Source organism: Chenopodium album, chromosome 19, assembly GCF_948465745.1.
Source record: "Chenopodium album chromosome 19, dcCheAlbu1.1, whole genome shotgun sequence".
NCBI classification, from domain to species: Eukaryota; Viridiplantae; Streptophyta; class Magnoliopsida; order Caryophyllales; family Amaranthaceae; genus Chenopodium; species Chenopodium album.
The window spans coordinates 2,112,048-2,400,405 of NC_137852.1; the positions used below are offsets into that span (position 1 = coordinate 2,112,048).

A 288,358-nucleotide genomic window follows, 5' to 3' on the forward strand; every position below is an offset into this window, starting at 1 on the left:
TGTTCTGTTCTGTTTTTGTTTTGTTTGTCCCGTTTTAGGGGCTTTGCCCCTCTCTTTCACCAAAAAAAAAAAAATAAAATAAAATAAAATATCTACTCCGTATTTGATTTTTTTTTTTTTTACATAGTTGTAGTCAATATTTATAATCTAACTTTCAAATTTCAAAGCAATTTAAGGAAGTAGCTTAGCTTTAAAATAGAAAATAAAAAAATAGCGATGATGTCATCAATGCATTTAGGCGGGAAAAAATTTCATAAAAAAGTGACACGTATACAGCTTTGGAGAAGGATGATGTCAGTGGTTTCTATTTTAGTTATAGTTATAGATAGATAGATAGATAGATAAATAAGTGCGGAGTATTTTATACGGGATATGAATATATACAGGCAAAATTTACCCCATAGTTAAAACCCTAGCCATACAAAACTTCCTCTTTAATTATCTGCTGGGATCGGATCTCCCCTCACTTGCTTTAATTTTGCTATCAATTATCTCTTCCTCACGGAACTGTCGTTCTTTGTCTAGGCGTCTTGCCCTTGCTTCACCGCCGCCCCACCGGTCTACTTTAGGTATCTTAATTAATTTGTTTTTCTGATCTCTCTTTTTCTTTTTCTTTTAATTTTAGTATTTTACTCCATAATTTTAGGGTTGAATTCTTGCATGACATCTTCTTCCTATAGTAACTACTCTGATCTCAATTTTATTGTTCACCAAATTTTATGCCTTGTAAGATGTTATTATATGCGTTACAAATCATATTTCCAAAGTACGAGTATATATTAACCTCTTATAACAATAATAGCGAGTTTTTCGTAGGTATATAAAAAACATGATAGTGGAAAGAAAACAATTTTCTATATACAAGCGGTTAAATTTTTTCATGTGTTTGTACCTTTGTACGTTATTAAAGAATTTCGTTGGAGATGTGTTCGTTGAAGATACACAAGAGTAGTCAAATTTGTACATATCATTTAAAATAATTACGTAGTACATGTGTAACATAATTTTTTTCTTCTTTCTTGTTGGTTTTCAGGTCAAGTAACATACATTAATCATCAGTGATTTTATAGTTTATACCAATAATAAACTTTTACAAATTTGTAAAATATGGAATTGAAAAAAGATGACATTGTGGCGTTGATAGTATCTGCCTGCATTCTTTTTGGCGTACTCTTGTTGTTATGCCTATGCTGCTGCTGTATGGGAAGAAAGAAACAACAGAAAACGTCGAAATCGAGCAATGTTGGTCTTGGTAGTCCAAGAGCAAAGCCAACAAGTAAAGGTGTAAGAGACGGCAATATGGCTATTTTGGGTGCAGCTACTGGTGTTCTAGCTGCTAGTGCTATTATATCCGCTTCTCAAGCTGGATGTGGTGGTGGCGGTTGTGGTGGCGGCAATTGTGGAGGCGGCGGATGTGGAGGTGGCGGTTGTGGTGGTGGCTGCTAAAGTAGGGTGGCATGGTAGTGTTTAGTTCAACAGTAGTTTTATGTGTTTGAATAATAGCTAGTGGTGGCATAGTGCCAAGACTGCCACAACTAATTTTGTAGTAAATTGTAGTTTATTTGATTAAGTTTTTAGAGATACCTAAGGTTTAGGGCTCGATATGATATACAACTATACATCAGTAACATCGATCACTACTTACTACCAACTCGCTACAAAAATAAATGATTTCCTTATAATATACTCCGTAATTCCTACCTTATAAAAAGTAGAAAATTACTCTTATGAATAGTGTAATGCCAATTATACCCTTTAAAATGTGTATTTACATATATAGCCTCATTAATATGTATAAGTTTTTTTTAATGAATAGTGTTTTGACAATTATACCCTCTAAAATATTTAATTATGTACTTATTTGCTCTCATGCATTAATGTTAGTTGTATTGGACATCTATACCCATAAACATAGTTGTTTACATATTTTAATTCTGCCAACAACTAAATTTGTGATATTAAAACAAGCCGGAAGAGTTTCTAGATATGACTAGCTATGTGCGCGCATCGCGCGCGATAGCTGCCCTAGTATATATAAACTTATTTTTTATAGTTATTAGGCTTATTGGAATAGATTTTATACTATCACGTTCCCTCAAATTTGAGCTTGTTAGGCTTGAAATGTACTTGTATTCTGTTAAGTAATGCAAGAGTGTCAATCTGTCACTCAAATTCCTGCAATACAATGTTTGTAATCTAATCAAAGGCTTTGGCAAAACTATTGATTGTTTCTAATGTTACTTTTCTCCAATTGAACAAGTACATCTATTTAGCTGTTGATTTAACTCTTGAAATCTCAAAATTTAAATACAATAAAATTACTAATTCAGAAATAGACTTCTCTCATATAGCATATATGAAGTATTCAAGCAATAATCTTTATATGTAGAAAGATAAAATAAGGATTTTTTGACATTTGCTACCACTAAAAACGCCTCTCTTCAGATTCGGTACCAATTTTTTTTAAAATTTTACTTTGCTACCATCAAAATCAGATTTTGTTAAAAACAACTACCACTTAACGGAATCCGTTAGGATTTCCGTTAAATTTATTAAAAAAAAAAAAATTAAAAAAAATATTAAAAAAAAAACAAGAAAAACCCAGCCACCCCATTGCCACCCCCTCCCCTAAACTGCCACCCACCCCTCCCCCTCCCACCTGCCGGCGGCTGGCTCCAAAAGAGTCGGCCGGCGCCGACGACCTCACCCACGACCCACCACGACACCACCCTAACCCCCAAACCCAGACCACCACCACCGACAACCCTATACCCAAAACCCACGAACCCAGATCTCACCACCACCATGACACCACCCACGAACCCAGCCCCACCACCACCGACAACCCAATACCCACGAACCCAATACCCACGAACCCAGACCACCGAAACCACTAAACCCAAATCGTGGAATCGGGTATCGAGGGGAAGAGGCTTGGATCGGGTTTTCAAGGGGAGGGGGGCAGGGAACGAGGTTGGGATTGGGGTTGGAAAGGCGTTTTTAGGGGAGGGTTGCGACGCCGGCGCCGACACGGGGGCTAGATGGCCGGATTCGCGGGGTAGCTGGTGGGTCCGTGGGTGAGGAAGGGCTGGTGGTTGGGTGGTGGTTGCGGTGGGTTTGATGTTGAATAGTGGCGGTGGATTAGGCAGTGGGTGGGAAGGAGTGGTGGCTGGACGGTGATTGGGTGGTGGTAACGGAAATACTAACGGTTGAAGACAAGTGGTACTGATTTTTAACAAACTCTTATTTTGGTGGTAGCAAAGTAAAATTTTAAAAAAAATTGGTACCGAATCTGAAGAGAGGTGTTTTTAGTGGTAGCAAATGTCAAAAAATCCATAAAATAACATTTAATATGACTTGACTTGGTTTTCTATAGTCCTGCCCTTAAAGTATAAGAAAGAGTATTATTTTTTTTTCCAACACAAATTATCCTACTCCGTATGCTATAGTAGTGCTCATAATATTAGGAAGCTTACTTCCTCTATTCCTATATTTGCTTCTAATAATAATATTATGTGTGAAGACAAGGAAACGAAAAATCTCCGCTTCGCAGAGAAATATTGCTGCTGCAAATGGTGATGTCGAAATTGGGAGAGATACAAATAGTAGAGGTGTAAAAGATGGTGATATGGTCATTTTAGCAGGAGATGGTGGCCGTTCTATGGCTCATGCTGATGGTAATATTGGAACCGAGGACGACGATTGTTGCTGTTGTGGCTGTGGCGGTGGCGGTGATGGTGATGGTGGTGGCGGATGCGGTGGCTGTGGCGGTTGTGGTGGCTGAAGTTGCAGCGAATACAAGTGTACAAAATGTTTTAATTGTGTTCAAATCGTGTAAGTGGATATCCAAGTTTGACAACCATGTATATATTTTTGGTGAAATTTTCTTTTTATATACTTCCTCGATTTTTTAGTTGACACCGTTTGACTTTTACACCATTCACACAATACCCTTTAACTCGCTTTTGTGATTTATAGATACGGTAAAACATATTCATGTGGGATCTTGTTTGAATCGTTTCAATGTATATTTTATTAATATTTACTTTTTATAATTTTACAATGTTGATAATTAGAGATATTAATCATGAAAAATATGCATTGGCAAGCGTGATAATAGAAAGATGTCAATTAAAAAAACAAATGAAGGGCCTGTTCTCATATGCTTATCTCATTTCAGTTCAGTTCAACTACTAATTTTCTTCTCTTATAAAATATTTAGTCAATGAGAACAAGCCCTAAGTATATGGTAGAGTTGTAAAATTGTGGTGATTTCTTCCTATATTCGTTTGTTTATAATAATAATAACTAATAATAACAATAATAAAAAATTTACTAATGTAAAACCAAGTAACTCAGAAGAAATATAATACAGAATCACTAAAATTAATTTCAATTTGACAAATATAAGGTTAAGTGAAAAGTGCCTTAATATCCTAATTCCACTAAGGAAAAATCATGTGTTCCCTTGCAAATAACTCATACCTCGTAATAAGCATCTTTATGTACTAATGTTTAACTGGGCCTTTATTAATATCTAGAAGACTCTATCTAACCGGGCCTTAATGCTATCTGATCTCCATGCATTTATACTTACACTAATATTGTATTTGCCTCTACTACAACTTAGCACTCCTACACGCAATTGAGATGTTCATAGTCGCTCTCACTTGTAAGCTGGAGTACATTTTTGCTAGCCCTACTCACATACACTCTCACGGTTATATGTCTTCTCATATCTATTAAAGGATCAACTTAACCAAAAGCTTAAATTGATAGTTGAGACACAGAATCATATATTATACTCTATCAAGATAAATCACCTCTTCACAAATGCAAATACCTCCTTTTTACTGACAGCATGCCGACAATCCATTAATGTGGAGTTCCTTTCAACATTAAGGCCGCTTAATTGTGCCATATATCTAGATGCTTAAATTCTAGCTAGTACCCCAAAGTCAACACCGAATAGATCAAAGTTGTCCATTCTAACTAGACAAAACCTAATTAAACATTGACCAAGTCTTCTTCACTTAAAGACTTCTTCTAACTCGTACCTTAAATTACTTTAAGTCCACAACCTTAAATTAAACCTTCACTAGTTGCTTTCCTTTATCTTTTCCTCGTTACAATTACAAATATTAACATTTTAATGATCATATTGATACAATTGCATCCAATTAAAAGATGAAAGCATATTTTATAGTGCTCATAGTGTTAGGCTGCCTTGTTGCTCTAATCCTGTACATGTTTCTGAGAATAAGATGTGAAAAAAGGGAACAAAAAATCTCCAATACTTCGCAGGAAAGTACTGCTTCAGGCTCAGCAAATGGTGATGTCGAAATTGGCAAAGGAAAAGGAACAAATAGTGTAAAAGATGGTGATATGGTCATTTTAGCAGGAGACGGTGCTGTTGAGGCTATAGCCAACATAGGTACTAATATTGGTACTCAAAACAATGATTTTGGATGTTGTGGCTGTGGCGGTGATGGTGGAGGATGTGGTGGAGGGTGCGGGGGCGGTTGTGGCGGCTGAAGTGGCAGCGAATACAAGTGTACAAAATGCTTTAATAGTGTTCAAATCTTGTAACTGGTTTTTTTTTTTTTTTTTTTTTTGGTGTTTTAGAGAACCATAAATTAAAGGTGGGGCTGAGAATCGATTCCAGGATCTTTTAGAACCGAAAGAGAAGCTCTTATCACTTGAGCTATCCATCTCTTTATCCCTCACGATATGTAGGATATATTAGGTGGGGAAAAAAATTAAATACTCCGTATATGGAGGCAATTGCTTCATGTAATCTGATATTAAAATATTAAAATAAATTTAATTTTATGGTAAAATTGTCGTAATTTCTTCCTATATTCGTTTATTCTTGTAAAGGTTCGTTGTTCACTAGTGAGCAATTAATCAGACGACGTTGAATAATGAATTCCAACATTGTAATGTAACTTTTCTCCAATTCAACTATATACGCAGGTGCATCTTTTTAGTTGTTGATCTAGCTCTTAGGAAACCTCAAAAAAAAATTAAATTTTAACTAATTCAGAACTGAGAGTTGCATATTCTCAATTTCTCATATACAAAAAGCTAAGCTAAGTTAGGAGTATTATATGGGATGTACTGATGTAGTTATGGTCTTGTTCATATAGAATTAGTCAAGTAAATATTTTATTACATCAACAAAATGTTAACTCTATAGTTTATTTATACCATAAATCCAAAGTCATAGCCCAATTGCATGAATAATTCATTAATCTATACTATATTGAATGATACAAGAACATTCCGATCAATTGATCATTTCGTGCATGTTAAGCTATGACTTGACTTTTTTTTTTGGACGCGAAAGTATATCATTAATAACAAATTAACAAGTCATACAACATATAATTTGATTATTTGAAAAGGATGAAAGCATATGTTATAGTGCTGATAGTAATAGGCTGCCTTATTGCTCTAATTTTGCTTTTGATTTTGATAAAAAGATGTGTAAAGAAAAAGGAGGTAAAGAACTTGTCGTCGCGAAGATCTGTTGCTGCTGCAAATGGTGATGTTGAGATTGGCGGAGGAAAAGGAATAAGTAGAGGTGTAAAAGATGGTGATATGGTCATTTTAGCAGGAGATGGTGGCCGTGTTTTGGCTCCTGCTGCTGTTGTAGCCAGTACATCAGGTAATGGCAACGTTGGTAGCAGTGGTGGTGGTGGTGGTGGTGGTGGTGGGGATGGTGGGGGTGGGGGTTGTGGTGGTGGTTGCGGCGGATGTGGTGGTTGTGGTGGCTGAAGTAGCACACCGTCAAATAAATACAACTAAATCAACTACACCATGTGTAATGTGTAATACTGCGTAGCGTTCTGATCATGTAAGTGTGTATGCATATCCAAGATTCCAAGTTTAATTCCTTTTTAAGAAAAGTAAAATTAACAATCGAGACAATTGCTTCTACTAGTATGTAAATTTGAAATAACTTTATTACGGTGTATTATATCAAAGTTGTAAGAATGTGGCAATTTCTTTCAATATTCATTCTAATCATTCATTTGTCATAATTCTAATTTTTAAAATAATATATTTATCCTTAGGATTTAGGAATTTAAGATGTGTGTTAGTATGTTAGGGGTCGCTTGTGATGTAAGGGGTTTTCTATCATCTATTTCAAGTTTGCAACTCATAACATTATAACATTGGTTTTCTATTTACTATGTCTTTTTTTTTTTTTTTTTTTTTTTTTACCAACTACAACTTTACAAGGTTATAGTTTAATCCCGTGCGTTGCACGACTTAAATAGATTTTATTTGTTTAAAATAGTTGTCAATATTTTATATTTGAAAAAGGCGTGATAATAATCTCATTAATTAATTTTACCAACTACAACTTTACAAGGTGATATGATGAGAATTTTTTTTTATATCTCACAAATAATTTTCATTTGTTGTGAATAAAAAAAAAAAATAGGGGTAAAAATAAATAAGTATTTCTTCAAAAAAAATAAATAAATAAAATAAATAACCTAATGTTAACTAGCTTAGCAGGATTGGACTGGGCAACCGATATATTGGGCCAGATCAAACCCCTGGATTTTTTAAGTAATATGGGTCAGGCTGCAAAATTATTTGAAAAATGGGCTCTATCATCAAAGGATCTTCTCACATTAGCAAAATGCAAAGATAGTACGAGTATTACTTTTTATTCATTATTTCTAAATAAACCTAAGTCATATTATTGACATAAACATACCATTAATATCTTAGACAAACTATTATCTCAATATACTAATTACAAACTATTGTGGATGTTTTTTTTGGCTAAAGTACTAGCAATTAATCAAAACTTAGGATCATTCCGTCTCCCTATTATTTTTGTATTCGACTTCTAAAAATAAACCTTTCAAAAAAAAAAAAAAAAAAAAAAGGACTTCTTAAAAATGAACCGAGTACTCCCACAATTATAAAGGGTTTTGGGGGTGTAAAAAGTGAGCAAGAAATCTCCTTTGGAACTTTTCTAAGAAAAAACAAGCACAATTCACCGCAAAAGAAGTTGCCATCACTACTTGCCTCTAATTTCCACCACATAATGTGGTTTCCAATCCATCCATCATTTGGGAGCTCTTAAGCTCACCAATAAATTTGTAGAAAATCTTTCACGCTTATAATGTTGATCGAGTGTTCAAATATCATGATATTAGAGGCAACCATAAGTAATTTGGGAAGGGAAAGGAAGGTGCAAGAAGAACAAAAATTGTGAGATACAACACCATGAAATGTATAATATAAGGATACAATTAATGTTAGACAGTTTTAAAAAGATAAAGCAATTTAACTAATTGAAAATGTTTTATCTTTTTTCTTGTTTAAACTATACCAACAATCTTTATTTAATTTGGTGATTGTACATATTGCTCGATCTAGTAATGTTATAATATAATCCCCAATTTCTTGTGGTACTATTTGTAATATAAGAAAGAGCTAATAATAAAAGCAATTAGATTTCAAGACCAATTTCTTGTGGCAAATATTGCTACTTTTATTTTTCAAGACCAATTAGATTTCACGTTGAATTTGCAACCTTTTCTCTTATAATAGTAAGTATGCTTTTTTATCAATTGTGAACCTAATAATAATAAAAGCTCTTCAACCTTATTTCTTTTTGTTAGGTCCGACAATTATAATCAACATTGGATTACATTAAATCTAATTAAGCTAAAGTAGAGGCTCGTAAGTACCTAAAACCCTAGGTAACTAAAGACCTTTGCTTTTTATTTTTACATTCATAATGAAAGGTTTTCAAATCAAGCAAATAGACCAAAGAAATGATGCCCTTTTCAGGTAATGTCACTTCCTTTCTTCAAATCAAATGAGTGTGTATGTGTTTTATTATCTTCCTTTCTTGGTGAACTATCTTGTCATTTTTTTTTTTTTACATTGAAAATAAATAAGAGGGGTTTTTTTTTTTCAGGAAAAAAAAATGTACATACTCATGTCCTGATATATGTCCTACATTGGCTTTCCTTCCACTTGAATAATAGCTGGTCCATATTTAGCAAAATTTTCTATTTATGTTTTACTAGCTACTAGCTAGTCCTAAAAGTAAAAATTATCTTAAAAATCTTTTTTTTTTTAAAAAAATAGAAAGTTAAAAATATATTGGCCCATGCAGGGGTCGAACCTGCGACCTTGGCGTTATTAGCACCACGCTCTAACCAACTGAGCTAATGGGCCAATTTGTTAGTTATTTGTAAACTTTTTAAATATAGTATAGTGTTGTTTTGATGGGTTAATTTCCTGTTTCGTGACATATAGCCTGACAGGTTTATGTATACTCAGGTAAACTCAGCTTTATCCAATCCCAACGTACCAAACTCAAACAAAATCATCTGAAGATAGATTTATAAAAAGTGAATTCTTATCAATTTCAAGTATAATGATGTATTTGGCTTACTAAATCACTTAAGTAAGTGTGTCTTATTTTTATTTTTTGTAAAAAATATATTTATGATATCACAAGGAATATATTTATTTATTTATTTATTTTTCATCAAAAAAAATGCTCATCAAATTTCTAGATTAAAAATTTAGTAAGCAAAAAGTGTAATTTTCTAGTGCAATATTGTACTTGTATGGTTCAACTGATTATGAGATCTTGTTCTCTTCACTTAATTTTTACTAAATTCAAGTGATTACTTTTACTCATTATACGGAGTAGCTTAATTATACTCATGTCGTGTCAAGTGTGCTCTATGAAGAAATTGGATTTATTTCCGCCTTTTTTTTTTTGGGTACATTTTGAAATATCCTCATTAAAGATTTAAAGATCCCTTCGTCTTTTTTTTTTCGGTAGTTGTTCAAATTTAATTTTTACATTATTCGCATACTACGTCATCATGTTTTTTCTACTACTACGTCATACATCACAATTTGTCTAAGTGAAACTTTTTAAAATATATTGTGCATTAACAAATATAAAAACGAAATGAAACAAAATAACCATTGTTCTATCAATAGAAACTCCAAGACAGTATGATTTGTATCAAATAATAGTAGTATTGGGAGGCCCACAAAATGGTTTTTGGCTCTCTAAGTTTAGGAAGAGAGTATATGCATCAAAGAGAGACCCCCCAATGTTTCAACCACATATTGACATATAAATAGCCCACTACTATATCAAGGATAAGCCTATTCCTATACCACAACACAACACACACACGAAGTGTATGTCATGTTGTGTACTTTTACTTAATTAAATTACTTTATCTCTTTTCTTCTGAATGAAGAACCAAAACCAACCATGAAGAAGGGCTACACCGAGCCCAGGTCAAGCTCATCTTGCGCAGCCTGCAAGCTACTCAAGCGACGTTGCAGCCCTAGCTGCATATTCGCCCCACACTTTCGAGCCGATGAGCCTAAGAAGTTTGCCAAAGTCCATAAAGTGTTTGGAGCCAGTAATGTGAGTAAGATTCTTAATGAAGTCCCTGAGGAGCACCGTGAGGATACTGTCAATTCTTTATCATACGAGGCTGAGGCTCGCCTTCGTGATCCAGTATATGGGTGTATTGGTGCTATTGCGCTCTTGCAAAGACGGATGATCCAGCTCCAGCATGATCTTGCCCTTGCTCGTGCAAGATTAGCTCAGTACAAGGCTAGCAGCCTACATAGTAATGTTACTGCTAGTAGTAATACTGATGACAATGGTTTGTTTGGTTTGGGTGATCATAATGTTAGTATAATTCATATGAATTTATGTAGCGAAGGGTTAATAAGTTCAGATCAGTTTAGCCAAAGTGACAGTGGAGCTTATAATTCTACTGACTTTGGTCAAGTTCCTGATCTTCTTCCTTTGTGATGATCATTCATGTAATTAAATGTAAATCTATTTATCAATCTTTCAAAGGTCTATCTTAGATTTAACTTAAATATGGCCTATTCAAGGGGAGGATCATGAAAATTTATGTCTGAGGTGAGCACTTAGCTTTACTGTAATTTGTTCCATCAGCTCACTTCAAGATGGTAATTTTAGGCCTTATAGTATAATTGTACATAAATATATATGAACGGGTATCTGTATTTTATTTAGTGCTTCGTACTATGTTAATTAGTCTTGAGTCCTCAAACTTTTATCTCAAAAAGAGTCCAATTAGCTAATTGGCTTCTTTTCCTCCCTAAATACCACTCTATTGGTGGAGACCGTACAGAAAATGTCCTATCATGTCCTTAAAGGCTTAAACTGCGTAATTAATTCATTAAGACTAAACGGAGATATGTGTACTTGCGTAACCCTGATTAAGGTTTTAGATCACCTGGAGAATATGACACTAGAGAAGGCTCAGCAAAAAAATATCCCAAGAAGAGAAGAAGTGGAATAATAAAGGGTGAGTAGTGGACAAGGCATTAAATTATGATGTATCCCTGAAAACGCAGCTTAACCATTGCATTTGGTACACCACAAAAATTGTACTGGTTGCGCATTTCTAATTTGATGCGACATTTGTGTGTTTGGCACACTCTTTACCGCAAAAAAAGTTAACCAAAATTTCTTCTTTTTTCTTGAGAAAATAAAAATCCTAGCACAAATCATGAGTTTGATCAAAAGAACACTAGTTGTAGTAGCAATGTTCACTGTTAAACTTATTGATCTGCTTTTAGCATGTGCAAATGCAAATCAAAGGAAGATGACTGATTAGAAAATCAGTTCAATTGACAATTGACGTTATCCTGTTGCCTTGATCTTGAAAGGCAGAGGCCACAAGAGAGAGCAAAGAGAGAGTCGGGGGGGGGGGGGTGGGGGGGGGAGTTGGGGTTAATAATCGCGCAGACACGTCATCATGTTGATAGGTCAAAACTATGAACTAATTTGACAACTGAAAATAGATGGCTTGTTTGTGAAAATTCGAATTGATCCACCTAAAAATGTTGTGAAATAGTGGCTAGTAGAAGGATTTTATTACCAATTGATTTTAGAGTGGAAACTTAGTTAAATTTAAACATTTGTTTTTGCACATAAACGAAATTTACAAAATACGGAGTAAGAAAATTGTTGAATATGATTTGACATTAAATTGTTGTATATAAGATGTAAATGTCTAGTGGAGCCATAGTCACAACTTTATCAAAGAGTTTATTTTGGTATCCAAGGACGATTCTAAGGGTAGTAGTAGGGTCATAAGGATGTTTATCCTATTAGTCTTTTCTCAAATTTCATCTAAACCATTTTGTTGACCCTTATATTGATCTGACAAATATGAGTTACATTTTGTTGGGGTGAGAGAACATAGACGATAAAAAGCCAGATGTTAAATGTTAATCAAATTGAATAAAGCTCAGGTCTAACATTAAAATATCTAGTGTCGTTAAAATATGGCTGTATAATTTAATTAAAACGTGAAAAAAAAAATTAAAAATAAATAAATAAATAACTGTTTCAATCTAGTGCGAGTATTAACGCTCAACTTTTAATCACAAGTTTATTTTGTATAGCGCTAAAAGAGTTGAAAATATACCAAGCATGTTACGAACTTCTCAAGTCGAGCTTAGCTGAGGTCATGAAAATGTATCAATCAGCCAATCACCTCTATCTCCCCACCTTCTTCCACCACCCTACCCCATTCAATCTATAACCTTCCCATTATTGTCCTTGGTCGGTGAGCTTTGTGACCCTCCTAGGCCCTATCAACTTCAAAGCATTTCATTCAACAAGTTGTTGCAATAATTCTGTTACTGCTATGAAAAAAGGATTTGCGTACTCTTTCCACGAGCTGGGAAGTTTCTAGCCTATAGATTATAACGCAGCGAAGAGTCGTCATGAGACTGAAATTGATTTCTGCACAAGATGTGTCATGTCTAAAGTTCCTGTGCGATTGAATTGCTGCATTATCAAAATCACTTTAGACCCAACAGGCAGAAAGAGTCGAGGGCACACAGCAACTTGCGGCCTTCTTGACAAGACACGAAGAGAAGAGGGATAAGACCATGAGAGTGACTGAGTGAGGGTGGGGGAATGGCATACAGCAACTTACACCCTTCTCGACAAGACAGGAAGAGAAGTGAAGAGAAGAGAAGAGGGAGAGGGTGGGGGAACCCCTTCAGCCCTTTTCTAGCTATAGCTTGATAGAAGATGCATCCCCCTTTAGATAGGCTCCACCACTTGTTAAAGCAATACATATGCACACAGGACAGTAGTGAGCAGACTGACTCCCAAGAAAGCAAGTTATAACTTTCAGACATTCATTAACTCTAGCTTTCTGATTTTTGCCATGTACGGAGTAACTCCTACAGAGTATTAAAATTTAGTGATCCAATATTAAGCTGAAACAGTTTACAGACTTCACAGAAGTCATGGAAACCAAGAAAACGGGGAACACCTTCCAAGGAAACAAAGTACAACATAAGGCTGCCCCATCCCCTGGTGTGAATCGAACCTGTGTTTTGTAGGTTAGACGTGGAACTGTGGAAGCCAAGAAAAACATCTTTTGTCTCCCTAATTCTCTTGTTAAGTACAATATAACTCACTGTAGTACAGTCTCTTACATTCTCATGCTGCCCCATAACATGCTAATTGATATGTTTAATTCCTTCCCTTCGAACCAAGCACATAAATGGGTTCAAACCCACATCCAAAGGTACTACAAGGTAATTAAATTTGTATACAATCTTTACATAGCAATACAGGTTTAGAAACGGACAATCACATATATGCAGAATATAATACCAATTACTACTTCTAAAGCTCTTTCTGATCATCATAATTCAATAGAATCTCTTAAGCTCCAATTTAACTGATTAGTACACAATGAATACAACGAACAATAAATAGCACAACAAATAATTTATATTACATACTCTAATTAAAAGATGGTGTCACTCAAAACACTTACAATCAAATAATACCTGGGATCAGAGCGCAATCTTCTGAACCAATTTCCACAGAACTTCCACCCTTCCAATATCATGTACAAAACATCACACAGAAGTAACAAGGTGATGCTTGCGCAAGGAATGAGTCCATCATCTTCAGTCCAGAAAATGAAGTATGACCTCTGCTATAATTTCTTGCCTGTTTCAAAACTCACGTTGTATCAGACAAGGCTAAGTTTACTAAGAAATTAAGTGACCAAGTACATTACTACCCGGTCAGCTTTCCAGTTATACATTACAATAGCCCCTAAATAGAAAGGCAAAGGTTCATGTGAGCTGGTTCTGATTGCAAGCATCTAGAAAGAAAAATATTCCACATTACTGAATTAATTGCAGAAGTGCTTATAAAACCCATTTATCAGTTGCCGAATGTCACCACGAACATGCAGCAGCCACAGGACATATCAGCCCCAAAAATGTCAATGGACAAGAAATCACTCATGACTAACCTTAGTTAACTATGATTGGCTTAAATGAAGACTAAAGCTTCAGACCTCTCAAAAAACTGATATGGCAAAACAAAAAAAAAAAAAAAAAAAAAAAAAAACTCCTTGAAACTAAGCAACTAAGCAAGCATGCTTCCCATATCACAAAATTGGTGTGGTCTTTGTCACATAAGTATCTAAGCAAGTATGGTAGCCTATTGGTCTATCAAAATCCTTACCTAAGATTTGCTCATCCCATCAGCATTCAACTATAAATGTAGTAAAGTAAGAACAGTGATTCTTACAGGTGTCAGCCAAAACAAATACATATATATTAAAAAGCACGTACAAACACTGATGGGCCGTGATGGCTCCTCTAACTGGTTCATTCCTCTGTTGATACAGAAAAAGAATGAGTTCGGTTGAAAGAAAAGCGAATCTACTTGAAAACACATAGAAGAATGCAAAGCCATATCCGATTGGATTAGTTTTCACATCACTATGCCAGAGGTCTTTAAAAAGACAGTAAATTTAGCATAGAGCCATAGACTACTAGACTCTCAGTGAACTAGCTAGTCACAAGCTAATTGCATCTACAAGAATCAATCATCTAGCACAGTATATAGAAATCACATAATCTGATGTAAACAGCCTAACCCCTGCTAGTATATTAGGAGATCCTTGATCTGACAATCTGACATGTAATCACCACATTCTACTTCAAAAATAGATAAGCAAATGACAATGCAAAAGGCCTTTTATGAGTTAACACACTATAATCCAAACCTTAAGAATAAGGATTTCACTTTCACTAGCTATGCAGATTCAAGTAGACAAAGAACTAGTCTACAATTGTATGAAAACACAACAGATTTCCCAACTCAAGTCAAAATTTAACGTAGGCAAAAACCATTATATAAGACAAATTCAAAGAAAGATATGCGAGAGATAACATTCTATGCTAGAGGCAGTAGCATACAAGAGAGCATTGATGTACTGCATGTTCATTCAGCATCATATACCACTTCTATTTGATCTACTTTACTAATCCTGTAAACACCATCTAACATAAATATGCATCTGAGTCCTGTTTCAAATACCAAATGGTGCCAACAATAACAGTTTGGGAGTGAATAACAGACTTCATCCAATTGTAATCTCAATCTTATAAACCAAGAAAGGTAGGGTTAACTAACGAAGATGGGTGAAACTCATGATTTATCATTCAACTTTTCCTTTCCCATACCCAGTAGGTCTAATAACGTATCAAACTCTCTCCTAATTTGTCAAAAGCCACCTTATCAGCTTAAAAACAATTAACTTAAAATTGGGATATGATTTATTTGGAAACATAATTAATGATGAAATGCCAATATGGCAAGATGCATACCTCAGGGATGTTTTGAAAAAACACAATACTTGTAGGGGAGATTTTTTTTAAGTATTCAATAATTACATATATGAGGCATTTTGTGATTTTTGGAGTAAAATAAGCACCATTACATTGTTCTCTTGTCATATTTCCTGACCATACCAATGTGAGCATAATTCCCGGGATCAACATAGTTTTGTTGATTCACAGTTAATCTAATTTACCACTACATACCTGCAATCAGCCTCTAAAATACAACCACGAGCTTATAAAGAACTAGCACACATATAAAACGTGCCACAAATAATTACACAATTGAAACATTCTTTATATATCCAAGATCAGCTAAACCCACGCTCTCTTCTCATTCCTATCCATGCATTAAATTAACAATCAAATCCAAAAACCAAATCTCTTCATTCCATTCTAAATAAAGTTTTGTCACTTTAAACAAACTAATGCACACTTGATCCTACTATAATTGAGGTTTTGCTCTCCTTTCGCCTCACTTCCACGTATTTCAGGAACAATAAGTTACAATTAAGTTAAATTTGCACTAATAAGTTCAAACAAGTAAAGTTCGGGTCATAAAAGGGCTACACTAAAGTTCAATTCATAACTACAGAGCTCCAATTAGTGAAATTCAAGTAAAGAGAGCACATTTTTTTTTTTTTTTTTTTTTTGAGGGAAAGTAAAGAGAGCACATTTAGAAAGCCAAGCACCACATCAATCAACAAAATCTAAAGCTTTAACTAAAATTCAAGCACATTATATTATAGAATTAATTATAAAACACAAAATTCAAACCAACAAAAAAAAATAAAAGTAACAGAAATTGTCACCTGTTGAGGCAGATCTCTTGTTAGAACGCTTTAATCTTTCAAGCTGAATTTGAGCATCAACAAACATATTCATCCTCTGAAGCTCCAATTCTTTAGCCAATTCCAATTTCTGCTTCTCCAATTCCATAAACTTCTCCTGTTTCCAATTCTCAATTCTCTCGTAAACCTCCCCAAATTTCACCACCGCTCTCGCCAACTCCTTCATCGCCGTCTCCCTTTCTCTCTCCTCCACCATTTCCACCGCCTCTCCATCTTCATCCGATTGAGTCGACTCGCTTGAATTCAAACTCGACTTCAAATTAGGGCTAAAATTATGGTTAAAGTTAGGGTTAGGGTTAGGGTTAGGGCTAGAATTTTCGGCAGCAGAAACCTTAACAGCGGATGAGGTAACATTACCGATCAAAAAATCAAGGCGTTCGAAAAACCGCCAAGTAGATGGCGGAGATTTGACCTTCTCAACCTTATACTTCTTCTTGATCGTATCGATTCGATTCTTACACTGAATGTCGGTTTTCCGGCGAGTAATTCCGGTGGAATTGACGGCGTCGGCGACTTCATTCCAATCGTTTTGCCGGAGATTTCCGCGGTTGCTGCGAAGGTAGCGTTCTCCCCAAGCTTCGATCAACACCGCCGTGGAATCTTCGCTCCAGCAGTCGTCTCTGCCGCTTGATTGCTTGGGAGTTGCCATGAGAGAGAATTTCTGAGGAATTTTGAGGAGAGAGAAAGTGAAGATGAAGAAGAAGAAGGTGAAGGTGAGGGATGAAGATGACCCTGCATTTTGATTGGTTCTGCCAAGGTTTGACCGCCGGTAACGTCAACCATTGCCCTTCACGGAAATTTGGCCGTTGTTTTTGTTTTTTCTTTTTTTTTTTTTTTTTGGTTTGGGTATTTTTGGTGGGGAGGTAAGAATGTGAGGGAAATTGTTTGGAGGTTGAATTGGGTTGGATCAGCCCAATTTTAATCAGCCTTTTAAATAACTGGGCCTTTGGACTAGATATTTGATAATTTGTGCACACCAGTTAATTTTTAGAAATCACCTCGACAAAACGTTGAATGTTTATATACATCCGGGTGTAAGTTGTAGTTAAGGTTATGTTTTTTTGCTTATTTGATGATTAAATAAACAATAGATATTGAAAAGAGTTTTGAAAATTCCTTGCATCGTGAAGTCGGGTGTATATCTCTAATAATATCTCATTTTTCTTACCTTTTCAAAAGAAAAAAAAATCAGAAAAACTTGTACACTTTATTTAAAACTAATTATTGATGCAAATGATGCTCCGGTGTTATATTGTCCTTGTTGCGTGTTCTAGTTTAGGAACATTCATTTTAATCGAGTTACATAATTCAATCGTTATAACTTAAAAATGGTCCCATAAAAAGAACACTTAACTATTTAATTCCATTAAAGATCAATAAAGTAAGTAAACTCAAATATGGATTCACTTGTTTATATATCTTCAGTTAAAATGAAAGAGGTTCAAAATTGTTTCTTTTTTATGTAAGGAATTCATAAGCTCACATAGTGGAAATCATTACTAGGATATAATTGGGTCACACATGACTGATGATCTCTTATTGAATTTTTAGTGCAACTTGTGTAAAAACTAACAATGGATAATTGAAATCTATCTTTTATACGAAGTATATCTAATACTTCGTAAGACCTAATTTGATAATATGCTCTACTTGATCTTATGATACAAAATTGGAAATTTAAAACCACTTGGTTTTTTGGTGTTTAGAGAGCCACAAGGGAGGAGGTGAGAATCGATCCCAAGATCTCTTGAAATCGGGAGGGAAGCTCTAACCACTTGAGTTATCCCTCACTCTCATTTAAAACCACTTGGTAATTCGTAGAATAAATACCTCCTCTCTAGTTACTCTAATAGGAAGTGACTTCACTGTTAATAGAGAGCATCTTGTGGCATATCCGAGAAAGTGGCTGGTTCGTTCTTTTGCTTCCAAAACTACAGACATACACTTGTTGTCTCCAATGATCAAGATACTCTCCTATCTGTATATCTATATCTGGTCCTTTTTTTCACGTACCAATTGACAGTAACTGTTCTTAACTTTATTACCATCTTCATTTGAAACGAATCATATATAAATTCATGTTGTGAAAGGAAAATTACTAATAGTGCTCGAATCATACTTGTATAATGCCTCCTTCGTCTTATAAAGATAATAGTCCTATAGACCTATTGTCCCAACACTTCGTTATCAAACATATATATACGAGTTATATAATTGTATTTCTGACTTTACCATTTATGTACTCTCTCTGTCACACTATTAGTAGTAAGATCGGGATGTATGGAGCCAGATTTTGGTCCAAAACCACTTAAAGTTCGGTCTTAAGCTGAGTCAATTGCTAATCCTTATGTACAATCCTTGTATAAATTTCAATTATGAAACGGATAAAGTACTTCATTTTTAAAATGAGAAAGGTACAACGCATCACAACTAATAATATTCCTAATGATCAACTCACCTAATCAAATCCAATCTAACACAAACAGAAAAATCTTAAAATAAAAACAAAGTAGAACTAGTCAGTCTTTTTTCTGCCTCTACTTTTGTGAAAAGGTGTGAAAGATAGTTAAAAGAATGGTTTATCAAAAGAACCCAAGTGGTGAAAAAGGAGATACTAGCTAGTAGATAGAAATTGACATATTATTATATCATTACTATTATAATTATTAAGGTTTAGTAAGATATGTTAGCATTAGCATGCAAGATCCATGCATATCCATCTTAAAAGCAGAAATTATCCTACATACAATTATCTCGTGAACCATGCAATTTTGGTAAAAAAAAAAAAAAAAGATAACATAATGTTGAAAGGACATGCAATGTAATCAAACAAATGAATCAAATGTATCATATCAAGACAAGAGGACCCGACCTTAGCTTTTGTTTAAGATGCATGTGCATAAATTGATTCCCTTTTGCTTGTAACTTTGTGCTTAAATGAGTGTTAGATGTGGGTTCATATCTTCGACAAATCTATAAACTTTGTTTGAATGTTCTAGATGTTGATTTACTTGGTGTTTATTTTCAACAAAGTTGAAAGAGACTATAGGTTAACAATTTTATTCGCATTGCATCCAATCTTATTTATACTATTATGACAAAAAAAAGCTCGTATAAAAGCCTTGATTAGGCAATGAGCTGTTAATTGTTTGTTTGATCCTAACGTGCGTATCAATTGGAATTAATGATTTGAAATTTGAGTATTGTCTTCTGTTTACAAATTTGTCGCGAAAAAACAATTATTGGCGTTAATATAGAAATCAATTAAAATTTCCAAAAATAACATACAAAAGCCAGAGTGCAAAATGTATTGGTCCGTTCAATTTATTGATTTTGGCGGACAACATACTGAAGTTATTTGTTGTAGTATGTGCTTAACCTAACTCATATTGTAGCAATTAAGAAGATGAATCAACTAAAATTCTATAAGGCTTGACAACTTCATGTGATGACATAGAGTACATTATATCATAAGAAGATACCATCTATCATACGAAGTATAATGGAGTAATGGTATATACATATATACTCCGATTCGTATACTCAATTGGCTCCATATAAGTAGATAAGTATTGCTTTCAAACAATAGTTCACAAACAAAAACATCATTAAATCATAAAAGCTACATCAAAATTAAATTGAATGCAGACCACATTGTTTTTGTCTTGTCGATATAATAACGTACTCATAGACAGCACATAAAAGGGAATTGAAGTCGGTTCTACAATTAATTGGTACAGCCATGCATGCATAATACCATCCACATAAAAACAGTTAAATAAATTTTCCAAAATATATTGACAGAATATTCTGACATAATCTTCATTGAAAAATTCGTCAAATTCTTGCTACAAATTAGAGAAACATTTGAAAAAGTGCAAGCTACGCCAAAAATCTTTAATTAATTTTAAGAGAGTACATACTAGTGTACTGTACTAGCTACTGTATGTTTATGTTTGTGTTTGTGTTTGTGTGTGTTTGTGGTAGAACCAACCGTAGAAGGTACTCTTCTAGTGTGTTGCTTAGTGAAATGGCATCACTCATTGGAGTCAAACTTCTATATTCACCTGATGTCACATTGTTATCCACGTCAACTAGTTGGCCTTCCTTTTCTTACATTTAGATTTAATGAATTTATTGGGAGGTTACCTTACCTCTAGGGCAAAACCCTAAATTTCGCCATCAGTCCGCCACCCTTTTTCTGTGAAAGGAATATGATGATGATGATCGGAATTAGATCGAGGATGCAATTTCTTGCACAACATTTTAAAATGAGATATTTTGATCGAGTAACTTTATATTTTATCGTTTGTGTATACGCTGCTTTTACCTGTGAGGTTGTGACATAATGACATTACACTTATGCTATTTTTTTTTTTTTTTTATTACTTGGAAGGAGAATAATTAATATAATACTACTAATTAGCATGAAGATATAATCAGGTGGTTGTATGCTTGTATTAAACGGGTTGATAATGAGCTTCAAGAAAGGGAATTGTCGATTGTAGCCTTGTAGGGATGTAGGGATATAAATAATAAGAAGGGGGTGATTATATAACAACACACATTATAATAATGACATGATGAGACCAACTAAATTCATATTAAAGGAAATTGTAACACATAATATCTATTTATATCCTTAAATACTAGGAAGTATATAAAAATAAAAAGTAATTTGAGCCTTACAAAAGAGGCATTGTATGCTCATATATTTATGTAGAGGGGGTCGGAATTTATTTGCAAAATATGGTTAGGAATATATGACCTAGAGTAACCTTTAGGACTTGATTATAAGTTCAATAAAGTTGAACTTTTTTACAAGTATAATCCTAGTAGTTTATGTACAAGAGCTTTAATTTCATAGGTATGCTCCATTGCTTCAAAAGAGTAGAAAGTTTTTTTCTTGCTACTTTACTGATTCTCTTTCTTTAGATATAGGGCGGCCAAAGCCAAAGGAAATCTAAGCAACATGAATATATGATAATTTTGAATTAAACTTTGTGCCAAAATCGGAACATATTCACAACTCTTGCTAGATTTCCTCTTTAGAGGGAATAATTTTTGTGGGATCAACACGAATCTTCATTGCTACATAAAAAGTTAAATATATAGTAAAAGTTACACATATAATAGTCCTTACAGTATCTTTGAGTAAAAATAAGGTTGGAAACTGACAAAACTGTCAAGATTATATAATTTGTAATTATTTATACTTTGTTCTCTTTATTAGATTTTATTTTACTAATAGAATATCACAATTAAGTCAATGTCTAATTGTCTATTATATTGATAAATGATAACCTTTTTTATTTAATGAACTTACCTTAACTTTTCAAATTTGACTTCTTTGACTAAAACATTTTTTACCATCCAAATGATGTTTGGTAATATTAATTCACACTCTAATCCATTGATCCGGTTAATGATGTTATACGGTACTTATATCTATGCATTTGTTGATTATTGTTACTATTTGAGTACTATTCTAAAGGTAGAGCGAGGTTATAAATCTTAAGAAAAAACACTCTTTATAAATTAAAGAGAACATAATCGTTGAACACAAACATAATATCCCATGGTGTTGAATCCCATTGTAACTCACTTACGAGTGTCCTACATTGGAGAATGAAGAGAGAAGGTTTCACTTTATAAGGTAGAGGAATACCTCCTACTATTGCCAATTAGTTTTAGTATGGAAGCTCCAAAGCCTTGTTTTTGGACCTAACTCTCCTCCTCCTTGTTCGGGTTGTCCAGGCCCATTTCATATTTTTTCGAAATTTAACATGGTATCAGAGCCCGGGTTGCGGGTCTCTTCTAAACTGAGTATTTAATCGCTACTGGAGAAAGATTTACCTCGACAGGATATTCAACCCCTAAGAGGTTTATTGATCTGGCCTTCTCCAGTTAGCTCTGAAGTTCTAAGGACATTCATAAGTGAGGGGGAGTGTTGAATCCCATTGTAACCCACTTATAAGTGTCCCACATTGAAGAATGAAGAGAGAAGGTTTCACTTTATAAGGTAGAGGAGTACCTCAAACTATTGCCAATTGGTTTTAGTATGGAAGCTCCAAAGCCTTGTTTGTGAACCTAACTCTCCTCCTCCTTGTTCGAGTTGCCCAGGCCCATTTCATATTGTTTCGAAATTTAACACATATAGACTATATGCACAGCATAACTGTTATTACAATCATACATTAGTCGCAAGTCCACATGGCTTGCGATAGCTCTCAAGAAATTAAAACCATCAATCAACCACATGCTGCAACAACAGGCATACCAACAACAAAATCTCTATCTTATCGAAGCAAATATACAAAACGTTCATTATAGAGTAATTATTATACCATGTACTCTAATTATTGGTACAATTTGCAAGAAAATAGTCTGGCATCCCATCATTTGTTTAATGTACTATTACGTACGGGTTGTGATAAATAAACACTCATTACTCCATATGAGTAGAAGTAGAAATACACACCATCACCGACAAGTTAATCTTTATTGAACTATGACATATTAGTGTTAAGGATTTTGAAGGACACTATATCTTACTCCCTCCGTCCCAAAATTACAGGCAAATATCTCTTAAAAGCACGGTTTTTAAGAAAATGGGAAGATTCCTTGTACATTAATCATTGGAAGTACAATACCCATGTGGGGCTGTTTTAATGCATTGATTAAAAAACTTGAAAATATCAGAAATTGTGATGTCATCTCTTTACCCAATGGACCACAATCCTTGCATTTATTGTTAACCAATAGGATTCTAAAATGACATAGTGTGGTCCAATAGCATTTCAATATTGCTGTTCACATGGATTGAGAAACAAATATCAAAAGTTTTCAGCCAAAAAAAATCGCCAAAAATTTCAGCCAAAAGTATGGCGCCATATTTTTCACCTTTTCAAAGGTGTTTTAAATTTCTTACACCATCAGCTTACATCAACATATAAATACCACTGCATTACTTAGAAAAAAACAGAATGAATGTTTCAGTATCCATGTTAGGAGTAATTACTCCATAAAACTAATTGCATTTTTCTGATTAAGATTTTCTGCATCATTGCCTGCTGTTGAAGGCCTCAGAAATGGACTTGAATGAAGATTGGTTGCCAAGTGATCATGAAATACATGGAGGTGAAAACGATGTCGATATTAGGGGACATTTTTTTGATTTAAATCAGCTGCCAGTTGAAGAAACAGGGGCAAATATACAGAATAACTCAGAAAATCAGCATATCGATGATTCAGCGACCAATCAAGAAGAACCAAGAACAAATGCTCAGGCAACAAATCAAGTGCAAACTCATCATAGGCATCAACAAGTCAGGCTCAACAGTGAAGAAAAATTTAATGTCCTCATTTTCCTGTTAAAATATCAAGAAGGAGATGATATTAAAAGAGGGGCAATGAAAGCAGCCATGGAACATTTCAACCTCAAAAGAAAATGTGTCAGCTCAGTTTGGAATCAAGCAAAGAAACAGAAACAAGAACTGGGAAAATACAAACCATGCACAAACTATCACCTGGCTGGAAGGAAAAGAATCACAGTTCCAGAAGGGGACATTACAAAACTAGGGATTGGTGAAAGGTCATGCATTAGAGATGTTGCAACAAATCTCAATATCTCAAAATCAACAGTTGGAAGAATGATTAAGAGGGGAGATATAAAAGCACATACAAATGCAATTAAGCCCCCACTGACTGAGGCTAACAAGTTGGCTAGACTGGAGTGGATACTTGGTCTCATAATGGGTTCATCGCCATGGAAAATGTCAAGATACTTCCCAATGTACGACTTTGTGCATATTGATGAAAAGTGGTTCAAACTAACCAAAAAAAGTCACAGGTACTACATAGCCAAGAATGAAAAGGGTGTGCACAGAACAGGGTCAGCAAACAGTCATGGGCCAAAATTCATGTTCACAGCAGCATGTGCAAAACCAAGGTACAATGCTCAGGGGGAATGTTATTTTGATGGGAGGATTGGAATCTTCCCATTCACAACACAAGAGGCAGCCAAAAGAAAGTCAAAAAATAGGGAAAAGGGGACATTGATAAGCAAGCCCATTGCAAAAGTCACTAAAGCTGTCACAAGAAGAATGCTCATAGATCAAATAGTCCCAGCAATTAAGGCAAAATGGCCAAATGATGGCACCTCAAGGACAATATACATTCAACAAGATAATGCAAGGGCACACATAACTCAAGATGATCCCGAGTGGCAAGAAGTGTATATGCAAGATGGATTCACATTCATTTTGGTTCAACAACCTCCAAATAGTCCTGATTTAAACATACTTGATTTGGGTTTTTTTAAGAGCATTCAATCTCTTCAAGAAAAAAAAATGGCCTCAAATGTTGATGAGTTACTTAAGCATGTCAATGACGCTTTTTATGAGTTAGATCCACAAGCTTTGTATTTTGTGTGGATCACCCTACAAGGAGTAATGAATGCAATGCTAAAAGTTGGTGGCTCAAATGCTTATGATGTGCCACATATGTACAAGGAAAAATTGTGGAGAGAAGGAACACTCCCGGATACACTAGAGGCACCTAAGTGGGCTATATTGGATGCATGGGAAGCTGTTTATGGGTCCTTACCACCAATTGAAGAGGAAACAGAAGGGGGGTCACCAGAATATGTCAATGAATTTGACCCACAAATGCAGCAGCAAGCCACAGCACAGAGGGCAACTTATGGTAGTACAGCAGAGCATGAACAAATGTGTGAGTTCACATCAACAACCACCACCAAATATGGCACAAAGGTCTGTGCAAATGATCATGAAGCATCAAGTTCACAAACACCAGCAAAGTAAGTATGGATTTGAAGTTACTCCAGTTTGGAATCATTACTTTTTGTATGCAAATGGCACATAATATATCAATGACTTAATGGATCACAAACTTGTGGGACAGAAATCATGTTTATCTTTTGTTTGTTGTTATCTTGTTTTTTTTTTCTTTGTCTCAGATGTCCCCATTCATCATTGAACATCATCCCAAGGTCAACAATAACTGCCTAGAAGTCTCAAACAACCTATGTCAAACAAACATAGGTGGAATCTAATGGCAAAGTGTTGTGGACTTTTGGGATAACACTCTCATATTGTGGACTTTCATCATTGACATAAACAAAATAAAGGGACAAAAAATTAAGCAAATGGAAGATAATAAAAACTTAAAATTAGCCTCAGTTTGCCCCATCAATCATTGACCCAAAATCCCAAGTGATAAACAGTTCTGCCTGATTGAGCATGCAAAGAGTCAACACCAAAACTTACTCTGTAGTTTTAGTGGACAAGAACAATGGCAAACACTCTTTCACATATGGGGTTTTGGGGTCTCATATTATAGGTTATCATCATTGACTCATAGCATAATCACGTAATCTGATAACATAAAAGAAATCATACCATAGGCACCTCATCATCATAATCTGATTAATCACTCAAATCATACTATAGGCACCTTATAACCATATTCAAATCATACCATGCATCATTATAACCAAATTAAAATCGTAGCATCAGCAACATCATTACAACTCACTCATAGCATAATCACATAATCTGATAACATCAAATAAATCATACCATAGGCACCTCATCATCATAATCAAATTACAGTCCTAACATGCTCCTAACAACAATTCTCCTCAATCAAGCACACATAATTCCCCTGGCCAGCAAGAGATCACACTTGCTGGCATACACCATCAACAACTAACCTACGTACTCGTAATTAAAAATGCGTTAAGAAAGAGATTTATAGGGAGGAAGAATACTTAGCTATGTGATTCACATGAATCACTTACGTAGCCGCCAACATTACCGTCATCCAAAGGTGAATTAGTGTTGCTAGAGTTACTCACATAGCCCAATGTATGATCAGGAACTGGAGATGGAGGTGAAACAGGGGACTTTTTTCCAGTGTCAGGGGATTTTTTTTCAGCAACAGGGGAGGAATTAACTTCATCATCACATTTTTTTTCAGCCACTTTAGATGTCACCTCCTCACCACTTAGGGTTTTACCATCACCTTCACCAACAGACCATCCATAAAATTGTCGTTCTTCCCTAGTGTAGATGTAACGACCAAATCGACTCCTCCACACATCTAAGCTGTAAGAATGGTCGCCATTGCAATCATTTGGGCAGTGACAGTCACGATCTGAGCATTCGTAAGGCACGGTTTCCCCATCATCCTCATCACAAATCTCACGAAACAATATATCAGGATCCGGCCCAAATTTTTCATCCCAAACTGGAGGATTTAGTTGTTTAGGAAGATTGGAACTTGAATTCTTAGACATTTTTCCGAAAAAAAATTGAAGAAGGAAACTCAATTTTTGCAAAGAAATTGCTTAAGATTGTCGAAAATTACCCCAAAATAATCGAGGGAATGAGTCGTAAATAACAAGTGAGCAAGTTAACTCTAGATCTGATGGTATTTTAGGAGAGAGAAAAAGAAGAGCAACTCCAACAATTTCAGATCGACGAAAAAGCAAAGCAATTTACGCAAAATTAACAAGGGGCTTTTGTAAAAGGGACTATTTAAGAGGGAATCATGTAAATTTCGTGAGATTTGAAGCAAACCTTGAGGTCGAATTAAGGAGAGAGAGTGAGGGAGGATGAAGAAGAGAGGAGAGATAATCTGGTAGAAGAACCCAGAAACTTGATGAGAGAGAAAATACTCAACATCAAAGGAGCAGAAAATGAGAGAAAGAGGGAGGGTAGTAATTAAAGCTTATTAAAAGTACTCTGACAAAGAGACTACAGTACACCCAAAATGAGGATAAATTCGTCATTTAAAAAATAAGATGAGGGTATTATTGTCCGAAAATATAGTCTAAAAATAGAAAGATTCTCCTTATAGATCAAACATTTTGGGACACCCAAAATGGTATATTAGCCTGTAATTATGGGACGGAGGGAGTATTTTATAAGAATAAAGGTATATATGAAATATGGAATTGGTAAACTTTCTTCATTATTCTCAATATAGATTTGTTATTTGTCAAAAGAAATAATTGAGTGAAATATTGGTTAATCATAAAGTCAAAAGAAAATGTACCATCACTTGACTCTTTAATTGAAAATTGAAAGGTGGATGATGTGAAGTCAATTGATCTACAAAAAAAAATGAGATGAATAAGTGTGCTTAATTTAATAGGATTATAATGTGCATTTCATCGCAAATTTATTTAGACCAAATAATCAAACAATTATCTTCTTTTAATAGCTAATAGTTAGATTGATTCAAATCTAATTAATTGTCGCGATATCTGCCAAAGGATAATTGATCCATAGGGAAAAGGGGGACTCAAAGTCCCAAACCCTAAATCACTAGATTTTAAACAGGGAATTTTGTTATCATCGAGTATTCGAGTTAATAGCTCTTGAAAGTTAATTTCTTACTCCCTCCACATATATAGATTTATAACACAAAATAATAATGATGTAGATTCCCAAGTGATTTTGGCCTGGACTCAAATTCAAATGGAAATTTTATAAAAAAAAAAAAAAAACGGCCTTATCTATTAAATTATTTAAGATAATTACATATTATATTATTCGAGATTACACAAACGAGAAACAACATCATTATGTCTTTTAAGCATATATTAAGACAGAAAGACTTGCGTGGACCTGGTCCACAATAATATTATTGTGGACCCGAGATTTATATATACGTAACTGACATTATATTGAACATAGTGACCCTTATTTTTAACATAGTATCCTTTATTAAAACTTGTATAACATTTAATATTATTGTGAACTTGAATACGACGTTCTGACCTTAATTTTAACATAGTGACCTTTATTATTCATATTGACCAATATATAAATATTTCATTAAAAAAATTAACCTGTTATAGCTATATATTACCAAAATGACTTTTATTTCAACATAGTGACCTTATTTTTTATTACAGTGACCTTTTTTTTTATTCATAAAACAATTATAGTTTCTCTAATATAAGTGGTCCACAATAAATTAGTGTGAACCAGGTTCATTTAAGAATTTTAGATATTAAGATATGATAATATCAACATAAATTATGATATATACATACACGAAAAAAGTTAGCATAGAAAGTAAGCAGGGTAATTACTGATTAGGAATCTCTCGTACAGATTAATTCATTGTACGAAGTATATATAAACTAGACATTGTTAGACCCCAGCCCCAATCATATAATATTCATCCTTAGAAAAATTTAGGCGAAACCATGCTTAAGCTAATAACACCTAAGTACTTCCTCCAATTTCTTAAAATATAATTGTTACACTTTGACCGACATAGTTACCTATGCGATTATTAATGTATTTATTTTCACAAGTAAAATATAAAATTCGATACATTAAAAATATATTTGAGACGAATTCAACAACATTTTATAGATGATAATAATAATTAATTTGTTTTTTATATTTTGTATATATATTAATATACTATGTGGTGAAAAAAGTTTCTCTTTACATATATATTCTATGAACTATTACTAAAACAGAGTATGCTAACATCACCACTGCTCACTTGTCGATCTCTTTATAAAAATTTTCCCACCTAAATTCAATGATGTCATCTTTTCTTATCCTTTTTTATAATTTTTTATTTCTTTTTGGAGCTATCTTATTAAACATTTTTTAAATTTAAATATTAGAAGGTTCTACATTACAACTAAAACCTATCAATTTATCGTAGGAAATTGAAGCAACTTTAAATAGCACACTAATAAATGACATCCTATATTGAACTATGTATTAGATGACGTTGAACATGTACAATGGTACAATACTATATCATAATTTTGATGAAAATCTAAAATTTTAAAATTACAAATATTTTTTGTACGTAATACTTATTTATATTTATGTATAATTTTTAAATGTACAAATTACAAATATGAATTATATAAACCGTGCATCTCATGGGTTCTAACCTAGTTTCCAAATAAGTGTATAACTATGACTTTATGCATTATTCGTGTACTATCATTGACTTAATTTTTCTAGTATTTTATAAATTAGATGTAATATTGATATGTACCCATAATTTATTTATTGTTTTTTTAAAGAAAAGGTAAGTTGTTAATTAGTTGTTACTATTAGTTAATGTTGTTTGGAATGTCGTCTAAACTCCAAAGTAATCAAATCCGAGAGCCAATTAGGTTCCTCGCCCAGCAAAACTCATCACTAAAGGATGTCACCAGCTCTCCGCTCATTTAGCTAAACGGTGAGCAACCTCATTACCTTATCAAAATCGCTAATAAATTGTTAGATTAATTAATCACAATTTTAAATACATTACTAGACAAGCTTACACTCCGTATGTGTTAGTTAGTAAACGTATATTCATATTAATGCACTTATTTAGAACAGTTAGATGAAGTACAAAAGTCAAATTATTGCAATTATAAATAACGAAATACTACTATAATACACTATGTGTACATTCTATAAGTAGCTAGCTAGCTATCATAAACCGCTAACATAGACAGACATAAAAGCAAGAGACAAGCTGTTAATGTCTCTGATTTTTTGGTTTAAAATTCCCACAATTATTATTAGTTTAATTAATTAAAGTGACACCCTAAGCTAAGAGAATCTCTACTAAATCTTACACAGTTCCAAACAATTCTCTCCTTAAAAATAAAGTATTAGAGTTACCAATTATAAATTGACATTGTAGCATATAGGTATGGCAGATATAGTAAACAATTGTAGTTAGTTTATGAGTTTTAAATTTGGTGCAAATTTGTCAATATACTTTTTTGCATGAATAGATTTACTGTACTTGTAGTAAAAAGTAAGATCAATATTAGATTGAACTTGAAAATGTGATCCGAATATTTACCTTTAGTTACTTTCTTTGTAAACTGACATTGTTGATTTGTTTTCATTTGTGGCACGTAGCCAGTGTAGGTCTTGCTGGTAAAGTAAGCAAAAATACAACAGTGCTACCGACTACCGAATAAGGATTTTTTTTTATATACTACCTCCGGTCCAATTTACTCGCAACAAAAGGCTATTATTTGTGAAGACATAAAATATTCATTTGTTGCGAGTAAATTAGACCGGAGGTAGTAAATGATTTTAGATTTTTGAAATAGAGAAGATAAATTGAATAGAGATGTGATAATAAAGGCCTGTTCATATTTACTGAACTGATTGGAGCTGAACTGGACTGAACTGAACTGATTGGAACTGAACTGAATTGAGCTGAAATGAATATTTTATGTAAGAGGGAAATTAAGAGCTGAACTGAACTGATTGGAACTGAACTGAACTGAACTGAATTGAGCTGAAATGAATATTTTATGTGAGAGGGAAATTAAGAGCTGAACTGAACTGATTGGAACTGAACTGAACTGAAATTAAGTAAATATGAACAGGCCCTAAATAGTGTAACATGTGTAGTGAAACTAATGATATAATTTACCAGATTATTTTTTTCGCCTGCCTTAAAGATTAAAAGTAATAAAATCTCGTTAAGCTGAATTGAACTGAATTAAGCTGAAATGAATAATTTATGAGAGAAGGAAATAAGGAGCTGAACTGAATTGACTGGAGCTGAACTGAATTGAAATTAAGATGAAACAAATAGGCCCATAGTGTATCCTCCTTCAGTTTTCTTTAAGTACCCTATAAATTACTTCGACTAATGTTTATAATTTATACATAAGATTATACATAGTCCTATGAATATTGTTAGAATCAAATCAAAATCAACTTTTTATAAAGTAATAATTATTAACAATTACAGATATTACTCTGTAACAGTGAAATGTTTCGCGTCAATAAATACATAATATGAGTACTCGTATATGACATTCAAATAGGGTACTACGAGTATTAAACAGAGGGAGTAATATACATGTATTATGTATATGTCGTTTTCCTCAATTTACCTAAAAAGTCCCATGAAACATATCTTAACAAAACAAAAGATAGAAATAAAAATAGAAAATAGAGATGAACCTAGCTAGTCCTAGAAAGAGGGATTATCATGGTGATTCTAATTTATAACTCCGTACAATACTACTCACTACTATTACTCCATTGTCCATACCATTTTCCACCTAAACAATATCCACACAACTCACACTCTCTCTCTCTCTTCCCCACCTCTTTCTCTCTCCTCCCTAATCCCTTCTTATATATTTCCACTGTTTTCCCTTTTATTTCCCAAATAATGTGCACAAATTTCTCTCACTAAAATACCATCTTCAAAAAAATAATGGGAAGCAACAATTTTGTTCAAGTTAAAGAAGCCATTGTTATCACCCCTTCAGAACCAACCCCTAATTGTACACTTTCTCTCTCTACCCTTGATTCTCAGCTTTTTCTAAGGTTCACGATTGAGTATCTACTGGTCTACAATCCTTCTAATGGACTCGATCGCAGGCAATTCTGTTCTCGGATTAAGTCCGCTTTGGGCCGGGCCTTGGTCCAGTATTACCCTCTTGCGGGCCGGGTTCAAGAGAGGAAAGACGGGCCTCTTCAGGTGGTGTGTCGGGCCCAAGGGGTTGTGTTTGTTGAGGCTGTTTCTGGGTACAAGAGGGTTGATTTTGAGAGGGCACCACGCCACGTGGAGGAGTGGCGGGAGCTCTTGTGGTTACACGTGGATGATGTCTTGAAGGGGGCCCCACCTCTTGTTGTTCAGCTGACGTGGCTTGCTGACGGGGCGGTGGCGATCGGGTTCGGGTTTAATCATTGTTTGTGTGATGGGATTGGGAGCGCTGAGTTCATGAACTTGTTTGCTGAGTTGACCCGTGGGGTATCGGGCCGTGGGCCGAGGCCCGTTTGGGATCGGCACTTGCTTGACCCGTTTACGAAAGGGTGTGTCCGTTTTGACTCAGTGAGTCATCATCCCGAGTTTAACCGAGTTCAGGACTGTTGTGGGTTCATGGATAGATTCGCTACTGCGAAATTGGTCCCAACTTCAAGTGTATTTGTCAAGTTTCACATCAACCAACTCAAAAGACAAGCTAATCGACTCAACGAGTCAGCTAATTACACGTCGTTCGAGGTTGTCTCGGCCCATATTTGGAGGTGTTGGGCCAAATCATTACAAATGCCCTCAACCCAAGTACTTAGGCTTGTTTTCAGTGTCAATTTTCGTAACCGATTAAAACCGGGTCTACCCGTTGGGTTTTACGGAAACGGGTTTGCGCTCGCGTGTGCGCAAACCACGGTTAAGGACCTAACCGAGAAGGGGTTAGGGTACGCCACGGACTTAATCAAAAGGGCTAAGGAAAGGGTGGATGGTACATATGTAAGGGAAGTGATGGAGTTAGTGAGTGGGAATCGGACTAGCCCAGACTCAGTTGGGGTGTTAATATTGTCACAATGGTCAAGACTTGGGCTAGAAAAGGTTGACTTTGGGCTTGGAAAGCCAGCTCATGTAGGGCCCATTTGCAGTGATAAGTACTGTTTGTTATTGCCAGTTCATAATCAGAGGGAGGCAGTCAGGGTGATGGTAGCTGTCCCTACAAGTGCCGTTGACATGTACCAACATTTATTAACAAAACCTTTCTCTTCTAATTAAGAAATTTGAGAGCATAATCTTTGTTTAATTAGAGTTAGAGTTTGATTAATTAGATTGCTAATATTGATTTCATAACTCGAATCACGTAGGCACAACCGCACAAGTTTTGATCAATTATTAGACTTTTGGTGTGAGTTTTGTTTAAGATTTTTGTGGTAGGATGACCTAACTTGTTGAGTTTACAATCTAATCCTAATGATTAATTATTTGATTAACCAAGTGTGAGATTATGGTGTAGTACGTAATGGCCAATTGAGCATATTGTCTTGTAAATTTTGTCATTATCTAGGCAACGATGAAATTAAACTATGATTTATTTGATATTTTGATATAAATTACAATGAAAAGTTTTCTATTGTGGGCAATTATAGAAATGCTTACCTTGAAATCCATACAACCTGATTAAATCAGAAAGAAAAAGATGCAACTAGTCAAAATCATGTACTATATAAAAACAATGGGAAAAAGTCACGATACTTTTAGCATATTTGGTTAATCAATCGGTAGTGCTAACTGCCGGTGCATTAAAAACATGCTAGTGATATGTGCATGGACGGCTCAGCTGCTAAAGCACTTGTCCCATATTGTACAAAAAGTAATGGTTGTCCTTATACATGGATACGGGTCGGGTCGTGCAAGGTCATGTGTTGTGTCAGTTGGCATGTCATGGTCTAGGGAGTCATATAATAAATGAGTCAAGAAAAAAATCATAACGTGTCGATCTCACTAAGCCATGGATTGATCACGGTCCAAATCACTACTTGTGGCATGCTGCTAGATCATATCATTTTGATAGTTTTTTTGACAATTTGTTTACCAATTGAAATAAGTGGATTGACAAGAGCATTAACTCACCATGTTCGTACTAGGGTTGTGACAAGTTTAAAAATATGTCCATGCACAACCCATAGTTCACTAATATGTCTCTCATGTCGGGTCATATTAACATTATTTATCCTCGTGCTTTGGCTGCTTGCTTGAAATAGCTAAGCAAATTAAGTTCCCCTTTCAAATTTTAATCTTAGTCAATGAGGTGCTCATAGTTCATAAATGCGACACACGCTATAAAAAAAACGTACAAGTTTGTGAAACACGATTTTAATGTCAAAAAGTCACAGCAAAGCAATGAACACATCAACACCCAACATTTGACACATTTAAAAAAAAATAATAATAATAATAAAATAAAAAATTAAAAAAAATTTAAGAAACGGATAAAAATGGCCGTAAATCCAGCATTCCAGGCTTCCAGCCCAGCCATCACAAGTCCAAGACCAAGGTAAAGCCCAATAAATGCTACATCCAGATCCAATGTGCTAGAAAAACGATCAAATATGGAATTATGTCGTAAATGTAAACAATTAGTGATTTTCATTTTGTTTAAGTGGGTGTTTGTTGTTAATCTCACGTGAAAAAGGAAGGAAAAATCATCACCTAACTAAGTTTGTGCCATTTGGGCTGGATCAATATAAATTTAGTGAGTGAATGTTTTTTTCTCAAAAAAAAAAAAAAAAAAAAAAAAAAAAAAAAAAAATACAAAATACAAAATAAAAAAATACTGATTTTTCCTGTTGATTCATGTATATATAGCTCCTTACGATTGATCACATATCATATTGATATAATTAACTTTTCTTCAAGTACCCTCCAAAACAAAATAATATACGAGTAATTCAAAGTCAAATAGTAAAATACCACTAAAATATTAAGGCAATCATATTTTAATTGGACCATTTAAATATGGTTAATTAGTTTAGTTAGGGCCTATTCATGTTTACTGAACTGAACTGATTGGAGCTAAACTGAACTGAACTGATTGGAGCTGAACTGAACTGAACTGAACTGAATTGAGCTGAAATGAATATTTTATGTGAGAGGGAAATTAAGAGCTGAACTGAACTGAACTGAAATTAAGTAATTGTGAACAGGCCCTTAGTTGATAAAATTATTATATGGAATTTGATCAAATGCCAGAATCCATTGTTTTCATTAGAATATGATTGCACAAGCTAAGATATTTTAAATTTTGATCATTGAATCATTTTGCTTCCAGAGTCTTCGTTTGGACTAGTATATTTGGGTGCATAAAGACAACTAGAGAAGAATAAAATCTCAGCTGAATCTTTATAATTAGATTTTATAGATTAAGTGATAAGTTTATGTCCAATCGTGGAATTATGATTGTGGGTCAACCACTATGCTTTTCCATTCAACAAACCCACACAATATTTGGTACGGAAAAGGAAAAAAAAAAAGTATTAGTGCAAAGAAAATCAAATGAGGATTTGAGATAAATAAATGCTTATATAGTAATTCACTGATTCGTTCATTAGATGGTACCGCATGTTGATATTATTAATGAATTCATATATAATTTTGTAAATGAAAATCTCGTGTACGTTTATGATCGTGCTTGTATAACTCTTACTCAAAAGGACAAAACATATGCTAGTTTTCATAAAATTCATTTCACACTTTAAAGTGATATTGAGTGTTAATGAAAAGGAAAATTTGTTAGAAACAACCTTTTAAAGTGTTCACTTTATTTAAAACAACCTTTTAAATATTTTTTTACAAATTCAGACCACATTATAATTTTTTTTTATCAAAGACAACCTAATGCTAATTTTCGGCGTTGACTCTATTTTTCCGATGTTGACAACGAGTGTATGAGACATGTGACCTCATATATTGCTAATTACACCCCTTTCCCTCCAATTCACTCGTACTAAATCCCCTCCTCTCTCAAAGTAATTTGTCACTTTGAAGGGTTTTAATAGGAGTTAATTGGAGGGGAAAGGGGTATAATTAGCAATATATGAAGTCACGTGCCTCACACACTCGTGGTCAACATCGGAAAAATAGAGTCAACGCCGAAAACTAGCATTAGGTTGTCTTTGGTAAAAAAAATTTATAATGTGGTCTGAAGTTGCAAAAAAAAATTTAAAAGGTTGTTTTTAATAAAATAGACACTTTAAAAGGTTGTTTTTGACAAATTTTCCTAATGAAAATGTATAAAGAAAAAGTGTTATATATGGGAGGACAAGCATTTAACCTTGGTGGTGCAAGGGCTGTCTTAGCACTTTATTACTTATTCTGCTCACAACTTCATGTTAATTTTACTCCAACTCGATCAGGTTAATTGGTCATCTTAATGTGTTCATTAGCTTTTGCCTTATAAATAATTTCAAATTAGTTGAACTCTCTCTCTTTTTTTATTTTTCAACTAAAAAACATTCTTCAACTCATTTGTGGGTGAGGAAACTAATCAATTGTACAGAAATTAGCTTCAGAAGGCGCTATTAGCCCATATCAATTAGATGGGCCGAATCCAGCTTGCATGGACGGTAAAATAAGTAACAAGCAGACTGCATGCACTTTACTTGGCCCAATTAACTCAATTACTAAGGAACCCATTGACACAGTCCATCTTCAATTTTATTTAATTTGAAGCTATGTCCTCGTGGTTGTTGAGTTTCTAAATTGTGTCCATACTTTTTCAAAATTATAAAATATGCCTTCTATATAAGGTGTTTATTCAATCCGCCAATCGTGTTCTCTGATGTTAACCCAACGTTAATAGTTGTCTTAACTGTTAATTACCCCACTTTCTCGCTTAAATTAGGCTAGAGTTATATAAGTGGATATACATTAAGCATTTTTTCCACATTTTCTCATCTACTTTTTCGTCTTTCTTTTAAAAGCAACCGTTGTTATGTCAAGCTCTCAGTGTACTTCTTTTTTCTCATCCACTTCTTATTATTACTTTTTTTTTATTTTTTTTATTTTTTTACAATTACTGACATCCAGTTAACGTCAAAGGATATGATTGATTAAACACCTTACATTAGAGAGCACATTTTGAAAAAACATGAGCATACCTTAATTAGATACTCAACAACCTCAAGGACATCACTTAAAAAAAAACCCTAAAAAACTTTAGGATAAAGGTAAGGATACCAAATGTATTTATTATACTAATAAATAGTTTTACAAAATCATAAGGATACCAAATGAAATATCGCATTTACTCATATGTAAAGGTAAGGTAGACCATTGACCCCTTAAAAATATCTCCAAATCAAACAAAGCTTCTAATTTGAGCAAGTCTATTTCGATATGATTGAATTGTGAAGTTAAGGAAGCATAAAGACATAAAAGCTACCTAATTACCTTTACACATGAGTATAAAATAAGGTAGTTTGACGAAAATATATATGAAATAACACCCATATTATTACAAGTTTATGGAATCTAAAGATTTTGTTGATCGTGAATAATAATTCCTTCAACAATAGGAAATGCATTGCTCCATTCAATTCCCATAATAATTGTTGGTTATCCCATGTGAAATTGTGATTATTTCACCTAATAATAAAACCTTTGTATTCTTTTCCAATCGTTTGATCGTCAAAATCCTGTGTTTAGTTAGCATGTATTCTAAGCTATGTATGATTGTTTGTTAATGGGCTACTTGTTTCCAACATTATACTCCGTAAAATAATCCACCCAGAACCTATACAAATAGAGCCACACGTGACGCCTACTAAGTACTACAGTATTATAATTCGTCGCAACTCGCATAGAACCAAGTTAAGGAATTCAGAGACCAGCATTTCTGATTCTAATAATGCTTGTTGGTATAAAATTATATTTCAATTTAGATAGTATTGTTTAATATCAACAAAGGGGACTAATGATATGAACTAAACATTTTTCTTTTGCTGATATTAATGAAGAAGTAGTTTGGTATCATGGTAATACCATCTAAGAACAAAATTAATACCAACACAGCATTATTTGAGTCATGAATGACTCTAATTATTAGAGGCTGATAATTTCTCTTCAAAGACTCAGAGTATTGTATAAGTGGAAGTTTAACTAGTATAAATGTTGATTATGTTAAAATGGTAATTGGACATTGATTTTACCTCGGATTCATTTGATAACGTGAATGATAGATTATTATATGAAGGGTTATAAATAAGAGATGATGATATCGTGATAGATGTGATAGAGTATAAAACATATTCATGGGCCTCAACTATAAGCTTAAGTTTTTGGTTGAGTTGGTTAACTAACATGGTATCAAGAGCCAGCGTGACACAAAGGTCACGGGTTCGAATCTCATCCACTAGGTATGGGTCTATCAGCTTAAGCTTTTTGTTGATTTGGTCCACTAACAAGATGCTATTAATCCTAAAACTTTAATGATTAAATTAGTTTGTTATTTATTAATACTCCAAAGTAATAGATCATTAGAGTCGATATCTCTGCAGAAGAGTGGAAAAGGATCGGAATTTTTGAAATATATCATGTAATGTGCTGAGTGAATGAAAGAAGTGGTCTGACTACCAACAAATGATTGTCACAAATTGATCACATGCAGTATACATGATTTATGTTGATGTTGTAGGATTAGTTTCATTTGGTGCATGTTGTGTATGTACATATATACATAGTGGTATATAATTGATTTAACGTGTGTAAAAAAGAACAGCGTGTGTTAAGTTTGTTCTATAAATCATCAGGCCGTTGGTGGACTTGAACAGAAATAATAATGCACATATTCAATCCAGAGAAATTTATTGTCCTCTTTAATGTTTAAATTAGTTGACTAACAACTTGAAGATCATACAACAATCACTACTCCGTACATGTGAATGCATGAATATTGAAACAAATTGTCATTTATAAAATTGAGCATTCAACCTTCTACTCGTAGTATGATGGAAGATGAAAAATGAAAAATGAAAAAAGGTGGGCTACTCATGGTTTCAGATATTTAATTTGTCAAATGCGACTGCGCACTTAAATTATGATTTTAAGAAGCAATAAAATAAAAGATGCCTTATCCTTAGAAACAAATAAAGCTTATAATTTGTGTGGTGTAAACAATATGGTATTCATCTTCTTCTCTTTCTCTTTCTCTTGTCTCCTTTCCGAGTTACGAGGCTCTGCCTGGCTACCACATGCTTTTTTTTGGACCACCTTCATTTATCCATTCTACATTATTACAGTATCTCAAACTATCTCTCTAATTATCTTGTTACGGAGTAATATTTTTGGGTTTATTTTGAGTTCGACTAATATTATTCTTGTGATGATAATTCAACTTGGAACTTGTAAGCTAAGCGGTGTTAATTATATTTATGTAATTAACCATTATTTCAGTTTGAGCTTCTAATTTAATTAATTAAGCTAGCTATTCGTTGTTTTGTCAATCATCATTTTCTCTAATGGAGATTGGGACATGTGAAGATTCTCTGCGTATTTGTTAGTTAATCTAGCTACTACGAAGTACAGAGTACATACTATGTAGTTTTTGGTATGCTGAGAGCATTAATAATGATATAATTTGAATTTGGACTAACATAGTTAATCGGCCTCCACCTTAATTATTATTTTGGATATAATACTTTAAGTTAAAGTACATTTGAAAAAAAAAAAAAAAAAAAAATTGGGGATGAGGAGGTCCATGTTGAATTCACATTTCAAGTCTAATAGAATCTCATGTGAGAAGGCGTGATAGAGTATATAAACCGATCATGGGCTTCAACTATTAGTTTAGGCTTTTGATTGAGTTGGTCTTTTATTAATTTTTAATGGTTAAATTATGTATTCATAAGTGTATCTTGTCAAACTGTGTCGGATAATAAAGCATGTCGTGGTGAAAGTACAAAAATAAATAAAAAGACTTTAGTTCGTCCTCGTACCAAATCCGTGAAATTCTGACTTTGCCGCCTGATAACATAGCATTTTACACACAATAAGGTATGACAAGTGATGAAATATATATGAGATGATATGATATTGCTGGTAATATTATCCGTTCACTGTCTTCTTGACAAATTTATCACGTACGATGTAAACTATATATGCCACTTGATACATTTGCTTTCCATCAGCCCACTTGTAAACTGTTATTAATGTTCAGAGTACTAATGTTGTGGAAAGTACTATTATTAAGATAAGATTATATTAAGTTAACCTTAAATTAGTACAGTGATGAGATCTTGATTCCTAGGTAGTTTTTAAGTCCACATAATACACAAGATTTATTCAATAGTACCATGTTGTAGCCTTGTAGGTGGTAGTGTGGTACAGTTAACGTACTACCAGAATGTGGTGGCCGGTGACTGTGATGGTAGAGGCCGTGCTACAAAGAATCATATCGAGCCTAATGGCTATACATGAATAAAAGAAGATGTAATTCTGGTCGTAGTCTCGTAGTTGTAATAGAATTGGATGTGGGAGTACTTTTTACATTGGATTGATAGTTAAAGCACTACTACACACTTAAGTCTACTCGCTAATTAATCAATAATTAAAATTGGATGTGGGAGTATACTGTGTTTCTCTAATTTCAGTATATGCATGGAAAAATGATAAGAGAGATATTCACGAAAACAATAGGATAAAACATTATACAAGAATGAATTATTATTTGTATGTTTATGTGCCGAATACCGCAGATTTAGAAAGCCTTAAACAATATCCATTATTATAGCGCAGTTCCATGCATGGAATCCCTTTGATCTCTGAAGCTCCATTAATTGGAGCCCACCATTGCAATTGGTGGTCCCTGGACTGAGGACTCAGATGGCTAGATATTGCAGCCATTATAACCAATAATCATCACGCTTGCATTAGCATTAAACTAAATAAAATCATGGGATCGGAAGCTGCCATTGTAAATCGATGTTGCATTGGTGCGCTATTTTAGGCCTCTTCTTCTTTGCACTGCTCTCTCTATAGTATTCAACTTTGCTATTGTTTGCAGTACTGCTGCATTTCCAGTGGTTCTAATTCAGCCCTTTCTTTAGTTTCTCCATTAAACTATATCCGCCTACTCTTCAATTCCTGCACACTTGCTTTAGCGCTCTAAATTAGAGGACTTGTATTGAGCTGGAAGATTTTCTATACAACGTTTACGCCACATAATATTATTAGCATTGCATATATATCACAAACATATATGATGTTTTAAAATTTTTATTATAGGATAAGTAATTGGTTATATGATTTAATTTGCAAGGGTAAACATCCTGATATGTATATGCCATCATAAGGTAAAGTCCTTTTTAGTTGTAAGTTACTACTCCCTCCGCTTCTAAATTACATTCCTACATTTCTCTATATATTATGTGAGGAATAAATGCTAGATTTAGAAATGTAATTTAGAGACGGAGGGAGTACAAAGTGTATACACCAAAGTTTCTTTACATTAAATCTAAGGGTTGGATAAGTTGGGTCTAGAGTTAGGGTTTCAACGTACTTTTATTAAGCTTCTCTCCTAATGAAACATAAATTAGATGCTGAGTACTTCTATTACTCATCAACTCCCTTGTTCGCTGCATCAAAATCTACATATATACACAAGTACTTGTATATGTAATTAAATAATTATCAGTCTTCCATTGTACTCCATATAATAGTTTTAAATATCAATTGTAGATTAATCTTATATTTAATCATTGAGAAAATTAGGGTAATTAAAGAGCAATAACACATTTTCCAGGATCTCTAATTTTACAATAATCGTAGTTTGTAAAGTCATCCACTCTTTGTTACCACTAAAAGCTGGATTTCACAATATGTGTAACAATTTAATTAATTTCTTGAGGTTATACTTTGATTTACTAGGGTATAATATTGGAGGATTGGCATTTGAAACTCTATGACCTCTAATCTTTAAATCTTTATCTTTGACTCAGTATTATGGTTTTGATTTTAGACTTCAATTTTCCACTCGTTAACAATTCTGATCTAATTAACTTTTTTCTTCTTCCAATTGTACTCGTATTATAATTGGAGAATGTTGAAACTATATTACAATCAAACCAACACACACTAAATATTCAAAACCAAATAATTTCAAGATATAAGCTATGGAGTACTCCGTTGTTGTTTCTAATAGCAATGCAAAACTATAGAGTGTAATAAATAGTATATTGAACTTAACTTGTACGCGTAATCTTACAAACCATAGTTACCCTAAACTTGATGGTTCGTGTTAAATATCAAGACATAATGCACCATTTTTTTAAGAGACTTTGTACAATACACCAATATTTGTAGGGAGAGCGAAGCTTCTTTCCAAATTAGCTAGGATCGGACTTTAATTTTCTGTCTTTTCCAATTCCGGTTTAAATTAACTCAAATTCAGATTAACCAAACCCTATAAACAACAGTTTCAACAGTTTGAATACCAAATAAAATCTCTGATTTTAACCAGAAACCAATCAAAATAGTTACTACTCGTAGTATGATAAACGAAGTATTTAATTGTTTTACCAAAACAAGTAACCATTTTTTTCTTTTTTATTTAAAAAGAAATAACATTGGAAACAGAAGTCTAAATTGAAAGAAAAGTAGCCCTGAAAGCCAGTGACTAATGAGGTCCAACTGAGGCCTGTTTCCATTACTTCCTTCACACTGCAATAACTTTCTCTCTCCTCTCTCTTCTTTCATGCACCCTTTACAATATGTCAATACTCAATACAAACACATACATAAAACAGATAATTCAATTCAATATACTTGGTCTATTGGTAGGGACGACCTCTTATAACCTTGAGGTTAGGAGTTCAATACCCACTAGAGGCACTTTGAGGGTGAGGGATCCCTTACCCTTCTCCCCTCACTCTCAAAGTAGACTTGTACAAAACTATTTGAGAATCCGATCTGCAACCGATCTGTATTATTAACTTATTATAATATTCTTAATATATTTAATGATAATATTTATTGCAAAAGGACTACTACTATTTTGTTAAATCATGTTGTACAACTTATCGATATAAAAACAACAAAATTAGTGAAATTTAGAAAAGAATCATTACAATTTTATTTAATATTAGATAATAGATATCCGAAGCATCCGATCCGATAATTTTAGATATCTAAATATCGAATATCCGAAATTTTCAAATCGGATTTGGATATCAATTTTTGATATCTGAGTATTCGGATATCCGATCCGTGAATAGGCCTATCTCAAAGTGTCTGATCCGTAAATACCGGACAAAAAAACCGTAAGGGTTGAAGTTCGGTCAGAATCCTTCACCTTACCATTAAAAAAAATAAAATAAAATACAATATATAAATAAAATACAATCTCTCTAAAATTTAAAAACAAAAAAAAAAAACCCCCAAAAATCAAAAAAGCATCAAGATACAGTATCTCACCGCCTATTCCCACCATTTACACCCCATCCACGCTTCTCATTTTCACCCTCCTCACCACCTCCCTTCTTCACCACTTTGCATCCAACCCACCTCTCCTCTGCACTCCACCCTCCGAGGCACTCTCAACTACTTTACCATGCAACAACAACATCAACAGATGATCATCAATCCTCAAAACCTCATTCTTCAACAACAACAACAACCCTCTTCTCTCGACTCTCCTACTAGCAACAACTCCTCTTCCTCCTCCTCCACCACTTTCAACAACAACAAAAACAACATTTCCATCTCTCCATCTACTGCTTCTCCTCCTCCTCCCGCTACCTCCAACAAGCGGGGCCGCGGCAAAGGCGGCCCCGACAACAACAAGTTCCGCTACCGAGGCGTTCGGCAGCGGAGCTGGGGAAAATGGGTCGCCGAGATCCGTGAGCCTCGTAAACGTACTCGCAAATGGTTAGGTACTTTCGCTACTGCGGAAGATGCTGCCCGTGCCTACGACCGCGCTGCTATTATTCTCTACGGTTCTAGGGCTCAACTCAACTTACAACCTTCTCCTCCTCCTTCTAATGGGGGACCCACTGCCAATTCTTCATCTTCTCGTGGATCTTCTTCGTCTTCTTCTGGAACGACTCATACTCTGCGACCCATTCTCCCTAAGCCTGCTAACGGGTTCGGGTTTACGTTCTCGACTTTCCCTTATAGCGGGTTTGGGGCCGGGTCCGGGTTGACCTCTTCGTCGGCTTCGGTGCTACAGTACCCGTATTGTCCGAATATCGTTCATGGGCCTGTCCAATGGGCCGCTGCTACTTCCACCACTGCTACTACCACCTCATCACCCTTCTTACAACCCCTTGTCGAAAACAATCATAACAATAATCATAATAATAATAATGATACTATCCAAAACAATAGTAGTATTAATTTGATTAATACTAATAATACTAGTAGTAGTACAACAACTACTACTAATAGTAATGAGGTGGATCACGATCCGACCCATCAACAGATTCGGGTGCAGGAAGATGAACCGGATCAAATTCTACAACAACAGCAGCAATATCATCAGCAACAAAATAATAATGGGTATTGTACTCAAGATTATCATCATAAGAGTTTTTGTGACGAGATAAGCTCGTTGGTTGGGTCGGTTGATTCAAGTTTATCATTAGGGTCACAAGTAATCGGGCATTCGGATCCGGGTCTCATTAACTTATTACCCGGGTCACCGTTAACTTGGCCGACGGCGTTAGCTGGTGAGTTAGAGGAGTATCAAATGCATCATACAACCAGTCTTTGGGATTATGGTACTGATCCTTTCTTGTTCTTTTCTGATAATGAACATCATCAAATTTAATTAATTAAATTTGGGTGTTTCATTTTGCATGCATCTGATCTCTCTACAAGGTAAGCATAATTAATTAATTAATTACTTGGGAATTTGGAGGGATTTTTTCAAGAATTATGGTCAAAAATGAAGGAAAAAAATCAACATGCAAAATGAATTGCACCATGTCCCAAAACTTAAAATTTGAAGTCCCAAAGGAAGTTGGTTAATTATATTGAGAATTGCAATTAATGACCCTTTAATTGCAATTATCTCATCATATTATATTTATTGATCTTTCAATTATAAGGGTTTTTTTTTTTTTTTTTCAATATTTTGTATTTGCCTAAGGTATAGTATTAGACTAGTAATTATATTAGAAGTTATTTTTTGTTGGTTTTGTTTATACATATTATTATTATTAGGAGTATTATTACTACTACTCCGTATTATTAATATATATTTTTATTATTTTTCTATTCTAGTTCTTGGTATTCATTGATGAAATTACCAAGAAAAGGATACTTAGGGTTAGGGTTTTGAGTTGGGAATCGTTGGTCTCAAAGAGGGAAGCAGGATTTTGTTGAATAAGATATTTAATGAATATTTTTTGTTTTTTGGATATTTATATTTATCAATATATTGGTGAATCATCCTTTTCACTACACCGAATTTTTGTTTTCTTGCCTTTATTTTGTAAATGGGAAATTGGGAATCCAATATTATTCCATTTATTTTATTTTATTTCTCTGCAATCTACTGTAATAATGTTAATTTGGACTAGTTTTTGAATATGATTGTGGTACATAAATTATTCTGAATGGAATCTAATCGATGAATAAAACTTAGTCGACACATAAAGCTAGTTTTTGATTGAATTCTGTATCAACACTGGATATTTACATTTAAAATGAGTTTATCAACAAATTGATGATAATTTAAACATGGAACGACATCGTATATGTGTATCCAAGTTGATTACTTAAGTTATTTATACATAATTTCGCTCTTTCCTATAATTTTCATCCTACACTCGGGTGTAATTTTAATTTCTCCTCGTTATCCTTCGAATTCTTACACAAGAAGAAGATCGATAGTGTATTAGGTTGTCAAGTTGTGTAACATTCCTTAATGTATGCCCATCATTCTTACACGAGGATGGAGAAGATAGTGTACTAGGTTGCCAAATTATATACCTTGATAAGTGGATATAAGATCGACACCGTACCCTATCTATTTTGCTATTTCTTTTCGACGATAATTAAATTGTCTTTAATTTATAGCTATTAGAGGTGTGGTTTAATTTATTTGGTTCATTTGCTTTGAACTTATTACTAATTAGTGTAAATTGCTTTTAACATCCTATATATATGAAGATCTTGCTTTTTAGGTTAATCGAGTAACAATTCCACTAGGGCAAGTAAATAATACTACCTTAGTCGAATAGTCGTCCTCATATAATTGTGGTATATACAATTTTGGTTAGTCTTCAAATTTTGTCATGTTATCTTAAATGGAAAAATTTTGTCACCCAAATCATGCAACCCATGCGGCCATGAACACTCTTTATGTAGAACCTATTACTAGTTTACTACCTTTATTTTTTTTCACACAGTTCACAGTCCACACTCTTTCAACTTATATTATGTGATATAAGGTCCTCCACTAAAACTTTCTCAATCAATCTATTTCTAATTCAACATTTCACAATTATTGATAATTAAAAATATTATTGGTTTAAATTTTGCTATATACTATAACTTGTACTCCTTATATTAGTTCTCCGTATGAGTATATGACCGTATCTATTGACTAATGTTCTTGTCCAGGTTTCTTCAATTCCTCCCTCCCAAACCCCACATTTTTTACCTCCTGAACTCACACAGAGTTCTTTTAATTTAACTAGAACACGAAAAAAAAATAAAAAAAAAATGAGCTGAGGTAGTTTTAAAATACGGAGTATTTAGGAGCAAGATTAGCTCTAGGTCTTAAGATTCTAGATGATATCATCATTTTCTAATTTTGAGGTTTTAAGATAAGACTTTATTATTTTTAAGCATATATGAAGTTTGGTCTTAATAAAATCTGAAAACTTCATACTCAATTTAATACTCATTTATTTATTTTATTTTTAAAAACTTTAATAATTTAATTTATATGTAAAAAAAGCGAGTCTGAGCGATTGAAGAGATAAATTTTATCGAGTCTTAAGGAGTCTTAACATAATTATAAATAAGAAAAATAATTAAATTTAATCGATGTAGCAATGGATTAAAGTCTTAAGATTTTTTTTTTTTTTTTTTTATGTTCTACCCGGTTCACCCTTTGGGAAAATCCGGATTCAAGATCGGTTCTGGGTGGTGGTTAGGTTTCAGTCTCCTCCCAATTGTTGTTGCAGGGGATCAAACACGGGTCCTTCCTACCAAGTGTAGTCCCAAACACCACTACACCAACAGCCAATTGGTATTAATGTCTTAAGATGAGGTTGCGCTAATCTCGCTCTAATATATGTGACTATGGGCATGTTCTAATTTACTAAATTGAACTAAACTGAATATTTTATGAGATGAGGAAATTAGAAACTGAACTGAACTTAAGCTAAAGAGAACAGACCCTATATGTCAATGTGTGATGGAGTACTCGTATTACTTTGATTCTCTCTCTTAAACTAACCTTTTTTCTTCTTGCACAGGTTTTATTCCCTCCCTAATTGTAAACCTTAATGAGTTTGTAGCTAATGCTCCTCAATTCAAGAAACCTAATCTGCCACATAAAAAAAAATGTCTTTCATTATTTTTATGTAATTGCCTTTGATTATCTCCAATGGCTAGCTAGCTTGCCTGTTGCCAAATTGCCTTGCCCCGCGTAGTAGTAATATTTGAAGCTAATTTACTACTCCGTACTATTCCCTAATTTGCTATTTTTTTTTTTTTTTTTTTTTGGAAAGACGGTAATTTGCTAATCAATTGTATTCCACATATCATTAATTAGTTGATCATTCTAATTTTCATTTTTAATTCGAAGAGTTAAGTTAATAGTTTGACATTTTTAAAATTTGCAAGCTTAGCTACATACAAGTTGCTCCGAAGATATTTGTCAAACTAATAACCTAGGTTGAATCACATTTTCCGACACTAATCTCTGCTATAAAGAGTCAAATTAGAATAATGAAGTTTAGGTATTAGTATATTCACTACATTATCTATTGAATTACCCATGACTTCATTTTACTCTATTTTAATATTCTTAATGGGCCGAAACTTAATGGGCCAAAATTTGCAAACGGTAGGACTATAGGAGTTTGATACAGTAGTGATTTTATGGTTAATGTCGGGTCGTTTTATGGCCTGAATAACCGGTCAGGTCACTAGAATAGCTGAATAGGCATCATCAAGATGTTGTTATTGGACCAATGCATGAATGAGATGATAAATGGCACCGTGTAGGCATTTTGGGACTTTAGAATTAGTTCAACCTCTCTCTCTCTTCTTTAAATTCCTAGCATTCATTGGTGAATTTTGGAGTGTTTTAATCTATTTTTTAACCGATAGAAAGCCCCAATTGTTTTTTTTTTGTTTGTTTTTTCTATCTTTGTTTTTAGGTTTATGATACGGAGTAACACATTATCAATAAAAAAAATTAAAAATAAATAAATAAAACTTTGAAAGAATGGTTTTCATTCTCTTTTTGAAAGAGCATAAAATTACTTAGGGAGGTGGATTGAGTTTAGTTCCAAACAAGGTTAGAGGAGTTTCCATACTAAAAACGCATTGATAATGAAGGGAGTAACTCCTCTCTGTCTTATAAAGTAGAACCATCTTACTTTTTTCTTTGATATGGGATGATTAGTAGCGGGTTTATACTGGTTTTTTTAGTCTTTGAACATACATGTACAATCATGATGCAATCTTTGTTGTGTTTATAATTTCTTGCAATTCTTCGTGGAATCTATAAACTTCCTGGGCCAAGGGTGTTGGCCTGTTTATATGGCCCCATTATATTTTATGGCAATGCTCATATGGCCCATTATTCTATAAATAGGTATCTGACACGTGTTCGCTTGGGAAGAAACTTCATTTATTCATTTTTATTTTTGACAAATCAACAATTATAACTTTAGGACAAACTGTGAAGAAAGATTACCCGACGGAAAAGAACAAATTTTTACAAACCTTTTTATTATTGTACTTATGAGCAAATTGTAAACTCACAGTAGCTTTTTTTTTTTTCTTTTTTTTTTTTGACAGCATAGTAACCTTTAATTAGAATAATACGTCACATTTTTCTACTCCGTATTTTACTTTATTTGTATCTTTCAATTTTAAGGATTGAACAAGATATTACAATTTTTAGCATTTAAGATTAGAGTTTAAGCCGGTCTTTTGATCTAAGAACTAGGTACATTGAGAGAGACAGTACAGACCACCCCCCACCCAAAAAAAAAAAATAAAATAAAAAAATAACTAGGAAATATTACTTTTTGACATGGTAATTAATTGTCTAATTCATAATGATGTGTAAAACCCAATTACAATTCTTTATTTTTTTTAAAAGCATATAAAAAGGATAATTATAACATTTTGATTTGTATAAATATCGTTTAGAGATGGCAAGACCGCAAGAGTATAAAGAAAATATAAATAACTAAATAAATAAACTTATAAAGAAAAGAACAAAAAAAAAAAATTTTGAAAAGTTTTGTACGACTAGCATGCTTGTAAATTTACTTATTTTATATGCATTTATCCTTTGCTTTTCCTAAACCAGTAATTAACCCTTTTATAGGTACCTAAATCTTCACGGCTTCAAATCATCACATGGAATTAACGAACATAATTGAAACTTCGCCTGGTATGGATAAAGATCAAGCTGGTTTCATTTGGTCTATCCGTCTATGCTAAAGTTATAAAGCACATTTTCCTAGTATGTTTCACTTTCTTCAACTTTTTTTTTTTTCTCTTTCAAAAGTTTGAATGTTTGTATTTTTCATGTTTTAGTAAGCTAAGCATGATATATTTTATTTTCAAACTTATCTGTCTTATGATTAAAATAAAGGAAGGGCTAAAATTTGACAATTTTAAACACTTTAAACTTGGAACGGTGGTTGTTCATTTTTATACGGAATATAAAAGGTTGATTAGGATTTGGGTAGTTTATGCCAAATTGATACAATGTACTTTAATTTTGTTAGTTGGGCCTGTTCTCTTCAACTTATTTTCAATTCATTCAGTTTTTATCTTAATTGTCTTTTCTCATAAAATATTCAGTTCAGTTCAATTTCAATAAGTTTAGTTCAATCAATCAGAATATGCCTTAAGAAATACATATAATAACTTTGAAAACATGCTTTTCAATTCTACACATAATATGAAATTTTTTATTTACATTGCTTTAATAATTGTCGTATTAGTCTTAATATATACTTTGTATTATTAATCTCATTGTATTGATACTATATACTCGTACGATTTACAAAGTAATGATGTACTAGGTAGCGTGAAAGTCAAGATAAATAGCTAAATTGAGTTAAGATATTGCAAATATTGAATACTTTGTATGTTACTTATTTGATTCAAAATATGAAAAGTTGAAATATATTTATCAAACCATCAATGATTGGTGGTACACTAGCTCAATTATTTATCAAGAAATTAAATTCAAAGGTAGTACATTTAATGTCCAAATCACTTTAAAAAACATACAATATGAAGAACAAATTAATAAAGTTTATAAGCTATAATCTAATAAAGGTTTAATTGTCTAAGTAGTCCCTAATAACTAACCTCAATTATTGGTATAATAGCCTGAATTAGAGCGTGAACTAGGTTGGTTAGTTAGATATAATGCTAATATAGCACAATTGTCTTCCTTAACGCAAGCAAAATCATGTGACAAAAGCAATCTTAGGTCGAAGCCATAAGCTGCCTTTGCATATAATACACTGACTCGTGTCTTTCCTAAATTGACTAATTTTTAAATAAAGCATTATAAAACCACGTAGATTTTCAACCTTTCCAGATCATCTCACTAACAAGAAGACAATATAAATCATTTATATTTTTTCTACTTTTTTTGCTTTTTGTCTTTATCAATAAAATAATATCAAAATCAACTACCCTGAGATCTAAGTATAAGCATTACATATGATTTATACGAAGTATGATTTTAATAATATCACTGTACTAATGTGATTAATGACGATTTCATGCTCAACTCAATATTTGTATTTAGTTAATTATAATGTTTCTTCGATTAGAATATGTGTCAAATTGATTCGTCCCATACAAACAACCTATCATGTTATTGTCTCCAATTGTTTTATACTTTGTATATTGATAATAATTGTCTTTATACATATATTATATATTGTATGTGGTATGTTGGGTTATTCGGTATATTATTACTATTTTTATTTTTTGAACAATCTTAATTAGACCTTAATCTTCATAGTTTTTTTTTTTTCCTTTTGTCTAGTACTTATAGGTCAGACACTTTGAAAGTGAGGGGGGAGGGCAAGGAGATCTCCATCTTGATAGTGTAGTGTATGTCACTAGTGGAAAGAGTGAGGGATAGCTCAAGTGGTTAGAGCTTCCATCTCGATTCTAGAAATCCTTGGGATCGATACTCATTTCGGACTTTGTGGCTCTCTAAACACCAAAAAAAAAAATGTCACTAGTGGATTTTGAACCACCAACCTAAAAATTAAAAGGTGCAATCTTTCCCACTATGTCAAGCATAGCTTCGTTGTACAACATCTGATTAGGCCTATTGTTGATATGTTGGGACCTATGTCTTTTTTTGTTTTGGTTTGACTTAAGTTATTTGAAATTGTGTGTTATGCGGAGTTATTGCTCGTAAAATTTAATTTTTTAAGTTTATTTTTTATAAAATAATACAAAATATAAAATAAGTTTAAATAAGATAAAACAAACAAACTCTTATTATATCTTTTGTCAAAATTTATAAAACTTTCTCTCGCATGCCTTTGGATTGTGAACCAGAAGATTATGTGTGGTGTGCTCTATATAATTGTTTCTTCATTGATCCTTGTTGCACCACTTACAACATCTTATTATAACATTTCATACTTGGCCTATATCAATTACAATAAATTAATACATATAATTACAATAAATAAATACATACACGACCCTCGCTCCTTAACCTATAAGTTAACCATTTTAATTTTCCCTTCCTTTATAAATGTTGTCATATAGAAAGCACCATCAACGAACTAATTTTTTTAAGCCCCACATTCGACGTGTTCTCCAACCCAATAATACATATTTTCCCATTCAGTTTGGTTTATGTCTTTTTAGTCAAAAAAGAAGGCAACAAATAAATGTCTAGTTAATTCCACTACTCTTATGCTGTCTTCAAAACTTTATGTAGTTATCACTTTTTTGTTTTAGTTTTTTTTGTATTGTCGACCTATTGCTACATTGCTTGTAGTAGTAGCACAAAAGATGAATCAATTGTCACTATGGATTCTCAAATTAAAGCATTATATAAAGGGTTACGAATATTTCTTAAGGCTCGTCTTGTCAATATTAAAAAGATGTATTTTTCTTCCAAAATCTACAAACTTCTCCCAAAGTTTATAACTATATACATGTATATATGGATATGTTCAAAAAAGTCGACGAGAGTCAAGGGTGGCTCTTTTAACTATAAAGTGAAGGATCGGACCCACCGTACTGTGGGGGACGGGAGTATTTTCACGAATTCAGCCAACTGATGAGATTTGAACTCAGATCTTAAGTTTGAATTTGGTGTATGCAAGCGAGTGACCAATAGCTCCCACTCTCTTTTGTTACAAGAGGTCTTCATCAACTACCATGACTAAATAGTCTTTTCAAGAACCCTTTGCACATGAAGAATAGAAGAGTTGATAGTAGCCTAGCTAGTAGGATGCATGTTGGGATTTTATCAAGAATGCTTCCATCATCCATTATCAATTTAAATAGCCTTAGAAAAGTTTCATCACATGCATGGATGAACTATATATCTTGTTCAAGATGGGTCCATTTGGGTAACTTTTTTTTTTTTTTTTTTTTTTTTTTTGGGTTTTGCATGTGTGATAGTGAATATATACAAGTATATATATAAATATCTAAAAAATTAAAGTTTAAGGCTTAATAAAATAATCTATTCAAGACTTCAAGAACCGTGGGTATCATTTAAGGGAAATCAACCTTGGAAATTGTTGGTTGATATGCAAATGTTGTGCACATGTAGTTTGTTTTACATTGGAATGATTGGAGAATTATTTTTTTGAATTACTGGAGTACTGTAAAGGATAATGACTTTGTTGATTAATTAAGAGTTTTAAGACTATGGCAACATTGATCATGTAGTTAATCGAGTCATGTGTGGAAAGTCACATCCACCTTATTTCAAGTTAGCACATAGTAATTGGTTTTATTTTAATGATAATGTACTTATGTACTGGACAACAACAGGTGACATAAGTATCATTGGAATAAGGGGTAAGCTAAGGTACATACATGACTTTGATCGAGGTTATAACATATTCTCTGAGATTGACCGAATCAATATAATGCGTTAATTTGAAAAACAATAGAAGTCGAAAAAAACACATATATACATGGTGGTTATTAGATTTTTTTAGTTAATTGAAACAAGTGAAATACTGCACATAAAAGTAAAGCTCCTATCAATTCACTTATTTTGATTATGTTATTAAACCTACATTATGTTATCTAAAATACCACTTCAAACCTTATATTGTACTCGTTAACTCGTTGATTTGTAGGTAAGTAGGTTTCATAAACACTTAGCTTTCACTAAGAGTGAAGTGCTCATATAAAAGTAAGTAGCCCTTTATCCAAGTTAAAACAAGAATTATTCTATAATAGTAATGTTTATTACAAATGAAAAAAAGGCTAATTATAGTCATTAAAAAATACAAATAGCAAAGTGTCAACAAAACTAAATTAAAGCAAATAACAAAAATAAAAAAGATCATCATTGAAGCGTCCAAGAGGACCAAGACACATATATATATTGCTCATTGACCTATCATTATTTGACTCATGGACCAGTGCCTATAGTCTTATTCGACCAATCTATTCTCTTTATTGAAGTTATGGACTTTGAGTATCTCTCTCTCTCTCTCTCTCTCTCTCTCTCTCTTTTTTTTCCTTCTTGTTTGTATCAGTCTATTCTTTTTTCAAAAAAAAAAAAAAAAAAAAATAATAATTTCATTATCCATTAACGTAAATGTTACTACCGGTATTAGAAAATAGAAATTCACTCAATTTTGGCTCGATCGTTTACTCAATAGTTATATACACGAAATAGTATTGAACATATTGTTCAACTAATTGTACATTATATTGAAACTTGTTTATTACTCTAGCTCTTATTATCTAATTCTCTTTGTTACTACAACATTTATTTTTCAAGGTCTCACCATATATAAACCTTTTTTATTTTTTTGGCATCACCATATATAAACCTTTGGCCTTAGAAAAAAAAACATTAAAGTGATTTGAATTTAACTTATTATAATATATCTATCTAAAAAAAAGTATAGTAATATTCAAATTAGACTAGCAAACAAACAAAACATACATTATTAAAAGAAAAAAAAGGTGATTTGTTTTTTAGATGAAAAAAAAAGTGAGGACATTAATCTTATAAAATACTTCATACAAAGTTTTTATTTTTATTTATTTTTATTTAATAAAAACTTACATTATTAAAGGGATTTTTTTTTGTGAGATATAAAATATTCCTTTGTTTCACATAATAAGAAATAGAGGTAGTATTAATTAATTATGTACAATTTGTATTTCAAATGGGCCTAGTATACGATATTTTAAACAAAGCTGCAAAAAGGGTCCCAATAGAGCTTTGTCTTTGGCCACCATTCTAGCCTAAGAAGCTAGACAAGAAGTGAGACACTTGAAAGAGAAAATGCTGACATGGGATGCCAAATTGCAAACAAGAGTACAAGTCTACAAGACGCATGTTGTTACTCCCTCCGTTTTTAAATACTTGCTCCACTTTTCTTTTTCGGCCGTTTTTTAATACTTGTTCAATTTCTTTTTTTGGAAAGCTTTTACAAAATTTAAATCATTTCTCAATCTTTGTGGACCCAACATAATACTCTCTCTCCTCCTATTTTTCCAATATCTTTGTTTTTTATAATTTTTTATTTTCTCAACTACCTCACTACCTCCATATTTTATTACTTTCTTCAAATTCTCCTAAAACTCCGCGCATGGAGAAATGGAGCAAGTATTTAAAAACGGAGGGTGTAGTTAACAAAGGATTTTTAAGGGCTTTGATTCCAAGTTGGACCAAACAAGTTTAAGAAGTGATGAAATTGACCCGTTGATTCCAAACCCGCAAATGAAACATTTCCTCTACTTCTGTTATATCATTTCAAAGTATTGCACTTATTTTCAATATATCATAATTTATTAATTTAAGCTTATTTTATATGTACATAGGACCTGTTCTCTTCAGCTTAATTTTAGTTCAGTTCAGCTCCAATAAATTCGGTTCAGTTCAACTCCAATCAGTTCAGTTCCTAATTTCCTTCTCTCATAAACAATTCAGTTCAATTCTATTCAATTTAGTTCAGCTCCAATCATTACATTTCAGTTCAGTTCAGTATATTAGAACAGGCTTGTTGTCTCATTCCATATATACCTTTTACCAATGGATCTAAATAGCTTATTGTCATTGATCGATTAATTAAAAATACAATGCTTCTTTACAATCATCTAAACCAAAGTATTACCTAACTAACAACGCACCCCCTTGCTTCTTCCTTTCCCTTCCTTATTACCAACTCATATCACTTTGTCTCTAAGCCTTAACCCACAAGCTAAAACAACAACCAAAACCAAAACCCCCCATTATAATTTCCTTTTTCCCAAATCAAATCAAATCAAATCAAATCAAATCAATCACTATTCACATAAATCACAATCACCTAAAAAAACACCCCATTCCCATAATTCCCATTTTATTTTTCTCATCTTTTCAAAAAAACAAGAAAAAAAAACATCATTTTTATTTTTTCTTACCCCACCATCGACGTGGCCATAATCCCCATTTTACCCCCACCACATCACCCCCTTCTCTTTTCTCACTACACTATAAACTCCCCTCCAACTAACACTCTCTTAGTCAAATTCGTCAATTCAAATTCCAAACACACACAAAAAAAAACTCTCACTCTCTTTCTCTCTCTCTCTCCTACTCCCTCCACCGCACCCGCCGCCGCCATGTCGAGTCGCCGCCTCCTCAACCACCTCTCCCAACTAACCACCGACGAAAACTCCCGCTTACTCCACTGGCATTACTCCGAATTCGACGACCACAATTTCCAAATCCACGGTCAAACCCTCTTTTACCTCTTCATCCTCTTCTCCATCATCCTCCTCGTCACCCTCTTATTACTTTACGCGCGGTGGTACTTCCGCTTTCGCCACGCCCACCACGCCTCGCACTACCATTCATCACAAGCGCACGCATCACACGCGTCGGCAAACCCGGCCGTATGTCACGGCCTAGATCCCCTAGTCATCAAGGCCATGCCCATACTCCTCCACCAACGGTCTTCTGTTGGAAGGGAAGATGAAATGGAGTGTTGTATTTGTTTAGGTGTTTTCGAAGATGGTGATAAAGTCAAAGTGTTGCCAAAGTGTGATCATCGATTTCACTCAGATTGTGTAGATCGTTGGCTTTTTACTCAGTCGAGTTGCCCACTTTGTCGACTCTCTCTTCGGGTCGACCCGCCTTCTGACCCGTCGGTAATATCAGCTGTATAATTTTTTTATTTTTTTTGATTTGTTAAATAGCAGATCGAAATTTACCCACTTCTATTTTTTTTGTGGGTTAGTTGGTTAATTAATTAGAGAGGAAGATTTTGATGCAACAACCCAAAAATCACATAATCGTGATTCAGCGGATTTGTTGAATTTTTCTCTTTTTTAATTATTATTAATATTTTATTTTTTTCAATATTTTGTAAAATTGAAATAAGTGTGACAGTCCGACCATCAATTGAGTGTGTGACGCGTCACTTAGACGACAGAACTGTAGTAAATTATTTGGTTGTATATTATGGAGAACCAGAAAATTTTTCCAGTTCTTTTAAGTTGTAAAAATCAACCCTTTGTAATCCTAATTTTGGGATTTCAATATAAATATTGAATGTTTTATATTCCTATTATTTTAATGTTTTTTTTTTATTTTTTTTTATTTTGCTTAATTATAATTGAGAACAAGAAAGTTCTGGATAATTTTCAATATATTAAAAAAAAAAAAGTTATGGGCAATTTGGAATTATTAGATGGGAAAATGGTGTACAACTAATATTTTGTTGTTTAAATTCCCATCTAAGATAGATAGATAAGCTGAATTGCAGATCAAAGACCGTATCTTGACGATCCACTTGTATATAAGTGGAAAGGGGTCACATTTATGAATTGATTCTTGAAAAATTGACTTAATTTTATGACTCAGGAACACTTAATTCCCAACTCAAAAGTTGTTGTATCATACTAACTTCAGACGGCTGGATAAGGTTTATGATATGACATTTCACATTTGGATAAATTACATTGATAGTTTGATACGAAACTTGAATCAAGTTGTTTAATCTGAATCTGAAAACGAAGTACGGAGTAACTTAAATCCAATTCTAGTTACAATCGGGTGCATTTTTGAAAGTATATACACGATCCTAGGTGTTGACGTGGATAGATGTGTTCCCGGGTGCTGATGTGAATGCAGAAGGTTAAGATTTTGTAGCAGGGAGATTACGACAGAGATATTAGATGTGAATGCAGAAGGGGTTATGATTCTGTAGGGAGATTACGACAGAGATATTAGTAAAAAGATCCTATTGATATTAGCTTATGAAGAAGTATTAGTTGATAGAGTTGCAAATTGCATTATTGTGGATAAGTGATACTGATAGATCAATTGTTGCATACAAAACCAAATAAGGGTAAATTTATGTTCAATTTAATCCATCACATTTGTAGATGTGGAGAGGTGTCAGAAAATTGCAAATTCAGTGATATTTTAGACTACACACTCCAGTTTATTGTAAATTGGCAAGGATATTACATACCCATAAACCATCTCATTCTTTCCCCAAATATGATACATATACTACTTGACTACTTTTACTAGATTGTCAAGATAGTACTTGATATGAGCACCTTTTACCTTAGGATGGCAATGGCTGAGCAGGTAGGCCATAGAAGATGAGCCTAGCAGCTGTTCGTTGGGCTGGGACGCGCTGACTAGTCTACAAAATGCAGCTCATGGCACGACAGCATGACATGGCTGCATAGGGCAAAGATTGGGTCGTTTACATTATAGCCATGTTTGGTAAATGACTTTTTAGTGGCTTTTTGGTTAGCTTTTGGCTTTTTAGTGTGGTCAAACAACAAAAAAATGTGTTTGGTAATTGGCTTTTTAGTCAGCAAAAAAGCTGGCATTTAAGCCAAAATGAAAAAACTGCTTTGAGTAGCTTTTTTGTTGGCCCACAAATTATCTAATAAACAGCCAACAACCAACAATTAATTTACCAAACACCTTTATAAAAAGCCAGCTTAAACAACCAATTTCAAAAGCCATTATAAACAGCCAAACATTCCAGCTGGTCAAACAAGCTAAGTGAACCAGCCAACAACCATTTGCCAAACAAGACCTATGTCCTGACATGCCAATCTTTTGTAAACGTGGTCCATGTCCTCTTAGCTTGGTCATACCACTCATGTAAGTCACGTTGTGTTGAGGTTCTACATGTTATAGTGACCATCTGAATTCTCAATTGACAATGAGCATGGCAAGAGAAATGCTTAATGTCTCTCTATAGTGTGTTTTAGCAAAAAATGCCAACTAAATTTATTTTTTTATTTTTTTATTTTTTTTAAACCACTAAAGTTTCATTTTGTAATCAGTAAGAATTTGATAAATTGTGTCATAACATAGGTAAAAGCCAATCATAAGTAGAAAAAGTCATCTTTCTTTCATTTGTAGTCTTGTACACATCTATATCACATCTTTTTTTTTTCCTTAAAAAAAAAATGAACAAGAGACATAATTAAGCAAATATTATTGAGTCTTGAGTTCTTGACTATTAGGTGGACCTATACTCGTTTCTTTCAAAAAAAAATAAAAGGCGGACCTATACTTGGAGTTTTGGATGCACCACAAGTCCACAACTCCACAAATGGATACATGAATGACGTATACATAAAAAGTTGATTCAGAATAGTAAATTTGCAATTCAGCCCAAACTTTCTGAATAAGGCCCAAACCCAATCAATCTCATACAAAAGCCCATAAATCCAGAATCTTCGATAGGGTTTCACTATATATTATCCCAAAACCCTCGTCCTTTCCTTTCCTTACTGTATCTCCCTTATCTCTCTCATCGGCTGCTACCTCCGTCGATTAGGGTTTTGAGGTTGCCGACTTTCTTCATCCTTTCATCATGAGGGCCAAGGTACTTTGAATTTCTTCCTTAATTAATCGATTAAATTTAATTTCTACCTTATTTTCATTGATTCAATCGAAGTGTTTCTGCGATTGTTAATGTTGATTTGATTGATTATTGCAGTGGAAGAAGAAGCGTATGAGGAGATTGAAGAGGAAGCGCCGAAAGATGAGACAGAGATCTAAGTAGAAGAAGATCTACCGCTTCCATGGTTACTCCTTTAGTTTTTGATTTTGTTTCGTTTTGTTAAATCTTAGTTCGTCGATCGATTTGCTGTTTCTATGGCTATCGAAGTGATTTAGGTACTAAGTTTTTCGTGTCATGTAATTGATACATTTTGATAAACATGAATTTTGGAGTAATGTAACTCTTGAGTTTTTCTACCTATTTTCCTTGAATCTCTTAAATTTTCTTATATATCTGCTTGACTGATTTCAATTTTTATTTTTGCAATAGTTGATTTCAATAATATAGTTGTTGGATCCATGTTGTCGAGTATAAATGCGGAAGCAATTTTGGTTGCTTTTTATATGAAGATTAATTCATAGATGTTTCTAGGAATTTCTGGAATGATTTACAATGTATTAACATTGAAAATTGTGTGAAATATATTGTTGCGATAATCTGAAACTGTTTACTAGAATGTTTGGTAAGACTGGCCATTCGATTACCAATGTAAATTGAATGAAAATTTTGGAGTATAGGCCATCTGTGATTAGGCTTAAGGGAATCGTTTGTAATCGTGTCGGTGATAAATGGTTTGGTATAGTATGAATGGTGAATTGCTTTCCCTAGTGTGTAATTTGTAGCAGTTTAGTAAGAATGATGATGAATTGGGAAGGTAATCTGGTGCTGGTGTTTTCTAGACATTGCTTTCCCTTGTGTGTAATTTGTAGGCCATCAAAGAGTTGACAAACGGTTTTTTTTTTTTTTTTTTTTTTTTTTTCTCGGTGTTGGCAAAGAATTGAACAATGAAAATGGATTGGATGGCGAGTGCCTGATCGAATTGATCGGGGTATTACGAGTGAGCTGAGTTAAGCAGGTAAACTGATGCCTTGGGTTTTCTAAACATTGCTTTCCCTTGTGTGTATTTTGTAGCTGTAATTCTGGTAGTGGTACAGGGAACTCTTTTTATGCTATCGTAATTTATTACCAGTGATGATGATCGTTTAGTACATTATGATCATGTCAATCTTTGTTGAGATTTTCTATCATCTTTTAGTTGGGGATTTCTTGTGTACTTGTAGGGCAACATTGTACATTACTGGTTAAAATTTTCACTTTTGTTCGATAGACTTTGCTACTGGTGTAGGTTATTTCAAATTCAGAAGGATCATTGTTCTACAATAACTAGTCTTTCTTCTTTTTTCCCCTTTTAAGTGTCATTACTGTTATACTACTGTATGAATTAACAATCAACTTTTCACCATCAAACTATAATAATTTCTACTACTTAGTACAATCACTTTAAAACTTCATATCCTGTATTATTTTGCATGATTGTTTGTTGTCCAGCATTTGTGCTTATGACGTTGTCATAAGAGAGTTGGTGCACAAGCAAAATAAGCAAATGCAACAACGTTATTTGCATTTGAGTAAAAAAAACAAAAGTTCGTAACGTTGTGCAAGAAAGATTAATAGCTTGTGTAATGAGTAAACGTAGGCGCTAGCAGGGTGATAACCGGTTAATTGGTGCGGTGGTGCCACAAAAATAAAAAAAATATGGACATAAGTTGAAGGAAAGTAAAAAATATGTAAATTACTTTTGCGTAAACAGATGATTAGACAAAGTTAGGACTAGTACTCTATTAATTACACAAATTTACATCGAATTTATTCTCTACTCGTACTTTTCATTTTTTGACCAATACGGAGGATTAACAACCAACTATTATTTATAATTACTTGACTTGTCCCTGAAACAGAAAATTCTTTACGTTCTCTTCCCTAAATAAAACTGCAAAACCCCCCATTTAAAAGAAAAATAAAAACAAATACTATAATTATTTACTATGATGGGCTGAAAGAATCCGATTTAGGGGCATTCTCATCACCATTTCTGGGTTGAAGAACAAGACGATCAATATAACTCTTAACCTCCGCAGCAATCAAATTCTGCATCACATTAATCAAACACGTGTCCTCTCTCCCCACCGTACATCTCATCATCCTCCTAATCTCATCAACACCCTTCACCTGATCCTCCCCTTCTCTCTCTCCTCCACGTGGCACATCCATAACCTTTCCTGGTGGCAAAAGCGTTAAAACCGTCTCAACCCCACCATCCTCCTCCTGCTCTGACACCACACCAGAACTCACCTCCCTCTTAACAACCCCCGAGTCAGACTCACTCGAAACCGCCACCTCAACACGCTGCCGTTTTGACTCGTTCGACTCGGTGGTCCCCACTTGTGGACCCCGCTTCCTCCTAAGCGTACTATTCCAATGATTCTTAATCGCGTTATCCGTACGGCCAGGAAGAAGCTTAGCAATTGTGGCCCATCTATTACCATGGGCCTTATGGGCCTGGACTATAATCTCATCCTCTGATGGGCTGAAAGCCCGGTGTTGAACGTCCGGGCTTAGCTGATTACACCACCTTAATCTACAAGATTTCCCTGATCTTCCTGGAATTCCTTCGCTTATCAAAGTCCAATTCCTCGGCCCATGTTGTTCCACTAGCTTTTTCAACGTTGCATCCTCTTGTGGGGTCCATGATCCCTTAACCCTTTCCCTTACGACGCCGTTTTGGTCGTCGTTCTGTGTTCCCATTGGTTGAAGATTTTTCTGTAACTCCAAAACTCTCAAATTTATTAGAGGTTTTTGTTGGTTTTTTTTTAATGGAAGAAGAAAAAATGGATGAGAAGAGGTTTATATTGAGGAGAGAAAGAGGAAGTTATAACTGCCTTGCTGCTGGTGTGGGAGGTTTCAAATTTTTTGGTGTAACTGATTTTTATTTTTTGCATTAACGGCAAATTTTATGGGTTAGTTAAGCAATTTTATCTTTTTAATTTGATTTACTAATTTACGTTATTCAACGACTGTTTTCACCAAACTCCGAAACTATGGCAGTTAGGAAATATTTCTCTCTCTTTCTTCTAATTAAGAATGTCGCAACGTTTACGACATTTTAGTCAACTTCGTGACTTTTTATGTGATTTGAGATGTTTAAGCGTCTATATACCAGATATGAAGTACATGACACGTTTATGAGACGTATTATGAAGTTGCATTGGTGTTGTGTGATGACTATATAAGGGTAGATTATAGCTGTCCTTTTAATTTAAGTCTAAAAAGTTTGGTATAACAAAATTGTAGATTAGAATCAGTTATGAGGAAAATTGTAGATTTGTAAGTCTACATTTTGTTTCGGATGTGATTAATACTCTTAAACTTACATCGTTTGATTAGTAGTTACGTTGTTATATTCTGTTACAAATTCCTAAGTACCTAACTCAAGTCAAGTGTTGGACCAAATCAAAATTTTGAAGTCCAATATCAGTCATACATATCAATCATACATTGATACGTATCAATCATACCTATCATAAATTCAATTGCTTTGTTTATTTAGTGGTCTTGTTTGTTTGGTAGAAGCAATTTACTTTGGAGATATATACTCTTTCTTCCAGATTATTTACTTCAAATATATTTATTGTAAAATCTTGGCATAAAATTTTACAATTTGTTGAGTAAACTTTTGGTAAATCACAATTGCCCTTTTATGTACATACTAGTGACATCTACATATTATGACATGTGTAGTAGAAGATGTCAAACTACAACCGGTGTTGTAGGAGAGCTTAATTGTATAAACTGTTTCTTTCGTACTTTTTAATCTAAAAATGTAACTATTCTATGATTAGATTAGCCATGTTTTTTATATTGCATAGTATAAATTATTTTCTTAACATACTTAAATACAAGGTTTTAGATAAGAAATGTGATGTCCGTATCTCTTATTTAAATTTTGGGATCATAATAAAAGAATTCCAAAAAAATAAAAATAAAGGCATAGTTTATTTTAAATGTTAATAAAAGGTAGGTAATATAATGAAAGCAACACAATTATAATGGTAGATTAATGTAAGTTATAACCAAGGTTAATGAGAACAATTAAGGTAGGTAAAGAGTAAACTAGTCATTGTAAACTTGTGGATTGGAATTGTGGTTGCGTTATAAGGGAACATGTAGGAGGCATTGCTTCATCTTTCACCCGTAAACACTTATCAACTCCTAATATTGCTATTTGCTACAACTGTTTTTACACGCTAAAACTTATTACATTCCAACATTACATTCATATCATTTTGTTTGTATGTTTTTATGCTTCTTTCCTACTCATACATACTTTGTCATATATTGACATATACATTATATTGTCTATTGCACCAAGTCATGGTACAATATTCCACGTGAATTAAGTATAAGGTACATTTGAGTTCAATGTAAATCACGCCTTGGCAATGACCCACGGTGAAATGGTGTATAACGGTTTATTAAATGTGTTGCAATCAATATAATCAAATCATGTTTAATATCTTCGAAAAAGCATGCATTATATTATCATTCCAACGAGAGTTGGACTTCACAAGACATGATTATTTCATACTTCCACTATATATAATGTAAAGTCAATAATGCAATTACTATCTATCAACTAATTAAGAGGAAAAAAAGAAGCGTTGCCTCTTACTCGTGACACGAAAATTTGAAGTACTAGCACTAGACCATGATATAATTCTAGTCAAAACACCCATTAAAGTCTGCTTAATTGCACTAACATTACAAACACCATCATTATTATCTAATTTATAGTAAAGTAATAGAATGCTTTTCATTCTCCCCCCTAAACAACCAATTTCAGCTCCAATTATGGTCAAGTTGAGGTCTTTAAGTGCCCGGATTAGCTCAGGGATTAAGTCGGGCCGATCTTCGCAGCATAATGTAGCCTTCATAAACATTATGTTGTTGTTGTTGTTGTTGTTGTTGGGATGATTTTCTTTCTGATCACGAGCAATCGTCGGGAAGTCTACTTGCATATTATTTGTGTGACATTCAATTGTAATGTCATCAATTTCTGTTGGGATTGTAAAGAGTTTGCTGATTTCTGATGCTTTTCTCTTTAGGTCCTTAACTTGCTCTACTACCCTTTCTAGGAGAGCTGCCTTGTCCATCTGTTTTACAAAGTTAGAAAACTGTCATGAGATTAAATTTGCAAAACTAATTCTAAATGCACGTGATATGTACTTTAGTAATTTAAAAGATTACTAAAAATAATAAGGGCATTTTAGTAATTTAAGATGGACATCAAACTGTTAAAGAGTTGGCTTGTAAGATAGACGATTCTATCTAACTAGATTGTATCCGTGCTAACGCACGGTATATAAGATGTCGAATTATTAGAAAAAAAAATAAAGTGGAAGTTATTTAATTGGAGGTTATAACAACCACCACCAAAAAAAAAAAAAAAAAAAAAAAGACTCGAATGCATGAGATTTGAGAATTGGCCTTTTGAAGGGTTGTGATTAAATCACTGTGCAATTATATAAAAGATATCATTCGAATTTTAAAAAATATAACATCCCCTTATATATTTCACTTATTCTATGTGGTAGAAACTGTGTTTAAAGCAATTTGATGAAGAAGCAAAATCATTGCTCATTGTGAAATGCAATTATTTTCAGTTTATTTATATCTGAAATTTAATCATGTGAATTATATGTCTATAAAAGTAGCACCTTTAAAGATACATTGAGAATCTTTCAAATGAAACATAATGTAAGCAATGATATTGCTCTAAATTAGCTTAGCTCCCTAGACATCTTAATAAGTTTTTGGACCTACTTTGACTTCATTGATATATACCCTAATGCTCGAGTTTATGATGAAGCCAAGCATAAATGACTCAACTAATTAGACTAATCAATGGGATTAAGAATTTAAGAATCCACTAATAGCCTGATAAAATGAGTACTTAGGCTATAGGGAGTACCGCAAGTCCGCAACACTGTCTTCCATAACTAACAAAGTGATACTTTTTTTGTTTGTTTAGTACGGGCTAACATGTAAGAGGGCCCGATTCGATGACAAAAAGATAATGATAAATTAGTTGAATGGTTGGAAGTTAGGACTATGTAACAATTCTTTCATTATATTGGGACCTTGACATTTTCCAACATATGAAATGTCACGATCTTGCACCAAGATGAAATTATCTTTTTAAGTAATATAGCTATCCCCTATTAATTTATTTATGAATTAGGCCAAACCACAACTATTGATGTTTAATATTACTAACATATGCTGATAATAATGATCATTGCTTTATCATCATATTATATACTTGCATAGTTGTATACATAATTACATACAATGTGTTCAAACAAACTTAAGCATAATAAACAGTACATTATTATATAAATGAAAACCAGATTAAGGAACCTTAATTACATACCTTTTCTGACTTGGGTACAAGCCTTCTAAGCCTAGCAAGCTGCCCATTAATCCGATCGCGACGGCGCTTCTCAGCTTGCCTGTGGCTATGAGAGGAATTAGAAGCAGTTTTATCTTCTAATTCTGCATTTCCTTCCCATTCGAAGCCATAGTTTGTAGGTGATTCTTGCAACAACTGCATGCTTCTTGTTGCAGTTGTAGCATGAAATTGATGACTGATAGTTTCCTCTTCTGGTAATCTAGGATAGCTAAAGCTATTTTGGGCCATTACTATAAAACCTTTTTGTGAGAATATATATACTAGTATATGAAGATAACATATGACTTATATATAAAAAGATTTTCTTTTTGATTGGTCTAAAGTCTATATATATATATAGTCATCTACGCTATTGAAATCTTTATTTTTTAAGTGATTCGAAATTTTCATGTCATATATGGTTCTGAACAAATTAAAAATTATCCATAAAGTAACGAAAATAATATTTTGTCGAAATCCATATTTTCCACTCAAACTCCGTAGTGTATTAGATGTATCAATTTATTATTGAATGAAATGATGAATAATTGATGATTTTGGACCACGTAATAATAGGTCGATAAATATTGTTGAATTACTTTTATTTAATTGGTGTACTATTCTAATATTTTGCCAATTTGTGATCATGGTTATTTGTTAGTGATTGGGGGCCATATTTGTCTATGCCTAAGCTAATTTGCTTTTTGGAGTATTCATACTAAACTAGTCCAATGAAAATCTTTCTAGGACTAGGGTTGCTCTACGCACGCGTTGCGCTCGAAGCAGTTTTGTAGAATCATTTATGAAAAATGCGTTGGTGTAATTACGTTTAGTGTTAGTATATGATCGTTCGGGGTTAGTGTATGATCGTGTGCAAATAATGTCGAGTCAACAAGGTTTACCTCTTCAACCAGTTCCTTCCAAGTCATTTGGCACTTGGGAGTGATAAAAATTAAAAGGGTATTAAGTTGGGATTTAAAAAAAAAAAAAAAAAAAAAAAAAAAAAAAAAAAAAAAAAACCTAAAAGTTGGGATTAATTTTGACCGATATTATAAAGATGGGATTAATAATGACAATTTTTCCCATTCTTAATATTTCATATATTTTTTGGTTTTTCCATTATATTTGAAGGGAAAAGTGTAGAGCGATTTTGATTTAAAAAGTTAAGAAGTAGTAATTTGTAAATGTAGGGTGTTCTAAGTCATTTGTTATGAAAAAGTTGTTTGGAAATTGAAGAATTTTGCTCATAGTAATTGTGATTAATCGAACTTATCATATTGACCATGGCATGGGGTGCAGACGTTCGCATGCAAATTTGGTGCGGAGGCTTCGCTGGTACATTTTGATTTAATTTTGATTTGAAAAAAGGGACAGAGGAGAGAGAAAGAGAAGGGAAGAGTCAAAGAGGTGCCACATAAACTGTTGGGTGCGAAAGTCCGAACCCAATAGTTTGTGCCAATAATTTATACGCAATAAAAAAAATAAAGTTATTTTTAAAATTCCTTTCAATTTTATTTTTTTAGATACCAACAATGGCAGAATTCATTTTGGTTTTTGCACAAGGTAAAAAGTAGCTATTTTTAATTTGACATGAGTGGTAAAGTTGATAAATAAGCCATGAAATTCTTGAGAATTGCCGTATGGGACTATGGGCCTTGATTAAGACAGAAATCACTTTGTGACATTATTGTTGTACCAGGACATAAATTATATCATTAATATTAGAAAAGCAGAGAATAAATAATAAATTACTATTAACATCAACAAAATTAATTTAGTATATAACACTATGTCTATATCTATAATCCAATACAATTCTAAAGTATCAGCCAACTAAAAAGAGAGAGTACATATCTTGTATCGATCATAAATCACTATGATTAGATAGAATCTCTATGACCTCCCACCGTTCACAACATCCCTTGCATCTCAATGCAGTGGAAGAGTAGAGGCGCTGGTTTCCTTCGGTCAAGTTTTTATAATTATGACACCTTAACTCAAATTCATTGCACAAGAAAAACAGCACAAAATCTCAATCATTAGGATGCATTACAAGAGTATACAACAGTATGAATGAGTATGAAGCTTAGTCTTGTCTTCTTCTTCTCTTCCATGATGGTAAATTGGTGATTAGTTGTGGCTGAAAACTAAGTGCATATGAGACGATGAGAAAAATATAGAAATGCTTTCTAAACAGCCAAAGTTTTTATGATTTACTGTATATATAAAAAGCAACAGGAATGAATAAACCAAAAACCAACACATATAACTAAACTATCACCCAATCACATAAATTGAACAATTTTAAGATTTTCTAGACTACAAAGCAAGAACTATATCTAAGTTAGTGGGTTTAACTGTATTTTTGAAAGTGAAAATCAACTCTCACAATCCCTAAACATCATATCAGATTTGTTGAGCGAGGTATACAAGTATATATTTTGTGCATATGACATAATTTTCCAAATAAAGACTGAAGCACACAAATTTTGATATTTTAATAAAATACATGTAGCAGGATAAGTAATAAGCTTTCCTCAATTTAATAATGCCACTTCCAACATGATAGAAGGTGATAGTTCAGAGGAAAAAAATCGATTAAAAAAAAAAAAAAAAAAACTCACACTGATCGAACAATATTCACTACTCCCCTGGTATTAAAAGCTCTCTCTCTCTATCTATCTATTATTATTCTACATCACAATAATTGTTTATTTTTCATCTCTCATCACCAAATTAAACTTTTCACTGCAAGTAAACCAAAACAGCTTGAACCAAGCAAATATATAGACTAATTCAAAATTCAAAGTTCTAGTTTTCCGGCACCCCAGTTAAGTTCCTTCAAGATTGGTGTTTTTCGGTACCCAGGTTGTCCCTGATTGTGCAGCAAAGAGATGCTGTAAAATTTGCTCTTGACTTCTCAGGAACTTCTTAAGCTCTACAGTATACAGGCTTTCTTGTTTTTTCATTTTTTTATTACGGGCTAAAAGATTAAACCTTATCTCATTCTTCGAGTACTTCTCAATGCGTTCTTGGATGACGAACTTAACCTTTTGCAGCCAGTCAGAGATGTCCCCCCAAACGCAAGGGTCAATGCTATGAGTCCCTCTTTTAGCCCATCTAGCTAGTACAAGACTCCTTCGTAGGTAAATAGTGCATAAAATGGTAGACATCATCATTCTTGATTGAAGCTTTCAGCTCTTCGGGGACAAAGGGTTCAATTCTAGCAAAACTATTACGTGTTGTAAAAAATGATAATAAAATTGAATTCAAGGCAGTCGAGTAGTTATGAAAAACAAAGGCTAGAATAAGAAACGGCCTAAACACGCTCAAGTGGCTAAGATTGTCAACCCCAGCAAGTCTCTCTCTTCTAAAGGTGGCCAAGGGTGAAGGAAAATAATCTATAAAAATCGAAACCAATTTGTTTTATCAAATTGGCTAAATCAAAGAACAAATGAACAACACTCAATCATAAATCCTATGTAAAGAAGAACACAATGTTGGGAGATGTTTTTACTATATATTAAATACATCAATGAATTATATAGTAGTCTTGAAACCCAAATCATCTCCCATTTAAATACCTCAATGGGTCAAGGAAGGAGCTAGAGAAGATAGAATTTTGAGAACAATAAGCTGCTCTCCTTTTTTTTCTGCCTAAACATTCTGTTATCTCTTCAAATTTCCCCAGATATGTAAAACCTTAAATCAAATTTGGGCGAATTAATTGATAAAATAAAAAAATAATGTCCCAATTTTATTTTTTCGGTCAATTTCTCCAATTTCAGCCTCCATTTTGAAATCTCCTAAATTCTTAACCCCCCAAACCCTTTTTAGGATCTAAATTCGCTGGACAATTTAGAGCATCCCACAAATTTAAGAGCAAATTAGAAATGAATGAACATAAAATGAAATAAAATATTCAAACCTTTTTGCCTTACCTTCAATCTAATTTATTAGAGAAGAAGGAAAGCAGCACAAGATTGTAAAATGGTCTACACGGTTTGAAGAATGATATACCAATCATGGTGGCGTTTGTTGACGACAAGGTGCTCCGACGCAAGTAAACAAAAGCAGCTCTGCTTTTTGTGGGATGATGGGGCAGAAGCAGAGTGTCTTCTTGATATAGCTGACAAGCTCCTTCAGACACGAGAAGCTTCACTTTTGCAATTTCCACAGCCAAGTAGGGGCACCAGTACAAACACGTTGAGCATGCCTTCCTTTCTTTAAACTGGTTTATGTTATTCTTTGTTCTTCCTTGCATGCTCGGGGATCAATCAGACAACTATTTCTGGCTTTCTGCTGGCACTCCTTTCAGCTCTGTACAGAGTCAACAGAGATGTGAAAAAGGAAAAAAAGTCAACTCAAATCTTAGAAGAAGAAGTGGCACAACAGCTTAGTCTTTCCTTTGATCAATTCTTACCATGAGGCTTGAAATTCTAGCTAATTACCAAGGATGAAAAATTGCAACAATAGAAGGTAGTTCTGATTGAATACAGGCTGAATGCAGAGTATGTATTCAACTTCAGAAAATATACAGAGTCAAGAAGTTCTGAGCAAGTTATACAAAATAAACTAAAATAACTCACTTTAAAGTATTTAAGAGGTCATATAATTGTCCATAATCTAAAATTCTAGCTATTCGCAAGAAAGTAGGTGTGGCGGGCATTGTAGATAAATTAAGGGAAAATCGTCTGCGTTGGTTTGGACATGTAAGACGGAGACCCGAGGGTGCACCGGTGCGAAGAGTGGAAGAGTGGGACCATGGAGGGATTAAACGAGGAAGAGGGAGACCAAAGATGACTTGGTTGGAAGGAGTGAGGAAGGATATGAAGTGCATGGATTTACGTGAGGATGAAGTTTTGGATCGTAAGGGATGGAGGAGAAAGATTTATGTTGATGACTACACGGAATAATCAAATTTGGTTCATGTTAGCCGACCCCACTTTTGGGATTAAGGCTTTGATTGATTGATTGATTGATTGATTTAAAATTCTAGCTATAGAGGAACTCCAATTTCCTTATTTTCCTATTTCATCAACTCTTTTACAAGGAACCGAAGTTAAATACATAATCCAAATTGGCTAACATTTCGGAATGAAAGAACTGGATGCTGACTCTTGACAAACAGCTTCATTTACCTAAAAAGGCGGTCTCCTCCAAGAATAAGCAGGGTATGCAGGAGTAAAAACTGCAGAAGACTACCTTTTGTAGCAGAAGCAAAGCAATTTGTCCTGTCATTTTAACTTAATGAGCGGGATCTGGGTTGAACTTCACTGATTCCTTCCTGTAGGGAATATTTCAAGCATTACGATAACCCCAAACTTGAACCCCACTGTGATCATACACTAAAGTACGGTGGCGTTCCAAAGGGAAAGACAAAGAGCAAAAAGAGTCGCCAACAATTTTTAGGAACTTGTAAACCCAAAAGACAATCCAAAGGACCGTCAACTACTCCATAAGGTCTTGAACCAAATAGGGTCCGGGGATGAGGGTACGAATCCAATCTACAAAAGAAAGGACCCGCCCTATAAAATAGGCCTCTACTTTGTTCTGCTCGTATTCATGTGCGCTTTTCGAATAACATACAAACATTATATTGAACCTACCCTGTTTATCTATGTTGGTTGAATATTAATGCACAAATAATACTATTATTGGCGATCACTTGAGTTAAAATCACATTAGCCTAAACCAAATTAATAATTATCTTATTAAGCGTGATTTCAAGTACAAATTCCCTTTAAACTTGCATAAAAGGCGTGATCAAGCAATAACAATAAAACATATCAAGCAACATAATAATAAATCAATAACAATAATGATAATAGCATGATAAGGCATAATAAAGCTTAAATAATAATAGCAAGATCCTAGGCATGATACTAACAAGATTAATAACAAATCCTAGCATGTCACTAAACAATAAAGATCGAAGGTTCAAACCTAACATGGTACTAACATGCTAACATGATACTAGAAAGCATTAAAAGCATCCTAACATGATACTAGGAATATTAAACAATAATAAACAAATCTAAACATGCTTTCTACATTGAAAGAGAGTAATAAGATTACATACTTTGAAGCCTCGTACCTCTTTCTAATAACAAAATACACAAGTTAGTAAACTTCAATGAATATAATAAAGAATAATTAAAAAATCAAATTAAAACCAAATTAAACAAAGTTTTGACTAGTTTTTGATCAAACCCTCAGAAATTATCAACCTTTCACGTCTAGGGCGAAGGCAACTTCGAACTTGGCTAAGAGACTCTAAGTCTTGTGAATGCGGAATATTGTGTGTAAAAAGGCTAGTTTAGAAAGAGAGAGGGAGAAAGAATTAAGCTATATTGCTCAAGAGAGAAAAGAGAGAATTGAGAAAATTAAAGAATAATTGAATGTGAATTGATGATTCTGAATTGATTCAAGAGAACAGGGATTCGGACGCTATTTATAATGAAAATAGTCCGGAAAAATCATAGAATTTGATAAGGAATAAAACTCCACGCTGTCGCCAGGAATTAGCTCTGTCGCGACGCGACAGACTTGTCGTTTGGCGACAACCTGTATTAGCGCGTTTTTCTTCACGCGGAATCCGATCTTTAATCAACTTGATCTACGGAATCCGTACAGAAGATAAAATATATATTTTTAAGATAACAAAACGATATTTTATTCCAAATAAAAATCTATTAAAAATAATTAATTATTAAATCTAATAATATTAGAATTAAAAGGAACCTTCTAGAAACTTCTAGAAAACTATAATTAATCCTAATAATTTTAGGAATAATAATTAACATTGGGCCCTCCTCTAGATCATTGGGCCGTATTTAAAATAATTAACCAGGCCCAGTTTAGTATTTTGGCCATAACTTCCTCAATATTCATCGGAATTGATCTTATAGTATGTCGTTGGAAAGGTCTCTTCGAGCCCCACCCATCTACACTATTATTGGACCTTAATTATAGACCAAACTAAACTGGTTCGGCTATTTTCAAATAAAGTCATTTTCAAAAACAGAGAGAAAAGAATTTAATAAAAACTAAACCGCAACACTCGACTTCCAAACCACTTTCACCTAATTCGATAATAACACAACGTGAAAGGCATTCATCACTGGGTTTGGTTTTGGGGAGACACAATTTGGTGTCTACAGAAGCCCTTACTTTGACTGAGTTTGAAGAAACTTAAGTTTCGAAAAACGAAAGTCAAAGTATCGATAGGGACGGAGAATGATTCAAAACGTTCTGCGATTCCAAATCATTCTTATAACGCCGATACCTGCAAACTAATCATTAGTTAAACAGATAAAAGAGTTAAGAAACGCATATCTTGCACCGTCGAGCACACATCTCTGAGCGTAACCATTTGTTGTTGCTTCATTTGTTGTTTGTGACAACACCCACAGTGCCTCGTGAACGCCATCGTTGAAGATAACCATATGTCGTCGTCTTCAATATTCTTGGTGACAATCCTCCACAGTATTTCGGGAACATCGTCGAAAATAACTGTATGTCGTCATCTTCTAGGTTGTGGCCGTATGTCGCCACGGCAGTGTATCGCCGCTGTAGACAATCTCTTCTTTACCTTGAGGGACCATCGAAGTTGACCTTACTTCGCCATCTCCAAAATTTGTGACACTACCTCGCCACGGCCGTGCTTCGCCACTAGACAACTCCTCTCTATGTTGAGACATTGCCAAAGAATCATTCTGCTTATTGACCCTTAATATATTGTTATTATCGTTATTTTTTATGTTTGTGCCAGTACTTTGGTGCTTTTGCCTTTGTAAACCATTATTTCGGTGCCTCTATTGAACCAATATTTCGGTGCCTTATTTGTTGAACCAATATTTCGGTGCCTTATTATGAGCCAATACTTAGGCGCTTTAAGCTAAGTGAGACGATCTTTCATCAAGTCGATCACTTAGTGCATTTCGATCAAGCTGACTAAATCATGTCAATTTGCTTAAAGGGGCTAACTGGCGTACCAAGGAACCCAAATTACTAAACTAGACCCACAAAACCATAAGGAGGGGCCCATCACTCTTTCCGTCGGATTTCAGGGTGAGGTTAGGTGGCCTGGCCCTGAGTTGCAGTTCGCGCCGCCTAGTGGTTCAGGGGGCGATGATGGACATACTCCACGGAGTAGGACATTTTTCGATACATTCGGCATCCCTCGCGACTTGCGACCTCCGGCGCCATAGTTGTACCTGTGTTTATTTATTTTTGACTTTTGTAGGACTTTGTCTATCTTATTCATATGACTTATGTACTAGGCACTTGTATATATATGCACTTTATTATTTATCAACATTTTATTTGCCTGATTTATTATTATTTTATAACAAATGTGTTGTGCATATGAGTGTGTGAGAAAGTGTAATTTTTGCGCGAAATTTCTGTCATTTTTAATATTAGTGGAGGGTACCGACTCTCTCCCCCAAAAAAAGAAATGAAAAAAGAAAAATGAAGGAAGAAAATATGATAAGCCTAAAATTAATTAAGCTTAATATGATATAATAATAATAATAATAGTGATAATAATAATAATAATAATAATAGTGATAATAATAATAATAGTGATAATAATAATAATAATGATAATAAGGGTGTATGAATAGGAATAGAACAGTAAGTCAAGTCAAAGTCGAAATCAAGTACGTAAAAACACGGTTTCCTACGCGTAATAGGTGTCGCTGCAAAGAAATAGACTGGTGCCGCGTAATTCATCCTGTCGCCACGCGACAATTTTGTCGCCTGGCGACAGACGCGCTTTCCTGTTTCCTACAGGATTTGAAGTCTGCCATGAAAAAAAAGTTATAAATAGCCCCCGAATCATCCGTTTACTGCATAATTTAACCAGTTTATTAATTAGCTAATTAACTAGAAATCATGCCTTTAGCTAAAAGAACTTTTTGTGGATACATGAATGAATGGTGTCGTCATTTAACTGCTAAAGATAAAAAAGTATTAGATATTTGTCATATGGGGGGTATGTTTGGAATCAAGGGGATGAGTCTTGACATTGATTTTATTTATTCTGCCATAGACTATTGGGATATTGATACTCACTGCTTTAGATTTTTCCATGATGAAATATGTCCTTTACCGGAAGAATTTGGAGCCATTATAGGCTATTATTCCACAGGTCTTGCGGTAATGCCTAGAATCAATGAATATTATAATAAAGATTTTGAATGCTTTTTTGATTTGAGGGGTACGACTTTAAAACATATAGTGCATGGGAATATAGTTGATTTGACAGAATTTGCACATTATTTTTATGATAATCCTAATCCTGATTTTCGTGTCTATAAGAGAAGGGCTTTTCTTTATTGCTTGTTTAACCAATTACTCTTAGTTAGTGGTAATGATAATGAAGGCCAATCAATGATTAAATCTGTTATAGAACAAGTTGAATCTGGGAGAAATCCAATGCCGCTAATTGTTGGAGAGACTATGCTATGGTTGGATGCATTAAGAAAGAATCCAAGAGCACCTTTTCGAGGTTCTCCAGTTTTATTACAGGTATAAAATAATTCTATTTTTAATTTACCAAGAATTAAAGAATATTATTCTACACTGTAATACTAATTAAATACATATTTTACAGATATGGCTCATGGAGAGGTTAAATCTTATTAATCCTCCTGACGATATACACACATATGTTCCAAATTGCATAGTCCGGCGAAAGAAACGATTTTTGAAAATAGGTCGCCGTGAGTGGAGCAAGGTGTTTGCTGCCGGTGACTTTACCATAAGCTGGATTGTTCCTTGGTGGAAGATTGAGGCAATGGTTGGTTGCAGTAACCAAGCATATTGTCGTCTCCCGAGCTTGTCAAGATTAACCTTTTATTTCCCTTGTAGAGTTATGAGACAATATGGTCTTGCACAAACCATCCCTATAGGAGATCTCCGCCGTCCTTATGAATTTCCTGTGTCACAAGAGATTGAGCGTTTTGACGGATACTGGAGTGGTAGGCCCTTATGGGAAGTGATTACCCACAAGGAACCACCTTGTTTGTCAAATAAAGTGAAACAATGGCTTGATGGAAGATTCCAAAAATTTCAAGTCAAAATTGAGAAGACCAATGTGAAGGATCGTCTAGGTGACAAAAAGGTCCCTGCTAAAGAACGTCTAGGGGAAAGGATTGAATTCAAAACTCCTATTATGCCAGGAAAGAAAAGTTCTAAGAAAAATCAAGGAAAAAGAAAAGTTGACTCTACAAAGAAGGAAGCTTGGGTAGAGAAGAAACATGGAGTTCTAGTGGAGGGAGAAACCATCTATACTAAGATAGAGTGTAGGTCTTCTAATGGTTGTCTCCTAGCGAAGGTTATGGATCAAGAGGAAGAGAATGAAGACACAAATTGGAAAAGAATCAAGAAAGAGAAAAAAGACTAGAGCATTGCTCTTCCTTTGATTTATTAGACAAAGTTAATTTGTTTTAGTTAATTTTTCAGCTTTTATTTTATCAATAATGTACTTTCTTTATTAATTAATAAAATTTCAGCTTTTATTTTAATTAACTTTCAATTAAAGCAATGAAAACAATTACAACATTTATTTTTCGGAGAATTAATTCGAGTACGGAAGTCGAATAAATTTCCAGAATATGTGAAACTGGTCTAGACACTCGCAGAAAGCTGGCGCTGCTATCTGATTCACTGTCGCTGACCATTTGGCTCTGTCGCCTGGCGACAAAATTGTCGTCTGGCGACAGAGTTTATTTTCTGGCGCCAGTCTTGAAATTTTGCAGACATGCGTTTTTTACTTTGGGGATACAGAATTTGAAGAGATTAAAGTGGCCGCACCCTGTATGGGTTGCCTACGTATCCTTTGCTTAAGGAATCAGGCCAAACGTAGCTCTCTTGAGTATTTCACTCAAGTACTTATGGGTAGTATTTCTTAAGTTGGTCAAGGTTTGTCATGTTTGAAAATTCATTGCCATCCATATCAGTTAATTTAGCCGCGCCCCCTGACAGGATTGTTTTGACAATATATGGTCCGGACCAATTAGGCCTGAATTTGCCTCTTGGATCTAAAACATTTTTTCTTAATGCTTTTAATACCAAGTCCCCAACCTTGATATTTCTAGTCTTGACCTTTTTATTGAAATGTCTAGCCATGCGGGTTTGATAACATTGAGTATGATGTAGAGCTTCTAGTCGCTTTTCATCGAGTAGGATTAGCTCTTCATACCGTGCTCTAGTCCATTCGACTTCATCGAGTTTACTTTCTAACGCGATGCGTAGCGAAGGTATTTCTAACTCTACAGGTTGTACGGCATCCATTCCATACACTAAGTTGAATGGCGTATTTCCTGTTGATGTTCGGATTGACGTGTGATAACCCCACAGTGCGAAGTGAAGTTTGTCAGGCCAATCCTTATAATTTTCAGTCATTTTTTCAATGATCGTTTTCAAATTTTTATTAGCGGCCTCAACTGCTCCATTTGCTTGAGGTCTATAAGGTGAAGAATGGTGATGTTGAATACCATATTTTTGTAGCAATTCTTCACATTCGGCTTGAAAGTGAGTTCCATTGTCACTTATCATTTCATGTGGGACTCCGTATCGACAAATTATGTTTCTTTCGATAAAGAGTGCTACATGTTTGGCGGTGAGTTTGGCATATGATTGTGTTTCCACCCATTTTGTGAAGTAATCTATTGCAACCAAGATGTATTCATGACCTCCTGTTCCGGGAGGTGTAATCTTTCCAATTATGTCTATTCCCCATGTAGAGAAAGGCCATGGTGAAGTGTAGGTGTAGAGAAGAGAAGGTGGGATATGTTGCAAATTTGCGTAAATTTGACATTTAGGGCATCTCTTTACATATTGATGACAATCTCTATTCATGGTAGTCCAGTAATATCCTTCTCGCATTATCTTTTGGACTAGCATTTTGCCATTAACATGTGTTCCACATATACCTTCATGGATTACTCTCATAGCTCTTTGGGCATCCTTTTTGTCTACACATAATAGAGCTCGACCTTTAGGTACCCTTTTGTGTAGTTCATTTCCTATGAATACAAACTGGGAAGCTAAAAGTCTTAATGCTCTTTTCGCTCTTTTGTCCGCATGAGGAGGATATTCTCCTTTGGTGACATAATTTAATATATCTGTGAACCATGGTTCTTCTTCAGGTTCCTCTTCTTGAATCACTTCATCATCTTCTATAGCTTGAATATATGCTGGTTTATGCCTTTTTTCTATGGTTAAAGGCATTTGCTCAATTTCCTTAGGTATTCTGACCATCGAGTCTAGTCTTGCCAAGGCATCGGCGAATTGGTTTTCCTCTCTAGGTAGGTAAGTGTATTCCACTTTTTCCAATTGATCGGTGAGAGTTTCCAAATACGTTTGGTAAGGAGCTAAGCTTTCACTCCTAACCTTCCATCTTTTGGAAATTTGATTAATAATTAGGGAGGAATCTCCAAATATCCGGAGTTTTCTTACGCCTAAGGCTAAAGCGGTTTCGAGGCCTACCACACATGCTTCATATTCGGCTGCGTTGTTGGTGACGTCGAAATCCAATTTAATGGATATAGGGACATGTTCTTCTTTAGGTGATACTAACAAGACTCCTACGCCGCATCCCTTTTGGTTTGAGGCTCCATCAAAATATAGAGTCCATGTATCATCCTCTGTCATCATTAAACTTTCATCTGGGAATTCATTCTCTTCTAAGGGTGCCGAATCTTCTATTGGGAAATCTGCTAGAAAATCCGAGACCACTGATCCTTTAGTCGCCTTTTGAGGCATGAACCTTATATCGAATTGGGTCAAATTTACTATCCATCTTGAGATTCGCCCGTTAAGTGTAGCTCTTTCGAATAGGTATTTAAGGGGGTCCATTCGTGAGACTACGTAAACGGTATGCACGAGCATGTAATGTCTTAATTTAGTTGTGGCCCACACCAGTGCGAGGCACAGCTTTTCCAATGGTGTGTAGCGTGTTTCATACTCGAGCATCTTCTTACTTAGGTAATAAATAGCATTTTCTTTGCTTTCTACCTCTTGTGCAAGCATAGCTCCCATTGTTTCCTTTGTGACGGTTAAGTATAGTCTTAAGGGTATTCCGGGGAGTGCTGGAGCTAATACATGAGGATTCGAGAGATAGGCTTTGATCTTTTCAAAGGCTTTTTGACACTCATCGTCCCATATGATTGGTACATTTTTCGTAAGCTTCTTGAATATTGGTTCGCATATCGTGGTTAACTTGGATATGAACCTACTTATGTATTGCAACCGGCCAATAAATCCCCGAATTTGCTTTTCGGTTTTGGGCGGTGGCATGGACATGATTGCTTTAATTTTGGTGGGATCTATCTCTATTCCTCTAGAGCTTATGACATATCCCAAGAGTTTCCCTGAGGTAACTCCAAAAGCACATTTGGAGGGGTTTAATCTCATGTTGTATTTTCTTAGTCTTTCAAAGAACTTTTTTAAGGCTATTGGGTGTCCTTGGCGGTCTTTTGATTTTACAATCATGTCATCCACATAGACCTCCACTTCTTTATGCATCATATCATGGAGTAGGGCAGTTGCTGCTCGTTGGTAAGTAGCACCCGCGTTTTTAACCCGAATGGCATTACCGTGTAGCAATAAGTACCCCAAGGTGTTATGAATGTTGTCTTTTCCATATCTTCTTCGGCCATGAGGATTTGATTGTATCCTGCGTACCCATCCATAAATGAGAGAAGTGCATGATTTGCTGTGTTATCTACCAAAATATCGATGTGTGGTAAAGGGAAGTCGTCCTTTGGACTTGCCTTATTTAAATCTCGATAGTCGACACACATTCGAACTCTACCATCTTTTTTCGGAACCGGGACAACATTGGCGACCCATTCGGGGTATTTGGATACCCTGATAAAACCTGCAGTTATTTGTTTTTGTACTTCTTTTTTTATTTTAAGAGCCACGTCGGGTTTCATTCGACGTAACTTTTGTTTTACAGGTTTCATTCCTGGAATTAATGGCATTGTGTGTTGAGCTATTTCTCTATTAATGCCCGGCATATCTTCGTATGACCAAGCGAATACATCGATAAATTCTTTAAGTAGATTAATTAAATCGGTTCTTTCTTCTTTGTTTAGTGTTAGTCCGATTTTAACTTCTCTTTTAATGGTTGGATCTTTTGAGATATCAACCGTTTCTGTATCCTCAATTATTGGTGTCTTATTTTCAAGTGTTTCCATTGCTTTAATTATTTCTTTATCATTTTCATCATTAGTTAAGCAATGCTCGTCATCTTTAGATAAAGAAGAACAAGAAGAATACGGGGAAGAAGACGTATTATTAAATTCAGAAATCATTACATCAAATAAAGAAATGTCCGTCGGGACTTGATTGCTAACTATCCTAGGAGTAGAAATAGAAGATGAGGGTGCTACAACTAAAGACTTAGAAGACTCGATAGGGGAAGACTCTAACTCAGACTCTGACTCAGACGATTCTTCGAACATTGGTCCTTGTCCTGAAACATCCTCATCGTCACTGTCCCATACTCCATTAATCATGGCATCTTGTGTAAGTTGAACTAATTTCTTCTCATCAATCAAACGTTGAACCAAGTCCTTAAACTTGAAGCATTGCTCTATTGTATGTCCCCCTGATTGATGATATGAACAATAATATTTGTCTATTCTTTTCAGTGATTCAAATGGTCTTGGTTCGAGAGGTTGAACTTTTCCATTCTCGAAGAGCATTTTGAACATGTTTGTGTATGACGTCCCAATTGGAGTATATTTTCTATTATTCTTTTTGGGAGTGTCAATTACTTGGAGAGAAAAATGTTTCTTTTGTTTAGATGGGGGTCTACTTCTAAGTAACTCATTTTTCTCTTTTATAGCCTCAAAGGTTTGTGAGATCAACTTTTTCAATTCTGTCAATATTAATGTCAATGCCACTACTTCTTGCTTGGTTGCAGGTTCCTGGCCATGGAATTCGAGAGCATCTTCGAAGATTTCTTCTTCAATGGTCTCGATAGGCTCTATGAGGCTAGATGGATCCTCTTGGTTTTCTTCGTCGGAAATAGCTAAGGAATCCGACAGCGGTGCGGTATTGATACTTTGTTTCTTGCTTGCAGGAGGCAATGGAAGCTTGTTACTATCGATCAAGTCTTGAATGGCTTCCTTTAGTCTCCAACAATTTTCTGTAGGATGACCCCTACCTTGGTGATATTTGCAATGTGCATTTGGGTTCCAGCTAGCCGTTCTCCTTTCGACAGGTGGGTCCCCAAATGGTCCAATAGGAGTTATAAGACCTTTTGCATGTAAGCGATCAAATGCGGTGTCATAACTCATACCAATAGGAGTATAATTCTTCCTAAATGGTTTCTTTTGTCCTTGATTATTATTCATTGCCAAAACTTCGTTTAGAGGAAAAGTGCTAACATTATTTGAGTGGGTAGATTTGGATGAAGAAGGATTGTCGTTCTTCTTATTTTTCCAGCCACTACTTAAGTTGTTATTAGCAACTTTTTGTTTAGCAAGGTCATCTTCAATACTAATTCCAATATCATATACAGCTTTGAAAGTGTTTAAGTTGCTTTGGTACTTAAGGTGCTTAGAGTATTTTTCTTGGAGGTTCTTAATGAACATTCTAACGGATTCTTTTTCACTAGGCACTTCAACCATTTTTGCAGTAGTTTCCCTCCATTTATTAAAGAAGGAGGTGAAACCTTCATTTTCTTTTTGTTTTAACATTTCTAATTCTCTATGATCGGTTTCAACTTGTATATTGCATTTATACCTTTCAATGAAAGCGCTCACAATGGATTTCCAACTAGAGGTTTTTTCTTTATCAAGTGAAAAGTACCACTGTTGACATACAGCTTCTAAGGATAATGAAAATACAGAATGAAATGCTTTTCTATCTGTCCCCTTAATACTCATTACAGTTTCAAAAGCTCTTAAATGAAAATAAGGATTGTCCATAGCCTTGAATTTAGGGATGTCATTGGGATTGAACTTTTGTGGGAGAAGGTCCTTATCCACCGAGACCCCTTGGGAGCTAATCTCTTGAAATCTAAAGTCGTTGGACAATTTGCCCAAGCTTTCCTGGATTAGGTCCATTTGTTTTTGTTTTTCAGGATTACTTATTTGCAGCGATAGGTTTTGCAACATTTCAGCCAAGTTGGCTACCTGTCCCTTGACTTCATTAAGTTCTTCTTGACTAGCCATTGCCTTCTTAGCTTTCCTTTTCCTACCGATTGGTTTGTCAAAAAGTAAGACTTGAACAAAAGTGTTGTCCTTGATTAAACGCCCTTCCTTTCTTGACCACGCGCTGTAATTTAAACCATATTTGTTTTAATACTTGACTCTAATTGACTTGACTTTATGTTCAAAAGATTAAAAGAAAAAGAAAAAAACGGGGTATATATTTTAAGGGAATTTAAAAAAATTGGAGGATTAATATCCGACTTACCCCCCTAAAAAAATGACGGAAAACACGCATTCAAGACTCTCTAGACATGGTCATAATGTGACAAACATGTTATGTGTGTGTTTTATGTGTATGTGTGTGACATGCTTTGACTACTAGTGTATGACCATGGGACTTTAAGTGTCTAAACTCAATTTAAGACTTAAACATGGTTTGAACCATTAATAAATCGATTGATCTGATTAGTAGACTGTTAATTAGACTCGTCATGATGACTCGAGCAAGAAAACTGGACTGTCGCTAAAACGACAGAACTGTCGCCACTGTTTAGAGCCTGTCGCCAGACGACAAAATTGTCGCCAGGCGACAGACACTAAACTGCAGCGCCACAGTCCAAATTCCTGCGCCATTGCTGGAACATTAATCTGGACTGTTTCCAGTAATTTTACTCTAAATGGACATACCTAAAGTCGTACTAAGTCGAATTGATTAATTTATTAACCTTTAATTAATTCAAAATTAATTAATTAATTAGACAAAGTCCTTTTAGTCATTAGTCAATTTATTTAGTCTTTAACACAAGTCAAACAAACGGTTAACACATATATAATAAATACAAGCAAGGGTGCACAAGTAGTTCACATAGTCACAAGATGAGTTTGCAACCTAACCATGGCTCTAGTTCTCTAAAGTTCGAGGATATGAGTTAAGTCAAAAAGGTCCATGGTTAAGAATCCATATGCATTGCACACAAGCCTACCGGGAGGGTTGGAGCAAATGGACAGGATTCCGCGAGTTCGTGATGAAATCAAACTCGACTCCATGGTTTGGTGGATTCACAAACATTACACGTACCCAAATCTGAACTTTGCACATGATAGTGGAATATTCCATTGGGCAGGTGAAGCAGGAACCCCCAGAGGGTTATTTCCATATGTAGAACACATATGGGTTCAGAAAAGTGAGAAAATGACTCAATCAATAAGCAAAATCGAGCCAACAACACTAGAAATGGTCAAAGCAAGAAGGCAGACCCCTGGCTCGGTATTGGAAGAACTTGGCGCCAGACTACAGGGACTGTCGCCGCAAAAAAGCTTCTGTCGCCAAGCGACAGAAACTTTTTACGGGCGACAAGCCCTGTTTTCTAGACGCTAGTTCCTACATGCCTTGGCAAGTTTCTGTGTTCTTCGAATTTTCCAGATTTCGCATCATCTTTTCGATTCTAGTCATGAAAGATATTTCTCAAATTTCCTACGTGTAAAATTCCTATGGATTGACTCATGGGGTGCTCCCATGAGGACCTTTTAATGCATATGACAATAATGTTAATCAAATCACGCACATGAAATACATAGAATTTTTCGAGTCTCATCCGCTCATTCTAAATAATTGCCAAAATTAAATAAATTTCAGGAATATAAATAGAAATCCTCCCCAGCGGAGTCGCCAAAAACTGTAGGGAATATTTCAAGCATTATGATAACCCCAAACTTGAACCCCACTGTGATCATACACTAAAGTACGGTGGCGTTCCAAAGGGAAAGACAAAGAGCAAAAAGAGTCGCCAACAAGTTTTAGGAACTTGTAAACCCAAAAGACAATCCAAAGGACTGTCAACTACTCTATAAGGTCTTGAACCAAATAGGGTCCGGGGATGAGGGTACGAATCCAATCTACAAAAGAAAGGACCCGCCCTATAAAATAGGCCTCTACTTTGTTCTGCTCGTATTCATGTGCGCTTTTCGAATAACATACAAACATTATATTGAACCTACCCTGTTTATCTATGTTGGTTGAATATTAATGCACAAATAATACTATTATTGGCGATCACTTGAGTTAAAATTACATTAGCCTAAACCAAATTAATAATTATCTTATTAAGCGTGATTTCAAGTACAAATTCCCTTTAAACCTGCATAAAAGGCGTGATCAAGCAATAACAATAAAACATATCAAGCAACATAATAATAAATCAATAACAATAATGATAATAGCATGATAAGGCATAATAAAGCTTAAATAATAATAGCAAGATCCTAGGCATGATACTAACAAGATTAATAACAAATCCTAGCATGTCACTAAACAATAAAGATCGAAGGTTCAAACCTAACATGGTACTAACATGCTAACATGATACTAGAAAGCATTAAAAGCATCCTAACATGATACTAGGAATATTAAACAATAATAAACAAATCTAAACATGCTTTCTACATTGAAAGAGAGTAATAAGATTACATACTTTGAAGCCTCGTACCTCTTTCTAATAACAAAATACACAAGTTAGTAAACTTCAATGAAAATAATAAAGAATAATTAAAGAATCAAATTAAAACCAAATTAAACAAAGTTTTGACTAGTTTTGGACCAAACCCTCAGAAATTATCAACCTTTCACGTTTAGGGCAAAGGCAACTTCGAACTTGGCTAAGAGACTCTAAGTCTTGTGAATGCGGAATATTGTGTGTAAAAAGGCTAGTTTAGAAAGAGAGAGGGAGAAAGAATTAAGCTATATTGCTCACAAGAGAAAAGAGAGAATTGAGAAAATTAAAGAATAATTGAATGTGAATTGATGATTCTGAATTGATTCAAGAGAACAGGGATTCGGACGCTATTTATAATGAAAATAGTCCGGAAAAATCATAGAATTTGATAAGGAATAAAACTCCACGCTGTCGCCAGGAATTAGCTCTGTCGCGACGCGACAATGTCTGTCGCGAGGCGACAGGGTCTGTCGCGTGGCGACAGACTTGTCGTTTGGCGACAACCTGTATTAGCGCGTTTTTCTTCACGCGGAATCCGATCTTTAATCAACTTGATCTACGGAATCCGTACAGAAGATAAAATATATATTTTTAAGATAACAAAACGATATTTTATTCCAAATAAAAATCTATTAAAAATAATTAATTATTAAATCTAATAATATTAGAATTAAAAGGAACCTTCTAGAAACTTCTAGAAAACTATAATTAATCCTAATAATTTTAGGAATAATAATTAACATTGGGCCCTCCTCTAGATCATTGGGTCGTATTTAAAATAATTAACCAGGCCCAGTTTAGTATTTTGGCCATAACTTCCTCAATATTCATCGGACCTTAATTATGGACCAAACTAAACTGGTTCGGCTATTTTCAAATAAAGTCATTTTCAAAAACAGAGAGAAAAGAATTTAATAAAAACTAAACCGCAACACTCGACTTCCAAACCACTTTCACCTAATTCGATAATAACACAACGTGAAAGGCATTCATCACTGGGTTTGGTTTTGGGGAGACACAATTTGGTGTCTACACTTCCAGATGAGCTCTTTCACATTCTCTTCTGTCAAGGATGATTGCTCGAAATCAAAGCGGAAAGGTGCTGAGCAGATGGGCTCATCATTGATGTCATGGAGGGAGGCTAAGTATGGGTGACACAGTGCCTTGTCCACTGCAAACAGATTAGCACACAAGGAAACTTAATCAAAGAGGAACCAAGAGAGTTGCATAACGGGGGAAGAAAGCATCCATTTGGCAAGCAGATGTTTGGGTCTCTAAGCTCATCAAAAAAGGGATGAGTCAAAGCTCGTAACAAAACCCATCTCACCCCAGTCACAGCCCTCCCCAATTCAACATAACTAATTGATCATGTCATTAAACTTCTATATAACACCATGATTCCAAGCAGAATAGTCCCATCAATAGTTAAAGCCTTAAACCCTCTCAACCAAATGCCTTCCTTTCTTTAAACTTGATTCCATTATTGTTTGTTATTCAGATTCATAATTGGCTTAAGTTTGTAAATTTTAATAGTTGATTTATACAAACATAAGAAACCATTTGATTCCCAATTCCAATGTACACTGGAGCAAATCAAATTGTATTCTATGTACACCGGAACAAAACACCTTAAAAACACCATCATCAACGTCTAAGCTAGGGAAAACAAGAGAATGAGGGGAAGTCTTGGCCAATATTGTACCTCAATTTTCAGTATCTAACCTATAATTGCCAATCATAATCGAAAGTGGGGAAGTTGTATTCAATAACCCAGAAAATAAAAATTGAATTAATATAAGAAACAAAATATGCAGAATAGGCAACAACAATTATCATACCTTTTGCAATTTTGGATAAAAGACAATACGACGAAGACCCATTTGAATTAGACCCAGTTGACTCGGTGGTTGAGTTTGCTACTCAGATTCAACTGCTGCGGCCCATAGGCAACCAGTTTGCCTCCCTTTCCGTCTTTCATCTACTCCCACTGTACTCCGCCATCTCCTCCTCCCTTTCCGGTGACTTGATGTTCTAGATTGCGGTGGTCACGCCTGCATCTTTTAATTTTCCCATCTAAACTAAATTAAATAAATTCATGAAGTGAATTAGAAAAATTAATTGAAACAAAATATTATACAGTAATTAACATTAACAAAAATACCCACCATGAAATCTATCTCATATTCATTTTCTCTGTGATTATCTTGTTCAATTGTTGGCAACCATGCTAGTTGATCGATAGAGAGAGAAAGTGAGATGAGAAATCTGAGAAAGAAGAGGAGAGAGGAAAGAAAAGAGGAAAAAAATTAAGCAAATTTACATGAATCATAGAGAGCAAATGTAGAAGACAGACAGGTGGTATCCATCAAACAAAAATAAAAGCAACAAAATAGCAGATTTTTGAAATCCCTCTATGTATTTTGTGAAAGTAACTAAATTGGACTTTGTCACTCTCCACTATATTGGCCCATGGTTAGCTTGGTAGTAAGCAATTTACTTTCAAAGTGTGAAAGATTTGTTTCAGAAGTTAAATGAGGGCAACATTATATGGTTCTAGTTAAAGGGATAAGATTTTATCAAATCAAGAGATTATTTATATAGTTATAGAATCTTTTCTTGCACATGAAACAAACTTTTCTAATGCTTCAATTCATTTTATATTTGTTGTAAATTGAAATTGGATCATTAATTCTATCAAATTGTATTTTCCCAAGTTATTTTTAGGGGATTTTTTTACAATGCTTGATCAAGGATGACATTATTTGTAAGTGAGATTCATGAGAAGAATTTGTGCAATTAATTGCTAGATCAAGGTGTTGTCCTTGATAACAATATATATGTAAATTTTACATAATTATTTTTTTGTGGTAGTGGTCCTTATATATCGTATATTAATCTTATCACGTATTGCCTGTTAAAAGAAATTAAGATCTTATCATTATGTACCATAAAAGATTAGTAAAATTTCCTCTTGCACTCAATAAAAATTGATGCTTCTCAAAAAAAAAAAAAAAAAAAAAAAAAATAAAATAAATAAATAAAAATTGATACATCTAATACACGACGGATGTACGTAGCTTAAGCATGGTTTGTGAAATGTTACCATTTTAAAATTTAATTAGTCTTTTCATATCTGTTATAATATCTCTAATTATTTGATTAGACTGTCTTATAATTAACCAAACCATTTTAATTAAGATGTAACATAAACAAAGATGTTGGATTTGAAAGCACCAGAATCACAAATCAACATAGGAGATGTCTTTGGTGATATTACAAATATGAATAGATAGGAAGTGAGGACAAACAATCGGATCGTCACCCCACAAAATAAAAGGAAAACAAAGCAAAAATGAGCCCACAAAATTTATGCATACTTATCTACTCAGATTTTAGATGTTCATCAAAGATACAGTGTTACTCTGATTGGCAACGCATCCTATGTGATGTTTTGTCTTTTTATGCGTCAACTTGCTAATAAGCTTATTGCTTATACAATTGTGGGCGGGAATAAAGGTTAATGAATTCGGTGTCATGCAAAAATTTCATACAAACATTTGATTGAATTCTTATGTTGGTCGGTCCATCCATTACTCCAATATATGGATTACATGATTATGATATTAAATTTTTAAGAGTTCGGAGATAGTTTCAAATTCGATAATTTGTTATTGCTTTGTACAAAGAAAATAATTTTAAATAAGCTCAGATAAAATAAGTCGATTAGAATGGAGTTGAGACTTATTGATCTTACCATGCACTAATTTTGGCTGACCAATTCCATCAGATGAAGAGTAAAACAAACAAGTGAATACCTACTATTGGTGACAAATTATATCACTTACTAAATTTCATGAAGCATGTAATTCAGCAAGGCTATGGAGAACGTTTCATGACATTGTTAAATTCAAGGTTTTGCACGCAAAACATAGACTACAAATTTCTTATGTACGTATCGGATTATAATTGGTTAGCATCTCGAATAATAGTGGAGCAGTAAATTATACCCCATTTCAATTATTGCGAAGGAGAAATCGGGTTGAAAAAAGATTAATAAGGTGCTTCCAATGTTCATGTGAAGACATATTCTAAGTTTCTTAAGGGACCTAAACCGTGTAATATAGAAGTACACATTGTTGACAAGTAAGATCGATCGAGATGGATGAATGCAAAAATTAAAACAGATACACAATGAGGTTATCTAATAAGACACATGCAAGGCACAGAAAATGCAAATACCTCACTTTAGTTGTCCTTTAAAGAGTCCTTGATCTCAATGATTGGCGTACATGAAAATGATAATTCTTAATCTAATATATACACTATGTCCAAATTTATACTGTTTAATATAAATGAAATTGAAATAGAAGGACAATATGGTTGTGAGTCTTGTGACTTGTGAATGAATGCATCACACATGCACATGGCAATTTAGCACATGTAGAGTATATATCTAGTCTATAAAACACAAATTCGAAAGACATGTATGGATGCTATTAATTTCTCTCGATTTTTTAATGTCTTTATCCCTTAATATAACTGGTCTTGCACGGATTAAAATGCTAGTTCTTCAAATATCTAACCTATAAAACACAAGTTTAAAAGACATGTACCGTTGCTATTAATTACTCTCGAATTTTTTTAACATGTCTTATCCTCTAACAAAATTGGCCTTGCATGGATTAAAAAACTAGTTCATCTACTATCTGATATTAAGATCAAACAAATTTTCCAAATAAAAAGTTGGATTTAAAAGTGTGCTTGACCTTCTTGTATATATCATTTGACTTGTATCGTGTTTATGAATATTTTTTAAAAAAAACTTTATTCTAATTAGATTGGAGTTTAAATTTAAACTTGTAAATTTTTTGGATTGCAGCAAACACAAATAACATTTTTTTTTTTTTTGGGTTTTGAGCCAAAGTATGAATAAATTTTAGCACATTTAAATGGTCTTATTTATGGTCATTTTTGAAAAATGATGGGTTATAGAGGAATATAGAGGTGAAATAGACAAGTTGTAAAACCCTCTTGCTCTTTAGTGCTCAATCTTTCTTAGACTAGCTAGCTTACTAAGCTTAGGCCAAATAATTATGTATTTGGTCTGACATTTTCTTTTATCATAATTGAAAGGACACTTATAGAAAATTTAAAGTCCATATTGTCGGCAGAGAGCAAGTCCTTGATTGCTCATTTTACACAGTTTATATGGTGCTAAATTAGTTGGTCTCAGGGAGTAAAAAGGAGCTAGTGAATAATAGAGGAAATAGGGATATCATTGTATCATATGATTATTGCAACAATGCGTTCCTATACCATTCAACTAACACTCGATTGACTCGTCCACTCAAATTTTTTTGTGAGTTGATACAAATAAAATGGCACCACAAAATTTAATTTTAGAATACGTGCGTGGTACAGTCTTTCAAAACTATATTTATGACATAAACAATTAAGTTAATTGGTATTCATACTTGATCATCACCTTTTGATGAGAACCTATTAGTGATTGAAATTTGGTCTTGCGAATGTAAGGTTATAAGATTATTTCTTTCTATTAGGACTCTTTGGATCAAAGGGTGAAATTCTCCTTTTTTTTGTTTTTTGTTTTTCCCTCTCTTCCCAATAAGCCTAGTATGTGAAGCTATATTGAGTTAACCTGAAAAAGATATCGATGAAGTATCCTTCAAAAAAAAAAAGATATTGTTGAAGTAAAACTCATCTCCTTAAGCTACAGTATCGAGTTTTTCTCTTTTATGCTCCGTATACAAAAAATAAATATCCAATAGCATGTAGCCCATCTGATTGATATGTGCAAATGAACCTAGCAAGCGAGAAATACTAGTTGATTTCGATCTATACTTAAAGCATTCATATACATCTGTATACATTCAGTACCTAAATACAGTAGTAAAGAACCTCATATGACTATGATTTCTGCATTCTCAGTATACAATAAAAGATTAGCAATACTCCTTGATGTCGAAAATAGTGTATCAGAATTCATTGTAATGTATAGCGCCAACTTTCCAAACAATGTATGTGGTTGCAAACATAACTGAGCTGATAAAAACAAAAGAGAAAGCAATCAGAAACAAATCGAGACCTCCAGGGAAGTCGAATGTCAGGCCTGCCTTTGGCATTCCCCGCTTACTGTCATCAAACAGATTAGTAGGGGCTTGTGGAAGGCCCTTCTTTCCTTTCTCACTCTCTCTCAAAGCATCCAATACACTGCGCCCAATTTCTGATTTAGCAGGCTTGGCATCTGAATAACGGCTCAGAACCCTTGCTGCCCTCAGTCTTTCTCTTGCAGTTAGTGGTGCTTTTTTCTGTATTGATTGCACATCAGCAGATGAGGGTATCTTGTTTTCCTGTTTTGAGTCATCAGCAACACTTGTTTCGGATTGAGCAGGATCAGGAGAGGAATCTTCAGGATTTGAACTCTCACCGCGATCTGTAATTATACGGTCACTCTCTGCAACTGATAGATGTAGGTGTCTTCTGTTTAAACTTATGGTTTGCCTTGATTTGATAAGAGAAAAGGGAGCTGAAACATGGCCAATTTTTGGAACAGGATATCTAATGGAGGTTCCAGAGACCTGCACAGTTGATTAGGAAAAGAACATCAGAAATTATCATAATTAAAACTACATCCAAAAGTTTCGCAGGCCATCAGATAAGGTGGTGAACTTTTTAAAGTCTACTCCCACAATTGTATAGGCATGATTACCAGAACATGCATTTGACGAATTCATCCGATAACATCCCATAACAGGATGAAATACTGAATTGCACTAAGGACATGAAGTGTTGATCTCTCTTCCTGTTAAGCTAAAGTTAACAATACTAATTGCAACTAAGGACATGAAGTCTTCTGTGTTTCTGAGATTTTATCTCTTATGGAATGTGACCAACATTAATATAGAACATGAATTTGCAGAACAATGCATAAAATAGATGCATGGAAATTTTTGCTTAGAAGATCAGACCGTGTAGATTTCATTTCACATCACCAAGTTATAAATCAAATCAAGGAAGCTTAATCTCATTGAAAATTAAAGTCGAGGCTCAGAAGGTCATAAACCAATTTGATGAAGAAGCAGAATATATAATATATTTGGAATTTGCCACTAGCAAAATTTTTTAGGACAATCGGTACAAGGAGCTATGGATTTAACTCACTTTGACAGTGGAGTAAACATATATCCTGAAGACAAACGTCCTGAAACAGACAGTGAGACCACACAGTCACACTAAGTATAGGGAGTCTTTGAGCAGTTGAATCCAGTGCATCCAACAGAGAGGGAAATTAAATACAATAGAAATTAAAATATGATGAAACTGAACTAATACCAGTAGAGTGATTGTTGTGATTGTGACTACAAAAAAGTGCGATTAGACTATCACATAATGTTGATGTCTAAAGTAGAATCTTAAGGGACCATAAGAGTGACAGTGTCTGTCATCATACTTTAATAGAAGGCTTTAAAATGGCAAGCAGAAGGTAGAGGATACAATCTCATAGAATGAGGTTAGTTCACTAAGTAAATCCACACACAAATCTTAAGCAATCTAGGAAAGAACACATCATAATAGTCAACTAACATTTGGAACTCTCGAAATGATGACCTTCTGAGCCAGCCAGCAGTAAGTTCCATAAATATTAACTAATAATCCAGGCTCAGATGATCACTCCATGGCCAGTTGAAAAGGCGCAATAAACTGACATGCTTCATGATTGAAGTCTATGAAAATAATTCCAGATGTTATCTGTATTCCAATTCTATAATTCTATTATCTGCATTTAAAGCTTTAAGTCTTCAAGCAGTATATCTTCATCACAAAAGGGCAAGGGATGGCAAAACATAAAACCAAGATGCCCTGGATAATCAATGAATCAAACCAACGACCAGCAAGAACGGATGGATCAAGCTCCAAGCCTAAAAGAAATCACTTATTACAACCACAAGTAATGGCTCCTATTAGGTACATGACATCCAAGAGCATACACTCCCTACTAATGTGACAACAATTCATTAACAATGTTCCGTTCTTCGTATACACAAGTTGAGGACGCTCCTAGGTGCACATAACATTTTTCACTATCATGCTTGGAAAGTAAATCAAATTTGCAATAGCTAGATTAGATTATAAATCATCATTAGCCTTTAACAGTATTTCTCAAAGTCTATCAATCCAACTAGAACTCATAGAAATATACCTTATCCAATAGCATACCAAAATTAAGGCGAAGAAATGTAAGAATTCTCATCACATAGCTTTTCGGCAATTTCTATTATACAATCGGGTGTATCACCTAAGAAGACTATTTTTTTTGTGTATTTACAAATCTCTCGAAATCCCAACTAACCATACTTTGAAAAAAAGCTACATTTAGGTACCCAGACTACCAAACATAAGCCAAAATTGTACAGCATTCTACCAAACTACCAAAAGAATGAAATATATACATCAAAAAGAAACCTTTCTTAAAGATTGTCAATCAAGCAAAGATAGAAGAACAAATTACCCAAAAAAATTAAAATTAAATAAATAAAAACAGAGAAAACTTACAGAATTAAAGGAGACGACGGAGTTGAGTGAAACCGCCATGTTTAGGAGGTGGTCGGAGGTTGAAGCTGAACCATATGAGCTCTCAAAGTTGGTGATGGTGTTTGTGGCACCAAACTACTCTCAAGCTTATTCATAGATTTTCTTTCTTTCTTCTTCACTGACTAGCCACTACTCGACTTCTGTTGCGCGTGGATTTCACATTGGTTTTTTTTTTTTTTTTTAATTATTTATTTTTTTTATTTAAATTGGAGGGAGTATAATTTTAGAAGAGAAAACTCAGGTTAATCTGTGTGATAAACCATTTTCGTAAATAAATCAATAATTTTTTTTTGACGGAATAAATCAATAACTTTATTCATTGCTTATCTAGTTATTATCATTATAAAGCCTCTTTTTTTTGAGAAACTTTTTAAAAAATCGGGTGTACAATAATTATTGTACATCCATTATAAAAATAGACTAAAGTGATCAAAACTTACCCCTGAAATGAATAAAAGTTACCCTAATATGCATAAAAGTTAATCCAATATAAATAAAAATTATTAGTAAAAAATCACATTTTAAATGACAAAAAATAAATTATTAGTGATTGAATGTAATTAAATTACCACTATAAAATTTTTCTTCTTGTCTATTTATATAAAAATTGTATTACGTTTAAAGTTACCCAAAAAAGACAAAAAGTTACCCTAAAATTAGATAAAAGTTACCCTTATACTGCTCGATGTACAGTAATATTAGTGTAAACCGGGTGTATACAAAAGTTTTTGCTTTTCTTTTTTAGGATAAAGTTATTTATTTATTTATGAAAATATCATCTGACAAACAAATCTCAGATAAACTTGTAATTTCTTATTTTAGGAGCAAGAAAATAAAACATGTAGTCAATTTTTTTCTCACCATAAAATTCTATGAAGTACAAGTTAAAGTTAATTATGAAGAGGATTAAGCATGTGCCTCTCCCAATGATCTATTAAAACGAGATGAGTATGCTGATTGCTGAAGACCTGAAGTGATCCAAACTCAAATTTCTGAATTCAGTTTCTTTCTTTCACTTTTCATTTTTTCCTTGTGAAAATGATGAAGCCACATATGCAATAACTCAGTAATCGTGATCAATATTCAATACTCTTGGTTCATTGCTGTGCCAATTCATGTAAAACTAGACATGTAACCAGATCAAAACCTGCTAACAACACTTGGTAATGGGATTAAAAACAATATTCAGTAAGACAAATCTGCTGTCCCCTATATAACTCAAGATTAGACTAATTTAACCAACTATGAAGTGCTTATTCCTCTATCTGAATCAGTGTAAGGTAGAAGAAACAAAAACTCAAATGTGTGGTTCATTAATTTTGTTTATTCAGGAAGTTTGGCATAAAATTGGTCGAACTGAGGCTTTGAAATCCTCGTAAAACCTCTGCTCTGAAAACCTGCCCGCTCGCTTCCTTGCAGCGGCAGCCATCTCAAGTCTTTTTGTCTCTGGCATTGACAAAACTTCCAAAATAGCTTCTGCATACTCATCCTCAGATTGTGCAAGAAATCCTGTTTTATGTCCATCTTCTTCCAAGACAATGTCCATCTTTGGACCAGCTGAATTGTGGGCTGGGTAGATGAAGTAATTCAACAGCAATTATGCATTAGATTTTTCTCACACTAGCAGAATAAAATAAAGCTATTGTTCCTTATATTGCTTACCTATTGGAACTGCACCCGCAGCCATAAATTCCACGACGCTTATGCCAAAATGCTCATCAGTCATGGTATGGATCCCTGCAATGGCAGCTCCCAAAAGCTTGACCAAATCCCTGCACATTCAGTCAGACGTAAGCCAACTAACAATCATTCATCACTTGTGATGCCACAGCATGTATAGCATGAACTAGCTAAAACGATCTAGCACAATAAGCGCTCAAATGGAACATATAACAGGAATAATTTAGAAGCCAAGGGGAAAGATATGGGGGGTGCTTTTGAGAGTTTGAGGAAAAGTTAATCAGTATCCACATCTTTTTTTTCTATAACTGTCATAAACAAGTAGTTACTCTCCTCAAGAGATGGACTCAATTATTTTCCAAAATACTCTGTATTAGCAATTTATTGGCCTAAGTTGAAGTGCCAAAGTATCCATAATGACATACACAACTTTGTAATGACAGCCCAACACGACTTTAAGGGTACTTGAGCGAAATGCAGACTCCATGTAGGGTGGCTTATGAGTTATGACCCATATCCTGCCTACATAGGTGACATAGCACAAAAGCTTAAGAATCATGACAAAAATAAAGAATGCTGACTTTTTAACTTAGTTAAACTGCATACTTGTATAGGATATTTTTGTGGAATTCCACATCATTCTCCACCTTCAGCTTAACAGCCATTTCTTTCAGCTTTTGTAGTCTATCTTCATCTGCCTCATTGCGACAACTACCCACGAGCTGGAGCTTAGGTTTAGGCAAGCCTGCATCCAACTTACTAATGGCTTTTGCAAATGCCTGGAGTTGAAGAGGATGTGCCTGAGACAAGCACAGGATAAATCTTAATAAAGAGCTATAATGGGCATCAAAGGCCTGAAGATGTCAACCACAGCTACAATACCTTGCGTCAGAATTATACATAGAAATGCTCACCTTCTCAGGACGAAATTGAGCCACTGATATTATAGCTGGCACATCTGTGGGTCTTTCCAGAGGCAAAGCCTGATTGAGGTAAAGATTGGTGTAAGAATAAGATGAAATCAAGAATACTAAAAAAACATGAAAGATAATTGGTAATCAGCTAGCCAGCAAAAAATATTTCATGTAGTAGCAGGAACCTTTGAAAAGTAATGTATAATGGTTTTCAGTAAATATGATGCCAGATAGTCAAATCTAAAAGTTAAAGAACCTACAAAAGAGTAGACAGGTAATAGTAGTATATTTTTCATTATCTCTTTTTCTTTTTTTTTTTTTTTTTTTTTTTTTTTTTAAAATATCATTATCTCTTTAATTAGACCAGATAATACTGTTTGCCTTCTGCTTTTCTCCTTCTCAAGCTACTTAAAAATGGTTAACTTGTATTAAGACACGTCATCAAAAAATAACTGGGGCTGACTAGAGAATTTCATTACAGTTACCTGCAGGCCCGAAGTATCACAAGGTGGATAGACCCTCTTAGTACGCTCAGGAATTCTCCAAAGTTTCACAATATGTGATTGAGTCCAGGATGAATTCACCATGACTGTCTGAGCATATGAGCCAACAAGACCATACAACCAGCTGAAGATTGAATAGTAAATTATCTTGCACCGTGATAGCCAAACACTGCCACAGAACGAGCAATTGAGGATATCAACATAAGTAAAAAAAAAAATAAGAGTTTTAGAGTTCATATGGAACCTCCAATTTTCCTCCAATTTTACTAGTGACTAACTAGATTTCAAAATTATGCAGTCTTTATGAAGTGCTGCAAACAAGCATCCTACAATGGAGATTTTAGTAAAAATGATCAACTGCAAACATAAAGGGTCTCCGAAAGAGAACTCTTCCATGCACTGTTTCCTTTGGCAAATCTTTATTGAGACTGAAATTACAAATCAAATACAAAAAATCCAACCTTTTGGCAATTAAGTCCTCATTGTTATACAAAGCACTCCTTGCACGAACCCGAGAGATCATATCTGAACTGATGGTTGGATAATGAGTATAGCTGATAACTTTACAGCCAAAAAGCCTAGCCAGTGGGTATGTAAAAGCATAACCACTGGTATCAAAATAATACATAGGTGTGAACTTGCACAGAGCTTCCCAAGAGAGGTAGACTGAACCAAGACTCTGACCAATCATAGTGAAGCGAGGATATGTTGTCTCCTCAATCCACTTCCTTTTGTTTAGATGTACCACCTAATACACCAAGCCACAATTAATTCAGGAAAGACGAACACTACCAATGACTTCTACGTTTTAAGACTTCTAACTACTATGAGGCCACAAAGAGAGCAAGATATCAAAAGAATAAGCCAATAAAAGATATATTAGTCAGGTCGATCTTTACGATTAAATACCCTTAGTTTGGTACACCATCAATCAATCAATAAAAGCCTTAATCCCATAAGTGGGGTCAGCTCAGTTTGGTACACCATGATGCTAAAAAATGCAAAGACAGTGACAAACTAATTAATGGCAGTAAGTAGTATAATCAAAGCGACAAACCCGGATAATGCAGATGGATTGCAACTGTTACAGCTTGAACTAATAATTTCAGTTCAATGCAGTCATTGCATGGCATAGCTGCGGATGCTCGCTCCATAGATGCCTAGATGGACTACTAGAGCTCAGTCAACCTCATGAAACCTATCAAATTTCATAACTTTATAACTCCAGTCATCTTCCATTGTGATTGCATTTCAGTCAATGCAATACAAACAGGTGAAGTTATAACCAAGAAACGAACTCCATTAATAACTTTTACTTCCCATAAGATAGCATAATCTAGTTGCTAGTTTAGTTCATGAGTCTAGTTCTGTCTCGTAAAACAAATTTCATAATAAACTCTCAAAATCAGAAATCACGCAAAGCCTTAAAAAGAATCACAGAACAACACAATTGCAAATTGGGCAAATACACAGCTTACACTTGCAATGCACTAGCACTACCAAAAACTTCAAAATCCCACTACAATTCGGTCAAATAAAAGTGTAATTGATACACGGATCGTATTTCGTCTACATCACTACCCTTGAAAAAGAACAAAAAACATCAATATCAACATAGCATTGAAGATTGTCAATATAATTCTGGCAAATCAAAGCAAACTAGCTAAATTGGTAAAATATTGCAGATTGTACCCACAACCCGTGATCAAATCTCATCTACATCAGTTAATCACTACCATAATTGCTTAAAGAGCACCACATCCAAATCCCCAAAAAATCACAGATAATCAACCAAACAACACAAACCCAATTCAAAACAAAAACAATCAATAAATAAAAATGTAACAAAAGCTAAAAATACCCGATTAAGAAAAGGAAAATTCCAGATTATAGATTGAACAAACCTTAGGTGGGTTAGCCAAATGAACCCCAAAACGATCAGTGGCTCGAGCCATAAGACTCTGAGGTGAAGCATCATGATCACCCGTGTAAATAAAGCAATCAAGGTCTGATCTTTCGTCTTGAATGGCTTTAACTGCGCACCATAACACTCTCTCTCCTCCACCCCCATCGTTGGTGTATGGATGGAAAAACCCAACTGCATTTTTCCTGTTTTTTCTTCCATTTATCACACCTATTGGAAATTTCAGGAAAATTGATACTAAAGTTGAGATTAATAGGTAGATTATCTTCATTATTATGATATTAATTAAATCGTTGCCCAATTATTTCATAAGAGAAATTTGGGGAGCTGATTTTTGAGAGGGAAGAGTAAGACAACGGTTTTATTGTTGATCATTTTTTTTGGAAATATACTTGTTTTTTTTTTTTTTTTTTGAAAAAGGAAATATACTTGTTAATTCTGCAAATTTCATCAATTTAGCTCTACAAAATTTGATAGAATGTGATGGTTTTAGTTTTGATAGTACGGATTTTCTATATTACAGTTTTATCCATGAATTATCAAATTAAACGACACAAATTATACGTACCCAAAACAAATTGTCACATAAAATTTCAAGTTAATTTCCTTCTTACCTATAATTCACTCAAATAGTTAGCAACTTGCTATTTGCTATTTAAAAGTTTCACCAATTGTCAATAAACATTTTGTCTCATTTTGCAAAGTTTCTCGTTTTAAAATTGGTCAAGTCTCTTGCTACAACAACCGTTAGAGATGTTGTGATCTACAACAATTCTCACTTAAGCAATTTATATTTAATTGGAAGAGCCAAACTGGAAAAAGTAAAGAGGTGGTACTTTATTAAAGAGAATTCACAAATTAAAATGAGGTCGAAACGGATCCCAACTTTTTTTTAGGCTTCAACGGAACCAAATTGAAACCCCAAAACAAATTTAACCTTCAATTTTGTAACAATTAGATCTACTTTGCTAGTTCAACACGGATTTTGATCAGCCCTAGACATATGCACTCTCTTTGTCTTTCTTTCATGTGTGTTGGGCAAGTTTGACAATTAATATAGAACCCATTAAATAAATACCTCGTATGATCATACAAAACTATTAAAGCAAAAGGGCAAACACCTTGGAGAAAAATATTGCTCGAGATGGAATCAATTAATCAATTGAACTGAGAAATTAGTGGAAAATTTAATACGGCCGTTCAAAATCAATTTGCAACTCAAAACGGACATCAGCTGGCTTACAAGCAGCAGCAGCCAAAAAGAATAAGCTTGTGTCAAAAGAATGAAGATACAAAAATGTACATCAACCATATATCGCCTAAAAAGAATGCAAAAATTCAACATTATTCTCAGATTGACCTTTCATTGTCCAGATCGAGTATAGCACATAAGAAAGTGTTGAAGCTTCCGTCAGGATAATTAGCACAGCAAAATTTCAAACTGCAGCTCAACAGCATGATGAGAAGCAAGTGCAGGATAGAACGAATTTCCCGAACTATGCAAACTAATAGCTTCCCATAGGTGGCATTCCATAAGCTGGCATAGGAGGCATTCCCATACCGCCCATTCCTCCCATAGGGGGAGGAGGTCCATAACCTCCCATTCCTCCCATAGGTACAGAACCTGGCATTGGAGGAGCAGGCAAAGCCAGAGGCAGCAACTGAGCATACATATTCTGCATCGAAGGTAGTATAGATTAGTTTCTATGCAGGAATGGAAAAGTGTAGAAGGATAATGTGTGTGCACAAGACAGAGAGATGCAAAGATGATGATATCAGAGGACTTCTTTGAAGATTAGTTTAGACGTGTGAAAAGGGAGTTCAGCAGCCAATTATATGTGGACATTAGGAAATACGAAATACGGAAGTTGGAAAATATGATAGAAACATAAAGAACATAGGTAGCTACCTGTTGAGCAATTACGTCCTTCTCGTCCTGCTCTTTAGCCTTTACTTCCTTCTGGGCTTCAATTTTGTCCTTGATAAGTTCATCAACCTTGCCTGTGTACTCACGGATAAACTGCAAGAGAGACCAGAGATGAGAAATTTACATAAAATGCAGCAGTACAAACTGTTCTCTAAAATATTCTGAGCTCGTTAATCAGTCTCACAATCCTAGTAACTAAGTATCCAATAAACCAGGAACTGGCAAACTTGTACTAGGAAAGACAAGTAACCCCCCACTTCCAATCCTTTCCTACCATGAGAACCACAATTGTTACCTGCAATAAGTATGGGAAGGCGAAATCGATCATATTGTTCATCCAGGCAAGCTCAAGGGCAACATCTGGCCGTATCACATCATAACAAACAAAGAGACATGCAGCAAAGCACTCATTCTTCCCCTGCAAAAGTAGATTCAACGAAAGTTAGCCCCAAAAAAGATGGTACTTGCCAGATAACTAAAGATGACAATCCCCATATCACAGATTAAATAGGCCTCATCTGACATAACAGCAGCAACCTAGTTTGGATCTTTACAGTTAGCAGGCTGCAAATAGGTTCAGATATATACAGAGCATTACCTCTAACCACTTGAGACTAAAATCAACCTATCAGGTTGCTCATGTAGTCATGAGCACATGGGTTTTTAAAAAAACATTAATACTCCAAGAGAAACCAGGGTATTTCATAAGTATCTTGAAAACAGAACAATTGTGACAAAATAATAAACACTGCTTTTTCAACATATTCCGTGTTCACCACCCACCCACCCCCCCCCCCCCCCCCCCCCAAACCAAAAAAAAAAAAACGTGAGCACTAACAAGGCCCTGTGAAAATCAATTACTTCAAAGATAAGCTTTAATCAGCAAAATTATTATAAGTTAAACAAAATTATTTTAAACAGTAAAAAAAAATTTATGTCTGTGTATACTAAGTGAAGAGAACAAGCCCTATAATGCCAAAACAGAGGCACGAGGAGAATATCTTCTGCTAACCCATGCCAAAAATGCGGGCCTTTATTGAAAGACAAGGAAAAAAAATGTACCTCCTGTATGAAATAAACCAACAACTCCTCTGCCAATTCACGGTCACCAGATTGTGAACATGTTTCCATCGCATCTCTATAATGTTTATCTTTCTTAGACAGTGCAATAGATTGCTTCCATCGACCTGCCTTCTTATAGATATAAGCAGCAACACGTCTCATCTCAAGAAGCTCATGTTTCTCAATCTGTCATCAATATTACTGTGTAAGTATGAGAGAAATTGTATGCCCCTCTTTATCAACATATGTCAAATGAAGAAAACATCAAAACTGCCACCATAATAAAAGCAAAAACAGGAGATAATGCAGTAACCTTTTGTGCAAGTCCTATCTGATCAAAGTTATCATGTAAATCAATTGACTCTCGCAATCTATCATAGTCTTCCTCCTCAACATATATTTCATTCAGGGCCTCATTTACAGCAGAGACATTATTGCTCTGGACAGCAATCATGTATGGCTTCACAAGATACAGGTGACCCGCCTACAAAAAAGAGATATTAAGTGAAAAGATTGCCCAAACTAATTCAGATAACAATCATTTTAAGGCATCGAAGGCAATTTATTTATAAGAAAAGGAGAAATAACCAACCTTTCTCATTATATCAACCACACGTGTATGGTCCAAACGAAGTGCCAGCACATTAAGCATATCATTTATTAGATCAGGATGCTCCTGTAGGTAGAAGTGCACAGCTTTGTAGTACAGCTCTACACTGGCAACTTTAGCCACGACATCTTTGAACTGCATGTGATCCCAGGCCTCAGGAGAATGATTCATTACAGTCACAGCAGCATTATCAAATTCATCATATTGGATGTACAAATATGTGAGTTCTTTCCAGTGCTGCTGTTCATCGCATGCTCTGATAACCTTAGGAATGTTTAGACGAGTAGCGAACAGCTTAATGTGCTCCATAAGCTTCTCAGAGCGATATCTAGCATAAAGTATCCCCAGTTCAGTAAAGATGCCCATATGTGCACGTTCCAATCCCAGACCACTTTCCATCAAGGAGATTATCTCGTTGAAACAGCCCCTGTTCTGGTAATACTGACTGACCTCTTCCATGTCATCCACCTAAAATTTTGACACACGCATAAGAGATTATCAAATTAACAGTCTTCCACAAACAGATAATATACATATCGCTAGCCTAAACACAGCATATCAAGGTTAAAGCATAAGGAAGTAGCTTATAGAAACCTGTGACAGGCTTAGACGAAAAAGAAAAGAATATAACCCTTCTCAGCATATCAGACCAATTTTCAGGCATGTAGACAGCCATTATCAAGCAGGTAAATCAATGTACAATTTAACAAAACAGCCCCTCACCCCCGCATAAAAACTATAAACAAACAGATAAATCATACTTCCATAATTATTAATTTCCAAGTACCTGTATAATGATGTTGAGACCACAAATCTGAGCTAATCTGAACTCTTCAGCGTCAACACAAGCAAAACAAACTTCCTTCCATGTCTTTGCGCTATTAGCTTTCCGTGCCGCATCAACAGCACTTTGGAATTGCTTAAGCCTCACTAGGGTAACAGCTAGCTTCGCCCAGTTAGATATAAAAGCATATATTATCTTTGCAGCTTCATATAAAGCTTCATCAAATAAGCGATCACCAACATTTTGGAGGTTGGCAACATTTGGCATGAGAATGAATTCCTCAATGTCACTCAACCTATCGATCTTGGCATAAGCATATATGAGTTCACTATCCACCCTAGGCTCCTTTGTTTGCTGCCTAACCATAAGAAGATACTTAACCAGGTCATGATAGACATCTGCATCTTCAGAAGCACGGATCACATCCAAAAATTGAGTGGAATTCTCTGCACGTATAAATGACTCTATTGCATCACTGACCAAACCTGCTCTCAACTGAGCCTTTGCAACTTGGCTCCAAACAGCATCTTCTTCAACCCGGAATGCAAACTCCACAGCCCGGTCAATGCTTTCAATATTATCCAACAGTACATTAACCGCCTGCACATTCAGATTGAATTTCTTGAAAATTGCAAATGCTTCTTCATAAAGTTGGGCCTCAACAGCCACTTCTCCAACTGCAGGTCCATCAAAATTATCCAGCCTGTTGACATAATCCATGACTCTAGATGAATCTGCTTTAATGGCTGTCAAAATGAGGAGATTTTGCAGATTCGAATTCCCACTGAAAGCAGAGTTCTGTAGAACAATCTTTTCGAGAAGTTCAATCAATTCATGAGGGAGATCAGCTGTCATAAAAGCTTTGACTGCAGCAGAAACTTGTTCTGGACTCTTGCTTTCAGGCAAAGCAGTGGACACAACTTGATCAATGATCTGCCTCCTATACTCATTCTCAGGATTGAGGACTTTCTCCCAAAGATCACCATCCATTCTTTCAACAACATACCTGGAATAGAAGGACAAATCAATAAGCACTTTTCAATAATTACATCACAACGATAAAAATGCTTAGTTATTCACCAACCTCGCTTGTAGCTTGAACAAAGAATTCTTATTTGTGACATTGATAAGCTCATCGTCACATTGTCCTCTCCTATAAGCAACTACTGCAAGGGTGGGGTCACGCTTCTCACAATATTTACCCACAACACGTGAATCATAGTATGGGTTAGTAGTGAGAAAGTGCTCTGGATTATTGTTACTCTCAATGATAATTTTTCCCAGAGCATTGTGCACATGCACATCTTGGCTTCCTTCACTAACAAGATGCTCAAGAAATTGAGTGAGCAAGCGAAGTCGATTCCTGAAATATAAAAAGAAAAAAATGACAAAGCAGATCATGAAAATAGAGAACAAGTAAAAATCATGCATCGCAATGTCAGCACCTCTTCTCACATTCCTCCACTAGTGGCTCAACTGGAAGAAGAGAGCGAACAGAGAGTATCAGACCCTTGATAAAATCTTCAGGGCATTCATCATCAAGCAGCTGCCCAACAACTAGTGGAGCATTTCCCGGATTAACCTAACACATCCAGATGAGCCCTTGTGAGCAATATTATAATACAGTATCAACATTCAAGAATCTAAACTATACAGGCTCCAACAGAAAGCAACACATATATATGGAAGTCATACCTTCTGAACATAGCCTTCTATATAACGAAGCATATTGTTTACATATAGGTAGTGTGTGAGATCTGGAACATAGCCAAAACGATCACAGACATTAATCAGAGGACGTGCATCGGGAAGTTTAGCTTCCATCAGGAAGTTTTTCGTCTTCTCAGCATCATAAAAGTTGGATTCTCTAGTCACTCTTTCTACTTCTTTCAACTGTCCAGTTTTGGCAGCTGCTTCGATATATTTAAAGTGAATTTCAGGATCCTCACTACATAGAAAAATAAAATGAGGTGACAATTGGAACAAGAAAATAACAATGAAAATTTTATAAACTGAGAAACAGAGTTAAACAGGCCTTCATCTAGTAGAATATTACCTGGAGCTCAAATATGATCCAAGGAAAAAGTATAGCCCTTCATATGACTTAAATTGCTCAAACAGCTTAATGCATGAATCTACTCCTAACTGCTCACTATACTCCTTAGCAGCCTGCAAATATCAAACAGCATAAACATCCAATTAAGCGGCAGTATACCTAATTGTTAGCTTACTAATAGCACTGGTGAAAGCAATAACTAGATTTTGACATGACATGCACAAGTTGAAGATGATACGTTCAATTTAAGACATTTACCTCTATAAATGTATACAGATACATTAAATTACTAGTCAAAATATGATAACATAATACAAAACATATCTGGAGCTGTATTTACGTTATACTTTCATAAACTATGAATGTTGATTATGTAAAAATGTACCTTAATTCATCATATGAAATTGATATTACATATTAATTTAAAAGAAAATTAACAAAAATACTACTATTATATTCTTTTGAAAATCTAGCAATAATTATGAATGAAGGTAATCTTTTGTCAAAGGTAAACCTCAAAAAATTAAATATAATTTTTTTTTTTCTTGAAAAAGGTAGTAAATTCCTTATTTTAATATAAGTTGGACACATGGTAACAATAATTATCCAGTGTAACATCCATAATTTGCTAAGACTAAGTTATTGCAAGGACTCGGCCTAAGTCTGATATTCGCTTCACTTATGCTAGAAGGATCAAGAAATAATCAGATGCTCCAGAGGTTGCTGAGCTGTCAGGTGGTTACATTCAGTTTTGTGGTGAAGGGTAGAGTGGTAATCTCAGGGAAGTTTGTTAGGAGTTTGTTATTGTAGGCTGGCTTGTTTAGTTGTTTTTTTTGGCTTATTTTTGGGTATTAATAAGGGATGAGGGTGAGGGGGAATGTATCTAGGAAATGAATTGAGTTTGTTGCTTTGGAGAGCTCCTTCCTCTCGAATGAAGGTGTATTGCTGAATATTCTGTTCTTCAATACTACTATCTTCCCCTAATTCCTCTGTTTCTCTTTCTTTTCTGCATTTGGTTTCTCTTGAAATTGTTGATCTCTAGCAAATTAGTATCAGAGCGGTGCCGATCAACTCTGGAAATGGCACGGCTCACCGATGCGCAGCGTATGGATTTGATGGAGCAGGAGCTTGCTGGGATTCCAGCGAGGGTGTCTAGGGAAATCACGACGGCGTTGGAGGCATTTAAGACTGACCTCACTGCTCAGTTTGCTGCTGAGCAGGAGCGACTTCGCCCTGAACCTCGTACCACGGTGGCGACTGGGACACCCTATCAGTGGGATAACCCTTTTGCGGGTGCGCCACCGCGTCTGGGGAACAGTGATGGTGGCGATCAGACTGGGTCTGCGAATTGGAGATTGAGGAAGCTTGACTTACCCATGTTTGATGGCACGAACCCAGATGGGTGGATCCACAGGGCGGAGAGGTTTTTTCACTTCTACCGATTGGCGGCTGAAGACCAGCTGGAGGCGGCGGTCGTCGCTCTAGACGGCGACGCCTTACTATGGTATCAATGGGAACATAGACGACACCCTGTTTTGTCGTGGCAGGCTTTCAAAAAACTGATCCTCCGTCGATTCCGCACCACCGCTACAGGAACCCTCCATGAGCAGTGGCTGGCGCATCAACAGACGGGGTCGGTGGTTGATTATCAACGCCGATTCATCGAGCTACTCGCTCCGATTGAGGGTGTTCCGGAGGAAGTGGCGAAGGGACAATATATAAACGGGTTAAAGGATGAAATAAAAATGGAGATCCGGATCCTTGACCCGGTAACTCTGGATCACGCCATGATCTTTCTATGCGGGTCGAGGAGAAACTCAAACTTAGCCCAAGGCCCAAACACACACCCAGCCCACCCACGTGGCGAAACTCTTTCCCACACCTTCGCACTAACCCGATCTCCCAGATCCAACCACCTCCTAGCCTAAACACGAACCCAAACACATACCCCCACACCAAAAACACCACCACCAACCCAAGACACTCCGGCGAGATAAGGCGGCTGTCGGGAAAAGAGTTACAGCAGAAACGGGAGCTCGGTTTGTGTTTCAGATGTGACGAAAAGTGGAATATCAATCATAGGTGTCGCCGCCGTGAACTGAGCGTTTTGCTCACCGTGAATGACGAGGATGAGGATTGGGAGGACTCCGGTGAGCTGGCAGCCGTGGAAACCACCAACCCAAACACTAACCCAAACACTAACCCACCCGAAATAGAACCCACAATTGACCCGAAAGTGGCCCTTTGCTCTGTGATGGGGATTACAAGCCCTAAAACTATGCGCATGCTCGGATCAATCAAAGACAACGAAGTGGTGGTCATGGTGGACCCGGGGGCGACGCATAACTTCATTTCTTCCGTGGCTGCCCATCACCTCCAGCTTCCGGTAACCGAGGCGGCAAACTTTGGTGTGACGTTGGGAACAGGGGAGATGGTGCAAGGCAGTGGCGTGTGTAGGGGAGTGATTTTGGATGTTCAGGGGGTTACGATTGTAGAGGATTTTCTCGTTTTACCGTTGGGTAATTCGGATTTGATACTTGGTATTCAATGGTTGGAGAAGCTTGGCACAATCACAACCAATTGGAAGACTCAGACCCTTAAATTTCAATTAGATGGGAATTGGATTACTTTGATAGGTGATCCGCAATTGGGGCGTACTGGAATCTCGTTGAAAGCAATGATCAGGAGCTTGCAGAGAGAAGGACATGGTTTCTTACTTGAATGTAATCAGTTGGAGATGGCAGAGGATGAAGGGCCTGTAATTCCTCCTGGCCCTTGGTGCAGCAGTTTCAGGAGGTATTCTATATGCCTGAGGGGTTACCTCCACATAGGCAAATTGAACATGCCATCTTGCTGAAGAATGGGACAGACCCAGTGAGTGTACGCCCGTATAGATACCCTCAATCACAGAAAGATGAGATTGAGAAGTTAGTCACGGACATGCTAAATGCAGGGATAATTCAGACTTCGACTAGTGCGTACTCTAGTCCGGTTTTGTTGGTTAGAAAGAAGGACGGTTCTTGGCGATTCTGTGTCGATTACAGGGCATTAAACAAAGAAACAGTCCCTGATAAGTTCCCAATTCCCGTTATTGACGAATTACTTGATGAATTGGGAGGGGCAGCAATTTTCACAAAGTTGGATCTGAAATCAGGTTACCATCAGATTCGGGTTAAGCCCGAGGACATCCATAAGACAGCGTTTAGAACCCACGAGGGACATTACGAATTTCTCGTAATGCCCTTTGGGCTTACTAACGCCCCTGCGACTTTCCAGTCACTTATGAACGAGGTTTTTAAGCCATTTTTGCGCAAATTCGTGTTGGTTTTCTTCGACGACATTCTTGTGTACAGTTCTTGTGTGGAGACTCACAAAGCTCACTTGCAGCAAGTGTTGCAAACTCTGGCAGGCCATCAGCTTTTTGCTAATTTTAAGAAGTGTGAAGTGGGGAAGGAGAAGGTGGCTTATCTTGGGCATGTAATATCGGCTGCCGGGGTTGAGGTGGACTCTTCTAAGGTTCAAGCAATGTTAGATTGGCCTCCTCCCACAACTTTGACTCAACTCCGGGGGTTCCTTGGTCTTACGGGCTATTACCGCAAATTCATAAAAGGGTATGCTCAGCTGGCTCTCCCTTTGACAGACTAGCTATGGAAAGGGAATTTTGGGTGGACAGAAGCTGCCACTACTGCTTTTCAGGCTCTTAAGGCTGCTATGGTAAACGCCCCAATCTTATTTTTCTCTGCCTTTTATTATTGAGTCTGATGCTTCCGGGCATGGTTTGGGGGCTGTACTGTTACAAGAAGGGCACCCTATAGCATATTTCAGCAAGGTTTTGGGCATCCGCAATCGTGGGAAACCCATATATGAGAAGGAACTAATGGCTATTGTCCTTGCGGTGGAGAAATGGAGACACTACCTTTTAGGTCGGCATTTTATTGTTCGCACTGATCAAAGGAGCCTAAAGTATCTCTTGGAGCAAAGGGAGGTGGGACAAGCCTACCAAAAGTGGATTAGCAAGTTGATGGGCTACACTTTCGATATTCATTATAAGCCGGGTTCTGCCAACACAGTGGCAGACGCTCTTTCTAGACAATATAGCCCGGAGTTGGAGTGTAGTACCTTAATTACTTCTTGCTCTCTGAGATGGGAGTATGTGCAGGCCTTTATAGAGAAGGATGAAGGGCTGCAAAGGTTGATTTCGCAGCTCAGAAAACAGGAAGCCACACCCAAGTGGTTTACCTTGGAGAATGGGGTCTTGAAGTACAAAGGGCGAGTTGTCATTCCTAAGCATAGTGAACTGACCACCAAACTGCTCAAAGAGTATCATGACTCCTTAGTTGGTGGGCATGCGGGGGAACTCAAGACATATCAAAGGTTGGCCGGGGAATGGTTTTGGTTTGGGATGCGGAAGGACGTAGCAAAGTATGTTCAGCATTGCCATGTGTGTCAGCAGAATAAGACCTCTACCTTGTCTCCCTTGGGGTTGCTCCAACCACTTCCGATTCCGGAGAGGGTTTGGGAGGACATTTCGATGGACTTTGTCGAAGGGTTACCTAAGTCTCTAGGTTGGGACACCATACTTGTGGTTGTGGATAGACTAACCAAGTATGGACATTTTATACCCCTCAAACATCCTTTTACGGCTCAGAGTGTGGCACATTGTTTCATGACTGAGATAGTGAGGCTGCATGGTATCCTAGGCTCAATTGTTTCAGATCGTGACAAGGTGTTCCCTAGCATCTTTTGGACTGAATTGTTCAAGCTTCAAGGCACACAACTCATGCGTAGTACAGCCTATCACCCACAAACTGAAGTTGTCAACAAAGGGGTGGAGTCGTATTTGAGGTGCTTTGTGAGTGGCAAACCTCACACTTGGGCTCGTTGGCTACCTTGGGCTGAATATTGGTACAACACCTCATTTCACACTGCCACCAACTATACCCCGTTCAAGGCACTGTATGGCAGAGACCCCCCACATCTGATTAGATTCTTTGCTGGCAGCACTATGGTGTCATCTGAGGAGCAATTACAGGAGCGGGATGCCATTCTTGATGATCTAAAGTTTCATCTGGTGCAAGCTCAGGTGTATATGCAACAATATGAAGACAAGGGCAGGAGAGAGGGTGAGTTTCAGGAGGGTGACATGGTGTACCTAAAGCTACAGCCTTACAGGCAAAGGTCCTTGGTGAGAAGGTCTAATGACAAGCTATCTCCCCGTTTCTATGGTCCTTACCAGGTAGTGCAAAGGATTGGTAAGGTAGCCTACAAGCTGCAGCTGCCACCAGGGACTAAAATTCACCCAGTTTTTCACATTTCTCGGCTCAAGAGGGCCATTGGCTCAGTGCACAAGCCAACTGACTTACCAGTACAGCTTGCTGCTGACTTGGTTTTGGAAGTGGAGCCTTGGGCTGTGTTGGGAGTCAGGAATTCACAAGCTGCCATGGAGGTGCTCATTCACTGGAAAGGCTTGCAGGACTTTGAAGCTACTTGGGAATTTTTTTGAGGAGGTTAATCTCAGGTTTCCTAGTTTCCACCTTGAGGACAAGGTGAAACTTTGGGTGGGGGGTATTGCAAGGACTCGGCCTAAGTCTGATATTCGCTTCACTTATGCTAGAAGGATCAAGAAATAATCAGATGCTCCAGAGGTTGCTGAGCTGTCAGGTGGTTACATTCAGTTTTGTGGTGAAGGGTAGAGTGGTAATCTCAGGGAAGTTTGTTAGGAGTTTGTTATTGTAGGCTGGCTTGTTTAGTTGTTTTTTTGGCTTATTTTTGGGTATTAATAAGGGATGAGGGTGAGGGGGAATGTATCTAGGAAATGAATTGAGTTTGTTGCTTTGGAGAGCTCCTTCCTCTCGAATGAAGGTGTATTGCTGAATATTCTGTTCTTCAATACTACTATCTTCCCCTAATTCCTCTGTTTCTCTTTCTTTTCTGCATTTGGTTTCTCTTGAAATTGTTGATCTCTAGCAGTTATATACTTAAATTATACCCTCTCCATCCAAATTCATCTCAACACTTTCCATTTTGTGGTGTCCTAAGTTACACTCATGAATAAAGGTATTAGTTTCCTTTATTTTAATTTTTAATATAATTTTGATACAGGATAATAATAATAATTATTATCTAGTGTAACATTCATAATTTTCTCATAGTAAGTTACATTCATAAATCATATCCCCTCCATCCATCCATCTCAACACTTTCCATTTTGTGGTGTCCTAAAAATCTTCATCATACTTTCTTTTTCTATTTCTCTCTCCATCCTATCAAACTTTCAAGCTCTCTTTTACAATACAACTTTATCTCTATCTAACCACTTTCAATGGTGTATTCCACACAAGCTACCATTCTTAAAAATTGTGCCAATCTTAAGAGTGATGATGAATTAGGAAGGAGCAATTATATCTAATTCAATTTCCATAAATCAACGAAAAATACTAGATTATTAAAGCAACAGCAGTAATCAATCCACCCTATTATAATAGACCAATATTGACATATGTGGTCCAATCTCATTAGCCTTGACTCTTGAGTCATGCCTATATCCATAATATGTGCTCGAATGACATGATCCTACATTTGGACTTAAGTCAAGAGGCATAACATCTACATTTGTATAAATTAAAATTACTTCTTATTTGCTTAGAAGTCAATAGAGAGCAATTATGAGAATACCTGAACAATAATCTGAAGGTTTCCCCTGAGATTGACAAGTAAAAGGTCCTTCATGCACTCCAATGCCCACTCACGTGAAAGAGTCCCAAAGAACTCAACAAGTGCCTGCACATGTCCAAATTGTTAGCAACAAGCCAATCACCTCAAGTAAAAAAAATAAAACCAACCGGATAAAATTTAACCTGTGGTTCTATTGCATGAGTGTTCACGATAACACGTTTTATATCTGGTAAATCAGTATAATGCTGCAAAAATGATTGAAATATATATGTCAATAAGGGACCTCAATTCAAAACAAGGTTGAAAAGGATCAATAAGAAAAGAATTTGAAGACCATTTACCCGAAGAGCTTGGATGTATAAACCAGCTTTCTCACAAAGCTGAGCAACTCTAGAACGATCATAGTGACTAAACATTCCATTAGCCAATATGGCATCAGCCACATTAGGGAAGGTAACAAGATTGATTTCCAAAACCTGCATACATCCACAAGTCAAAATGCTCAAGTATTGCTGATGATAATAAAGATACCTCTACCATTCATTAATCAGTTGATGCCATACCTTAGTTTGCAAGAAACCATGTTCAGGCAAATTTGGCTTTAAAACATCTAGCAGAAATGCGGTTGCTTCCCGTATCAAGTTCCTCTGAGATACACAAAGCGAGAGAAAAAGGTTCATACGTTGATATTTGACAAACAAACACAACCACAGAATATCACTTTCTTAAATGAAATAGCAAAAAGGTAATAGGTATACAATTCTTCAAACTTTTTACAGGTTCCACGCAAAAAATTAACAAAAAATTAGCAACAGCGAAAAGAAGGAAAACATCCACACCTGAAGAAAAAGATCAGTTACTGTGTTATAATCAACAGGACACCCTCCCTCCATTTGGGACATCATCAACGCAAAATTGACAGCACCCTGTAATGAGCATTTGACAAATAAGCACATATTACAACCTATTCTTCAATGGCCTGTCACACAGTTAATGGAAATAAAGTATACCACAGCTTTTTTCCTGTCTTTTTATACGGCAAAAAGAACAAGTAGTCAGAAAACATACCTGAGGATCTGTTCGTAGAATGGTTTGAAGGAGAAACAAGTAATCTGGTGTGTAACCGACCTACATCAAAAGAAAAATGTAAAACAAATACAGCACATGTAATGATGATAGTAAAGAAACGAATGCAAATAAAGCTATCTTATAACATAACAACATATAAAAATAGAATTAAATAAAATGAAGATTTATCTTTACCTGCTTAGAATAAATGAGAATTTTATCAAACTCCCTACGCTCAGCAAAGGCAGCAACAACCTTCGGAGTAGCTCTAGCTTTAATATATATTTTCAAGGCAAGGTCTGTGTCAACAGTCTGCAAAATCAAAAGATGTACGAAACATCAAATAACATTCAACAGTCACAAGCAAATGAATTAAAAAATAACCATATAATAACTGTCAATATACCTTCACTAGATCTCCAAGTTCCTCAGTGCACTCCAATTTGTCCTCTGCTAGCCAATTCTCTAACAGATTTTTCTTGTTCTGATTCACAACAAGGCGAGATAGTTCCAAAGATTCAAATGCATTGAGCTTTCCTCTAGTTAAAAGTGTCCCAAAGTATTGCAACAGAGGCGGTGTCTGCCCTGATTGAACAGGAACACTCTGCAATAACAAACCACCAGAAAATGAAATTCTGCTTTACAGCAAACCAATACACAAAATGGCTTGATGCCTTCATGGCCTTCGTCTATAACAATCAATTATATGTTTTTCACATTTTGTGGAATACAGCTCATCTGAAAAGAAATTGAGCATAATGATTTAATGAAGCCCTCTGATTTGGACAATATGAGATGTAGCTGTGTCCAGATATCCAATGCATCTATACCTTGCCCCCTAGATCCATAGGTTTCTGATTTTTACTATTATGAAGCATGAACGATAAAATGTACCAAGATAACATTAAGATATAATTGACATGACTTTCAAGAAATAAGGGAACTCGTAACTAATAACTGGATAGCATTAAGATACATGCAACAATGGCTACTTGTGTTTAACTCTAAGCTCATTATAACAGATGTGTCCCATAAAAAAGTATGAATATAAATAATAACTGGATCAAAACAAATGAAAGAGGAGAGGAGACGAAAGGTGGAAGCTGAAGCAATACCAACTAAAAATAACTGCAATTGTCCATTCATATGCTAATTAACAAATGCTAAAAGGCACGAATACGAACCAGACGAAGCCAAATAGCACATATGATAAAAAGCATCAATTTGACATGAAAATAATGCACATGGGGAAAACCTGAAATTTTGCAACAGTGTCAGGAGTACGCAGGATCCCTTGTGGGGATTCAGCAGCAAGCTCTGCAGCTTCCTTATACTTAGTTTGGGAGAACAACTCTTGGAAACGCTGGACAACCTGAAATAAGTAGAAGATGGCAGTATAGCAAATTAACAATCATCAAAATAGCAACAGGAAAAGTGCATGATATAAATATGATTTTTTAAATCCTTTAGGCAGATTATTTATCAGTTATTCCAAGTCAGCCAACACCAGAAAGTAACCATGATAAAGCATGACCTCAAATCAAAGAAACCACCGGGAAAATAAAAATCAACATACCAGATTTTCTGCACCAGGGAGATTACCCCTTTTGGCAAGGTTAACAGCAAGCTCCAAATTGTTCAACTGCAACAACCAGATCCATAAATATTATACCACGTATATCAATAACAGCTCATTAAAATTTTCCAAATCTAGAAAAGAATTTTATTACAAACACACCTGCCCGCTGACAAAAGGGACAATAGTAGCCTCATTGACAGTGGCAAGAAGAACCTGGCCCCTTCGATTGATGGCATAGAAACCTCCAGCTGATGTAGCTTCTGATGTCAAAAAAATTGGATCTGGACTGATTCGATTCCGATAAACAGCACTGGCAGTCTCAAGGTCATACACAAATAGCAGTCCAAGCTTGGTAACAACATAAATTAAACCATACTTTTGGGACATCTGCAGAAGCAATAAATGAATTTAATCAACAAGGAGTGGTGGGAAATAGTAACTAAAGACGCAGCATGTACTTTAATGTGCCTGCACAAAATGAGGATATAATCTAGGAACTACCTGCATAGCAACTGGAAAATCATCAGCAAAATCAGGAGGGAAGAATAGATCAGCTTGTTTCTTTGTAAAGCCTGGCTTTCCTGTCAATTTAGCACTACGTCAAAACAGATGAAACACACTACACACCTTACTCATACCAAAGGCAAGGAAGTACAACTTATTACATGCACTGACGCGCTAATGACTTAGGTCCGAATTATTTCAGGAAATAATGATGACTTTAACAGTATATATGATATAATTTCTAGTAAATTATTATATGAAATGTAATAGTAATGAGCTGGATTTGGCATAAAGATACTAGCAAGAACTTATGACAACACATACAAGCTCACTAAGAAAGGAATTGGGGGATAAGAACCAAAAAAAAAAGTACAAACCTGGCTGGGCACCAAGTTCTATGATATGCAACTTTGAAGTAACCTGGCCAGCATTCATGGACTTCGTAGCAAACACAATAAGAGTAGAAGGGTTCTCATTGCCTGGGACCTATGAACAATAAGGCTTATTAGAAAATTTCGAAAGCAAAATAGATATCCAAGAAAGTCAAAAAGGGGAAATATCACACTTTATATGAGGCAAATGATGCAGCATGAGCTTCAAGAGCTTGACTGCGCTGCTGATCCATAGAATAGAGCTGCATACTTCCTTTCACAAGTTGAGGCCTCTATAATAGGAATAGATTACATCAGAAAACTATGATGTCAGAGATAAAACAGAGAAGCATTCAGAAATTAAAGCGTCTCCATAATTAAATAAATTAATGCAGGGAAGAAATTCAAACACACCACTACCAATCCTTAACTCAGCATAACTATACCAAAAGAAGAGAACAAACAAAATCAGTGCACAACAGCTACTTGTCATGAAAACCTATTGACACAGATTAGCAAACCTAATTTAGTTTGTACAGAACTCAAAGCATAGGAAAGAACAGTAGACTGTAAATCCATGACCTGAAAAACCAACTTCCAGAAGCTCAGTCCAAATCAAGTATTCAACATAGTTTAAGTGATAAACGCAAATTTTAGCGTACATTAAATTATCATCATCTAGAAAGATGAGGGGGGAATACTTGTCTATAAGCTCGACAGAGCTTCATGTTTTCTCTCAATGATTTACATATATGGAAAAAGTAGAATCTGATCCCTAAGATAAAAGAGTCTGCTATTCACTTCAACATGGATTTTAACACTTTAAACAGCCCATTCTCACAGGGTACAACAATTTTGTAATTACACTATTACATGCGCAGTTACAATACAAGATATTAGAGTTTAAGGTTACAAACTAAGAACAAGGGATGATGATGTGGGGCTTAAGGATACTTATGACCTATTGCAATTTTACGAGGGAGGATGAGTATAATGCTGAAACCAAATCATGCTGGGTGAGCCCACATGATAGCCAACGGCCCAACAAAAGGCACAGCACAGAAAGGCCATACAGTCAGACCATATTTGGCACAGCATGTGGACCATGACTAAAAGGATCAGAATCAAACCATCTATTAGATTGAGGATTTTCAGAAATAGTATACTACATACTACTAAGATATAGGGGCGACTGCCAATCCACCAAGAAAATCCAGAATCATGTAACCTATTTAAACATGGCCAAGACACAACACAAAACTAGATTGCATCAGCAGGGCCGTGCCCTCACCGTGCCTGAGCTGGGCCATCTTTGCTGGCACTGCCCAATACCAGCTTTGATTGATACTCACAAGCATTCAAAATTCAGCAATCAGCAGAAATGCAATATTTGTGCAACAGATATGACCAGATGAGTTTCTTACCTCAGGGGATCCAGGTGCAATACCAATCAAGACCAACCACTTTTCAGATGGGTCACATTTATAGTTGATTATTTGATTGTTTGCTAAGTTAGCAGTCCTTTCAAACATTTTTACAGGTTGAGAATCCCCTGCATTTCAAAAGTCAAAGTAAGGTTGTTAAAAGAGCATATACCACAACAGCAGTGCACATGTTTGCTAGGAAAGCAAGGGTAAGAAGATCAAACATGCAAACTACATCCCACCTTCAATTGACCAATGATAAACTGACGTCTGTGTCACGAGTCCAAGCATTTTTGCAGAAATCCACTTCCAAAAGACAACCTACACAAAAGCAAAGATTATGGGTCCAATGAAATAATGGATAGAAAAAAAAAAAAAAAGGGAAATGCAGTGTAGCCCAGTATAACCAAGCATTACTCCTTAATTATGGATTTAGGAATTTACCTGCTCAGGCATTTGGTGTGATTTGACCTTCGTTTTTGTTTCAATGTTAAATATCTGCAAGTGGTCTTGGGTGGTCCCAGGAAGTAGAGCTACACAAAAACCATGAAAAATCATAAATTTCACCATCCATCAAAGGTGATCAAACAGCTATTAGCCCAGCTCATTTGGCTACAGTAAAAATTTTAAGTAGGCCATTTTAAATTTCTTGTTTCACAATATTAGTCAACTGTACTTGCCATAATAAGACTAAAACATGTGCTAATTATTGTATTAGCTGCTGTAATTGACAGATAAGACCAAATTAAGACCCAGACATGTTTTGAAGTCTTCGCAACAGTTCCGAAACCTTGCCACAGAATCATTGCTGAAAAGATAACTCAAACCAAAATCATTAGATCTTTGTTCAAATATCAAAAGCACCACATCATACTCATGAAGAACCTACATCCCCATGCCTTCATATTAAGACATATTTGCAAAAACGAAATAACTAATTCCTCAGTCACCTCATAACAGCAATTTCCAGCACTCAAATTCTCCTTTCATAGATTCACAAAGACTATCCAAGAAACTCATTTGTATGACAATGAGAGTGCACATTGAAGCACGGAGGTAACAACATAACTTCTCTTGAGAACAATATACACTTCAGCATTGACTGTACATTTGAGTCCTCGTATGGGAATATCACAAACCTATATCCTTGAATCAACTCTTTAATTCATCAGAAACTTAGCTCAGTTTTTACACTCAATAATAAATTCTTTAAAGAAAATTCCTCAAAAAAATAAATAAAAAAAAAAAGAACATTGAAGATTTTAGTAAGCCCAATTAAGCACATAAACACATGTAGAATCCCTTTTTCACAGCCAATCCTTCTTATACTCCATTCATCAATAATGTTAAGCCAAAGTCTTTCAGTTTGCAGGTATGACAGTATGAGATGTTGGTCTTACTAAGCTTCCAAAAACAATGAAGCAGTCTTATTATCACAATATAGCTAAAACCTGTTTGATATAACTAAATGAGAAATAGGGAATCAAATATGGGATGACTAGATTTTTTATTTAAAATAATAATTATAAAAAATAAAAAAACTATGCTTATAGGGAATGGTTAAAAGCTTGAAGTATCTGGCAAAGGTCCATCTCCATGAACCGCATTTGCCAAATATACAAAAAACAAAAACATATTATTTAGTCATGGTTAAAGTGTCAACACCATAGAGCATGGTTTTGAAACTGTTTAGTACATAAAATCAAATAAGCAAGTAATAAGCCTCTAAAGGGTCTCGCCTATCTCAATCCTCTAAACAAGCTCACATTTGGAGTTAATGCACCATTTGTCAATACTACTACCTTGATCCCTCCAATTATCTTCCACTCAACCATTTTGGCTCATCTGAATTAATTATTATTATTATTTATCAATAGATGGATAAAACTCCTCCCCAGTCCCCAACACATAATACTATTTCTTTCTCTGTATAATTCCAAAAATTTTCATTCACGTCTAAGTAGTGTCTAACATGAAAATGGCCCACCCTCTACTGGTTTTCATAAAATATGTGTCAAATCTTAAGTGAACGATATGAAATGGAAGGAGTACTTTCCCCACCCATGTCTCATGAGTTGGCCAGTAGGTCTTTTCTAGAATATGAATATAATAAATTAGATGAAACTTTAATGACAAATCAAAACTCTCATGATAATCATCCTCATAGCAACAAGAAAAACCATTAATACGAATCATGAGGTACACATACACATGCGTCTTGGACTAATATTTTATATTCTTTAACGTGACATTCTTGGTTAAGGTTAACATCAAGGATAAGATAGTTCAAACTAAGTACATTTTGAAAGTGGGGCAATGACCTACAATTTCAAACCATATTAGAAAAAGGAAAAATGTATAGTTTAAAGGAGTAAGCATCACCATGGATCTATCTCTTTTTTACATTTCAGTCACCATGAAAAAATCAACAATATTTTGGAACAGTCGCTAGGTGACCACCAAACATATATACTATAGCTATAAACTTATAAATTCACTAAAATGCAAATTTTACTCATTGCATATATAATTTAACATCTCTCCTACCTTTCAAAGCAAGGATTCGAGTATTCGGATTCATGAGAGCAGAATCCGCGGTAATAGGCCTTCTTAAAGGTTGCATCGGCATGCTCATATCAACAATGACAACACTATTCTGCGGAGATGTTTCCCGCACACATATATACTTCTCTGATTCCATGGTCACATTGTTAAATGTGATGAATTGTTGATTAATTCCAATGCTAGGCAACTGCATCGACGAAACAACATAATTACTACTTCGATCAATCCTCTCATTTCAAATTACAACAAAATAAATCTCACTGATCCATAATTTGCAGTCTAAAACTCGCATTTCATCAAATCATCAAACCACAGATTCACAAAATGACATTCAATTCAGATCCAGCTAATTTTTCAAAATGCAAGCATTACTCAATCCAAACTTCACAAAATCATCAAATCACCAAAAATACAGCATAAAATCAGAATCAAAGCATGGATCCGAATATAATTTGAGAGAAAACTAACCGTGAGAACTTCCTTCATCACGATCGGCGCATTCGCCGCCGCCGCCATTGTTGCGAGATCGAAATATCGAAAAAATTCAAAAGATTCTGCAAAAAAAAAAGAAAAATGTTGATTTGAATGTGGAAAATTGAATTGAATTAGAGAGATAAAGCGTTGAAAGTCAAGTAGAAGAGTTGATCGCAGGCCTTACTTGCCAAAAAGAGGAGAGAGAAAGCTTAACGAAGATCAACAATGGCGATTCAAATTCGAGTTGGCAAATCTGAAGAATTTTACGAAGGGAGAGAAGTGAAGAGGAGAATGGAAAAAATAAATTGATAGATCGTGTTAAATTGTGCTTCGTTAGTGCAAGTGCGCTATATTTCGTTAAAAAAAATTCCTTTTTTCTTTTTATTTTTAAAATACTAGAGTATACCCGTGCTCATGCACGGGATATATGTAGTATATATATTTAAGAGAAAAAAAAATGGTAAAAGTGATAGTTATTAAATGGTGGTTATTGGGGTTTTTTTTTTCAGTGATATGGGTAGTTATGAGTTAAAGTGGTAGTTATTGGTTATTTTTTCCAAAAAAAAAAAAAATTAAAAATAGAAGGGCTAGAATTGCAAGGATGGGAATTTGGAGTGCTGTGAGCCTGTGAATGAAAGTTGGAAAAAAAAACTCTACAATTATATATTAGATTTTTGCTTTCCCTGTTTTCTATTTTTATTTAATTTATTTATTCTGTTTTTGGGTTGAGATCTAAGCACTGGAGGTGAAGGTACTCATAGCCCAACGGGCCTATTTATAGACTTGATTCCATTTTTGCATATCTTTTCATTTGTTTCTCGAAAAGAAAAACAACATTATGTTTGGATAAGGAGAAATAGAGGGAAAGGTAGAAAAAAAAAAAAAAGCGAAACATTTTTTGTTTAGATATCTATTGCAAAGAGGAAGGTATATAATTGGAATGATCCATTTTTCTGTTCCTTTTAGTAAACCAAATCCTTCCGTTGTTGGAGAGAATTGGAAGAAAAATGAAAATTCGCCTCCTCCCTCCATGTCCCTTTTCTCTTTGCCCTTCCCTTTATAATTCTTACCCAAACATAGTACATATATTTGTACACAAATTCTTATACAAAGCATGTGATACTCGCGTGGTAATTTGGTGAAAAAATAAATTTAATGATCATAGCAAATGAGTGAAAGAAATTTAATGCTTCAAGTTAATTAAGATGGTTCATATGCCAAATTAGATTTATTTGTTGTGTGACAAGCTAACAGCCATGCCAACCTCTTAAACATTGGCATGACATGTTGATTGCAACATACTAACATGTATAGTTGAGTTAATTAATGTCAAGAGTGTAGTAAATATCATGGTATTCCTCCACTTGCTTGATGTATGAAACTTCATATATGGAATATTATTCAATGCGATCTTCTTGTGGTGTTCAATTTTTTTAATGCAAAATTTCATAAGTTTTTATTATAAGATTAAATAAAATCTATGCAATTAACAGTCAATTGTAATTAGACTAACCACGCTTGTGAGGTCCATAGCAAGTGGTACCTTAAGGTCAAGTAGCTCAAGTGTGTCATTTGAAGGATAGCAATGCAACCTAAATTGGCCTGGGCTCCTAGGAGACTGAAATTATGTACAATCCGCAATATTTTGTGCTCATAACTTAATTGTCAAAATTATGCTACGTTTTAGAAATAATTATAAGGTTCACTTAGATGGTAATGAAACTTTTGATCTTAAGTTGCTGCTACGTATTTTATGATGAATGAGAGGGCGGCAAATAATTTGGAATAAGCTTTGGAAATTAAAGTAATTATATATCTTTATAGGTATCGATTCGAGTTAAACATGTAATGTACTACAAAGTACAAGCATTCCTCACTCATGACATCATCCATCTAACAAAGAGCTCCAATGTTCGGAGCTAGGCGTTTTAGACTATTAGTGATCATTTTATAGGATTTTGCAACTATGTACTAAGGCTTGAAAATTTGTGAACATGAAAAGTTAATTATCATCTTTTTAATAACAACCCTCCAAACCCTACCTTAGTATTCATTAGAATCCCTCTTTCTTTAAAATAATAATGATAATTAGTTTCATCATTATTTTGCTTTGTAAGTTAGATATATCCCGTGCATTAACATGTACATTCTAGTAGGATATAAATGAATATAATAGAAAAGTATATAACTGAATGAATAGAATTAGGTTTTTACAACTAAAATTTCATTTTACAAACAACTCGAATATATAAGGAAACAAAATTGAAGTTTGCTACTATATACGGAGTATATTTTTTCATGGCTAGCTATCTAGCTATGTGGCCCTATGCACTACATGCACTAAACTAGCTTAGTGATAATTATTGATACAAATTAAATTATATACCTTATATATACATCTGAAGCCTAAAAGGTTATAATAATCTTGTAAAATCAGCTAGATTAAAGAGCAAATCTGTCTAGTTGAATCACCATTACAGTTGTATCATCGTTAGATCCCCTACTTGTTGACAACTCCACAAGCTTTCTACAAGCATGCTTTAACTCTGGCTTATTACTCCCTGCTGTAAAAAAGGGCAGAACCACATTTACTGCTTCCTGATTGCTAACCTTGTTCCATAGGCCGTCTGAAGCCAAGATTAGGAACTCGAATTCGGGTTTAATGGTTAGAGTTTTTGTTTCAGGCTCTGCTGTGACCCATTGCTTGAGATGTTGGTCTCCTATTGCTCTTGACACTGCAAGAGAACCTTGTATTCTCCATGTTCCGTTACAAAAATCGACGTATCCACCCTGTGTAAAACAACATTACAGCTTATAAGTCCGTGTCATATGAGTTACACGCGTACAAATGCGTGTTTTGAATATAAAAAAGAAAAACGATTGTGTAAGCCATGATCATGCATATAATTATTTGTCATACCTTGGATTCAATCCTAGATTTCTCGTCTTCTCTTGAAGGGTTATGATCAGTAGTCAATGCCTCTGCAAGACCACCCCTGCTAATAACAGCGCGACAATCACCAACATTAGAGACCATAAGGTTACCCTCTTGGATCAATGCAGTTACACAACAAGCACCACCACTAGATTTCTTGTTAAGAAACTCCTGGTCAGCAGCTAGAAAACCATCTCTTATACTCTCTTCAATCAATTTGCTAGATTTGGCCCCGCTAACTCGTCCTACATGGTCTAATATGTTGTCAACTAGCCTTGCTGCCGCAAACTCGGCAGCTTTTGGACCGCCATGTCCATCAAATACTCCAAAGAATGCCTGCAATTGATCAAAAATATCAGAAGAAGTTTCTGGCCACCGTAATTTTAATTATTTTTTTAAACAACTAATAATTCCATAAATAAAAAATGTATACTTCTAATATAACGTACTTATGTATGTCACTCATTTGATTTTAATGTTTTCTAATTGCAACATTTAGCAACCAGCATAATTTATTCTAAAACTATCAACCATTACATTAGGTAAACTTTAATTTTGAAATGTTATAGACCTAACATGTCCATAATAATTAATTATCAATTAAAAAGTATGTCTCACATCTCTTAAAATATGCGGAGTTGTTAGCATACTATGTATATCATCACATCAGCAAAGTTACTAAAATCTTTAACACAACAATTACCTGCTTAGGGCAACCATGTACATCATTAACACGAGATGAATAACGGTCCTCCAAATGAGCCCTTGATTTCCCTCTCTTACTATAAACTCCATACCCCTCCTCTTCAACTTCAATCTCCTCGACACGATCTCTAGGTGTACAAACAACATTATTTTCCATCAATGTAACAATTGGAACGTTAATCCTTGCCGGTCTTTTCCTCTTCATCAACGGCAATTCATTATGATGATGATGATGATTTCTTACTTGCCCTTCCAACTGTTGAAACCTTACCATCAAATTAGGTGATATGGGGTTGGCGTGATGGTTGTAAATATTACTCGTATTACCACTATGAGTAACAGTTGGTACTACAACGGCACAGTTCATTTTTCCTTTATTATATCTTGTGTATAGAATTTGCTTATTTCTTGATCTGAATGATCTCCTTAATATTAGCTCTAGTCTAGCTATTTATGTGAATAAAACTTTGGGTTAAGATTTATGAATAGCTCATACGAAGTTTCTATATATAGTGTTGATATCTTGTTGAGGAAGTCTATTAGGGAATAGGGATTGAAGGGTTATGATGAGTCAACCGTTCAACGGTCAAAAATTGCTTTATATTTGGTGTGGTGCATAAGTTGAGGAGACTTGGTCTATTTCTTAATCCAACTTTCTCCGACTTTGTCCTTAATTTTAGCGGCTGATAGTGATTAGATCTGGAACTTTTGATTGGTTCATCAAAAGGTTGCGTCAAGCAACCAAGATAAACCATTTGTTTTTTCTCCGTTTCTAACTTTCTTTCATACTCCGTACAAGATTACAATTAGTACTTCCGTTAAGTATTATGTGTAACTTATTTTTTTACACTCATATTATACATTTACACGACAATCAATACCCAAATTTAACATTGTTAAACATGTACGAGTAACCGTTATCAGAACGATTAATCACTTTTCTTATTATGCAAAATTCGAACACAAATATGTCGTAGTATTAAAGATCTAACGGTAACATTGTTATTAAGTGAATCAATTCATATTTTGTTATAAAAAAAATTAATGAAATAATCGACTAGTAGTTAATTTTAAGTCCTATAAATTAAAGGCGTACGTCTAGAAAACAAGAACCTTAAACATCAACTACAGCTTGCTATTTCAAATACACCGGCCGTATAATTGTCTAGTCTTTTTAGTCAACTTAATTTCTTACGTATGAGATGTCATTAGCTGTTAAATTAATAATTGTGAATAGAATTATTGTCTTCCTGTTTGTCACGGAAATTTAATAATGGTTGCCGGTTCTTACTTGATGAATGTTTCTTTCAAAATAAGTTAACCCATTCTTATTTTTACGTAGTCACTGCACATTTGGTTGAAAGAGTGGATTTCTTACACAAGTTGTTTAGGTTATCATTTTAAGTACTCCCGTAGTATTTTCGAAATGGGAAAATTATTTACTTATAAAATAACACGCTTTGTATGAAGTTATTAATCGGGTTCTTATTAATTATGAGTGTTCACTTTAAAAGTCTAACAATGTCTTACTTTAACTAAAACCATATAACAATCTAAAGAGTAATCCCTTAACCTTATAAAATGAACACAATTTTCGTTTTTCTTCAATGTAAAATACACATCTCATCACTCGTTTAATGAGAAATAATTCTTATACTCATATGTGGGTTTATTCATGAACTCAACATGTACGAAATGCTAGTAGCATACTACGCGCATAAGCCACTGATGCTAGTCAAGTAGTCAAGTAGTCATCACCTGAAGCTACCACGCAAATGACACGAGTCGCGCACCGTACCAGCTGTCATTCTCTCACTCCAGCTTAACTTGATTCACATTTATTCGACCGCTCACACGCTAATATAAACACAACAATAACCAACTTAAACGTCATCAACTACTCAGCCTACTCACAGTAATATCTACGTATACTACACAACCAATATAGCACGCACTTTTAATTTGTTAGTTATCGAGTGGAGATGTCAACTGAACAAGAGAGGAAGGCGCTGGAGGATAGGCTACTAGGGGGTGGAGATACCGTAATAGCTCCTGGTGACACTAGGGATCGTCAAGATAGCCTTGCTGAAGGCGCCCGCAGTCGGGGAGGCCAAGACAATACTCGTAAGGAGCATATATATGCCGGCGGTAACGTCGATAATAAGTCCGGTGGCGATAGAGATGAGAAGGAAGGATTCCCCATTGACGAGATCACTTTCCGTAGATTGCCTTAAAAATGGAGTATTAGAGTGCTATACGTTTGTATCACTATTCAATAGCTAGGAGTATTAATGGTAGTATGAAGCCTAGTAATATTGTGTAATTAGCTAGCAAACGTTTTTATTTTATTTGATTTTGAATATTACCGACTTACGGAGTGCTACGGAGTACTCATTAAATATTCAGATCAGTTTCTGCTTTGAATTATTGAGCTTTAAATTTTTGTACTGTGCTAGGATTTTCAAACTGGACCGACCTAATATCAATGGACCATTATTTAGTAACCAGCCTATTTAGATTTAATCAATCGAATTTTCTTTTTAACACCTACAAAAACGAAAAAATATTTTATTTTGCCGCCTCTTAATCCCTTGTTAAATTCTTTTTCTTTTTTAAGATTTCATGCCAATCTTGCTCTACTAAAGTTTTTGGGTAATTTTGGCTATTTAAAGTCCAAGTTGAAGCCAAAATTGACATAAATTTTTTAAAATGTATATCTATCTATACTACTGTATATATTAAAAGACATTATGGTTAGTCCCTCCATCTCCCTTCATGTGATGGTGGTTCGACTCGTCACAGCCCCAATTCCTGTGATAGGGTGGGGCCCCTTCCCATAGTTTACCGTTAAAAAAAAAAAAGGAAAAAAAAAAGATGTTCCTAAACAAATTTAGGTGCCACATGGTGCTCTCCTCACTTAATCATGTTCATAAAAGATATAAACCTACAACTTTAAGCTTAAATTCTAATATGTTATTCACTAAGCTATTATCATATTACTTGTTATTCTATCAAAATTAATTTTTTATAAACATTGGCGGATCTATGAAGGGGCACCGGCCCCCCCAAATTTTTATTTTTTAATTTTTTTATTTAAGTAAATGTGTAAAGTTAGAGGTTAAATATAATTTTAATGCAATAAATAACATCAAATTAGCTTTGTCATAGTGGTAAAATTGGTAATGCATAGAGTTTGGACTAAAAATCTTAGGTTCAACCCCCTTGTAATAAAGGTAAAAAATGTTATCGACCTATGTCATTCTCCTCTCAACATAACTTGATGCCACACGACTGACACGAGCAATAATGACATGAGTACATGAAAAATAAAAAAACTTTATAATAATTCCCGCTCATTTAAAAATGTATTAAGCTAAAGCCATCATCAGGTTTAGAGAGACAAACGATTCATGAGTAATACAAAGAAACCGCATATAGACAGTGATTATCCCATACTTTTTCTATTTTGAAAGGCACTAACTTAGTAAGGTGGTGACCTACATAATTACCCTCACGTTTTACATGAGACTAATTACTAAAATCAAAATATATACGAACTATTAAATAAAACACTATCTAAGATTTTATCTAAATCAAAGAAGTAGAAGGCATCGACTCAAGTCTTTTAACAATGGTTCGTTTAGCTTATTTTAACCAATTACACATATACGCTGATCAAAGATATTCTCATGATAATTTCTTATTAGTTGTTTTTAACACTATTAGGCAAATTAAGGGCCCGTTCACATTACTGAACTAAGCTGAACTGAACTGATTGGAGCTGAATTGATTGGAGCTGAACTGAGCTGAAATGAATATTTTATGACAGAGGGAAATTAAGAGCTAAACTGAACTGAACTGATTGGAGCTGAACTGGAGCTGAAATGAATATTTTATGAAAGAGGGAAATTAAGAACTGAATTGGACTGATTGGAGCTGAACTGAACTGAACTGAACTGAGTTGAAATGAATATTTTATGAGAGAGGGAAATTAAGAGCTGAACTGATTGGAGTTGAACTAAACTGAACTGAAATTAAGTAAATGTGAAAAGGCCCTAAGTATTTTCAAATAAATTAGCCAACAAAATAGTGTAGATATTTCTTATTAGTTGCTTTTAACACTATTAGGCAAATTAAGTATTTCCAAAAAAATTAGCCAACAAAATAGTGTAGATAATTAACTAGAAATAAATTCAATTTAGACAAGATAGGTTGAAAACTTGAAATGAATCAAATAATCAAACCCAATGCAACCTTGATAAAGAATGGTTCTATACTTTTATTTCTTCCCCAACCCCCAAAAAATAAAAATATAAAGAAAAATCATAAACCCAACATTAGGGTTTTACGCTAAAAAATCAAAACTGAAAAAAAGAGCGGGAGCTTATACACCAAAAAGATTTATGCTGAAGCAAGAAGAAGGAGGCAGAAAGAGAAAGAGAGAGATGGAGGAGAGCTCACCAACAATGGCGGAAGGAGTTCGAGAACTCAGTGTGCTCGGAGAATTCAAACCATTTGGCTTAATCGCCGAATCTCTCGACGGCAAGCCAATTGATAATGTATCTGATAAGTATGATTACTTCCTCTTCGATCCAGAAATTGCAAGGGAGAGAGATGAATTCGACGGTATCGATTCCTCGGCTTCGTCTTCGATATCGGTTGATGGTTGTGATCATGAGATTTTCATCCGCGGAAATAGGTATTTTCAATCAGATTATTGCAATTAATTTTGGTTTTAGCTAGGTTTTTTTTTGTTTGATTTATTGCAATGTATATAAAATTCAGATGTTTTTGTGTAATTTTGTTTCAAATTGTTTGCCAATGACAGCGCCGGTCCTGACATTTTCGGGGCCTTAGGCGAAAAAATTATTTAGGGGCCCTTTTATATAAAAAAAACGTAAACACTATTTTTTTTTTTTTTTAAACAAACCAAAAACTTGTATTAATTCAAGGGCAAAGAGTACATCAAAACATAATTTTATTGTTATTAATTTTGGCATTTTGTATTTTTAAAATAATAAACATCAACTCAAGATCAAAGAAGAAAAGTAATCAAAGGTGCATGTAAGAAACATCATTATACAAAGCTCAAATAACCGGATGGGAAGAACTTGTTGAATTCAAAAGGAATATCTACTAATCTACATTACATATAACAGATTATATAACAGCAGATGGAAAAAAAAAATCAGAAAACTAAAATTCCACTTCAATAATCAATAAACAATGTTTTGCACTCTAATTATAAAAGTAAAATAAAATAAAATAAAAAACTTGAACTCACATTAACATATAATGCCAAAATTTAAATAACTAATCAGTGGGCTATGGTGAGTGTTGGGACGAAAAACTCTATAGGGCATCAGGGCATGATAACTTTAGTAGATAGTAGATATCATAAGAAGAATTGGAGTTAAATGATGAGAATAGATCTAAACAATCGAATTACCATTCTTATAAATTATTGTGTTATCAAAAAACAAAAACAAAAAAATTAAAATTTATTGGGAATGATCATATTTTCAATGCAATGAAACTTTCAATTTTCTTATTTAATGCCTTGTATATTGAAATTATTGCAATATTTTCAACGAGTTGGAGAAGCTCTTTGAAAACAGAGCTATGCCTATGACTAATAATCTACTCTGTATCTATTACCCTAATAAGTATAGGGTTAATAGTGATAAAAAAAAATTTAACTAACAGATTAATATTTTGGGCCCCTTTGACTCACTTTGAGCCTTGGGCCCTAGGCGGCAGCACTCGGCGCCTACCCTCAGGGCCGGGCCTGCCAATTGATAAATGGTAGAGAGTATAGGATGACTGGATAAGCATGAGGAAGTGGAATGGCTGAAATTTGTTGTCTTTAGAACTAGCGTGAACCCGAGGTGTATTCAATTTGCATATAAAACAATCTTGATGATAAATGTGGAAGTAACAGGAAGTTTTTTTTTTTTTTTTTTTCCAAATTATGTTAGACTGGAGTGCACATTATTGCTCCATTGGTAATTTGGAGAGCTGTCAACAAAAGTGACTTCTCTATTCATTATTAGGGAATGTAAGGTTTTGGTGAAAATGTTGTTAAGTTTACTTAGGATCTTCGATTGATGTCGTTCAGGGAGCTCATGGAGTACTTATGGGAGGAAGGGGTTGTAATGTTGAGGATTTTTGAAACAATTGTTAGTTGGAAGCTGGTAATTGGATACATTGGCATTTTTTTTTTTGATGTAATCAAAATGACTTAAAGGTGGAGGGTTAAGAAGGGGGAATGAGCGAGGAAGAATGACACATTTAGCTATGATTTGGGAAGTAATAGTGGACAACAATCTCCTTTGCTGAATAAGAAGTTGTATTCCTTTGTTTGTTTGTACGTTCATTTGAGCATATGATTCAACGGATCCATCGTTGGAAAAATGCGTATTGCAGTAACTGAATGAATTATCTAATTGAATACAGGATAATGTGGATTACGGGTTCACGAGTGTACAAGAGATTCACCCTAAGTTCTTCCGTAATTATGGTATTTTTTCTATTCTCCGTTCCTAAACAAAAGCAAACACTCATACACTCTTTCTTAGTTTGAGTGGAATGCAAAATTTGTTAGCTTCCCAAAGCCATCTGTATTTAAGCACATGATAATATAACTGCAAGAGCTAAGAAGTTTTCTGATGTTCAAATTGGTCCGGTATATAGTCTTATCTTGTTTGTTGCAAGACGCTGTATTGCTGGCTGAGTATATTTCTGGAAGTATTCCTTTGAAATCCTTTGTTTTCTACACATTGTATATCGTGGACACATGGACATTGACTCTAGTATTGATAATTGGGATGCATTGATCTTTTTATCAGTCAATGCTGTATCACATCTTAGTTTTCATTAGTCTTGTACTTCACATCTCCTGCTCCTCTCTCTCTCTCCCTTTTTTTGTTTTTGTTTTACCATGTGTGTGTGTGTGGAGGACTGACATCTGTTTGAATTGATGTCCAAACTGAATGCTCAGGCTTGCTGGTGTCATATGGCTCATTCATCTGAGGCTGTACTGTGTATTTTGCAAATTGATGTCTTGACAATCTTCAATACAGCTGGTAAGAGTTGTTAAACCAAGCTAGCTGTTCAAAGTTATATCTATATTATACGGGCTTCTTCTGGAAATTAGTCATGTGATTGTTATGGATAGCATTAAGCTGGTTCATATGATATCCTTACTATTTCAAAAAAAACAAATTGATATTGCATTTCTGGTTGCTGAGTAAAGAATTATGTCTTGAATTAAATGAGAAATTCCAAAAAAGTGAGAAAATTAAGAGTTAAGACTGTTGTTATCTAACTGAACATGAAAAGGAAAATTGAATTAACTGTACATCTCTATCTGCAGGGGAGCTGACATCAGTCCCACTTCCGGGCATAGTTACTTCAATATGGCCGCTTCCATTTGGGCTGCTTGTGCAGCAAGCGGCAGAAGGGAACCGTCCAACTTATGCGCCTCTCTCATCTTCTGCTCCTTTATTAAGTTCCAGGGATACACTTTTAAAAAGAGAAGTCAGACAAAGTCCCCAACAGGTCTTTGGCTTTTCTACCTCTGATGACCAAGGGAATTCAGCTTCAGTGTCTTCTCATCTAATATTGAATGATCCACTTGAAGAACCCCAGGTGTATATTATGGGCAACACCCCTAGTAATTTACTGTTTAAATTATTTGTATTTATTTCTTTATTTGGTTATTTTATTGTGTCTGCCTTTTTTTTTTTCCTGCTTCTTCTTCTTCTTCTTTTTTTCCCCCCCCCCCCCCCCCCCCCCCCTATTGTTGGTTAAGTGATGCGATTCATAAGCTGAAATATTCTGCCTCATGTATGCGTTTGTAGTATATTTTGTTAATAACTTCTCTTTGTACTTCCCAGCCGGTGTATGTTGATGAAAGAGGTGGATTGAAGATAATGAAGGATTTTGATGAGAGAACAATCTGGACTAGTGATCGTGTTCCTCTTATTGCTTCATATAATAGAGGTTTCTATTCTTGTACCTCTTCATTTATTCCCAAATTTATAAAAAACAAAAGCCTTCACCTCGCTGGTTTTCTGACTTTTCTCTTTTATGCTTGCAGAGAAGACGCAACATTCACTTTGGGTAGCAGAAAGTGTCAGTACTTATGTTGGAGAGCATGTAATTTCTAGTTCTCACGAAGCCCACACTGAAGTGTTCCCATGTCAATTCTCTTTCCGAAGAATTTGGCAAGCAAAAGGCTACCAGGCAGCTGCAACCAAGGTGTCTATTTGCTTATTTGTTGATTCTCCATCCTGAATGCTCTTGTGAACTGATTGCAGCTAATTAATTATGAAAAGCGAAGAAAGAATTCAAAAATGGTCACCACAGAGATTCTTTTCCTTCTTTGTGTAATATATACATCTACCATGCTGCTAATTGCCTTGATAGTTTTTTTTACTTTTCCAGCATTAAAGCAAAGAATGATATAAACCAACAAAAGTCGAGAATGAAGAAGTTAAGATTTTCTTATCTTATGTTTCCCTACAAACTAAACCTTTGTCATCTTTAGGTCTTTGTAGCCACCGATGATGACGCAGCACCTATTATTTGTTTTTTGCTCCAAGAACAGAAAAGGTTATTATCCATAAGGCTTCACACTGTTCAAATTAATGATGATATACTCTTTGACGTCAAAGCAGACATGAGTTGGAGCATACAAGCAGTTGCAGCGGAACCTGTTGCTGTCACCCGCCCAAGGTAGTTTATATCCTAACATTAATAAGGTCATTTTAATTATGGTATTGTATTTTGATTGCAAGTCTTTTTTAGGGCAAAAGTCGGGCTGCTTCCTTTAATGGACATTCTTGTTCTGGATTCAGACAACAGTATTTTTCTCTATGTAAGTTGCTTGTATTTTGGTGTGCCTTCAAGTACCATTATTCACTTTTATCTGTAGTATATGCTGGTTGACATCATTACACCTCTGGGTTTCCAGTAATTCTTGGCTTTCAATGATTCTGGTTTTGTGATCTGTTTTATGAAAATATTACTTTGTGTTTCAATTGCATATGTTCATTTTGATTAGTTGTGGAAGTGTGAACTTTGACTCTAGCTGGTTGCGTCCTCATGAAGGACATTAGTACTAGAAATTTGGTGTGTTATTAAAGAGGTTGAAATGTTGAATGATGAGATTGTTGTCAGTTTAAAGCATAGAGAAGGTGCCCTTAGACAGACTGATAGCTGAGTTTCTGATGAGCAATTAAATTGAATACCCATTTTAACTGATTATCATGTGTGGATTATTGCAGAAGGCATTCTAGAAACAGATGTTAGACTACTTAGATGCATTGAAATCAAACAGTACAATGGCTGTACTTGTTTCAAACTTTCAACTTTCAATTCACTGTCAAGGAGCTTGAAATGAATGTGCTAAGGAAAGGTATGAGAAGAGAAGAAATGACACATTTATTATGAATATGTACTCCATGGGATTAGGAGTCTGATCTATGAGGTGATTGCAAATGATCATTGTCTCATTTCATTCAAAACTGTAGTGCAATGGACTCATAGAAGAACGAAATAGATGGGGTAGTGTGGGAGCAAATTCACTCAGTATAACCATCATTTAGAGTCCATTGTCTTTACTTAGTGAAGATTTCTTGTGTTGTGGCTTGACATGCACTCAATGCATTGCATTGATGCTACAAGTTGGCACAAAGCATCCCTGTAATGGGAACATTCAAGCTTTTAGTGTTCCATTTTTAAGTTGAAGTTCCTCAGATAATACAATATTCCTATACAGACAAAGAATGACACTAAAGAGGGGAATTGTGGGGAGTATACCAATGAAATTAGAAAGAAAAGAAGATGTATTAAATGGCAAGCTTGCTACTCCCCTGTTTCTTATTATGTGAAACAAAGGAATATTTTATGTCTCACAAATAATTCCCCTATGTTGCACATAATAAGATACGGAGGTAGTATACTAGTATATCATATCATATTGACAGGAGAAGATTAAGGGAGGTGAAAATTAGAAGAGTTTGATATTGTGAAATTCTTTTGATGTTCTAGATGGAGGTTTTCTCCATATTACCTCTACAGGAGAATTTGTAAGACCTTTAGAAAACTATGTGATATACACAAGTAACACAGCTACTTAATCTGAGGGTGGAGGACTTTTCTTGTTCAGGACTTCTACAGGGTCAGAACATTCCTCTGATCCTCTCTGCTTTAGCTGACAAATTGCTTATCCGAGTCTTTCTGTGCGTAACGTTTGCTGTTCTGGTCTAGTTTTGTTTCTTCTAAATGCTCTTTGAACAGCAAATTATTTTGAAATGGATCTGTTCCTGAATGTCTGTAGTATAAATGCCTCTCTATATATTTTTGGAAACAAAATTTTCTTTTTAGGGTCCTTTAGTCCTTGACTGATAGTTAAATTAAATCAGGACTAATTGTTGTGGTTACTTTTCTTTTATAAGGGCCATTTTTCGATCTTGTATGCTTTACATTCTTTCTCATTATTGCTTTGCGCCCTATGATGTATTACTGTTTTTGCAATGGCAGTCAGGGAAGCAGTGCCTTTGTAAATATACGCTTCCTCTTTTTCTAGGCAATCATCAGCTAAAAGAAACTATTAATCCTCCAAAGAGAAGATTTATTCACAATGTGAAGATTATAGGATTGGCTGATGGAGTTGGGGCAAGAGTAAATGTGATCTTAAGCAATGGACAGGTATGCAGAAGTTCATTATGTAAAGTATTTTTATATTCTAATATCTTTCCATAGATGGAATCTCTGAATAGTGAGTATGCATAGAACATTCTACTTTTTTTGAATGCATGGTCAAGGATACTATCTATTTTGGAGTTGTGCACATGCTTGTCTGCTAAAGCTGAAGTTAATCCACTAGTAACACCGCATATTGTGTGGTGCTAGAAGGGCATTGAAGTCTTATATTGTCATTGGCGGAGTCTATGAATATGTGGAAAATGATCAGCAAAAGCTCACGTGTCTTTTCTCCGGACTCTAGAATTCACTTTGTGGCAGATGGTTTTTATTTTTATTTTTTATTTTTCAAAAGTTTTTATTGTTTATCATGGAATGTCAATGATTAATGGGATTTTTACTTATAATTTGTTGTGCTTCTCTGATTACATTTTTTCTTAGGTTACTTCAGTTATTGTTTTTTTTTTTTTTTTTTTTTTTTTTTTTTTTTTTTTCATCAAATTTTTTTTTTTTTTGATGAAGTCTTGAAGCTGATATCAACCTTTTTGTAATATTAATGTATGGGGCAGCTCTAATCTTCGAGAACAGTAAAAGGGTCTTTGCAAAGAGCTCACCTGTGCCAGCTATTTTTCTCACCTATTTGAGAAGGCAGTCAATCCTGCGTGAAAGCTATATACAGCATTTAGGGGAAGGCCAGAAGGGTCTTTTAATGCAAAGTTAGTTAGAGGATGCATAGGGTAGCAACTCTAGCAATTATGATGTGCTAATGATGTAATAAATAGAGTGAATGCTTAAAAGAGAAATTCATTGTAATAATAATAGAGATTAGAGAGAAAAAAGCAGATGGAGAATTTCACATTTTCACCTATCGAAGAATGAGTGGATTTTACTTGAGCTAAGATCACATCAATCATCTATACAGTCTAATTTACTTAATTCGATTGATAATTTTTATTTCTTAATTTGTGTTCTTTGCAGTCTCGCTTGTTTATAACCTCATGGAATGATGTAAATTTATATTTTGCTTTGAAATCTTTAAGGCAAGACTTTTGCAAGTATAATTTCTTTCCTACTAAGAGACTTAGAATTTCATGAATTAAATCTAGACTACATGGTGGCAGTGAGAACTGTTAACTTACTGGTGTCTGTTATGTCCATTTCTGCAGTATCAGAATTGCCTGTTTCTTCTGTTCTATTCTTTTTCTCATTCACATTGGCTATCTTAAAGTTTCTAAGTGATACTTTACCGTGTACCAATTTCTTCAGATGCTTAGATGTGCGCTCCGAAGAAGCCCTTCATGCTCCTTGTCAAATGATTGCATCACAGCAATGGCCGAAGGCCTTTCTTCTTCCTTCTACAATCAATTCCTGCAGTATTTTTGGGGTAATTGTGAGACTGCTGATTTGTCAAAGGCTAATTCTGGTGCTGATGAGTGGAAATCATTTAAGAGCGTCATAATGCAAATTTACATGAAGTCTCAGTCAACTTCACAACCGAAATCTGTTCTTGTGTCCGGGTCATCATGGGAGTTTCTTGTCAAAAGTGAATTTCATAAGAATTATTGCAATCGTAATTTCTTCCCTGGAATCTCAATTGAGGGGTTGGATGACAGATTGGAAGATCATGTTTCTTCTTCAAAGAGGGAAGACGTGCACAGCCCAGATGGACTTTTCTCTTCCAAGTTTCAAATTGAATGCCTGGATTCTTTGCATGCAGTATATGAAAATCTTAAACTTATCAATCTTCGAAAGCGGTAAACTCCAAATTCTTAACTTTGTCAACCATTTTGTGTTATGTGACTTGAGGTCTTTTGTGAACTACACCGTCTGTCCGTAATTGTTTGCTCAATTTCGTTTTTTGTAGTCATTATTCATGTCCAGGAAAAAGCAAATAGAGCAAACAATTAGGGACAGAGAGATACTCTATGCATTATGGAGGTACTTGTGCATACTTGCGGCTTATTTAATGTAAAAATAATGTCCGTTGCCATGCTAATTATATATTATCATAATAAATTAATAAGCTAATTGACAATAAAGCTAAATATGTGCTGATCTGAAGTCGAATGAATACCTCATCACCCAAATTGATTCGACCCGGATCTGTTGCAAAGTACCAATTGCAATATCTACTTATCTGAGCTTAGTTCCCTGAAAGTATTTTTGAAGGTGAAAAGAATAAGGCCGTAGTCTATTTTAATAAGAAAAGTGATCTCGAAGAATTAATTCGTATATTTTAGTCTCAAAGCTGGATTGTGTCTTAAGTATCAGATGGGTTCAAGTTGCACTCTAATGTATATATATACCCACTTTAATTGAGGTACATAACGTTTAAACTAAGTTAAATGGTCACTTTCTGTATACACTTCTATTTTGTTATGAGGTAGGTAATGGTCATTGCGTACTTCGCGCTGTGAGAGTGTAAGGTTGTTTTTAGCTTGCCTATTGATGTTTGACTCCTAATGGCCAGTTACTAGTCACTGTCCAATAAAAGGCCTATAGAGGCTTTATAAAATTTTGCTGTGACCTGTATGAGTGACCGTAACAATATACATTTGATGCTTTACTGCTACCGCTTTCATGACTGCAACTGTGATAAGTATCATGTTCAGCAAATGAGCAGTGACTTTGTTAAAAGCAGCCATTGCTGTTGAGAAATTTGCTAAGTGTATACATTCTCGAGAAGTTCTTGGCGTTTGTGGATTTAGTGGCTATCATGTACCTTAATTGTGGGAAATTTTTTTTATACTTGATTCTAAATGGTCTGTGAGACTGAGTGATAAATGTTGAATTGTGGGATTTCTTCACATATTGGCTTCTAGTTAATGGATGTGTGATGGTTACCTTCTTTGTTGTCACTATGAGTGTGTCTCTCTTTATTGATCTTTAGCCATTTCTTGCAGGGATTTGGAGCATCTTGCTGTTCTTCTATGTGAAATCGCTAATATTTTGGGAGAGGAGAGTTTTATTGATCACTATGTACGCGATTTTCCTTTTCTTTCCAAGATAAAAAGGAGAAATCGGACTTCTTCACCAAGATCCCCCCCATCTTTGTACAGATGGCTTGAAAGTTGTTTGCTTCATGGACTTAACTTTGCTAATGTTGATGACATTCCACCTCTGGCTTGTAAGGATGGAAGCTCTGCTGTCAGCTGGTCTCGTAAAGTGGTCTCATTTTATAGCTTATTATCTGGTGCAGAAAGCATGGAAGGGAAGCTCTCTTCTGGTGTATCTTGTAAGATTGCTTCAGGTTCATCATCTACTTCCGAGGAGAAGATGGTCCTTGCAATGGTTGCTGAAGGATTTGGTTTGCAACAGCTCGATTTATTGCCTATTGGAGTTTCATTACCATTAAGACATGTATGTCTGATATTGTTAAGAAATAATGCTGAAATCTTAGCATATTCACGTAACATTTTTTTTTAGTGAATGCTATCTTCTTCATTCTATTATCTAGTTTACATTGACACCACTGTTACTCGGTTGTGCACTTCTAATATCATCTTAAGTTTTCTCATCCTCTCCAATTTACTTATGTCATACCTGTAGGCTGTTGATAAGTGCCGGGAGTCTCCTCCTACTGGGTGGCCAGCAACTGCATATGTTCTTCTTGGTCGAGAAGATTTAGCTTTGTCTTGCGTTGCTCACTTGAAGAAATCTGAACAGCTTGAGACTCAAACTAATAGGCATTTGATTTCAATGTCTGCACCTTATATGCTTCATCTACAGCCTGTGACAATTCCCTCAACAGTATTAGATACAATTGCGATGGATACTTCAAAATTTGACAATGTAGATTCTTCTGATGATTGTCCAATAGATGGCATGGAGCATTTATTTAACTCTAGCACTCAACTGCGGTATGGTAGGGACCTACGCTTAAATGAGGTCAGTTATCTAAATTTCTGCTTTGTGGTTGGACATGGCTTTTGACCGTTGTGTTGGGGTTATGAGAACTGGCTCTAATACTATAGCACAAAATAGATGGCTTTAGTTACGTGCGTAACCGGAAAGTAATTAGATATGACTCCTTTTGACCATGCCATGAGCTCTATCTTGTCTTGCTATATTACTGAGTTTATAGTCTTCATGAAGATAGTTTACCTTAGAATCGCCACAGTATTACTCGAGCCTTCAGTACTTGATCTACAAGGTTGCTGTCCATCATGGTCTTTTATTTTCTTATTTTATTATTATTCCCATAGTAGACGACTGTTTAATGTATATTGCCTACTAGTAATTCTCCTCTCTTTTTGAAGTAGTTCATTTTTTTCCTTTGGTGATAGTCATAGGGACTGGGTTAGTACATAAGAACATGGGAGATGCCTAAGATGATTCGGAGTTTTCACGCTTCTGCATACTCTTTCAGGAGATCTGAAGTTTTAGGGATGTGCATTATAGTGAATATTTTCAATGGAGGTTAAGGGCTGATTACTTTCATTTTTTAGCTTAAAGAAGGTGAAAAATGTGAACTAATTTTGCATGTTGGGAATTACCCTCTTTATCCCTATCACCTTGTGGTAATTTTTTAATTTACTATAGAAAAACTGATATGTTTTTCTGTATACTCTCTTGGCTTCACTATGATTCTAATAGCTGACATATTTTGGAAGTGAACAAGGAACATAAGGAGTAAGTTTCAATGGAGTAGTGCATTAAAAGCATAGAGTTGATAGAGAAAATAGTAACTACATCAATCACATTACAAGTCGGAACAACCAAATAGGAATGTATGAGATGCATAGTGAAACAATGGAAGTAGTATATGCTTATGCAGTCCTCCTTTTACGGTTTTCCCCTCAGATGCGGAAATATGTTTTTATTATGAATTATCTTCTTATTTGAAGTTAGAATACTATACTCGTATAGCATGACTTGAAGTAGCCGTAAAATTTTTCTGTCATCTCTTCCAGGTCAGACGTCTTCTGTGCTCTGCAAGACCTGTTGCAATTCAAACATCTATTAATCCCACTGCATCAGACCAAGAGCTTCAACAGGTAAGGTTATACTAGCATATAATACATATTCTCTCTGTCCCAAACTAAAGTCTGTCCTCACTTTTCACTTATTAAGGTTGGCAATGTGACTATACAAGTATACATTATTCCCTTTCATCACTCATTTGCCTCTATTAAACACATATGCTGTTTCAAGTACTCAATAATTGAAGGAGTATATTTAAGAATACCAATAAATTGGTTATCTTGAAAAGGATAGAGGAACTCTTTGGGATATCCTTTAATGTAGTCTTTCTGTTCCAACTTCCAGTTCTTTTTTTACGTAGAGTAGTTTTTGAATCAAAAGGGTTCTGGTAATATATAAGTGGGATGGTATTTTTTCTTTTATGGGCACACCATTTACTGATTGCTTTGAATTATATTTTTAGATTGCTGAGGCTAAGCTTATTGGGTATCAATCTAAGTTTCCTTTCTTGATGCATTATTTAGGGAGCAAGGTGCTGTATCTAAGGTGACATGAACATAGTTTTTTTGTTAGACCCATTTGATCATGTCAAAAGTTTCTAACTGACCGTATTAAGTAATTTTATACAAGGAAAAAACTCATGTAGAATCTTGTTAGTGTCGAATGTATATTAAAAAAAGTGCTTTTGTAAGATTATAACAACACTGGTCAAATTTGTGCAATGCATTATGCATATACTCTCTCTCTCTCTTATAAAATCAATGGCTTCTACACAATTCATAATCTTTCTTTCTAAAATGATAATAGTGTTAAGGTATAGTCAAAAAGACTAATTTATTCATTATCCTTGTAAAGGCTCAGCTATGGCAGTTTTCCCAAAGGACGACTGCACTTCCACTTGGACGTGGAGCATTTACTTTGGCAACTTCATGCACCCTTTTGACCGAGGTACTTGTGTATATATGTTGAAGAGCAATAAAAGCTGAATTTATAGTTTTCAAGTCTTCATTTTTTTTTTCTATTTTTGAATTAGTATATATTTTTAATACTTGATTATTGTAGTTATTGGTTACTCCCTCCTTTTGTGGTAGATGTTTCATGTTTATGACTTTCCATATTCTTTTGCAGGCACTCACAGTACCAAAGCTTGTTTTGGCTGGACTGTTGCCAGCTCAGCAGAATGCCACTGTATGCTGTGATGAAACACGTTAAATTTGATAATTTTTTCCAAACTCTTGTTGGCAAGCTGATTCATTTATTTTTCTTTTGAAGAGGATGTAGATAATTTTCAAATATACCTCTTTCCAGATGTGTTCTCTGTGGTGACTTCCATGGAAATGTGATTAGCTATTTTTAATCCGTTGGCAGCCACGTCTTTGCCTCATTTGGCGATATTACTTTTCATGTTTCTTGCTAGGCTTTGCTTATCAATTACATGATTGCTCTTCTAATTGCCACGTTACTGTTTAATAAGCTTTGGAATTTCAGTTGAAGCACATCATCATCCATCATTTGTTCCAAAATAACAATGACTGATCTGGGCCATATGGCCCGGATTTTTTGTTCTAATTAATTTTTTTCGCATAATTGTGATACTTGTATCCTTAAGGATCTTTGATATTGATTCATTTAATGATTGGCATATTTAATCTAAAATTAAATACAGCTTTTAGCATTGGGTGGTCGTCATAGGTTCATATTCATATCTCTGCCACCCTTCTTTTTTAATTCTTCATGTTTTGCAAATCTTTGCTAAAAGCATGGAATATTGGAATTGTTGTCTCTACATGCTGTCCCCTTAATGTTTTGGCTCTTATTTTCCCTTACATTTGTGCAAATCTTGGCTTTCTTAGTTACCCTGATTTTTTTAAAATCCTTTTTTTGTCAGGTCAATTTAGATCCAAACATACGGAATTTGCAAGAGCTTCGAGCTTGGCCTGAGTTTCACAATGCAGTTGCTGCTGGTTTAAGGCTTGCACCATTTCAGGTATGTTGAGATTTTCCCTTCCCTAAGATGTCTTTTCCTTATTACTTATATCTGAAGTATGGATCTTATATAATTTAGTACAAAAATAGATATAATAAAGTTCTCATTGCAGGGCAGAGTGTCTAGAACTTGGATTATATATAACAGGCCCGAGGAGCCAAATGCTATCCATGCTGGTCTTCTTTTTGCACTGGGGTTGCATGGACACTTAACTGTTTTAACAATAAATGACATATTTCAATACTATAATAAGGTATGTTATGTAGGTGGATTTTTTTTTTTTTTTTTTCTCATGTACCAACAGGCAGCATAGGGCAAGTATCCAATAAGTATGACTTATGGGCCTAAGCTCTTTAAAATTTGCCTGCTGTAGAATATAAACCAGGTTGAATGTTGAACCCTACAGTATTTTTGCTAACCACAATTTTGCTTCATGTTAGGGACATGAAAGCACAACTGTGGGGCTAATGCTTGGCCTTGCAGCATCATACAGGGGCACTATGGAGCCTACAATGTCGAAGGTGATACATTTTAACTGATAAATTAATTTAATGGACTCTTTATTCATATGCATTTTATGCTTTCGATGATCTTCTGAATACACTGATTCATAACTCACCTCCCCTGTAAAGAAAGTTATAGTAAAACGAATCATATACTACCCTGCATGCAATAAAATATTTATTGAGATGCCTTAAAAGCACTAGGTCTGATGCTCACTAGTCACAAATTCTATTGCAGAGCCCTTGCCCCTTAGTCTGTTTCTAGAAAGATCCCAGTGGAGTGGTTGAATAACTAGAATTTAGAGAAGTGAACCTCTTTTAAGTGACATGGATGACTTGTTCAGGATGTTCAAATTACCTTATGTAGCTCTTAAAAAGGAAAAAATGAGCATTGCATCTGTTTACAAGTATCTTTAGAGAAAAGTTAGAAGGAAAGACACCAGATAGATCCCTAATGCAAAAGCCACCTTCTGTAGCATCCATGAAGGTGTAAAATTTCTGAAATATTCAAGTGTTTCCATCCAGATGTTTCACATACGTTCCTTTGACATCTTCGGATCTTCCTAATCAATTACATTTTGCAATGAGTTTTTTATTCTTTAATCCATGCTAATTTATTCGTGATGCTTGTAATTAGTTACTGATGTTAAATACTCATTTATGTTGTTCTCATTTGAAACATTAATCATCCCTTATAGAATTTGCAGAATCGAAGGTACAACTGCATGTACATTTATTGACATACTTTAGATTAGTATGGACTCTACTTCAATAAGTTTATTGTTCTGTAACTCTTAAGTTGTCATTTTAAATCTCTTAAACCATCTCTTTTTCAGTTTCCCCATCTTGAAATGTGCTGTTGTATCTGCATTTGAATGTATAGACGTTGAACAATCTTGTTATGTTATGGTGCTTCTTTTATGTTTTTCGCAGTCCTTCTACGTTCACTTACCTGCCCGTCATCCGTCATCCTTTCCAGAGCTAGAAGTTCCTACAGTTTTGCAGGTATTTTTCTTGTCATTATATTATGCTTTGCAGGATATATCTCATTCTTCTACAGTTTGTAGCTGTGGACCTATATCTCTGGAAATTTGATGTGGGATCATGACCCTGTGAAGCATTTGATTTAAATAATAAAAAAGTATATAGTAAGATCATAGATGAAATAAATCTGTTTACATTAGTTGGTGCACCATTGATTGTGTCCTTAAAGTATGTTATGAGGCTGCTTGATTTCTTGATATTCTTGAAGAAAAATGGGATGAGTTATTTTGTTTTGTTCTTTGGATGAAAAAGAAAAAAAAAAAATCTTGATAGTTATATTTGACATTGTGCAACTAGCTTATAGAGTTATATTTTGGTTGCTGAAAATAGGAATTCTTTATGGACTGCTCAACAGACATGTGTCTGATATCTGTTGCTTGCGTATTATATTCTTTCCATAAATAGTACTATAGCTGGCATATACCAAGCTTAGGTGGTTCCTGAATGATGTAGTTGCAAATATCTTTGGTGGGTCCTGAGTTTTTTGCTTCCTTATTTCTTTTCTTTATATGGTTTCAGTCAGCTGCATTGATGTCTCTCGGCCTCCTTTTTGAAGGATCTGCTCATCCTCAGACTATGCAATTTCTTCTGGTATTACATTTATTTATCTCTTTTACTATTCAGTTTGAGGCATGATTACTTAAAGATCTTTATTTCATCCATTAGCATATTAAATAAAGATCTTATTTCGGCCTTTTGACGTAGCATGCATTTCCAATCTTTACTAATCCTGCCGCGGCTGCCGGAGTAGGTTACAATATCTTCCTCAAGTTTGTTACTCTTCTTGTTAAAAGAACATTAACTGAGTGTATTTTTTTTTCTCGCTTCCCTTTGGATTTAATTCTGTCTGAACTGACCAAAGGCTTCTTTTGACTTAAGTGTTGTGTTTATTGGTTCCACAAGTTTTGTTGCAACTGCTATTTTTTAAAGTGCTTATTGTTTGTTTTCTGTACGTGCTCGTGTTTGTTGATGACTAGTCCTTTGCATCTCTAACTGTAATCAACCAGTGAGGGTAAGCTTGCTTAAATTTGGAGGTCCCTAGATCTGTCTCAGGGGAGTCCTCAGTGTGTTTTTCTTTGGGGTGTGAAGAGTGAGATAATTCGTTTGATTCAAATATGAAGTGTAACTTAAGGTATATTTAAATCATAACAAAAGAACTATGTTTTGAGCCTTTGCTGCGTCCTATAGCCAGTCCTCTTAATTGTAAAGAGCCACTAAAAGCATGCATCTCCAACACAAAACGACCATGTTGTTGTCCATAACTAATTGATTCTTTTGCAGGCTGAAATAGGCCGTAGAAGTGGCGGTGATAATGTGCTTGAGAGGGAGGGCTATGCTGTTTCTGCTGGATTTGCACTTGGACTTGTTGCTTTGGGTATGAATAATTAGACTAAGCTCTCTTTTATCACCTATTCTTGCTCACTGTGTGCTGTCCAATTCTAGGTCGTGGAGAGGATAAATTTGCTTGCATGGATACGTTGGTTGATCGATTGTTCCACTATGCTGGAGAAAAATTTGATGTATCTCGTCAGGTACTCATCTTACGCCACATTGATTTTCTATCTTTATTTGCTAAACCTGATGCTACCAGTCTATTTTTTTAGGAAAAGTCTCTTTTGACATCAGTGACAGATGAGCAAGGCAGGGGTATGGGACAGGTAATTCAAAAAAAGGCGTTGGATGTGATGGCATAATTGTGGGACTTTTCATTGTTTAACTGTACATGCCTTGACAAGTGAGGTATACTCTTATATTTCCTCTGTTTGGATTATCTAAGCAGATGTTGGATGGCGTTCCTGTCAATGTAGATGTTACTGCACCTGGAGCTATAATTGCTTTAGCTTTGTTGTTTTTGAAGGTATGAATTTCGCAAATTCAATCTAGTGAGCCAGATAAAGTAATGTCTTGAATCCTCTTGATAAATTGTCTTATTATGATCATGCATGAAATGCATCCGACTTTCTACAAGTTGATTGAGACTACGATATCTTGCAACTCTGTTCATTTGCAGATAATACTTTGATCTGATTTGAGCAGCATTTGTTGATAGATATAATGTAAATTAGTTACTTGCAAGGACAACATATACTTCTGTTCCATAATATTGCAACATGCAGGGGTTGGGGGGGGGGGGGGTGCGCAGGGGCATGGATTTTAAGGATTCCATGTGAGAGAGACCAATATACTAGAGGAAGGCTTAGGAGAGTAAGGACAAAAATTATATGCAGTTATGCTTTCAACCTAACCAATTTAACTGCTAAATATAAAAAAAAATATCAAGTATCTCTCAGAACCTTGTCCAGAAAGCTCCTTAGGTTTCCGTCTTTCCGATTGCACCACCAAAATACCAATAGATTCATTTACACTTGACCGAACCAATCAATAATTAAAATTTTTTTTTTCTTTGCTGTAGCTCAAAATTATCGCCATTCAGGATGATGCTTTAGTAGCAACCCTGATTGTGTGTGTATACATTTTTTACTTCCTGTGGTGGAGATATGTATGGAGCTATTACACCGACTTTTTTACATATTTGACATGATGTGTCTAAAAATCTAAAATTGCTCATATGATTTGCGAACATGCTACACCATATGACTTGGCTTGATTTATGCTTCTTTCAGACTGAATCAGAAGTGATAGTTTCCAGACTTTCCATTCCCCGTACAAATTTTGAGCTGCAGTATCTGAGGCCTGACTTCATTATGCTTCGCGTTATTGCTCGCAATTTGATAATGTGGAGCAGGTTTGATGCCATAAAAGAATCTTTTGAATGGGAGGATTGATCATGCATTTAAAACTTAACAAGCTGCCTTTCTGAACACATGCAGGGTTAAGCCAACCAAAGAATGGGTTGAGTCTCAGATTCCTCTGATTGTGAAAGAGGGTATAGGCGCTCTTGGTGATGAACGGAATGATATGGATGAGGTGGATGAAGAAGCAATAGTCCAAGCATACGTGAATATTGTAGCTGGAGCATGTATATCTCTTGGTAAGTTAGGTTAATGATCCTTTCTGCCCTTTCTAATAAGGAACTAAATATCATGCTATAATCACTTCGTATTTAGTTGTGGCATACTGGCATATTCTTGCACTTAACCTTGTGGGGGTGTAAATGCTAAACACGGCTACTTGGAGCCACTGCAATTTTTTTTTTTTTTTTTATTGTATCAGTTTATCTTATAGGATGCATATGATCTATTACTGTATCGTAATATGGTTTCAACTTTTTCTGTCTCACCCCTCCAGTTACCTCAGCTGTGCTCCGTCTTTATATTAAATATCTGCAGTATCTCTCAATAGTGGTATACTCTTTTTTTTTATTATTAAATGCAATACTTTGATTCACGTGGAGTTTTACGTGGTTTGGTTGAATATATTAAAATATTTTGTAAGTGGGGTTTGTTGGGGAATTTTAAAATGATAAATAAGAGATACTGGGTGAATAATTTATTTAAATGTAAGGGGTGCGAGAGCAGAAATGTCAATAAAGTATGAGCGGGGACTGTGAGAGGAGACAGATAATAAAAGTGTACAATATACATCTGTTTAAGGGAAGTGGTGCATAACAAAAATAAATAAAAAAGAACGCAGGGAGTACTTCTGTATGTGGAGCAGCATATTATTCCCAGTGCCTTCTTTGGCACCTCTTGAAATATCAATGAAATTTTACACTAGATCTAAGGGAACAATTATTTGCTAAATCCTCCATGAAAATTGCTTGATGTGAACTTGTGTTGCAGCAATAACTCATTTAAAAGTACGGTAAACTATCTGCACTTCTGCAGTTTCCGTATGGCATGAATAAGTGAATTAGGGTTATGAAGACACGTTGAGATGCTAGAATTCTATATCCTGATACTTGCTTGGACACACAAACATATTTCTTACTCTATCCAATATGTCATATATTGTCAATCGGTCATATCTATGTTCCTGTTTTCTATTTTCCGGGTGGATGTTTGCTTGCTTTCTTTTTCTTTTTCTTTTTTCCTCTGTAAAATCAATTCCATATTTTTATGGCAGGTTTGAAGTACGCTGGATCAAGAAATGCCAATGCTCAGGAGTTGCTCTACAGCTACTCTATATACTTCCTGAATGAGGTCTTTATCCTATTTATTGTATTTTGTCGTGCCTTTCAGCTCTTTCTAAGTCACATGTTTAAATTTTGCAGATTAAGTCTGTTTCTGGTACAGCTGGAAGTATGTTTCCCAGAGGGTTGTTAAAGTTTGTTGACCGGAGCACATTGGAAATATGCCTCCACCTTGCTGTTCTTTCCTTGGCTTTGGTAAAAAAAAAAAAATAATTACTTTTTATATATTAAGATTGCAGTATTGCCTACTTTTACATGCTATGTGATACTGTTTTTTTGAAGCAGGTTATGGCTGGTTCTGGGAACCTGCAGACATTTAGATTGCTCAGGTTTCTGCGCAGTCGAAATTCTTCTGATGGCCAAGCTAATTTTGGCACACAAATGGCTGTAAGTGTTATTTGTTTGTTGACAGTTGATGTTCTGATATTTGTAGATTCTACATATAACTTTTGTTTCTCTTAGCCTCTTGCTGTTGTATTTGCTGAGTTTGCATTCTCAGTGCCACACTCCTGTTGGAGATTCTGCGTCTATGTTCTTCTCGTTACTTCAAACTTCTTAGTGTGGAATGAAATTGAAAGTTAACTCAACATGCTAGAGCTCTGTTCTCTGAGGGTGGGGTGAAAGGCAGGGTGGGCGTTTGTATTGCAACTGTCTTTTATGCCCAAGGACTAATGATTATATGTTACACTCTTGCCTGTATGATCACTAAAATTGGCAAATTGTATTCCTAGACAATTAGCATTTAAAGTAATTCTGGCTTCATATCTGTCTGACATATCTTAAAATATTGTGGCAGCTATATGACTTTGTAAAAAATGATCTATACCTTTAACATATGCCAACTGCATACTGTTTGTTTTGAAAAGGTATATATATATGGCTATTAGAAACTTGCCAGTATTTTCATAATGGGGTTTTTATATCTTATGCTTTTCTACATAATCTAAATGCTTATAGTTTTTAAAAAATTTCATGGTACAGCAAGAGACTTAAAACACTTTCAGTAAACTATTTTGCCATCATGAGGGGTTTGCGTCTTTGCAATAGTGCCACTTAAATCCCTGAGTTTGTACTGCTCCATGAACTTGGTCAACACTGTAAAGGGCACTCTGTATATAGTCCTCTAAATGTTTCTTTCTTTAATATCCTGTTCTTGAAAGTATTGGTCTCCAATTCTATATATTTATTGTTGTATTACTTGTATATTCCTGCTAATCATCCAAAAAATAATTCAAGGATAGATATTTTTGATGTGGTTGTAGCCTTCGAGATATTAAACCTAATTATTGTAATTCCACTGCCTTGATATAGGTGAGCTTGGCAATTGGCTTTTTGTTTCTTGGAGGAGGAATGCGCTCGTTTTCTTCTAGTAAGAGTGCTATTGCAGCTTTATTGATTACTCTCTATCCTCGATTTCCTATTGGAACAAATGACAATCGCTGCCACCTCCAGGTAAATTTGTTGGTTTAGTTAGGATGAAAATTTTGCCAAGGCAATGGTTGATGCTGTCCAGGCTAACACAAAGGAGCAGTATATTCCTACCATGAACTATTGCCTTGGAAAAATCTTCACTCTTTATTAGTTTAATAGTTATATCTTCTGAAAGGGAAAAGACCATGCTGTCTGTCATCTTTGATTTGCAGCCATATTTGGACTGTTAAAAATTCTGAAACATACATTTAGTGACAGTCAATGGGTTCTAAAGTAACTCTCTTGTGTAGCTCAATCCTCAAATACTCAGCTGTAGCAACTCTTTTTTGTCCTCTTCACTATATTTCTGCCAGAGAAAATGATTGTATAAGCTTCTGTGTGATTAACTGCCTCCTCATCTGATTTGTTTGTTAAGAATTTATCTTTAAGCAGTTCAGCCGTAAGTTAAAAATAAATCTGGGCTTCAAGATCCTTAGCTTCATGCCTTCATTCATTGGATTTCCATTGATTTCTCCAAATCAGATGTGTGTGACTCAACTGAAACCATATCTTGATTCATTGGCACAATTTGTCTACCTTACAGATCAGCATGCAATAACTTTTGATTTTATTTTAGTTTCCTTTTTTTTTTAAAAAAAAATATATATTATTCTGTCTTGCTTGATGATCTTTGGCATTTGTTCAAAAAGATTATTGCTCATCTGAGATATTGCACTTGCTTTCTCCCAGGCATACAGGCATTTCTACGTACTTGCAACTGAAGCTCGCTGGATTCAAACAGTTGATGTTGACACTGGCTTACCAGTCTATGCCCCTCTTGAAATTACTGTTAAAGAAACTGAACATAATGCAGAGACAAGTTTTTGTGAAGTCACGCCTTGCCTTCTTCCAGAACGTGGCGTTGTAAGTTTACATACCAATTCTTAGTTAGTATCATTCTTAGCTATTAACAACTTAGTAAATAATAACACAGTTGAACAAGACAAGGAAGGAATACTTCCAAAAAGCAAGTTCATTGTAGAGTCAATAATTTTTTCTTAGTTAACTAATTCTAATTCATTATTACAATAATCCTAGAAAGCCCCCAAGTTTGACCTCAGGGTTCTGTTGCTTTCAGCTTAAAAGTGTTCGTGTTTGTGGTCCACGATACTGGCCCCTTGTCATAGAGCTTACTCCTGAAGGTAGTATGTATGCTTTGTTGCTTAGTTTTTTCAAAAAATGAATTTAATAAAATATTTTTAATAATAATAATAATTTAATTTGTAGCTGGTGTTTTTTCACACAGATAAACCTTGGTGGCTTTCTAGTGACAAAAATCACCCATTTAATTCCGGTGTTCTTTATATCAAAAGAAAGGTTGGAGCATGTTCCTATGTGGATGATCCTGTTGGATGTCAGTCATTAATATCACGAGCCATGAACAAGGTATGTTTTTTATGGGGAGAGACAACTTCTCCTTGTCGGTCCATCTAAACTCGTTTTTTGATGTAGTTATGCCGACATTTGCCTCTTTATCCTTGTGCAGGCATTTAGTTTGACAAGCATGAGAGGTTACACTCCCAAAATCAATAGCGAGCCAAGTTCGAGTAATGTTGATCACCTGGTCAGCACATTTTCATCTGATCCAAGCTTAATTGCTTTTGCTCAGCTTTGCTGTGACTCTTCCTGGAACAGCAGGTACATGTGTACATGCGATGATCTAACAATGTGTGTGTGTGTGTGTGTGTGAGAAAATCACATCTTTATATGGAGTATTTTTCTGGGATTGTTATCAAAATGTTACTCCACCGTTTATTTAATCTGTCAAAATCATCCAGTTTTTATTTTATTTTATTTCTTTTGGGTTAAATATGCTTAACCTTGCTCTTATGATGGCTGAAAGACTGCCTCTCTCAGGTCCCTATTTCACTGTCGTATTTGGGAACATGTGTTATTGGTATTTAACTGCTTGTTTGTCTGCGCAACAGGTCAGATGTTGATTTCCAGGAATTTTGTTTGCAAGTTTTATTTGAGTGTGTTAGCAAGGACAGACCAGCTCTTTTGCAGGTATAGTTTCTCTGCTATTTTTTCCATACTAAATCACAGTTGTAGTAGGATAAATTTTGTTTGTACTTGCAGCTAATAGTTCCATTACCTCTACCACAATAGCTGGCAGGGTACCAGGAATAGTTGGGTTTTTTTTGTGTGTGTGTGTGTGTGTGTGTGTGCGCGCGTATTGTATTTTAATATCAACTAAGCTGAACACTATGCAGGTCTACATGTCTTTGTATACAATGATTAGAGCAATGACTGACCAGGTTTCTGGCAACACCGTCACCTTTTTTGATTCCCTCTTCATATCTAGCTTAAAGGTAATCTCTTCACCAGACACTGCAGTTTATCGCTCAGTGTTTACACTATTTATACATTATGGGATTGTTCATAGCCACTTCCTACACATTCTATTGATTTACTTTACTAAGAGATAATCAGTTTTGGTTTTCACAGTATATTTTCACTTTTTCTACTCTGTCTGTTTTCTCATTAGAAGGAGATACATTTTGAATTTGCAAAATAGCATCGATAATGGCTGCAACCTTGCTTTTTGAATATAAATAATCTGCATCTCTTTTTGTATCAGATTAAAATAATAGCTCAGCCTGCTGTAGGGAATTTGATGTCTAGACACTGCTAAATAGTTGGTACAAATTGTCTGTTATAATTAGGTGGTTATGACTGTTTTTACACTACATATCAAGCATCCATCCTGGGAGCAAAATCCCTATCCTGCACAGCTTCTCCCTAGTTTGGAGTCCCCTCATGTACAGCAATTTGGATAATGAGTCTGTCACACACTTAAACAGCCCATATGCCCAATAGCTGCTCATTCTTGCACATTATCCTGGCCTTAGTTCCACTTATTAACCTTTCTTACATATTATCTTCTATTTATTTTTAATCTTCCATCTCATCTACCTAAGCCATCAGTGGATGAGGGAACATGTTATATCTCTTGTAAACCTGGAGGCACACTAACTTGTCAGGAGTACTCGTATAATGGCTTACTAGGCTATGGTATGGAATATGGAACTTTATACTTCATCATGTAATGTGTATATGAATTTCTTTTCAATGCAGCTTGTAGTAGCTTACAATGAGGCCTTGCTAAGAGGAAGATTATCCTCTTCAAGAGATGGCATTGTACAATCAAGTTTTCTAGGGTCTCTGAGGAAGCGCGTAGAGGAGCTTTTCAGCTGCTCCCATGAAATGCAAACTGATTTACATAATTATTTGACTTCTGGAAAATGGCCAGATGACAAGCTCCGGGGTAAAAAATGTTCTATACTATTGTCTTGGTACCTTCAGTGGTTTTGTGTACCGTCCCCATCTGTAATCCAAACAACTATAGAGAGGTTGAAGCCTAAGCTCAAGAGATCCTCTGCAGCTCCTCTGTTGCGGTTAGTATTTCCTCGGATTCATGTCATGGTGATTTCTGAGATAGATAAATTATTGATTTCTGGTTAGTTCATGGTTTTTTAAGTATTCCCATGTTGTACTAAGGTATTCACTGTAAATGGTGAGCCTAAGATGGGCTCTTCCAAAGTTCCAAAGCATTATTTGGGGCTGAGCTGTCCTCTGTACAGGCAATACATATGCTTGTAAAATATGTATAGTTTGTTAGGTGTAAGGTAAATTCTGTTTGAAACAACAACAAATTTGTTGTTGATTCAAACTGCATGCCTTCTATTTCCGGGTGACCGGGATCATGAGCCTGACAATGTACATAACCCTGATGTATCTTCGAGTGTAGTTTAGTTTGTGCATTGTACTCAATGGCCAATGCTGCCGATGTATTCTAGGAAGTAGGAGCTGATGATTTTAGGACTCCTGTCTCCAGAAGTGGAGACTAATGTAATTCAACTCTTCAAAAAGAAGCTAGGAAGTTAGAAAAAATAATGTTATACAATACAAGTATTACATTTTTGGTTGAAATATTTGTCTATTATCAATTAATTGTGAAGAGTACCATTTATTTTGACTACTCAGTATTTTAAATTGCCATAAAAAAATATCAAATCAATCAAATGGAATTGAGCACTGTGATTTTCTAAGTTATAATCCTAACAGCTTTAATTATCAGTAAACTTTTGAAAAGACTATAGTATTAAACTTTTATTGTAAGATTTGGAATTTCATGTATGTCATTATAAAATCTGTAATTTAATCAACATCTTAATATTTTTTATTGTATAAATTATACAAAAAGAACTCAAATTGTCGTAATTGACTAAAACAGAGGAAGACTTCAATATCTCTACTAGACTGTTTATTTATAATGTTTGCTTAAGATAGCTAAGCTCTTAAATTCCATCTACAAAAAAGGCTCAAGCTCTTGTTTAAAATGTGGACAAACTTTTATTGCATTATAAATAATGTCACAAAAAGTTTTGCATGCGATAAGTATAGGCTGAAAAAAGCTGTTATTAGTGTACAACTTCAGCTGATCCTAGCAAGCACACCAACAAGGCCAGCAGAGTTAGCAGTGGCTGCTTCAGCCTCCTGAAAATCACTTCTATCATCACCATAGTTATCATTTTTATCCGGACCACCTACAATCACCCCGACTAAAACATTCGGGTTAGGCTGATCCTTGTGAAACCAATCGAACCCCTCTTTACACCCAACTGGTGTTGGATCCTTCTTGATAGACACAATTGAGGCACCTCTATGATGCACCTTTTGGGAAGTTTGACCCATAACCCACCATGTAGCTTGTGCTCTTTGGGTTGGCTCCTAATATGTAGTCAACCTAGTAACCATGAAACAAAGGGTTAAAACTAACAAGTAAGTTGGTTAAAGTCTTAGAGGCGATACCCAAGATCTGGAATTGAAGCTCGTCTAAACTAAATTCGTTGATGAGGTGAATCATACCTGTGATCTAGCAAAAGCAATGAGTTCAGGAGGATTGACCAAGGAAGATGCGCATGTTAGTGCTTTCCCCGTGGCAGAGAGATAATCAGCATAAACAGTGATGGCTAAAGAAGCAGAAATTGTATATTGGAGATTATCCCATTCATTAAACCATAATAATCCACCACTTGTCTTGTAAATGTTGCTGCTTCCTTTCTGTATACAATTACATAGGAATTGCTCTGCTTCATCTTTGTTTGCCCCCAAATTTCCACTGCTTGGAAATTTCCCTTCCAAAATTTGCTGCATACAATTGAAATCAAGTCACATTATATTTCTAAGTCAATTGTGTCACGTCCCTAAGCTAGGACGTGTGGAACCATATACGTAGTGTAACATACAACGATTGTACTGCATATATTCTTAATAACTATATCGCGTAAAATTTAAGTACCTTGGCTACAAGTATTTGTGCACCGACGAATTTGTCATCCCACGAGAACATGGATCTAGTACCACCATTACCCTGAAAGTTGGCTAGGAAGTCCTGGTAGATTTTATCTCCAGTGGCTCTTTGTAGCCATGCAGCTGCCCATAATAATTCATCCTGCATAACATTTTCATTAAATTTGTTTCAGCTAATTTCAACATCAATCCTCAAATTATTTTTCTTTTGCAAATATGTAAGTATTTTTAATTACCTGAAAACCACTGCTTGAGTAGAATTGTCCTACTGATGGAATACTGTCCGAATATTTTCCTTGGTGACTATTTGCAAAGTCAAATAACTGTTCACATCCAAACCATCATAATGAAAAATAATTCTTGTAATTTTTTAACCCCCTCCAAAATATATTCATATAATAATAATAATAACAACACGATGTGATCCATTTTAAGGGTCACAAATGAATTTGCTAAAATTTTTAAGGCACAAAAAATTTGGATGATACATAATTTGTGACACTTAAATTGGGACGAAAGGAGTATAGTACCAAAATACATAACCCTAGTGTTGTAACAAACTTATGCTACATATAAAATTGATCAAGCCACATATAATCAATTAATCTAGGCACATATGTCCATGCTATATAGTACTTGGTGTCTTGGTATTATAGTACCTGTTTTGCATGAGTAACAAGCAAGGATGAATATTTAGGATCAGCATGCTGGAAGGCAATGGAAGCAGCGGGGAGAGCAGCCGAGGTTTCACCAGCCAAGTCAGAGCCAGGGCTAGACTCGTCGATCTTGTAGACCGTCCTTGGTGTGGTCATGTCCTCAGGCCTCTGCCAACATTGGTGATCAGAGGCCCCGTCCCCCACACCGGTGTAGAGGAGGTTTGGCTGTGGGTGAGCCTTGATGAAGTAGTCAGTGCCCCATTTGATAGCAGCCTATGCATTTTGGAGCTCATTTTGGGCCTCAAGTTGTGAGCCAAACTCAACTACACTCCATGCTAGTAGGGATACTGTAAAAGCCATTGGGAGTCCAAATTTTACGTTGTCTCCTGCATCATAGTATCCTCCTACTAGATCAACCTGTTCGTTCGATCATAAAAAAATTAATTTCAAGCCAAATTTAACAACATAAGACGTAAAAAAAAAAAAATATTAAAATACTTTTAAAAGGTACGACATACAATTATCTTTTACTTTATGAACGTTTTAAAATGTGTTTTACTATATGTTACATACGTAATTAAACAAAATTCTTAGATCCTAATAAAACAATTATATATTTTTAAACAACAAAATTTAGTCAACATGTAGTATATGCATGCGATGAAATAAAAATTGAAATAAAGATGGCACATAGATGTATCAATACTACATACACCAGCATCCTGGCCATCCTTCAAACCCGAATCACCGCGCCATGTAACACGTTGTTGAGCAGGCAGTTGGCCTGATCTTTGTGCTTCATAGTATAGCAAAGAATTAGTTAGAGCTTGTTTATAATCTAAAGATAAAACACCATTAGCTAGAAGAGACATTAGCACAACTAGTAGTAATAAGCTAAAGTTATTCCTAGTTGATGCCATTTTTTTTTTTTATTATTATTATTACTAAGGACAAAATTAGTGTTAGAAATACAAATGAATAACAGAATTCATTCTCAATCAATCAATCAATCAATCAAAGCCTTAATCCCAAAAGTGGGGTCGGCTAACATGAACCAAATTTGATTATTCCGTGTAGTCATCAACATAAATCTTTCTCCTCCATCCCTTACGATCCAAAACTTCATCCTCACGTAAATCCATGCACTTCATATCCTTCCTCACTCCTTCCAACCAAGTCATCTTTGGTCTCCCTCTTCCTCGTTTAATCCCTCCATGGTCCCACTCTTCCACTCTTCGCACCGGTGCACCCTCGGGTCTCCGTCTTACATGTCCAAACCAACGCAGACGATTTTCCCTTAATTTATCTACAATGCCCGCCACACCTACTTTCTTGCGAATAACCTCATTTCTGATTCTATCTCTTAAAGTGTTTCCACACATCCACCTTAACATGCGCATTTCCGTAACCTCCATCTTTTTAATATGCTCTTTCTTAGAAGCCCAACATTCTGTACCATAGAGCAACACTGGTCTTATGGCAGTCCTGTAGAATTTTCCCTTCAACTTTAAGGGAATGCTGCGGTCGCATAACACTCCCGTGGCCGCTCTCCATTTAAGCCACCCTGACTTAATCCTGTGGGTCACGTCTTGATCAATGTCACCATTCTTCTGGATGATCGACCCTAGGTACTTAAAACATTCACTCATGGTCAAATCCTTTCCATCCAAACTCACCACTTCATTGCTTGTCCCCCTCTGAGTGCCAAAACGACATACCAAATATTCAGTCTTACTCCGACTTAGCTTAAACCCTCTAGATTCCAACCTTTGCCTCCATTGCTCCAACTTGACATTAACCCCATCCTTAGTCTCATCCACCAAAACGATATCATCTGCGAACAGCATACACCATGGAACCTCATCTTGAATTGGTCTAGTTAATTCATCTAGAACCGTTGCAAAAAGAAAAGGGCTTAATGCAGACCCTTGATGCAATCCGATTGTAATAGGGAAATCTTTTGTCAACCCTCCGCATGTCCTCACATTTGTTGACACATCCCGATACATATCCTTAACTAGGTCTACATACCTTCGTGGGATACCTTTCTTCAACATTGCCCACCAAAGTATCTCTCTTGGCACCTTGTCATATGCCTTCTCTAAATCAATAAAGACCATATGAAGATCTTTCTTCTTTACCCTATAAAACTCCATCATTTGTCTTATCAAATGGATTGCCTCCATAGTAGATCTCCCAGGCATAAAACCAAATTGGTTATCTGAAATGCTTGTGCATGCCCTCAACCTTTGTTCAATCACCCTTTCCCACAACTTCATAGTATGGCTCATAAGCTTAATTCCTCGATAGTTAGAACAATCTTGAGCGTCTCCTTTGTTTTTATAAACCGGGACCAAGGTGCTCTTCCTCCAATCTTGTGGGATCCTTGTAGCCGTCCATATCTTGTTGAAAAGGTTTGTTAACCAATCAATACCAATCTTACCCAAACACCTCCACACCTCTATCGGTACCCCATCAGGGCCAACCGCCTTCTTAGGTTTCATCTTCCTCAGTGCAATCTCCACCTCTACTCTCCTAATCCTTCGCACATACTCCATGTTGATTTCTTCATCACTCATAGAGGTATCTCCTATCACAACTCCATTACTTCCATTAAATAATTCATCGAAGTACCCCTTCCACCTGTCCTTGATGCCCTCCTCTTGCACTAGGACCATTTGGTTCTTATCTTTGACACACTTCACCATGCCAATATCCTTCCTTGCCTCTTGTCTTCTCTTTGCCATCTTATAAATGATCCTTTCTCCCTCCTTGGAATCAAGCTTTTCATAAACCTCCTGATATGCCTTTTCTTTTGCTTGGCGAACAGCTGCCTTTGCCTTACTCTTAGCCTCCTTATACGCTGCAAAGGTTTCATCACTCCTACATTTTCCTAAGGCTTGATAGCATTCCCTTTTTTGCTTAATTACTGCTTTCACCTCTTCATTCCACCACGAAGTATCTCTCTGTACCGAAGTTCTTCCCCTTACTTCCCCTAAGACCTCTTTGGCCACTCTTAGGAAACAGTTCTTCATTCGTAACCAAGTCATGTCCGGATCCACCTCTCCATCCCAATCCGCTTCTTCAATTACCTTTTCTGTAAAAACCTTAGCTTTTGCATCCCTTAGGGTCCACCATCTTATCCTTGGTTCTTCTTGTCTAACTTTTTTCTTCGCCTTCTCTTTCAGACGAATAGTCATTACCAATAGCCGGTGTTGGGTGACCACACTCTCCCCTGGGATAACCTTACAGTTTATGCAACTTTGTCTATCTATGCTCCTTGTGAGCAGGAAGTCTATTTGAGTTGCATTTGCTCCATTCCGAAAAGTTATCAAGTGTGAATCCCTCTTCTTAAACCAAGTATTAGCCAAAATTAAATCATATGATTGGGCAAAATCCATAATAGCTTCACCACCGGCGTCCCTCTGCCCATACCCAAAGCCTCCATGGACACTCTCATAGCCATCTCGGCTCGCCCCAACGTGCCCATTTAGATCCCCTCCAATATATAACTTCTCTGAGTGGTGGACACCCTGCACCACCTCGTCTAGGTCCTCCCAAAATTGTCGTTTCTCTTCTGCATCTAAACCCACTTGGGGAGCATAAGCACTGATAACATTCACAATCTCCTTGCCACATAGCAACTTCAGCCTTATCAACCTATCGTTCTTCCGATAGACCTCGATCACCTCTTTTGCCAACCTCTCATCGAGAACCACACCAACTCCGTTCCTAGCTCCACCATTCCTTGTTCTGTGGCTCGTTTCTTGCCCAACATACCATACCTTATACCCCAAAACCAAGCCTCGAGCTCCTTCTCCTGTCCATCTTGTCTCTTGGAGGCACATGATGTTCACGCGTCGTCTTTTCATTACTTCTACCAATTCTGCTGATTTTCCCGTAAGAGACCCCACATTCCAAGAACCAATCCGCAAACTAAATTCTTTTCTCCCACGCTCCCTCCTGATCCCAACTCCAAGCCCTTGATTATTTGACACCACAATTGGGCAATATGGCGCGTCGCTTCTGGGCGACGACCTAGCAACCCTTACATACTTATCACTGCACCCGGGTCTGGGAAGTGCAGCGCGTCGCTCAGTAGGGAACGCCCCAATGGCACGCCCTTGCTCATTTGACACCACACTCGGGCAATGTGGCGCGTCGCTTCTGGGCGACGACCTAGCAACCCTTGCATACTTATCACTACACCCGGGTCTAGGAAGTGCAGCGCGTCGCTGAGTAGGGAACGCCCCCACGAAAATATCTGTTTGGCTCATGTCATGGGATGTGACGAAGTTTTATACTGGCTGTCACTGGCCTACCGTAACCCTCCTCAAAACTCTTATACAGAATTCATTCTCAAAACTCTTATAAATATATATTGTGATGATCAATTGTACCTTTACTGATTTTGTGTGATATTCTTTCCTTTTTAAAAGATTTCATGCATATGTAACGTTTCTAATTTTGTTATATCATATTATTGGTTCTTATTAATTGATATTCTAATGAAGATCATATAATTTTTCAATTTAATTTTCTGCTTCTTGAAAGAGATATTCATCAAATTATTCCATATATTGATCAATTTTCAATAATTTTATCATGATTATATTTATGATAGCCAATGGTTTTAGTCCCTCCTTAATATCTTTCCTGATTAATCTGATAGATACCATACATATATGGATCATAAAGGGTGATCCAAAAGATTGCAATTATTACAAGTCATTTATGTTAGGAGTATATATATAATCTTGGCTTTGATTATATGCAATAATTGTACAGTAATTTATTCTAGTCAAACTTCTCCATTCTTAATATTGTTTGAATGTAACTTTTTCGTAAGGGTTTAAAACTTTTAAAGGTCAAAGATGCACATACATTATTAGATACTGTGCAAAAGTCAATTGAGTTGAAGTTTTTTTTTTTTTTTGAAGGGCAATTGAGTCGAAGTTTTAGGAACAAGGATATATTTATAATGTATACCTTACATACTTTGCTCTATATATTTAGTTTATAGCGTATCTATGCATGCCCCCCTCCGACCAATTATATGAATGCTATCATAATATACCGGATTTATGGATATGTAATTATACATTAACAGATTGAACCAATAAATCATACATGCCACAATGCAAGAAGTTAAGTACGTCATGGAAATTTCATTGATTTCTTGGAGCAAAGACTCCTCTATACATTTCTCTTTTAGCACTTTTTCTTATTGCTTCTTAATTGAATCATATGTTACATTCTCAAATTTCTTTCTTTGCAAGCGGGCGATTTTCGCCCTAATCTTAAAAATTAAAAAACTAAACATTTTTTTTCCCTTTCTACACAATTGGAATGCAATCTTGCAATCCTAGACATCAATTTTCAATAATCGACGACTCACAAAAATTGGACATTTAAAAAAATTAATAAAAAAAATATAAAGAACGTCATGTCACGTGTAGAAAAAGAGGTCACGTGTGGCTAGATATAATTCTAGTGTAAAGGAACTCATTCCATGTATCAGGAAGACCAGGGAGGCACCAGTGAATGCAATCAGCAAAAGTCTCAGGGTCTGCTTGTTGTTCTGGTGTCAACAATTTCCCCTGCTTAATGGTATGTACCGATGTGTGAGCCTCTTTCCGATATTCCGACAACGACGTTATGTTAAGGAAGCTCACCGGAACCCTCTTCATCGACTGTGTTATGTTATGTGCAATCCTAAACAGTCTCTTATCCGTGCCTACGTTCAATGGCATCGACGTGTTCAAGATTGGCGTTGTCTCTAGAGCACATTTTATACCATCAGGGTTGTCCCAGTCCAAACTCCTGCAAGAAAAAAATGACAAGTACTAATTAAAAATCTACATATAATAAAGTTATCTTATCGATTACTTCATGCTACTATTACACGTAAATAAAAAATATGATTTATGTATGAATTGTGCATATGAATATACTTCGTATAATGTTTATTAGCTAGCTATGTCAATTGAATAATAAACACGAAACCTAATTAATCATACATACGACTAATACGAGTACTAATTAGTTTTGTGTAAAACAGAATAAGATAGAAATTTACTTGATATGAAGAGGAGACATGCTCATGAAGAAAACCGTTGTACGATTAGGATCAATGTTTTTATCCACCCATTTAGACCATGTTTTCAACACCTTTGCATAAGCCACCGGCCTCTCTACCTCATCGTACTCGGTTGCCCCTTCATCGAACGATCCTCGCCTGCTTGATTAGTCACCAAACCACCATCATTACTAATCATTCAAAGCATAACTTAATACAGTAGCGATCAATCAATTTAATCAACCAATACTAAAACAATTACTTACAAAACTTTCATGTTAAAAGTGTTCATCCACCAAATGTAAGTGTTGAAGATTAGATAATCTGCATCCTTCCAATTTACACCATGTTTTTTGATTGATTTAGGCATTATAATTCTGTCTAAAATGCTGTGCATTTTTGGATCATCAGAATTTGATTCTACTAAGAATGGTGCCCAATAAAATTCCACCGTAGCATTGTAGTCCTGCATTACACCCAATAACAAACAAAAAAAAAATATTATATATTCATGGCTTAAACTTCAAGCAAAGTTGTAGTAGGAATATACACATCTTCAACCAAAATGATTTAAGACTATGGTTTATATACATTATTTCATCATATGATAAATTGCATGCCATATGGCCCCACAAAATTGCACTTTTTTTAATTTATTTTTTTATTTTAGTAGTGGGTGACCAAATTCTTACAATATGTTAAAGAAAAGATATGTTTATAAAAAAAAGTGTTGGTTTTGGTTTGAAAAGAAATGTTGATTACAATTGATTGGAATATAAATTTTCAAAAGTAATTTAACCAATTCTTTTTCAATACTTTGTTTAAAAGGTGTTTCAATTATAATCTTTGGATCCCTAATTTTGCTAATTTACATCATTACTCTTAACAGTAATACTTAACACTAATCAAATTAATCAAACAGAAATCTCAATTCTTATATTACCTTAATAATGATACATACTGTTATCTTTCATTATTTAGTAGCCAACTAACCACAAAAACAAAAATTCATGAACATAATTTGATTATTTGTTGACTTGTATTATAAATAAAGCTGAAAAAACTACCCACCAAAATCACATTATTATTATTTTTAGAGACCACCGACTTGAGCTTATTCTACATGATAATGACTCATTTATACTACCTCGGTCCGAAATATCATTTTGCATCACTAGTCATTCAAATTACACTATTGACGTGACAATAAATTGAATAGCGAGAATTAAGAGACAAACCTCGACCCTGAAGATGTTAAAAGAACCAGTCTTGACCAAACTCTTCCTACTAGAAGGAACAACAGATTGAACAAAGCACACCATTGATTCCCATTGATTTCTATTTAATGAGTCACCCACAAACATCAATCTTTTATTTCTTAACTTCTCTAGCAATAATTTTGGCTTGAATCTGTCACAATCCACCAACCATAAAAATTCAATAAATGATCATAAATTTAATTATTTAAATACAAACATGCCATATTCATATCATTATAATAATATGAACATACCAAAAATAACACAATAATCATATAATTAATTGAGTAATTAAAAAAATTAAATCTTACTTTGGCAAATTGCAATCTTTGGGTTGCCATCTCCAATTTTGGTAAGTTGAATCTTTTCTTCCATTTCTCATACAAGTAACTTGTTCAGTGAGAAATTCGCATTCATGTTCCTTATATAACGGGTGTGTAACATTATCAAAAACCCATTGTCCTGTAAATAAATCACATTCTTTTGGAGGTAATTCAATTTCTTCATCATCATCTTCTTCTTCAACAACAATTTCACTTTCTCTCTCTTCCTTACCACTTTCTCTCTCTAAAACTGTCTTCTTTACATCATCATTATCCTCTGAATTCACTTCCCCTGTTTCTTGCTCTGTTCTTGTTTCGATCGAAACATCCTCTGTTTTGGCCTCAATTTTAGCTGAGATTTCTGGGTTTTCCATAATTCGAACTGGGTTTACTTCAATTGGTTTGTTTTCTTGCATTTCTTGAACTTTTTGCTTAGAAAATGGGAATTCTGCAATCGATTTAACATCCTCATTGTACATGAAAAACCCGAAAAGAAGTATCGAAAACACAACGACGAAAACAGAGAGGTTGTTGTTCTTCTTCTGCTTCATTGTATTGTCAGTTGAGAGAAGAAGGAGTGATGATTTTCGACGCATGGGATTGAAATGAGAGGAAATGGTGAGTGGAAAAAAGCAGAGGAAAACAGAGGAAATTTAAAGAAACAGGGGAAAAACAGAGCATCATTTATTATTTTATGATGAAGATTTTGTAGTGAAAATTTGTTCAAGGGTTTTGTTTGGTGAGAAGGGTTTGTCTAACAGAAACAACTATTGGGAGAGTTGTCTTTCTCAAGTGGGTTATGCTTATTTCTACTCCATTGCTTAACTACTTTGCACTAACTCAAAAAAAATATTTTTATAAATATATTAGAAAATTAAAAAATAAAAATAAAAAAGGGGAGCAATTGTGTTTGTTTGAAGCTTCATCTTTGACAGCATTATGGTCATTTTCTATGAAATTCTTTTCACCAAATTGTGAGAATTAAATAAGTTTTGGTTTGTTATGAAGATCATTTTAAAGGGTGATAAAAAAATTAAATAAAAAATTGACATAAAAAAATTAAAATTGAGATTTGTGGTTAAAAGACTATGAGGTAATAAAGAATAAAGATTGTGGGCCTTAATAAATTAGGAACCTAGCTTGGTATGACAAGTGAGGGATGGCACAAGACAAGACTGTGGGCCTTGAATTGTAATTTTGTTTTCTTGGATGGCCTTATGTTTTAGGTAACATTAGATGGGAATTGTTTAAATTTTATTCAAGGCAATAAAAAATGTGAGTATGAGCATTTTTTATGATCAATAATAAATTTTCAAATTTCTAAAAATATTTGTAAGCCACCAAGTGTAGAAAGAAAATCACCCTTCTTCCTTCTTTATATTTAAAAATGAAAATAAAAATAGAAAAAGTACCCTTATTTCCAAGTTAGATTAATGTTAGAAAAGATTTTATTATTTTTTTCCTTTTTTGAAAATGACTCATGTTATGTTGATAGATCATTAATCAAGTTAAAGTTATTTATTAAATGTCTGTATAATTATATATATCAAAGTTAGAGCCAACATAGAAGTGGATGAAATGCTCATATTAAAATCATCTTTCTTACTGATTTTATTGTATGCATGGGGATCAAGAACTAAAACCCTAAATGCATCTCATCTTTCGTGTCTGTAATGAGATCAATGAGTTGTCAAAACTTTCGGCAAGTGTCATCTAATTATACTACTCCATAATATAGAAAGAGTTAATTTCTAGTAGGAATTACAAAGCACAAAATACTTGTAATATATTGCAATGTTAATTTTATCCCAATAAGTATTTATTGCTAATCATAAGTGAATTGATATTTAGATCAACATGTTTCTGCTAAGTGATTTGTAGATATTTACTACGAGTAGTAAAATTTTTATTTTTGTCATTTTACCAATGAGAAGAAAATTGTAAGGGAAAGATAATTACAAAATTTTATCATTATAATAAAGTGATAGATTCTAATGGACTAATAACTCTTTAGGTCATGAGAGTTCTTGGTGGTACGAAAATCGTCATCCCAAAAACCATCATTACTAGAGATCGAACCTTGCTTCTTAAAGTTACATACAATATTATATAGAACTCCTACCAAGTACTACTTGGTTACTTGTACATTGTACTTGTCTTCTACCACTACAACACTATGCTTAGAATGTACACAAATAGCTAGCAACTTATACCAGAAGTAGTAAAGAGTACATGCAAATAAAGACTAATTAGATCAAACAACGTTATTAATTGCTAGTTGAGGCATCATTAGTCAAAAGCACTACTTGAAGCTTTGAGAAATGATTAGGTTGAGGAACTAATTAACCAAACTTAAGTTTAATACTAATTAATAATGAGTAGCTTTCTATTTGAGAAAAGTAGAAACTAAGTTAAAACCCCACACCTTTTTTCAAAACTATGCGTAGTCTAGTAGTACACCAACAAATGTCTTCTTCTTGTACTTCGACCATTTGCCTACTTTATTGTTTACTCCCTCATATACTTGGTTCACTCTCAATTTATTAAGGATATGTATTGCATCTCTTTTATTTCAAGGCAAGCAAATTATTTGTACATTGAAAATCCATTATATATAAAGAGAATATAGTTAGTTGTATGTTAAATCAATCACCAGATTAGTGGTTGCTAGATTTAGGTAAATGAAGAAATTAATTCATTAACTATTATTGGATTCCTAGGAATCTAGGATTATAAGTTTGAATTACTTAATGTGATTAGTTTTGATAGGGAAATAGTTCATTAAAATTGATATTTGAAAACATCATTTTCCAACAAAAGGGTAACGCCTTAGGCCTTGTTTAATTCACCTTAATTAAAAACACTTACTTTTTCAATAAATATAAACTCTATTTCAGTTGATAAAGCTCAAGTTAAAAAAAATATGATATAGGTTAACAAAGTTCAATTACAGCTAATACAAGTTCATATAAGTTTAGATTAGTTCAATTAAGTAACGTTCAAAGTTCCGTTAAAATAAACTGAGTTAAGTGAAAATAATTAGGTACATAAAATACACCTTTATCCCTGTAAGTTGAATCTATTTAAGCTTTTAAAAATGGAAATTGACAAAGCTTTTGACACTAAAAGGTGTTTTTACTAAGGTAGATGTTGTAGCTATATTTACTCCATATAGAAGCAATGTAATAAACTTTTAGCATTTCATCCATGAAATTTAATAGGAGCTTTCCGCAAAATTGATATTAGCTGGATCAATGGATCATCATCTTTTTAATTATCATTATGATCGATCAATTTAAGTTAGATGTCAGGAATAAAAGAATTGTTGGTAAAATAACTGTTGAAATCAATAACAAACAAAAGATTAGAACTTTCCTGGATTGAAGATCTCAAACTCACAGTCGCGCCGCGGAACAAAATCCACTGCCTTAGAAGCGAAATACGCCACCACCGGTACAAGTTTCCTAGTGACGCACGCCCCCCCAAGTTTAACGCAACTCTCCTTCGTAATTCGTGCACCCGAACCCGAAGAGTGGAATTGCTCAAGAACTGTTCAGATCTCAAAGGGTAGGTTTGTGTTTGTGTGTTTAGGGTATTTTCAATAATGAAATTAACGTGTATTGATTTTGGGGTATGAGGGTATTTATATGAATATAATGGAGTAAAGAACAAGCCAAGAAATTAAGTCTTTTAGCCCACGCAAGCCCACCGCCCAAAAGCAAACTGATCGACCGAGCTCTCGCTCGCAGTCGAGCGAGCTATCGCTCGGCCTAGCAGTGAGCAACTAAGGCTGAGAGCTAGCGTGCGAGCTATCGCTCGAGCTCTCGCTCGCCCCTGCCGCAAGCAAATGGCCAGCGAGCTATAGCTCTCTCGTATCCGAGCTATAGCTCGGCCTTGCAGCGACCACGAGCAGCAGCGAGCTATAGCTCTCTCTTACCCGAGCTATAGCTCGGCCTTGCCGAAGCTATCTATCCTTGCTAGAGCTATAGCTCCTTCGCTAGATCTTTAGCTTGCATATATCACTCCCTCGTTAACTCCTCACACACTCACTTGGTAAATCTCCGATTTGCATTACTAGAATCGCATTTACTCCAACAACCCCCCACTAATGCAAAACGGACATGAGATCATGAAATCTGAACAGTAAAATGAAAGGTTAGGTACTTAAACACTAGTATCCATAAGGTTTGAACTAATGCCTTAGTAACACAGGTATTCAACACTCTTCTGATGAGTATCCAAAGGTTTGAACTCCCAGGAGCGAGGAAGGAACATGTATCACATACTTCACCTTTTGAAACTTGAGCAACTCCGCCAGCCTTGGCCAACACTTGGGCTCTCATGAGTACTTCAGGAAAACAATACCACAATCTTCCCTTGAAGGAGGCCACCCCTCGTACTTACGTAGGTGTTCAATCTATGTGTTACACACACACATTCCCAACAAATTCAAAGGTCTTTCCCAGCAGGCTTAAAACACATTTAAGCACCTTGCAAACCAGAGAATTACATGCAACGGAATTAGAACATTAAGAACATAGGTTCAACCCTTAACTTTCGGTGTCATTATCAATCCTGTTTCAAGAGCCACTGGGCTGAAGGTCTTAACCCACTTAAGAACCTTCATTAATCCCTACTCAGGAAACAACTGGACAAATGACATTAAGAGACAAACTCATCCTAACAGAATCTAACTGGTAAAATTTACCACTCTTAAAGAGTAATAGACTCAAACAAATGATACTTTAAACATTAAATCCACATGACTCACCACAATGAAACAAATAAACCAAAACAAGTTTCAGATTTATTATAACCAAAGTATCATGTCATATAGCTTATAGCTACAAATCAAGCCATTACAACATAGGTCCTAAACCCATACCAGTTGATGACTCCACCACCATTCTATGACTTAATCCCTTAGTAAAGGGATCTGCCAGGTTCTTTTCCGTTCGAACATAGTCTAACGAAACAACCCCATTCACAATAAACTGCCTCACAGACTCGTGTCTGACCCTTATGTGCCTTTTCTTACCATTGTAGACGCTGTTCTTAGCAACACATATAGCAGCTTGTGAATCACAATGCATCGACACAGGTGGTGTCGGCTTCCCCCACAAGGGAATATCAATTAACAGATTTCTCAGCCAATCTGCCTCTTGAGTAGCAAGATCCAATGCAATGAACTCAGCTTCCATTGTCGATCGAGCTATACACGTCTGCTTTCCAGACTTCCATGAGACTGCACCCCCACTAAGGGAAAAAACATATCCACTTGTAGAACTCGTTTCGTCGTTATCTGTCACCCAATTTGCATCACAATACCCTTCAAGAACCAAAGGATGACCAACAAAATTTAATCCCCAAGACATGGTTCCACGAAGATATCTAAGCACACGCCTCAACGCAACCCAATGTTGCTCACTAGGACAATGAGTATAGCGACTAAGTCGACTTACTGCAAAAGCAATGTCGGGACGAGTACAGTTCATCAAAAACATCAGACTACCAAGCACCTTAGCATATTCAGTTTGAGACACACTATCTCCCACATTCTTCACCAAAGTTCCACAAGGATCATAGGGTGTCTTCAATGGAGGCAAATCAAAACAATTAAAGTTCTTCAGAATTTTCTCCACGTAATGAGACTGAGACAGAAAATAACCTTTCTTGGTCTTAGTAACCTTAACACCAAGAATCACATCTACCTCTCCTAAATCCTTCATCTCGAACTTTGAGTTTAGAAATTTCTTAGTTTCATTTATGACATACATATTCGTGCCAAACAAGAGCATGTCATCAACATACATGCATAAAATGACACATTGAGCACCAAACATCTTTGAATACGCACATGCATCACTACCATTAATGACAAAACCAAAACTAAGAATAGTATTATGAAATTTTTCATACCATTGCTTCGGAGCTTGTTTCAAACCATACAGGGATTTCTTTAGTCTGCAAACCTTATTCTCCATGCCGGAAACTACAAAACCCGGAGGTTGTTCAATGTAGATTTCCTCCTCCAAATCGCCGTTCAGAAAAGCTGTCTTAACATCCATCTGATGCACAATTAAATTGTATGACGAAGCTAAGGTAAACAAAACACGAATAGTTGCAATTTTAGTCACAGGAGAACAAGTATAAAAATAATCAAGACCAAATTTCTGAGTGAACCCCCTTATCACCAATCTAGCCTTAAACCTTTCCACGGTGCCATCAGTTCTCATTTTTCTCTTGAAAACCCACTTGCACCCAATAGCTCTACTCCCTCTCGGCAAGTCTACTAGCTCCCAAGTCCCATTGGACATGATTGAATCAAGCTCACTGTTCACAGCTTCCTTCCAAAAATTCGCATCCACCGAGCTCATAGCTTCTTCGAACGATTTCGGGTCTTCATCCACAACCTGTAGACACAGCATGATCTCATCTAGATCATCCTCAAATTCAGTGAGATTTCCGAACTCTGCTAAGAAAGCTGTTAGAAAATCCGGCCCAAAGCTTGTCTCCACTCTTTGCTTTTTACTCCTCCTAGGTTGAATCTCACTATCAATCCTAGGGGTAGCATCTTCTGGCTCTGTGGATGAAGAAACTAAAGGAACGTCGTTAGTGACTAAAGTTTTCTTCAACGGAAATACCTGTTCGAAGAACTCTGCATCATGGGATTCACTTATAGAGCAATCTTCCAAACTCATAAACCTGTATGCGGCACTATTCTCAGCATAACCAATGAACACTGTATCATAGGTCCTAGAACCTATCGTTGAGCGCTTGAACGAAGGGTAACCCACCTTTGCTAGACACCCCCACACTTTCATGTAATTTAGGTTTGGAGCATAACCCTTCCATATCTCATATGGCGTCTTGTCTAACTTCTTGTGAGTCACTCTATTCTGTACATAGTTTGCAGATAGAACCGCTTCTCCTCACAAATTGTCTGGCAACCCGGAACTCAAGAGCATTGCATTCATCATCTCCTTCAGAGTCCTATTTTTCCTCTCGGCCACACCATTTTGCTGTGGAGTATACGGAGCAGATACTTCGTGAATAATTCCCTCACTTTCACATAGATCTTTGAGGAAATCGGAACCATACTCTCCACCCCTGTCTAAACGAACTCTCTTTATTTTCCGATCTAACTGATTTTCTACTTCTGCCTTATACACAAGAAACTTGGACTCGGCTTCATCCTTTGTTCTCAAGAGATACACTTTACTATAGCTCGAACAATCATCAACAAAAGTGATGTAGTAACGTTTCCCGCCTCTACTTTCCAAGTTCTTAAAGTCTGCTAAATCTGTGTGAATTAGCTCAAGTGGTGTAGTCTCTCTCTTTGTAACAGTTTTGTATGGTTTCTTCACAAATTTAGACTCCGCACACACTTGACATTTTTCAAGTCCATCTAGTGACATGTTTGGGAGCAAATTCAAATTTTTCATTTGTTTCAATTTCGTTGCACCAACATGACCCAATCTACTATGCCATAATTTAAAGGACTCAAAAATATAAGCAGAAGTAGAAATCTTATTCATGGAAGAAATAGTTACAATCTCAAGGACAAATAGGCCCCCACTAAGGTAACCTTTTCCAACATACTCCCCATTACGGGTTAACACAAGTTTATTAGCATCAAAAACTAACTTAACTCCTACTTTGTTCAACAAAGCACCAGAAATCAAATTCCTACGAAGAGAAGGAACATGCAGCACATTGTGAAGAGCCAATGTCTTCCCTGAAGTCAGCTTCAGAACCACTTTGCCCTTCCCAAGTACCTCAGAGCTGCTTGAATTTCCCATGTAGACTTGTTCACCTTCCTTTGCCTCTTCCATACTGACAAACAGTTCCTTGTTAGCACAGAAGTGTTTAGATGCACCAGTGTCCACAATCCATTCAGTGTTGTTCTCAATTAAATTGACTTCAGAGACAACTGCAGCGATGACATCTTCATCCTTGTTCTCAACCAGATGAACCTGACTTTTGTTCCCTCCACTCGACTTCGGATTTTTCTTCTTCTTGTTCTTGCACTGTGAAGCAAAGTGCCCCACTTCACTACATGACCAACACTTGATAGTGTTTTTCTTCTCAATCTTGCCCTTAGCTTGGAGACTTCCCTTCTTATCAAACTTCCCCTTCTTGGCTCGATTATCACCTGATTTCCTGTCAGAGTCAGCATTAGATTCAACAAGGTTAGCTTTTACCGCTAACTCATTATTTGGCTTAGAGGAGAAATCCTTAAGCCTGTTCGCTTCCTCAATCTTCATGTGGCTCACCAATTCTTCTAGGGTTAAATCCCTCTTTTTATGCTTGAGGTGATTACGATAATCAGACCAGGAATCCGGTAATTTCTCAATTAAAACATTAGCCTGTAGGATTTCACACATCTTCATACCTTGAGCAAGAATTTCAACAACATAATTTTCATACACATGGACTTGGTCCATGATTGGCTTCGAATCAACCAATTTGAAGTTCAACCAATTTCCAGTCACATACTTCTTTTTCCCAGCATCATCAGCACCATATTTCTTTTCTAAGGAATCCCACATCTCCTTAGCAGATTTCATATTGACATACAAATCAAAAATATTGTTTTTCATGTGGTTCAAAAGATGACCCCTAACAAACTTATTGTCACGATCAAATTTCTTGATTTCAGATTCATTAATAATAACAGTAGTAGTGCTCTGGCTAGGATCAGATTCTTTATTCCCAGCAACGGGAGTACTAGGAATTTCAATCATAGCATTGGTTTGTTCAATCGGCTTTGGGGCATCCTTAAACAAAACATAATCAACCTCTACTTGTTCAAAAGCAATCAACATTCTTTGTGACCATCTCTTATAATTAATTCCATCAAGAGATTCAACCTTAGACAGATCTAGGTATAAACGTGTTTGAGAATTGCTAGTCATGATATCAACAGTAAAAAATACTATTTTGCTTCTAAATTGTTGGTAAAATAATTGTTGAAATCAATAACAAACAAAAGATTAGAACTTTCCTGGATTGAAGATCTCAAACTCACAGTCGCGCCGCGGAACAAAATCCACTGCCTTAGAAGCGAAATACGCCACCACCGGTACAAGTTTCCTAGTGACGCACGCCCCCCAAGTTTAACGCAACTCTCCTTCGTAATTCGTGCACCCGAACCCGAAGAGTGGAATTGCTCAAGAACTGTTCAGATCTCAAAGGGTAGGTTTGTGTTTGTGTGTTTAGGGTATTTTCAATAATGAAATTAACGTGTATTGATTTTGGGGTATGAGGGTATTTATATGGATATAATGGAGTAAAGAACAAGCCAAGAAATTAAGTCTTTTAGCCCACGCAAGCCCACTGCCCAAAAGCAAACTGATCGACCGAGCTCTCGCTCGCAGTCGAGCGAGCTATCGCTCGGCCTAGCAGTGAGCAACTAAGGCTGCGAGCTAGCGTGCGAGCTCTCGCTCGCCCCTGCCGCAAGCAAACGGCCAGCGAGCTATAGCTCTCTCGTATCCGAGCTATAGCTCGGCCTTGCAGCGACCACGAGCAGCAGCGAGCTATAACTCTCTCTTACCCGAGCTATAGCTCGGCCTTGCCGAAGCTATCTATCCTTGCTAGAGCTATAGCTCCTTCGCTAGATCTTTAGCTTGCATATATCACTCCCTCGTTAACTCCTCACACACTCACTTGGTAAATCTCCGATTTGCATTACTAGAATCGCATTTACTCCAACAAGAATAATAAACAAGCTCAATCAAGCCAAATACAAATACAACCATATACTAGTATAAACACAACAGCTAATATCAATACAATATATCACCAAAAAATATTGCAAAAAAAATCTTCTAAATGCTTAAACTTCAACTTCATCTCATATTGGTACAAGTAGTACCATATGGATGGAATCATCAAACAACCAATTTTCCCAAATAAAAACAGTTCAATACCTTCCTCTAGTACCGTACCTATTTCCATCAAAAGAACAAAACAATCCGAATAGTCTAGTTAAAAAAAATGCAAATAATGCAAGGTAGATCCAACAATAATGTAGGCTGAATCAATCAATAACGCGATATCTATCAAGAGGATCTTTAAAGTGAAGTCGCTCATGGTAAACTCTCCAAGCATAATCCTCGAAAGAAAACGAGTTAAATACCCTCCGATCCTCTTTACCATCATCGACATTACCATCATTGGTACTAATACTAGGCTCAATGCTTTGATGATCATTATCATTGTTGTCACCTTCCTTATTATCTTGATCTTCTAGTCCTAATGTTTCCTTTTCGCGGTTGTTGTGGTCCATGGACTTGTTAAAGATGTTCAAGAGGGGTGAGACAGTGCTCTCAAGAGGAAGGGTGAGCAGCACTGTCATTGTTATGCAGGGCAAGCTTGAGTTTGCATCATCCAAAACCGGAGCCGGTCTTCCTCTCACTTTCTTAAGCTTTCCATTGCTCCAAACCTGTCAATTCTATCAATATTAGGTTGCTTCATTTAATTAACACTTGCATATTATATGTTATATCTAGAAATTATTTTTTGGTAAACTGTAAACCTGACTTATTATTTGACTAATTACATGAGAAATTATTTCCTCTATATGCATCTTAATAGATAGGAGGGAGCTCATATACTTATTTATGCTTCAGTATATATCCAGCTACTATTCAAAAAACAAAAATTTGTTTATGATCTTTGTATCACTTTCATACCAATATTCTTACTCTAATAGTCTAACATAACACCGCCATATTACAATTACGCGAGGCCAATTTAGAGCTCATGCTAATAGTTTAATGGTTAATCAATTGATTAGAATGGCCTAAAGTCTCCATTAATCACCACCAAAAACACTAGTTCTAAACTTCAAATGACTTGTTCTCATGTCAATATCCATGGTAATTGATCTCCAATGCAAGTACAAACTCCAAGTGTGTTTTACTTTATAAATTGTCACTACTAGTCTGAAAGTTATATGAACATACACAATGTACTGAAAGTTACACTAGCCTAGTTCTTACCTAGCTTTCTGCAACCAGTAAAAATCAGAGTATGAACAACATAATATCTGATCACGACTCACAGTACATCAGTAATACTACCTCCGGTCCAATTTACTCGCAACAAAGGGGTATTATTTGTGAGACATAAAATATTCCTTTGTTGCGAGTAAATTGGACCGGAGATAGTATACTGATAACCCCTATTTAGTATATATTTACCTCTCTTGGTTAAAACTAAGGAGTTATTTTCCTTCCCATTAGCTTAAATTATAGAAAAATGATTTGTCCGTATGACATTACGCCTTATGCATATAAGTACAAATCCAACATTAATAATAGCAATTGACACGTGATTTTGTCATACATTCCTACTTCATCAATACGAGTATCATTTTAGTAAGGCAGTAGACATCATAACCGTAACTTAAATCAGATAACACACCCAAGTGACCCAACAACTTTACTAGCTACCTTGTTGTTATTAACAAATATGGAGTAATGTAATTAACAATAATATAGCCTGATATAAACTGTATCCCACTAGTTGGGCTAAAGTGGAATTACATTAAATAAAACGAAAATGACACACTAATTAATAACAATTATAAATAATTAAATAAAATATTGTGATAAACGTACCTGAGCAATGTCACCAAGTGTAACCAACACAGACCCAACCATCGGCTCCACAATGACCGAACCAGAATCCGACACCAAATCCAACTTCTTTGCCTTAATCTGGTACTGCAACCCCACCACATACGGGTACACCTCCCTCCCTTTCTCACCGTCCGATGTTATTGATGATACCCACATCAACGTACTATATTTCTCGGGCTTCGGATCGGGCTTATGGCCCATCTCATCACCACCTCTAAACGGGTTCTCAAGCCCAACTGCACTCGCTACTCTCTCCACCACCTCCAATCCCACCTTCTCTAATTCACTAGTCAACTCTCTCAAATTGGTTAAACTTAACTCAGTATTAGTAGTTGAACACTCACCATCCAAGCAAAACGACCCCGTTTTATGATCATCGCCATCAACTTCTTCGTCGTCGTTGTTGTTGAAGCCGAGAGGCCAGTCAGTAGGGACGGAGCTAAGTTTAACATCGAGTGGTAGCTCGAAGAGTGAGCGGGAGTCCGACTCAGCGGACTCCGCGAGTTGAGGGGTGATGGAGTGGTTGGTGAGTTGGAAGTAGCCGAGTTCAAACGAACTACGACTACTACTAAATGATGTGGAGGAAAGAGGGAGTGTAGGAACATGTTGTTGTTGTGACTCTTGTGATGGTGATGATGATGACTTGGCAGTGCCACGTGGAGAGAGACGAGAGGGGAGAGAGAGGCTAGGTGGAAGGCGGTGGAGAAGGCGGGAGAGGGTGTCAGCTGCGGCGGAGTCTGACGTGGAGGAGAGAGAAGGTGGTTGTTGTGTTGAGGGTGTTGGTGGTGGTGCTGAGGTGGGTGTGGGGCCGCCGCCGTAAAGGTAGTTGAGGAGATTACGTGGGTTTTGTTGAGCAGAAGATGAGCTTGCCATTTTTTGATTGATGATAGAGTATGAAAACTATGAATGTAAGAGGATGTTTTTCTTTGGTATTGAGGTAGAAAGAAGGGTGGTTATGGTGTCATGTATTCAAGGTGTTTATACTGGTTGTAGTTATTACTTACGTGGAATACATTGTATAAATTAAATATCTATCAACTTAAAAATTATTTAAAGGATTATAGATAATGCAATGAATGTATGTCATTTGAGATGATAATTATAATTATATATGCATGCACACCCTATATGATGGTCAATATATTAACACGCATTTTGAAGTTTTTATTTAATAGTAAGCCGAACTTAAACCTCAACACTCACGATTTTTAAAATGCACGGATATAATTTAAGATAAAAAATAAAAACAAAACATAGGAATCTATTATCCCAAACGCCCTAACTTGGCAAGATTTGAATCTTGAACCTTAAAAACCTACCAGGTGAGTCAAGTCTTTACTTAGTTTACACGCCTGTTGAAACTAATGTGATAGAAGACAAAAAACGTACTTAATACTGATATGCTTTTGTATTCTTATTAATTAAAGAAATTTTGATTGGTACCAATTTTTTTTATTGTTAACATATATCATGTACTACATGATTTAATAACAAGGGTCAAATTTAGTGTTGTTAAACTAATGCCCATGTTGAGTTGTTGACTTGTTGAACTTGATTGCGTGACTTGCATGAGATATTAGACAAGAAATGATATGTATTATGTTCATACTTATGGAGTTGATGTATTATAGGCTTAGCGTATAGAATTAGTTTTTTGTGAAATTTCTGCTTAAAGATAAGTAGGTGTCAGTGTCACTTGACATAAGATTATATTATAAAAATGTAATTAATTTGTTCAGATAAACTTAATTAATTAAATTCATACATAAAAACATACATTCTTCACACAAGAAGTGAAGTGATTACAAAAAAAAAAAAAAAAGGTTATTTCAATAAAAAAAAGTGTTTAGGAGTTCAATAAAGCCTGAAGGGAATAGCATGCAACTACTTTAACTGAGATTTTGCGAACAACGAAATCACTTTTGTGGGGTGGTTTTATTATATTTCACAATTCTTTATTTAATAAATAAATAAAAAGCATATGAATAACAGAATAAGCATAATTGATTAGTAGATTAAAATGGCAAACAGAACACAGTGTTTCAGGAAATGGAGGAAAAGAAGGGTCAAATGTGTGATATGTATCACTGTACCAGCACATTTCACACCCACAAATTTGCAAATAGAGTAGGGTTATGCCAACAACTATATCAAATTATTTTCCATAAATACTTGTTTAAGACACAATTAGAGGGCGACTTTTCATTAAAAGTTTTGCTAAATACAATCATTAGAGATATTAACAAGCAATTACTAAATACTAAATACAACCGAGTACAAAGTATATATTTCTCGAAAAGGTTACTCTACAGCTACATACGGAGTATTAGGTTGTAAATAAATAAAATAGAAATCTAATTAAGAAACGGAGGGTGTAAATAAATAAAATTGGTAGGAAGAGTACTATTGAAAAATGAATATGGCGAAAAGCAAGAATTAGGCACCTTAGGTTGCGGGGGAATTTTCTGTGGCTTGGCTGATGCGAACATTGACAAGCATGTGCTGCCAACACCCCCCACCTGCCACTGCATCTGCTGCAACCTTTGTACATACGGAGAGTAATTCATTTGTTTCTCTGCATTTTTTGTTTTTCAGTAACTCATTCATTGTCCTCTCCTATTTCTTATGTTTCAACAAATGATCTTTGAAATGTTTGTTTTATCTCTATGTTCGCCCGGAGGAATGTTTTATCTCTATGTTCGCCCGGAGGAATGTCGTACAAAATCCGGTGGCGGGGAGTGGCAAAAAACTCCAAAGAGGCTATGATAGCTTGTATGCTCTATTGGTCCTAAAGAGTGTTGTCAAATCAGGTGTGTGATCTGTTTTAGTCAAGTTTGGCCTAATCAAATTTGAGACATGCTAGATCACGTACTGCATCTGTGTAGATCGAATTCTAAATTGGGTCTATTAGATCTCTTTACGTTTGGTCAGGTCATTCTTGGATCGGGTTGATGATTGACACTTGACAGTCTTACTACTTACTGTGAAGTGTGAACTATGTAGGTTCAATCCACATTGAATGCTGGGTATGGGTAAAAAGCCTTAGAAGTATGTACAGCCCAATATGGTTCACAGCAGCTACGAAAAAGAAAAAGCCCAAAATCAACCCTACATGCAGTGATGCAGCCACTCTTCCACTCAAAATTCATGAAGTGTGTACAGCAGTCATACACATTACACTTTCAAATGCGAAGAGCCGAAGATAGGAAAAATAATCAACCAAGAAAATATATTGCTCTCTAATTTGAAAATTTAAAAAAACAATGCACTAAACAATTTTGAAGACAATACTTAAGACAACTCTGGAGTAGTAGATTTTTTGGCTACTAACAATATTATAACAGTTTACCCTTTGTCACATAATTCAGAAGAAAATTAAGATTCAAAACTGCAAGTATATAATTAAACCCAAACTCATGATGGGACTTTTAAAAAAATTGGTCTCATGAGCTAAAAAAGTAAATTTGGTAACTCTCTCAAATTATTATCTGCCTTATCTAGCAAACTCACAACTTCAAAGCTGCTTTTGCCATGGCAAGAGCACCCTCATAGGTTGTATGTCCACCAATAAAACCGCTCATATGCACAAAAACACATCCAGGGATGCCGCATCCCTTGGATAAATCATCATCCCTCAAACCTCTCCATGACTCCGGAAGAGCCTTCCTGCTCTCAAATCTATCAGGGGCTACTGCCACTGCCTGGATTCTCCAGTGTTTGCTTCGGTCATCCTACCAAATAGTGAGTCGTGAGAGTATTACTAAAAAATGCGCTTCGGACTTAATTAGGTTTAAAATAACCCTGACTTACACTTGAAAAGCAATTTTTATTAACAAAATTTGATGTTCCAAAGAGGTGATTTCATATAGACCAATTTCTATATAATTATCAGGCAGTGTTCAGCAGGTCAAGTCAAAGGACAGACTATAGGTCTAGAACAATTGTTAAGAACTTTCTTAGGAAGATGGTAGCTCTGCCATACCTGGTAAAGAACATATTTAATGGGAGGATCAATCTTCATTTCCTGCTCAAGCTCAAATAGATGGAGTTTCCACTGCAAGGTAAACACATCACATCAGGCAGAAATTCCTGGTTTTATGTAACTAAACTTTCCTATTTAAGATCAGACTGCTTCATAATAAAAAAAATCTAGTTTATGGCCTTTTATAATGAGCTCATGCAACTCCCAATCAAGATGAACAAATATCTATCAAGACCAACAAATAACTTTTGACACTGATGGTTTCACATATGATTGACTAATTCCCACCGTTCAATTCAAGAGGAACTTGAATTGAACAAAAGCTTAAACAAAGCCAACTCTGTTTTAGTAATATTGATTACAAGTCACCAAATATTTCAGGTGCTCTTAAAAGTCAAAACTCTTACGAACTAAGCTTGATACATGGTAGAAATTATCTAAATCACAATGGTCAGGGTTGAGCCTACTCACTGTTTCCTCTCCAAAGATTCGAACTCCCATACATATTGTGCAACATAGGTGATGGACTACTTCCTCATGAGCATTAAAGAATAAATATTCACAAGCGCAAATCTTAATGAGCAGGTTGAATCTAAATGAATAATCTCAAAGTAAGCACACAATAAATAAACTTTCCAAATATACAGAGATGATAAAATTCAAACATATCCTCCACAGTCTATGAATACACATAAAAAAGAAAAGGGAAAAAGCATAACAAAATGCTGTAAGGAAATCATTAGTTATGACTTGTGAGTATTATTTGCTGATCCAGAACATTGACATTGAGAATAGAGCAACATGTTGACGATATTTCAGATTATTTGCAATTAGATAATGGAAATAAAGATTTGTAGAAGTACTTACCGGACAAAATCTATCCAAGACCATTATCTCTCCGCTAGGGTCAACATCTTTTCTTGCTGACAGACACTCCACAACAATGGATCGAGCTGGCAACCATGATTTTGCAAGAAATCGGAGATTCTGAGAGCCAAAAGATGTTCAATGTCAAAGCAGACTAGAAACATGTGACAGCTCAAATTACGATATTTCGGAATGGGCAAGCAGTAATAACTAAGCATTAAAAGGGTAAATTACAATTCAAGAATCTCACATCCAAAAACTCTCCACCAGCTAGATTCATTGCTCTCTCAAAGGCTTTGTTTTCATTCTCGGATGATTGATCAGGATCTGTCCAATCCAAATTCAGTTTTCCAACCCTCGAAGACAAATGAGTGTTGTTGACATATCTTGGCGGCTGGTCAGTGTCGTACTGATTAATCCCATTATCAATTGCATCAATAGCCTGCATCAATAATCAGAAAATTTTATAAATGAGTCAATACAATCTCAGCTTCTCAAAGGCATCATTTTTCCCATGCTTGCATGTTACTTTAGAGAAGGGGATAAAAAAAATTCCAGTTTCTTTACCTCTTGAATGAGATAAATCCTTCCAAAAGATAGAAGGATTGAAAACTGAAATCTTCTCCTCCCCCCCCCCCCCCCCCCCCGCGCACATTAAAAAATAAATAAAAACTCCGCTTCCCTTCAGTCCAACATACATTAATCATAACACAATCTCAAAGTCTTCAAGCTAGCAAAAACACTACAACATACTAGAGATCAAGAAAGTTAAGCAAACTAAGATAGAACCCCACCTCCCTTGCCCAATCCCCCTCTTTAACACCCACCCCCAACCAAAAAAAAGAAAAAAAACTTTGTTTCTGTCCAACATATTCCAATTCAAATACACACTCAAGCAAATGAAACTTAGAGTTATAGGAGCAAAAGCAAGTTAACGAAACCACAACTGAAAACCTCAGAGTCAACCCTGAATCTTACAAATGCTCATGAAAGAGAAAAAGCTCGGATAAACAAGGATCATCATCCTAGAATTCCTTCGCTGTGTGAATTACTTATTTCAGAGTCCCCACCTCCAAAACATCCAAGCCCTATGGTCACAAAATCATATTGTGTAGATTTGGATCAAAATAGAATGCATTGTGCTATCAACAGTATAGCTAAGCAGAGTTGGCACTAGTTACCAAAAAAAAAAAGTACTATGAAAATACAATACTTGATTACATTGAACTCCAATGAAAGAGAATCTTAAAGAACATTATCATGAATACTTGGTACAAATTGGAGTATTACACAGCAATACTTAAAATTTGATGCAAGTAAGCAACACTTATTTCCAACATCTATCTCATCCAAATGGATGACCAATAACCAACATGAAAACTTCATACATATATGGAAGTTCCAATGCAGGAAAAAAAAAAAACATATTAGTTCCACACTACAAGCAACTCGACCCTTACCGATCAAGAGTCTTCCACAAAAAGGAATGCCATAATCAAAACATCACTAGTTAACAACAATTCAACAATATTTGATCAATAGAGCCTGTAAAAATAATTTAGTTTAATAAAATGCAAAGGTACAAACCTCCATAAAGTTCCTATAGACAGCAATAAACAACCGAAATACATCTTGGTGACCTTCATCAAGCCTCAATTCCTTTGCAATTATCTCCATCCCAAAATGCTGCATTTAAATAATTACAAACATCAAATCAAAACTATATTTCTTCAAAAACCCAATTTAAAAATAGAATCAAATTAAAAATCCCAATTCTTCAAATCAATATTAAAATCAATATTACTCAAAATTCAGATTAAAACACTTAAAATAAAATTAAATTACCTTGTAGACAAGACCAGCACTACTAAGTTAGTATTAAATCCATGACCAAAAACCTCTGCAAAACCCTTTTGATGATGATCATATCTATCATTACTTGGATCATACACTCCTCCAACATCCAAAACTGCATCCAATGTCTCCAAAACCTGCAATAAAATCAATTAATTTCAATAGAATCCCAAAAAAACTTGTAAAAATCAAAATAAAATAAAAATCCAAAAAGGGGTTTTAGAGAAAAATCAATAGAAACCCACCTGGGGATCACGGGTTCGAACAATTTCAGCACCAGAGAATTTGTCAGAGAGACGAATCATGAAGCAACCAAGAGCTTCGTCGCAATGGAAGCTGCCATTGTGGGTGCCAACGCGCTTGAGCTGGGCGTTAATGGGGGAACCAGTTGAGAAGGAAGAAACCCTAGAAGGTGAGAATGCCATGAGAGAGAAAGAGGAGGAAGAAGAAGTAGAAGAGAGGAGAGAGAAAGAGGAGAGGAATGGAAAGAGCTTGCGACTGCTTGTATTAAACCCTCCTCTGCTTACTGAGAGCATTAACATGTCCTTTCCTCTGCCCTTTTTGCTTCTTTGTTGCTCTTTTGTTTAGTTTGGTTGTGTAGGAGCCTAGGAGGGAAGGACCGAATGAGGGATGCCCTTTTGGTTTCCATTGCGGAGTAACTAAAGAGTTGGCACTTCACGAGTTCACGTCTTCACGATACGACACAACACGGTTTTGATCTCAAGTTAACGGATAATTTTTGAACTTGGTACTGTATTATACCAGTACAAGAAATTATTCTGGTTAATTCACACTATTTTATTTATTTTTTTTGGTTTAATCACATTATTTGATCAGTTAAATGGAGAAACCTCTCAAATGAGTTTCATAAGGTTTAATTCCTAGACCTTAGAGATAACGTTGGAGAGCGATATCACTACTCTACCACCTCAATTTCGAATAATGTGAATTGTAAAGCCAATCTTGTTATTAGCTAATTAAAAATCTCGTAATATTTTTCTTTTTTTTTTTTAATAAAGATTGATTCATAAATAAAATATCATATAACATCTACAAAGAAATTATAATCTAATAAATATATAGAAATTAAATAAAAATTAAAACATAATTTCAGCAAAAATATGATATTATTGCAAACCGTAGACTAAAACTTCGTATAAATGAACCTTTGTAACGTATTTCATTTTTGTTTCTTCATTCATGTGTTTTCCACTTTTCCACCGTAATTACGATATGAAATTTGTTATGATGACCCAATCAATTTGATAACATTTTAACGGATTTACCTGCTTCCTTCTCTTCTCCCTCAGAACACTTCAAAGTTCGATCTTTATATTAACCCCCTCACTTCATCACCCTTCTTCCTTTAATTTAATTGGTAATTTACAAAATCACCAACCCAGAAAACTCAAATTCATTGTTTAACATACAATTACAAAAAAAAAAAATAGCCCAGAAATTCTTGACCGTGAATTCGCAATGTTGGGTAAAATTTTCAACAAGCATTCATCTGATAATCAGGTACTCCCCTCTTAAATTTATTTTTCTAATTCTTTAATTTTTGTTCTATTTTATTTCCTTTGATCATTTCTTAGGGTTTGATCTTGTTCACCTTTTATCCCCAAATTAGTTAATTCTGGGATTTTATCCGAATAATGTCAAAAGAAGTTCAATTTTTAGCTTAGATTACAAGATAGTTAGATGGGGTTTTTTTTTTTTTGTGCTGGTTCATTTTTTGTAGATTTATGCTGAAACTTGTATGTGTTAGTTGATATTACTGTATCAAAGAATATAGAAAAAGGGGGAAGATTTTTTATTTCTTTTAAAAAAAAAAAAGTGGATTGAGAAATGGCCATTTTTTCTTACTCACATTCGACGAAATATAGGAATTGGGAAACATCTTATTAATGCTGTAATATCAGATATTGTAGGGTATGAAGGGTTGGCCTTTCTTCAGTAATTAGAGAGGTTTGTTTTGTTTTTGTACCGAATATCGTGTTTTTAATCTTTATACAACCAGATAAGCAGCAATCATGTAACAACAGACAACAGATTTTGTGAAAGAAGAATTTGTTGGGAAAGGACTTGAGTTATCGAAAATCATGTTTTAAACTTGCTGTATCTAGGTTTGTATTAGCAAGAAGTTTGTTTGGTAAGTGGTCATAAGTCTCATAACTCATAAATTGAGGGAAGGAAAGCTTGTATTCATTATCATGGTGACAAATAGCATTTGACTCTCTGAAATTTCTGCATTCTTGTCTAATAATACTGATTCTTTTCATCTATCGGCAACAGAATGAATCAGCGAGAAGTAAGGGTCTGATTGACTTAAACCCACAAATTATTGCTCATTATGGAATCCCTCCTACAGCATCCCGTCTTGCTTATGATCCCATTCAGCAGCTTTTGGCAATTGGGACTCTGTGAGTTATATTTCTCATCTTTCTAGTTTCTTCTGATTAATGTTACAAAGGTGTACCCTTAATCAATATATTAAAGGTTGTGTATTACTTATGATTACATGTAGATAAGATGTGTGTTTCAACTTTTTTGAGATTAAAAAATTACTAGCTTAGTGTCTAGTTAATACTTTAATATCTCTCTGTATTTGAAATGTTTTCACAGCTAGATTTACTATGTGATCTAAGCTTGAGAAAGAATCACTTACCACTATACCAGTAGCTTGATGTAGCTTCTTATCTTAATTGATTCATGTGTATAATTTAATCCTCTTTAGTATTGAACAGGTTATCCTTATTATTTTATCCATGATCAAGACATTGATATACATTTAATGAATAGATACCAATGCTAATAAATATATTTATGTTTCCAACAGAGATGGAAGAATTAAAGTTATCGGCAGCAATGATATAGAAGGCCTTTTGACATCTCCTAAGGAAATACCTTTTAAAAACTTGGAGGTAGCCTAATATGATGTGCATGTTATTTCTCCTTTTTTTACTATGTTTTCTGGCAATTAATGTTTCTAGTCATAGTCCCATTAATCCATTATTGCATGATATATCCTTAATTGCTTGTTTTTAGGTTCTCTTGATGTTGCTTCATACATTTTTTTTCTTTTTATCAACATGCTCAGACTTCTGGTATGATATGTTTACAAGTGATGTATACTGTGCCATTTGTTTTTCTAACCTTGAGGGTGCCACACCCACATGGCCTCTAATCAGTGAAGTATACAAGAATGGAAAAGGAAGAAAAGATGTTCTATTATGCTTATGTTTTATCTTATGATTTGCACTAGCAACCGATTTTTTTTTTTTTTTTTTTTTTTTGGGAACAACATCATTAAGAACTGTGCCATGAGGTAGACCCTGTGACAGAGGCTCCTCTATTGAGTTATCCAAAGACAAATTTGCTGGTTTTAAAAATTTTCCTTGGTAAAAGTATTTGTTGGTTGTCTATGGCACACAATTCACCTTTTGCTGGCCTTTTAGAACCAGAACCCTGTAAAGCTGTATACGAGTCACTCTTCCAGACCTTCCTTACCTGCAGGGGTAATTTGTTCACCTTTGTTGATTAGAACCCTCTTTTATCTTCTAAGGTCTCTCTAATTTGAACCCTCTATTTTTGCAGGGGTAAGGCTGTGACTTATTAGTGTTTTGCAGGGGTAAGGCTGTGACTTGTTAGTGTTGATACACTTCTAGACCCATCTCGTATGAGAGGAATTGTGATGTGCCTACTTTCACTATTTCTGTTTGCATAGATGTTGACTTAATATAGAAAACATATCTAGTATAATATGTTGAATGCTGCTATATTTTTACTTTCTTGTCATATAAATTGCATGTCATGTCTGTTACTGAAGCAGGATAAAATGTTTTACACAGCACCTTTACTTGATAAACTGAAATTCAGACTGTTTGGATATTGATACTCATAACCTTTATCATTCTCGTTACCTATTCATTATATAATTTTTCTTGTCAACAGTTCCTTCAAAATCAAGGCTTTCTAATTGGCGTTTCAAATGAAAATGATATTCAGGTAGTACTGATTTTGCATCACAGGAAATCCATCTATTTATGTTTCACTTGATTCTCTGGTGATCTATCTCAATTTTAATACTCGCTCTCTATAAGCATTTAGATATATGCATGATTCAGATATTATTAATTTTGGCAGGTGTGGGATCTTGAACACAGATGTATAGCCTCCGTGTTGCAATGGGAATCAAATATAACTTCGTTTTCTGTTATCGAAGAAACAAATTATATGTATTTACTCGTAAACCTAATAGTCCCTGTATTCTTAACAAGTAAAAGTGTGGACTTCATAGAAGTCTTCTGATCTGAGCATGGTTGCTCAAATACTATAATACAGGTATCTAGGAGATGATTGTGGATTGATCTCAGTTCTACAGTATGATATTGAAGAAAGAAAGATTCTGCGGCAGCAATATAGCATCCCAGTTCACTCAGTTTCCGGTAGTGACATCATTCTATCATCTGTTTGGACCTCTTGTTTGCATTACAAATTCTGTTCTTTTTCCTCCTATGTGATAATCCCTCTCAATTTTTGTCATATATGATCTTGCTGGCTCTTTCTTCCGCATTTGGTATCAACTTAGTGGTGCATCAAGTCTCCTAAGCATGCATATAGATATACAGATAATGGTTGATTCAATGGGCTACCTTCTTTTACTTGCCATTTTTTGGTATTTCATGAGACAAACACTTGGAAAACAGTACTTTCAACAGTTAGGGATTTATCCCGTTTGTGGCATTATGTTCATGTATGGCTCCATAACCTGATAAGTTGTCTAATGAATATTACTGTTTAAACATCCATAGTGAGCAAGTGTCACTCCATGGGGGTAGGGGATTTAACACCAAAATTATTAGGATTGTGAACTGTTTCATTCGTCGCTAATTATTTTGAGAATTAATGCTAAGAGAAACCACTATAAACCTTCAGATCTAGGATACGCTTAGAAGTCATTTTCTAGTTCTCCGAGGGGCTGTTTTAGCAATGCAAATAATAAGATGTAACAGATAATGGTCCAGAATTTTTAATGTGGAGGTCTTATGTGTTATGATATTGATGTTAGGCCATTGGCTTTTGTGTGTGTGGCTGTGTGCACATGCTTCTTTGTTGATGCACTAGGTTAGTGCTTTATCAATCTTTCTACTTGGCTTTATGTAACAGATTCAGTTCCAGTAACCCACCAGGATAACTTGATTTGACTGCTAATTAAGGAGTATGATATTAGATGGACAAACTACTGTCTTGATTGTCTTGCATAGCTGTGACAATTCATATCTTGTTAGTTTTTTTTTCCAAAGGTTCTGATTTACAAAGTTATTGCCCCCTTGCTCTCCACAATCTACTGTACTTCAAAGCTCACCTTCTTACTCTCCCCCCCCACCCCCCCCCCCCCCTCGGACAATGCCTGTGGATGGATTTATATTGTTTGGTTGGCTGTTGTTGTTATTGTTGATGCTATTGTTTATGCTCAGTTATTTACTTGTATCCTGTTATTGTTTTAATATATGCTCTCCTTCTAGGACTGTTGTTCGGTCTCTTTCGAGTAGTACTTGTGTAATAAGTATTTTATTCGAAATATTCTAAGTCATTAGTGTCAATAGGAGCATCCATGTTTTCTCTATCTGAAACATTGCCCTTTTAACAAGTTACCACTACTGTTAATCATGCAGAGGCTGCTGGGATACCACTGCGTAGTGATCAATCTGTTGTCGGAATTCTTCCTCAGCCCTGTTCTGGGGGAAATAGGTATGTTGAGAACCTGGACTTCTGTTTTCTGAACGCAAAATTTTGCAATCCAGAAGCAGTAGGTACTTTTAAATTAATTTTTTTTGGTTCATCTTAACACATAGTTGACTGTTATATCTTCTTTTGTGCATCCTCCCCTGCTTTATTATGAGTTTTTCTTGCAGATTGCTGTTTGCATATGATAGCGGAGTTATCGTTTTGTGGGATATCTCCAAAGATCAACTGGTTTTTGCTAGAGGATGGAACAGTCACCAGGTAAATGACGAGCATGTTTTTAGTTTAGCAGAAATTGGTGACGAACAAGTGGATAAAGAGATCATCTCTCTTTGTTGGGCATCTTCAGACGGATCAATACTGGCTGTTGGCTACGTAGATGGAGACATTTTGCTGTGGAATTTGTCTGATGTTGCAACAAGAAAAGACCACAAAGCTGGAACGCCAGTGAACAATGTGGTCAAGCTTCAATTATCATCAGCCGAGAGAAGATTTCCTGTGATTACTTTACATTGGTCAGCAAGAGGTGTGCCAAATGATGATGGTGGTCAACTCTTCGTATATGGTGGTGATGAAATTGGATCTGCTGAAGTTCTGACGGTATATCTCTAACATAATCCGGCTAGCATTAGTTGTGATGGCATTTGTCATTTATCTTAACATGTTGCCCCTGGATTTTAATTGTAGACTTGAAAAATCTAGTTTTGTCCACTTCTCTGCAATCTACATTACATACTAGTCCGTATGTTTTATTCGCTTCTGTGGAAATTTTTTGAACATTGTTGGGTTGAAAATCTCTTCTGATTCATGCCCTCCTTTCTTCCTTAGATTGTTAAAAACTCGTTTTCTTGTGTATGATCTGGATTATTTGTGCTTATATAAAATTTCAATTCCAGCATCACTGCTTGATTTTGACAATGATAATAATCTACCCTGTAATTTCTCCAGATCCTGAGTCTTGAGTGGTCTCCCAAAAAAGATGCTTTGAAGAATGTCATCCGGGCAAATGTCACCCTTCAAGGTTCTTTTGCAGATATGATATTGATTCAAAATTATAGTGTGGTGGAACATACAGGGAGGAGCACATCATTCTTATTACTGACTAGTCCGGGACAGCTGCAATATTACGACAATCATTGCTTGTTGGAATTACTTTCTGATCAAGATAAAACTTGTACAACTCCATTCAATTACAGAAGTGTTGTGCCAACGTCTGAACCATACTTGACTGTTGGAAGGTTCATTTCAGTGCTTGGAAATACCAAGTGTTCAGTAGCTTTATCAGAGGTGCGAAAAATTCCCACATAAGTGGACTTGGATCTCATCTGTTTTTGCAGATTTTTTTTCTTCCTTTGAATCCCTATTGATGAATAATACCATCTATATCGTTAGATGGCTTCAGATCCGGCGCTGCAAGAAACATATCTACCAACTGATAAGAGTTCAAAGTGGCCATTAAATGGAGGAGTTCCTTGCCATCTGTCACTTCACGGAGAGAGAAAAGTTGAAAGACTCTACATAGCTGGATACCAGGATGGATCTGTTAGAATATGGGATGCAACTTATCCAATACTGTCTCCTATTTTTATTTTTGATCCGGAGGTTTGTCTATTGTCTAAAAGCATTAACATGATATTACTGATAGATGTATCTCACTAAGTTGTCAATGACATCTATAATGATGAAGTGTTGGATTCATGCTAATCATATCATGTGGTGGTTGTAGGTCAGAGGTATTACTAACGCTGGTGCAAAAGGATCAGTTTCTGCTTTGGACTTCTCTTCTGAAACTCTAACTATAGCAACTGGCAATGACTGTGGCACGGTGAAAATTCAACTCTTCTGTTTGTATATATTTTTACAGTTCTATAAGTAACTCTTTTCAATTGCTCGCAAAACAGGTTTATCTTCACAGTCTTATTAGAGATAGCAATGAAACCAGACACATAACCAAAACTGAAGGTGTGGCCTGAAGCAATTACTTACTCCATTATTTTGTTACCCGACTTGCTCTGTCTTTGTTTTTAAAAATGATTTATCTGTTTGCTTCAGATGTTTACAACCCTTTCATTTCCATCATCTTTTGATAGATAAATTTTCAATTGAGAAGAAATTTGGTAGTGAATGGATGGAGAATATGAGCCATATTCATTTTTAAAGATATTAATAGTCAAGTCTTATTACCTAAAAAGAAGTTTACTTAGAGTGATCAAGCAAAAAAGTTGTTAATTACCTAAAGAAATTTATTCTAGATTCTGGAATTTCTGTTGTCATGGTTCAGTATTTCCCTTGAGCCATCTTGCACAATTATGCCAATTAAAGTCTTCCAATTTGGGATTCTTATTTTTTTTCAAATGTTTATCAAAGCTTGTTTCTTACCAAGAAAAATCTATATATATTACTGACTCTGCTGTGTATTGTTTGAACTTCGAAGTCCTTGATTTCGAACAGGATAATGAATCTCATGTCTCAGCTGTGTTTACTTTATGTACTTCTCCTGTATGCACCTTAAGATACACAAACCTTGGATCCGGGCTTGCAGTTGGATACAAGAGTGGGAAGGTGACTGCATTTTCATAATAAACCACATTGAAGAATTCCTTTCATACATTCTTGATATAGTTGATACTAGACAAGTTGCATCTTTTAAGATTTTGCTATTTTTACTTCCTTTCAGGTTGCAATGCTGAATATAAGCTCACCGTCAGTATTGTTTCTCATAGACACTCTTTCCAGCCCAAATTCCCATGTTGTCTCATTTTCACCGGCAATATCTTTAGGAAATCATGACTTGACAGCCAGCTTGGATCATTCCAAAGCTCATGGGATAAGTGAACCTGCTAAAGAGATAATATGTGCCTTGACAAATGATTTTCATATTACTGTTCTAGATAGCTCTGATGGAAATGTGGTTGGATCAGCCTCCAAAAACCTCAATACAGAGTCAACTGCAATTTCTTTGTACATTTTAGGCAAGAATTACTCCAGATTTCGGCACTAAAGTTTTTTCTTTTAATATGATGGCTTATGTAAGTACTTATTGCGATATTTTTTTTGTAGAGGGTACCAAGTGCATCACTGGAGTCTCTGGTGAACATCTACATTTCTTATCTCAAGAGGACCAGGAAAAAACTGATCCTGCACAAGTTAGTGGTCATAGTGATGGGGATCTTGATAAAGTTGACCAATCAACAGACATTGTGCAGACCTCACCGGACTTGCAGATATTAGTTTGTTGCACGGATGCATTACTGTTATACTCTTTAAAGTCTGTGATTCAGGTTCTTCCCTTAGCCTCTATTTATCAATCTTTCAAATCCTCAGTCATCCCTTCCCTTTCTCATGAGTGCAAAATTTTTTTATTTTTTATTTATTTATTTATTTATTTTTTATTTTATTTTTTATTTATTTTTTTTGAACAGGGGCATGTTGACTCAATCCGTGAGGTTCATCTTCAGAAAACTAGCTGCTGGACAACCACTTTCAAGAAAGACAATGAGTACAGGCTGCTTGTATTTTATCAGACCGGCACTATTGAAATAAGGTGGCTTTTGCTTTAAACCCAGTTCTTCTCACTAATTTCCTACAGCAAGAGATTATGGTGTTCTTCTATGGGCATAACTGCTACCTCTATGCCAGAAAAATAGACTTCATAAAATTCCGTCAAGAAACTTGGGCATTGACAATGCTTATTTATACAGGTTCCTGATAACCATGTCAATCATTGAAAAACAAAAACCAATAACTGACGGTAAATGTTGATGTTATCCTGGATATATTTTCTTAGGGTTTGAGAAGACTTTTAGAGACGGATAAAATTTGCTTGATCCTCCAACCTTCATAATTTTGCCAATTGAAAGTACGTTATAGAGATTATTGAGTGACACTTTTACTATAAAAAATGGGAAGGACTCATAAATTTTAGATGTCTGGGTGTATACCCAACCATATGGAGCACCCGACACTACTAAACGAGCACAAATTTGACCTGAGTTCACTCTATGCATTTTAGCTTCTGATTGTAGTATCTGAATTATTTATAACTCTATACAGATTAGAAGATGAAGGTGAAATAATCTAGTGGTTAAAAACTTTAAATTCTTAATGACAGGTCTTTGCAAAATCTTGAAATCTTGGAAGAACTGCCTCTACTGTCCATTCTACGATGGAATTTCAGGACCAACATGGATAAAACTATGAGTTGCACAGAAAGAGGCCAGATTACTATGGTTTGTCTCTTTCTTTCTTTTACTGTTTATTATATTCATATCTATCTATTTTGCTTTAAATTTTTTATATTGTATGTTACCTGCACTTAAAATTATCAACGTGTGGAAGACCAGAGGTAAGATTCAGCCCACAGCTTGATGCATCCTCTTTGTAGAAGGGTTTTTTTTTAGAAGGATTCTCTTTGTAGAAAAGATTAACAAGGATAAATTCTAAGAATGAGACTAATCAGACTATCACTTTCAAGTTATGGAGGCAACTATCCTGAATTTTGAAAGTCTGCCACGACAGTTTTGTTCGGGTGGTAATGGAATGGAACCTATTGGTACTTGGTAGTGATGGTTTAGTTTCCTCCATATGTTCACAAAGTTCTTACCTAGCTACCTGAACCAGGTGTTTACATCATTCAATTCATACCTGAAATAAAAGCAAATCTAATTTTGGCAAGTTGGGAACTAAATTAAGTTTGTGCCTCCAGTCTGCATTTATCTTGAATATCATCTGTTTGTCTCTTCGATTTGTAGATGTGACTATTAACTGTTATCCTTTTTTCTCATCTTGTACAGGTAAACGGATGTGAATTCGTTGTTCTTTCTCTTTTGACTTGCGACAATGATTTCAGGTCTTTACAGTGCACCTTGCCCCCTCATCCATATACCACCCCCTCTCCACAATCTTGAGAATTGGTGTGCAATTGAAATTAGGCAAACTCCTTACAATTTTTTCTTATTTCCTTTTCATCACTTCTAATGATAGGATCCCACAATCTTTACCATGTCTGTATGACGAGGCCTTGACAGCAGCTTTAGATCTGAACTTCTCTCCAAACCAGAAGAAAAATAAGGTAGTTTGCATTATTTTTTATGGAACATGCTTCTCTCAGTTGCTCTTAACTTTGAATCATCGAACAAAAAGAAACTATTAAACTAATTTTTGGCCTCGCTAACCAATGCTCACATGATTTCATGTATTGAACCTTGTAATTGATCTCTCATTGATTTTAATAAATTGTAAAGTTTCCATTGTTTATAAAAACAAAGGAGACGCTCAAGATTGTTCTAACTATCGAGGAATTAAGCTTATGAGCCATACTATGAAGTTGTGGGAAAGGGTGATTGAACAAAGGTTGAGGGCATGCACAAGCATTTCAGATAACCAATTTGGTTTTATGCCTGGGAGATCTACTATGGAGGCAATCCATTTGATAAGACAAATGATGGAGTTTTATAGGGTAAAGAAGAAAGATCTTCATATGGTCTTTATTGATTTAGAGAAGGCATATGACAAGGTGCCAAGAGAGATACTTTGGTGGGCAATGTTGAAGAAAGGTATCCCACGAAGGTATGTAGACCTAGTTAAGGATATGTATCGGGATGTGTCAACAAATGTGAGGACATGCGGAGGGTTGACAAAAGATTTCCCTATTACAATCGGATTGCATCAAGGGTCTGCATTAAGCCCTTTTCTTTTTGCAACGGTTCTAGATGAATTAACTAGACCAATTCAAGATGAGGTTCCATGGTGTATGCTGTTCGCAGATGATATCGTTTTGGTGGATGAGACTAAGGATGGGGTTAATGTCAAGTTGGAGCAATGGAGGCAAAGGTTGGAATCTAGAGGGTTTAAGCTAAGTCGGAGTAAGACTGAATATTTGGTATGTCGTTTTGGCACTCAGAGGGGGACAAGCAATGAAGTGGTGAGTTTGGATGGAAAGGATTTGACCATGAGTGAATGTTTTAAGTACCTAGGGTCGATCATCCAGAAGAATGGTGACATTGATCAAGACGTGACCCACAGGATTAAGTCAGGGTGGCTTAAATGGAGAGCGGCCACGGGAGTGTTATGCGACCGCAGCATTCCCTTAAAGTTGAAGGGAAAATTCTACAGGACTGCCATAAGACCAGTGTTGCTCTATGGTACAGAATGTTGGGCTTCTAAGAAAGAGCATATTGAAAAGATGGAGGTTACGGAAATGCGCATGTTAAGGTGGATGTGTGGAAACACTTTAAGAGATAGAATCAGAAATGAGGTTATTCGCAAGAAAGTAGGTGTGGCGGGCATTGTAGATAAATTAAGGGAAAATCGTCTGCGTTGGTTTGGACATGTAAGACGGAGACCCGAGGGTGCACCGGTGCGAAGAGTGGAAGAGTGGGACCATGGAGGGATTAAACGAGGAAGAGGGAGACCAAAGATGACTTGGTTGGAAGGAGTGAGGAAGGATATGAAGTGCATGGATTTACGTGAGGATGAAGTTTTGGATCGTAAGGGATGGAGGAGAAAGATTTATGTTGATGACTACACGGAATAATCAAATTTGGTTCATGTTAGCCGACCCCACTTTTGGGATTAAGGCTTTGATTGATTGATTGTAAAGTTTCCATTGTGTATTGAAAGTGGTAATTTCTGTTTGCATCTTTGGTTCTTGACTTCTTGCATGTGTTACCATCTACTTGCAGCAGGAAACATCTTCCGGAATTTTTGGTGGATTAATGAAGGGCTTAAGAGCGAGTAAAGAAGCTCAGAATAAAGATCCTGTGGAGGGCTCAAAATCTCTCCTCTCAGTAATAGATAATGTATTTTCAAGTTCTAAAACAGATACTTCTGCAGCAGCAAAAGATGCTAGAAAAGCTGTAGAGCTTAACATTGGTCAGTCTAGCTTTCTCTGTGTCATTGCTCCTCTGATTCTCCCGTTCCTCTCTTTCTGAGTTTCTTATCTTTCTCTTGACCCAGATGATATAGAAATTGATGAACCTCTACATGTCTCACCTATAGCTCACAAAAGCGAAAGTGAAAATAAAGGTGTGCCAAAAATCATACAAGTTTTTAGCTGGTAGATGTCTTCAGATGCTTAGCTTGTGGTGTAAAAACTTGCAGATAAGAGCACGGAAAAGCAGAAGCTATTTGAAGGTGGAACCTCTGAAACAAAACCAAGACAGAGAACAATCGAAGAAATCAAGGCCAAGTACAGAAAGCCTGAGGTAAAAACTGAAGTGGATTTCTGATGATAGCTTATGATAATGCTCCATACAACAAAATTCCTGACATAGTCTTTCTTTACAGGATGCATCCTCGGCTGCAGCTGCTGCATCAGAAGCTAAAAACAAGCTTCTAGAAAGGCAAGAAAAGCTTGAGGTATGGTAATCTAATACTGTGCATTCAAACTGAAAATACATGAGCAAAAACAGTTTAAGTTGATGTTTCTTTACCTATTTCATAACATTTTTGGGCTCTAAAATTCTCAATCAGGGAAAATACTCAATGTAGCCCTAATAGTTATGTTCCTATGTATAAGACAGTGAAAGCAGAAATAACACCAAGCAACCTGTAATTTTTCATAAATAATGTATTCAATAGAATTACTATTTTAAGAAATAGCATAACCAATTTCAAAAGTTACGTCTTTCACCAAACTTTGAATTTGACCTTTAGCCACTCTTTAGGTACATTATCAAATTCGGTTTTTTTTTTTTTTCATACAGTGGCTCGCTCAAGTAGCTTTAGATGCATTCAAATTCATTTTTAACTTTCTTGCTGAAAGCCCCTTTTAATTCATTATGCCTTGGTATCTGTTGTTACGTCTTTGAAATCCAACTTGCCCTAATATGTTCCCTGTGCAATATTTCAGAGGATCGGCCTGAACAGCGAAGAGCTAAGAAATAATGCTGAAAACTTTTCCTCCATGGCCAAAGAGTTGGCAAAGAAGATGGAAAGTCGTAAGTGGTGGCAATTATAAGCTAGAACAACCAATGACTATTTTATTAAATGACTACAACCACATGGTTAATTCATGAGGTTCAACTCTCAAATACATTCATCCGATTGCCTGTTGATCATGTGATTATTCATCTTGATAACTAACCATGTATTGAAGCTGTATGTTGCATCAAGATCCGAGTACATTGCTTAACTAATACTACCATATTTGTATATACATTTCACAAGCAAAGTGGTTTCGTTCTGAAAATAGGGTTGACTGGTCACTGTAATACTACAAACTTTTTGGATTTCTACCTTATCATGTATCTAAATTATGTATCCATATTGAAACGGATCTAACCAGACAGTTGGAACACCCACTTCTAGTTAATCAGTTCATCCCAGTCCAAAGAACACTTAGTAAGGATTCAAACGCGTGACCTCAAAGCCACAAGCTTAAGCTCGGTAAGTTGGTAATTGTACTCCGTATGTTGTAACTAGACAAGTGTACATCATGCAATACCTTACCAGTTTACGAAGAAATCTGGTTAATGAGTGTAATACAAGCACAATTTTCCTGCTTAATTGGTGGACTTTGCATGTTTTATTATAGGCTTCTTCTTGTTTTGGTACTTGGTCATTGACATTACTGTATTCATTGCAAATCTGTAAGCTTTGTAGTTATGAAATGCGCAGTGGTGCACAATATTCTAGCTTGCTGCTATTTTCATAATAAATTGAACCAAACCGTAAATATACGATTTTTTTTTTTTTTTAACAAAACCATAGTAATATAAGTTATGAGAGGATTTATTATTAGTTTTGTTATAGAAGTGCACGAAATTTTTATTTTAAGTAACTGGAAAGCTGTTAACAAAAGTGACTCCTCTGTTTATATAGAAGTGTAAAATATTAAAACAAGTCGCAAATAACATGATTTTTTTAATCAAAAGTTTTGTACCCTTAAATGATCATATATGGGTTCTAATCTTGGGGTGAAATCAAATTGTTGCTCTAGCATCTTCTATATTGGTCTAATGAAGTACTATACCATTTTCTACAGTCTTTAATTCAAAAGCGAACAAAATGTTTAATCCGTTTGACATTTCTTCCATTCCCATATGCACCTTTTTGATGCAAAACGTGCACCAACAAAATAAAAATGAAAAGGACGAAATGATGGACGCAATACATATAACACAACATACATGTAAAGTGACAAATTTTCGAATTGAACTTGTACTCGTATATCTAAAGTGATGCAAACCAGCACGGGCACTACACGCATGCATGAGGGGGACGCGTATACTTACATGCGTCCCCCTTAACATGCATGTGTTATGTAAATGCTAATAGAATGCAGCAAGATGAACAACTCTTACGTACAATTATTTTTAATTATCTTAAGCCTAAATCCTTCCCTTCTTTACCTCTTATGGCTTGAAAGAATGTAATTAACTACAAATATTTCAAGCATCTAAATTCTTGGAAACTACCAACTTCACTTAGCTTGTGAATACCGAGTCTATCTCTCATTAATACTACTCCTACAAGAAGAAAAAACTAAGTAACGTAACAAAATTCATCACATAATTTATTTCGTGTCAACTAAATATCATACCAAAACCTAGGTTTTTGTTATGCCATTAAAATATTTAACTTGCGCGTCATACTATATCTCTGAATCTTATACAAACTTTTTCAAATTCAATACAAATCTATTGACTGCATGCAATTGTATGACTTTCCGTTGACTTTATCAATTAATATTCGCATTTGGATGCTACAACGACTAGATTGAGTTTCGCGTTTTTAATACTCGTATTTTACAACATTTTGCACCAATCTAATTTTTTTGAAAATTTAAATATTTTGACCTGAATATGGACGGTGAATAGCCTTAATCTATCTATAACAATGAGACATATACATGTGAATTGAGTAGCAAGTTCTATTTTAACTATTCTTTATTGTTAATTAAATTAAAGCATTTTACAATAAGTTTATTATAATTTCTTTTTTGAAAAGATTATTATACTGTAATAAATAATATACCATGTAATTAAATTATTGGTTGTCATGGTCAACTTGCATTGCAGTCTTGTTTAAGTCTTTTACTTCAACTACTTCAAGTTACGGAGTATTATCCAATTAGCCATGCAAATATGATCATTCATTCTACTATTCCGTACCATGTAAGGTCAAGCATGCCTAATCTCTTTTCCCATATTTTAAGATTAATTGACTTTAATTAAAAACAAAAAATAAAAAACAAAAAATAAAAAAAATTGGGGGGATTGTCAAAATTCAAACTTTGAGATAGTATTGGAAATTAGTTTTAGTGTTTATGGACATACATATCTTAAATAGTTTCTAAACATATTATTCAATTACTCGTTAACAATCGCTTATTTAAAAGCTCAAATGAATCAAATGAAGTGGGATTTTTTTCAAACACAGGACCATCGAAAAAAATATTTTAAAAAAAATAATATTTATTCTTTCATATTTTACCACACTAAAGGTAGAGAAAATTTATTTAACCTCAATTAAAAAGAAAAGTCTTTTTTAAAAGAGGAATTATATATAATATAATTATATAATTACATACTACTCCATATTATAACTAAATTAATAGAGTAAAGCACAATGATAATAAGAAAAGTTGTACAACTATTAATTCCGAATAGACGAAGATGAGTGGACGATATCTAATATCCGTGGTGATTAAGGTCAACAAGAAACCCATGATTTTTTTAGCAATTAGGCTATTGTTTTTGTATTGTGGTAGGAAAAAAGTGGGGTGAAATGGAAAGAAAACATCCGCCGAAATATGTAAAATGTGTTAATGAACATGCTTTGACCACGTCCACAACTTCCCACCATCACCGTACCATGATGTGATCCGTGTGGATCCGCTTTCAGATCCCCATTTTTTACTAATTTTGTTTTTTTTACAACATCAAAAGATACTCATTGCCTCCTTGGCATATCATATTCATTTTATTTAACTACTACGGAATACTTCGTATTAAATTAATTATTATGGAGTGCTATAGATCTTTTAAAATAAAAGGAAAAGAAATTATTGGTTTCACCTCTAAATAATTGTTTTTTTATTATTTAATTTTTTACGAAATAATTGGTTCATTAGGCACGTTTGTCTTTACGTCATGTAAACTATTGCTTCGTAAATTTTTAATTATTATTATGTCGTAATGTCTTTAATTATTACTGTAAGATGTAAAAAGGTATAATTTTCCTCGCATAAAGTATATATATAAGATGAATCTCACAAAATTATTACATAAATATGTAGTTTTTTAAGTACAAAACAGTACGGAGTATATAAAAATAATCAATGTAGGTTATGTTTATAAACTAAATTTGAAGTATTGAGTCACATATAATTCTTTTTTTTTAAAAAAAAATTATAGGGATGAAAAAATAATTTAGGAATATAAGGCAAAATCATGCATTGGAAAATTGTTTATGGTACATCATATATTCATATAAACTTAGATGCTCCCAAAAAAATTAAAAAAAATAAAAAAAATAACTCGACCAAAGAAAACAAATAAATAAACAACTCAGCGAATTGAAAGTATAACTCTCTCTATATTTTTTAACGTCATTTTCTTTTTCATCATGCTTAGGGCCTACAATCTTCAGCTTAATTTCAGTTCTTAATTTCTTTGACTCATAAACAGCCCATTTCAGTTCAGTTCAACACAGTTCAGTAAATCAGAACAGGCCTTTAATTTTCTTGATTTGTAATTGCTATAGTTCAACTGTGTTTATACTTACTAATTTTGTACAATACGTGGTAGCTTTACATAATTTTTTTTACAAAAAGCAGCTCCACATACTTTAAGCATTAAAAATTACTCCCTCCGTTTTAAATACGTGCTCCGCTTTCTTTTTTCAGCCGTTTTTAAATACTTGCTCCATTTCCTTATTTGGAAAGCTTTTACAATATTTAAGTCATTTCTCTCACCTAGTGGACCCAACAAATATCATATTTTATTAATTTCATATTCTCTCTCCTTCAATTTCTTAATTACTTTTGCTTTTTACAATTTTTTATTCTTCCACCAACCCCACTACCTCCATATTTTAATACTTTCTCCAATTTCTCCTAAAACTCCGCGCATGGAGAAATGGAGCAAGTATTTAAAAACGGAGGGAGTAGTAACTAATGAAATAAAAATAATAAAAAATAATTTAAAAAAAAAAAAGGTTAAAAAAAACTGTAAGGATTGAAGTACGATCAAGATCTTTCTCTTTACCTTAAAAAATAAATAAAAGAAATTAAAATAATAATAATAATAAATATATATATATATATATATATATATACATATACACTACGTATATATATTACCCTTAAAAAAACCAAGGGAATGCGAATATCAACATGGTCTCAGCCTCACGCATAGGGGTGCTAATCGGGCGAGCCGAGCCCGAACTATGGTCAGCTCGGCTCGTGATCGTTTGAATTTGTTCGAACTCGAACCGAGTTCGAACCTTTAAGAGTCGAGCTTTGACCGAGCCGAGCTTTGACTAAGCGTTGACCGAGCCGAACTCGAACTGTTCACGAACAAACTTGATTTATTCTTATCCCTAGTTTACTTGTCTTCTTTATTGTTTATTATTAATTTTTTTTATTTTACAACAAGTTTATTTTTTTAATAATGAAAACACTAACTTATTATTGTGTAATATCTATTGATAAATATATTTATATTTATATACATGATTTCTTTATATGAAAAAAATAATCGAGCTTGTTCACGAACTTTCGAGCCGAACTTGGCATAACTCAGCTTGGCTCGTTAAGGTCTCGAGCCGAGCTCAAACCCGAGTCGAGCCACCACAAATCGAGCTTTGACCGAATCGAGCTCGAATAGTTCACGAATAGCTCAGTCTCATTATCACCCCTACTCACGCACGTTGACGTACCAACAAAGGTCCAGGAGAAAGAGTGAGTCAGCCATTTAAGCTGTCTTTCACACCAATGAAATTCTCTGGATTCTGATACTTCCACATTTCATATCAGTCAATTACCCTAGGCCACATATATAAATTAATCATATTACAAACCTTTTATTTATAATAATATAATCACTCTGTCTGCATAATTTTATTATTTCAATCGTCTCTATTTTTTTGCCTTGTTAATGTAAGATTTTGTTAATCTCTTCCTACTGTATGATTTATTAATACGAGTATCATTTTATTATTATATGTGTATAGAAACGAAGATATATATACTTAAAAATGTATTTTAAAGATCATGAAAAATTTAATGAACAAAAAAATAGGGACTAAAGGAGTAAGTACGAGCCACTGTGTAATGACATAATGCCATTTTGTTTATGGAGTTGTGGGTCTCTCTTTTTTGATGCCCTCTTGTTACTCTCTTGTTAGATTGCCTTCAATATCATTTTATGAATAGATATCTTTTATGAATATCAACTTAATAAATTTATTTGAGGTGGCACATAGTATTTAATATTATAAATCGAATTATGTTTACATTATTTTGACCCTATCATTTTTCGTAAGTCTTAACTAAAAAACTACTCATTTTGTTCTTTTTTAATAAATTGACTTGTTTTAATTATCACGCTTTCATTTGTCATGCTTGCCAATGCAGATTTTAACTATCAAAATTTAAATTCTCCAGAAGTAAAATTATAAAAGTTATGATGTTATAATTAAGACGATAATCAAGATCTCTCATGAATATGTTTTTCCTTGCATATAATTTGCAAAAGACGGTCAAAGGGGGTGATGAATAGAGTAAAAGTCAAAGCAGGTCATATAAGAAAAAACGGATGAAGTATTATACTAGCATTATGAATCAGCTATCAACATAGTGTGACCGCTACCGCTAGCTTGAAGTAAGTTCAAGTTTGAGTAGATTTGGATTTTCCAGGCATAAAAATGTTTTTCTAGGCCCAGATAGTGATTTTTAAGGCTATTTTAGTCTTAAGACATGATGATCCAAGCCAACAAAACTCAACCAGATTTAGCAAGCTTATTTAGGCTGATATGAAGTTTTAGGCATCTCTTAGGGCTGGGCCTGTTCTGATTTATTAAACTGAGCTGAATTGAACTGAATATTTTATGAGATGAGGAAATTAGGAACTAAACTAAACTGAATTTAAGCTGAAGAGAACCGACCTTAAATCGACCAAAACAATCCCCATCGATCATATCTTGTATAAAGTGTGGCCTTCTTGTATCACCTCTAAGTGTAATCGACTTTGATAATTAAAAATACACTAATCATATTCTGTCATATTACATTACAGTGTGTTATCGTGGCCCGGGCTGACACACGCAACAACATGTTAATTTTTTTGTCTTCAACTTCGATGTCTATATGATCTCTAAAAAAAAAAAAAAAAAACCTAACGTATTGTGTCATGCTTTTTCCGTCTTTATACTTATACTAAGAGCCTGTTCTGATTGATTGAACTGAGTTGGACTGAACTGAGCTAAACTTATTGGAGCTGAATTGAACTGAACTTATTGGAACTGAACTAAACTAAACTGAACTGAACTTATTGGAACTGAATTGAAAATAAGCCGAAGAGAACATGCCCTAACTATTCATTAATAGCAGGCAATTGAACTTGAAAAGTGCAACTAACTATAAACACATCATTTTAAAATTCCAGCCACCTTATTTTAATGTTGCTGGACTGATTTCCGGCCACTTTAAACTAGTAAAAACTTTATTACTTACAGGAACTCAACTGGAAATATCCCAAAAATCTAAAAAAACAGAGAACCCAATTTATTTTATTTTCTTCCCCTTTTCTTGAAATCAGTGTATTCATACATACACGTTGATTATAACCTTATGCTATAAATAACACCATTATCTCCATTAAAAGAGCAAAAATACAAGAAACAAGAGGGGAAACAAGTAGAACAAGGTCCTCAAATTTTGCTGTACTTTACCATATTTTTGTTATCTTAAAATCTAAATTCTCAACTTGTAGATTTTGTGGAACACTAAAAACCCAATATTGTGGCAGAAATTAGACCTTATATTATCTCTTCAAACCCTTGAAAAATATTAAAATCTCCTTCAATTTTCTCTCTCCTCAAAAACCCTTAAAAAATCCCTCCCATTTTTGTTGGGAGGGTATTCTGAAAGTACCCTTTAAAAAAAAGCTTCGAACTTTTTCATAACAATGGCGAGTTGGGTACTCTCAGAATGTGGTTTAAGGCCTCTTCCTAAAACCTACCCTAAACCCAGAACAGGGTTTTCCTCAAATTTCAATAACAATCCCTTAAAAATCAAAACTTCCCCTGTTTTTTCCCCTGTTTTTTCAGATCTGAAATCAATTTCTTGTTGTTCTAATTCTAGAGAGAGAAAGTGGGAGGTTAATGTTAGTACCCCATTAAGGGTATCTAACCCACCTCCAATTGAAGAAGATAATGATGAAAATAATAATAAAGTTATTGATGAATTTAATCCCGGTGCACCACCTCCATTCAAATTGGCTGATATTAAGAATGCAATTCCTAAACATTGTTGGGTTAAAAACCCTTGGATTTCAATGAGTTATGTTTTTAGGGATATTGCTATTGTTTTTGGATTAGCTGCTACTGCTGCTTATTTCAACAATTGGATTGTTTGGCCTCTTTATTGGATTGCTCAGGGTACCATGTTCTGGGCTCTCTTTGTTCTTGGTCATGACTGGTAAGTTTTTCTAGTTTTCATTATGTATCATGCTTTTTGATTTTTTTCGGGTTCGTTCTAGGACACGAATAATAGGTCTTGTATACAACGCGCGTATTGTGTAGGACTCTATGTAATGGGATTGACTTAGTCTTCGGGAATCACATAAAAGTTACCCATTTGCAAAATTGAGATTTATGTAATTTGGAGTGACCAATGCCAATTGATTCTTTGCTTGTGATGGGGGTTGTTGTGATGTTCTAATTTTAATTTTAAAATATGTTCTTTCTTGATACTGTGTGTTAATGTAATTATATTTTTTGTTGCATGTAATTACAGTGGACATGGAAGCTTTTCTAATAATCCAAAGCTTAATAGTGTTGTGGGCCACTTGCTTCACTCTTCAATCCTTGTTCCTTATCATGGATGGTATGTTAATTTGCTGATTAATTGTAATTTTAATTTATGTTTTAGACTATTTAATGATTAATTGTGTTTGATAATATGAATTATATGATGATCATTAGTCTAAAACTGAAATTTAGAACTTTTTTATGATTATATAGGAGAATTAGTCATAGGACTCATCATCAGAACCATGGGCATGTTGAGAATGATGAATCATGGCATCCAGTAAGCTTGTTAAACTCTACTTTCATGTTATTGCCATTTTTCTGGGGTAGTTTGTGGTTAATTAATTATATTGTGCTATATTTCAGATGTCTGAAAAACTGTACAATGGTTTGGACTATATGTCCAAGAAGTTAAGGTTTACTTTTCCATTTCCCTTGCTTGCATACCCAATTTACTTGGTAAGCCTTGAATCCAACATGGTTTTAGCTATGTGTCCATTTCACATCGATTGATCGATATTTGCTGCATTCGTTATACCAATTTGGTGATTGATCTTATTGCAGTGGGTACGAAGTCCTGGAAAATCAGGTTCACATTATCATCCGGGTAGTGATTTATTCACTCCAAGTGAGAAGAATGATGTGTTAACCTCCACAGCTTGTTGGACAGCAATGGTTGCATTGCTTGCTGGTTTATCTTTTGCCGTTGGTCCTATGCAGGTGCTCAAGCTCTATGGTGTTCCCTATGTGGTGAGTTTTGAAGATTTATCTCGAATTTGTGCTCTTATTACCTAAACAGTTAATGCATAATTGAATGTATTGAATTAGTCATGTTGTGTTTGACACAATTGCTGCTCAATTCAGATTTTTGTTATGTGGTTGGACTTGGTGACTTACTTGCACCACCATGGACATGAAGACAAACTTCCTTGGTACCGTGGACAGGTATGTTTTCGGCTTAATTAGCCTTCTAATGTTAGTAACTCTAAGATTTTTGTTGAAGACTTGGAAGTTTGTTAAACATCAGTTTTTAGGATGTTTAGATTCAAAGTCTGATTGATCTGCTTGTTTCCTTGAGTAGGAATGGAGTTACCTTCGAGGAGGGCTAACAACAATTGACCGTGATTATGGATGGATCAACAACATCCACCATGACATCGGAACTCATGTCATTCATCATCTTTTCCCACAGATTCCACACTATCATCTAATTGAAGCAGTGAGTATCCATTTCAAACAGCCTAATTAGTTCAACTTTGTTTACGTTTGTTATACTTTCTGACGTTTGGTCTGAATCTGTTTTTGCAGACTGAGGCAGCAAAGCCGGTTCTTGGAAAGTACTATCGCGAACCAAAGAAATCTGGACCTCTTCCATTTTACTTACTTGATGTTCTCTTGAAAAGCTTTAAGAAAGATCATTATGTTAGTGACACTGGGGACATTGTCTACTATGAAACAGACCCAACTCTGTAGTCTGACAGATTCAAGTGACTGCAAAGACAATGAACCCTGTGAATGTATTGGAGGTGCAAGCAGGAGGGATCCAATTAGATTTGTGATTAATCACGACTTGTGTAGTAGCAGCCTCGAACTGTATCCTAGTTTGTCCTCCCTAAGAATGGCGAGGAGGGCATAGGACAGATGCCTCAGATTGATTATTATTGCTGTACTGATCACGGTGCAAAATTTGGATAGAGGGGGTGGGAGATAGGGGGATTAGGCAAATTATATTCATAATATATGAGTATAATTGTGTTTATTGTTTTACCTTCTTTTTTAATCAGTCTGTATCATACATTTTCTGCAACTTTTTGTATAGATTATAAGGGACTCCAATTTTATAGTAGTAGTAATATGCAAGTTTTGCATATTACTTTACTACCCTAATAAACTTGAAAGGCGCTCATATTTTTCCCCGAACACAGCTTCTTGCAACAATCTAAGCAACTTGGTTTAGAATATGACTGATTATCTGGTTTTCTGCCAACAATTATACTCCCTTCATTTCCAAATAAAAATCTCATTACACCCTTAAAAACAATATTCCTTTTTAAAAGTTTTATTTCATCTTTGTGTATTACTTATGTTTCTATTCATTTTTAATCAAACAAATATAACAATCTAATTTTTTTTCATTCGCTTTACTTTTTTTATTCACCTTTCTAAAAATATATGAAAAAAGTAACAAGATTTTTTTTATCAAGGGATGGAGGGAGTATATCACTTTCATTGCTGAAAAATGAACAGCTTATTGGTCCATTAATTTGTAAGACTAAACACTAAAAGGGTTGTTGAGGTCATATTAAAATAACAATATTCATCATTAACTAAGCATTTAGGAAATGTCAATTCTAATAAACATGCACATGGATAATGCACTATCTAACTAACCAATGATGCTTGTTCCTACATCACTATGTGATGCACTTTGGACTGTTTTCTTTTCCTTTTTTTTTTTAACAATTGGCTATTGTTTTTTTCAAAGGGTCATAAGAACAAATTTATTCACTTTGGCCTTGTTTGGCAATTAAGTTTCAAGTTTAGCAATAACTAGTTAACTACCTAGATGTTTGCATTATAAATTAGATGATTTCCTTTTTGTTGAAGCAAATTTTGTTTATATATAAGCTTGTTCAAAAACACTTAGCTGATTGTTAAAAGCTGATAAATACGAATATGTGATAGTGTGACCGTATTATAGGCAAAATTGTCTTTTACAAATCCGCATTAGAAAAGTAGAATACTCCCTCCGTTCCACAATGATGTTCTTGTTTTGACTTTTTGACTTTTTTAAGAAAGAGAGAATCTTCTAAATTTCTCTTAATCTATAAGAATAAATATAGTCATGTGGGATCTAGTTTGATTCGTCTTAGTGAGTAGATTATTAATATCTAACTTTTATAATTTTTGCTAGTGTGAGATTAAAGATATTTGCGGTCAAAGTTGGGTCAAAATTTGCATCGATTTACGAAACAGGAACATCATTATGAAACGGAGGGAGTAACTCTTTGAAAATAATCAAAGGTTTCATCTCAATCCTCTTTATCACTTAGAGGTTTTCCACTGTTCAAAACGACAATGCTACAAACACCACAAAACTCTAATTATCAAACAAGGCCGAATACTCACATTACACATAGTACAAGTTTCACATTTTAGTTCATCATAGGTTACAAATTACTCCGTAAATAGTACAGTAAGAATTACTTACTGTGTTGCCAAGGTTGTGCTGATAATGATAGAGATACAGCCTGACAGAGTCGCAGGTAGGTAAATTGGTCAGAACTGGCCTAAAGAGGCCCTTTAAACTGGACCACACCTTAACTAGTTCGGTCCAAAATGGGCCCTTTTTCTTTATTTTCTTTTTATTTTTATAGTGTAGTGTCCTTTTTTTTTTTATTGACGGTATTGTCCTTATTTAAGATCTCATTTCTCCCCAAGATTTTGTTCTTAAATACTGTATAAGTCTTACTTCACCTATATTTATTCTCTTTATTCATTGATTTATTTATTTTTATTCACTTAATAACCAATCAAACTCATTATCTTGATTTTTATTACAGGCTATTTACTTTTAACCAATCAGGCTCCATATTATGTTTACATATAATCGCTTTCAAAAAAAAAAAAAAAAAAGTGTTTACATTTAATCAACCAAATTCTAATATCTATTTATTTATATTCTTTTTAAATTCATCTTTTAAAAACCTTGTGTAAGGCCCTGTTCTCTTCACCTTAAAAAAATAATATTAAGTAAAAATAATTTCAGTTCAGTAAAAATAAGTTCAGTTCAGTAAAAATAATTTCAGTTCAGTAAAAATAAGTTCAGTTCAGTAAAATTCAGTTTTCTTAAAGAAGAATTATAATAGAAAATCAGTAAAAATAATTTCAGTTCAGTAAAAATAATTTCAATTCAGTAAAATTAAGTTCAGTTCAGTAAAAATAAGTTCAGTTCAGTAAAAATAATTTCAATTCAGCAAAATTAAGGTGAATCAAACAGGGCCTAAAAGTCAAATAAGACTTTTAACGGGAATAGACTATAAGAGTGAGTATTGACGTCATGATATTACCTTTCATGAAAATTACAAATGAGGTTCTTTATTTATTGATTCCCTGATTTATTGTTATGCATTTCTTCACTTCACAAAATTGGAGTACCTTATCAAGTTCCTTCACAAGCATGACATTTCCAATTACGGCAAGTATCCTTATAACTGTTAATAACTTACACGAAAAATAATGATAAATAAATGTATTATAAGTCAAATAATTCAATAATTGTTGAGAAACATGATTGAATTGAACTTTTCACATGTGGTAATTAAAGTCAATGAAGACTTTACTAAGTACAATAATTTGTATAAGGTACAATAATGTATATTATTTTATTCAATTATTTTGGCTATATAAATGGAAGTTCACGTATTGTGAACTTGTAGTTGAAAAGCAAATAAAGAGATTTCCTATCATTCTACTACTTACTTCCTGTCTTCATCCCTTCACTGATAAATATCTTACCATCAGTAAAATATTTTTAACACGTTATCAGCACCAGTTTCCAGTCAGGTATATTTATACCTACTTCTAAAAATTATAACAAATAATACTATCTACTTCTAAATGTTTCGAGGAGTATGCTCTATAGTTGCCCATATTTGGGATCCTCTATACCAGAAACTCAAACATTTACTGTATTATATATACCTAAAAAACAACGGTGAAAGTTCTCTTACTTGTGAATTCATTACTATCATCTTTTGTTTTATTCATGTTGATGTTTCTTTGTTTGATTCATGTTGATATTACATACTCATTTTACGTAAATTTTTTATCTTAGTTATTATAATTGCTAAGTAGTAACTTTGCATGCATATTATTAACTAGATTAACAAAAAGATGCAGCCTTTTATACTTATTATTTTTTTTTACTTTTATATACTTTTTGTGTTTCTTTCCGTTTTCGAACCCATGATCTTTTATAGATATTAGGGCTCTCGGACCACTATGGCTTGCATTCCCAGTGTGATAACCTTTTACAGTTATAAATATATATATATGGACCATAATTTTATGCCAGTACATTAGACTATTATATGATATATTTACAGTTGTACAAAACAGTAACGGATAAACCTACCTCTATAAAAGGCGGATTTTTCCCCCAATTTCACCACAAATCCCTTATCCCTTCCCACTTTTTATCCAAAAAATCACCTAAAAATTTTATCACCCCCTTCTTCTCCGATATGTTCCCCGACGACGGCAACCAGAACACCCAAAACACCCACAACTTCACCTTTGAAGAAGATTTAAGGAAGATAAAACAATATTTCCTTCTAATTACGGCGCTTGTAGTTCTATTAGTAGCAATATTAGTTTTTGTCATTATGTATAAGTAAAACTCACTTATTTTGTCGTTTTAGTATATTAAAAGCTTGTTTTTGTTTTATTATGTTTGTTGTTATTAATCATCATTGTATAATATTACCGTTATCATTATAATTGTTGTTACTACTGTTATTGTTGTCGTTTTGTTTTTTTTTTTTGCAACTAACATGATTAATTTTTGTCTAATCATATAATTACTCACAATAATAAACCAAGGGGGGAGAAAAGATTATATTATTTATGGTTTATTATTATATTAAATTTAATTATCACGTGTCTTATTAACTTAATTATAAATATGGAAGAACTAAACATGTGAGTTGTACGTATAATTTGTTATTATAAACTAATTATAACGTAATTTGTTGTAGCTAAAATGGGAGACCTTATGAAAAGACAGTTCAGCATCTTAGATTTATCTGGAAAGAAATTTCTGGAATGGAAAGTGGATGCAATGATGAATTTGAAAGCTCAAGGCTTGGAGCACACTGTTAAAGAAAATAAAAGTCCCTCTGGTCAAACAACTGATACTACCACTTCTGCAATGACTGTTGCAAAACCTGTTACTGAACAAGATAAGGCAAAAGCCTTAGTGTTGTTAAGGCATCATTTACATGAAGGCCTTAAAACTGAGTACATGATGGTTGAAGATCCCAAAGAATTATGGGATTGCCTTAATGAAAGATTTGGACACCACAAAAGGGTGCTCCTTCCTAAGGCATTATTTGATTGGACAAATTTACGGTTCCAGGATTTCAAATCTGTAATTGATTATAATTCAACCATACATGAGATAGTGTCTATATTGAGATACTGTGATCATCCAGTTTCGGATGAACAGATGATTGAAAAAACACTCACTACCTTTCATGCAAGCAACATACTGTTGCAAGAACAGTACCGTGAAAGAGGTTTTAAAAAGTTCAATGAATTAATGAGTGTATTGCTTGTTGCGGAACAAAATAGTGAACTTTTGTTGAAAAATCATAACCTGAGACCAACTGGGTCTTTGGCCACTCATCATGAGGCAAATGCAACAAATTCCTATCCACCCGAGTCAAATGCTACAAGAAGAGGTGGACGTGGAAATTACAATGGCCGTGGAAGAGGCCGTGGAAATTATCGCGGACGCGGCCGTGGTCGTGGTAGAAACAATTTTCTAAGAAACAGTAATTTCAAAAATTTTGAAAAACAGAAGGGGCAGTCATCTGGAAGCCACAAACAAACTCCTTCGAAAGGAAAAGACACATGTTACAGATGTGGCATGACAGGACATTGGGGACGTACTTGTCGTACAGCCAAACATTTGGTAGATCTTTACCAGGCTTCTGTAAAGGGCAAAGAGAAAAATGCAGAAGCAAATTATGTTCATGAGGAAAATGCTCCTTGTCCCAGCCTTGATGTATCCGATTATTTCATGGATAATGCTGAAATTGGAAATGATTTCATTCTTGGAGAAAACAACAATGCTTAGGTTTCTCATCTACTAATGTAACATATGCTATGTTTTAATGTATTTTCTTTATGTTCTGTATTTTAAATTTCTAGTCATGTACTTTTGGTCACTATCATCAATAAAAGATTGTATAATATTATTCTAAACTAATCTCAAATTTATTTTATGAAGATATGGATCTACCTGAAGTTAGTTCCGAATATCAATGTCTTTTGGACAGTGGAACAACGCACACTATTTTAAAGGATAGAAATTATTTTTCACAACTAAAGTTGTTTCAAGCAAATGTGAACACTATTTCCGGGTCAGCTAAATTAATTGAAGGATCTGGAAAGGCTTGTATAATGCTTCCAAATGGAACAAAATTAATAATCAATAATGCTTTATATTCGAGTAAATCTCGAAGAAATCTCATAAGCTTTAAAGACGTACGCCAAAATGGCTATCATCTAGAAACAATGATGACAAATCAAAAAGAGTATATATGTCTCACGGCAGAAAAACATGGCAAGAAACATATATATGAGAAATTGCCAGCATACTCTTCGGGGTTATATCGTATAAACATACGACCCGTGGAAATCAATATGGTATCTAACCAGAAGTTAGATGACAAACATTTGATTATCTTATGGCATGATCGTTTGGGACATCCAGCAACTGGGATGATGCAAAGAATAATAGCACATTCAGTTGGACATTCAATAAGAAATGTCAAAATTCCCCGATCAGATGAATTAACATGCTCTGCATGTTCACTTGGCAAATTAATAATAAGGCCATCCATGAGCAAAATTGCTACTGAATCTCCAAAATTCTTGGAAAGAATTCAGGGAGATATATGTGGGCCAATTAATCCAGCATGTGGACCATTTCGATATTTCATGGTTTTAATTGATGCTTCTACACGATGGTCACATGTTAGTCTACTTTCAAGTAGAAATGTTGCCTTTGCAAAATTACTTGCCCAAATCATCAAATTAAGAGCACAATTCCCAGATCATACAATAAAGAGAATAAGACTTGACAATGCTGGGGAATTTACATCCCAAACATTTAATGATTATTGTATGTCAATTGGAATTGATGTCAAACACCCAGTAGCTCATGTTCATACACAAAATGGTCTGGCTGAATCACTAATTAAGAGATTACAAATGATTGCAAGACCATTATTAATGAGGTCAAGATTGCCACCATCTGCTTGGGGACATGCTATAATACATGCAGCAGCGCTAATTAGATTGAGACCTACAGCTTATCATAAATTCTCACCACTACAGCTTGTTTGTGGTCGAGAACAAGTATCTCACATCTAAAAATCTTTGGTTGTGCTGTATATGTTCCCATTGCTCCACCCCAACGAACGAAAATGGGTCCACAAAGAAGACTGGGAATTTATGTCGGGTTTGAATCCCCTTCTATAATTAAATATCTTGAACCACTGACTGGTGACTTATTTACGGCTAGATTTGCGGATTGTCACTTTAATGAAACAGTATTCCCAGTCTTAGGGGGAGAGAAAGTGGACCCACGTAAGAAAGAAATTGAACTTATTTGGAATGCAACACAACTGTTGATGTTAGATCCACGAACAAATATGTGTGAACAAGAAGTCAAGAAAATTGTTCATTTACAAAGTGTTGCAAATCAATTGCCTGATGCATTTGTAGACACAAAGAAGGTGACAAAATCACATATACCAGCAGAAAATTCCCCTGCACGTATTGAAATCCCAACTGGTAATAAGGCCATAGAAAATGAATCTCAGGCACGCAGAAAGCGTGGAAGACCACTTGGTTCAAAAGATTCTAAGCCAAGAAAATTGAAAAGATTGGATGGAATAGGAAATGAGACTAATGATGTTCCCCCGTCAGAAGGTCAAGAAAGACCAAATGTGGATGAAAGTAAAGAAAATGATGATAATCCAAAAGGGGACGAACAAGAAGACAACCCTACGGGGAATGAACAAGATGTTCAAAACATCGATAACAATGAAATTTCAATGAATTACGTCTCTACAAAGACTCAGTGGAATAGAAAGGATGTTATCATTAATGAAATATTTGCAAATTCCATCGCAATCGACATTGTGTCTGATGAAAATGATGTTGAACCTAGAACTGTAGAAGAATGTCGACGTAGGAGTGATTGGCCAAAGTGGAAGGAGGCAATGCTGGCTGAGTTAAAGTCACTTGAAAAACGAGAAGTTTTTGGAAAAATAACCCTTACACCAGCAGGTGTAAAACCCGTTGGATACAAATGGGTATTTGTGAGAAAACGTAATGAGAAAAATGAAATAGTTAGATACAAGGCAAGACTTGTAGCCCAAGGATTTTCTCAAATTCCAGGGATTGATTATGAAGAAACATATTCTCCAGTGGTTGATGCAACTACATTAAGATTTCTGGTAAGTTTGACAGTCACAAAAGGACTACAAATGCGATTAATGGATGTAGTGACTGCGTATTTGTATGGATCACTCGATACGGACATTTACATGAAAGTCCCCGAAGGACTAAAACTACCAGAAAATCACAAGCCTAGACAACTGCTTTCCATAAAATTAAAAAGGTCACTTTATGGATTGAAGCAATCTGGAAGGATGTGGTACAACCGTCTGAGTGAATATCTTATGAGAGAAGGATTCAAAAACAACCAAGTTAGTCCCTGTGTTTTCATAAAGCGATCACAATCAGGATTCGCTATCATTGCAGTTTATGTTGATGATTTAAATATCATCGGAACCCCAAATGAACTCGAGAAAACTGCAAAATACTTGATGAAAGAATTTGAGATGAAAGACCTTGGGAAAACTAAATTTTGCCTTGGACTGCAAATTGAGCACTTGAGTCATGGTATTTTTGTCCATCAATCAAACTATACAGAAAGAGTTTTGAAACGATTCTTCATGGACAAAGCAACTCCAACCAACTTCCCAATGGTTGTTCGTTCTTTGAATATGAAAAATGATCCATTCAGACCCCGAGAAGAAAATGAAGAGATTCTGGGTCCAGAAGTACCATACTTAAGTGCAATTGGAGCCTTAATGTACTTAGCTAACAATACTAGACCCGACATAGCTTTCTCTGTGAATTTGTTAGCTAGGCACAGCAATGCACCAACATATAGGCATTGGAAGGGAGTTCGACACTTACTCCGGTACCTACGAGGGACACAAGATCTTGGTTTATATTACCAACCAAAACAAGATGCTGCTCTCATTGGGTATGCAGACGCTGGATACTTATCAGATCCTCAAAATGCCAAGTCACAAAATGGATATGTGTTCACTTATGGCGGCACTGCAATATCATGGAAATCAACAAAGCAGACATTGACCGCGACATCATCAAATCATGCAGAGTTGATAGCCCTCTATGAAGCAGGACGGGAATGTGTGTGGCTGAGGTCGATGATCAGTAATATCCAAAAGGAGTGTGGAATGAACACAATAACAGAAGACCCAACCATCATCTTTGAAGACAATACAGCATGTATCGCTCAAGTAACTGAAGGATATATTAAGGGAGATAAAACGAAACATATTGCCCCAAAACTGTTCTTCACACATGATCTGCAAAAGGACGAGGAAATAAATATCCAGCAAATTCAGTCTTGTGAAAATCTTGCTGACCTGTTCACCAAATCACTTCCTTCGAAGAAATTTGAGCAGTTAGTTCACAAAATCGGAATGCGACATCTTCGTGAACTATGCTGAGATCAGGGGGAGTATTATATGTACTGCACTCTTTTTCCCTTCGATCAGGTTTTTATCCCACTGGGTTTTTCCTGACAAGGTTTTTAACGAGGCAGTACACCAAAACATATAATACAATATAGTTGTACTCTTTTTCCCTAGCTATGGTTTTTATCCCACAGGGTTTTACCTAACTAGGTTTTTAATGAGGCAACTTGTACCCCATTCCATGTGAACGTTCAAAGGGGGAGTGTTGAGAAACATGATTGAATTGAACTTTTCACATGTGGTAATTAAAGTCAATGAAGACTTTACTAAGTACAATAATTTGTATAAGGTACAATAATGTATATTATTTTATTCAATTATTTTGGCTATATAAATGGAAGTTCACGTATTGTGAACTTGTAGTTGAAAAGCAAATAAAGAGATTTCCTATCATTCTACTACTTACTTCCTGTCTTCATCCCTTCACTGATAAATATCTTACCATCAGTAAAATATTTTTAACAATAATTAGTTTTTTTTCCCTTTTTCTTTTTTATAAGAAAGCCAAGCGGCTATTAGATGTTATTATTAAATTATTAAAAGCCGTACAAAAGTCTACAACAACAACGTTAACTATAATATCAGGAGTACTCCGAAGTCCCAAGTCTCAAATTAAACTCTCGTAGAAAAATCATCCATGTTAAGGTTTGCCATTACGGTTGATCTCCGATCCCTAAATTTAGGAGAAAACACAAAGCATTCAAAATTACAAGTTAACGAAAAACTCTCTCGCAAATGACACTAAAAAATAATTTATTCTTTAAAGTTCATTTCAATATTAATTTATAATGTTTTCTTATTATTTTGACTAATTTTAGATTAAACTTTACTCTTAATATTCTTCCCCCCCCCCCCTAAGAATTTATACTTCTTCATCCCTCACTTCAAAAATTTGGAATTTGAAGTATGGCAAGTACCCCTTTTAAATTTTAACATATACCACATATTTTTTTTTATTTATTTTTTTATAGATGTAAACTACATATCTATAATATAATTGTAGAGTGGATCAATGAGGAGCCTCCAAAACCCCAACCAAGCCTCCTCATTCACTCCCGCCTAATTATCCTAATCCCCCCAATTTCCCATTAACCAATCTAATTTAAATTTAAATTTCAAAACAAAACAAAACAAAAAAACAAAACTTTCTAACTAAATGCGTGTAGCATACTATCATATTCTGATTATATAATGCCAATTTTATTATGTATTGTAATTTTTGGTGGATAATTATATTAAAAAGTGAAATTGTAATTTTCTTTTTGGTTGTTTTGTTTAATTGTTATACGTACATACTTTGAGATTTTTTTTTTTTTTTTAATCCTACTATAAGTTATAATCCTCCGATATCCTTGAACAAAATCGAGAATTTGCTGATTGGATAATAAAAGTTGGAGAAGGAGTAATAGCAGGAGTGTCCATTACAGAGGGAGGTGAACCAAATTGGATTGAAATACCACGTGATTTTTTGATAACCAATGATGAACATGGTTTGCAAAATCTCATTAACTTTGTCTTCCCCAACTTGCCTTCAAATTACACGGATTGGGAGTACCTCAAGGATCGCGGAATTCTAGCACCAACAAACAATGATGTAGATGAGCTAAATTCGAAAATTTTATCAATGTTACCAGGAAACGTGCAGAGATACTATAATTCAGACACTTTGGGTCATACAGAAGATGGTGGGATCCTTGATAACATGGAGCCTATGGAATTATTAAACTCATTAAATTTGTCAGGTCTTCCTAATCATTGCTTAGAGTTAAAAGTTGGTGCCCCGGTAATATTGATGCGAAATATGAACCAATCCATAGGGTTGTGCAATGGAACACGCCTTATAATCAAGAAATTGGGCTATAGAGTGATTGAGGCACAGGTGATCACAGGTCCAAGAGCTACAGAATCAGTTCTAATTCCGCGAATTGATTTAACACCCTCCAACAAGAAGATAGATCTCCCTCTTAAAAGAAGGCAATTTCCATTAAAATTAGCCTTTGCCATGACAATAAATAAAAGCCAGGGACAGACGTTGAGCAAAGTTGGCATTTTTCTCCCTAGGCCCGTGTTTAGTCATGGCCTGTTATATGTTGCAATGTCACGAGTTACATCTCCTTTTGGGCTAAAAATCTTAGTATAAAATAAGAAGGATGTTTCTCACAGTTTGACTAAAAATATTGTGTATAAAGAAGTATTAAACAGTGTAAATTAGATATGTATGTAGTTTTGTTATAACATTTACTTAGTAACTATTAGCAATGTTTGTTTTAGTGTTATTTCAGAGTTATGCTTTTTTTTAAAAAAAAATATATATGAGCTATTAGATTTTTTTTAAAAAGCTATTAGATTTTTTTGTCATGTTAATGCTACCATTTTACTTTATTAAAGATTTATTTCATTATCTATACTATTTGTTTTACCTTTATACATGTGCGAGGTTGGATCACTGATTATTATATGAGAGTGAATTATTTTTTATGCCCATGCCACTTCAATAATGTTAAAAAGCAGGAAATGAACACGAGATACACACCATGTCATTGTATTACCCTTACGACATTGAATGTGAATATGAGAGTGCGTTTATTATGGATGGTCACTGAACAAAGTACAGCTAGAGGTACAAATTATGTCCATCGTTCATGGAGTATGGTATTCATCGACTCAGAGGTGATATTTAGCTAGAGGTACAAACAATACCCTAGATTGTGTCCGTGCAAAATGCACGGGATATATTAGAAAGATATTAAATATGAAGTATATAATATAAGAAAAAAACCTCATTCACTTACAATTACGTATATTTAGCTAGAGGTATTAAACATATATTTAGCTAGAGGTACAAACAATACCCTAGATTGTGTCCGTGCTAATGTGAACTTTGATAATAGTGGAAGTTCACATCAGCACGAACACAATGTTAGTAAACATATTTTAAATATATGTTTGCAAACCATGTTTACTAAAATTAAATATATGTCGTAAGGGTAACACATACTAAATTTAATTTAGTATATTTCACTTTAGCTAAATATATGTTTGAACTCCATGCTGAAATATAATTGCAAATTTATTCCTCATTTTTGTTCCAGAAAAATAATCGTTGAGCATACACACTGATTAGTGTAGGGAATATTTCAAGCATTATGATAACCCCAAACTTGAACCCCACTGTGATCATACACTAAAGTACGGTGGCGTTCCAAAAGGAAAGAAAAAGAGCAAAAAGAGTCGCCAATAAGTTTTAGGAACTTGTAAACCCAAAAGACAATCCAAAAGGACCATCAACTACTCCATAAGGTCTTGAACCAAACAGGGTCCGGGGATGAGGGTACGAATCCAATCTACAAAAGAAAGGACCCGCCCTATAAAATAGGCCTCTACTTTGTTCTGCTCGTATTCATGTGCGCTTTTCGAATAACATACAAACATTATATTAAACCTACCCTGTTTATCTATGTTAGTTGAATATTAATGCACAAATAAAACTATTATTGGCGATCACTTGAGTTAAAATCACATTAGCCTAAACCAAATTAATAATTATCTTATTAAGCGTGATTTCAAGTACGAATTCCCTTTAACAATCATAAAAGGTGTGATCAAGCAATAACAATAAAATATAAAATAAATATCAAGCAACATAATAATAAATCAATAATAATAATAACGATGATAATAACATGATAAAGCTTAAATATAATAGCAAGATCCTAGGCATGATACTAACAAGATTAATAACAAACCCTAGCATGTCACTAAACAATAAAGATCAAAGCTTTAAACCTAACATGGTACTAACATGATAACAGAAAGAGTAAAGGCACCCTAAACATGATACTAGAAAGCATTAAATAACATCCTAACATGATACTAGGAATATTAAACATCCTAACATGACACTAGGAATTAAACATAATAAACATGCTTTCTACATTGAAAGAGAGTAATAAGATTACATACTTTGAAGCCTCGTACCTCTTTCTAATAACAAAATACACAAGTTAGTAAACTTCAATGAAAATAATAAAGAACAATTAAAGAATTAAATTAAAATCAATTTAAATAAAGTTTAGACTAGATTTGGACCAAACCCTCAGAAATTATCAACCTTGCATGTCTAGGGCGAAGGCAACTTCGAACTTGGCTAAGAGATTCTAAGTCTTGTGAATGCGGAATATTGTTTATAAAAAGGCTAGTTTAGAAATAGAGAGAGAGAATAAGAAAGAATTAAGCTATATTGCTTAGAGAGAGAATATAGAGAATTGATGATGAGAGGTGATAGTGAGAATTGATCGAAAGTTGATGAATCAAAACAGAGGTTTGAGACCCTATTTATAAGGAAAAAGTCCGGAAAATCATAGAATTTGATAAGGAATAAAACTCCACTCTGTCGCTAACAAACCGACCTTGTCGCCAGAAATTTATCTTGTCGCCAGGCGACAAGCCTGTCGTTTGGCGACAGAAACAGTTTTTGCGAATTTTGTTTTTATCATATCTTTTGATCTAGAATTCCAAATAAGTCATATAATATGTCGTTGGAAAGCTCTTGAAGTCTACTTTTTAATGCAATTGAAATCAGATTAAAATATTTTGTAGATAAAAAGATATGGACGAAATAGTGAAAGGGTGTCAGTTTTGGATAGAGTTTCGTATATCTTTAATATCTTTTTCGTTATAGCTCGGAATTATTATTATAATATATCATTGGAAAGATAATTTCAAGATCTATCCAACCATATAAAATTTGGATAAAAAATATGAGGCACGAAAATAATATCTGACTATCTTTGAACATCTTTAAATCCGAATAGAATTAGGAAAGTTTTAAAAAGGAAAGTTTTATATTCAAATCAAATTCCATAATCTTATCTTTTCAAAAAAGGATAATTAAGATATTTTAGAAACTTATAGAAGATTCTAATCAATCCTAATTAGTTTAGGAATAGGATTAAACCTTTGGACCCTCCTCATGATCATTGGGTCGTAGGTAAAATCCGGTTTGGGCCCAGTTTAGTATTTTGGCCATAACTTCCTCATTATTCATCGGAATTGGGCTTATAATATATCGTTGGAAAGGTCTTTTAAAGCCCCATCCAACTACACCATTATTGGACCCTTATCATGGACCAAAATAAACTTAAATGGACGTTTTTATAAAATAGAGTGGGTTTTCGAAAACAGAAAGAAGGATTTTAATAAAAACTAACCGCAACACTTGACTTTTCACACTTTCACCTCATTCGTTTATGGTTCGACGTGAAAGGTATTCATCACTGGGTTTGGTTTTGGGGAGACACAATTTGGTGTCTACAATTAGTAAGCTGCAATTGAATTAAGACGAGATCCAAATTTTCCGAAAATTAATAATTGCCGTTGGAAGTGAAGCTTGGACCTGATTGCTGGGAGTGAAGCTTGGACTTGATTGCTACTGCAGCTGAAAGAGACGAGTTGGTTGCGAGCTTAGTAAGTTGTAGACAAAATGGAATATGATATTAAATATCTAGCTAAATATACAATATTTTTTTTTCTTATATTATATACTTCAAATTACGACGGATGGACACAATCTTATATTTTTTTGGTTTTTTGTTGTTATTGTTTTTGGTTTTATTAAATACCATTTGCATCTATATATTTTGTATTTTTTTTAATCCTATCCTTAATTATATCCCGTGCATTAGCACGGGCACATTCTAGTTTACTTGTAAATTAAAAGTTTATAAGTTATTTAAAATTTCAAAAATTAGCATATATGGCACCAATTACAATATTTGATACCCTAATTGATATTTGCACTGTTAGATTATGTTGTAATTAAGATAATTCTTCTTTTGGAGATGGATGTGGGCAGGGGGGGTGTTAAGCTAGGCCCGTATATATATTGTATTTAGTCGGGCTATGTTAAGGCCCTTACTTTAGGTTGTATAAATACCGAGTTTACACATAATGCAAATTAAGGATTCACATTCTTGACAAGGGCCAAGAGGAGTAATGGAAGGAGTAGAAGGTTGTTATGGTGACTAAGGGCGTGTTCGGCGCTAGCTTTTGACTAAGGCGCTAGTATGGTGGAATATGATGGAATTAATATGTTGATTTATCATAAGGCTAGATGCCAATACATCCTTTGTTGATTTTGCTTCTCCCAACATTAAGTAAGCAAGTCTACATATAGTTATTTAAATGTTTACTTTATAGTAAAGTAAAGCAGAATACATAAATTTTGCAATCGAAGTTTCGAAAATAATGTTTGTGCTTTGATTTATTCTACATAAATTAGAAACTCATCAAAGTGTATTACTCCGTATATAGTAATGAAATTGCTTTGAAAATGAAAGAATGATATTCAAATTCCAATGACATATATATAAAGATATACCTTCTATTTCACTGTGGAAAGTAAGTGTCTCTATTTCACAAATTAGGGTTCATAGTAACCGTATGAGGCCTTTGCTAAATTTAGACAAGAGGGCATAAAACTTTCACACGTTATTTAATGATGTTTGCAGTTGATTTTATAGGTAGACGCAATTTATGTTCACTATATTTCCATGAACAAACAATTCAACGAATTTTAGGCTAATAGCTTTTTAATGCAATTTTGTTATTGCATATTCAATGCACATTAATCGCAAAAGTTAAACTACTAAGACCAATGTTAAACCAAGCACAAATTCATCAATAATATTTACTGTGTATTTTCTTAATCACCATGGCTTCAATACATGTATATATAATACTAGGATAATAATACCCTATATTCTATCATATCTTTTCAGAAGATATATTTTCCTAAAATATGCACAATAATATCATAACAATAATATCCTAGATATACTAGGATATCCCCAATACCCCCCCTCAAGTTGGAGCATACGGATCATAGATGCCCAACTTGCGGAGTAAGAAATCAAACTTGACTTTTCCTAAAGCCTTCATGAAAATGTCAGCCAACTGAAGCGTCGTAGGCACATACGACGGCTTTATAAGACCTTCTTTAATTGCATCTCTGACAAAATGACAGTCAGCTTCAATATGTTTCGTTCGCTCATGAAACACCGGATTTTTCGCAATATACAATGCCGACTGACTATCACAATATAGGTGCATGCCACTATCATGTCGTACACCTAAATCTCTTAAAAGTCTCCTCAACCACTTCAATTCACGAGAGCAAGCAGACATAGACCTATACTCTGCTTCGGCAGAGCTCATAGCAACCGTAGGTTGTTTCTTGGTCTTCCATGACACAGGAGAGAGACCAAGAAACACGAACCAACCAGTCAACGAACGCCGAGACAACGGACAACTCGCCCAATCCGAATCACACCATCCTTCTAACTGTAGGGCACTATCAGACCTCAGCAGGATCCCCTGACCCGGACTCTTCTTCAAGTATCTCACAACTCGCAGGGCAGCATCCCAGTGCTCTACCCTCGGACGCTGCATAAACTGAGACAAAATATGCACAGAGTAGGCCAAGTCTGGCCTAGTGACAGCTAAATAGATTAAACGTCCTATAAGACGTCTATACTTCTCTACATCACCCAAAAAATCCCCATTTGCCAGAGCTAACCTGTGGTTCTGCTCCATGGGAAAATCTGCTGGTTTTGCGTCAAGCAACCCTGTCTCTGTAATAATGTCTAAGGCATATTTTCTCTGGCACATGAAAATACCCTGCTTGCTACGGGCTATCTCTATCCCCAAAAAATATTTCAAAACACCCAAGTCTTTCATCTTGAAGCAATTCCCTAAATATGTTTTGAATGATAACAAAGCAGATTTATCATTCCCTGCAACAATCAAATCGTCAACATAAATAAGTACGTTAAGTTGCATTTCCCCCATTGTCAGAGTAAAAAGGGAATAATCATAATATGACTGTTTAAAGCCATATTTCTTCAAAGCTGTTGTCAGTTTTGCAAACCAACACCGAGGAGCTTGCTTCAAGCCATACAACGACTTCTTCATTCTGAATACTTTCCCGGAATTATTTTTGTCAAAACCAGGTGGAATTCGCATGTACACCTCTTCCTCCAAGTCACCGTGTAAAAAGGCATTATGAACGTCCATTTGATGAACTTCCCAATTCTTCACTGCTGCAACCGCAAGAAATGTTCTAACAGTCACCATTTTTGCCACGGGAGCAAATGTCTCGTTGTAATCTAAACCTTCAACTTGATGATTGCCAAATATCACAAGTCTAGCCTTCAATCTTACAAGATTCCCATGCTCGTCGTACTTCTCTTTGTAGACCCATTTACTCCCAAGTGCCTTTTTACCACGAGGTAAATCTTCCAAAACCCAGGTGCCTTGCTCTTCAAGTGCTCGAATCTCATCGGCCATCGCCTTCCTCCAACCTTCATGCTTCATAGCTTCTTTAAAATTTTTCGGCTCATTGCCACCTGTAATTGCTGCAATGTATGTTCTATGTTTTACAGAAAACCGGTGAGAATCAACAAAATGTGTTATGGGATAAACAGTACCTGAGGAAGGTGTCGCAGGTGAGCGATGAGGTGGAGATGGACTTTTATTCCGAATGGTGTGTGTCACAAAATCACGGTATTTGCTCGACTTGAATTTTTGACGCTTGCCTTTACCCATATTTTCTGTATTTTCAGCATGCTCGAGAGTCTCAAGGTCACTCACACTCGTACCCTCCGGAGCTGCTGCCTGCTCACTGCCATGAGGATCACCCCCAGCTGCCGCTGGAATTCCAGCAGCCTGGGCAGTGCTGCTGTCCTCGCACCCAGCTGCCGCTGGAATTCCAGCAGCCTGTGCAGCCTCGGCAGGCCCTGCCACAGGCTGGCTGCGGTGCTGCTGCTGCTGCCGTAAGCCACCTGTGGCCTCCTCTGCCCGGGGCTGCTCATCAACCTCCTCACACACACTCCTCTCATCGCTCCCCCCTGCACCATCAATTCCCACAAACTCCGAAGCTCGCACATGGGTATAGCTAGGAGTATTGTGTAGAGCAAGGTTAGACCACGGAAATTCACCCTCAACAAATTGCACATCACGTGAGACAAAACTCTCCTTAGTTTCCAAATCATACACCTTCCAACCTTTCTTCCCAAACGGGTATCCCAAGAATACACATCTTCTACTCCTACTAGCGAACTTGTCACCCTTGCTTTGTTGATTGTGAGCATAACACAAACACCCAAATACTTTAATAGAATCATATAAAGGTTGTTTACCAAGCAAGATCTCAAACGGGATTTTGTAATCAAGCAATCTAGAGGGAGTTCTATTTATCAAATAACATGCCGCTTGCACACATTCCCCCCAAAATTTTCGAGGTAAATTAGCTTGAAACCGCAAGGCACGAGCTACATTAAGAATATGTTGATGTTTCCGCTCAACACGCCCATTTTGTTGAGGTGTACCCACACAAGAAGTTTCAAATATGATCCCATTAGACAAAAAATAATTTTTCAAGGAATTAAACTCTGTTCCATTATCACTACGGACCACTTTAATTTCACAATCAAATTGACGCTTTACCAAAGCAACAAAATTGAGAAACATGTATTCAACCTCAGTTTTATTCCGTATTAGATACGTCCACACACCTCTTGAAAAATCATCAACTATAGTTAAAAAATAATGAGAGCCACAAGTCGATTGAGTCTTGTAAGGACCCCATAAATCAATATGAATAAGTTCAAAAACACGACTAGCTTTATTATTGCTAATGGGAAAACTACTCCTATGTTGTTTTGCTCTAGGGCATACATCACAGGATTTATTTTTAGAACTTCTAGTAGAACTACTCACAACCGGAAGATGTTGCAATACTTTTTCCGACGGATGTCCCATTCGTTGATGCCACAACTCTGTCGACTGAACACCATCTATCTTCAAAGCCTTCGCCTCGGGAACACCACGGAAATAATAAAGTCCATCCACGCGCTCACCCGCTCCAATCACCTTCCTCGTCATGAGGTCCTGTATAACACAAATTTTGTTAGTAAATTGCAAAGTGCAATTCAATTCATCACATAATTGAGTTGCAGAAATCAGATTGCAATTCAATTGGGGCACAAATAAAACATTATTAATTTTCAATCCCCCTTGTAAAATAACCGTGCCAATCTTAGATGCATTAGCACTCTTCCCATCCGGAAGCCCAACCGGACAATGGTGCACATTAACCACATTCGTCATCAAAGTCAAGTCACAAGTCACATGGTTGGATGCGCCGGTATCAACGATCCAACCTAATTCATCCTTACCCTGCAATTTTGGTTTCATACTGTTCAAATGGTCAATAAGTTGCTGAATTTGGGTAGAGGAAACACCCGCAATAGCAGCCCCATCGTGAGCCGTAGCATTTCCGCCTTGTGTGGAGTTGGAGGACGACTGCCCAACAGTCTTGTTGGCACGCACCTGCTGGCCAGCAGCAGCTCCTCGACCCCCTGCTCTGCCTCCACCTCTGCCAGAAACCGAGTCACCACGACCCCGACCCCTACCTCCACGAGGACGATCACCCCACCAAGGTGGGTAGCCATTGAGTTGATAGCAGTCCGTCTCATCGTGTCCTGCTCGACTGCAATGATTGCATAATTTATCGGAGCCACTCGTTGAGCGTTGCGGTTTAGTAGTAGTGTCATGTTGAAGTTTGAAAGCCACTGGACTCTCACGGACCTCACCTCCTCGTAAGCGCTCGGCTTGAATAACTTGTTGATACGCCTTATCAACCGACGGTAAAGGATCCTGAGCCAACAATTGACCCCTAATCGAGCCATAAGGATCATCTAACCCAATTAAAAACTGATGAAGGAAATCTTCCTGCCTCAATTTTTCAACTTGAGCCACAATATTACACTTACACGCACCACATGAGCAAGAAGGTACGGTAATATACGTGTGTAACTCATCCCAAAGCTTTGCAATTCTGCCGAAATAAGTAGCCACCGAATCAGTCTTGCCCTGCTTGCATTCACCCAGGGACATCTTCAATTGGCAAATTCGAGTGCCACTCACCACACAAAAACGACTTTTCAAGTTGTTCCACAATAGATGAGCATCATCATACTCCCCAATCGTTGCCCTTACCGAAGGGTCCAACGTATTTGTGATCCACGAGACCAACATCGAGTGAATAGCCTCCCAATCTTCCAGTTTATCACTGTCTTGAGGTTTCTTGATACTTCCATCAACAAAACCATATTTGCGCTTAGCCTTCAATGAGGTTCGAATAGCCCTCGCCCACTCATCATAATTCTCACCCCGGAGTTGAACCGGAGTAATAATGTTCCCGGGTCCATCACTTGAACCTAGGTGATAAGCCATGTCCATCTTAATTTTTCCACCACCATCACCACCAGAGCCGCCAGCACCGGAGTCACCCGACATCACTCACGACTCAATTAAAGTGGGAAGAAAAAAAATTGAACGAGAAGATATTCTCACAAACTCTCAAAAAACAATCGTGCGTTAATTATGAAAATTAAACGTACAGAAGAAAAAATTAGACCTTAACTAGGCTCTTGATACCATGTTAAACCAAGCACAAATTCATCAATAATATTTACTGTGTATTTTCTTAATCACCATGGCTTCAATACATGTATATATAATACTAGGATAATAATACCCTATATTCTATCATATCTTTTCAGAAGATATATTTTCCTAAAATATGCACAATAATATCATAACAATAATATCCTAGATATACTAGGATATCCCCAATAACCAAATCAATCCGTCCCATACACTTATAGACTCATAGCCATGTGGCTCTTATGAAGCTGATTTTTTTTTTTTTTTTTTTTTTTTTTTTTTTTTTTTTTTTTTTTTGTGAGACCTCTTAAAAAGTTGAATTAGTCACAACATTTTTTGTTTGTTTTTGTTTTACTTGTATACAAGTAGCAAATTGCAAAGGGTAGCGTTGTACACGGAATTCGACCTCAAAGGTTGTGATAAAATTCATATTTTGTAAATAAGTTTTTTATGAAAAAAAAAACCCTGTATTTAGTTCATTAAATGGCATATGGAGTTTTTCGTTTTATTTATTGCAAAACTAAATGTATAATCATATATTGAAATCAGTCAATATATACCCTAACTAGAGCTGCGCATGGGACAAGGTAACACAAAATTTTCTCTCATAAGCTCGACACAACATGAAAAGCACCTGTATGAACATCATTTATAAAATTTGACAGTAGCACAACACAATGGTTTAACCCCATTTACAAATAAATTAACACAATCTAACACGGTACGACGTACCTCGATGAGCCGACACATGGGCTTGCATGTCCACATATATACCTAACTCTAAACCTTATTTCTCTGAGTGATACTAGGAGAGGAGAAAACCTGCCATATGTTGCTTGAGCCGCCAGGAGGCCAGGGTTATGGACACTTATACATACTATGGCTCATCTAATAAATTTAATTTTCCCAATGTTATAATAAATCGTTACAATTGTACACTTGTACAATTCATATACTTAAGCTCTCAAATTGAACAGCTATAATTCCTCAAAAGAATAAAAAAAAAAAAATTATTTGAGAGGAAAACAGAAAATGACATTAGGAATCCCTTATCGTGGGGAATTAGTAATGCAAAAATAAAATGATAAATATAAACAACTAAAACTCCATAAATGCCAACAACTGTCAGAAATGTCAGTATAAATTGTCATGAAACCTTAATTCTTAATTCACATAAATTTCATTTTTTGGTTTTATATAAGAGAATCTAAGAAAGGAAATCTCTCTTTTTACATTTACAAAAAAATATATATACTATACTTGTACCTAGTTTTAATTAGTAGCCGAATATTAGCATATGCTAGTTCATACAGAAAAAATGCTGAAAAACAATGAAAAAAATGTTAACCTTAATGGGGTTTTTGAAGAATTTAATCCAGGTGCACCACCTCCATTCAAAATAGCTGATATTAGAAATGCAATTCCTAAGCATTGTTGGGTTAAAGATCCTTGGAAATCTATGAGTTATGTTGTTAGAGATGTTGTTGTAGTTTTTGCATTGGCTGCTGTTGCTGCTTACTTCAATAATTGGTTTTTATGGCCTCTTTATTGGATTGCTCAGGGTACTATGTTTTGGGCTCTCTTTGTTCTTGGTCATGATTGGTGAGTTTTTTACTTTTATTGTACGAGTTCGGGGTACGTGCCCCTCTTTGACCCCAGAAAAAGGGTTCATTGTTGTTTGTTTGTTGCATTTTTTTTTATACCAAAGTAGCAAAAATAGTACGTATATTTTGGAAAAAGGTTGTATTAATTGTCAATTGGTTGTTAATGATTACAATGTAGGTTGTTGTGATATCCTAATTTTGCTTTGCTTTGGTTCTATTTTTGTTGTAGAATATGTTCAATGTTGATATAATGTGAGTAATTTTTTTTTTTTTTTTTTTTTTTTTTTGTATTTGACAGTGGACATGGAAGTTTTTCTGACAATCCAAAGCTTAACAACATTGTGGGCCACTTTCTCCACTCTTCAATCCTTGTTCCATATCATGGATGGTATGTCAATTTTGTTTGTTTAGATGTAAAGTTGTAAACTTATATTTTTATAATTACTATGCTTAATTTTGTTGGTTAATGATATACGTAGTATTATTATATGATGATTATGAGTCTGAAACTGAAAGATTGAACCTTTCTTTGCTAATAATATAGGAGAATTAGTCATAGAACTCATCATCAAAATCATGGGCATGTTGAGAATGATGAATCATGGCATCCAGTAAGCTTATCAACTCTACATTCCTGTTCTTTTTTGTTTTGGTTTAAAAATAAACTTATATGAGGCGGACTTACAAGAACTTAGCAAAAAGTAGATTGCTTTTTTAGTACTCGTAATTTATTCTAAAGGATACTTTTTACTTGTTTTGAAGGGGTATGATTAACTTTTAATGTCTCACAATATAGTAAGTTCGCCTCATCCAAGACTTGTTTTCCTAGTTAACCTAATTTTTGTGTGCATTTCAGTTGACTGAATCGATATACAATAGTTTGGATTATATGACAAGGAAGTTCAGATTCACTTTTCCATTTCCCTTGCTTGCATACCCTGTATACCTGGTGAGCTTACAGTCCAGCTCGATGTTTACAATTGCACGTTGAATTTCGTTGTGATTTACCTATTAACTGATTAATATTACTGCAGTGGACGCGAACTCCTGGTAAATCAGGCTCACATTACCATCCGGAAAGTGATCTGTTCACTCCGAAAGAGAAAAATGATGTTGTAACTTCGACACTATGTTGGTCAGCAATGGTTGGATTGCTTGTGGAAATGTCTTTTGTCATGGGTCCTATTCAGGTGCTCAAGCTCTATGGTGTACCTTATGTGGTGGGTTCTGATATTTCAACTCTGAAATTCATTTGTTCTTTACCAAAAAAATGAAGAAATGATTAGCCTATTGAATTAGTATTCATCATGTTTTTCACACATTTGCTATTCATTTTAGATTTTTGTCATGTGGTTGGACTTGGTGACTTATTTGCATCATCATGGCTATGAGGAAAAACTTCCTTGGTATCGCGGTGAGGTGTGTTATCAGCTTAACTATACTCTTGGACATTATGAATTCATGATTTTATTTAAAATTTTGTTGCAAGAACAGGATGTTTGATTCAGAAGTCTGATATATTTGTGCGCCTGTTTTCCTTACTTAGGAGTGGAGTTACCTTAGAGGAGGGCTTACAACAATTGACCGTGATTATGGATTGTTAAACAACATCCACCATGACATTGGAACTCATGTTATTCATCATCTTTTCCCACAAATTCCACACTACCATCTAATTGAAGCAGTGAGTATATTTATGTATCCAATGAAAGTACTAACTTATTTCTTCCTGTTTTCTGACATTTAGTTTAAATCTGTTCCTGCAGACAAAAGCAGCAAAGCCAGTACTTGGGAAGTACTACCGCGAACCAAAGAAATCTGGACCTCTTCCACTATACATATTCGGTATAATCTTAAACAGTTTAAACAAAGATCATTATGTTAGTGACACCGGAGATGTTGTCTACTATCAAACAGACTCAAAAAATCTCTAGTAACAAACAATTGCAGGCCAAAGATCAATTCCTCGAGATCATCCTTCCTGTGATGTCCGAGATATAAGCATGTTTAATGTTTTACTCTAGCTTATATGGTAATTAGACTGTACGAGAATGTACTCACATAATTAGCATGTACTCGTGTATCACATACTAGTAATTGTTCCTCATTAGCAAATTTGTCTGTTGGTAGTTGCCTAATTTAATCGGCGAACAGACCGTTTCATTCAAGTTTATATAATTAAATTCTGATGCACTTGTATTTGGGTTATGCAGTATCTAATCAGCCAACTATGTGTGTTCCTACATAACTTTGTGCAGCATTTTGAGTTCTGCCGATTCAGTAACTGATTTTTCAGACTGAGACCTTTATGCTATACTTCCTCTATTTTTTTAATACTTGCAACACTTCCCTAAAATGAAAATGTCACAATACTTGCAACACATTATAAATAAAAGTGTTTTGAAAAAGTTGTACGGAGTACTATTTCTCTTATTTAAAGCACAATTATACTCCAAAAAACCTCTCACCCCATATTAAAGAGTATTACATCATGTGAACCCCACTTATCTTAAATAGCGTGAAAAAGTGTATGTTGCAACTTATAAAAAACGGAGGAAGTACATCATAGAATTAGGTTAACTTCCATACATAAAGCATCTTAAATTATTGTATGATATTCATTTTGTCATAACAAAAAAAAACAAAAAAAAAACAAAACCTAACTAACTACTAAGTACAGAATTACTGATATTTACTGACATGCTCACATTACAACGTTGCACACTTGTGCTGAATAAAATGTTGAAGGGCTAATTAATGGACTGATGGTTTAAAGTGGTCCTGGCTAATGGCCCCTTAAACCTGAACCACAACGTTGCTGGGTGAGTGGGTGGTGGTCCAAAGTGGGCCTTTCTATAGCTGTCTTGTATGTCGTTTACTATACTCCACTTTTTTAATGTTCTATTCGTGTGATCAAAATTTGTACTCATATTCGAATATTTGTGATTAAAGATGTGCACTCTCCACCATTCTTTATTTATCAATTTATTATACATTAGTAAAGTTTATATGAACTATCTATACAGCTATACTACCTCCGTTAAGTTTTAGTTGCAACTTTGGAATATTTTATATCTCACAAATAATACCCTAAAGTTACAACTAAAAGTTAACGGAGGTAGTAAAATAATATCTGAGCTCCACCACATACATATGCTTGTGAAGTTATAAGTAGAAGATTCTCTTACCTTTTCCCTCTACTCTCAACCGTTGACCTAAATAGTTGAGGTGATTGACCTATGAGAAGTGTTCTTCGTGATAACTACTTCGTACTTTCATATAGGATGAAGATAAATTATTAGCCAGAGTTTAATAAATTTTACCACAAAAAGATAATTCCCCAATCCCCACTCCCATTGTACTTACATAATTAATAATTCGTATTTCTGAGTGGAGGCCCAAGGGAGTAGATGTAGATCTTCCTCCCTCCTTTTACATGCACACAATTACTTCTTGTAATTTAAGGGCCAATCTAACTACGTAGTACTTTTACTTATGATTATGAATTCAAAATAAATACGGAGTACTACGTAGTACTATTATTTTTTGGTGAAAACATGTTTATTTTGGCTACTTGAGGTTAGACAAAGTTTTTATTTGGCCTCCCTTCAAAAAAAAAAAAAAAATTATTTGGCCCATTTTATTTTTACTTTTACATTTTGGAAATTTGAGATCTATCATCTACAAAGTACTGTATATTACGAGTATAATTTTCCAAAAAAAAAAAAGGGGTATTATAATTTCATTTATCACCAAAGAAAAAAAAAAATAAAATAAAATAAAATTAGAATTTCATTTTGATTATCTCCATCTCATTGAAATTTCTATCTTTAATTTCACCTACTATACAATCCCAAAAATAACAAATATACTAGACCAATTGGCCTACTAATCTACTATACGATCCCAAATATAACAACTATACTAGACCACTAATTTATCAAATGACCTTTTTTTTTTTTCCTTTTACGAAAAGGTTATATGCAAAAATTAAAGAATAGTCAACCTACGCGCTTTACGTGTTTTTTTTTGGTGTTTAGACTTCAGAGAGTCACATACACGAATAATGAAAATTGATCAAGAATCACCTAAAATCATAAATGAAGCTTTAACTACTTGAATTATCCTTCACTCTCAAGAGACGCTCATGTGAAGCAGTGATCACATGTAATGTTTACCAAAAAATCCTACTATTCTTAAGTTAATTTTCGATAAAAAGAAATGACAGTACAAAACATTAGTGGAGTGGGTGCTTTTATATTTTCAACCATCTATATTATTGTTGAAAATTAGTAAGGTCCAATTATTTGCAATGGACCTCTTGTGGAGTTGTAATTGCAAAAAGACTTTTTGAAATCTAGCTAAAGCTAGTGCATTGCCAAATAAAGAGAAGATAGCATAGATTCACACTTTCGCCTGTCATAATTTGCTTAAAATTTGGGGCAGACACAATATGTGTTATGTGATTTATGTCTGTTATTTTGCACATGTTTATTTTATTCTATGAAATAAAGTAGCTAGTGTTCTAGATGAATGAATTATGTGACTTATCTTTGATTATTACACCCCCATATTCCTAAGAAGAAAAAGGTAGTGGGCTAATTAGTTAATTGAGTTTTCAATCAATGCACATTAATCACATTGAGGGCAATACTTGGTGCAAACTAATCCGTGTCATTTTGATGCGACTCTTGATAATTTGAAATAGGTACAAGTCGCACAACTAGTTTGTTTTAGATCAAAATCCATCCTATAAGAAGTTCCTTGTAAGTACTACACTCCACGCAACTAATTTAATAACTTCATCATACGAATAGCTAGAGTATTACTAATTACTCGTAAAGAATTCGTATTTATGTGTATTATGAGTATTAATACTCCACGCAACAGGTTTATTAACTTCATCGTACAGATAGAGTATTACTAATTAGTAATTACTCATAAGGAACTAAAGATTTCGTATTAATGTATATTATGAGTACTATACTCCACGCAACTGGCTTATTAGACTCATCGTACAGACTACATAGTACATTATTGATTTAGAGAAAAAATATTTTGCATTGACATGAACACATTTTTGAAACGGATGAAGCATTAAATACTTCATATTTTATGTATCATGAGTACCGTACTCCACGAAACTGGCTTATTGATTTAGAGAAAAAAATTAGTTTGCATTGACGTCAAAAATAATTTGTATTACTATACTCCAAGCAACTGTTTTATTTAGTGTCAGGAGACGTGCTGTGTTGAGCAATGACTAAGAAGAGAATTCCACCTAAGTACACTGACTAGTTAATGAAAAATATTTCTCTTTTTTCACCAAAAAAAAAAAAAATGCACTAAAAATGAATAAATAAATAAATCTCTTACGATTAAATTGAGTCAATTCATCCTTGCAACGGTATTGATGGATGAGACTAAAGTACGTTGAGGTTAATGCTAATTTGGACAATAGAGGCAACAATTAGATTGCAATTAAATGGTAAGAATCTACTCAAAAAAAGTGTGTTTTAAGTACATTGGGTCAATTCCTCAGAGATATAAAGATATTCACCAAAATATAACCCACAACATGAAGTCCAAAATAGAGGGTGTTTGGGCAATTGGGCATGTGACTATGTTAGAGCATCCGAAAGGATAATTAGAGAACTGGGATCATGGAGATCTTGCAAGTTATAATATGTTGGAGGAGTCCGGAAATAAATTGAATGTCTAGATCTAAAAATCGTATGAAGAATTCGGGTTTATAGGTGCATGTAACACTAGATAAAAAGGAAGTATTACGATTGACAATCAAAAAAGATAAAATCTTGGTTCATGTATCCGATTTCGATATTATTGACTTATTGTTGTTATTGGGAACGAGTCGAGCAATAGTTTTTCTCAGTTGAGTCGGCTCAACATGGCTTGCAACACCTACACAAGAGACCTGACTGCCTGAGCTTTTCGAGCTTAAAATTTAAAGGCTTAAACCAAATTCTAACATGAGCTAAAGACTTGTAATCAAATTGAGCTTAGATTTGCTCAAATCATAAAATCTTGAGCTGAGTTTGAGCAACTAGAGAGCCTTAATGATCCATACAGTGCCGTTGGATGAATTTGTGTGAAAATTTTTACTCCGCAGTATGGTAAGTAAAATAGGCTCAATTCTAGGAGGAAGCATAAACATGATAGTCTTCTGTTGTCTTCCCAAAAGGGCTGTTACAGTTGAAAGTTAAGCATGTTTTGATTCTTTTCCTTTTATCTGCTGTTTTTTTGCTTCTCCTTTGGCTCTGCTAACACAAACTTTCAACAATTTAAGTTGGAATAACTTATTTTGAAACTTAAAAACTAAGTCATCCCGATTTCATGATAAATCATTGTAAACTCGCCTCATATAATGTTTTGCATTAAGCGTATTGGTGAAGTTGTGGAGATTCACCATAGTCTTATTTTCACTACAACCTTCCAAGTTCCAATTCATATTATGTGATCTGCTATGCGTTCAATAGCGTGGTAATAAATGACAGGAAACTTAGCTGTGCTGTTTTTAAATCACTCTCACTCACTCTACTCTTCTCTTTCACCTTCACTCTCTCATTCTATATCAGCACCCCCATCGATAACAGCCATACGAGCAAAGTTCGAAAAACATTTCCCTACCATAATGGTTACTTATGGGGCCAATGAGCTGCGGGTAAGACATGTTAATCTTAAAGAAAGGAGTTCTCAGTCTTCTCACATACACATCTACATAATAAAAAAGGCGAGTTCAAATCATTGTTCCAACAGACTAGGCATACTAAGCTCTTTTCCCTATATAGGTTTCGAACCTAAGATCATTTGAAATTTGAGTGCTCTACCAATATAGACACTGAGTAAACTAATTCTCATATAGCCTCTACATAAAATCTAGTACAGTACAATTTTCAATACATGAACAACTCAATGTATTTCTATACATCCTTCAATGACAGGGTTTAGAAAGGTCAAGATGTATCCAATAATCCCTGTTAAACGTGAAGGGAGGTTATCAACAAAAGAACAAGGAAACTATTTTGGATGAAATTAGACCTATCTAAACTAAAATCAGTACTGTACAGATTTTACTGCATTCATGAAAGCAAGTATCCGTGACTCGTCCTTCTTGATGCCATCTGCATCACAAATACCGCTACTAACATCAATTCCATTTGGGCGAAGGGTAAGAAGAGCATCTTGAGCATTTTCGGGTTTGATTCCTCCAGCCAATAGCCAACCATGTTTGCTTTTTATTGATGGTAATTTAAACTGCGTCCAATCGAATCCTTTCCCACTGGAAAAAAGATATTGCAATAGTAAAACACAACTGTAAGGACTAGGGGTTGAGAGAATATAGACAAATAAGGACACCTTTCCAGGCCAACAACAAAAAGAAAAAATTGGATCACTGCACTAATTCGAGGTTTTGGAGCAGGATTAAGAGCTGGTTATAATATAGTATGAGGTTGCCTATAATTTCATAACTGGCAAGGAACAAGTTGACATGCCAAGTTATAAAATGCAATTATCAGTAAATAGTGTGTCCATCTGTCATAAATCTAACGGTATGAAAGAAGAAGCATATGTAGGAAATAATTTAAGGGATCCAAGCAAAAGATCAAACCGTTTAGAAACTCAAGCTACCTCCCAGAAATCTATTGGAAAAAAGGTCTTGTAATTGCCCTTGTGACCTCACCAGCAAGGAAATTTTGGAATCCAAAGGGCATCACTAATAGTCGATTCCTTTGATGCTAGACCAACAAAGATAAATCCAAAAGTTTCTGTCCTTAACCTTACTTAGCCTAATAACATGAACTAGAAAATGATTAAAACTTGCCCTCTGAGATCAAAGACAGTAGTTGTTGGATCAAGGAGGGCAACAAGGCAACAATTATTATTCACTCATAATGTGTCAATGTAATTCTGGCTAATGCCATTCTATAAGCTGAAGAATGCATAAGGTAAAAAAGGACATACCTTCCTCCAGTTGCACTATCTACAAGAATCCAATCTACTAAAGAACATTCTTCTTGAGAAATATTATTCAGGAGCACCCCATCTTTATCAGAGTGAAGAACATAAATAACTCGATTCTCCTTTACCAACCGCGGGAAAGTACTCCGTGAACCATTCCCATGAAGCTGCATAACTTTAAAGTTGCACAAATTAGAAGGTTGAAAAGCAATGGGCAAAGAAATTCATATTTTGAACTGTATATACCTGGACATATTCTATGTTTGATGCAGCAGCAGCTTTTAAAATAGTGTCAGCATCATCATCAACAAATACCCCCACTGGCTCAGATCCATACTTCCTAGCAACCTCTGAAATCTCCTTGGCAGTTGCAAGTGAAACAGAACGTTTAGATTTTGGCCATATGATCATCCCAATAAAATCAGCACCAGCTTCAGCTGCAATTGCAGCATCTCTAGCAGACGTGATTCCGCACATCTTGACAAGAGGTTGGTCTTTTTCATACTTCGTAGATGTAGGAGGTACTTTCAACGTCTCAGATGATGCTAAAACTCTTGTATTCCTCAACTGCAGCCTTGAAATATATTGTTGTCTCTTAAGCATGCCTACAAGTAATGAAATAGAAAGGATATGAAGTAATCATCCAACTTTCAGGTGATGCACCATTTAAAGATTTGCCATTTGATAAAGAAATGAACTCTAATTTTCACATTGGGCTCTTTATAGTACAAAAGACCAGAGTACATCACAAAAGTATTAAAATTACCAGCTTAACAAAACACAAGGTTGATTTTCATGCACGACAGACAAGTGACAAGTCAAGTAATTTAATTATTCTTCCCAATCCATATATTCATATATATACAATTATACGAAATCTTCATATGCTTAACAAGTTGGTGGCAAATGCATCTCACTCATGTTCACCAATCTCCTATTTGACAAGGGGTTGCTACAAGACTGAACAGAACATTGAAATGTAATAGAAAGCTTGAGATATGAACTAAGGTTACATCACAGATTTCAAATAAAATAATTGAGATAAAATCCACCAGTAAATGATAAACAGCATAGCTAGTTTAGTACTTTAGCTACAGTCATGCTAAGCAAAGCTAGCACTTTTATTAGTATGAAATATAACTATTACCAGCAAATAGCCTGTTAGAGGTATTAGCAATTCCGAGATGACTATGAACTTCCATGATGAAACCTGAAATGGAATACAACATCAAAAAGACTCAATGCCAGAAATAACATACAACATATAAAGTGTTTTGACCTGCTAAAATTCACAATTCATTAAGAGTGAAACAAATGCAGAATGCTCAAGATATCCAACAATAAAACCCCAAAATATGAGCTGAGCTCATAAAATTCAAAAATACAATTCCACAATATCAACCAAAAAGAAAATAAATCCACACAATAAAAAATACAGCCGAAATAAACCCTAAAAATCAAAATTTGAGGAACCTTAAACATAAACCCTAAAAATTCAATTTTTGCAACAGTGAATCAATGAGTGATAACACTAATAAGTGAATGTAGTATTCCGTACCTCAAAAGCTTTCTGCTACAGCCAGCCAGCGATTATGAAGAACAAATTTGAACACAATTTGGGAAATTTGAGATATATTTTGCGAAATTGACCTAATTTAGTGGGATTCAAAAGAGAGAGTTTGAAGGTGTGAGAGAAGAATTAGAAATTCTGAAATCTAATAAAATTGTGAATAATTAAATAGAAAAGGAGAGAGAAAATCATACTTATTAATTTGTTGAAGGAGATCGGAGAGTTCACCGGAGCTAGAATATGTGGCGGAGTATGTCGTCGTCTTCAATTCGCAGGTAGAAATCCCAGAAATAGTTTTGTTTTGCAAAAGAGAGGATTGGAAAAATTAGCGGATTGAGGCAAAAACTACGGAGTAGAGTTTCTGTTTGGTAAAGAGCGGTCAAGAGAGCGGGTTAATGTTACCGCTGCTTTACCCAGCGTTTTGATGTTTCTAGTTTGTGATTTCCCTTGTTGTACTTGTATGCCTATATGGCTGGAGCTCAAATCTTGTTGCGAGCTTTATTGGGGTGTTTTTAGGTTAAGCTTATGTTTAGAGAATCTTAGGATTCTTAACAAGGCATGACAAAAACGGCTTATATCTAATTACTCGATACAAACCCTCATACAGACTTGAACAAAAATCATATCCGAAATAAAGTGGAGTTTACCCATTTTTTTTACCTGATCACCAAAGTGACTCGAGCCTATATAACTCGACTTGAAAGTTACTAGTTATTCGAATTGATCCGACCGATTTAACCTAAATTATTGATCGGAGCAGACTCGATACCTGAAGTGATCTAAACAAATATTGTCCAATACGTGAAAGATTCTAACCAAAATTACCCGGTATTGAAAATAATATGAATTGGTTTCAACTCGAATTAATTGACCCCAAACAAACCTGAATTTAGACTTTACATAATGTAAATGTAAAAATTACACATTTTGAGTAATTTTTTTTTCCATTGATCTTTTTATTTATTTAGTTTAAACTCAAAACGACCAAATATATTAATTTGACTCCAAAATACCCGAATGTTCAAATGATGACTTGACCTGAAATAACTTGATTAGAGCCTAACCTAATATCTCGACCAGAAATTCAACATGACTGAAAATGACCCGATCCAAACTTGACTCTAAGTCTCAACCCAAAACTCCACCCCAATCCAAAACTTGACCTGAGTCTCAACAAGAAACCCAACTCGACTCAATTATCTACTGACTCAAGATACCCATTTCCAAAGCATTTAATAATAATGGAATAATAATCTTTGTTTAACGGTTAGAAAATTGCACTCGCGATCATGTAGCTTGATGTCTTAATCAACTCCTTACTCCATTTTCCTACTCGACTACTCTCAAAGTTTGCTAATAACTAATTCTAAACATTTCCGAAGACTAGAGATCACAACACAAACATAATCCATTTCACAATCTTACAAAATCAAAAGACACTAGATTATTTCTAGGAATCTAATCATTTAAAAATTCACTTTACTTCTTGGTAGTTTACTATATATCCCATGAAACTCCAACCTAAAACAAAATCCAAAATTGTGTTCCCATGTGGGCGGCTATAAAGTAGAACCAGCTCATTCCATTATAATTGAAATTTTGGTAGGACTATAACAGAAAAATTATTACTTTTTGGGCCCCACGCGCCATTTGTTGCAAGTGACAGCCTTTTGCATTTACTTTCCTCTCATTCTCCAGCATAGACCCCACTATTATTAGAAATTTTTGACTCTGGGTCCCACTTAGATTATATTGCTAGTACAACTATGTTTGATTATTTTGCATCATTTGGTCATGCAAATGAAATTTGTACATGAGTGAATGAATTCAACAAACACATCTTATTTTTTAATTTGTAAAAGAATAAAATAAAGGTAAGAATTCAACAAAATACAGCTTATCATTTGGTTTTCTTTACCTTGTTTTTATGTGGACAACAATTACATGACTTTTTCCCCTTTTAGAAGACTTTCAATAATTAGAGACCTATTAAAAGTCTATTATGTCATTAATAATTTGTTTCTGGTCTACCAATATGAGAATTGGTTGGATTTAGATTAATGGAACTAGTTCTGACAATATAACAAGATTAGGAAATGATGATGATCATCAATGTGTCCATGGGGATGTTAACAAAATTTAGGTCTCCTTAAGCTATCTGCGTTTTGTCAAACTGTCATTTAGCTAAGTTAGTAATATGTCATTTTAAACTAAAACATGCTCTCGTAAAAATTATATATTGATTATCGTGTGTGTCCCATTGACCAAGCAAGGAATAATAATAGATTTACAAATGATAGAGAACTTTTAGAATATAGAAGAAGATATGCATTAAACTATCAAGATTCCAATTTTGAACCCACCTTAAACCATAAAAGATGTAGTTCATAAGCTTTCATCATCTTTCCTTGTCAACCAATTTTTAGAAATTGCTTGGTCACATGATTAATAACTCCAAATATGCCTACATTTGACTTTCAAAAGAAAAATTAAAGTTGCAAACTTTATGAACAAGAGAACTTCTTGCTTATCGTATAACTGTTGATCAATGTGTTTATTAAAGGGTATAATAATAACAAGAGATAATTATACCGACAAAACACATTACTAGCAAAAGATAAACAATCGTAATTCCTTGAGAGAAGAAAGAATTGTTCTACAAACGTATCAAATATCCTTATTCTAAAAGAAAAACAATGAAATGAATAGATTTTGCTTAATACTACTATACAATCAGAGAAAATCCCTTAAAATTCTTTGAATCTGATCTTCCCTCAATCGAATTTTTCTCCCCTAATCCTTAACATATATTCTATATAACAATAAATTCAAATAATAGAATTCAATAGTTTAGTTAGCATAGGCCTAAAACCTCCTTCAATTAACCAACTGCTCTTCTATGTACATTTGCTCCCATGGTAAACACATATCCTGACCTTGTGCACCATTTCCTGCACCACTACGACCATAACTCGGCGACCTTGCTCCCAAATACCCGGCACCAGCCTCGTCTTTCACCAGAGAATTAACCCAAGAAACATCCGGCTCATTGAACCCGGGTGGGGAAGTTCTAGTGGCATTGGCATTGTTATTGGCACCACGAAAACCAAATGAATTTGACTTCCTTAGCTTTTTCAACTCTTCTCCATGTATCCCCCAGTCCAATGTTCCATTCGGTGAGCCCCAATTGGACATAGGGGACGACATTGGAGTTGACATATTACCACCCATGGGTGATCCTGGTGCTGTCCTGTCTATGAAGCTCTGGCTTCGCTTAACAAAGGCTGCAGCTCGCGAGTTCAGCATTGCTGCAGCCATTGACTTAGGGGAGTCCATAGCCCTTGGAGGTGACAACTTCCTTGGTGAGTTCAGTGGCGAATCTAACACACTTGGGGGTGACATCTTCCTGGCTACATTGATCGAAGCAAAAGCTGATTCGAGATTAGTAGCCTGCATCATGTCATTAGCCCTGCCCATGTTGTTGTTCCACCTAGGAGACGGCCTAGGTGAAAGAACTTGCTGATGCTGATGTTGCTGATGCTGGTGTTGTTGCTGTTGCTGTTGGTATTGATGTTGTTGGTTCATGAGCTGTGACTCGATTTTGATCAGCTCACGTTCCAATTCCACATCTCTAGCACTAAAGCTAGACCTTAGTCTACTACCAGGTAATTGTAGGTTAGGAGGGGTGACACCAAAACCCGACTTCCCCTGATACATCCCTCCTGCACCCGCTGATGCTCCGTTACCAGGGGAAAGCGGAGCAAATGAAGGGGACATCGGAGGAGTGGATGTACAACTAAACCCACCATTAGGAGACGACGCCACATTCACATCAGGAATCGCGGAACCAGTAGAAGCATACACAGGGCGCAACTCCTCCCTCTTATGAGCAAAGAAGCAAACCTTCCTAGCACACCCAATCTCATCCTTACACAAACGAGTCCTATACTGCGCCGGATGCAACCACGACTCGAACACACCATGAGCAAACTCACAATCCTCCCCCTTCTTGCAGCTCCCCTTCTTGAACTCGGGGCACGGCACGCAAGTGTACTGGTACTTCTTAGGGTCTCTCCTCCTTGCATTCTCACCGGGGTGAGCAAACGGACACTCCGTCCAATCATGAGTATACGCCCTCGAACAAGGTTTAATCTTAAAACAATACATTCTGAAGTCATCACTTCCGTATACTCCATTGTTAATATCCGGGAGTTCGGAAACTGCAAACTCCTTCTTGGAATCTGACTCGGAATCGGAACTGAACCCGGAAATTGAACCAGAATCTGAATCAGAATACCCAGATTTCAGCAGAACATCAAGCTGCTGCTTGTAACTGTTCTTCGAGGGTATTTTCGGAAACATGTGGATTAAATCAGACGCCCTATTACCTGAACAAAACAACAACAACAAAATTATAATCAATCACTAATTTATAACAAAACAAAACAAAAACAAATTAAAATATTCCATAACAAATTGATTTATTGATAAAGATAAGAAATAATACCGTTAGCATCAACGATGTTGGTGTTAGCAGAAGCGGAGATAAGGCGGTGAACGACATAAGGAGAATTGTGAGAGCCACCAGCCACTGCACAGTGAAGGGCAGTGACTCGATCCGACCCGGAAACCCGGTTAACATCAACCGAGTCAACACCAGATTGAAGTACATAATCAACTATACTGTTGCTACCATACTGAGCAGCAACCATAAGTGGTGTCCGCTCTTCGTAAGCCATTTTGTTGGATCCAATTTTACGAGTGTACCAAACTCCCACCTCATCAATCGATAATCCATCCGACTCAACAGCGAGTTTAAAGCTGGTAACATCGTCGGACGCCGCGTACTCGAGTAATGTTGATGTGTTGTTACATACTTGTTCTTGGGAGATATCCATACCCATGACTTAAAATACAATTATAGGTCGTTAGAGATATGAGATATAATCAATATCGGAAAATATATGGTATGTATGTTTTGACGGGTGAAGAAATTAAGTGATTGAATGAAGGAATGATTTATGTGTTTGGAGGAGAGAGGGGTAAGGGCGGCTCTTATAAAGGAAAGGAGCACCGGCCAAAGGAACAAGGGAGGAAAGTGTGACTTTTCTGCTTTCGCCCTTCTTTCTTTAAGTACTTTTGGATTGATTATTTAATTACTTTAATTTTCTTTATAGGTTTGAAGAGTAATAAAGGGGGGGTCAAAAAGTCAAAGGGTCAAAGGGGTACTACGCGTGTGGGCGTGACTATGCCTTGGTCTACGAAATGAAATTGGCATGAATGAAATCAAATGTTGATTCTTATATCTTAACTATATCTTCACTCACAACTATCTGATTGCTTACCTTTATTTTTTTCTTATCATTAATTTATAATATTTGTATACTAATCCTTTTTGCAAGGACTTGGAAGCTAAGAGTAGGAAGTCTTGGAACATTGTCTCTATCACTCTCTACGTCATATGGACTATTTCTTCTTTCTCGAATAAGGCTCTGTTTTTTTGAGCTTTTGGGCAAAGCAGAGCAGGGCTAAGCTTCCATACACTCCGGAGCTGAACAGAGCATGGCAGGGCACAACAGAGCAAGCTAGGATAGAGTAAAGCAGAGCAGAACAGAGCAGCTCTAAAGAACAGGGTCTAATTTGTTGTGTATTACTTTAAAAGGTTTTAAAAATATTGCATCTGTCATGAAAGTATGGTATTGCATATTCATTTTCTAATTAAATGTCTTAGTTAATTTATGTGATTAGGAAGCGATGAAGATATATAATACAACCTCTTGCAAATTAAAAGTTAAAAGTGAGTATAGAGGAGATTAATTAGGAGAGCAGCTAACAAATTGTTATTACAAACTCAATAAAGTCAACGAACTTCTTAGAAATGAAGGGGTATGTATGATTGCAATTTATTGATGTGATACTGTCTTGTTACAAGTAGATTGCATCAAAATGCAAGTTTTCTACTCTCTTTAAGCTTAAATGCATATAGAGCATTGATGATCATACTTGTTGCCTAAGCTAGTTGCCTTTGTATACATAATAAAGTAGAATCTAATGATTATTCTTGGTCTTTCAAGTATCCTTTTTTTCTGATACAGTTAATATACTCGATCTTCACATGGACTTAATAGAGGGCACTGGCTTCACAACTTTAGTGGATTGCAACTAGGATAAGGCCGGTCGCACATCAAAGTCTAATTTTCACGTCTTTGTGTTGCATTTGCTCTAGATTATGTCTACTACATCTAGTACGTACTCAACAAGGAAATAATCCAAAAATAGCTCATAACAGAGTAGCTAGTTAATCAGGTAACACCCACAAATCACGAATATATATTTTAGTAAGAGAATTCGCTATTTCTTAATTGTTAATTACTCTATATCATATAAAAAAGCTACGATCTTTATATATATGTGTGCAAGAGAACCTTAGCAAAATATTAAATATATAACGTAAGTACGTATCCCTGACATAAATCGAGTGTGTTTTAGTAAAATTGGTACGTTATCCCTTATATATCCCTCAAAGCTAGGCCAGACTTAAACAATCTTGTCACTAAACAAGTGAAAAACAGGTTGAGCTATCTATGAGCTGTCGAAGTGTTGTTATTGAATAGGATTATCACCTTGCAATTTTGCCTTGGTACTATCTTGTCTATCATATTATGGTCTGCTGCTTAATTAATTGGGAAGTACTGCATATGCAAGCCTAGTTGATCAATGATCTTTATTTTTGCTACTTCCTAGAGTTTTGTTTAAACTCTGTATGTAGCTAATAACTATCCACATAGCTACATAATTTCTACTCGTAAAAGGTAAAGCTACAACTTTATAATTATTGAGGTCGCTCTTACATATATATATCCTTAAATATTTTTTGACAAAAAAAAAGTGGGATTTTTTTTTTTTTTTTTTTTAGTTTAGTTTAGAGAATCACAAGGGCAGGTAATGAGAATCGATCCAAAATTTCTTGAAATCAGGAGAGGAGCTCTAACCACCCGAGCTATCCTTCATTCTTAGGAAAATTATAGTACTACTTCCGTTAATAGTTATCTGCAACTTTAAGAGGTACGGGTAGTATTACATGTTTAACACGAATTACAAATTTACAATACTCCAACACGAATTACAAATTTACAATACTCCGTAGGCAATTATTGTTTTGATTTGGACTTTGGAGTGTAACACATCATCCTTGCACAGTGTGCAACTGTGCATCATATGAAGAATTAATTAAGTATGCAGCTGGCTGGAAGGAATAATGCAAAAGCTAGCTTTGGTGCCTGTGTCTCCTAACCACCCAAGTAAAGGGTGGAAATTAAATTATAGACGTACTACTAGGATTGCATTAACATAACGCAGTCCTATAAATATTATGCATATGATACAATACAAGTCCAATGTTTTTCTAGTCTAAAGTTTGATACATGCCCTTTTAGCACGGCAAGCTGCATAATATTCAACTAAATTAAGTCCAATCTAAATACATACTCCAATCCAGAGTAAATATGGTGAAGAAAAACAAACAAATTTTCGAAACAGGTTAGTTATTCATATTTGACTAATAGGTCATATCAGAGTAGTCTAAGTTTAACTGTGCTGTTTTCATCTCATACTATTTGTTTTTTTTTTTTTTTTTTTTTTGACTTGGTCGTATTTTTAATTAGTAAACTAGTAAACAATAAATTATTAAATGGATGGGTTGTGTAAAAAGCTCATTTCAATGTTTAATTTAAGTATTTTACGTTTTGAATGCATTAGTGTTTAGTGTTTCATTTTACATGATTTAAACATATCCACTGGCGAATCTAGGGGGTACATAGAGTTACAGTTGTACCCCCATTCTGCCCAAAAAAAAAAAAAAAAAAAAAAGTCTGGTAAGAAAAGAGACCCCATTTATCAAAGAGGTGGTCTCTTAGGTTCTGTTATGTAGCTAGTTATTCAGCCCGCCTTTTTGTGTAACATCAAAGAGATCGCCTACTTAAAAAAACAGGTCTCTTAGCCTCTTTGGGTGATAATTTTAATTTTTCTAGCGGGAGATTAGTATTTTCAATAAAAGAAACCTGTTGTTCCAGATAACAGGTCTCTTAAATAATCTCTTTTTTTTCTTTCCCAAGCATATTTAGTTACTCAATAATAAGACTTATCGTCGGAGGATAGGATGCATTGTACACGCCATTAGTAATACAAAGTAAAATGATTTATGACTTATTAATTCAAAATTTAGTTAGGAAAAAATTATTGCAATTTATATTATTTTGTAAATTTTTTTTTGTCGAAATTCATTTCGTACCCCCATTTCACAAATCCTGGATCCGCCATTGAACATATCAGGACTTAATTTAAACTAATCAACATTGAAGATTCGACAAAGTTATTCAAGGTTTGACAGATAATATAAAATAATTATAAGGACGGAAATTCATTTAGTAGTCAGATAATATATTAACATAGGAAATTATAGGTACGTAGTTACGTACTAGTGTTGAGCATATTTGCATACTTGCTGCTTTTGAAAAATAGATTCTTATTATTGATATTTAGATAACTTAATTTTTCTAATACTTTGTATATTTTTATAGCTTATTTTTTTTTTCAAACACGTGGGTTAATGTATAGTTGCAGGTTAAAAATTACAAAAGCCAAAAATAGTGACTTAGCACTGTGTTAAAGACTTTGAGGTCATGAACCTGAAGAACTTTAATTTATATAATCAGTGAATGAGCTAGATTAATCAGTAATCCATTTGCGCGTTTTTTTTTGTTTCCTTTATATTTTAACTTTTTAAAAACGACCAATTTGCGCGTTTCTAAATGCATATGGATATAGAAATAGTGGTAGTCTTACGTTAATTGTTGATGCAGGACGACTTTCTTGTAATGGAAATCTAGTGTTAAATTATGTTGTCTTTATGTGGGACGAAGGGCCGTACAATACACAATAGTGAACGACATTTGACTTCTAGTGCTACCCTTATAAGTTACGTAGTATCATTCATAGTTATCGACGTTATGTTACATATGGATCGGAGAAGTAATACTGATCTTGTACTGGTTGCCTGGTTGGTCACTATTGTAAAATTAAATATCCAGTTTTGAAAGAAGAATGTCCTAAATTTTAATACGACATATATATTATGTTTTTGATTGGCAACTTGTGTGTAAAACAAAGGCTATTTCTTTTTTTTTTTTTTTTGAAATAACAAAGGCTATTTTCTTGATTAGCCTCAATGTTGTTGTTAAGTCGACATTAGGTTAGTTCATCTTTATGCACCATCTGTCCATCTTATAACTTTTGATACAAAGGCATACTCTCTATTTTAACGTGTACTTTCTATTTTTTAAAAAAAAATTAAAAAAAAAAAATTGTTTACTTATTCATCATTCATGCATAAGAGTAACTTATTCGAGCTTATTACATCTTATTAGAACTTGGTAATTTTGGCTATAGTACCACAAATCTCTTGTCTAACTCAAAATGTATTTTTTCAACATATCTCATATGATATATGGGGGTTTTCAACACACCCATAATGAAAAACACCTAATAGCACGAAATCGATCAATGATCCTAACTCTGATCCTTCTAGTGATTATACTCATCTCATGTAAATGATTTTAACCTCAGTAGCTTGCATTGTAATGGTGGAATCTCAAATAGATAACAAAATGCACCTTAAATTAGTACAATGTCTATCAAACTTATAAATATATATAGACAGTAGGGAATGACATGTGAGATTACGAGGCCTTTCACATAGTCACATTACTCACATATATATGTATAGAAGATACCCCAAAAACTAGCAAACAACTCGATCTCAATATACTAATTTAGTATGCATACATGGGAGCCCATGATATTGACAATACTAGTGGTACATGGCCCATGTTTGTTAAGTACGAAGTACTTGTTTCAATATGATAATAATGTATAGGTCACCGAACTAGCCTCTTGATGCATATTTTTGTTTTCACCAATGCAAAACTGTTGAAATATATCCCACCAAGTAACACATGTAAGAGACCCACATTGATTAAAGAAGAGAGAGTTAAACACTTTATATGGCTAAGGGGCTACTCTTCCTATTGCCATATGGTTTTAGGATAGAACCTCCTTAGACTTGTGAAGTGAACTCTCTATTGGTTTGCGGGTGTGGCCCAGGCCCGTGTTTAACATAGTATCAGAGCCAGGCCCAAGTTTGGGATATTATGGGCCAAATTGAATTATGTAAGAGACCCACATTGATTAAAGAAGAGAGCCTTAAACACGTTATAAGGCTAGGGAGCTATTCCTCCTATTGCCATATGGTTTTGGGATGGAACCTCAAGATGATGAGAAGTGAAACCGTGAATTTCACTAGCAAAATTCTTCTTATTATTGTTATCTTTCTGTCTCCGATGAATATTGAGCTGAGATGAGCGCTTTATGCCAGTACCTTCACACAAAACCAGCATACTTACTATCAAAATGCACACGAAAGTTGATTCATAAAAGATCTTTTAAAAACAATAAGCATGTCACAGCTAACATTATTTACTTGCAATCTTGCATAGTTGAGTAAAACCTACCAATGAGGTCTTGGCCTAGCATGAAAATTTAAGGGCGTATATAAACTCAGTCACATGTTTAATTACCCTCATATTTTGTATAAGACATAAAAAAAAAAATTAAAAATAAAAATAAAAAATTCATTTATTGCAAATTATAAGAAACGGAGGTAATATATACTTGTATGTAATCTGTAATGCTCTTTAATGTGATTCTAGAATACTATGAATGTGATTCTAGAATAGTATGATACTCTCGCCAGTGTGGCTGCTTAGCCCATAGTCCAATACGACTAAGGTGCATTGTAACCCAACTAACCGGTCCATTAGTAAAAAATGTTGGCCCAATAAATGCCAGTTTGGATACGACTTTTAAAGCACTTTTTTTTTCTATTGGCCCAACATGGAGTTAAGAAAGTCCAATATGTTGTTTTTAGTTGTGTGATTGGCTAGACTTGACTAATGGATCAGATTCTTCTGCACTAGCCTTATAACGGCCTTTATCACATGGCTAACAACCATCATGAAATAACCATCCTAGTATGTCTGATAAGAAAACTCTGTTTTTGTCACTTGGGCGATTAGGCCTTGTTTAGTTCAACTTATTTTGACCATTTTGTTTAAAGGTCGGGTTTAATTCGAATCAAATTCAAACCGGGTTTAATTTCAGGTTCGGGTTGTGTTGAGTCAGGTTTGGATGGGATAATAAGATGGTACATTCGAGTTCGGGTTAGTGTTGAGTCGGGTTTTGGTTCAAGTTTAATTCTAATAACTATCGAATATGTGGTCAAGTTGAACTATATAATTACGCCTTCCATAATTTGATCAAGCATCATCAAATTGAATTATATATTTTTCATCTTTAACTATAACCTTTCTACAAAGACCTAGATTAAATTAGTAGATTGAATAATTCTTTGAGGGAAGTTTGATTATGTACAAACTCAATTATGGCTACAGTTTAAAAGTTTATAAAAATATGTGAAGTGTTTTAATACATACGAAGCACGTATATTATATACACTATTTATTTGCCGCCACTTTCTTAATCATAAGACAACTCATCTATCAATTTTCCACGATGCCTACAGTAAAATTTAAGGTAATAACGCACTTCTTCCACCACACGCCTTGAAAAGAGAGAAAGACTAGGATTGACTTGAGAAAAATGTGCGGAACGTTTATGGTTGTAACTCCCCGTCAAAATAATTCGTGGCATGCAATAAAATAATTATATATCATTGTCTTAACTTTACCTTTTGTTTTTGGCATGGTCGATACCACCTTGAGAAAAATATCTGTCATGTGAACGAAAAAGTAATAGTGATACATATCTGTGATGGTTATAGCCTCTCAAATTTCCAATAAGTAAAATAAATTAGAATCACAACGTAAGATTTAACTCATAAAACAAAATAGATTGATGCCAAAAAATAGCATAGTACTAGTAGTTGCTTTCCTTGTTGTGCATATTACAATATTACATTATAATGACTTTGTGAGTAGTTGCAATCGTACAATCTTTTACTAGGACCACCACTTTATGCCAACACTCCGCCTATTCACACTTGATAATTACATGTATTATAGAATCGAAACCAATATTAATGCAATTTCAGTATTAAAAAAATAAAAAATAAAATAAAATAAAATAAAATTTTGTCATAGATGATTATACTCGAGTTTATAGGCACAAACATATTAAGCTTTTAATTTGTTGAAAGAGAATTTTATTTTATTTTATTTTATTTATTATTATTTTTTTGACAAGGTCGAAAGAGAGTTTGATCACATAAAGATTAACATTGTTTTATTAGTAAATCAAATGGTAAGAATTGGAACATTCCATAAGTGTAATTTGCTAGTCATCTATCTTTCTTTTATTTATTTATTTATTTATTTTTATTTTTTTTATCAGTGAGGGACAATTAGTTTTAACTTCATGGGCTATTCTTTTAATTACCATAATCCTAATTTCTAAACAGAAATGCAAACTTCTAATTGGAAAGATATATATTAAAAAAAAAAAAAAAAAAAGGAATATAACTAGCTACTTTGGAAATTTTTATTTAACATTGAACTTTTTTTTTACTACTTATATATTAACTTTGACCATAATTTTTCACTAACATAATAAAAGATAGTTATTAATATAAAGTTTTACTATATAATATAACTTTGTTTATAATTGTCATTAATATTTAATTATATAAAAATAAAGTCAAATTAGTACATTAAAATGTGTGCAAAATTAATTTGACTGTGTCAGTTATTTTGTGACAAAAAACATACTAAAATTAGTACTCCCTCCGTGTTTTTTTAAGTGATACATTTTTCATTTCCGGCCGTGTTTTTTAAGTGATACATTTCCTTTTTTGGCAAAATAATACATTAAATTATTATATCTCTCTCCTCTCATGGTCCCCACCCAAACCCACTACTACTTTTTTATTATATCTTTCCTCTCACATATATTACTTTTCAATAAACTATTAACCCCACTATCTTTCTTTAACAATTTTTTAATACTTCATTACCCCACTTACCTCTTATTTTATTTAAGTCAATTAAATTACCTAAAACTATGTGCCGGTCAATATATATCACTTAAAAAAACACGGAGGGAGTAGGAAATATATGCAAAATGACCATTTCTCCACGTGCATATATAGTATACTATAATTCTGCCGACTTGTAGCTTATTTGTCATAGTACTTCTATGAATAATAGTCATACTCATATTAAAAAAAGTTGATTGCAATTTGCTGTACTAATAGTAATAATTTAGTGCGGAGCATTATTTACTTGTTAATAGTAACATAAAACCCCTTTTCTAGAAAATTACGCGAGAAACTGATAGTATTATACAGTACATGTCGCTTAGGCAAATAATAAGAGAATTAGCCGTGCAAGTGTGCTACATTGTCTAGTCTAGTGGCCACTGCCCACAAGTCTTAATTATGTGAGGACTGGTCAGGCCGATATGATCTAGGATCATCATTTAGGTGAACTAAATACATAAAACCGATTAAATGCATGTCTCATAATATACTCCATCAGTTTCATATTATCCTTTTTATTTGGAATATTTTTGTGAAACGATGGGAGTATCTTTTACATTTTGTTTTACATTATTTTTAATTATATATATTATGTACTACTCCCTCTGTCCCCGAAAAAACGACCCATTTGGCCTAATTTTAGTCCCAAAAAGAATGACCCATTTGCATTAAAACACCCACCAATTTGCAACAATATTTGTGCAAAATTAGTTTCCCCATATAAAAATTTGATTTTTCATGTAATTTTATTACTTTCTCTCACTTTTTTTTACAAACTCCATGTAAATTTATCTTTTCAATATACTTTTATTTCTTTTTATTTAACTTTCTTAATACCCGCGTAATCAACCCACATGGATCATTCTTTCGGAGACGGAGGGAGTACATATCTTTATGGTAGAGTACGCATGAATATATGACTTTAGGTAATTACTAGATCCAACCATATTAATAGGTAGGATGAACCGCTGAGAATCCCGAGAGCTTGAGACTTGACTTTATCCCGGGAAAATAATTTGTATTTTTCTTCATAAAATTGACTAAGAGTATAGTAATTGTAGTCATATAAAAGCATTCCTACTTGCAAATGTTGTAATCACAAATTTATATCATAATGCAAAGATTAATACTCTCTCCGTCTCTAAATAGCATTCCTCTTTGGAAATTTACACGGGAATTAAGGAGAAATGAGTAACACAAATAACAATGATTAGATAATGCTATGGGAAGTACAAAGATAGATTAGTTATTACTCATGACATGTCATCAATCCTTTGCAAAAAAAAGGACCAATCACATGCTCCTAATTGAAATTTTTTAACCAATCATATTCATTGTAATTTGGCACAAGGATTATGAGTGAGATTAGGTAAGGATGAGTGAGAAAACATTAAATATAAAACAAAAAAAGAGAGTTGATTTATTAAAAAAAAACTTACCAAAAATAGAAAGGAGGAATGTAATTTTGAAATACCAAAAATAGAAAGGAGGAATGTAATTTAGGGACGGAGGGAGTATATAATAACGATAAATTAAGTATTCTAATACACTATAATTTGTTTTATTTTAGAAAGAAAGGAGTATTAAATAGCTAGAAAGGCAAATACCCTACGTTATGACAAATTTGCTCAATCTCATGAATTGGTCTAATAATGCGTATCAAGTACTCATTTAGCCTTGCCAATTCGGAAAAAAAAAATGCTCGATTAGGGGTGGTGGAAGCTAGTGACTTCAAAAGGATTTTGTCAAGGAATGCAATTAATTTTAGCTATTGGTAAACATATTACAAGTGGCCAAAAATGTACAGTAGTTTGAAATAGAGTATCCATCGAGTCTTTTTTTTTTTTTTTTTTTTGCGCACACATTCAAAAGATAACTAGTCTTTTAATCTGTATGATGCACGGGCTGTTGAATAAAGATAAAAAATATATATATATGGAGTATATTTTTTATTCATATATTTATTGAATAGAAATTAAAAAGTTAGAGTGAATGTTAAAGTATCCTAATCAAAGATATTAAACAAGGAAGGACGTGGGAAACAACATATCTTTACATTCATTTATAGTGTTAGATGAAACACCAAAAAAAATTGTAGTGTTAGATGTATAGGATTGCTTTACAAAAAAAGAGGGATGGGAGTTAAAGGATGATGAGACAAATGTTGTCGATGATTTGTGTTTCTATATACTAAGTATAAATATAGATATTAGAATTATAGATATAGTTATAGTCCTTATAGATGTGTTATTGAGTTGGGTTATGCTTTAAGAATGTACTAGTGGTATTTCCATTTATATAAATAAAGAAAAGCCCTAACTTTTATGCTTTCTCTTGAATAAATATTTTAGGCTTACTGCATTACTATCTTATCTCTATTACCCTCCTAGATGTATACACATTTTCGCACTCTCTATATAATTGTGATTCTATTCACTTTATTCATTTATTGTTATAGTAACTCACCTTTTAATACATTCTCTCCTACTTTGTTCTATGGAGTACTTAGTAACTGAATAAAATCTTAAAGTATACAAGAAAGACATATAATCATGTATGATATTGTTAGATTATACTCGTGTAATTATATATTTTTTTTACAATGTGAAATTCAAAATGGAGTGCGCTTACTATAGTTGCGTTTTGCTTACACTCAAGGACCACTAAAGGCTAAAAGGCTGTAAAATATGCAGCACGTGTAAAAATATTTAAAACACTAGCCATGAGTCCATGACCCATGAGCCCAATATTCAATTAGAGAAGTGGGGATTGTGAAAATGGCTATGTAACAAAAATGGGGGGCACAAAAGTGATAATTGTACTAGATTACGTACAAATAATTTTGTTCACATTTTTATACTCTAGTGTTGGGGTGGTCACGTAGTTTAAGAAAATTACAAGCGGGTCTATTTGAAATATTTATTTATATTCAGTTCTCTTCAGCTTAAGTTCAGTTCAGTTCCCTTCTCTCATAAACAATTCATTTCAGCTCAGTTCAATTCAGTTCAGTTATGTTCAGCTCTAATTTGCTCAGTTCAGTTCAATTAAGTTTAGTAAATCAGAATAGGTCCTTATTGTAGAAAAGATTCTCTTTTGGATTTTTATACTACGTATTACAAGAAACAACAAATAGGGTGAGAGTGGGGTAGGTAAAAAGAGAAAATATGGAAAATATTTTTATTAGTAATCCCATTTCATATTTGGTAATGTATCGAGTATTGTGGCCTTGTGGGACAAACGAAAATGAGAACTGTGTCAAGTATTATGCGAAAGAGGGAGTAATTTTTTTTTTTTTTGGTTGTTTAGAGAGCCACAAGAACAGGTAATGAGAAACGATTTTAAGATCTCTTGGAAACGGAGGAAAACTCTGACCACTTGAGCTATTCCTCACTCTCACACTTTTATAATATGCTAATACCAAGTACTCTGTATTAACTATGGTTTATGCATGCCACATCACACATATTAGAAGTTCACCTTGTGAGGGTCTCCTAATGTTATATTATTTTTTTTAAATATACCTAATGTTATATTATTCTCTTTTTCTTACCTTTACAGAAATAAAAAAATAAAACTTCAATAATTATAGTTTTTGACGGCTATTTTAGTTGGTTAAATCATTGGAGACTTTTTTTTTTTTTTTTTTTTTTTTTTTTTTTTTTTTTTTTTTTTTTTTTTTCGGGTAGCTCACAAACAAAAAAAATTGTTTGAGATTGATACCCAATATTTGGTAGTCTGTATTGATAAATCTATTAACTATTACTAAAACAAAAGATGCTGACATCACCACTGTTCACGTGTCGCTCATTTGATAAAAAAATTTCCGCCTTAATGCAATGATGATGTTTTTTTTTTTTTTTTTTTTTCCCTTTCCGTAGAGCTATCATATTTGACATTTTTGTAATTTGAATATTAGAAGCTTCTACATTACAACTAAAACCTATCAATTTATCATAGGAATTTGAAACAATTTTAAATAGCACACTAATAAATGACATTCTAAATTGAACTATGAATTAGACGACATTGAACAGATAATATATCATAATTTTGATGAAAATAAAAAATTACAAAATATACGTAATTTTTATTTATATTCATATATAATAGCGATTTATTTTTAAAATGTACGGAAAAAAATAGGTTTTATATAAACCGTACGAATTCTTACCTAGTTTTGTTGATATTCATGTATTATTATTTATTTGTAGCTCTTTCCTAAAAAATAAAAGTTTCACAGTCATCGACAATCCAGCAATCCTAGTGTCGCATCCATGAACATTCCACACATACAGGTGATACAGCATATTTCATTATTTTGCATTTTTGCAAATGTGTTTGAATTAAGCTTTTTTTTTTTTTTGCCTTTGCTTTCATAACCTTTTCGTCCCTATAAAAGCTAAGCTACCCGAATGTTATGGTACGATACATTGGAACTACGACCATTATTTTAATGATAATGAAATAAATCAATTTGTGAATATAATTATGATATTTACAAAATTATCTAAATTTAACAAATACATAAAACATTAATCATTTTGAGAAAATTTCAATTTATGTATTCGTGTTAGGTAGCTAAAACTATGAAAGACTACCAATATATTATAAAGGATAAATTTATAATTCCTTCAAAAAATTTTAAGCAATGTCTATATACTACAACATTGATGATTATTATTACATATACTTGTATAAATCAATATTTGCATTCTAAGCTTTATGTTTGATTTTGCAAATAATTCTTGTACATAGTTTTATAATTACTCTTTATTACTGTATGTTGTTAAATTTCAATCATCAAGCTGCTTGTAAGATGTAATCTATCTTTATTGTGTTATGAGTCATATTTATGAGTCATATGTATATTCGGAGAAATATATTTTTCTTCACATCGAAAAATTAGTAGCTAGGAAAATGATTAATATATACTTTGTATAATGGATTACTATTCCAATTGTCATGTGATTTTGTATTGAACTTTGCTTAGTTTGCATTGTTTGTAGGTACATAGTCTCTCTTATTGTCGTGGACCCTTAATTGATCCAAGGTCCAACAATGGTATTGTTCTTGATACCATCATTATTCGCAAAGGAGAAGAATCGGGGTGAATTAGATGCCATAGTTCTCTCTTTAATTTTTAGAACAATCTTCGTTCTTCTCTCCATTCTTGAAACCTAGCTCCACAGTCCACACCGTAATAGCTAAGCTAAATTTGAGGATTTCTTCTCTAATTATATGATGACACATATTCATGCATGTATTTGAAAGCCAAATGCATCTTATAAATCTATAGAAGTTTTCGACAATAATTTATAATAATCTCATCTTTAAATATATATGCTTGTTGGTTAACTATCTCTTCTATGAACTTGTTATTTTCATCTTCCTTTTATTTAGGAATTTATTTTTCTATTATTGTAGAGGTACCCGAAATGAAAATACTTAGATCAAACTAGAACACTAGATTCAATTCTATTTTTTTTTTTTCTTACTAATTTGCTTGCTTTAGCCTTTATCAGTGATTTGTTATCAGATTATAAAAGAGGAGGAATTTCTAATTAATCTTAACTCTTAATAACCATTTTTTGAAGGCGATAATATGAATACTGTTATGGAGAAAAAGGAAAGAAAAGATCGAAAGGATGAATGTTGCTCTAAAGAATAAGAAGAGAGTGAAAAAGTTTTTCAGGCCAACGATATGATAATTATTACTAGTTTTTCAGACCAAGTGAGTAAGTGACCAACAAGGGCAACAACAAACTTACAAACCTAATCAATTCCGCATGTTTATTTATAAACTTATATGCTCCACTTTAGTGAATGATGTAATGAAATAATTCTATGTACAATAAATTATGAACGTTTATAATTACTAGTTTACTACGCTTATCAAATCCAACTACCTATCTACTTGAATTAGTGTTTCAATAAAGCAATGATTCTGTTCATACTTCATTTATAAAAATATCATTTTCTTTAATTTTTAGAAATTATGTATTCCTTTATTTGCCATTTCATATTCCACTACAATTAAATATTAAATTTTCTAAGGTCAGTAAGGTAAACAGCAAAAGCCCAAAGCAATATTGACATACATATGATATATATAGTGGAATTTGAATATAGCATAAGGTGACTGCACACTTTCAGCTGAACATCACGTGCTTTAATACTCTTTATTATCATTATACATTTAAACTTTTTGTTATTTTTGGACCACAATACATTATAAATATTGGTGCTACCTAATATTGTGAAAAAATGATCATGAGGATGGCAATTGACAAACCAATATAAGAGGCTTTAAAAAAAAAAAAAAATCAATATAAAAGCAGTGTCTAATTTAACCAAAATGGTAAGCTGATGGTTGAATCACATACTTCGTAGTTAGTTTTTATACTTTGTTAAGACCTTCAACCTTGAGCTTAAGATTCATCAATGGCGGAAAAACAGAGAAATGTTAAGAACTTTCTAGAGAGAGAAACATGATGAAGAATTGGGGAAAAGTTTGATTGAATTGAATAATGAAGAAAGTGCTTACAAGAGAGTATTTATACTAGAATTAATTAGTTACAACAACCAAAAGGAATCTAGCAATAAATGAAGTAACAGAAAGAGTTGAGCTGGCAAATATCATAACTAACTCTCATAAACAAATATTACTGAGCTGCTGACGTGGAGCTTTGGACGGCTGTATATGATATCTCAACATCCCCCCTCAAACATGGCATGGGATCAGACATGCCAAGTTTGGACTTCAAGAAATTGAACTGAGAGGAAGGCAGCACTTTGGTAAAGATGTCAGCAAGTTGAGATTTGGTAGGCAAATACACAATCTCAATGAGTCCTTCAAGCACTTTATCACGAGTGAAATGCACATCAATCTCAATATGCTTAGTGCGCTCGTGTTGGACAGGATTTTTAGCAATGTGAATAGCACTTTGGTTATCACAGTCAAAGTCACAGGCTGTAAACCTGTAAGACCAAGCTCCTCAAGTAAACGGACAAGCCAAGCAACTTCCCCTGATGCATTAGACATGGCCCTGTACTCAGATTCTGAAGAACTCTTGGACACAACAACTTGTTTCTTAGATTTCCAACTAATAGGAGATCTGCCCAAGAGTAACACATAACCAGAAATAGATCTACGGGAGTCTTGACAAGCACCCCAATCAGAATCAGTGAAAGCTTGTAAAGTAAGCTTAGAATCAGCATACATGATAATGCCTTGACCCAAAGTGCCTGCAACATACCTCAAAACATGTTGCAATGCAGCAAAATAGGGAATTCTGGGAGCTTGCATGAACTGGCTCAAATGCTGGACTGTGAAAGCCAAGTCAGGTCTGGTGCTAGTGAGAAAGTTTAGCTTTCCAACCAGACAACGATAAAGCACAGGATCAGAAAAAAGATCACCATCAGTGGCATTGAGCTTAAGATGCAGAGGAAGAGGAGTGACTGTAGGATGTAAATCAAACATACCACTATCAGATAAAAGTTCTTTAGTGAACTTTTTCTGGGTCAAACAGATACCAGAAGACAGATATCCCACCTCAATGCCCAAAAATAGCTTAAAACTCCCAGATCTTTGATGCTAAACACCTTGTCCAAATGCATCCTGAGCTGAGAAATAGCAGCAGTATCATCACCTGTGAGGATGATATCATCCACATATACAGCTGCAACAGAGATAAGACCGTTGATCCTTCTGATAAAAAAGGAATAGTCATTTTTTGACTGAGCAAACCCCAGAACATGTAACTCAGCAACAAGCCTAGCATACCACTGTCTGGAAGCTTGTTTCAGACCATATAAGGACTTTAACAATCTGCAAACCTTGCCTTCAGCACCCAAACAACCTTCTGGAGGCCTCATATAAACCTCCTCGTGCAAATCTCCATGGAGAAATGCATTATTGACATCCAACTGGAATATAGTCCACTTATGACTGGCAGCCAAAGCAATAACACACCTCACAGTTGATAGCTTAACAACTGGACTAAAAGTCTCAGTATAATCCACACCAAACTTCTGTGTAAAACCCTTTGCAACCAACCTAGCCTTAAACCTTTCAACAGTCCCATCAGATTTGAGCTTAACTTTAAAAACCCATTTGCAGCCTATAGTTTTCTTCCCAACAGGCAAATCAACTAGAATCCATGTCCTATTGGATTCAAGAGCTTGTAATTCCTTCTGCATTGCTTCAACCCACCTAGGGTCTTTAACAGCTTCTTGATAAGAAACAGGCTCAATAATTGAGTCAACTTTGGAAACTAAAATCTGATGAGAGTCAGGTAAATCAGTGAAACTGACAAGATTACACCAATGATGAGAAACTGCATGACAGTAGTAGTTTTTCATCCAAGAGGGTGGTTTCCTAGGTCTGTCTGATCTCTGTAACTGAAGAGGATCAGAGAGAACATAAAGAGGAATAGAAGATGAGAGAGAAGAAGAAGAATCAGAAGAGGAAGTGGAAAAGGAAGAAGAATCTGAGTGTGAGGATTCAGAAGTTGAATTTGGGAAAGGAGAATCAGGTGGTGTGATGATGGGATCTGTTTGTGGTGGAAGAAAAGGTTCTGGGACAGGAATGTCATGAAAAGGTGTAAAATCTGTAATTATAGGAAGAAAGAAAGGAGAAGGGGAAGAAGAATGAAGATCAGGAATATGAAAAGGAAAATGTTGTTCCTTAAAAACAACATCTCTAGATGTATGGACAGTTAAGGTGTCAATATTCAAGACTTTATAGCCTTTTTGTCCAGGAGAGTAACCAACAAAAACATGTGGAGTGGCCTTGGGATCAAGCTTGCTTCTACCCTGCTTAGAGGTAGAAACAAAACACAAGCAGCCAAATACCCTTAAATAGCTCAAATCAGGTGATTTCCCAAATAGCACTCATAAGGACTCTTATTATTCAGCACTGACGAGGGCATTCTGTTGATGAGATGTGTGGCACACAATACACACTCATTCCAAAAAGAAACACGCAACTTAGATTGAAAATAAAGTGCCCTAGAAGTATCCAATAAATGTCTATGTTTCCTCTCAACAACCCCATTCTGTTGAGGGGTGTCAGGACAACTTCTCTGATGTTGTATCCCCTTACTAATCAGGAAACTTTTCATTTCACCTTCACATAGCTCTTGTGCATTATCAGACCTTACATTCTTAACAGAAAGACCAAACTGATTTTCAATGTAAGTGACAAAATTAGAGAAAACAACCACAGCATCAGATTTGTATTTCAAGAAAAATACCCAAGTCATCCTAGTGAAATCATCCACAACAGTAAGAAACAATCTACACTTAGTGTGTGTTTCTTCTCTATATGGTCCCCAAATGTCAATATGTAACAATTGAAAAGGAACAGAAGTTTTGATGGAACTAGAATGAAAAGACATTCTACTTTGCTTAGCTGCTGGACAAATTTGGCAAAAACAAGAGCTCAAACAAGGCTTATTACCATCAATAAGAAATGAAGAAACATACCCAAGTTGAGAAACAGGCAAGTGGCCCATGTAGGGGTTTATAGCTACTACGCAGCGGAAATAAACATGAATCATATTCATACAGTACCTAATACAAGGATCTTTGCATAACACATAAAGAACACATAATTGTACCTTTGAAGCGTGATTCCACGTGCGATCGAGCAAGAACAATGGAAGATAAAGAACCCCAAGCGTGATTCCTCTACTTGGTCCACGGGCACAAGTTAAACCTCCACTAATGCTAGTTAGTCGTGACTGAACGCTTCAATCAACCTTCAACGGAGAGGAGAGACACGAGCTAACCATGAACCACCACGACGAACACCACAAGCCACCATGAGGGGCACCGCACGTACGGACGTGAAGGGAGAGGGGAGGGCCGTGAGTGAGGAGAGTGTTTAGGGTTTGGGACTTGGTTGCTTCTTTCACAATCTACTGTATGCTGATTGTTACTGCTTACTTGCAACCCTAGGCATGGATCTTATTTATAGATCACATCTCTAAATAAGAACCCATGTCAAAAGCCCAAAACCCTTATCCCAAACACACTACTCTAGCCCAACACTGTACATGGTATGTCATAATCTCATGAGGCCCATTAATGGGCCTCTTACTTGTTTAACCTAATACCCTTGTTGTGTGACCTCATAGGATCCATTCTATAAGGCTTTGGGCTATTTAACTAACCCAAAGATCAATTATCATATCTAGCACCAGATATTGACGACCCTATAGAATGAACTTATTATCTCCATAATAGTGATCCTTGATATATCTAGTAATTGCACTTATCGAAGACATAACTCCTTCAGCCCATCCTTAAGTGCCATAACTTGGTATGACTTTCTTGCTGAGTAGAAGGGACAGCAGCAGCAATCATCTTATTATGAGGGTTGAGCCCATAACTCCTTCAGCCCATCCTTAAGTGCCATAACTTGGTATGACTTTCTTGCTGAGTAGAAGGGACACCAGCAGCAATCATCTTATTCTGAGGGTTGAGCAGAGAATCATCAAGATAATAGAGGCCATTCTTCAGCTTACCAAGAACATGTGTCTTCATTGAAGAAGTCTGAAGAACACATGTATCATCAGTAAATATGGCATTACAGTTCAGATCATGACATATCTTAGGAACAAATATGAGATTGAACTTAAAATCAGCTACATAAAGCACATCCTTCAAGAATATATCATTTCCAAGAAGCACATCCCCTTTATGAGAAATAGTCACTTTCCTCCCATCAGAATAGTGATATGATTATCAGCATCAGTGAACTCAGTCCAAGAATTAAAAGCATCTTTATCATGACAAATGTGGTGAAAAGCACCACTGTCTATTATCCAATTAGAGAAGATATTAGACAATAAACAAGTTTTACCTGCAACATTAGCAGATTTAACACTTGACTCTTCTGGGGAATTCGAAATTAGCTTCTGATGTGCCATCTGATCAAGAAACTGTTGAGCATATCCTGAGGGAATCACCAAATTTCCATTATCATCAGTTGAGAAATCAGGACTATCAGTCTGAACAACTGCTGCCACTCTTTTGGTCTTATCAAACTTGTGATCAGAAGGAGGATAACCATGAAGCTTAAAGCATCTTTGCATACTATGACCAGGCATTTTTCAATGATCACAATAATAGTTGACTGTTCTTCGTTGATCAAAATTTTGTCCTACTCCACCATAAGACTGTCCTGCTCCACCATAAGACTGTCCTGATCTATTATAATTTTGACTTGCTCCACCAAAATTCTGTCTCTGTCCAGAAATCTGACCCTGAGAAAAAACATTTCCAACATGTTGATGAGGATATGAAGACCGATTGGTCCATTTGTCTTGGTATCTCCTTTTATTCACAGCAAGAGCAACTGCCTCATCAGAAACATACATTGAACCATCCTTTGGTCCTTTGAACAACTGTCTGTGCTTCTCTTCTTGCATAAGCAACCTATATGCATGTGAAAGAGCTGGCAATGGTTGCATCAACAGAATGTTACCTCTAACCACCTCAGATCCATCATTCAATTTCATAAGAAATTGAACCAGTCTTTTATCCTGCTGAGACTTGACCAGCCTCTGAGCAATTGTACAGGTGCAATTAGTACAATGACAATAAGGTAAAGGATCCACATCATCCAATTGATCCCATAACCTCTTCAATTTTGTGTAAAATGCTGAAATATCATCTGATCCTTGCTTGATTTCAGTAATAGCTTGTTCTAAAGCAAACAAAACAGTACCAGAAGAGGCACCATACCTCTCTTCAAGATTCTCCCAAATTTCTCTAGCTGAGCTAAAATAGAGAACACTCCTAGCTAGGTTTTGATCAAGTACTCCCAAAATCCACGAAATTATCATGCTATTACACCTCTCCCACGCTTTAAACAAATCTGAAGTAGGCAGAGGTTTCATAATAGATCCATCAACAAAACCTATTTTGTTTTTAGCAGATAGGCTAATCAACATCGATCGTTTCCAATCACCATAGCCATTACCATTAAATTTATCAGAAACAAGCTTCATACCGGGATTATCAGATGGATGTAAGAAATAAGGTGAGCTAGGATCCTGAGAAGGTTCTAATTGAGGTATACGATGTTGATTATGATTCTGATTTTGATTTTAATTCTGATTTTGATTTTGAGTTTGATTTTCCATTGTTTTTGAGGTTTTTGTTTAACAATTGAAAAGAAGTTGAGCAATCAACAAAGAAACTACTCAAAAAATTGAAGCACAGAAACAACGAAGAACAGAAGAACCAGAGATTTAGAACAAAAAACTGACCAAAATCTGGAGAAATCAGAGAAATCGAACGACGAAGAATTTTCGAGCGAACAATCGAACAGGAACAAAACGCAACAATCAGGAACAAATGATCGAACACTTGATCGGCTCTGATACCATGTTAAGACCTTCAACCTTGAGCTTAAGATTCATCAATGGCGGAAAAACAGAGAAATGTTAAGAACTTTCTAGAGAGAGAAACATGATGAAGAATTGGGGAAAAGTTTGATTGAATTGAATAATGAAGAAAGTGCTTACAAGAGAGTATTTATACTAGAATTAATTAGTTACAACAACCAAAAAGAATCTAGCAATAAATGAAGTAATAGAAAGAGCTGAGCTAGCAAATATCATAACTAACTCTCATAAACAAATATTACTGAGCTGCTGACGTGGAGCTTTGGACGGCTGTAGATGATATCTCAACATAGTTTGTCACGTCTTATTCAATTCTGCTCATCTAATTTTGTTGACATTTGTTGTTTTAACCAAATATCAAATTAATATAAAATTGGTCATAAACTACAATTTACATGATATTGACAAAAAAGCTAAATCTTACCAACAATACTAGTTGAACAATAGCCGCTAGCTTGAAAAAAAAAAAAAAAAAAAAAAAAAACATCGATGACATATAGATGATTTGAATGCATAAAAAACTACTGAAGTCAAGTTCTACATTAGTAGATTTGAGTTACCTCCCTTTGGTCAAGTCAAGGCATAATTTTAAAACAATCAACATGTTTAAACATATTAAAAACATGAGAAATTTTGAAGTCCGATACTTTGATTTGTATGAGATCTTGATCTCTTGCAGGCACTCATTATTTAGACTTTTAAAACAGTAGATGATCTAGTTACTTTACATCTTTATAAATTAAATGACTCGTTTCCTTTTCAATTGACCAATTTCATATTGAACTAACGCTAGCGTGTTAGTTCTAATACACTACTTCATGTATAAGGTTTCAAGTTTTGATTGTACTTTTCCAACACTCATACTTATCAATACATAACTTCAACAATATATATATGTCTTTCTGTCTAAAAAAAAAACAATAAATATATTTAATTATCAATAAGAAGCAAATTTTATAAAAACATTGGTATCTTTAAAAATATGCATTGAAACAAATCTAACAAAAGTGTACATAGCTATATATTACGTACTTTGTACGTATTTTAACATGTAAAATGCACATAAGATAGTCAAAGTAAAGTATGCAAACAATATAAAAGTCGAAACTTTGCAACAAAAAAAAAAAAAACCAAAGCAATGAATATGTTTTGTAAAAATTTATGATGCATACATTCATTTTCCTCTTAATTATTTTCACAGTGCTTTGCTATCTTATATATCTATACATATAGTAATATAGTATTGCATGGGTCAAAAAATAAACTAGCTAATCATCAAACATATATTGATATATATGAACAACTCACACTAATAATAAGGGAAATGATAAACAGCTAAAAGAGGAAATATTAAGGATAAAATAACATTAATTACACCAATTTATGCGTGATTTTGTTATAAATCTCCAACTTAATTCCATTTTAAGATGTATGTTTAACGTGCATAACAAGCAAAAAAAATTAATTTAGCTTTTTTTTTTCAAAAAAAAATTCAAAGAGACCTGTTATTATATCTCTTTGATACTGCTACTGAGCCTGAAACTGGGGCTGACAGTGTAGTAGGCTCGTAGGCGCGTAGCAGTATCAAAGAGACCAGTCATCTATAACAAGTTAACAACCGATCTCTTTGATTGTTTATTATTAAAGAGAACGGTTATCTTTATAACTGGTCTTTTAAGTTATCTCCTTTTTTTTTTGCTTTTTTCATTTTTTTTTTCTTTTTCTTGCTTATATTTTATATCTTTTTAAGTGTTGTGCTACTAATTTTTAAATTTTTCCCTAAACTTTCTCAATTAAGTTAAAAAAAAATCATAAAGTTAAGTAATACTCCGTAGTTTTAAGTTACCATTTGTTTGTAATATGTTATTTGTACTACTTTCGGCTTGTAAGTTGGAATTTTTATTTATTACTATTCAGTTGTAGTATGGATTTTTGTATCCTATTTTTGAATTGATATCAATTTGGTTAAAAAAATTGCACTTTGACAAGTGATCAATATTTGATAATGGTAACTCACCATCTCGGAAGTCCTGAATCGCCCCTGTTTAATGTTTATATATAACCCTAAGGGCTACATACTTCGTGTATCATTACCCTAATAATAATAATTTCCGTGGCCAACAATTTGGTGACTGGTAAGTTTATTGATTGAGGAAGGTTTGATATTGGTTGGAGTTCAAACAAACATGGTGCACAAAACACTTTCTTGCCAAAAATAGATTAAAGAGTCAACGACTTTTATTTAATTTTTCAAGTTAATTGTTAGATCATAAATTTTGTGATAAGAATATGTCACACCCATGTGAACTTCACGTGCATATTCTTGTTAAACACAAAATACTGGATTTTATTTGTCGGCATAAAGTTGTCAACTTGTGTTATAATTTATATTTGTTCATTTGTTCCCCACAATTAATCAATTGTTCATCCACATCCTTTGGATTTGGAACACTAGCCGAAATTTTTATATACCACACCTTAATTATTCATAGTTCTTTGTTTTCTTATGCTTTTTAATTTTAATATGGGACTAGGAATCATTATTGAAATGCCTCAAATGATCAATACTTTCAATTTACAGCATTTAATTTATATATTCCTAATTGCCTACTCAAAATAATAATAATAATAATAATTATAATAATAATAATAATAATTATTATTATTATTATTACAATTAATATTATTATTATTATTATTATTATTATTATTATTATGTTGATGTAAAAATCATAACAATCAAATGACCTCATATCGCTTAGAATATATAATGTCTTAGTGGTATAATCTGATGACTTACTGACTTTTTTTTTTATAGTTCATGTCTTGCATATGTGGGAATTATGCAACCAAATAAATTCTGCATGAAGAGTTAATGAAAATGACGAAATACATTAAATAAAGCATATAAATATCAATTTCACAATCAAAAGGTTCATTAATAATTTGAACTTAGAACCCTTTCACTTCACCTTATTTTTGCTAAACTGAAATTATTTTTGCCGAACTTAAATTATATTTACTGAATTGAAATTATTTTTACTGATTTTCAATTATATTTTTTCTTTAAAGATACTGAATTTTACTGAACTAAACTTATTTTTATTGAACTGGAATTATTTTTGCTGAACTTAACTTTTATTTACTGAATTAAAATTATTTTTACTAAAAATTATTTTTTTTAAGGTGAAGTGAACGGGCCTTAAAAACAAAAAATAAATAAATAAAAATTAAAAAAATTGATTATATATAGCTAAAAGTAATTAAGAACATAAACTTTGTGCTTGTTCACTTGTTTACTTATTTTTCTATATTATGATGGGTATATCCAATTTTTATATAGATCATCTATTTATATATAGATCCGCTGATATGAGGTATATCCAATTTTTAGAACACAAGTACTAAATACAGTACAAAATAACCTAAATGCAGAAAAAATACAAAATATGTAAATTAAAAAAGACAAAAATATCCTCTTCGAAATCAATTCCTCTGTTTCAATATTGACTCTTCACTCTTCCCCTAATCAGCCTAATGTAATCCTCCAAACCACTTCTACATTGACTTCATCTCTCAAACACTTTGGGTTGCTTAATCGATTAAATAAACAAAGTGTATTGATTGTTTCCAGTATTTGTCGTGACTACCAGTTAGAGTCTCGGAAAATTCATCCGGTAGGTAGCTTAGGTCCCCGGAACTTTTATCCGGTACGTAGCAAGAGGCCCCGGAAATTTCATCCGGTACGTAGCAAGAGGCCCCGGAAATTTCATCCGGTACATAACTAAGAGGCCCGGAAATTTCATCCAGTAGGTAGATGCGGGTCTCGAAAAGATCGGTATTATAAAATTCATTCCCTTCCGTTAATCTCTTAGAGCAAATCTTCCATCAATCTCACAAATCAATATTAACACTGTATGAATGAAGGATGAAAGTGACTTAAAAAAAAATGAAAATGCGTACTGGAAAGTGGAAATCTGGAGTGATAATGATGATTGAAATAATTTTTGGGTTGGAACTCTTGAAAGGGTATAGTTAATTAAAAGGGTAAGATTGGAAATCTTATTTTTCATAACTATTTTTTTGTTCTGCATTTAGGTGATTTACTACCTGCATTTAGTACTGCCCTTTTAGAATTTTGCATGTATTATGTAAAAATAATCATTAAAAATGTGTATAACATATCTCATAGGCTCATATATACTCAATAATAATAGTTTTTTTTTTTTTTTGAAGAGAATAATAATATAATAGTAAGTTATTCTATAAAAGTTATTGTTTTGACCGTATGTAGAGGTGTCAATTCGGTCACTGATCGGGTTTAGTTGGGTCTAGCACTCTAGTCGAGTCAGATCTAGTTTAGGCATAAGTCACGGTAAACCATTATGTTCATACAAGACAAAATTAAAATTAGGTTATTTTTGAGTCAGGTTGGATCTAATCAGTTCAGTTTAATATTTTTGAGTTAGGCGTTAAGCACTTAAGCAGTAAAGCGTGGAGGTGTTTGGTTGGATATTATGAATAAATGTGGCTAAGAATAAGATGTACTGTAACATAAAATGTGTTTGTTTCATTGTTTGTGTGTATGTATAAAATATGAATCATGCATCATTGCATCAACGTCATGTTGCCGTTTTTTTTAGTTATCTGGACTTCCGTGATCGGCATGAATTTCGGCTACAACTATTTAACTGTTTCTACACCTTTTTTCTTTAATATTTCGGCTGTTATATTTAATACACTTAAATACGTAGTATTGATGTTTTTGTTTTGTAGGAGTTACCCAAGTTAAGCCAGCGCATTTAAGTGATGGTGTCACGATCGAACCAGATACCCTCTTCGTTTTCTTAATTTGGTTTACTTCAGGATTGTCGATTCGAGTTGAGATAGAAATTAGTACTCCCTCCATTTCATAATGTTAATCTTATTTAGAATCTTTTAACACTTAAAAATTAGAGGGAATCTTCCAAATTTCTCTCTATATATAATAACAAACATATTCAAATGAGATCTAGTTTTATTCGTCTTGATGAGTACTTTATTAATATCTAATTTTTATAATTTTTGCTTATGAGATTAAAGATATTTGCAATCAAAGTTTTGCATCGATGTATGTAATTGGGACTAACATTATGAAAAGGAGGGAGTATTGTAATATTGTTATTATGTTATTTTCGTTTAGATGTTTAGTTTTAGTTTTAGAGTAGCGTCCAATTATTTTTAATATAATAATGTGTATGTATGTAAATGTATTGATACTCAAAAATGTGTATTTAAAGCTATGCAAAATGAAAACAAAAGCAAAAAGGAATGGGAGTATTGGTTTTTGTTAGAGGACAAATTCACCTAAGCCCGTAAGTTCAATTCAAAAAAAAAACTTAAGCCTAAAATTAGAATTCAGGGTTAGTTATATACACTATCATGCCCAATGACATACATGCATGAGAGCCCGTGTTGGATCTGAAATGTAGAAGCAACATGAGTCTCTTCATATTCAACGCTATATATTATATGTGAAAGAAGGGGTAGATAAAATTTAAACTCGTGACATTTTATCACATTGGTTCATATATACCATGTTAGATTACCAAGTTAACAAAAAATTTAAGTTGAAAATTGATGTTCAGGATCGGTTCAATTCATATACCCATATATATATATATATATATATATACTAGATAAAGCCCGTGCAGTGCACGGTTTATTTGTTTTTTTTTTTTTTTTTGTGTATTTATGAGCTAAAATTTGTTATATATTTAGATAAAATTACTAATATTAAAAGATAATATTTAATATTTAATTAAGTTAAACTTAAAAATCTCATTAGCCAATTTTGCTTACGTGGTATTTGAATTATTTAATTCTAAAAGAAATTAATATATCTCTCCTACTATTAAAAGATAATATTTAATATTTAATTAATTTAAACTTAAAAATCTCATTCGCCTATTTTGCTTACGTGGCATTTGATTTATTTAATTCTAAAAGAAATTAATAATCTCTTATTTATAATCCTACATGGCGCGCCAAGAAAATTAGATACTACGTGCTCTCTAAAAACTCGGGAAAAAACTCCCCTTTATATATATATATATATTAGATTAAGAAACTATCAATAAATTTTTAATTTTTTAAATTTTCAAAAATTTTAAATTAAATACTTCAAAGTACAGAATATAAAAAGTGAAAGCGAAACTTTACATTTTTCAGTAGTATATTTTCTTGGTATTCCACTCGGTTTACCCTTTGAGCTAATCCGGTTTCGGGACTCATCGGTTCTAGATGGTTAAGTTCCAATCCTCGCCTAATTACTGTTGCGAAGGATCGAACATGCAGTCCTCATACCAAGTACATCCCCAATTACCACTGCACCAACGAAATTTTTTACACCGGTCATTTGAAATATGACTATTATATTATTTAATGATAAATAATATGATCGGTTCTTTTTTTCAAATTAACTATAAAATGGACATAATTAGTCTCTTAATATCTACAATGTAAACATAATTTTTTAAAATTTTTAATTCCACATAAAATATTTATTTTTCGTGAACTATAAAATAATAATAATATTTACATAAATAAAACTTGAAGTTTAATAAATAAAAAATTTTTGGTAATACTATTTTATACCAAAAATTAAAATAATATAATTTATTATTTGAAGAAAAATATATCAGTTATAAACCATATAATCATAAAAACATTATGGTAATCAAATTTCAAATGACTACTATAAAAATTTCACTGCAGAAACAACCAGTTGATACATTTTTCATTATTCATGGAACGAGAAAAGCAAATATTCATAGAATGGCAAGAACGGTATAGTCATACACATCACACATGTTTATTTTGTATTTTTTTTATTATATAAAATTGATTCAGAAAAAGAAATATGCTGAGTATGAAATGTTTTTATGGAAGATTACAATTTGGAAGATATCAAATGGTTCACGACTTCAATAGGCTGAAAGTGAAATGATCCCCACTTGAGCTTCTTTGTATCTTCACCAAATAAAGAAATAAATAATTCCATTTCAGCATACATAAGTGTAGTTTTGAACCAATTGTGTATTGCCATTTTGGACCATTAATCCCACTTTTTTTATTTGACGGCCATTAATTTTATCTTAACTAGTAACATCATCTTGAAATTCACACATAATCTTGAATTTCACCCAGTTTAAAATTATCTTTTATTTATTTTTTTTTTTTTTTATTTTGGCCTATATAGATATATTGATGTAGAGGCTGTTTATAGGGTAACATGAAAACAATTAAAGAGATTAGGATTTACGAAGCAGAGTTGTGCATGGCTGGGCCGAGTCGACAAGAAAATGGCCTGACCCCAGTATAAAAGCTTGATATTAGAGGACGGCATGGACCAGCCACTATCAATCAGGCACAATAACAAAATAGCTAGATCCGATATTAGCCTGAAATGTCGCGAGAGACACGCTAAGCTAGTGGATCATAAAAATCTAAGGGGGCCGGAAAAAAAAAAAAAAAAAAAAAGCTCATAGGGGGAGTCGAACTTGAGACCTCCCTTACCATGCAAAACTCCAAGAACCAACTAGGCTATAATTAATAACATGATATATGGTGTAAATACTTGTTATTTATTACTTACTTCAGGGGGGCCAAAATAGATATATATATATTACTTGTTGGGCCACGGGGGCCCGGGCCTCCACCAGCCCTCCCGTGGCTCCGCCCCATTCATAATTCGTGTATGGACATTATTTTTAGAAGTTGACATTAGCTCTACGGGCCAAAGTGCATATCGACTAATTTTATTTTTTCACCAAAAATAAAATAAAATTGTGAAGGCCTGCTTGCACAACACTCGAGTCGGTAATACACTATTATATGCACTCTGTTTTTGAATGATTGACATGATGAGCCCAACATGACATAACTTTTTCTTAACCCGCTTTAGCACGACCTAATCAAGCACGTGGCGCGTCATACCGGCACAACACGAAGGATGAGTTAAATAATATCAGTGGAGAAGGATGGAGATATATAATATATTTATAAAGTAAAATAGAAAAACAATTCTATATAAAGAAGAGATACGTGTATCTATTGAGTGATGTAGTTATTCAAATTTAACGGTAGATAAATTATATGATTTGTATTAAATTATACAACAAATTAATACAGTACACATAGCATTAAAAAAAACGAAGAAAGTACGTAACACAAAGAGAAGCGAAAACTTAGCCAAGTAGCCAATGCAAGATGTGGTAGCTTAGTGTGACGGGTCATCTCCAGGCTCTCTTTATCTCGAATGTCGGGCTGTCATGGTCAAGTAAAGACACACCCACAAGGCCATCCTAACCCAAACCCAAAATGTCCCTTTCTAAATTAGTAGGCAGTACTACCTTTTATCACTAACTCGCACGTTTTATATTATTTTTTACTCTATTTATCCCACGTTCCTCTTTTATTTCTATCATCTCATCATTTCTTTTAACTCCCTCTCCTCCCTTTGACTCTCTCCCCTCCTCCTACAACACCACTATAAATTCCAAACTAATTCCTTCTCTTTTTTCCATCATCATCTTAAACAATTTACCAACATAGCTAGCTAGAGATTTCGTATTCTCAAATATATTACGAGAAAAAAAAAATATATATATATATAAGATCATGAGTTGTGTTCAGGATTGGCCTGAGCCAATAATCCGGGTCCAATCCCTATCAGATAGCGGATTGGACCGTATACCGGACCGCTACGTCAAACCAATGACGGAGCGGCCGGTAGTGGAACCTGTGGTTACGGAAGGGGTGGACATCCCCTTAATAGACCTTTCAGGCCTCTTCTCTGGTGACCCAGATAAAGTCCGGGTCACCAGAGAAAAAGTAGGCGAGGCCTGCAGGGTGTGGGGATTCTTCCAAGCCGTGAACCACGGGGTCCCCCCTGATCTGATGGATCAGGCACGCCAAACTTGGCGCGAGTTCTTCTACCAACCCATGGAAGAGAAACAAAAGTATGCCAACGACCCTAAAACTTATGAAGGGTATGGAAGTAGACTTGGAGTTGAGAAAGGTGCTGTTCTTGATTGGAGTGATTATTACTTCCTTCATTATCTTCCTTCTAACTTGAAGGATCACTGCAAATGGCCTGCTCAACCTCCTCATCACAGGTACCATTAATATTTTACTTTTTTTTTTGTTTTATATATATCAAAATAAATCAACTCATTTTGCCTTGTAATATATTAGTTTAATTAGCAAGGACATCACAAATAATTGTTTTTAAGACTTTTATCATTGACCATAGTACCATACCATATGTAAGTGTTAATAGAAAGATAATAAAAAATGAAAAGTTGTGAAAAATCTCCATATTGGAAGATAATGGGATTCTTTCTAGTCCTTGATACTATACGGTTTTTTCTTAAAAAAAAAAAAATTATATTATGAGGTGCATAGGAATTGACTTATTGTCCAATAAAAAATCATCGGATTTATCTTTAAAAGTTGCTACAAGATTTTTGGGAGCACAGTAGGGACAAAGTTTATAAAGAGTACTCGTAGTAGTTATAGAAGAATAAACACGTTTTAAAAATGTTGTTCGAAGAAGTAGAATTATTCAAAAAGGTGATACCTAAAACTTAAGATAATAGTAGGAGCGAAGTTTATACAAGATGACTCTAGTGGAGATCAGACACACGTACATGTGAAAAAGCGAGATAGGATTTACCTGTGAAAAGTGGTAAGGAGTACGTAATATTCGAGTTCGGAGTAGTGACGAAGATAATAAAAGGGTTCTTACAAAATTGATTTCAAAGCATTGACAAAGTCAGATCATACATTTAAGAGGGGCCGAAGGTTTCACAAGAGATAAAGCGAAGGGGTCGTTTGGCATCACTGTGGTTTTCTGTTTTTTGGTTTTTTGTTTTTCAAAATCATATGATATATGTCACATAATGAATCAAAAATTAGTCAAACTTGTTAAAACCATGATAATTATGAAAACTGACAACAGAAAAGTGGAAACACCTTTTTCATGTTTTCTGTTTTTGGTTTTTTGTTTTCAAAAAAACTGGAAACTGAAAACAAAAAACAATGCCAAACAAGCCCGAAGAAAGAGGATCTCAATTGTCTCAAAAAAAAAAAAAAAAAAAAAAAAAAAAAAAAAAAAAAAAAAATCTCATGATTAAATTGTTTTTAACTACGTTTTGCTGACATTTTCAAACTCGTTTACGTTTCTATAATACCTCATTTACTATAATTTAAAATTCTTCCTCACATTAAAGTTGCTAATTTCTATATTAGTACTCCGTAGTAAACAATCTTAGGTTAGCTTGCTAATTAAGTAACTAACTTATACGTAATATAAAAGGTAGCAAATTTAAAGGTATCCCCTTAATTATTTTTATTTATTAAGTCACATGGGTAAGATTAAATTTCCCTTTCCACAATTGTTTAGTTGGCAGGTGTTCATTGTTGTTTAATTCAATTAACTTGTTTCCCTTTTCGTGACACTATCGCTTACTCGAATTTGATTATGTAATGTATCAAATAGAGTTTTTCAAATAAAGCAAAAGAATAATTAAAATAATGTCCAAAAAAAAAAAAAAAAAAGAAAGGAAAAGCTTGTTTGGTCAAATATTGTCCAATTGCTATAATATTATATATATATATATATATATATATATATATATATATATATATATATATATATATATATATATATACATATATATATATATATATATATATATATATATATATATATACATATATATATATATATATATATATATATATATATATATATATATATATATATATATATATATATATATATATATATATGATTTTAATACACGAAATATATTAGTCATGCAATTGTCTTACACTCAAAAAGCAAATTTAAATTCAATGACATTGCGAAGTATTCACCTTGATGAAATATAAACAATTAGAATTAATTTTAGTAAATTATGTAACGAAATACTGTGTACAATTTTCGTACGACAACTTCGTGTCTGCAGTGCATAACTACACGCCTACATTGCTTATGATAATGTCTCTATTCATTTTGATCACGACGTGTTAGTATAATGAAAGAATTTGTGGATAATATAACACGATATAAGTGCTCATGATAACTTATTGTTAAGGATCAATCAACAACATGTTAACGTGCTAACTTTTTTTATAAAAATAATTGATTTAGCATGAATTTTGGTCCATAATTTTCCACCATTTTCATTATAATGGATTCTTGTGGTGCTAAATTAATATTACTCCCCGATCCATACTTGGTTATATTTGACATCAACTATGAACCACGTTATCCAATTTTTTTCTTTTTTTCTTTTTTTTTTTTCCCCTTAATTAAGGGCCACCCTTTGTGCTTTCTGAATTGTCATCCAAAGTAGACAATCATATGCTATGAATCCTATGATCTATAAACTATACAGTAAGCATCAAAGTCCTAAGATTTTGTTAATCATCAAATTAGTGTTTTGTTACCTTTTTATGAATTTTGCATGTACGAGGTTAGGTCCCTTAATTATCTCGTTCAATGTTATCTTTGAAAATGTCAAGTTTATTAATCTTTACCCTTAATTACATGCTAATATAATCCTTTGTACGTTTAACTTATTAATACTTCTCGTAATTTGACTTAGCAAGTTAATCATATGACCATATGGCTAATAATTTAATATAATTCATAAAATGCAGGGAGATAGTCGAAGAATACTTAGGCGAAGTGGTGAAATTAGGTCAAAGATTAATGAAAGTTTTTTCGACTAATCTTGGATTAGAGGAGAATTATCTTCAAAATGCATTTGGAGGGGAGGAAAATGGAGCTTGCTTAAGGGTGAATTTTTACCCAAAATGCCCACAACCTGACCTGACCCTTGGACTGTCCTCTCATTCGGATCCGGGTGGGTTAACCATTTTGCTGCCGGATCACGATGTACCGGGTCTTCAAGTCCGCAGAGATGACAAATGGATAACCGTTAAACCCGCTCAACATGCTTTCATCATCAACGTTGGTGACCAAATTCAGGTACGTAATTGTCTAAGGCATAACTTTGGAAGACTTTAAAATTTTTGTCAACTTTATGAATAATATTATAAAATGTTATTCATAGTAGATTAGTAGACGTATAAGATTAGTCAATCATCATTTAATAAGTTCAAACATCTTTTTTATATATGGTTGAAAAGATGGTAATCATCGATTTAATTACTATATAATCATTTCACTAACATGATTGATAAAAAAATTTAACTCAATTTTTATTCATGGCTGAAAGCGTGGATTATGGTAGTAGTTATCTTGCACCACTTTTTTAACTAATCTGTTTTGACTTGGGAATTAATGATATATGCATATATAATCTTATATATAATACCCTAAAATTTACTTGTTAACTTAGTCAAATCACATTTGTAATAACACGTGTTACTTTAACATTTACTTTTTCATAGTATTTTATATGTTAGTCAATTGTTATTCATATTCATACTCCATAGCATAATATGATACTTCATTATTCATTTATCGTCTATATTTTATTCCAAGCAAACAATAAGTAGGGTGTGTCTACATGCCGCGAATGTTTAGGAGGTGGAGTGGGGGGAATATTACAAAAAGTAGAGCAAAGATAGACAAATCAAAGAGAAAACCATAATGAAAACTATTTTAAATTTTTAATGTTATGTATAACTCTTAAGACTACAATGCTACATATAAGAAGAGAAAAATAAAAAATAATAATAAAAAAAAAACATATGAAATAATAACATTAATTACACTGATTTACGTGTGATTTTGTTATATAATTTTAAAATTAATACAAAATAAAAATAAAAAATATTTTTTCTTAGCCTTAAAAACTACATACATCGTATAACATTACTTTTTTTAAAAAAAAATGGACAGAGTAGTTGCTAATAATTTACCTAATCCAATAATAAATTTGCTTATAAATACATTTAGGAGGGCTTGCCAATCAACACTAATTAAGAAATGCAATGTGGATATTTTAACTTTTATAAAATATATCAATTGAGTTCATCCTATTGGTAGATAACACCTTCTCTAGATATAAAGATAACTTGATTTATTGTTCACTTTTTCGGTTTTGTAACGTGGAATCTAACTAGACAAAACAAAAAATGTCTTATAAAATTGGGATGTGGAATCTAAGTTGTAGACATGAATGAAATATATTTTATTCTAATTTAATTTTATAGGTGAATATAGAATGTTTTTCCTATCATTGATTGGGTATACGTGTTTGTGTTTCATTATTCCATCATGAATACATCTTTTGCTATAATTAGAATCAATATTATTAGAAATAATAGGGGAAAACAGAGTATCATGCAAAGGTATGATGACTGAGGGGATGATGAAAAAGATAACCATCATGTAAAATGACTATATTATCCTACTATAATTTCATAATATTGCAACACGAGATAATAGTCTTTTCATTGTAATAATTTTATAAGACATAAATTATATACATTTATAGTACAATATAGCAACTATTTTTATATGTCGCGGTGTCAAAACATAGATCAATCATTTAATAATATAGATTTCATTTAGTACTTATATATTTAGAATCAACCACCTGTCCTGTATTATAAACCCTTATCTATATGAATTAATGGATAAAAAATGCACGGAGTACAAATTAAAGATATTTTCAATTGCAATCACATCTTATAAAATTGAACATGAAGTACTTTACATAAATTAACTTACCTCATTTTTGTCGTTTTTAAGCAAGAAAGGCTACATCTATGGTTTATTAGTCAAGTGATTTATTTTTATAAATAACTTGTAATGTACATCACCTACTCAATGAAAAAGACTTAATTTGTCATCTTTAAAATGTACTAAGCATTTTGTTTAGGGTCCACCATGGTTTCAGGTTAGCCCTATCTTTGTTGTCTTTATTTAGAATAGTAAAACTATATACGTAGTATCAAAAATGAAAATATGAACGTAATAAATTGTTTTTAGTAAAAATTCATCAAAACACCAACTCACCTATTTTCTCTTTTCTGGTGCAAATAAAATCCACCTGATTATTCCATATAATTACGTGATTGATTAGATCATCATACATCTTTTTTTTTTGAGGGAAAGATCATCATACATCAAGATATTAGACTTTTTTTAATCAAATTGAGAAACATTTTTTTAAATTATTATTAAGACAAGCATATATTAATAAACATTTTGAAAATTTCACAATCAAAAGAAATTCCGACAAAATGTATTCATAATTAGTTTAGGAATTTATAGTGTTTTTTTCACTTTAAGAAATACAATTCAAAGCTAATTAGATCAATTCATATTTTTTGCCTCAAAAAAAAAAAAAAAAAAAAAAGAAAAAAGAAAAAAGTAAAAAAAGATCTATTCAGATCCAATCAAGTTTAATAAGTTGTTTAAAATTATATTTCAGTTAAGTTTAGTTTATGTCAAAATAACGCACCATTAGTATATTATCAACTACGAAGTATATTAGGATTTGCTCAATATAGTCACCATTTGGTGTAATGTCCGATCACTTTTGTTGGCCCAATTCTTCTGCTGTACCCCAAACTCCATCCCATGTGCAAGATTTCATAACTTGTACGTGGACCAAATATATTTAGAAAGATTTATGATATGGTATGATATGATATAAATACGGAGCATGATAATTGATTCGGATTTTGAAGAATTTGACATCAAAATTATTAAAACGTGCATTAAAAAATTAAAGTTGCTACTTGAATTTTATTTATTTGATAAATAGCAACTTTGAAGTTGAACAACTTGTATTGTTTGTTAACCATGCAATTGAAAGTAGAAATTGTGATTTTTTTATTCACGCCTTTCTATTTTTAGTTGCACACTTGCACTAGTTGGCATTCTTATCTTTCTTTATTTAATTAATGTCAATTTACGTGGAATTCGTACCTCCTCACATGGTTGATGACACACCATTTTCACTCTTCAAGTGGTCATACTAATAGAAAAACTATGGGTCGAACTTTTCAAATAAAAACTCTTAAGTAGTTTTAATGCCATAATTTTTAAATATGAAAATTATGGATCTTCTCAAAATACTAAAAAAGTCTCTATCTATGCATCAATGTAAATACTATAGAGCCATTTAAAAAAGATGTACAATGAATACTACTCCGTATGAGTTAATTCATTATTCGTTGAATATTGTTTTTAAAATTTATGATCGTTAATTAACAATTTGCTTGATTAATTGGTGTAGGTACTAAGCAATGCTATATACAAAAGCGTAGAGCATAGGGTAATTGTAAACCCTAATATAGAGAGAATTTCGTTGGCATTCTTCTACAATCCAAGGGGTGAATTGTTAATTGAACCAGCAAAGGAACTTGTTAGTTCTGAGAATCCAGCATTGTATCCATCTATGACGTTTAATGAATACCGTCTCTACATAAGGTTAAAGGGTCCTCGTGGAAAGTCTCAAGTGGAATCATTGAAATCTCCTAGATAAAAAAAAAAAAAAAAATCATTAAATATATACTTCGTATAAGTTATTATCTAAGCATGAGTTAGTTTAATTTATTGTATATGTATTTGCCTTTTGTGGCTATCAAATGTAATTTCAAGGAAATAAATCAAGTTAGTCATAATTATTCGTCAATTCTACTTTCTCTTTTCTTGTTTCGTCTGTGAGAAAATATAAATACAAACGAGGCTGAATTGAGTGAACTCGTAAGAGAATAGACTTACTTCAACCATTCCTGTAATTTTATATATTCATCGAATAAGAGTACGTAATTTTATATTGGTATGTAAGGAAGACGACCTTGATGGACTAGATTACTTACGAGTCAATCAACTTAGCTCTTAGCTAGACCCTTAAAGAAAGCTTATCAAATAATAGTATTATGAGATATTCGAACTTGAGAATATTTACTCAACCAATCAACTATATTAGAAGACACATCTTGTTAAGTGAGTAGTATTAACTACCATGTCCTTTGCACTCTTGATTAAAAAATAAAAAAATAAATAAAATAAAATAATAAAAAAAATACTCGACTTTAAATCGTTTTAAAAAAAATTGCTACTTGTACTACACTAGTCTTTACTAATGAACATTCATAAACAATAAGAGCCATGAGGGACTTTGTCAAAAAAAAAAAAAAACAAAAAAAAAGAGCCATGAGGGAGAACGAGGGCTTACACTTGACAACTTGAGAGAGGATAAAGTCAATTTGAATGTACTGTGTGTAATGGTGGCATAATATAAAAAAAAAAAAAAAATGGTGTTGCATAGAAATAATTTAAAGATGACAATTAATTACCTTTACCTTATAAATATTACAACGGAGGACAATTTAAATTGAAAAAGACCATCTTAACTTTTTTTAACGTATTTATTTTTTCTTATAAAAAAATACATCTTTGTTTTAAAGATTGATAGATTAAACTTTGTTCACTTAATCTTAATGATCAACTTAATCGTACATTCGGTGGATGCCACTTAATTGCACTTATTAATCAGAAGGAAATCACAATCTTTAACTTTATTAATTGACATATTGATGTTACATAGCACTCTTGTTATGAGTTGAACCTGGTCAAATGTTGAATTAAACCCCATAATTTGCAATTCTTACTCACATGGTCTGTCTCGTACCACACATTGGCTTTAACTTTAGTCTGCATCAAGAAATGTTCTTAAGTAGTGGTTTGTTAGTCTTGTTACATTTCAATTTCAAAACAACTTTACATCACAATGACAAAAATCAAATAATAAAATGTAATAATGTATGCTATGTTGATCCATTAGTCTATACACAACTTAAATGAGGGTTAGTTATTGCAATATAATTTTATTTTGATCAATAAGTCTATACACAAATTAGGGCAATTGCAATAGGATTGGACGTTGTGGTTTGCAGGATCGCTGAAATGCATCGCCCATCTTATGGTCCAAATGGATAATCAAGTAGTTATTTTTGGTATCTTGGATGTCTTGAAAAGCAATGATCTGCCTTGTTATTGAGGCGATTGTGTTCATCTAGTTGTACTTGAGGTATATCTATATAGTACAACTAAGGAATTTTTTTATTTTTTGTGCTTGTAACTTGTGAAGAAATTGCAAAAAAAAAAATAAAAAAAAAAGTTTTTTTGTCATACCTAACAAACTACAACCGAATGTACAATAATGAAAACCATTCCATTAATACACCAAGTCTTAATGATGAGCACCTAGGAAACACTTTTGTAGGACGATTTAGAAATAATGAAGTGTTAGTTGAAGACAAGTAACTAAAAACAAATAGGACGATTTAGAAATAATGAAGTGTTAACTGAAGACAATAACTAAAAACAAAAATTCTCCAAGTTTTTGTTTCTCAGCCAAAAACGTGTGTAATACACTAGTAAAACAGTTGAGGGGCAAATGCGGCGCATGCAAAATTGCAAATTGTGAAAATCTCAAATGCAAGTCGGCAGAAAATAAAAGTCATCATTTAAAATAAATATGAGTATTGTAGGAGTACTCTTTATATTACTATATTGCGGTAATATAACGTAATCTTAAATCTCATTTTAGAGTTATTATTCGTAATCTTAGGACCTATTTTAATTTACTGAACTGAACTGAATTATTTATAAGAGAGGGAAATTAGGAACTAAACTGAACTGAGTAAAAAATATTATTGTTTAATACATGCTTGGGTTGCAATAACCGTCACTAAGGGCATGTTCACATTTACTTAATTTCAGTTCAGTTCAGCTCCAATCAGTTCAGTTTAGTTTATCTCTTAATTTCCCTCTCTCATAAAATATTCATTTCAGTCTAATTTAGTTTAGTTCAGTTCAGCTTCAATTAGTTCAGTCCAGTTCAGTTCAGCTCCAATCAGTTCAGTAAATGTGAACAGGCCCTCAGAATGAGTTTACTTCATAAGTTCAAGGAGCTTTTATCTCAAAATCATATATCAATAGGAGAAATAACCTTTTAGTCTTATAAAGTGCTTAAATCTCTCATTTTCCATCAATGTGATACACTTATACTCTCTCCGTGTTTTAATAAGTGTTACACTTATTATTATTAATTTTTTATTATTATTATTAATTTATTATTATTATTATTATTATTATTATTATTATTGTTGCTGCTGCTGCTCTTCAATCTTAATTAAATTAGAGGTCATGGTCATGTTTAGTTCTTAAATGTATTTTTTATAATACGATATTTTTTTAACTTGTTATTTTTGAGCTAGCCTCTCTTCAGAAATTAAAAACATACGTAGTAATACTGAGAATAGAATAATTTAAAATTTTGAATGATTCAAAACTTAACACATCGATAAACAGATTTGTCCAAGCAACGCCGCAAAGCAAGTCGGCGGAAAGTTATGGAGTACTCCGTAGTAATTAAACTACTAAATAACAACCAAAAAAGCAGTTGCATTATTGGTCGAATATACTTATCTTTTGTTTAGATCATCCCATTTCATTTCGTATTAATGCTTAATTATCCCCTTTCTTTAACGCTTAAAGGCCCAATGAAATATATACACTTGAAGGCCTCATTTTTTATATGCTTTGGTACAAGAAGCCAAGGATCTAGCAATAAGAGTGGTAGTGTGGTACTTAATGCATTTTCTCATTTTATTTTGTTAAATGAGAAATTGCAAGCTTATGTGACGCATATATTTTTGGATTGTGATGTGGCATTGTGACGTGGCGTATATACTGTGAAGTGTGGCACGTGGCACCATTCCTTTAAAAGAAACACCTTTTAATAGATAGTATAGATAGATTTACGGTGTATATATATACTGTAATATTTACATTCTAATAAGGATACATTAATTGGCTAATTTAAGGGTCTCAATTGTTCACCTTACCTGAGTTACCTCCATTTATTAAATACTTATATTACTCCATATAAAATTTCTCACTTTGTGCAACATCTAGTGTTGTAATTATTACAAAACGGGAGTATTAATTAACATTTTATTAATAATGTGCTTCACTTTGGTGGTGCTATTATAATTTAATAAAATACAATTAAGATCCTCTATATCACTACAACCCATAACTTAAAGTTTGAAACGTACTTGTACTTCATAGTATAAAATACTTTCATTTGATTGGGTGGTTGTAGTATGAAACTACAAAATCAGTAGTTGAGATTCGCAAAAAATAACAGGTTGAAGATTGAGTTCGTCTTTACTAACCACAAAAAATGTGTTTCAATTACACAACACAAAAATATGTTGCCAAATATATCTAATATAATGAGTTACAGAGTATCAATTATCCAAATCATGGAATTGTCGTAAGCAACTACGTCAAACAAACAAGTTCAAGGCTTATCTTAGTGCTCCTATTGGAGTGTCCTTCTATTGCACTTCAATTCAATCATGAACCTCACATTTTCGACAAAGAGATAAAGATACGGACTTTTTAAATCAAGAAAGAGAGCAAGTATTGCTATGTCTACATCAGGTCGTGTTCGTAAGTTATTTTTATTTTAGCTTTAAATTTGGTCGTAAGCTATCTAAATTCGCTTATAAAATGTGTTTTGCTAAAAGTACTAAAATTAGTATTTGGATTAATTAGTTTTTGGAAGCTATTGTTTTCTAGAGTTGACATACATGCAATGCGCATGAAATTTGTGTATTATGAAATATATGACAATTAGAATGAATTGAGTCGGTGTAATTAGTGATCGTGTAGTATTGAATTCAAGATTCTTTAATTATTTGATAAATGAAGATTCTTTAATTTGTTTTGGGTTGTGATATCAAAAAGACAATTATAAGATATTAAGATTCATAGATAATTACACTAGGGCATGTAGATTTGGAGGTTGCCTAAACCATGATGTAGCCACTATGCAACTAATGATGAGAATAATAATGCTCCATGATATTTTTCCACTTGAAATAAGGAACATTTGAGAATTTTCTCAATGCACAAAATAAATAAAGTCAAATAATCAAGATGTATCATGTATGGGGCCATAAGTCTTAACATGTCAAAGTTTTTCTTGGAGACTTCTTCACGAGGGAATGGATTTAATTATCCAGTTGTGGTTTTAGATTTTTGCTCTCCAAAGACATGCAAATATGCAATAGACAAACTAGAAACTATAAATCAAAAGTGGAAAAAAGTATGTCATGATAAGAACAACTTCAATTGTCTTTTAAGTTCGAGCTAATCACTTGCTCACATCTTAACATTTCAGAAACCGACGCAATGTACACGTGTATTGTTATAATTAGTGCTTTGTGGTTGTAACTAAAAAGACTAGCATAGAATTAAGAATTGATTAGTATTGATTAGCCCTTTGATTTTACCGTCATGTTACTAGAGTTGGCCTATATAAATTTAAACATTTATATGGATTATGGATTGAACTTCGACTTAGGAATGCATAATTATATCAACCCTTATCAACCCTTTTTATTACTTTTTATCTCTTGTATAGATTTTCAATCCATATAGTGGAGCTCGTTGACTATTTTATTCTGTTTTTTTTTTTTTTTAATATATTATGGATAAGACTATCTTTACCTTTAACGCAATCTAGAATTCTCTATAGCCACATTAAACCTAATATAATAATATTTTAATAAGATTTTTTTCATTCAAAGTACACATGTCACGATATAGTTGATTAAAGAGATAACATTCATCAATTTAAAATGTACATAGTCACTTTCTTGGCCATCTTTAGAGGTTGTGGGCAATGGGCAATCATGCTGGTAACGTCATTGCCAATGGGAGTAGTCATATCATTTAATACAACAATCACTCAAAGAAAAAAAGTTGGTCATATTTGAGACTTATTTTCCAAATAAACAAGCACATACAAAGAGTAAACAATAAAATCACATGCAAATATATTAATATTTAAATGGAGTTGTATGTACTCTAGTTGCGTTGCTAATTAGTGGGTTTAAGTCAGGCAAAAAGAGTTGAGTTTAGGGATATAGTGGTCCCTTAAATGTCAGCCACTCGCAAGTCCTATCAACAACAACAAAGTTCCAAAATACACATGCTTAAAATACTTTAAAATATTACTCCATACTTCTCATTTGAGGGAATCAAAAACTAACACCTACACTTCTCGAATGAAAAAATCTAGATATATACTTCTCTATGTTTAGGCATATTTCCACAAGGGTGTGATCGGACTAACTAGGTTTAATGCTTGGAATAGTAATTAACTATGTTCGATAGAGTATTAGTAGAACAATGGATCTATTTCAATGATTTACATATTGTACTTTTTTGAGATACTTAATTCTCTATTCTAGTAAAAAGATATTCATTCTATTTCTACAATTTCTGGTGTGAGAAATATAAAAATTGTCTACTCACAAAGGATAATGTAAAAGTCGATAAATAAATGAAAGTTTAGTCAATTTTTCATACCTACCTCATCTCAGCTTATAATTAATCAAAATCAGATATATAAAGTGTAATGATTTAAGACCTCTAATCTCACCTACATCGCGATTTACCTTTGTGGTTGTGAGATCGAGTCTCATTAATCACATGGCCAGCAAGTACTTTAATTCCATGCTTAACCGCCACCCACACACACAATGCCTATCAACATATATAGGCACATTGCTTTCACAAAAGAGGCATTCCATCCAAAATGTGCAATAAAGATATGTATCACAAGAGTGACTCACCAAGTTAGGTGGATAAATGGATCGAACAAGCCCAACCATTTTCCATTGTCAAAGGCATTGATAATAATTTTGTTAGTGGATAAGGAAAGCTTTGCTCCCCTCAATTCATAAACTTTTCCAAATTCCATTAAAAACAAAGCATGAGCTAAATAATACACTAAATTGGTCGCCATTATTTCTAGCCTGAAATTATAGGTGCTATAGAAGACATTAGACACGAGTCTAAAAGTAAAAATTAAAAAAGAAAGCAAAGTTCACTATAACTTCTACACATTTGCCCATATGATTGCTTTTTGCACGTTTACTTATTTTATTATTTATGTGTTTGTACAATTACAAGTTTAACTAAGGGCCTGTTCTCATACGATTATTTTCAGTTCAGTTCAGCTCTAATAAGTTCAGTTCAGTTCTTATCTTAATTTCATTCTCTCATAAAATATTCAGTTAAGTTCAGTTCAGCTCTAATAAGTTTAGTTTAGTTCAGTTCAGTTCAGCTTAGTTCAGTCAATGAGAACAGGCCATAAGTATTGTCAAGCAACGCTCGTCTGGCTAAAAAAAAAAAAAGTGATGTCAAACGAAATTAAAATACAGAAAAGAAAAAAATGGATAATGTTTTTCCATATATTCGATTGTGGTTTATTATATATTTGTGATTAAAATATAGAAAAAACATTATTAGCTAAGCTCTTGGCTCTCTATGGACTCTATCTCTTGCATTTTGCTTGCCTCATTGCAGTTTTGTTACATTAAAAAAAAAAAAAAAAAAAAATAGAATTGGCAACATAAAGTAAACTAGCAATTTATAATATGAAGCCAACTAAATAGAGAAAAAAAAAAAAAAAAAAAAAAAAAGTACTTTAGATAATTAGATATTTAGACAAGAACAAACAACCTTTCCTCGTCTTTCTTTAATCCCTTCTCTAATGTTCTTTTTTCATGATTGGGAAAATCATGTCCAAACTCTAATTCTATTATCCAGCATTTTCTCAACGTAAAAAGGTACTCCGAGATGTATAATTGACAAACTACGTAAATCAAGACATATCCATAAAAAAAATATACTCCGTTTCAAGACTATAGGGTTCAAGACTAGTGGAAACCCAAGATAGCATACAGATTCATATCTTCTCATCAAGTTTCAATTTAAGATTGGGCCTTATATATGCATGTAAAAGATCAATGATTTATCTATGCGTATTACAGAAATCTACGTATAATACAACACTCCATTGAAAAAAATATAAAATAAAAAAGATATACAGCATAGTGCATAACTAAACCTGTTATTACACACTACTATATTACATACGTATTACATATATTATGAATTAGTATAGCATGGGAAAACACAAAGCTATACTATGGGAGAACATATAGTCATATACTAAGGTTTTATACAAGATATATACTAATAACTACAATCTATACATTATACTTATTTAGCATAGCGGTATCAGTATTCCTAAAGTTGTTTCAAGTCAAAATTATTTTTGAGGGAAGGCAAGCTTCTTGTACCTGCTGTTCTACAAACTGCGCCTCGCAGGCAGCAATCATAACAATAGAATGAGCAGTCAGTTGATATCTACTTTGAGCTTCAGCAAACCCTTTGCTAAGAACCCGGCTAATCCAATCCTCGACCTCTTTATCTCTGTCAGATAAGCAGGCAGCTGCGATTATCTGATCCATGACTTTAGGCTCAATCTCCAGCAAGCACTTCGACTTGATTACTTCATTGAAGCTTGCATGAATCATTTTAGATATTTTTGTAGCCAATGTATCATAATCAAAAGGGTTAAATTCTAATTTAACCAAAATCTTACTTAACTGGCCTGAGAAATCCTCCAACCAAGAATCAGATTTTTCGGACAAACACCCTGCATCAACTTCTTCAATGTTGGTGTCATTAACTTCACTTGTTTCAGCCGGAAGGTTCAAGTCAAGGGACATAATAGATCTCCTGTGAGGTCGTTTGACTTCCATGGTAATAGATTGGTCAATTTTTTCATCTGTTCCATTGAGCTTCCTCTTGTTTAAGAAGGTTTGACAAGCCAAGTTATCTCTTGTTTCATGTGAAGCACCTTTAACTACAATTTGAAGTGGCCAGCCTTTTGCCCTTCCAATTCTCTCCTCCGGAAAGTTTGATGGCTTCCCCCTCAAAGGGAGTGTTGAGCTATTCTCTTTAGAAATCGAAGTCAACACGAAGATTCTATTGTTAGTAGCAACTTCCCTCCCGTATGAGTCTGAAAATTTACCACCTTTCATGGCCTGCAACAAGCTGCATTGAAGTACTGGGTCCGCAGAATGGACATTTTCAAAGAGAACAACACAGGATGGTGTCTTCCGCAACTCCTCAGCAATGTGATCAACTATAGTCTTGCCTCGAGACCTTGCCTCAGACCCTTGGCAGAAAGTCATATCTCTAGAGCATAAATCTACATGGATGAAGCTCTTCTTGCTTCCATATAAAATCTCAGCAAGGGCCACAGCAGTTTTCCTCTTAGCAAAAATGTCAGGTCCAGTAAAATTTAGCCAAATATCTCCTCTGAGACCAGATTTTTGGTAGCTTCCACTAACTGTCCAAGAATGAGCGACTATCTGACTGATCATTCTGAGAGCTTCACATTGCCGGCCAACTCTTTCAAATAGAGTTTTAAAAAGTGCCTTAGAATTATTCTCAGGCTGCTCATCTGCTTTTTTTTGTTGCTTCGAAGCTTGAGGAAACAATCCCAACCCCAAATCTGTGGCTACCGAAACAACAGATGAGGGAGATGTTTGACCATCATCCACACCTGATATGCAGAGACTGTAAGGAGAAGAAAATCCACCAGCAAGAGGATGCCCAGTTCTTGGAGGACTTTCTGATTGTTTGGCAGGAAAAATACCACTCTTTAGTGACCTTAAAAGGACTGGCTTGCTAGATGGAGACAACGAATGTTTCAGTACATCCATGGAGGTGCATGAATTGATCCGTCCATAATCACATTCCTTGCAAGACCCGCTGGTAGTGCAGCTGCTCTCATTGTTAACATTTACGACCTTTCCTTCAGGACTTTGGTAGCCTACATCAGTTGGAAGTTGAGAAGATTCTTGACAAACTTCTGGCTTGGATAATGGTTGAGTATGGTTCCGACATTGACATAAATTGCAATGCTTTGTCTGCAAAACTGCTACTGGAGCACTTAACAGCACTTTGCCACCTTTAGCCTGCACTGAAGAGATAAGATATGGTTTACTCAAAACAAAAAATACAACACAAGCATCTATTCAAACATGATTTAAATGAGCAACAAATAAAATAAATGTCCAGGAAGTACATCACAAATGCACAATATAATCATATTCATACTACATGAGTACCATATTCATACTGTAATAAATACTCCCTACTTACAATACAGCAAAAACCTTCTAATAAACCTAAAGTAAGAAGCCTGAACAAGAAAAAGGACTTGTAAATTTGTTAGTTTGTCAGCTCCTTGTATGGACTATGGAGTACTATATCTTGCTCTACATTTTTATTTTATACTGAATTGTAAAACTTCAGTATATCTTGCTCTACATCTTTCATACTGTAATAAATACTCCCTACTTAGCTTTGTTAATTGTATGATTTGTATCTGAACTAGAATAACTAAAATAAAATGAAAGATGCACTCAAAATCTTTAATTCTATTTGAAGTGGTGAAGTATCCAAGATGGTCTTTTAATGAACTACCACCCTATCTCATAATTGCGAACTAGAAGAGAATGTTAAAAATAAACTGGTTTTTTATTGCACCGGAGAATCCATCACCCTCAGAGGTTCCAGCATTTCAGCAGTCAACAGATCGATAGTTTGCTCTAATATAGATAAGTATTATGATGTACGAGTATTTGAAATCAGAATTCTGTAAGTAGCTTGTAGTTCTATACTTGGCTAGCTTAGATCGCTTCGTCATTGTATTCAGAAAACCAACAATAATAAAAGGTTATATTTCCAGGTTCTTCTGAGTAGATAGTAGTTCTACGCTAATAGACTAAACCTGAGCTGCTGTTAGAATGCTGGATTTTTTGTCCTGCAGAGTGCGCAGGAACATTCAATTCTAATTAGATAAAGGTAAGAACAAACATACCCAAGATATTCTATATAATTAGCAATCTAATTTACTTCTCTCAAGTAGTACAGGGGCATAGTTATTCACCTTTAAGTAACAGGTTTTTACTGACTTCACAACATCAATTACTTTTATAATAAGGTTACAAAGCAGCAATGTCTCTTGAAATGGTTTCTAGTCTCTTAACCATAACTTTTGTTAAACTTTCCACTAAAAACTTAAAACTTCCACTGTACCCAAAATTAGGATACATTCGCATATCTGTTAAAAACACGTCCAATGGCTGCTTGGACCCCTTTCGATTATTCCAATTCCCATCTTTTTACTTTTTTTTGGCTCAGTGCACGGAAAAATGTTTACCATTGACTCCGTCTGTCCCACAGGAATTGCCCCAGTTGACCCAAATAATGTTCAAATGGGGCAATTCTAGTGGGATGGAGGGAGTAACAGTATTCTTTGTTAAGGATAAACTCATCCGTCATCACTACACCTAAGAGCATATTTAGGATTCTTGGAATACTATGAGGTCAATATGCTTTGTACTGTATGTTGGGCACATATAAAGGCAAGAATCAGATACAATAATACACCCAATTACAGGTTGTTATATATGCTTGTTAGAAAGTTGGAGGCTTCATCATGAATATCATCCTTTTCCTATATTCCTTGCTTTTGACCCATAAAAGAGAAAATTTTGGTTTGAATCTCTTATGAAAATTCAAAACAAATATTAGAAATATAATGCATACCTTTAGGTTATCAAGTGTATTATTTGATCCACGTTGTTTATCAGCCATTGAAGTCATGCATCCTCTACTTGAAATTTCTTCCACGATTTTTTCACTGCTCATGCTACAGGGAGTGACACATTGATATGAGCTGCCGAATGGACCTTTGGCTTCAGGAGATGAAAAAAACCCACCAAGGGGAACAAATGATCCCATCAAGCTGTTAAACATGAGATGTCAGAGCAGGCAGCAAAATTCAAAAGTAGCTGACGCTACAGAAAGCTCAAACATGGATGTCTATGGGACTGAACATTGCTAATTAACACACAGGCTATTTGCGTAGAATATGAACCGAATACAAAGCAGAACCTTGAATAGTTAATCAACAACAGGATGTAGTCAACCATCTAGTCAAAAGACTTTGGACTCTAATTAAGAATTAATAAATTCAAAACAATAAAATCTACGAGAAGCAACGGGAGAGGTAAGCCATGTCTGCCAGACTAAATCACAATTCACCAGATTTTTTTACAATAATGTATGGTTTGTCTCCGTCAAAAAAAAAAAAGTATGGTTTGTCTCCTTGTCTGTCAAATAGATCCTGAGACCAACAATCTGGGCATTCAACATTAATTTGCAGACATGCTCATAACTATCCTTCCTCCAACATAACTTTAGCATAGAGGCATAGAGCTGCTACACTTCACTTGCTCTCTAGAAAATTTTTCATGAATGAAATTTACCATCACACCCCATCACAGTGAAGGTAAGTCTAATATAAACATGCAGAAATGCATGCTACTGGTCCTGAAGTTCCTAACAGTTAGGGTGGGAGTTCCAGAGTTTTTCATTTTTAGGGTACAGAACTAGACTGAGGAAACGACACTCTACATATATCAATTTCAATTCCTCAAGAACCACAAGCACCATGAACTCATGAAGCCACAGAAAATGTTTAGTTTCAAATGCTACATTTTTATTGCAAATTATATGCTCATCGAGTCATCATAATTTTCAACCTTCAAGAGAGAGTGACTGCACCACGTGCAAAAGCTTTAAGTACTATCATGTAAGCTTGCAAAGTAAATCTATGAGCTTCAGTAGTTTTGTAGCCGTAGAGGTATAAACATCCTAAAAATGCTATGCACATCACATAATAAAATGTTTTTAATGAATGAAAATGTTAGAACTATGCATTAATTAAACTATATCACTGAACTATCATGACGATTTTTGTGTGCAAACTGCCTTAGGCAACAACCAACATTGATAATAAAACAGAACCTCAAAAAACTAAGCATTGTTTTGTTCACATAGTTCAAACTCCAATGGCAGGTAAAAGGATAAACACCACATACGGAGTACTCTGGAAGATATCAAATAACAAATAGAGTATGTATAAGGTCATAGTCCTCATGGGAGTCCTATAGATGTAACTCATGTAAATAGCATATCACAAAAGGTTCTACTCAAGAGCATTGGAAGAAAAAATGATCAAACTTAATTTTATGCAAGAAATAATCTATGATCACAAGTTTAAATTCTCGCTGCTATAGAGGTTAGGTTATCAAATACACCGTAAGCCTAGAGCACGCATCATTCTACTTTAAATAATGAAACAAAAGCTGAAGGTTTTATAAGTCCTGAAACTAGCAGCAGTCGTTCTAAGTACCAAAAATAACACTCCATGTAATACAAGATCATAGAATAGTAAGTCACCTCGACTTAAAGCATGATTCTCCCACCGGAGGCCTGACCGATGTGATCGGTAGAGGCTGCAAATCCCAGTCCTTGTCTACAGACGGAAATCTACGTAAGAACTCCATACACATCTGATCATTAGCAGCAGAACCAATCAGCCATATTCTGGTATCATGAACCTCTAATAGCTTAGTCAATCTTCTAACAACACTATTTACCACATCCTTCACATACCC

General features: G+C 34.6%; 21 protein-coding genes, 2 long non-coding RNA genes, 1 other non-coding gene and 5 pseudogenes across 27 annotated transcripts in view; 12 read left to right on the forward strand and 17 right to left on the reverse strand.

Annotated features, from left to right (window-relative positions):
* Positions 1-9,142: 9,142 nt before the first annotated feature.
* Positions 9,143-9,216, reverse strand: TRNAI-AAU (transfer RNA isoleucine (anticodon AAU)). The gene has a single exon. It is a non-coding gene; the product is annotated as a tRNA-Ile (tRNA).
* Positions 9,217-10,192: 976 nt separating this feature from the next.
* On the forward strand, positions 10,193-10,888 carry LOC145595164 (LOB domain-containing protein 21 pseudogene; annotated as a pseudogene).
* A 2,704-nt stretch (positions 10,889-13,592) lies between these two features.
* LOC145594876 (trihelix transcription factor ENAP1-like) lies at positions 13,593-17,393 on the reverse strand. The gene is made up of 2 exons (XM_081651222.1): positions 16,545-17,393; positions 13,593-14,044 (listed from the first exon to the last, which is right to left on the reverse strand). The coding sequence occupies exons 1-2, from the start codon at positions 17,230-17,232 to the stop codon at positions 14,031-14,033; spliced, it is 702 nt and encodes a 233-aa protein (XP_081507348.1). The 5' UTR covers positions 17,233-17,393; the 3' UTR covers positions 13,593-14,030.
* Positions 17,394-31,584: 14,191 nt separating this feature from the next.
* Positions 31,585-33,386, forward strand: LOC145594743 (alcohol acyltransferase 9 pseudogene; annotated as a pseudogene).
* Positions 33,387-43,476: 10,090 nt separating this feature from the next.
* Positions 43,477-44,694, forward strand: LOC145596101 (uncharacterized). The gene has a single exon (XM_081652527.1). The coding sequence runs from the start codon at positions 43,477-43,479 to the stop codon at positions 44,692-44,694; it is 1,218 nt and encodes a 405-aa protein (XP_081508653.1).
* Positions 44,695-55,753: 11,059 nt separating this feature from the next.
* On the forward strand, positions 55,754-56,868 carry LOC145595216 (RING-H2 finger protein ATL66 pseudogene; annotated as a pseudogene).
* Positions 56,869-59,031: 2,163 nt separating this feature from the next.
* LOC145594981 (uncharacterized) lies at positions 59,032-59,541 on the forward strand. Its single transcript, XR_014102895.1, has 2 exons — positions 59,032-59,170; positions 59,285-59,541. It is a non-coding gene; the product is annotated as an uncharacterized LOC145594981 (long non-coding RNA).
* A 1,630-nt stretch (positions 59,542-61,171) lies between these two features.
* Positions 61,172-61,933, reverse strand: LOC145596102 (uncharacterized). Its single transcript, XM_081652528.1, has one exon. The coding sequence runs from the start codon at positions 61,931-61,933 to the stop codon at positions 61,172-61,174; it is 762 nt and encodes a 253-aa protein (XP_081508654.1).
* A 1,779-nt stretch (positions 61,934-63,712) lies between these two features.
* Positions 63,713-65,911, reverse strand: LOC145595315 (transcription factor bHLH51-like). The gene is made up of 2 exons (XM_081651704.1): positions 65,619-65,911; positions 63,713-64,338 (listed from the first exon to the last, which is right to left on the reverse strand). Exons 1-2 carry the CDS (start codon positions 65,883-65,885, stop codon positions 63,826-63,828), a joined length of 780 nt encoding a protein of 259 aa, XP_081507830.1. The 5' UTR covers positions 65,886-65,911; the 3' UTR covers positions 63,713-63,825.
* Positions 65,912-67,373: 1,462 nt separating this feature from the next.
* LOC145594982 (uncharacterized) lies at positions 67,374-87,176 on the reverse strand. Of its 3 annotated transcripts, none has more exons than XR_014102898.1 (4): positions 86,475-87,176; positions 86,148-86,382; positions 84,289-84,309; positions 81,368-81,941 (listed from the first exon to the last, which is right to left on the reverse strand). It is a non-coding gene; the product is annotated as an uncharacterized LOC145594982 (long non-coding RNA). The 3 variants fall into 3 exon arrangements; XR_014102896.1 differs by having other exon boundaries at positions 86,148-86,387; XR_014102897.1 differs by lacking the exons at positions 81,368-81,941; positions 84,289-84,309 and adding an exon at positions 67,374-69,956 and having other exon boundaries at positions 86,148-86,387.
* Positions 87,177-90,130: 2,954 nt separating this feature from the next.
* LOC145595026 (uncharacterized) lies at positions 90,131-93,022 on the reverse strand. The gene is made up of 2 exons (XM_081651378.1): positions 92,884-93,022; positions 90,131-90,908 (listed from the first exon to the last, which is right to left on the reverse strand). Exons 1-2 carry the CDS (start codon positions 92,920-92,922, stop codon positions 90,306-90,308), a joined length of 642 nt encoding a protein of 213 aa, XP_081507504.1. The 5' UTR covers positions 92,923-93,022; the 3' UTR covers positions 90,131-90,305.
* Positions 93,023-94,039: 1,017 nt separating this feature from the next.
* Positions 94,040-98,237, reverse strand: LOC145594524 (GDP-Man:Man(3)GlcNAc(2)-PP-Dol alpha-1,2-mannosyltransferase-like). The gene is made up of 7 exons (XM_081650834.1): positions 97,924-98,237; positions 96,481-96,767; positions 96,002-96,188; positions 95,517-95,585; positions 95,209-95,402; positions 94,585-94,694; positions 94,040-94,491 (listed from the first exon to the last, which is right to left on the reverse strand). Exons 1-7 carry the CDS (start codon positions 98,212-98,214, stop codon positions 94,250-94,252), a joined length of 1,380 nt encoding a protein of 459 aa, XP_081506960.1. The 5' UTR covers positions 98,215-98,237; the 3' UTR covers positions 94,040-94,249.
* An 848-nt stretch (positions 98,238-99,085) lies between these two features.
* Positions 99,086-119,368, reverse strand: LOC145594986 (clathrin heavy chain 1-like). The gene is made up of 31 exons (XM_081651339.1): positions 119,227-119,368; positions 119,037-119,122; positions 118,551-118,755; positions 116,448-116,536; positions 116,246-116,324; positions 116,004-116,131; positions 114,774-114,872; positions 114,586-114,694; positions 114,206-114,285; positions 113,864-114,091; positions 113,702-113,767; positions 113,381-113,497; positions 112,532-112,729; positions 112,321-112,437; positions 112,126-112,185; positions 111,897-111,983; positions 111,621-111,704; positions 111,399-111,533; positions 111,240-111,302; positions 111,058-111,162; positions 104,383-104,495; positions 104,022-104,274; positions 103,772-103,908; positions 103,411-103,689; positions 102,330-103,332; positions 101,525-102,010; positions 101,246-101,416; positions 100,933-101,118; positions 100,166-100,288; positions 99,853-99,963; positions 99,086-99,619 (listed from the first exon to the last, which is right to left on the reverse strand). The coding sequence occupies exons 2-31, from the start codon at positions 119,082-119,084 to the stop codon at positions 99,449-99,451; spliced, it is 5,130 nt and encodes a 1,709-aa protein (XP_081507465.1). The 5' UTR covers positions 119,085-119,122; positions 119,227-119,368; the 3' UTR covers positions 99,086-99,448.
* Positions 119,369-121,277: 1,909 nt separating this feature from the next.
* On the reverse strand, positions 121,278-123,141 carry LOC145595054 (putative protein phosphatase 2C 2). The gene is made up of 3 exons (XM_081651410.1): positions 122,681-123,141; positions 121,963-122,313; positions 121,278-121,832 (listed from the first exon to the last, which is right to left on the reverse strand). Exons 1-3 carry the CDS (start codon positions 123,047-123,049, stop codon positions 121,485-121,487), a joined length of 1,068 nt encoding a protein of 355 aa, XP_081507536.1. The 5' UTR covers positions 123,050-123,141; the 3' UTR covers positions 121,278-121,484.
* A 3,878-nt stretch (positions 123,142-127,019) lies between these two features.
* Positions 127,020-151,345, forward strand: LOC145593801 (anaphase-promoting complex subunit 1-like). Its single transcript, XM_081650169.1, has 37 exons — positions 127,020-127,381; positions 129,139-129,202; positions 129,683-129,767; positions 130,058-130,332; positions 130,581-130,686; positions 130,784-130,944; positions 131,234-131,421; positions 131,494-131,563; positions 133,231-133,398; positions 134,659-135,146; positions 136,296-136,752; positions 136,942-137,280; positions 138,306-138,389; positions 139,171-139,263; positions 139,444-139,503; positions 140,204-140,302; positions 140,415-140,555; positions 140,743-140,823; positions 141,739-141,810; positions 142,369-142,440; positions 143,131-143,224; positions 143,293-143,381; positions 143,454-143,507; positions 143,630-143,707; positions 144,474-144,595; positions 144,681-144,841; positions 145,876-145,952; positions 146,024-146,137; positions 146,228-146,329; positions 147,254-147,394; positions 148,103-148,276; positions 148,491-148,554; positions 148,659-148,798; positions 148,899-149,050; positions 149,341-149,419; positions 149,626-149,724; positions 150,491-151,345. The coding sequence occupies exons 1-37, from the start codon at positions 127,086-127,088 to the stop codon at positions 150,875-150,877; spliced, it is 5,526 nt and encodes a 1,841-aa protein (XP_081506295.1). The 5' UTR covers positions 127,020-127,085; the 3' UTR covers positions 150,878-151,345.
* Positions 151,346-151,849: 504 nt separating this feature from the next.
* On the reverse strand, positions 151,850-165,388 carry LOC145596103 (endoglucanase 14-like; annotated as a pseudogene).
* LOC145594542 (xylan O-acetyltransferase 1-like) lies at positions 158,551-161,939 on the reverse strand. The gene is made up of 5 exons (XM_081650858.1): positions 161,034-161,939; positions 160,702-160,873; positions 159,730-159,929; positions 159,464-159,622; positions 158,551-159,207 (listed from the first exon to the last, which is right to left on the reverse strand). The coding sequence occupies exons 1-5, from the start codon at positions 161,639-161,641 to the stop codon at positions 158,853-158,855; spliced, it is 1,494 nt and encodes a 497-aa protein (XP_081506984.1). The 5' UTR covers positions 161,642-161,939; the 3' UTR covers positions 158,551-158,852.
* A 5,599-nt stretch (positions 165,389-170,987) lies between the features above and the next one.
* Positions 170,988-173,780, reverse strand: LOC145595867 (2-oxoglutarate-dependent dioxygenase DAO-like). Its single transcript, XM_081652298.1, has 2 exons — positions 172,673-173,780; positions 170,988-171,492 (listed from the first exon to the last, which is right to left on the reverse strand). Exons 1-2 carry the CDS (start codon positions 173,564-173,566, stop codon positions 171,088-171,090), a joined length of 1,299 nt encoding a protein of 432 aa, XP_081508424.1. The 5' UTR covers positions 173,567-173,780; the 3' UTR covers positions 170,988-171,087.
* Positions 173,781-176,009: 2,229 nt separating this feature from the next.
* LOC145594887 (uncharacterized) lies at positions 176,010-180,021 on the reverse strand (annotated as a pseudogene). The gene is made up of 7 exons (XR_014102885.1): positions 179,642-180,021; positions 179,388-179,533; positions 179,130-179,228; positions 177,793-177,984; positions 177,543-177,662; positions 176,676-176,747; positions 176,010-176,424 (listed from the first exon to the last, which is right to left on the reverse strand). The product of XR_014102885.1 is annotated as an uncharacterized LOC145594887 (transcript).
* A 594-nt stretch (positions 180,022-180,615) lies between these two features.
* LOC145596105 (uncharacterized) lies at positions 180,616-193,674 on the forward strand. Its single transcript, XM_081652531.1, has 24 exons — positions 180,616-180,917; positions 181,692-181,819; positions 182,236-182,320; positions 183,351-183,404; positions 183,543-183,634; positions 183,741-183,844; positions 185,075-185,150; positions 185,315-185,744; positions 186,093-186,431; positions 186,537-186,746; positions 186,871-186,969; positions 187,046-187,106; positions 187,579-187,706; positions 187,822-188,116; positions 188,148-188,425; positions 188,567-188,688; positions 189,256-189,373; positions 189,938-189,993; positions 190,128-190,215; positions 191,828-192,017; positions 192,102-192,170; positions 192,246-192,349; positions 192,432-192,503; positions 192,997-193,674. Exons 1-24 carry the CDS (start codon positions 180,876-180,878, stop codon positions 193,102-193,104), a joined length of 3,348 nt encoding a protein of 1,115 aa, XP_081508657.1. The 5' UTR covers positions 180,616-180,875; the 3' UTR covers positions 193,105-193,674.
* Positions 193,675-200,133: 6,459 nt separating this feature from the next.
* On the forward strand, positions 200,134-203,044 carry LOC145594991 (omega-3 fatty acid desaturase, chloroplastic-like). Its single transcript, XM_081651344.1, has 8 exons — positions 200,134-200,790; positions 201,109-201,198; positions 201,336-201,402; positions 201,489-201,581; positions 201,687-201,872; positions 201,987-202,067; positions 202,204-202,341; positions 202,431-203,044. The coding sequence occupies exons 1-8, from the start codon at positions 200,279-200,281 to the stop codon at positions 202,593-202,595; spliced, it is 1,332 nt and encodes a 443-aa protein (XP_081507470.1). The 5' UTR covers positions 200,134-200,278; the 3' UTR covers positions 202,596-203,044.
* Positions 203,045-207,054: 4,010 nt separating this feature from the next.
* LOC145596106 (uncharacterized) lies at positions 207,055-207,984 on the forward strand. The gene is made up of 2 exons (XM_081652532.1): positions 207,055-207,679; positions 207,809-207,984. The coding sequence occupies exons 1-2, from the start codon at positions 207,055-207,057 to the stop codon at positions 207,982-207,984; spliced, it is 801 nt and encodes a 266-aa protein (XP_081508658.1).
* Positions 207,985-213,338: 5,354 nt separating this feature from the next.
* On the forward strand, positions 213,339-213,854 carry LOC145596107 (uncharacterized). Its single transcript, XM_081652533.1, has one exon. It carries the CDS (start codon positions 213,339-213,341, stop codon positions 213,852-213,854), a length of 516 nt encoding a protein of 171 aa, XP_081508659.1.
* A 10,613-nt stretch (positions 213,855-224,467) lies between these two features.
* On the forward strand, positions 224,468-227,127 carry LOC145594995 (omega-3 fatty acid desaturase, chloroplastic-like). The gene is made up of 8 exons (XM_081651349.1): positions 224,468-224,824; positions 225,125-225,214; positions 225,371-225,437; positions 225,683-225,775; positions 225,861-226,046; positions 226,165-226,245; positions 226,373-226,510; positions 226,593-227,127. Exons 1-8 carry the CDS (start codon positions 224,520-224,522, stop codon positions 226,758-226,760), a joined length of 1,128 nt encoding a protein of 375 aa, XP_081507475.1. The 5' UTR covers positions 224,468-224,519; the 3' UTR covers positions 226,761-227,127.
* Positions 227,128-231,748: 4,621 nt separating this feature from the next.
* LOC145594996 (N-(5'-phosphoribosyl)anthranilate isomerase 1, chloroplastic-like) lies at positions 231,749-234,456 on the reverse strand. Its single transcript, XM_081651350.1, has 5 exons — positions 234,365-234,456; positions 233,954-234,016; positions 233,053-233,411; positions 232,810-232,973; positions 231,749-232,126 (listed from the first exon to the last, which is right to left on the reverse strand). Exons 2-5 carry the CDS (start codon positions 234,006-234,008, stop codon positions 231,901-231,903), a joined length of 804 nt encoding a protein of 267 aa, XP_081507476.1. The 5' UTR covers positions 234,009-234,016; positions 234,365-234,456; the 3' UTR covers positions 231,749-231,900.
* A 2,524-nt stretch (positions 234,457-236,980) lies between these two features.
* Positions 236,981-239,488, reverse strand: LOC145594998 (zinc finger CCCH domain-containing protein 29-like). The gene is made up of 2 exons (XM_081651352.1): positions 238,884-239,488; positions 236,981-238,764 (listed from the first exon to the last, which is right to left on the reverse strand). The coding sequence occupies exons 1-2, from the start codon at positions 239,278-239,280 to the stop codon at positions 237,254-237,256; spliced, it is 1,908 nt and encodes a 635-aa protein (XP_081507478.1). The 5' UTR covers positions 239,281-239,488; the 3' UTR covers positions 236,981-237,253.
* Positions 239,489-258,601: 19,113 nt separating this feature from the next.
* LOC145596108 (uncharacterized) lies at positions 258,602-259,501 on the reverse strand. The gene has a single exon (XM_081652535.1). It carries the CDS (start codon positions 259,499-259,501, stop codon positions 258,602-258,604), a length of 900 nt encoding a protein of 299 aa, XP_081508661.1.
* Positions 259,502-268,438: 8,937 nt separating this feature from the next.
* On the forward strand, positions 268,439-275,571 carry LOC145595003 (jasmonate-induced oxygenase 2-like). The gene is made up of 3 exons (XM_081651355.1): positions 268,439-269,058; positions 271,613-271,943; positions 275,173-275,571. Exons 1-3 carry the CDS (start codon positions 268,562-268,564, stop codon positions 275,419-275,421), a joined length of 1,077 nt encoding a protein of 358 aa, XP_081507481.1. The 5' UTR covers positions 268,439-268,561; the 3' UTR covers positions 275,422-275,571.
* A 6,558-nt stretch (positions 275,572-282,129) lies between these two features.
* Positions 282,130-288,358, reverse strand: part of LOC145594720 (protein SMAX1-LIKE 8-like) — a 7,369-nt gene continuing 1,140 nt past the window's right edge. The window contains exons 1-3 of the mRNA XM_081651049.1: positions 288,141-288,358; positions 286,443-286,641; positions 282,130-284,803 (exon numbers count right to left, since the gene is read on the reverse strand). The exon at positions 288,141-288,358 is cut by the window's right edge and continues 1,140 nt beyond it. Coding sequence (XP_081507175.1) covers positions 283,073-284,803; positions 286,443-286,641; positions 288,141-288,358 — 2,148 coding nt within the window. The 3' untranslated portion in view covers positions 282,130-283,072. The remainder of the gene's footprint in view (positions 284,804-286,442; positions 286,642-288,140) is intronic.

What these genes read in the sequence shown, in the direction of transcription:
- LOC145594524 (XM_081650834.1), bottom strand. Translation starts at nt 98,214, where the DNA reads ATGAAGATAATCTACCTATTAATCTCAACTTTAGTATCAATTTTCCTG. An exon ending in ATTTGGCTAACCCACCTAAG is followed by an intron (nt 96,768 to 97,923) that starts GTTTGTTCAATC and finishes TTGGTGTATTAG; the next exon opens with GTGGTACATCTAAACAAAAG. An exon ending in CTCAATTTCGTCCTGAGAAG is followed by an intron (nt 95,403 to 95,516) that starts GTGAGCATTTCT and finishes TGCTTGTCTCAG; the next exon opens with GCACATCCTCTTCAACTCCA.
- LOC145593801 (XM_081650169.1), top strand. Translation starts at nt 127,086, where the DNA reads ATGCTGAAGCAAGAAGAAGGAGGCAGAAAGAGAAAGAGAGAGATGGAG. An exon ending in CAGACCAAGAGCTTCAACAG is followed by an intron (nt 138,390 to 139,170) that starts GTAAGGTTATAC and finishes ATCCTTGTAAAG; the next exon opens with GCTCAGCTATGGCAGTTTTC. An exon ending in AATTTGATAATGTGGAGCAG is followed by an intron (nt 144,596 to 144,680) that starts GTTTGATGCCAT and finishes GAACACATGCAG; the next exon opens with GGTTAAGCCAACCAAAGAAT.
- LOC145594876 (XM_081651222.1), bottom strand. Translation starts at nt 17,232, where the DNA reads ATGGCAACTCCCAAGCAATCAAGCGGCAGAGACGACTGCTGGAGCGAA.
- LOC145596106 (XM_081652532.1), top strand. Translation starts at nt 207,055, where the DNA reads ATGACTGTTGCAAAACCTGTTACTGAACAAGATAAGGCAAAAGCCTTA. An exon ending in AAACAATTTTCTAAGAAACA is followed by an intron (nt 207,680 to 207,808) that starts GTAATTTCAAAA and finishes CTTGTCGTACAG; the next exon opens with CCAAACATTTGGTAGATCTT.
- LOC145595867 (XM_081652298.1), bottom strand. Translation starts at nt 173,566, where the DNA reads ATGGCAAGCTCATCTTCTGCTCAACAAAACCCACGTAATCTCCTCAAC. An exon ending in CACTTGGTGACATTGCTCAG is followed by an intron (nt 171,493 to 172,672) that starts GTACGTTTATCA and finishes TAGAATTGACAG; the next exon opens with GTTTGGAGCAATGGAAAGCT.
- LOC145595026 (XM_081651378.1), bottom strand. Translation starts at nt 92,922, where the DNA reads ATGGCGGTTTCACTCAACTCCGTCGTCTCCTTTAATTCT. An exon ending in CCGTCGTCTCCTTTAATTCT is followed by an intron (nt 90,909 to 92,883) that starts GTAAGTTTTCTC and finishes TCAACTGTGCAG; the next exon opens with GTCTCTGGAACCTCCATTAG.
- LOC145595003 (XM_081651355.1), top strand. Translation starts at nt 268,562, where the DNA reads ATGAGTTGTGTTCAGGATTGGCCTGAGCCAATAATCCGGGTCCAATCC. An exon ending in GCTCAACCTCCTCATCACAG is followed by an intron (nt 269,059 to 271,612) that starts GTACCATTAATA and finishes CATAAAATGCAG; the next exon opens with GGAGATAGTCGAAGAATACT. An exon ending in ACGTTGGTGACCAAATTCAG is followed by an intron (nt 271,944 to 275,172) that starts GTACGTAATTGT and finishes TAATTGGTGTAG; the next exon opens with GTACTAAGCAATGCTATATA.
- LOC145595315 (XM_081651704.1), bottom strand. Translation starts at nt 65,885, where the DNA reads ATGGCCCAAAATAGCTTTAGCTATCCTAGATTACCAGAAGAGGAAACT. An exon ending in TTGTACCCAAGTCAGAAAAG is followed by an intron (nt 64,339 to 65,618) that starts GTATGTAATTAA and finishes TTTGTAAAACAG; the next exon opens with ATGGACAAGGCAGCTCTCCT.
- LOC145594996 (XM_081651350.1), bottom strand. Translation starts at nt 234,008, where the DNA reads ATGGAAGTTCATAGTCATCTCGGAATTGCTAATACCTCTAACAGGCTA. An exon ending in CAAACATAGAATATGTCCAG is followed by an intron (nt 232,974 to 233,052) that starts GTATATACAGTT and finishes AAAGTTATGCAG; the next exon opens with CTTCATGGGAATGGTTCACG. An exon ending in GATAGTGCAACTGGAGGAAG is followed by an intron (nt 232,127 to 232,809) that starts GTATGTCCTTTT and finishes TCTTTTTTCCAG; the next exon opens with TGGGAAAGGATTCGATTGGA.
- LOC145596105 (XM_081652531.1), top strand. Translation starts at nt 180,876, where the DNA reads ATGTTGGGTAAAATTTTCAACAAGCATTCATCTGATAATCAG. An exon ending in CTTTTGGCAATTGGGACTCT is followed by an intron (nt 181,820 to 182,235) that starts GTGAGTTATATT and finishes TGTTTCCAACAG; the next exon opens with AGATGGAAGAATTAAAGTTA. An exon ending in AAGCGAAAGTGAAAATAAAG is followed by an intron (nt 192,171 to 192,245) that starts GTGTGCCAAAAA and finishes AAAAACTTGCAG; the next exon opens with ATAAGAGCACGGAAAAGCAG.
- LOC145594995 (XM_081651349.1), top strand. Translation starts at nt 224,520, where the DNA reads ATGCTAGTTCATACAGAAAAAATGCTGAAAAACAATGAAAAAAATGTT. An exon ending in TTGCATACCCTGTATACCTG is followed by an intron (nt 225,776 to 225,860) that starts GTGAGCTTACAG and finishes ATATTACTGCAG; the next exon opens with TGGACGCGAACTCCTGGTAA. An exon ending in ACTACCATCTAATTGAAGCA is followed by an intron (nt 226,511 to 226,592) that starts GTGAGTATATTT and finishes CTGTTCCTGCAG; the next exon opens with ACAAAAGCAGCAAAGCCAGT.
- LOC145594542 (XM_081650858.1), bottom strand. Translation starts at nt 161,641, where the DNA reads ATGCGTCGAAAATCATCACTCCTTCTTCTCTCAACTGACAATACAATG. An exon ending in TTAACATCTTCAGGGTCGAG is followed by an intron (nt 159,930 to 160,701) that starts GTTTGTCTCTTA and finishes GGTGTAATGCAG; the next exon opens with GACTACAATGCTACGGTGGA. An exon ending in ATGTCTCCTCTTCATATCAA is followed by an intron (nt 159,208 to 159,463) that starts GTAAATTTCTAT and finishes TTTTTCTTGCAG; the next exon opens with GAGTTTGGACTGGGACAACC.
- LOC145596107 (XM_081652533.1), top strand. Translation starts at nt 213,339, where the DNA reads ATGTTACCAGGAAACGTGCAGAGATACTATAATTCAGACACTTTGGGT.
- LOC145596102 (XM_081652528.1), bottom strand. Translation starts at nt 61,933, where the DNA reads ATGGGAACACAGAACGACGACCAAAACGGCGTCGTAAGGGAAAGGGTT.
- LOC145596108 (XM_081652535.1), bottom strand. Translation starts at nt 259,501, where the DNA reads ATGAAGCTTGTTTCTGATAAATTTAATGGTAATGGCTATGGTGATTGG.
- LOC145594986 (XM_081651339.1), bottom strand. Translation starts at nt 119,084, where the DNA reads ATGGCGGCGGCGGCGAATGCGCCGATCGTGATGAAGGAAGTTCTCACG. An exon ending in ACACTGTTGCAAAATTTCAG is followed by an intron (nt 112,730 to 113,380) that starts GTTTTCCCCATG and finishes TTGTTATTGCAG; the next exon opens with AGTGTTCCTGTTCAATCAGG. An exon ending in TGGTTTATTTCATACAGGAG is followed by an intron (nt 100,289 to 100,932) that starts GTACATTTTTTT and finishes CTACTTTTGCAG; the next exon opens with GGGAAGAATGAGTGCTTTGC.
- LOC145595054 (XM_081651410.1), bottom strand. Translation starts at nt 123,049, where the DNA reads ATGAACTGTGCCGTTGTAGTACCAACTGTTACTCATAGTGGTAATACG. An exon ending in TACATGGTTGCCCTAAGCAG is followed by an intron (nt 122,314 to 122,680) that starts GTAATTGTTGTG and finishes GATCAATTGCAG; the next exon opens with GCATTCTTTGGAGTATTTGA. An exon ending in AATCTAGGATTGAATCCAAG is followed by an intron (nt 121,833 to 121,962) that starts GTATGACAAATA and finishes TGTTTTACACAG; the next exon opens with GGTGGATACGTCGATTTTTG.
- LOC145596101 (XM_081652527.1), top strand. Translation starts at nt 43,477, where the DNA reads ATGCAACAACAACATCAACAGATGATCATCAATCCTCAAAACCTCATT.
- LOC145594998 (XM_081651352.1), bottom strand. Translation starts at nt 239,280, where the DNA reads ATGGGTATGGATATCTCCCAAGAACAAGTATGTAACAACACATCAACA. An exon ending in CAACATCGTTGATGCTAACG is followed by an intron (nt 238,765 to 238,883) that starts GTATTATTTCTT and finishes TGTTTTGTTCAG; the next exon opens with GTAATAGGGCGTCTGATTTA.
- LOC145594991 (XM_081651344.1), top strand. Translation starts at nt 200,279, where the DNA reads ATGGCGAGTTGGGTACTCTCAGAATGTGGTTTAAGGCCTCTTCCTAAA. An exon ending in TTGCATACCCAATTTACTTG is followed by an intron (nt 201,582 to 201,686) that starts GTAAGCCTTGAA and finishes ATCTTATTGCAG; the next exon opens with TGGGTACGAAGTCCTGGAAA. An exon ending in ACTATCATCTAATTGAAGCA is followed by an intron (nt 202,342 to 202,430) that starts GTGAGTATCCAT and finishes CTGTTTTTGCAG; the next exon opens with ACTGAGGCAGCAAAGCCGGT.